The sequence below is a fragment of the Saimiri boliviensis genome, chromosome 7, assembly GCF_048565385.1.
Source record: "Saimiri boliviensis isolate mSaiBol1 chromosome 7, mSaiBol1.pri, whole genome shotgun sequence".
Lineage (NCBI taxonomy): Eukaryota > Metazoa > Chordata > Mammalia > Primates > Cebidae > Saimiri > Saimiri boliviensis.
Genome location: NC_133455.1, coordinates 109,209,814 through 109,494,328, shown reverse-complemented (window position 1 = coordinate 109,494,328; position 284,515 = coordinate 109,209,814). Strand labels below are relative to the sequence as shown.

The 284,515-nt window shown below is 45.7% G+C and overlaps 7 protein-coding genes, 1 long non-coding RNA gene and 1 other non-coding gene across 18 annotated transcripts in view; 4 read left to right on the top strand and 5 right to left on the bottom strand.

Annotated features, from left to right (window-relative positions):
- The window catches only part of LOC101030820 (uncharacterized), an 18,644-nt gene extending 10,327 nt beyond the window's left edge, over positions 1-8,317 (bottom strand). Inside the window, exons 1-5 of the mRNA XM_074403482.1 lie at positions 8,197-8,317; positions 7,985-8,072; positions 7,345-7,465; positions 6,392-6,512; positions 4,234-4,475 (exon numbers count right to left, since the gene is read on the bottom strand). Of these exons, the coding sequence (XP_074259583.1) occupies positions 4,234-4,475; positions 6,392-6,512; positions 7,345-7,465; positions 7,985-8,072; positions 8,197-8,317 (693 nt within the window). The remainder of the gene's footprint in view (positions 1-4,233; positions 4,476-6,391; positions 6,513-7,344; positions 7,466-7,984; positions 8,073-8,196) is intronic.
- Positions 8,318-32,390: 24,073 nt separating this feature from the next.
- Positions 32,391-34,711, bottom strand: CCDC184 (coiled-coil domain containing 184). Its single transcript, XM_003941438.4, has one exon. The coding sequence runs from the start codon at positions 34,190-34,192 to the stop codon at positions 33,608-33,610; it is 585 nt and encodes a 194-aa protein (XP_003941487.2). The 5' UTR covers positions 34,193-34,711; the 3' UTR covers positions 32,391-33,607.
- Positions 34,712-57,746: 23,035 nt separating this feature from the next.
- ASB8 (ankyrin repeat and SOCS box containing 8) lies at positions 57,747-67,815 on the top strand. 2 transcript variants are annotated; one of them, XM_010352249.3, is made up of 4 exons: positions 57,747-57,920; positions 62,079-62,236; positions 64,272-64,376; positions 65,557-67,815. In XM_010352249.3, exons 2-4 carry the CDS (start codon positions 62,108-62,110, stop codon positions 66,187-66,189), a joined length of 867 nt encoding a protein of 288 aa, XP_010350551.1. In that variant the 5' UTR covers positions 57,747-57,920; positions 62,079-62,107; the 3' UTR covers positions 66,190-67,815. The 2 variants fall into 2 exon arrangements, with proteins under 2 accessions (XP_010350551.1, XP_003941492.1); XM_003941443.4 differs by having other exon boundaries at positions 57,748-57,920; positions 62,075-62,236.
- Positions 67,816-69,105: 1,290 nt separating this feature from the next.
- PFKM (phosphofructokinase, muscle) lies at positions 69,106-115,817 on the bottom strand. Of its 5 annotated transcripts, XM_074403191.1 has the most exons (25): positions 114,856-115,052; positions 113,239-113,329; positions 112,493-112,615; positions 92,018-92,110; positions 84,092-84,165; positions 83,138-83,215; positions 81,485-81,674; positions 81,060-81,225; positions 80,295-80,339; positions 79,741-79,849; positions 79,532-79,627; positions 79,187-79,279; positions 77,572-77,697; positions 76,072-76,136; positions 75,518-75,581; positions 74,568-74,717; positions 74,040-74,110; positions 73,600-73,687; positions 73,364-73,516; positions 72,492-72,656; positions 71,380-71,441; positions 71,036-71,147; positions 70,085-70,184; positions 69,896-70,001; positions 69,106-69,647 (listed from the first exon to the last, which is right to left on the bottom strand). In XM_074403191.1, exons 2-25 carry the CDS (start codon positions 113,318-113,320, stop codon positions 69,503-69,505), a joined length of 2,556 nt encoding a protein of 851 aa, XP_074259292.1. In that variant the 5' UTR covers positions 113,321-113,329; positions 114,856-115,052; the 3' UTR covers positions 69,106-69,502. The 5 variants fall into 5 exon arrangements, with proteins under 5 accessions (XP_074259292.1, XP_074259294.1, XP_074259293.1 ...); XM_074403193.1 differs by lacking the exons at positions 112,493-112,615; positions 113,239-113,329; positions 114,856-115,052 and adding an exon at positions 115,750-115,817; XM_074403192.1 differs by lacking the exons at positions 112,493-112,615; positions 113,239-113,329; positions 114,856-115,052 and adding an exon at positions 95,506-95,739.
- On the top strand, positions 115,053-179,972 carry SENP1 (SUMO specific peptidase 1). Of its 2 annotated transcripts, none has more exons than XM_010352252.3 (18): positions 115,053-115,140; positions 119,575-119,622; positions 122,916-123,046; positions 124,613-124,697; positions 133,315-133,474; positions 138,090-138,261; positions 151,420-151,523; positions 151,605-151,891; positions 154,577-154,631; positions 157,664-157,702; positions 159,337-159,421; positions 159,767-159,922; positions 161,088-161,219; positions 173,986-174,189; positions 175,039-175,118; positions 176,065-176,149; positions 176,667-176,762; positions 177,747-179,972. In XM_010352252.3, the coding sequence occupies exons 2-18, from the start codon at positions 119,619-119,621 to the stop codon at positions 177,807-177,809; spliced, it is 1,938 nt and encodes a 645-aa protein (XP_010350554.2). In that variant the 5' UTR covers positions 115,053-115,140; positions 119,575-119,618; the 3' UTR covers positions 177,810-179,972. The 2 variants fall into 2 exon arrangements, with proteins under 2 accessions (XP_010350554.2, XP_010350553.2); XM_010352251.3 differs by lacking the exon at positions 115,053-115,140 and adding an exon at positions 115,153-115,767.
- On the bottom strand, positions 140,709-140,815 carry LOC120360808 (U6 spliceosomal RNA). The gene has a single exon (XR_005577225.1). It is a non-coding gene; the product is annotated as a U6 spliceosomal RNA (small nuclear RNA).
- Positions 179,973-216,159: 36,187 nt separating the features above from the next.
- Positions 216,160-247,094, top strand: COL2A1 (collagen type II alpha 1 chain). 2 transcript variants are annotated; one of them, XM_003941444.4, is made up of 54 exons: positions 216,160-216,399; positions 220,506-220,712; positions 222,206-222,222; positions 222,441-222,473; positions 222,576-222,608; positions 222,716-222,769; positions 222,934-223,035; positions 224,006-224,083; positions 224,713-224,757; positions 224,869-224,922; positions 225,322-225,375; positions 226,167-226,220; positions 226,616-226,669; positions 226,801-226,854; positions 227,173-227,217; positions 227,740-227,793; positions 230,882-230,926; positions 231,409-231,462; positions 232,937-233,035; positions 233,329-233,373; positions 233,466-233,564; positions 233,753-233,806; positions 234,188-234,295; positions 234,666-234,719; positions 234,804-234,902; positions 235,054-235,107; positions 235,543-235,641; positions 236,034-236,087; positions 236,490-236,543; positions 236,899-236,952; positions 237,200-237,253; positions 237,487-237,531; positions 237,669-237,767; positions 238,015-238,122; positions 238,469-238,522; positions 238,793-238,846; positions 239,246-239,299; positions 239,658-239,711; positions 239,969-240,076; positions 240,565-240,618; positions 241,064-241,117; positions 241,779-241,940; positions 242,130-242,237; positions 242,408-242,515; positions 242,849-242,902; positions 243,070-243,177; positions 243,350-243,403; positions 243,557-243,664; positions 243,909-243,962; positions 244,406-244,513; positions 244,872-245,160; positions 245,619-245,806; positions 246,149-246,391; positions 246,932-247,094. In XM_003941444.4, exons 1-54 carry the CDS (start codon positions 216,315-216,317, stop codon positions 247,076-247,078), a joined length of 4,464 nt encoding a protein of 1,487 aa, XP_003941493.1. In that variant the 5' UTR covers positions 216,160-216,314; the 3' UTR covers positions 247,079-247,094. The 2 variants fall into 2 exon arrangements, with proteins under 2 accessions (XP_003941493.1, XP_003941494.1); XM_003941445.4 differs by lacking the exon at positions 220,506-220,712.
- Positions 247,095-251,195: 4,101 nt separating this feature from the next.
- TMEM106C (transmembrane protein 106C) lies at positions 251,196-256,980 on the bottom strand. Of its 2 annotated transcripts, none has more exons than XM_003941446.4 (8): positions 256,913-256,980; positions 256,125-256,339; positions 255,199-255,262; positions 254,573-254,732; positions 254,342-254,482; positions 253,336-253,385; positions 252,829-252,882; positions 251,196-251,971 (listed from the first exon to the last, which is right to left on the bottom strand). In XM_003941446.4, exons 2-8 carry the CDS (start codon positions 256,309-256,311, stop codon positions 251,875-251,877), a joined length of 753 nt encoding a protein of 250 aa, XP_003941495.1. In that variant the 5' UTR covers positions 256,312-256,339; positions 256,913-256,980; the 3' UTR covers positions 251,196-251,874. The 2 variants fall into 2 exon arrangements, with proteins under 2 accessions (XP_003941495.1, XP_003941496.1); XM_003941447.4 differs by having other exon boundaries at positions 256,842-256,951.
- A 122-nt stretch (positions 256,981-257,102) lies between these two features.
- LOC141585183 (uncharacterized) lies at positions 257,103-274,183 on the top strand. 2 transcript variants are annotated; one of them, XR_012518571.1, is made up of 6 exons: positions 257,103-257,327; positions 258,333-258,454; positions 265,124-265,240; positions 265,841-266,025; positions 269,939-270,204; positions 272,161-274,183. It is a non-coding gene; the product is annotated as an uncharacterized LOC141585183 (long non-coding RNA). The 2 variants fall into 2 exon arrangements; XR_012518570.1 differs by having other exon boundaries at positions 265,124-266,025.
- The last annotated feature ends 10,332 nt before the right edge of the window (positions 274,184-284,515 follow it).

Genomic DNA, 284,515 nt, shown 5'->3' with positions numbered 1-284,515 from the left:
TTACTTGAGGTCAGGAATTCAAGACCAGCTTGACCAACATGATGAAACCCTGTCTCTACTAAAAATTTAAAAATTAGCCAGGCATGGTGGCAGGCGACTGCAGTCCTATCTACTCAGTAGGCAGAGGTTGCAGTGACCAAAGATTGCAACACTGTACTCCAGCCTGGGCAAAAGAGCCAGACTAGGTCTCAAAAACAAACAAACAAACAAAGGCAGTGTGATATAACACACCAAATGTTCACAATGCTTTGCATGGCAGAATGGTATCATGAATAACATTGACTTACAAATTCCAGCCAGATGAATGACAGGGCAGATTTTTTCACTTTCTCATGCTGAGCTAATTTTTACTTTCTGAACCTAATTTTATCTATATGATATATCATAGGTTTAGGATTATCTATGTGATATGTCATGGGTTTAGGAAAGTAAAGTAGCTCCTAATACTATTTTTATTTCTTAAGAAGTCTTTTTGAAAAGTGAAAAACAATTTATTACAGTCTAATTTTCATAGAATAGTATATACCCATTTGAAGTGTACAATAAATTTTTGTCAAATGTGTGTAATTGCGACACTAGCACAACAGTCAAGATACAGAATCCCGCACCCAAAAGCACTTCCCTTTATATTCTTGGGTTTGTTTCCAGCCTGGGTGACAGAGCAAGACTCCATCTCAAAAAAAAAAAAAAAAAAAAAGTTTTTAATGCTTTCTGGAGATCTTATGAAATTCATAAAAGTCTGGTGTTCTGGCCAGGTAAGGTGGCTCATGCCTGTAATCCCAGCACTTTGGGAAGTCGAGGCGGGCAGATCACGAGGTCAGGAATTCGAAACCAGCCTGGCCAACATGGTGAAACCTTGTCTCTACTAAAAATACAAAAATTAGCCGGGCAAGGTGGCTCATGCCTGTACTCTCAGCTACTTAGGAGGCTGAATCAGGAGAATTGTTTGAACCCAGGAAGAGGAGGTTCTGGTGAGCCAACATCACTCCACTGCACTCCAGCCTGGGCAATAAAGCGAGACTCCATCTCACAAACAAACAAAAAATGGTCTGGTGGTCTTGATGTGATGCTGTCGGTCATGATTCCAGTTACTGTCTTAAAATGCTGCATATAAAATAAGAAATTAAATTTTCTTGTGAATTGGGAACTGTCATCAATTCTTGTCATAACTACTGTTTCCATCATCCACAGTTACCACTTTGAATTCTACTCTAAAAACATTTATAATCAGCAATAGTCCAAATTTTCTTTTTTTTTTTTTTTTGAGACAGAGTCTTGCTCTGTCACCTAGGCTGGACACCTACTCTACTGCAACCTCTGCCTCCTGAGTTCAAGTGATTCTTCTGCCTCAGCCTCCAAAGTAGCTGGGACTACAGGTGACTGCCACCACGCCCAGCTAACTGGTGGCAGTATAGACAGGGTTTCACCATGTTGGCCAGGCTGGTCTTGAGCTCCTGACCTCATGATCCATCAGCCTCCCAAAGTGCTGGGATTACAGCCATGAGCTACTGAGCCCTGCCTACAAATTTGCCTTTTATGGAAAAACTCTAAGGAGCCCTCTGGAACACAGGTTTCTGAATAACTCACATCAATGAATTAGTCAGGCTTCACCACTATGTGACACACGCATGTGAGAAACTTGCACTTATACCCCTCAATTCAATATTTTTTAAAAATCAATGGGCTAGGTGCAGTGTCTCACACCTGTAATCTCAGCATTTTGGGAGGCCAAGGCAGGTGAATCACTTATGGCCAAGAGTTTGAGACCAGCCCGTGTCTACTAAAAATGCAAAAATTAGCCAGGTGTGATGGTTTATGTCTGTAATCCCAGCTACTCAGGAGGCTGAGGCATGACAAGAACTTGAATCTGGGAGGTGGAGATTGCAGTGAGCCAAAATTGTGCCACTGCTCTGCAGCCTGGGAGACAGAGTGAGACGCAGTCTCAAAAATTAAAAATCAATGAACTGAAAACCAATTTCTAGAACTCTAAAAAGGAAATCTAACCGTTAAAAAAACTGATAAGCAAGATCAAGCAAAACAAAAAAAAATCTATTAAGATAATATTTTTATAACTTGTATTTAAAACATTTTTGATTTATTACTTTTTTGGGGGGAGACAGTCTCACTCTGTCACCCAGGCTGGAGTGCAGTGGTGCAATCTCAGCTCCCTGCGACCTCCGTCTCCTGAGTTCAAGCGATTCTCCTGCTTCAGCCTCCAAGTAGCTGGGACTGCAGGCACGCACCACTACGCCCAGCTAATTTTCATATTTTTAGTAAAGATGGGGTTTCACTATGTTGGTAAGGCTGGTCGCAAACTTCTGATTTCAGGTGATCCCAGCCCCTTCCGCCCCTCCCCATTTCCCCTCCCTCCCCCTGCCTGGGACTCCCAAAGCACTGGGATTACAGGTGTGAGCCCTCTGCCTGGCCCTTCACTTGTTTTGTTTTCTAGATTTAAGAAACATCTCTTAGAAGTCATCTATAATTTACACTGATTTGGTAAACCACAATTTTGTGAACAAAGGTGAGTGAAAGCATTTGTTTTTCCTCTCCCTTCTTGATCCCTCCAAAGTTTGGAAACTATTCATAAATATCCTTTTTTTTTTTTTTTTTTTTTTTTTTTTTTTTTTTTTTTTTTGAGACAGAATCTTGCTCTGTCACCAGGCTGGAGTGCAGCCGTGGTGTGATCTCAGCTCACTGCAACCGCTGCCTCCTGTGTTCAAACGATTCTTCCGCTTCAGCCTCCCAAGTAGCTGGGAATATAGGTATGAGGCACCACACCAGGTTAATTTTTTGTATTTTTGTAGAGATGGGGTATCTCCACATTGGTCAGGCTGGTCTCAAACTCCCGACTTCAAGTGATCCACCTGCCTCGACCTCCCGAACTGCTGGGATTACAGGCATGAGCCACTGTGCTGGACCAAGATAGGCTGATATTACTCCCAACATTGTAGGGTGTGTACACCCCCATTGTGATATTGTTCTTAATTTCCAGAAGGGAAGAAGATAACATTACTGCCAGAATCACAGCAAGTGTACACTTTTCTGTAATATTGTTCCCAGTAACCAGAGGGGAAGAAGATAATGTTACACCCAGCATCACAGGTGGTGTACACCTTCCTGTGATACTGTTTCTAATATCCAGGAGAGAACGATATTAATTCCAGTATCTCAGAGGGTGTACACCCATTCTGTGATATGGTTCATAATATCCACATGGGAAGAGGATAATATTATTCCTAATATCACAGGGGTGTTAACCCCACCCCTGTGATTGTTCCTAATATCCAGGGTGGGGGTGGCGGAGAGGATGACATTACTCCCAATATCACAGCTGATGTATACCCCCACTATGACAGTGTTTCTAATATCCAGAGGAGGAGAAGATGATATGACTCCCAATATCACAGAAGGCGTATGCCCCCCTGTGATTTTCTTTCTAATATCCAGGAAGGGAGAGGATTATATTGCTCCCAATATCACAGCAGGTGTACACGCCCCCTGTGGTGGTGTTTCTAATATGGTGGGGCAGGGAAGATGATATTACTCCCAATATCGTAAGAATTGTACACTCATGCTGGGCTATTTTCCCTGGTATCTGGGGGACAGGAGATAATATGCCTCCCAGTATTGCTGGTGGTGTACACACCATCTTTAACATTGTTCCTAATAGCTAAAGGGGCAGAGAGGGATATTACTCTTCATATCGCAGGGGGTGTACACGACCTCTATAATACTGTTCCTAATATCTGGGGTGGGGGACAGAATAATATTACTCCTAATAAAGCAGCAGTGTCCATCCCCCTGTGATATTGTTCTTAATATCCAGGGGGAAAGAGGATGATATTATTCCCAATATCCTAGATATCCTTCCCCTCCCATGATATCGGCCTAATATCCAGGGATGTACATCACAAGGGATGTATCACCCCTTGTGATATTGTTTCTAATAGGGGGGAGAGGATAATATTACTCACAATATTGCATTAAGTTTACATGCCCCTGTGATATTGTTCCAATATCACACACACAGTCCCCAACCCATACACAGACGCAAATGCACACAGAAAGGGGGAGCCCCCCAGAGGCTTCTCAGCCACATCCTCCAGGGAGGGGAGGAAAGGGAGGTGGGAGCAGAGGGGGCTTGCACATTTTACTTTATTAAAGATGTTTATACTGGTTGAGTCTTTTACCAAATCGCAGTTTATTATTCATGAGCATTATAATGAAACCCACCTGTGCGCCTTTGAGGGTCTCCTCTTCTAGCTGGGGAGACATCAGCACTGGGAGAAAACAGCCCATGGACAAGGGCAGACACCAAGGGGAGGAAGCAGGACTTCCCACACCAGCCACCGCTCTGGGAGTCAGGAGAGGTGGGAACAGGCCAGTCTCCTCCAGGAAGGCGGCCACTGGGGCAGAGGGGCCAGCCTCCCAGGAGATCGGGACGTGAGCATGCCCCAGGGCACAGCCAGAGACACCTGAAACACAGGAGGCAGTGCTGACCCAAGGGAGGGCGGGACCAAGGGATGTGCCAACCAGGACAGCCGGGGACGTGCAGATGGGCAGTATTTATTTGGGGAAAACTAAATCATCCCATTTCATTCCATGAGTAGTTTGTATGGCAGGGGTGTGTGGTGTGTATGTGAGAATACAGTGTGTGTGGTGTGGTGGATAGGGAGTGTGTAGTGTGGGGTGTGTGTGTGTGTGTGTTTGATGATGGGGTGTTGTGGAGGGTGTGGTGAGTGTGTGGAGTATACTGTGTATGGTGTGTGGTATCTGGTGTTTGGAATGTGAATGTGATGTGTGTGTGGTACGTGTGGAGTGTGATGCAGTGTGGAAGGGTTCAGTGTGTATTTTTTGTGTTCGTGGTGTAGTGTTTGTGGTGTGTGGTATGTATGAGGTGTGTATAATGTGTGTGGTTGTATGAGGTGGGTGTAGTGTGTGTGGTGCATATGGGGTGTGTGTGGTGTGCATTACATGTGTACGGTGTATGTATATATGATATTGTGTGGTGTGTGTCGTATCTGTGTAGTGTGAGTAAGTTGTCTATGTGGAAGGCGCTGTGTTGTATGGGTTATGTAATATGTATGTGGAGTGTGGTGTGCAGTGTGTATGGTATTTATGAAGTGAGGTGTGTGGCACGTATGGGGTGTGTGGGTGTATACAAAATGCGTATGATGTGCATGTATGGTACATGTGGTGTGTGTGGTATGTGTGGCATGTGTGTATGGTGTGTGTGGTGTGTATGGGGTACGTGTGTGGTGTGTGTGAGATGGGCATGGCATGTGTGTAGTGTTTATGAGGTGGCTATGATATGTGTGTTGTGTGTGGTGTGTATGGGGTATGTGTGGGGCATATGTGAGGTGGGCATGGCATGTGTGAGGTGGGTATGATGTGTGTTGTGTGTATGGTGTATGTGTGTGGTGTATGTGAGGTCAGTATGGCATGTGTCGGGTGTGTGAGAGGTGGGTATGATATGTGTGTTGTGTGTGGCGTGTATGGGGTATGTGTGTGGTGTGTGTGAGGTGGGCATGGCAAGTGTGAGGTGGGTATGATATGTGTGTTGTGTGTATGGTGTATGTGTGTGGTATATGTGAGGTGGGTATGGCATGTGTGGGGTGTGTGAGAGGTGGATACGATATGTATGTTTTGTGTGGTGTTTATGGGGTATGTGTGTGGTATGTGAGGTGGGCCTGGTATGTGTGTGGTGTGTGTGAGGTGGGTATGGTATGTGTGTGGTGTGTGTGGTGTATATGGATTAAGTATGCGTGGTGTGTGAGGTGGGCATAATCTGTGTGTCATGTGTGGTATGTATGAGGTGGGTATGATATGTGTGTTGTGTGTGGTGTGTATGAGGTATGTGTGTGGTGTGTGAGGTGGATATGATATGTGTGGTGTGTATGGAGTATGTGTGTGGGGTGTGTGAGGTGGGAATGGTATGCATGCAGTGTGAGGTGGATATGGTATGTGTGGTATGTGTGGTGTGTATGGGTTATGTGTGTCTGGTGTATGTGACATGGGCATGGCATGTGTGTACTGTGTGAGAGGTGGGTATGACCGTGTGTTGTGTGTGGTGTATATGAGGTATACATGTGGTGTGTGAGGTGGGTATGATATGTGTGGTGTGTGTGGCATGTATGGGGTATGTGTGTGGGGTGTGTGAGGGGGGCATGGTATGTGTGCACTGTGAGGTGGAAATCGTATGTGTGGTGTGTGTGGTGTGTATGGGGTATGTGTGTGTGGTGTATGTGAGATGGGCATGGCATGTGTGTAGTATGTGAGAGGTGGGTATGATATTTGTATTGTGTATGGTGTGTATGGGGTATGTGTGTGGTGTGTGTGAGGTGAGCATGGTATGTGTGTGGGGCGTGTACATATGCACACACATGCTTACCTGTGCACTGCTGATAACCGGCATGCCAGCAGCCCGGGAGACGCAGCAGTAACCAGCTCAGCCAAGGCAGGGCTCTGGGTGGGAGTGGCCAGGCCCCTGGCTGCTCCGGATCCTGGATGCACTAAGAGCCAAGGAGGAGAGAAGCTGTGTCACCACCTCCATTCAAGTTCATCACTAGCATGAACCTACAAGCTGCACTGAAACTGTTACACTTGTGATTAGAACCAGAAACACTCCAGATGGGCTCAGCACAGCCAAGTCGGGGGAACTGTCCTCAATGATCTCCTTCACCATCTGCAGCCAGATCTACCACCAGCAGCCTTGACAGGCAATGGCTGCCTTGGAGAAAGGGCCCGGCCCAGGGGCAGGTCCCCGCCGTGCCCCCAACCCGGTGACTGCAGCCCAGGGGCAATGAGGTGTGGGGTCTTTAATTGAGAAGTTTTTCTCTCTTGGCCTTATTATAAAGAGAAAGGGAAAGGGGCGAAGATTCAGACTCGGGTTCTCCGGGGATAGCGAACCCAGAGGCTACCCCAACCCAGTTGCCGCCCGGCACCGAGACTTGATGCCAGCGCCAAGCAAGGATGGGGAAACGCACCAGCGGCCCGCCTAGCCCGGCCGCTGGACCCGAGTACCCCCCCCCACCCCCAGACAACGCCTCTAGCCAGCACCGGGTGGCCATTCGCCGCGAGGCCCCCGCTACCCAACCCGGGGATGCGAGAGCGCCTCCTAGTACCCGCTGCACCCACCCACCGATCATGGGAGAGGAAAGTGGGCAGGTAGGAGAGGAGTGGGGCTGCTGGGCTGCACCCCCCAGATCCCAGCAACAGCGGCCCCACAGCCCCGCCGAGTCCACACGGCAGCGCTCGGGAACACTGGCACTCATCTGGGTCCCTGCAGCGCCGCGGGAGGCCCCAGGCTGCCACCGCTGCTGCGGCCCGGGACCCCCAGCTTACCTGGCCAGGGCGCAGGGCTGCTTCAACGCGCTGCAGCTCCCACCTGGCCGCCGCCCGCTCGGTCCGCGAAGCCGACCTCCTCAGCGAGCCCGCGCCCAGCCGCGCACAGCCAACCCGGCGCCTGCAGCGCAGGGGCAACGAGGTGTGGCTTTTTAATTGAGAAGGTTTTCCCTCTGAGCCTTAAAAGGAAAGGGAAGTGGGACAACGTCCGGGCTCGGGTTCTCCAGCCACTGAACGCAGCAGCGGCCCAGCCAGCCCGGTGGGACCCGAGCGGGCGCCCTCCCTCCCTCACCACTACTCCCCACCCCCGCCCCCACCAGACAGCGCCTGTAGCTGGCACCAAGTGGCCTGTCGCTGCGGTGACCCCGCGCGGGATGCAAGCGCCGCCGCCCGGTCCCGGCTGCACCCGCCCGCGGGTCTTGGGAGAAGGAAGTGGCCGCAGGAGAGGAGTGGGGCCGCCGGGCTGCACCCCTAGATCCCAGCAACAGCCGCCCCGCAACCCCGAGGCGTCCAGACAGCAGCGCTCGGAGCACTCGGGCCGCAACCTCCGCACCGCCCCCTACTCGTCCGGGTCCCTGCGGCGCCGCGCGACGCTGCAGGCTGCCAGCGGCGAGTTAGGCAGCCCGGGTCCACAGCTTACCTGGCCAGGGCAGGGCGAGGGGAGGCGGGCTGCTTCAGCGCGCTGGGATCCCGGCGAGTCCGCCTGCTCCGTCTGCGAAGCCGAGCTCCTCAGCGAGCCTGCGCGGAGCCGCACACACCTCTGCCGCGGGGTAGCCCCGGGCGCGTCCCGGAAGCGGTGTCCGGCAAGCGCGCAGGGCCACCTCTACCGGGCGCACCGGCACTCCCCTGAACCTGTGGGACACGCGCCGCCGAACCTTCCCCTTCGCCTCACCCTGTCTTGGGTCACTGGGGCATGAAACGCTTCTCGTCGACACGGTGCAGCAGAAAGAGATGGAATACAAAGATGATGCATCGGGGCCGGGCGCGCACGAGACCCTGTGCCCCCTGGCCCTGGCGCTGGCGGGCGGGCGGGTGCACTCAGACCCGGGTGCGCAGGGCTGGTCTCCCGGACAGGGGCTGGAGCTCAGACGCTGGCAGGCGCGGCGCCCCCAAATGCCCCGGGACCTGAGGAGCACCCAGATTCCCGAGGCACGTCCTGGCCCTCCTAGCTGGGGAGCTGCAGGGGTCTGGTCCCGCGGGTAGAGCCGGTGAACACGAGGCTCCCACAGTGCCAGGGCTGCCGCACTGCGCCCTGCTCACTCTTCCTCCACACCACCGCAGTTTTAAGAGGCGACCCTAGAGCAAGGAACCCTCGGAGATTGCCGCCTCCGAAAGCCCCATCCAGCAGGGGAGGCCCTAGGCGCATGCAAGACTCCAAGTCTTTCCTACGGTCCCTTCTAAGCACCCCAGGACCCCGTTTCTGATACCCTGTGCTGCTTTAGCACCCTAGGGCCTCACTCCAGGCCATTTTCTCCTTGCTGTCCTGAATGGAGAGGAGCCTGACCTCCGTGGGGCCCTGGGGAGCGCACACACTCACACACACAACCCCAGGGGAGCCAGTCTTTGCCCCCACAGCGTGAGAAATTCCCTGGAGGCCCTGGAAGGTCGTGCTGGAAACTCCGGTGTCACCTTCCGCCCTCTGGCCCTTTCCTAGAGTCCCAAGCAGATGTGGTAACCGTGGGAGACGCACAGGGTGCTTTGTCTGGGCAGATCCGGGGCTCAGGTGCCTCCCTCCCTGAGTGATTTGCCCTCTTCTATCTTTGTGGCTGGATTAGGTGAAGCTATGTCCGAAGTGGGGGGTAAAGGAGGATAGGGGACCTAGCAGGCGTCCCCAAACTACGGCCCGTGGGCCGCATGCGGCCCCCTGAGGCCATTTATCCGGCCCCCCCACCGCACTTCAGGAAGGGGCACCTCTTTCATTGGTGGTCAGTGAGAGGAGCACAGTATGTGGCGGCCCTCCAACGGTCTGAGGGACAGTGAACTGGCCCCCTGTGTAAAAAGTTTGGGGAAGCCTGAGTCCTAGGGCGTGAGGAGAGCCCATTTTCCTGCTGCCTTGAGGGCCCGAGCTGAAACCCTGAGAAGAAGGGGTTGGGGGAAGCCGAATCCTGAGCTGCACTAGGGTACGGTGTGGACTTGGCCTCTCCACACTCTGCCCCCGCCAAACACTCACAAATCCCCAGGGCCAGAGCTGCCAGTGGGGGCTGCTCCTGGTAGGGCAGCTTTGTAGCCACAGGGCCAAAGACAGAGCTGGAGCAAGCCAGCGAGGTTCATGACCCCCTCCCCACTACCTTCACTGCTTACTTTCCAGCCGGATAGACATTCTGCTTACCTGGCCAATACAAAGTTCATCTGGCCTCCTGTGGCCCAGCCTTTCTCCAATGCCAATGGTGGGAAGCAACAATTATGAAGCAATGATTCCAAGAAGATAAATTCAGTCATCTTCTTGCCTGACCGTTATGTGGTCACATCCTGTAGGAAACCAGACAGCTGTGCCTGAAGCTGATCCACACAATCCCCCGACCTCCTCAAACCCCACCCCCATCTGTGTGAATGTGTGTGGGTGGCCAAGTTGCATGCTGTTCCTTCAACAGCCTCCCTTGAGATCTTCCCATGGGCAGGGTCTGGGCTAGTCACTGGAAATTAAACCTCATGCCAGCACCTGGGAGTGAGCAGCTGATGTCCGCAGTCCACAGGATGAAAAGTACAGGCCTAGGGTCAGGTGGCTCCCACCTGTAATCCCAATGCTTTGGAAGCTGAAGTGGGAGGCTCACTTGAGCCCAGCAGTTCAAGTCTGCAGTGAGCTATGATCATGCCACTTGCACTCCAGGCTTGGTGACAGAACAAGACCTTATCACTTTAAAAAATGGAATAAATTAAATAAACTTAAAAATAAAGGTACAGGCCTGCCCCCAACCTCACTCAGGACCTAAATCTGGTAGGCTTGAGCCGACTGCCAGTATTCAGAGAACTTTTAAAGAATCATTAGGACAAATAGCTAATGCGTGTGGGACTTAAAACCTAGATGACAGGTTGATAGGAGCAGCAAACCATCATGGCACACATATCCCCCATGTAACAAACCTACATGGTCTATACTTGCATCCAGGAACTTAAAGTAAAATTTTAAATAAGAAAAAAAGAAGGCCGGGCGCGGTGGCTCAAGTCTGTAATCCCAGCACTTTGGGAGGCCGAGGCGGGTGGATCACAAGGTCGAGAGATCGAGACCAACCTGGTCAACATGGTGAAACCCCGTCTCTACTAAAAATACAAAAAATTAGCTGGGCATGGTGGCGCGTGCCTATAATCCCAGCTACTCAGGAGGCTGAGGCAGGAGAATTGCCTGAACCCAGGAGGTGGAGGTTGCGGTGAGCCGAGATCGCGCCATTGCACTCCAGCCTGGGTAACAAGAGCGAAACTCCGTCTCAAAAAAAAAAAAAAAAGAAAGAAAAAGGAAAAAAGAATCCGGCTGGGCAAAGTGGCTCATGCCTGTAGTCCCAGCACTTTGGGAGGCTGAGGCAGGCAGATCATGAGATCAGGAATTCGAGACCAACCTGGCCAACATGATGAAACCCTGTCTCTACTAAAATACAAAAATTAGCCAGGCGTGGTGGCAGATGACTGTAATCCCAGTTACTCAGGAGGCTGAGGAAGGAGAACTGCTTGAACCCGGGAGGCGGAGGTTGCAGTGAGCCGGGTTCGCACCATTGCACTCCAGCCTGGGCAGCAGAGTGAGACTCAACCTTGGGGAAAAAAGGGGGGTGGGGAGGACGGAATACAAGAGAGCTGCTTCCTGTCTTTCTTGCTCTCTGCACTGTGAGGACACAAGAAGATGGCCCTCTGTGAAGCGGGAGGTGGGCCTGCCCCAAGAACCAACCATGCTGACACCCTGATCTTGGCCATCTAGCCTCCAGAACTGGGAGAAATTGGTGTTTGTTGTTTAAGCCACCCAGTCTGTGGCATTTTGTTAGAGCAACCCAAACTAAGACATTGCCCCAATCATAATGATATCACCCTATATTTCCTTCTAAATGCTTTCAATTTTTCTTTTTTTTTTTTTCAAGACAGAGTCGCACTCTGCCACCCAGGCTGCAGTGCAGTGGCACGATCTTGGCTCAGTGCAGACTCTGCTCCCAGCTTCAAGAGATTCTCTTGCCTCACTCTCCCGAGTAGCTGGGACTACAAGTGCACGCCACCACGCCCAGTGAATTTTTGTATTTTTAGTAGAGGTGAACGCAACATTAAACTTATCTACTATAAAGTTTATTCAACCAGCAAAATGATGGATTTAATTTAATCCAAAAAGTAAGAGATTTAAGTATGCATTAGATAAACCAGGTTTTAAGTGGTATAAGGTTTGAAATTGAGAGGCACATTTTATTTAAAGCAGACCTACAAGAAGATAGTCAAGCCTCATATAGGCTGAAACTTTCTAAAAGAAGACCCTACATAATTTAAACAAGGTTGGTGAGTTCGTTTACAATGTAAGTGCACTAACCCCATTCCTAAAATGGATTCCATAGAATTAATAAACCATAAAATATGTATTAGATATTTTATTTCCTGTGTTTATAGCATGCTAAGAGAACAACAGAAACATTGTTGCTGTTGAATGTTTCCAATACTGTTCTGCTCCTCTTAGGTAAATATGACAAGAATCAGAGCCTTACATTTTCCCACCAGTCTAGTTCACAATAGCACACTTTGTTCATTGTGCTCCTGTGGTCATGGAATGTAGACTTGTGTCCTTTAATTCACCCGCACTGTACTCTGAGAATGCAAAATATGTGTATCACCAGCATTCTTTCCTTCCAGAACCTGCCAGACATTATTATAACTGACCAAAGCTCTATTAACCAAAGCTCTATTGTATTCTTTGCAACTTTATTTCCATACATATAATAATCACAATATACATATAATTGTTTGGGACTTTGAAGGGGATCCAGTAAACAGTATTACTCTTCCCATCTGGTTCTGAATCAACTGAGAAATAAGACAATGAGTCAGCAGATGGAGGTCAAAATGTCACCTTTACTAATAACAAAGCATGGACTTCCTAATACAGAAGCACAGAGTCAGACAGACAGATAGACGTATTCCCCGTAAGTGGCAGCACTGGCCAACAACAGAGGCTTCCCAACAAGGGGCAGAGCCTGCCCTGGAAAAGTCCAGTCACTCCCAAGAGGAAGGGGAGAGGAAAGGGATTGAACTCAGGTCCTCAGGTCCTCAGTTTCTCCTTCCAAAATCACCAATCAGGTAAGCCACTCCACCTTCTGTGGAGAAGAGAAAGGTCAGGAGTATTATGTTAACTACAATTCCCTTCAAAAAGAAGGAAACATCAGGAATATGGAGGAGTTATTTCTCACCCTACCACACCCCTAACAGTATCCAGCATTTTATTCTCTTAACTCATGAAGTCTATGCCTAAGCAGGAATATCCTAATTAAAACAGTTCTACTTCCAGTCTCATGTTGGGGCTCCCCCAGTACCCATCACTGCTCTTTTGGAACTGTTGGGCCATTTTGATTTTGCCTGCAGATGGTTCTAAAATGGTTAGATCCAAAGCTGAAAATTCATTCCCTATTCTTTTCTCCTTGCCACACTGTGTTCAGCTACATAGTCCAACATAACTTATCAAAGGTTTTTCAATGAGATTAAATCACATCATTAAGATACAATAACAGGCCGGGCGCGGTGGCTCAAGCCTGTAATCCCAGCACTTTGGGAGGCCGAGGCGGGTGGATCACGAGGTCGAGAGATCGAGACCATCCTGGTCAACATGGTGAAACCCCGTCTCTACTAAAAATACAAAAAATTAGCTGGGCGTGGTGGCACGTGCCTGTAATACCAGCTACTCAGGAGGCTGAGGCAGGAGAATTGCCTGAACCCAGGAGGCGGAGGTTGCGGTGAGCCGAGATCGTGCCATTGCACTCCAGCCTGGGTAACAAGAGCGAAACTCCGACTCAAAAAAAAAAAAAAGATACAATAACAAAATGGAGAGTCAATATGTATATGAGCTACTTTGTAAACTACTGTTAAGAAAGATTAGAGACCCTCAACTCTTTTTTAAATTATTATACTTTAAATTCTGTGGTACATGTGCAGAATGTGCAGGTTGGTTACATAAACGCGTGCCATGGTGGTTTGCTGCATCCATCAACCCGTCATCTACATTAGGTATTTCTCCTAATGCTATTCCTCCCCTAGCCCACCACCCCCCAGAAGGCCCCCGTATGTCACGTTCCCCTCCCTGTGTCCATGTATTCTCATTGTTCAACTCTCACGTATGAGTCAGAACATTTGGTGTTTGGTTTTCTGTTCTTGTATTAGTTTGCTGAGAATTATCGTTTCCAGCTTCATCCATGTCCCTGCAAAGGACATGAACTAATGCTTTTTTATGACTGCATAGTATTCCATGTGCCACATTTTCTTATCCAGTCTATCGTTGATGGGTATATTTGGGTTGGTTCCAAGTATTTGCTATTGTGAACAGTGCCACAATAAACATGTGTGTGTGTGTCTTTATAGTAGAATAATTTATAATCCTTTGGGTATATACCCAGTAAAGGGATTGCTGGGCCAAATGCTATTTCTGGTTCTAGATCCTTGAGGAATCACCACCCTGTCTTCCACAGTGGTTGAACTAATTTACACTCCCACCAACAGTGTAAAAGTGTTCCTGTTTCTCCACATCCTCTCCAGCATCTGTTGCTTCCTGACTTTTTCATGTTTGCCACTCTAACTGGCGTGAGATAGTATCTCATTGCGGCTTTGATGTGCATTTCTCTAATGACCAGTGATGATGAGATTTTTTTCATATGTTTGTTGGCTGCACAAATGTCTTCTTTTGAAAAGTGTCTGTTCATATCCTTTGCCCACTTTCTGATGGAGTTGTTTTATTCCTGTAAATTTGTTTAAGTTCTTTGTAGATTCTAGATAGCCCTTTGTCAGATGGATAGATTGCAAAAATTTTCTCGCATTCGCTCAGGGGTCGCATAGCTAGTTAGCATGCCAGAGTCTCATTTGTTATCAGAATTAACCAGACAAATCACTCCACCAACCAAGAAGGGCCATGTACCACTGCCACCCATGGAATCGAGAAAAAACTATCAATCTGTCAATCCTGTCTGAGTCCAGGCCAAGATCCTCAACTCTTTAAATAGGAAACCCAAGGAGTCATGGTTGGCTTTTTATTTTCTCTCTCTGCATTTGTGATAAAAATAAAAAATAAAAACAAACAAAACATGATTCTCTTCCAGTTTAACAAAGAAAATTCATAAGTACATACTATCTTTCAGAAAACAGAGATCAATTTAAATATTGCCATGGCCATGAATTAAGACAACCAATAAAAATTACATTTTAGAGTTCAAGATTAGTTTTAGAAGACCTAGCAACAATTTCTGAAGTCCATTCTTCAACAATTCTTTGTTAGAAATACTATGTGCAAGGACAAATTTTATGTTACAGAATAACGTGTTTATCTGCAGTTACAGGGGTAAAGGCATTAGTGTTTTTATTTTCTTGCTGGTATTTCTTCAGCTAAGGGGGCGGGGGCATGTCACTTTCAAGTCAAGGTGCTAAAATTCAATTCATTAGCACTGAGACAGAATTTTTAAAGCCTGAGAAACTCCAAATATACCATCTGAAAAAGATGGGGCAGAATAAGATTTTTAGCACATGGTATATGGAGTGTCAGGGAGCCAGAGATCACCTTTAACCCTCCTTTTAGCTCTTAGTGAGCTCTTTAGCTGGATTTAGAAACCAGATTGACACTAAACAGATTAATAAAGGTATACAAATTGTATTAGTTTTACATATACATGAGGATCTTTACAAAGGAGTGTTCAAAGCAATGAGTTTTGTATTATTTTAGACAAAGAGCAATGATTTTGAGAAGAAATGACAGGACAAAGAAAACCTGGCCAGGGGCAGTAAAATGTACCAGATACATGCAGGGGCGGGGGGGCGGGGGGGTGAAGCAGGTGGAAAGTGGGTTACTTTGTTCAGTATGTTTATTTAGGTTTATTGTAGTCTTTAACTCTCTGGTGATAAGGGCTATTTTTTCACCCTGGAATGAAAGAAGTAGCCTTCCAAGTGGAATCTTTATGGCTCAATGTAAGAGATAGGTCAGCTCTGAGACTACAACTTTTTCAATGTTTTTAACTCAAAATAAATATTTGGGAGGCTGAGGCGGACAGATCATGAGGTCAGGAGTTCAAGACCAGCCTGTCCAACATGGTGAAACCCGTCTTTCCTAAAGATACAAAAAATTAGCCAGGCATGGTGGCGTGTACCTGTAATCCCAGCTACTCAGGAGGCTGAGTCAGGAGAATTGCTTGAACCTGAGAGGCGGAGGTTACTGTGAGCCGAGATCGCACCATTGGACTCCAGCCTGGGCGACAGGGCAAGACTCCATCTCAAAGTGATAATAATAATCAATATACCAGTCTGGCATATTTGGGGATGGCGTATCTTTCACTCCTTTGAGGGGCATGTAAGTTTTCACACCTATACTATAAAGTGTATACATATGAAACCTATCAATGTCATCTAAGTAGACATTCATCTCTAATAGTACAGATGTCAAATAACTAACAAAGTCATCAAACACACCTTCTCTTCCAGAGTGGCCTGCCAGATCAGATGATCCTACCTGGACCAGCTCCTCTTCAAACACTATGAGATGTTTTCTGTTACCTGTTACTTGATTCAGTGACAAACATCATTATCAGCCAAGTAACAGAATGAGGTAGGATGTAATTTCCATGATATTGTCCCACTGATTTAGCCAAATGCTTCATTAACCTTTAATGGTGGCTAACAAGGTGCAATGAGCCACAGGTAAGCATTTATCCTCCAGTAGGCCTAATAATTCCTCAGGTCAAACCTCAGTTTCTTCTTAGACAAACCCCAGGCTACTCAGGAGTGTAGCTCACTGACTTTTATTATTAACTTTTCATTTTACTCTGTTTTTCTTTTTCAAATTCCATTCTCATTTCCTGGGTCTATCCTCATCTATCCAATTCCTAGGAAAAGTAGATAAAGAGGTAAGAAAAGAAAAGGAAAAAAACAAAACAAAACAAAAAAGCCTGGGCACTGTCGCCCATGACTGTAATTTCAGCACTTTGGGAGGCTGAGGAGGGAGTCTGAGACCTGACTGGGTAACATAAGGAGACCCATCTCTACGAAAATTTTTAAAAATTAACTGGGTGTGGTGGCACATGCCTATAGTCCCAGCTACTGAGGAGGCTGAGGTGGGAGGATTGCTTGAACCTGGGAGGTCAAGACTGCATGAGCCATGATAGCACTGCTGCACTCCAGCCTGAGCAACACAGCAAGACCCTGTCTCACAAAAATAAGGCGGGGGGGTGGAGAAAGGAAGGGAGGGAAGGGAGGGAGGGAGCGAAAGAGGGAAGGGAGGAAGGGAAGGAGAGAACAAGCGAACTAGGGATCAGCACTGACATAAGAAAACTCAGTTAAAGAAAGAAAAAAAAAAGATCAATAGCCTGAATTTCATCTTCTTAGCTTCTACCAGTCATGAGGGGAGAATCTGTGGTGATACTAAATGTCAACAGTGCACTCAATTTGTCTGTGTTGTGTGTTATTGGGGAGGGTTGGGTGACAGAGGCCAGTGTGCCAAACCCCTTTTCCTAAATCCTCTGGCTTCCTTTAGCAACAAGATCATCTGCCTGATATTTCCCTTCCCATGCAAGTGGCAAGTGCCTCTACCAAGCTTCTCAGGCTACCAATTTCCTTCTGTTATCCATACCCCAAATTAACTCCCCTCTCCCTCTACTGCCTTCTTTTTTCTCTTCCATCTTTCATTTTATTCTATCTCAATCCTACTCTACCTTACCGCCTCATCTTAAACGGATCCCTGTATTTTAAGAAACCTTCTCCATACTACCTCCACCACTGAAGAAGTATTTCAATTTGAAACCCTGTTCTCTGTGGCTTCCTCTAACTTCTCACTTTAACCAAACCTAGCTTTCTTTGAGAAGGTACTACATTCTCAGCAGTTCTCTTTCTTTGAAAATTGCATTTTTCTCATACCTCTTCATAATAAAAAAACAAGGGGATAGGCCTGTTCTTTATTTCCCCATAATATGAATGGACCTCATTTGAGATGCTCTCAAACAGATGTACTGCCCTTTCCACTCCTGCACATCACATACTACCCTTTGCAATGATGACTTTAAGACAGTAGCTTCTGGAGGGGCACAGTGGCTCACACCTGTAATTCCAGGGCTGCGGGAGGCCAAGGCGGGTGGATTACTTGAAGCCAGGAGTTTAAGACCAGCCTGGTCAACACAGTGAAATCCCATCTCTACTAAAAACACAAAAATTAGCTGGGCGTGGTGGCCCATACTTGTAATCCCAGCTATTTGAGAGGCTGAGGCAGGAGGATCACTTGAACCTGGGAGGTGAGGGCTGGAGGGAGCTGAGATCGCGACACTGCACTCCAGCCTGGGTGAGAGTGAGACTCCAACTCAAAACAAAACAAAACAAAAACATTAGCTTCACTCCATAAAACTCCAATCTTTGGAGTCCAAATTGATTGATTTCTCCAGAAACCAGAGAATGTGAGATGCTCTTCTTAACAAGGAGAAAGGAGAAATCACTATAATTGAGAAGAAACAAAAAATGCAGAACCTAAAATTTCCATTGTAAAAATTTGCATCAAAGTTAAACAGGCAAGGAAGATTTTAAGACAATTACAATACGAGATTAAACTCAACTCTACTGAAACAAGTGTTTCCTCTTGGGGAGTTTTTAAGAGCTGCTGTCGGGGAAATCACATGACATTTGTGTTTGCTAATTACAAAGGAAAAAGAAACTTTCTTTTATCTTCAAAACAAGCTGTAGTTTTACAATTCTGAACAAGGCACCCACAGGAGGTTAGGCTCCTACCCTCCCACAGATGCTGAGAGATAGGGGTGCTATCTTCCTTGATGATTACATTTCAAAGGGATGGCTCCCAGGTCCTTGAAAAAGACATTCTTCGGTCGTAAAACTGGCAATAAGCTTCTCAGAAGATTTACATACGTTTCAAAGGAGCAGAGAATTTGCAATCACAAGTTTTCTAAAGTAAACACTGGAAGAAAGGGGAGGTGAAGGTCCTAACGTCCAGAAGAAACCTGTCTAAAGCTGTCAGGCTGAGGTGAATGTTAAGGCTCTTTTGGTCACCATGGAGAACAACAATAACAAAATGAGTACCTATCTTTCCCCCCTAGGGTCTCAGCTGCTTCTCTAGGTTTGAAAATTCCTACCTCAAAGAGGAAAAGGTGAAGGAAAGGAAGAAAGGGAAAGGAGAAGAAAGAGCGCTTTTTAAAAAGTTTTCTAGGAAATCACTTCTTAGCTTTACATTTGCCCAGCACTGCTAGACGCTGAGATTACAAACAAGACAGTTCCAGCTTTTGAGAATCTCAGTCTGGTAGGGCAAACAAGAACAAATAACGGTAATAGAAAGGGCAAGCGTTATAAAAGGCCTACACGAAGTACTTTGGAAAAAAGCACATGTAACAGCAGCTCATACTTACTAACCACTTACATTGTAAGAGCTTTCCATTTAATCCTCACATAACCTTATGAAGTACTAGTATTATCTCAATGCTAAGATGCAAAAACGGAGACTCATAGAGGTCAAATACTCAAAATCCACAGCATTTACAATTTTATAGAGGCCTGCGCCTATAATCCCATATACTCAGCAGGCTGAGGCGAGAGGATTGCTTGACTCCGACTCCAGCCTGCAGTAAGCTGTGATCCCACCACTGCACTCTAGCCTGGGCGACAGAACCAGACGTCACCCACCACCCCCCACCCCGAAAAAAAAAATTAAAGAAATAAGAAAGAAAAATAATAAAATGGCATAGCACCTGTTCCAGAGCCTGCACTCCTAAGGAGCTCCAGAACGGGGCAGGTAATATTGGCTGAGCCGTTAAAAATGCGCAAGAGTTGTAAGGTAGAAAATTGGGGTGGAGGTTCGATACCGGGGACGAGTGAAATTCCAGGCAAGAGCAATCTCCTGCTTCGTAGTAGAACTGGTGCTGTCAACATGGATGGCGAGAGGTGAGCCGGGGCCCGGCATGCTGGAAAAGCAGGCTGAATGACCTAGAACTGCTTTTTCAAGGGCGAGCACCGTCTCATTCAAGGCCCTGGGCTCCCAGGGCGCCTGGCGCCAGGCGGGAAGCGACGCGAACGGGGCTCGCACAAGAAGCCACAGCCCTGGCCGCGTCTCCCCTGCCGTAGCTTCGGCCCTGGTCCCTGGTCTCTGGAGGACACAAATCGCCCCCACACTCTGCGAAAACTCGTGAATATGTAATAATAACCAGAAATCACCCTGAAACTGCACGGCACTTTCCAGTCCCCTTTCATGTCCCAATGCAAAGCCACTTGTCGCCGGTGGGCATGCAACCAAGCTCTGGGGTTACCAAGGCTCAGCCCAAAGGCCGAAAACGTAGGAAAGGTACCCAGGAATGGCCGTCCGCAGAGTTTGGCTGGGCTCTCGGCGCCCTCAGACCGGAAGCCGAAGCTGACGCCATATTCGCAGGGCCGGCTACGCGACGCACGCCCCAACTACCCAAGAGGCTGTGCGGCCCCTGACCTAATTAGAATGAGGAGAGGAGATAGGCGTGGCCCGCGCGGACAGCCTATGGCCAATCAGCCTTCCTCGGCCTCTCGGACCCGGGCGGTGGCAGCCAATGAGCGCCTTCTCCTTGGCCGCCACGCCCGCGCCGAATTGCGGTGACCTAACAGCCTCTGCGGAACGCGATCTGTTCTGGGACACCCATGCGGCTGCTGAGTCCCTCCAGCGGGCGGTGAGGACTTTGAGGCTTAGGCTCCCCTCCCAGCCGAGTGGCACGGTTGAGATGCTGCGCCCCATTGGCGCAGGTTGGGATGGGAGCGAAGCCAGGCTTGACGCAGACCTGAGCAGAGGACTCTGCCAATCACATCCAGCCTCCGCAGCTCCCAGCCGTGACCACCGATCCGAAGCCTAGTTCTTTCGCAGTGACAGCCCCCACTTTTAGCGCATTGTCTAAGTGTTGAATCCTCTTCCCTCCCTTGAACAACCGTGTCCTTTGAGCTGCCTTACCTCCCCTTTCCAGGTACTCCCATAAGCCCTACCCCTTTCTGGATTTACTAGACTTTCTTTGAGTTCCCTTAATAATCCGCGTTTTTCTATCACTGTACTCCCGTATTGTTTTACAGTGTATTTACTTTTCTATCTTCTCCACTTGTCTGTGATTTGTAATTCTTCGCACAGTATCTGGCCAGAGGAGATGCTGTAGTGCTATTTCCTCAATGAACTCTTAGGCAGAATCCTGATGTATTAACCAAATAAAAACAAAGCTGTTCTGATAGTAGTGGAGGGGGAATGTCCAGAGCCCTGAACCCTTAGGGAAGGCCCAGAGGCACCTATCATTAGTTAGTGACCTCCTCAGAAATATTGTTTAACATATAGAAATATGGTTTATCTAGGAGATGAAAAATATATTTAGAACCTCTGGGAGCACTTGGTTTGGGTCAGCCTTGAAGACCCAGCTGCATTCTTGCTCTTGGGTTCTGTGAAATAACCTTACACCCATATAACAAATGCCTTTTGTTGTTGTTTGGCTTAAAGCTGTCAGAAATGGACTGGTTTCTTGCAACCGAAGATTCTTAGCTGAAGAGTCTTAACTAGGACAACTCTGCTTCAGTATGGATACGAGGATTAAATAAAGTATTTCAAGCACTTCAGTTAGCACCTCCAGAAATGTTTCTTCCCTCTTCTGTTAACAGTATCCATGTGGCCAGAGCATCAGACTTACCTGTTTTTTGTACATGTTCAAAATAACAAGCCCATTTTGTGGTCAGTTTTCTTTTTTGCAAGTTTCTTCTCATTCCAGTTTCATCTTTCAGGTGTTACGATTTATGGGTTTTTTTGTTTTGTTTTGCTATGTTTTGAAGTTTTGTTTGTTCCTAAAAGTATTGAATTCGTCATACTCCTCAGTTCGTGGCACACTATCATCGGACCCTGACAGAAAGGCCCTCTCGTTTCTTATTTGTTTACAACCTTCAAATCCCATTTTCTCCCTACAATAGGCAATTTTCTAATTTGTTTAATGTGCATATTTCCATTTATGTGTTTTCTAAACATAGTTTATTATTTTGTGGGCATGGATTTTTAAGGGTACTCCAAAGCTACTGAGGTATTTGTCTCATTACATACATATTTTTTAACCTAAGCACTGTTTTTTTAGCTCCATCCACATTGCCAGATGTTAATATTTAATCTGTTATTCACATTGATGCCTAATAGTCTGCGGTATGCATCTGTCCACTCTTCCACTGATGAGCTCCCATGCTGCTTCCAACTCTATACTACTGCAAATAACCCTGACTTGAATATCCTTGTATTGGTCCCCTTGTGAACTTGTAAGAATTTGTTTTATGTTACTTAGGGGAGGAATTGCTGCTGGGCTGCTGGATATGAATCCGTTTAATGTGTCCAAGTAATGCCGTATCGCTTTCCAAAAGTGGTCAAACCAATCTTGCAACAGTGCAAGATTCTGTATTTCCACATCTGACAACACTTGCCTTTTTTTTTTTTTTTTTTTTTTTTTGAGACAGAGTCTCACTCTGTCGTGCAGGCTGGGGTGCAGTGGCATAGTTATGGCTCACTGCAGCCTCCTGGACTCAAGCGATCCTCCTGCTTCAGCCTCCTGAGTAGATGGGACCATAGGTGCATGCCACCATGCCCAGCTAATTTTTTAATTTTTTGTAGAGGTGGGATCTCACTATGTTGCCTAGGCTGGTCTCAAACTCCTGGGGTCAAGCAGTTCTCCCACTTTGGCCTCCCAAAGTACTGGGATTACAGGCATGAGCCACTGCACCCAGCCAACACTTGCAATTTTCTAGATTTCTATTCACTGGTTTGATAGGAATAAAGTAATATCTCATTATTGGTTTAATTTGCATTTGATTACTAATGTTTTGATCAAATTTCCATATACTTATTAGCTTTCTCCTCTACAATTAATTGGCTATTTGTATTTTTTGCCTTTTTTTTTTTTTTTTTTTTGAGACAGAATCTTGCTCTTGTTGCCCAGGCTGGAGTGCAATGGCACCATCTTGGTTCACTGTAACTTCCACCTCCCGGGTTCAAGCAATTATCCTGCCTCAGCCTTCCAGGTAGCTGAGATAATAGGCACCCACCACCATGCCTGGCCAATTTTGTATTTTTAGTAGAGATGGTGTTTCTCCATGTTGGTCAGGTTGGTCTTGAACTCCCAACCTCAGGTGATCCACCTGCCTCGGCCTCCCAAAGTGCTGGGATTACAGGAGTGACCCACCGTGCCTGGCCTCCTTTTTTTTTTTTTTTTGAATACTGAGTTGCTTTTCCCTATTCATTTGCAGGAGTTCCTCATACATTTAGGGTGATATTACACCCTTGTCAGTTTTAGACAAAGCAAGTATTTTCTCCATTCTGCCGTCTGCCTGTTAACTTTGTTAATAATCCCCTTTATGGAACAGAAATCCTTATTTTTTTAGTAATGAAACTCCCCCGTTTTTGTTTTATGGCTTGCGCTTTTAAAATGTTGAAATATGGGTACCACTTTCTTAGTTGCGTTTATTCTCTGCCAGCTATCTCTAAATCTGAATTCACTGGCAAGATCATTCCATTCACTCCTCTTCAGTGAACTCCAAAGTAACTGTTCTGATTGAATTTAATCTTCTTTGAACTTTTTCCCCTCATACAGTCTCAAGCTATGAAAATCATAGCCTTGATCTGAAGTCAAGTTTTTCATAACCCTAGACACATATTTCACCTTATGTTCTCGGCTACCAGGAACTCAGTGATATAGTTACCTTCTCTCAAAGATTTTTCTTCACTTCCATTTCACTAATCAGTTCCATCTTTGTGGGTCAGAATTAGAGATCCAGAATAGCAATCTGTACTGTGTCACCTCTTCCTTCTGAGGAAAGAAATGTACATTAAACAACATATCCTCGGATTCTGGAACTTGGTTTTGTGCCAGTTTCATTATTTACTCCTGGGATCTATAATCCAGTGTATGTATCTGTTTTGTTAGCCTTTGGCACATTTTTTAAATGACATGATTTCTTTCCTCTCCTTTATCTTTACCTAAACGATTCCTTTCTTGTTTCCATGCTCAGGAATGTAAAAGACCCACACAAGGGCTACTCTTGACTTTCCTTCTATCATTTTCTTTGGTTTTATTTCATTCCTTACACTTATTTTCTTTTGTCTCTTTCCTTCCTTCATCCCTTATCAGCCCCTTTTCTTCCCTGTTTCCTTCCTGAATTTTACAAATGCCAGGGGCAAGGGCTAACTTTCTGTAGATTACAGCAAAGAAGCTGCTTCTAACCCAGAAGCAGGTTTCCCATAAATACATGGTGTGTGACCCATAACCAGCAACCCTTTTCCAGCTGCACATCAGAACTTAGTTCGGTTTCTATGGAACAATGTACTGTACTTTTTTCACTGCCAGGTTCTAGGTGTGAATCCCATCCTACCATGTTTATGAGATTTTATTTTTCTCATTGTATAAAATCTAAAATTCTGGCCGGGCGCGGTGGCTCAAGCCTGTAATCCCAGCACTTTGGGAGGCCGAGGCGGGTGGATCACGAGGTCAAGAGATCGAGACCATCCTGGTCAACATGGTGAAACCCCGTCTCTACTAAAAATACAAAAATTAGCTGGGCATGGTGGCGCGTGCCTGTAATCCCAGCTACTCAGGAGGCTGAGGCAGGAGAATTGCCTGAACCCAGGAGGCGGAGGTTGCGGTGAGCCGAGATCGCGCCATTGCACTCCAGCCTGGGCAACAAGAGCGAAACTCCGTCTCAAAAAAAAAAAAAAAAAAAAAACTATTTTTACAAGCCCACAACTCAACATCACACATTTTTTTAACTTTCTCCTCCATTTACCTTGTCCCACCGGCATACACACCCGCCCCTCCCCGACACACGCCATTCCCCTGAAAATTGAAGTGCTTTCAATTTAGTGGACAATGCTCATAGAGAACAGATTTTCCCTTTGATCTTCCGAGAAACACTCTGTCCTGATTCAAGAACACTCCATCCCAATTCAATTATTCCCTCATAATTAGACTGTGAGCTCCTTAAAGGTAGGGACCGTGACTTCCTGGAGTCTGCTGCAATGCCTGTGGCCTTCGATGACACATAGCAGGCAGTTGGTAAACATTTGCTGACAGAGTCACTCAGTCTTGGTTCTCTTTTTCAATGTATTTTTCCATCATGCTGCTAAGAATTATTCACCTGCTATAAAAAATATTTTGACTTTTTATTCTCAAAGCTGGATTCAAATTACAATAAGCTTTCCTTAGCATGTTGTAACCATTTATAGCAGATTAAGGTGAAGTACCATTTAATGAGAAACAAATTGTTCTATAGCGCAGGTGAACAGCCTTCTGTTCCTAACAGTCATTAACTGTGTAACCTTGGGCACATCACCCATTTATTTAGTTATGTACAATGACATAATTAATATTTGCTCACCAACAATTCTCTTAGAAGGAGGCTGTACTTTTTAATGAAGTACTTGGGGTAAAAATAAGATAAATTTCCCCTACCCAAGGGGGCTACATGTGAAATAAACTATTTTTCTCAAAATATGATAATGTGCTTGTAATGCTGAGCAAGAAGGCAGGAGCAGAAAGAAAGGAAGGAAGGATTGGGTGGAAGAGCCTGTGAAAGGCATAAACTTCTTCATGGGACTTTCCCCATGATCCCTTCGCCACCCACCCCCATTTTTCTATTTAATCTGCAGTAATATATTTTAAATGACAGCAGAATTATATAATAGTTCTTCTTGAAACCAATGAAATGACTGATTTATCAGTCCTAGAGTTGATAAGGAATCAAACTGAGACAGCATGCATGGACTCAGGGGTATGGATGCAAGGGATTGGGGATGGGCTGATTCCCTCTTTTTAGAATCCAGGATCTAGTATAAAAATGGGACCCTTAATTTCTGGAAACCTGTTTTGCCTTCCAGCTGTCTGCTATTTAAGCCATAAAAACTGCTTGCTTTAAAGAGCTAAAGTTTCTTTCACCAATAACATTTTCTAAGATTTTTTTTTTTTTTTAAAGACAGAGTCTTGTTCTGTCACCCAAGCTGGAATGCAGTGGTGCGATCTTGGCTCACTGCAGCCTCCACCTCCCAGGTTCAAGCGATTCTCCTGCCTCAGCCTCCCAAGAAGCTGGGACTACAGGCATGCGCCACCACGCCCAGCTAATTTTTGCATTTTTAGTGGAGACGAGTTTCACCATCTTGGCCAGGATGGTCTCGATCTCTTGACCTTGTGATCCACCTGCCTCAGCCTCCCAAAGTGCTGGGATTACAGGCCTGAGCCGCTGTGCCCAGCCTACATTTTCTAACATTCTAAGAGATGATAACATGTGCTTTCTTAATTCCTGGCTCTAAAATCTTGTCATTGTTTAGATGACAAGATTCAATTCCACACATTTTCTGCCAATTATTAGAAAAGTCCCTTACTACTAATTCCAGACAGACTTCCTCCACCCCACATTGTAACATCTCTGAAATGGAATGTGTCTTATAATTGATGGCAGCTTTCAATTGCTGTTGGCCAAACAGCAGTCACGACATAGTTGTCTTTGCCTACACATGCCTGATCCTAGTTGTTATTCAAAGTGGCATGACTGCAAATCTGTAATCCTTTGATGTTTCAGTTAATCAGCCATTTAATGACCATTTGAAGGAATATTTGTCCTAGCTGTTGTCTGAACACTTTCCCTGAACATGTTCTAGCAAGATTGAAAAACGTGCCATTATTAAAACTTGCATACTAGGTATTGTAGTCTGGAATAAATTCCCATAGACAATAGTAGGGTTTTTTTTTCTTTATAAGAAATGCCGCTTCACTAATATTCAAAATGGCCCAGAGAATAGAAATTCATGGGAAAATCAGACATCAACAATTCTGAGTCAAAAAGTGATTCGGCAGTGTCAGACTCAATGTGAAAAAATTAAATAATACTGTGATAACTCAGTTATTTCAGTGATTTTTTAAGTTCTATTTCTAAATAACTCTAAAAATTATTTAAATCAGAATGAAACTTTAAAATATAAGTGATAAGAAAGCATAGTGTTAATTTGACAATATTTTTTCGTTTCTTAAATGTATGTAAAATAGGATGCCATACAATCAATGGTGCCTTAAAGTCAATAAAATAGATACTTCAGAGACTATAAAAATGAGAAAGCAGTGCTGGTTCTCAAGATAACCGATAATTTGGAAGGGAGAACGTAAAAGCACATGAAGAATAATAGAAGTAAGGCAAAATATAGTTACCATTCACCAAATAGGTACAAAGAAAAAGATTTGGACATTTTAGGGAGGAAGAGATCACATCAGGAAAGGCTCCATGAGAGAGGCAGCGTTAGAGAAGGGCTTTGGAGAACCAGTAGGACTCTTAACTAGCAGAGACATGATGGAGCAGAAAAATAAAGAGAATGACCAGAGAGCGAGATGTAGGAAAATGAGGGGTATTTCTGGGAAATGGTGAGTAGCACATTTTGCCTAGAGTTAGTTACCCTTTCTGACTTTACAGACTTCCTTAAGAATTTGATGAAAATTATGAACCCTATTCCTTGAAATAAAAGCACAAATTCATAGTCCAAAAGTTTCACATGCTATTTCTGGAGATTTCCCATTCACAGGCAGAATGAGGGAAGAGAAAATGGGCAAACAGAGGTTGGGGACGCCTCTGAGAGGCTGGCACAGCACAGGTGACCCAGGCTGCAGAAGTCCTTTTTCTGGAAGAGATTTGTATCTGACTGCACTTGGGAAGAATGACTGAGAGACAGGGAATTAAGGCCAGAGGGTACTCATTTCGATGGCTCACTCAGGGATTAGGGAACCAGGGATACCCTTGGGAATCATTTCCAGCTTTGACTTGGATGATTTGGGCTTCTCACCTGGTGGAATGGTGTCCAGAAGATGTAGCTAGGAAATGGAATACATAGGTTAAAAAAATATTCCGGGGTCTAATTAGGGAGGATCTGGGCTCCCCACGCCCACTGGGCTTTAAACCTTACTTAGGAAGTACTGGAGACACACAGATTTCTGAGAAGAATGAATGTTCAGAACTCTGGTTTAGGAAGATTAACCTTCAGCTGAAAGGTATATGAGCAAGGCCAGGGGAGATGAGTTAGGAGTTTATTGCAATTGTTTTTTACATTCTTCAAATACATTCTATTTACTTACTTTCCCTCCTCTCCTGGCCACACACCATTTGGCAGAGAACCAGGCCTTTAGCCGGCATTTATTTGATGGTGCTGGCTGAAGTGAAAGACGTCAATTCCCTTTGAAGTTTCCCTTGTAATGTCCCTATTCTCCCGACAGGTGGCACCATTACAGCGTCATTTACAGAGCAGGGTTCCTTCTGTAAGTACAGTGCTTCCAAGCAGAAAGAGAATTCACTTTCTGGAGACAGCCTAAATGTGAGGGGAAAATGGTAGCTGGAACATGCCCTTTTTTCTGGTCTTTTATTCAAAAACATTTCTTTTTTTTTTTTTTTTTTTTTTTTTTTGAGACGGAGTTTCGCTCTTGTTACCCAGGCTGGAGTGCAATGGCGCGATCTCGGCTCACCGCAACCTCCGCCTCCCGGGTTCAGGCAATTCTCCTGCCTCAGCCTCCCGAGTAGCTGGGATTACAGGCACGCGCCACCACGCCCAGCTAATTTTTTGTATTTTTAGTAGAGACGGGATTTCACCATATTGACCAGGATGGTCTCGATCTTTTGACCTCGTGATCCACCCGCCTCGGCCTCCCAAAGTGCTGGGATTACAGGCTTGAGCCACCGCGCCAGCCCGTCACATTTCTTACTGTAGCAAGGTATCCCAGCTGAAGTTCTTCTTCAAAGCATGTAAATGAGGAAGATACTTCTGAAAACCTGCCTTTTCAAAAATGCAAGCAATTTTTTTTTTTTTTTTTTTTTTTTTTTTTTTTTTTTTTTTGAGACGGAGTTTCGCTCTTGTTACCCAGGCTGGAGTGCAATGGCGCGATCTCGGCTCACCGCAACCTCCGCCTCCTGGGTTCAAGCAATTCTCCTGCCTCAGCCTCCTGAGTAGCTGGGATTACAGGCATGCACCACTATGCCCAGCTAATTTTTTGTATTTTTAGTGGAGACGGGGTTTCACCACGTTGACCAGGATGGTCTCGATCTCTCGACCTCGTGATCCACCCGCCTCGGCCTCCCAAAGTGCTGGGATTACAGGCTTGAGCCACCGCGCCCGGCCTGCAAGCAATTTTATGTCTTGCAAGAAGTATACACCTAAATATATTTGGGAAAGAACTATTCCTTAGTTCTGGGAAACTTCTGGTGAGCCATTTGATCATACATATCAAGCAGAGACTATCATTCATGGTGATCCTGAGGTCACGTAAAACTGTGTGTTCACGTTGGAGGCCAGTGGACATCTCTTAGGGAAATAACATTTTCTCCAAGAGCAAATTTTAGCCATACCAGGATAAAACTACCTTATTTCTATGAAGCTATACATGTTTTCATCTTGAGAATAGGGGCTAACCCCTGAGAAAGGCCCCTTAAACCAGTGTGAGATGGGAGTGCCAGAAACTGAAAGAGTTGTGAGGAGTTACCACAGTGCAGCATGTGTTGGCCCCAGACATAAAACAGTATGAAGTCACCGCAGGGGCCATCTCCTCACCTCCACAACATTGGCAGTGCTCCAGCAAACTTCAAGTACTAGCAGACTTGGAAGTATTGGGAGACAGGATTTTTTGCACATCATGGGTGTCAACAGAATTTGAATGTGTTGAATTGATGGTGACTCATCAGATTTATGTGAAAATTTCAATTCAGTATGGAAAACTCTGGAGGAAAGGGTGCCAAGAATACCAGGTTCAGGAAAAGTCATTTCCCCTTGGGTATTTCTCAAGTTAAAAAGTCTCATTACTCTTTATCTCAGTGATTCTTACCTTTTTTTTTTTTTTTTTACTTAATCCTTACTTTTTTAGTTTTTAGATGGAGTCTTGCTCTGTCGCCCGCGCTGGAGTGAAGTGGCACAATCTCGGCTCATTGCAACATCTGCCTCCTGGGTTGAAGCGATTCTCCTGTCTCAGCCTCTGGAGTAGCTGGAATTACAGGCGCCTGCCACTTTGCCTGGCTAATTTTTGTGTGTGTGTTTTTTTTTTTTTTTTTTTTTTTTAGTAGAGATGGGGTTTCACCACGTTGGACAAGCTGGTCTCAAACTCCAAACCTCAGGTGATCTGCCCACCTCAGCTTCCCAGAGTGCTGGGATTACAGGTGTGAGCCCACCACGCCCAGCCAAATTCTTACTTTTTAAGAATAAAGTTGAAACAATGGACCTTTCTCTAGAGAATGTACATACTTGTTACTTTGCATTCAATTTCAAGGGGTTGTGGCCCTCTGAAGTTCAATTGTGACCCTTACCCATGAGTCCCTGCTGAGGAATCCCAGCTGAAACTCACTCACTAGAGAAGAGGCCAGGAGGCAGTACAAAGGAGAAATGCGAGAGGAGAGTGGGGAATACGGAGGGACAAGGACCTCCTACCTGTGCTGGATCCTTGTGAGACGCTGGGTCTGAGTAAGGTGAAGAATTGCTTTTTCTGGAGAGATTTTTATCTATCTGGGACTTGAGGGGCAATGGTTAAAGAACTTCAAAGAGCCCCTAAGGGACTGAGGACAGTGGGCATAACCAGGGGAACTGGAGGAGAGCCAAAGGTTAGAAGACTCTGCCGGAACTTTCTAAAGAGGCTAAAGCACTAAACTGCCCTTGGCTTTTTTTGAGACATGGTCTCCCTCTGTTGCCCAGGCTGGAGTGCAGTGACACAAGCATGGCTCACTACAACCTCAATCTCCTAGGCTCAAGTGATCCTCCTACCTCAGCCTCCCAAGTAGCTGGGATGATAGGTGTGAGCCATCGCATCCACTCTAAGCTGCCCCTGGGATTGATGTCAAACTCTGGAGAATCTGAGATACAGGGAACCGGAAAGAGGCACAAGAATGGGGCTGTGTGAGGGAACACGTTGAGGCATCGGCTTCTTCCTCTTAAGGAACAGGTCCAGGAGGCCATCTTCTTGGTGCCATTAGTATATTACCACCCACTGGACTCTGGGAAGGGTCACTAACAAAAATCTGAACTGCAATTTCTAGTTTCAACTAAGAAGATGAAAAGTAACCAAAACTAAGGTTATTTCCTTTTCAGGATTCTTTTACGTTCTTGATTGGAGATATAAGGGGTCACCCTCTCTGAAGATCCAAACAAGAAAGCAGTTAGCAAAGTGGTTTCCGTCTAGGGCTCTTTAAGTCAGACAGACCTGGGTTTAAGTCTTGGCTCTGCCAAGTTCTAGCCTGTGACCCTGAGCATCTTAGAGTCTGTTTCTGAACTGTTACAGGAAAATAATAATAGTGCCTATTTCATAGGGTTGTTGGGAGATAAAATTGGGTACAGTGTCTGGCACATAGTTGAGGCTCAATAAATGATAGTTGTCATTGCTTTTCTTAGGAACTACTGCTGGAACTATAATAGGAATCTGTCTTCCAGTCCTCAGGGACACTTTCTCACTTAGATACTTTAGCAGCTCTCTCTAGGGTCTCCAGCACACATTCCCTAGTCACTGCATAGCTCAAGATTCCTCTGGCCAGCCTATGTGTACAGGGCTGACTGTCGCCCAAGACCTTTTTGGCCCATAGTTACATGACATTCATGATGACCATTTCATTTATGATGAAAAGGTACATGCCAGCTTAGGAATCTCACCATTCTGCTTTCCTTAGTTCCATCTAATTCTAAAGAATTAGAATTCTGTAGATAGAATCAGATAAGTAAAATCAGATAGAATACCTAATATCTAATTCTAAAGAAGGATAAGGCTTCTTTAGATGGGAAAAGATTATATAAAAAGAAAGTTTCTAGAACCTTCCCTGGATAGCTTTGTTTTCCCAGAGGAGCCGGTCACCACCACCCTCCTAGTCCAATAAAACTAAAAGGAAACTAACATTTGCGCAAGACTTCTTAGGAGTCTTGTATATTTTTCACCCCAACAACTTCTTGAGATATAAGGGGTCGCCCTCTCTGAAGATCCAAACAAGAAAGCAATTAGCAAAGTGGTTTCCGTCTAGGGCTCTTTAAGTCACACAGACCTGGGTTTAAGTCTTGGCTCTGCCAAGTTCTAGCCTGTGACCCTGAGCATCTTAGAGTCTGTTTCTGAACTGTTACAGGAAAATAATAATAGTGCCTATTTCATAGGGTATGTATGTAAAATGGGGATTTTACATATTCAGAAACTAAGCCTCAATCAATTCAGTGTTGGAGCTGAGATTCAAGTCCAGATCTGTGTCTTTAGTGCTCTCTCTTTCCACCACTCCGCGGCTACCAGCAGCAAGAACACACACACACACACACAAGCGCGCACACACACACATGCACACACACACAGCACCCCAGCTCATTCTCAAATTTTGTTCAGGGGCAGCCTCAGGAAATCTCCATTGCCCAAGGGAGTAGACTAGAGCTGTCAGTCAAGCTCTCTGGGGAACACCTTACCGGGGTTCTCCACTAGAGGCCTGAGGCAGTTATCGTGGTTTCCCTTTGTGATGTGTCACTGTTTCCAGAGATCCCAGGCAATCCCTCCAGAACAATACCCCCACCCCACTCCTTCCACGGAGCAGGTGCAAGACCTGCCATTCCAGGACCCAGATTCAGAAATCATTCTCCCAGAGGCCAGATGCTTCACTGGAAAGAAATCTCCTGCCTATTTGGAGTTCTAGCTGCTAAAAACCCATGTTAGCCTGGGAATCTCAACACTTACCACCTCCTTCCCCAAGGCAGCTTGAGGTCAAGGTCCAGGATAGAAAGGCAAGCAGGCAGAGTTGGCAATGCCCGTCCCAACCAGGGCAGAGACAGTCAACTCCTTGAACTGGAGGCAAAGAGAGAGGAGGGAAGGTGTGGTCCCTGCGGTTCCCACTAAGCCCCACCCTGATATCCCCTGGTACCAGTCAGCAAGGAGGGGAGATGACGCCTTTTTTATTAAGATTAATACCAAGGAAAGCATAGAGAAGGAATACACAAAGGAGGGGGAGGGCACACAGTCACCACTTGAGGAGATGGGAGGGTTGCACAGCAGTAAAGGAACCTCAGGACAGCCACATGCTCCATGCCCTGGTTGGGGGAAGAGGGAGGGAAAAGCGCCATGATAGCTCGGAGCTCACAGAAGGGTCTGAAGCCCCCTAAACCTAACACCAGAGCCACAAGCCCTGCCCCTCAGGGCTCACACACTACTACACAAGTGGACGCACATAACACACACAAGACATTATGGAGGCAACACCGAGAGGCGGCGGGCAGGGACAGATTGGCAGAAAGAGGAACTGAAGTTAAGCAGGTGTAGCCAGGAGAGACAGTTTTGGCTGCGGCCCCAAGAGTCCCTCAAATGTCCCCTAAACCTGGGCTGCTGCTGAGCACCCCTGAGTCTCTGCCTGCGAACCGGGCTCTTTGTTCTCTAAGCCCCAGTGAGTGGAAAAGCAATCCCAGATGAAGTCAGTGACAAGGCAGGATCCGCTCTGCATGCAAAATCCTAGAGGTCGAGCTATTATGTCTTCATGCACATTCATAGCCAGCTCCTCCCAGCCCAGGGGCCCTTGGAACCCCATTCACCCAGATTCCTAGGGCTGCAGTTCCCTCCTCAAGCTTCCTTTACCAATCAGCAGCCGCAGAGATCTGTGAAGGGGAGAGGCTTCTGCAGAGCCCTGAATGTCTTGGATTTCAGCAGAAGGGTAAATTTCCTGTTGCCAGAACAGAATACCCCCAATTCCTTAATTTCTAGGTAAATTGTTAGAGATTATTTGCCACGGTCCTAGGTAAGTCCTTTTTCAGAATAGAAAAAGCAGAAATTTATTTACACAATTCAGGGGTTCTCCTGTTGTCTGGGGATGGGGAAAGGACAGGATAGGGCATGGATGGGAGTCCAGTGGTGGGCGCTTCCTGTCCCGGAACCTCACCTTTCCGCAGTTTGCTATAATTTGCTTGGTTGGGCAGAAAGAAATATTGATGCTCCCGAAGTCCTTCACCCTACAAATCCTTCCTCGAGGGAGTCTCTCTCTGCCTGACCCACAAGAGCAGCTGTCCAAGTGAAGCATGCCGCACCGCGCCGTTCAGTCCCCTCGCGTCTAGCACTCGGAAACCCAAAGCCAGCCCGGGAAGGTAGTGCCCCACGGAGTCCCCTCACAGGGAGGCCTCGCCGTCCAGTTGCAGCAGGGTAATGTCGGGCAGGTCGAGGGGCTCCACAAGTGGCCCGTCCCCCTCAAGGAGACCAGCACAGGGGCTCTCGGGGCGCTCACAGTGACTGGTGGGTGTGGCGGGGCTGGGCATCTCCTTCTCTTCTTCCTCGTCCTCCTCGTCCTCGGGATCGCGACCCAGCAAGCCGCCGTCCCCGATCCCAGGCGACGGAGTCTCCGGCTCTTGGGGGTCGCTCCGGAAGCTCCTCTTGCCGCCGACCACGCCCAGGCCGCCCTGGCGGGGCGCCGTGGTCATAATCTGGCACATGGAGACGATGGCTCGCTGGTTGGCGCACACGTCGTCCGAGAGCACCTGGATGTGCGAGGCCTGCTCGTCCAGGGCCCCCCTCATGGCCCTCACGTCCTCAAACAGGGCTTGCAGCTGGGCTTTCAGGTGCTCCATCAGCTCCTTCATGCCGCCGTTGTACTCCCCGGAGATCACGTCCCCCACGGCCGGCACGGTGGACACCTCCAGGGGCGCCGGCATGTCGCCGCCGTCCTTGGTCATGATCTCCAGCAGCCCGTCCTCCATGGAGTGGCAGAAGCGGGTGGCGGCGGCTCTGGGTCGCGTCCAGCCCGGCCTCCGGGGTGGGGGAGGGGGCGCAGGGGGCGACGTCCCGGGGGCGCGGGGAGGAGCCGAGGGAAGCGGGGGCTCCCGAGACGGGCGCGGAGCCGACGTGAGAGACGAGTCCTGGGCAGAGGGCGCGGGCAGGAGCGCGGGAGGCCGAGAAGAGGCGGCGGGACGAGGACCCGGAGAGGGTCCCAGAGCCGGCGTCTCTTGGGCTCGCCCCGGGACGAAAGCGCCCTGCCCCGCCTCGCCTCCGGGATCGCCCCGGTGTCAGCGCCGCCCTCTGGACGCCACGAGCAGAGAGCGCCCGCCGGCTCCGTGGGTCACAGACGCGCGCGCGGAGGGGCCCGGGTCGAGGCTGAGGCCAGCGGCGCGTCGGGCTCGGGACTCCCCCAGGCCACGAAGCGGCAGTGCCCGCGAGTGTGGCAGCAGCAGCCGGGGCGGGTCAGCCGGAGGCGCCGCGGATGCGCCTCTGTTTCCAAGGCGACGCACGGCACGTAAATGACGTGCGTCTCCATGGCAACCAGGAAGTGGAGCAGGCGAAGGGCGGGCGGCGGGAGGCTGCAGTGGGGCTTTGGAGCCTGGACCGGCGGGCGGGGGGGAGGTGAAGGGGCTGCTGCAGTGGCTTCGGCCGAGGCTGGAAGGAGCGTGTGGTTGCGGTGTTTAGCAGGGAAGCATGACAGAGCCGTTTGCTGCAGAAACCTCCAAGTCCGGGAGAGAGCGTCCCTCCCCTCGCCGGAGTAGGAGACCCAGCACGACGGCCCTGAAGGATCATTCCAACCCGCATTCCTTTCTCAGAGGATGGCGCTAAAGTAGGGCCCTGCCTCCCTGTCCTCCAGCGGTGCGCAGGAAAGCGGAGGGGGTAGCGAGGCTGCTGCTCATCATCCCAGAGTTGAGCCGGGGTGTGGTGGCGCCCTGGAGCCGGCCCCACCAGGCCTGGCGGTGCAGAGGCAGGAGGGGGCCACTACGGAGGTTTCTGCAGTCAATCAGCCCTCTCTCTATAGAAAGCCCGGGAGCTGGGGAAGGATGGGACTCCCTCCTTGATGGGACCCTGCTGCTCCTACCCAAGTCCCCGGGAGTTTACCACGTTTGGGAAGGCCCAGGTACTTCAGTTTGGAGAATGAAAGCTCCATAAGGGCGAGATTTTTGTCTCCCCTGTTCCCTCCATCGCGGAATCCCCAACTCCTAAAATAGTGCCTGGCACCTAGTATATAGATGCTTAATATAGTTATTGAATGAGTACTTTAACAAAAACCACCAAGTCCCCTGCTGTCATCCAGAACTCTCCAAGCCAAACATAGTGGGTATTAGGATACCCGAATTCAGTTTCGTTTCTGCCACTTACTCATTCAGAGTCCTTGGCCACATCCTTTTCCGCATCTGTTAGGGAATTGGACTGGATAATCTGCAATATCATTTCTAATTCTGAATAACACTCTGCATCATCTCGCAGGTGAAAAGGTAAACAGACCGTTGACCGTTGTGTGGAGGGGATGAATGGAGGGACTGCGTGTTAGAGTAATTCCTGCTCTCTCTTGCAGTGCCTAAGTTCAGACCTACATTGAGTGTCCCCAACCTTTGTGACAACCCCTTTCCTTATTTAAGGGTGGAGCAGGAAGGACAGAGGAAGAAGAAAAATTGTCTTTAATATATGTAGATGATACCGGATTGAGAAGGAATCGGCACCTGAGTGGAGCACATCAATTAATAATGATCCTAGGAAATTAGGGAAGACAAGTGATCGGAAACCAGAAATGATGTTCGCAAGAATAAACCTGGGAAAGAGAAACAAACTGTATCACTTCAAGATAGAGAAGAACTAGGTAAAGGTGAGTGTTTTGTAAACTGGTGGTTCAGCAACAGCAAATGTGTTACCTTGGGGTTTCCCCAGTTATGTGCTTGGTGATGAAGAGTGAAGCTGGCCCAGGGAAACTTTTATAACACTAGAGGACTGTTTGGCCTATACCAATCTTCTTGCTATTAAAATAGAAACAAGTTGGGAATATCCTAAATGACCAGCAGCAGAATGTTTAAATAATCTAAGGCAAAATTGCTGTTGTAATGAAGTATTTATGCAGCCACTAGAAATTTTATTTCCCAAAATGAATATATGAACAAATTTTAAAAACATAGTATTGTAAGGCCGGGCGCGGTGGCTCAAGCCTGTAATCCCAGCACTTTGGGAGGCTGAGGCAGGTGGATCACGAGGTCAAGAGATCAAGACCATCCTGGTCAACATGGTGAAACCCCGTCTCTACTTAAAAAAAAAAAAAAATACAAAAAAATTAGCTGGGCATGGTGGCGCGTGCCTGTAATCCCAGCTACTCAGTAGGCTGAGGCAGAAGAATTGCCTGAACCCAGGAGGCCGAGGTTGCAGTGAGCCAAGATTGCGCCATTGCACTCTAGCCTGGGCAACAAGAGTGAAACTTCGTCTCAAAAACAAAAAACAAAAAACCATAGTATTGTATTTTCTAAAACTAATAAATTCAATCCTATTTGCTTGCTCATTTCTTCCTTTGTTCAGCAGACTTCTGGCACTCTCACCTTGGCTAGGACTCTTATCTCTGCTACATACCCCACGCGTGGGAATAGCACCTTGGGTTACTCCTGAGCCTGAGTCTCAGGAGAGGACAGAAAGGCTCTTCCTTGTTTTCCATAAGCCCAGTTGAAGTGGGCTTATGGAAACCAGGGAAAAAAGGAGACTTTATTAAAAACTATAGGAAAACTAGAAACAGAGACAGGACACATGAAATAGCTGGGCTTAAACAGCATAAGTTTCTGATTATACGACAGCAAGCATGTTCTCAGGGCTTATGGGTTCGACCCTGCTTTCATCCTTCCCAGGAGAGCTCTGCTATAGCCAGAAAAGACTGGCATGGCTTTCAGGCTTTTTGCTTGGTTCTGTTACTTTACATCTCTTGACAAGCACTTCACATGGAAGATTTCATCTTGCCGTTCACCCTTCACATATATCCCTGCCTTCTACCTACAAAGAGTGGCTCTGTCATAGTGAAGGACCTCTCATCTTTGACATCCCACAAGCTTACATTAAGTATAGTCCCCATACAGGAGGAGCTGTGGTATGCCATCATACAAAGCCTTTTGTCATTATTATCGAGAATACCATGTATGTCAAGGCTTTCAGCATAAGATTACATCCTGCTGGCCAGAGGTGCTGGCCATGAAGTCCACTGAGAGTACAAGGGGTCTGAGCCCAGAGGGAGGGGAAATTATTGGAGAAAGACCATGGGATAGGCAGAGATCAAGTAGTGTGGCTGGTTCAGTCAAATTCCAGGTCAAACATTTGAGAGCCGAGGGTAGGTGGGAACTGGGAGAGTAGACCAGTAGCAGGATTTGAAAATATAGGAAGGTGGCTGGGTGCAGTGGCTCATGCCTATAATCCCAGCACCATGGGAGGCTGAGGTGGGTGATTGCTTGAGGTCAGAAGTTTGAGACCGGCCTGGTCAACATGGTGAAATCCTGTCTCTACTAAAAACAAAATTAGCTGGTCCCAGTGGTGGGCTCCTGTCATCCCAGCTACTCCAGAGGCTGAGGCAGGAGAATCGCTCAAACCCAGGAGGCAGAGGTTGCAGTGAGCTGAGATCATGCCACTGCAGTCCAGGCTGGGTGACAGAGCGAGACTCTGTCTCAAAAAAAAAAAAAAAAAAAAAAAAGGAAGAAGACATTGGTGCATCTGACAGAAAACCAGATCATTTCAGGAACTCTGTGTGAAAATGAGACAAGGTAGAAATGTCTAGTCTCAGGAAAATAAGGAGAACAAATGCAGAGCTTCAGTCTGCTGGCTGGGTTACAGGGCTGGGCCCTCTGGATGCCAGTGCCCGACAGTTAGCTGCATGCATCCATTTCCAGGCAAAAGGGGGCCAGATGTGTACCCCAGCCATCCTATCAGAATACTTAGAGGAACTGCCACATAGTAAGAGAATATAACACCTACATACCTTCTGCTTCCTGCTTCTCTGTTATCCTCTTGGAATCACCTTAGCTGTTTTTTCCTTCATACCTCTCTCATCAGCTTGTGGGGAGAGACTTCCATGCTGCCTACATATAGGTTTCCATCAGGCACACCTAGGTTCAAACATCATATTCTCACTAAAACTGGGATTCGGAAGAGGCCCTGACATTTTCCTATGTCTGGTGTTGAGTGTATCTCTAGTTTCTATTTTATATAGCTGGTATATATTTTGCACTATAAATCCAATGAAGCTGGCTAGATTCAGGTCTAGAGCAACGATCTAAAACAAGATACAGCTGACTGGTGTACTTAGGCCCCAAATCCCAGCCAATATCCCCCAAATATAACTTTTATGAAGCTGAGCTGCTTTGTGGCCCATCACAGCATGGTATCACATTCAAAAGAAATACATCCAATAGCCAAAAGAATTAAAAAGCAATTTTGATTTTTATGACAGTCTCTGGGCAAAGTCTAAAGGGGTTTACATTCTTAGTGCACAGCAAAACATCTGAAACTTCTCTTCCTTCTCTATTTGTTCCACACATTAGGGCATAGCTGTTGCTGCTGGTCTCTGTCCTTTCTCCCCAAACACCCTCAAACTTTCTTTCAAGCCTAGCCCTTGCTTTCTCACTCCTCCAGTCTTCATTTCTCGGATGTGTTCTTTTTCTCTCCTGCAAGAAGCTTCTTGTCCTTCTCATGTAAATCAGGCCAAGCTTATTTTAGCTCCTTTGATTCTGTCCCTCACTCCCCCAGTCTGCTTGAGTACTGGGAACCCCAGCTATCAATTACAGGGGTCTTCTCAGAGGATAAAAAAGATGGAGAGGCTGAGAATATTCGCATTGTTGTGGGTTTTGTCTGTCTGTCACATAGACTAGATTTTCTCAGCCCCAGAGAGTGGTTTACCTGGCATTACAGCCAACCTGCTTTGTTCATCTCGCCCACGTTTGCACAGAGAAATGGACATGGTGGTTTGCAAAGATCCTGGGCCCTTATGAGCCTCTGACTGGAGAGGGGATCCAACTGTCCACACCCTCAAGATTATTTAGCATCATAGACATGGCCATGTGGTGAGCCACCTACCCACCGCTCACGTAAGGCCTGAACTACACTTCCAGATGCTTGCTCTGTGACCTCAAACCATTTTTAGGAGTCTTTAAGGCCACCCCTAACCCCTTATTTCTCTTCCATATTAAACTTTACTCAGAGCAAGAATTCTAGGGGAACTTCTAACTTCTCACGCAATTTGAGTCTCCACTGACAAGCCCTCATTCCAATTAAACCTGTTTTGCCAGTGTCATCCCGTCTCCCCTTTCTGCACTGCACGCTGCAGCAGCTTCCCTTAGATCAACACTTGCAGAGGCTTTTTCCCCCATGAATGCATATTCAAACATGTATTCAGTGTCACAGTGATGTCACCAGCTCCAATCCAAAGTCTCTGGGTAACTGGCCCTAGACACAGAAGCATTCGGAACTTTGGAGCCACCGTGATCCCTGGTACATGGTCTCAAGCACCCTCCATCATCCCCATAAATTATTTTGCCCCCAGAAAGTTGTCATTTTTGTAAAAGCTGGTTTGGCCTCAAGTTAGGCATTGATGGTACTGCAACACCTGAAAAAAAAAAACAATTTCTATTTCAATGGGGGCAAATTTGTTTGACCAATTGGCTCTCCCAGAGTATCAGTCCAACTTGAAGGAAATCATGACCAAATATCTACAGTAGGATAGGGACTATGGTATGGTATGTGTGCCATAAACCTCTCTTCCATTAAAGGTACTTTTAGGAATTTAATGTCCTTCATAGTTGACTTAGGCAAACTTCCAGGCCCTTCCTTGTCTGTCATATCTTGAGGAAATCTGTGCTATTCTATCCTACATAATTCTACAAAACTCTGTAGGTCTCACTATTACTAATACATCTAGTTATACCATGTCCATCCCTCTCAGAGGCCTCCCAAATAGTGTCAAAAGTTATTTCTACCACGTTCTCAAGGACCAACAAAGCACTAACAGTTACAGTTTAGCAGCCACTGTGAAGGCGCATTCTGTTTCTATTGCACAGACACAAATGGAGACTATACTAGTCTTTGTGATGATACCATGAACAGGGTTCCCAAAATGTAATCCATGTCTTCAAAATACCGTGGAAGTGCTAGCTCTTAGGCAAAAGTGAGGAGAAGGGTCCCTTCCCCCAACTTTTCCACTTAGACCCAGAGGCCCCCATTTTAAGAAGTCTTGCATAAAAATGGCTCCATCGGCCGGGCGCAGTGGCTCAAGCCTGTAATCCCAGCACTTTGGGAGGCCGAGGTGGGTAGATCACGAGGTCAAGAGATCGAGACCATCCCGGTCAACATGGTGAAACCCCGTCTCTACTAAAGATACAAAACTTTAGCTGGGCATGGTGGCGCGTGCCTGTAATCCCAGCTACTCAGGAGGTTGAGGCAGGAGAATTGCCTGGACCCAGGAGGCGGAGGTTGCGGTGAGCCGAGATCGCGCCATTGCACTCCAGCCTGGGTAACGAGCGAAACTCCTTCTCAAAAAAAAAAAAAAAAAAAAAAAAAATGGCTCCATCTTCTGTGGTCAACTACACGTTCACAGTTCATAGGCACAAAGCCTGCTCTTTTGTTTGTTTTAAGGCACCAGGATCACCTTCACCCTGGAACTCTAATCCTTTTGGTTTGCTTTATTCTTCTCCATACCAGTTATCAATATCTGTTATTCTGTATTTTTGCTTATTTATTTTATGTATTATTAGTTATCTTTGACTCCCAACTAGGTTATAAGATCCATTAGGGTGGGGCGGGGGGAGGTTGTTTTGTTCACTGCCATATCTCTAGCACTAAAATAGTGCCTGGCACATGGTAGATGCCCAATAAATATGTGTTGAATAGATGAATGAATGAAGTCTGAATCCATACTAGAAAAATAAACAACTCCCTTAAGGACATGTAGTCTGCAAAGCTCCAACTCTACCTTTCTTCAGTAACATTTTAGCTTTTTCAGTTTCAGCCATCTACTTTGGTAATCTATGACTTGTGGTCACACTATTAAGTGGCTCTTCTAGTGGCCTTTCTGGAACAAAGGAATACTTACTTCACAGATACATGGATGTCTCCATTTCTTACAAAATAGAAAAGTGCTTGCAGCTTTGAAGCAAGAGCTGTCACCTACCAACCCGTCTAACCTCCCTGGGCATATTCCACCACTATCCCCATCAAAATCTCAAAGACAACAGGGCCAAGTTTTATGAGAACTCAGGGTCTCTGCTCCCCTCAGCATTATCTGGGAATGGGATAATGTCAAGCCTGTATCTTCATACTGCATGTTAAGGAGAACTCCTGAGTTATATTCTTCTTCTGCTGGAGACAGCCTCCAAAAAAGTACTCGCTTCTGGTTATAAGACTAGTAGCTAATTGAGAAAGGGACATGATGAACATAAAGATTCCTATGCTTTAAAGCTAGTGTACCTCTTCTCTTCATGTTCCTAAACTGGTAGACTATGGTGATTTAGGGTCGTGTTAGCACAGAGTTACATGTTTTACTGTAATAACATTGAGTCCTTTTTGTCCCTTGCTGCCTCCTTTCCTTGCTTCTGTTCTAAAACCAAATCAAACAAAAACTGCCCACATTGATCAAATATCTAACAAAAGATATATAAAGATCAGCCCTCCCAGGATAGTAAAACAAAATTAAAACTAAACAGCAAACATGGATCAGAAAAACAATATTCCAGAAATTGAGGTTAGTCTCTCAATAACCTAAGTGAGACATTTTCAGTGAGGTCTTGTTATTCTCCACAATGTTGTTTGGGTCTCTAAGATCCAGAAGGAAGCAGTATGTGAGGTTTACTGGTAATTGCCTAGATTAAATGAATTAAACTGGGACTAGATTCTCCTCAGAGGATAATCCTGAGTCACATATCCAACCTCCCATTCATCGCAGTTCATCCATCTCCATGTCACACAATGGCTTCCAGCTGCTTCTTATACTATTAAAAACCAATTCCCTCTTACCAAAGGCATTCGTAGCTTTTGCTGCTCATTAGAACAATGAGTATCATCCAAGACACCTCCAGGTGTATTAAATGATAAGCTGCTCACAGTTTTACAATATTCACATTGAAATCACTAATGTTTAAATTGCAGGAAGGGCTATGAGACATAAGCTTCTCTGCTTCATACTTTTAAACTTAAATTATTGTGTTAGGGGATATTCTCTTTCTAGAAAGGAGTGATTGTGGAGAAAAATTCTAAGAGTTGGAGATAATGTCATTTGAAACTTATTGCTGTAATTTGAGATCTAAGACCTAATATAAGAAAGCAAATACTCAACAGATAGGGGAGAAGGAAAAGCTAGAAAGAACTTCTCGAAGGATTTTTAACTCTGAGACAAATTAGCATTATTCCTACTTCCACTGTGAGGTCAAGATGCAGGATGAGGCATTTAGGTTAGATTTCTTAAAGAACTTGAGAATGATGGATGTGTGAGAGAGGAAGGAGCCTGCATATCTCCTCTCCAGGAAGCCTTGAAAACCAGAAGAAAGTCTTACTTGGCTGAGTTTAGCTTGGGAAGAAACAAATTTATGTATCCCTGAGACCAGCTCTGCGCTGTTTCAGCAATCCTACCACCCACATTTTAACTCCAAACCAAAAGTCGAATGAGTCCTAAAATAATTGCATGTTTTTCAAAGTAGGAAGTTTACACAGTCTCTTAATACTCACAGATGCTTCTCTAATCCATTTCCTTCTCCCTGTTTCTTCAGGCAATGCCTTACTCAGGCCCTGGCAGTCTCCTGCCTGGGAGACTATTCCTCTGCTACATGTGGACAGAGGCTACCAGGTTAGACAATGCAGCTCTAGGATTTACAGTATGCACCTTTAACATATCATACTCTACTTTCAAATAGTGTAAAAATCTTATAACAATTTACTTTCAGTTTCTCCCTTAAGTTTTTGTTGTTTTTATCATATATATCGCTTCTACATATGCTAAAACCCAACACCATTTTTATTATTTCTACTTTTTTTTTTTTAAACGGAATCTCACTGTCGCCCAGGCTGGAGTGGAGTGGTGCAATATCGGCTCACTTCAGCCTCCACCTCCTGGGTTCAAGCAATTCTCTGCCTCAGCCTCCGAGTAGCTGGGATAACAGGCGCCTGCCACCATGCCCAGCTAATTGTTGTATTTTTAGTAGAGACGAGATTTCACCATGTTGGCCAGGCTGGTCTTGAACTCCTTACCTCAGTTGATCTACCCACCTCAGCCTCCCAAAGTGCTGAAATTATAGGCGTGAGCAACAGCCCCCAGCCTATTATTTCTACTTTAAATAGTCTTTTATTTTTTCAAGAGACTAAAGTGAGAGGTTAGGTGCAGTGGGTCACATCTATAATCCCAGCACTTTGGGAGGCCAAGGTGGGAGAATCATTTGAGCCCAGGAGTTCGAGACCAGCCTGAATACATAGTGAAACCCCATTCCTACAAAATTTTCAAAAATTAGCCAGGCACACTGGCAGGCACCTATAGTGCCAGCTATGCAGGAGGCTGAGAGAGGAGGATTGCTTGAGCCTGGAAGGTTGAGGCTGTGATTGCACTATTGTTGTACACCAGCCTGGGTGACAGAGCAAGACTCTGTTTTTAAAAATAAATAGGCTGGGTGCGGTGACTCACGCCTGTAACCCCAGCACTTTGGGAGGCCGAGGCAAGTGGATCAGCTGAGGTTGGGAGTTCGAGACCAGCCTGACCAACATGGAGAAACTCCATCTCTACTAAAAATACAAAATTAGCTGGGTGTGGTGGCACATGCCTGCAATTCCAGCTACTTGGGAGTCTGAGGCAGGAGAATCGCTTGAACCCAGGAGGCAGAGATTGCTGTGAGCCGAGATCGCACCATTGCACTCCAGCCTGGGCAACAAGAGTGAAACTCCATCTCAAAAAATAATAATAATAAAATAAATAGTGAGAAAATGCTTTTAACTATTTTACCTATATTTATCACTTCTCACACTCTTTATCTTTTTATATTGATCCAAATTTTTGTCATTTTTCTTTTGCCTGAAGAGCTTCCTTTAACATTCCACCTTTGTTGGTCTAAAAAAAGGCTTTATTTCACCGTTATTTTTGAAAGATATTTTTGCAAAGTAGAATAAGTTCTGGCTCAATCTTGTCTTCCACTTACATAGCTTTTATGAGAAAGCTGCTGGCATTTTTTTTTTTTAATTCCTCTACATCAGCCAACAGCATGTAGGGTGTGTGATGTTCCCTTCGCTGTGTCCATGTGTTCTCATTGTTCAGCATCCACTTATGAGTAAAAACATGTGGTGTCTGTTTTTCTGTTCTTGTGTCAGTTTGCTGAGAATGATGGTTTCCATCTTTATCCATGTAACTGCAAAGGACATGAACTCATCCTTTTTTATGGCTGCATAGTATTCCATGGTGTGTATGTGCCACATTTTCTTTATCCAGTCTGTCACTGATGGGCATTTGGGTTGGTTCCAAGTCTTTGCTATTGTAAACAGTGCCGCAATGAACATACATGTACATGTGTCTCTATAATAGAATGATTTATAATCTTTTGGGTATATACCCAGTAATGGGGTTGCTGGGTCAAGTGGTCTTAACACTGCCTTCCTTCTGCCCTTACACCAGAAATCACTGTGAAATTTCATGATTGGCTTGAAGTGAAGTAAATAAATGTTGACTAGTCTTTATTGATTCTAAGTTTTGAGACATAGGAATGCTTTGCCCACTATTCCCAGGGGTGCATGCATAGATTGCACAGAAAATGCATGTTTTCTTCTAGAACTTGCAGGGTTTCCTTGTAGTTAAGTTTAGCTAACCAAGCCATATGGAGTTTTTCTTGGTGAGCAGAATCAGCTATGAATCCAATGTTACCTTTTCCACATGGTATCCAGTTCTCAGCAATATGTATTTCTAAAGTCCATTTTTTATGTTGTTTTATAATGTCTAACATATATTAAATTTTTATATGTACTTGGACTGATGCCTAGACTTTCTACTATGTTCCAATAGTGTGTCTGTCTGTATACACCAATTCTATACTAGTTTGACTATGAAGGCTTTGTAATATCTTAAATGTCTGATAAGATGGGCCCCTCCTCATTACTCTTCCTTTCAGGACTTTCTTGGATATTCTTGTTTATTTCTTCCATATGAACTTAAGAATCAGTTTGTGTAACTAAAACAGTGAAACACAATAACCTTGACCTTTTTATTGGAATCATGTTAAGTTTACAAATTCACTAAGAGTGTCTTTTATTTGTTCAGATCTATTTTGCGTCTTTGAGGATATTATGTTAATAGTTTTCCTCATAGGCTTTACATATTTCTTTTTACCTTTATAGATAGGAGTTTTGTAATTATGGTTGCTATTACCAATTGGCTCTTGATTCCATATTATTTTCTAACTGGTCCTTCCTTATATCTTATGTATGAAGCCTGTTGACTTCTGAATATTGCTTTTATATTCTGCTATCATATAGATTCATCTTTTTGCGTAGTTTTTTTCATTGATTAACTTTTGTTATCTAGATATACCTATATTATCAACAGTTTTCTCACATCCAATAGATTTCTTTTGTAAAAATGCACTGACAAATACCTCCAACATCATATTAAATGTTGTATTAATGGTGGGTATCCTTGTCTTGTTTCAGGCATTAACATGAATGCCTGCAGTGTTTTCCTGTGAAAAATAGTAAGATGATGATAAACAAGATGCCTTATGATTTTAAGAAAATTTTCTTCCATTCCTCTTTTGTAACTTACTTTTATAGGAAATAATGCAACTTTAATTTTTCAAATGCATTATCAGCATCTATGAAGATAATTACAGGACTTTCCTTATTAGCTATAATAATATTAGTTATATTAATGAATTTCCTAACATTGGACCATCTTTATATTCTCAAAACTGTTTCTACTTAGTCATGACATACTGTGCTGTCTGATTCAATTTGCTAGTATTTCCTTTAGCATTTCTGCCTATAATATTCATAAATGATATTGGTTTGTAATTGTCTCTTTCACATAATCTTTACCAGATTTTGGTTTCAATGTTATATTTATGTCATTAAGTTTTTGAATTAGGGTAAGAGGTCTTCAAAGAGTATCTTTTTTTTTTTTTTTTTTTTTTGAGACGGAGTTTTGCTCTTGTTACCCAGGCTGGAGTGCAATGGCGCGATCTCGGCTCACCGCAACCTCCGCCTCCTGGGTTCAGGCAATTCTCCTGCCTCAGCCTCCTGAGTAGCTGGGATTACAGGCATGCACCACCATGCCCAGCTAATTTTTAGTATTTTTAGTAGAGACGGGGTTTCACCATGTTGACCAGGATGGTCTCGATCTCTTGACCTCGTGATCCACCCGCCTCGGCCTCCCAAAGTGCTGGGATTACAGGCTTGAGCCACCGCGCCCGGCAAAGAGTATCATTTTTAACCATCTTGGATACTGTTGGCCAGGCTGGTCTTGAACTCCTGACTTCAAATGATCCATGCACCTCGGCCTCCCAAAGTGGTGGGATTACAGAATTGAGCCATGGTGCCCAGCCTAGGAGTCATTCTTGACCACAGTACCCCTCATCTCCAGCTTGTAACCAATCAACAAGTTCTATCAATTCTTTTTTTTTTTTTTTTTTTTTTTTTTTTGAGACGGAGTTTCGCTCTTGTTACCCAGGCTGGAGTGCAATGGTGCGATCTCGGCTCACCGCAACCTCCGCCTCCTGGGTTCAAGCAATTCTCCTGCCTCAGCTTCCTGAGTAGCTGGGATTACAGGCAAGCGCCACCATGCCCAGCTACTTTTTTGTGTTTTTAGTAGAGACGGGGTTTCACCATGTTGACCAGGATGGTCTCGATCTCTCGACCTTGTGATCCACCCGCCTCGGCCTCCCAAAGTGCTGGGAATTCTAAAATAAGATTTCAAATTCACCCACTACTCTCTCCCTTTCTATTGCCACCATTCAAATCCAAGCCTGCTTTGCTTTTTGTCCAGATCCCTTAGGCTGCTGTTTTCTGTTTTTGTTTTTGTTTTTTTTTTTAGACAGAGTCTTGCTCTGTTGCCCAGTCTGGAATGCAGTGATGTGATTTCGGCTCACTGAAACCTTTGCCTCCTGGGTTCAAGTCATTCTCCTGCCTCAGCCTTGCCAGTAGTTGGGATTAGAGGAACCCACCACCATGCCTGGCTAATTTTTTTGTATTTTTTAGTAGAGATGGGGTTTCACCATATTGGTCAGGCTGGTCTTGAACTCCTGACCTCAGGTGATCCGCTTGCCTCAGCCTCCCAAAATGCTGGGATTACAGGTGTAAGCCACCATGCCCAACTGTTTTTATCTGTTTTAATCCTTGCCATGGCTCCACTATAATCCATTCTTCTTCAAAAACTCAAAGTGGTCCTTTAAAAACACACATGGGATCATGTCACTTGAATAAAACCTGTTGATAGCTTCTTGTTCTTTTAGGATACAGTTCAGAATCCTTAACATGTCACCCGAGACTCCATCTGATCTGAAGCCTCCCTACCTTTCCAGCTTCTTCTCTTTTTCTCATTCTTGCCTCTTCCTTGTCTTCTAGCTTCCTAAGCTCTTTCCTCCACAGGGTCTTTGAATACCCCGGCCCTGCTCCATTGGCTGGGAGGCCTCCTCCCCATACCTCCTACACACCTTTGACCTGGTTATTTCCACCCATCTTCCAGGTCTATGCTTAAGGAAGCTTTTCTTGACCTCCCAGCCTGAATTAGGTCCTCTATTGAATAGTCCTATTATCCTTTCTACTATAGATCCTCTCTACTATATATCTTAGTTTATTTGGGTGCTATAGCAAAAATACCATAAACTGGGTGGCTTGTAAACAACAGAGATTTATTTCTCGTAGCTCTGAAGGCTGGGAAGTCCAAGAAATCCCAGATGTGGGTGTCTGGTGAGGTCCCATTTGCTCATAGATAGCACCTTCTTACTGTGTCCTCATGTGGTGGAAGGGGCAAAGTTCCCTCTTTTAGAAGGACACTAGTCTCCTCACAAGGGCTGTGTCCCTATGACTTAATAACGTCCTGAAGACCCTGTCTCCTAATACTATCACCTTGTGAGGGTTAGGATTTCAACATGTGAATTTTAAGATGACATAAATATTCAGCCCATTGCACTTTTGCTTTATAGAAGTCATCACTACTGTGACTATTTAGGCATTCAAGTGCCTATCTAATATTTGTTTCTCATATCGAACTATAATTTTCCTGGTGATCAGGACCATGTTTCTCTTGATCTCAGCTGGCTGGATCTTCAGTGTCTATCATAACAAACAGCACAGTGATGGAATTTAATAAATCTTTGTTGAATTAATGAATAAATGAATCAATCAACCAATTAATCATATAATCAAAGACTCAATGAATGAACTAAGAACGAATCATGCAACTTTGGGCAAGCATGAAAGAGCAAATGCTTTACTTCCCCTCCAGGGGGAGACACACTCCTATTAGAAGTAGCATAGGCCCAGGTGAGCAAAAATTCTGACATTGACTATGATTTGCTTCTCAAATCGATTCAAAGAACCAGACTTTGTTGTTTGTTTGTTTTTTTCTTTTTTTTCCTTTCTTTTTCTTTTTCTTGCTCGTAGGACTCTACAGATTAGTCTGGTCCACCCAATTGTACCAAGCAAGTAGTCATTTCCCTCCCCTGGACGATGTTAACTCTCTTGCCAGGGTTTGTCCACTTCAGTCTTGGTTTGCTAGGTAATTTAGCTATAAATGCCTACATTCCTGGAAAAATAGTATCATGTATATATAATTTCAGAATTGTCATAAACATTGTTATTTGTATTTTTATTGTAAATTTTTTTTTCAAAATCCTTCGGGCAATTTTTCTCTATGAAGACTGAAAATACTTTGTAATTACTCTGATAGTCCAAAATATTGGTAGACTATATGGCCAAAAATAAAATATCGATTAAAAGCTAATTTTTTAAAATAGATAATTCACAAAATTTCCCAAGCCTTGGGGAAAGTTAAAACGAAAAAAAAAGAAAAGAAAAGAGTAGAATTTGGCTGTTGAGCACATGTCTGCCTCTGAGCAGTTTCTGAAAGAAGTCCTTGTTTAATCCTGATGGCATGTCTTGGGAGAGTATCCTTGCTGCACATTAATACTGTTCTTTTCTTTGCTGAATTGCATTCTCAAGTACAAGGTTTAAGCATATAAAAGGTTTCATGAGACTTACATTGTGTTTCCTCTGAACTTTCTTTTTCTTTGCTCTAGTTCCAAAGCTTCCTTTTCAATTTTTCTATGTCAGGGACTAGGACATAGAGGCACTCCACTCTTCCTATTTTGGGGAGATCTGTTCACTTTAGTTCAATTCCATTTGTATTTATTAAATACCTACTGTGTGTTTAGAACTGTACTATGACAGAAGAGATGAGTATAAGAAATCTAAATCTCGGCCGGGCGCGGTGGCTCAAGCCTGTAATCCCAGCACTTTGGGAGGCCGAGGCGGGTGGATCACGAGGTCAAGAGATCGAGACCATCCTGGTCATCATGGTGAAACCCCGTCTCTACTAAAAATACAAAAGCTGAGGCAGGAGAATTGCTTGAACCCAGGAGGCGGAGGTTGCGGTGAGCTGAGATCACGCCATTGCACTCCAGCCTGGGTAACAAGAGCAAAACTCCGTCTCAAAAAAAAAAAAAAAAGAAATCTAAATCTCTGCTCTTTTAAAGGTGCTTACAGTGTAATTGGGAAGATGAGATATTTGGTAATCTCCTTGAACAGACAGAAAATAATACAAAGATGATATGTCAGCATTTATGTAGTTTACAAAGCCACTTTTCACAAATGTTGTCTAGTTTTACGAAATTAACTTTTGGAGTAGGTGTTAATACTCCCATCCCATTGTACAGATCAGTAAACTGAGACTCAAGTAAAGTATTACTTTAGTAAATAATTTTACTTTTACTTATAAAAGTACTTACTTTTGGCTGGGCCCAGTGGCTCACACCTGTAATCCCAGCACTTTGGGAGGCTGAGGCGCGGGGGATCATCTGAGGTTGGGAGTTCAAGACCAGCCTGACCAATATGGAGAAACCCTGTCTCTACTAAAAATACAAAAAATTAGCCGGGCGTGGTGGCTCATGCCTTTAATTCCAACTACTTGGGAGCCTGAGGCAGGAGAATTGCTTGAAGCCGGGAGGTGGAGGTTGCGGTGAGCCAAGATCGTGCCACTGCGACAAGAGTGAGACTCCATCTCAAAAAAGTACTTACTTTTACAAGCAAAGTAACTACAGCTACTATCAGAACTGGAACCTTGGTCTTTATGAAGTTTACATAATATTACGTTATTTCTAAATATGAGGAATGTGCTATAAGTGATAGTCCTAAAAACTCAACAAATTCAAAGTAAGGTAAAATATTCCATTTATGAAAGAAAGCTATTTTTCCCAACTAGCCAACGACCAACGACTCTGACACTGGGATCTTTTTTTTTTTTACCCTATTTTGTAAATATTGACTGATTCCGTCTTTCCTTCACTCTTGGGGTATTTCAAACTCCCTTTTGGTTTGTTTCTTTTTCCTTGGTGATGGGAGAACTTATCTGAAAGGAGTTCCTTCTTTTTACTTAACTTGCTTTTTTCTAGGAAGGGTGTCAGGGAAACCTTGCCATCAACGTTAGTCAGGCAGCCCCTGATGGAGAAGGATGAGGTCTTTGAGACAGCGGAGTATTTGATAATTTCTGGCCAGAGAATTAAAAAACTGTTGTGAAAGGCTTCATGTTACCACTTAGAAGCTTGCAATGCAGAATTCCTCTCCCCCAGCACACTGTCACTCTGAAAGATCCACTCAAAATCAGGAAAGGGTATGGAGCCAGCTAAGTGAAGAAAGGAGCTTTTTACTCCAAAAAGGAGTTGCTCAAACGCCTGTGGACATTCAGTTCTGGCAACACTCAAAGGGCAAGACACCCAGTTCTGTAACCTAGGATACCCCATATCCACAGAGTCTGGATACTAATACTGTTGAACAGTGATAGCAGCAATCATTACGGGCAAAACATGATTATCAAATTTCCAGTTCAAGTTTATGCCAAGGTCTGAAAATAGGTACATTAGTCATACTGTTGATCAACACCATCTAATGAGCACTTCTTGAGTGCAGAACTGGAATTACGAGGGAAGGAAAGAAAAAATAATGACCTGAAAGTCTTACCGGAGACACAGCACACTAAAACACAGAATTCATGGAATCACTTGTAATCAAAATATCAAGAACAGAAATGACCAACTACAATATGCAGAGATGGAATCTGAAGAGCGAATGCAAGATTCATGGGATGTGATCAAAATACAAGTTTATTTTTTGTCTTTTTCCACTTTAAAAACATTTTTTCTGGCCAGGCATGGTGGCTCATGCCTGTAACCTTAGCACTTTGGGAGGCCAAGGCAGACGGATCTCTTGAGATCAGGAGCTCAAGACCAGCCTGGCCAACATGGCTCTACTAAAAATACAAAAACTAGCTGGATGTGGTGGCGGGCACCTGTAATCCCAGCTACCTGGGAGGCAGAGGCTCAAGAATTGCTTGAACCTGAGAGGCAGAGGTTGCAGTAAGCCAAGATCGCACCACTGCACTCCAGCCTGGGCAACAGAGTGAGACTCCTTCTCAAACAAACAAAGAAACAAAAACATTTTTTATGGGAAGGTAATAATCCTCTCTTGCTTCTGAATAGAAAACTTGAGGGATTTCCTGACTTTTTGGTTCACTCTTTGATAACTAGCAATCCTTTAAGTTAACAGTCACTTTAAACCAAATAGTCTCAATTTAGTAATTGGAATATTTCCAGTTCAAAACAGTAATCAGATACTTCAGTCTTCATTCCCAGGTACTAATTGAAGACTGCTCTTCCTCCTTCTCCATGTAAGGCATATGTCTGGTGGCTGCCTATAGCTTTCTCCTCAACTTTCTTCCTCCCCCACTAGCTAACTGCTATTAAGATCTGCTTGTGTAACAGTGGGAGGAGGTAGGAAAGCTGAGAAGATAGGGCAGTTCTTTCTTTCTTGGTAGGGTAGGTCTGCACTACCTGGGTCTTGCGGATGGCTAAAGCTGACTCTTTTTCTTAAAGTGTGCTTTTAAAGATTCTTTGCAGATTCCCATCATCGGAGATCTCTCACTTGAGTTCTTTTGGCACTGTCGATTGTAGGGTTCCTGTGTTCATTTCTGGCTTCTGGCCACTGTATTCCCCCATACCTCTAGACAGCCCCTTTGGATAGACCAAAGGCAGCCCCACATTGGCTGTTTTCCATGTGGCCCACATCTGGTCCAGGGAAACATTTATGCATTCATTATCCCTGCTGAATCTGGGTCTCCAGACAGATCCCAGTGCAGCCACCTCTACTTTGTGGCTATAGCCCTCTTTACTTTATAAGTAAGCATTGGTGCAGTTCTTTGTCTTACAACTATGGGGAACAATCTTCAAGCTCTCTGGTCCCACAGAAGCCCCTCTTTAGGCAACATCAGCGCTTCTTCTCCATCTGGGTAGGAGGAGGGGGGCACTCAGCACATACAAATTTCTCCCCAGGAAGCCTCTTCACAGACCCTTCCTTCCTTCACCCTCTTGATCCCACCATGAGGTGAAACTGTTTGTCACCGCTGACTTTAGACATAACAATGTTGTTGCAGTAATCATCTTTAATTGCAACTGAGGATGCTCATATCTGTTTCCCAACCCTGGATAATAAGAGACTGCCTCTCTCCATTTTTGTCTTCCCTGGAGAGTTGAGCACAAAGCCTGGAAGTAACTAGGTGCTCAGTAAATGTGTAATGAAAGGATGATTGAATGTAACTGAAACCGACTTTTGTTGTGTACAGAATTCTCAGAGACACTTCAAAGTAAATAGTATGGGCCAACTTTGGTGTCTCTTGCCTGGCCGACATGAGCTTTGGGGCCCAGCCGAGTAGACTCTTGCCAGGGCAATTTTGTGATAGTCTTGCCAAGACAATTCTGCATGCAAGAGGAAGTGTGGCAGGACTAGGGGCTCACTGGTGGGTGCCTGGCAATCTGGCCTCTCAGGCAGTGAGGCCACTAAGCACCCTTGAGGTGGTCAGGGCCTGAGCAGAAGGGCTGCAGAGACTGCACATGCCCCTTGAATCCCAGGCCTATTTCCCGGAAATCTTTATCATTCACATTTGCTATTGGAGGAGGTTTACTGGCTGGAGTGAAGTACTTCAAGATAGAAAAGACAGAGAGCTAGAGAAGGAACGATAATGAAGCATCAACAAGCCTTCATTGGGGGACCATTTCTCCTCACAACATGTTTGGAGAGCCTGAAACCGACAAGGACTCCCTGGGTCGGTGGCTGCTGATTTATTCTGGTTTCAGTCATTACCCTGATATCTGTCCAGAAGAACTAGAAAAATGATTCAAGTCGTGGATGTGATAGTATTTCAAATCTGCCAAATTTAACTCTGCTTTTCATCACCAGTGACCCAGAAAGGGACACAAAAAAAGGCCATTGTAAATTATGTGAAAGAATTTTCTCCCAAATTGGTTAGCACAAAAGAGGAGATCAATCATGTGGCCAGAGCATACACAGTATATCACAGCTCTAGCCCCAAGGATGAAGATGAAGACTAAGTTAGTGAATCATACAATAATAATGTCTTTGATTGTGCCACATGGTGAGTTTCCAGATTATTTTGACCAGACCAGGAAGAATGCAGAAATTGTAGCTGGCTCAATTGCTGCACACATCAGGGCACACAGGAAAAAAGAGCTAGCCAAAACAGTGATGCTGGGCACAATATTCCCTCGTTAAAGAGGAAGGAAGCAGCCAGGCGCGGTGGCTCTCACCTGTAATGCCAGCACTTTGGGAGGCCGAGGTGGGTGGATCACCTGAAGTCAGGAATTTGAGACCAGTCTGGCCAATACGGTGAAACCCTGTCTCTACTAAAAGTACAAGTTAGCCAAGCATGGTGGTACCTATCTGTAATTCCAGCTAATCGGGAGGCCAAGGCATGAGAATCACTTGGGAGGTGGAGGTTGCAGTGAGCTGAGATTGTGCCACTACACTCCAGCCTGGGTGACTCCATCTCAAAAAAAGGAGAAAAAAAAAGAGGAAGGAAGCTTTGTCTTCCTTAGAAATATATATATTTATTTATTTATTTATTTATTTATTTATATATATATTTACACACACACACACACACACACACACACACACACACACACAGAATGGCCTTTGTACTGTTTACCATGAGAACATTTCTATTTTGAATGAGCATGTTACTCTTGGGTTCAGTCAAAATAGATTCTTGGAACTGTAAGATTACAATTCAAAGTCTCTCAAGCTGTGGTGAGACCAGAGGACCAAATCAAAATGAAGTCAGTGAAGCCTGGAGGAAGCCCATGGAAGGACACAGCACAGGGAGGCACAGCCAGCGCATCTCCCATGATGAATAGGCTCTCCCAGTAGCTTTGTCAGCTCGCCGGTGTTTTGCACCCTTGCTCATGCAGGCCGTAGGACTGAATTTCACAGAAAAGAATAATTTTCATAGTGCTTTGGCTTCTTTCTTCTTGAGTTCTTTGCTCTTCTGAGTTCTTAGTGGCTGATAACAGTCAGATTAAGCTCTCTGCCATTCAGAGTTGATCTTTATTCTTGAAAATTTTGTCTTCCTTGTTAATGAATATCACTGTCAAGTTTGCTCTACTGCCCTATCAGCAGGTGCTGATTTGACGAATGAAGATGAAATCTATTGTTTGGGGAAGATAAGTTAGTTTTATTTCTCTAGGGGGCTTTTATGCGATTTTTTTGCTAAATGATGTGCTAGGTTTTCAATGCCATGCCAAATGGAAATGAAAGGATATTGATCATGAGTGTGACATAGAGTACTTTTCTGCATATACTGAGTTGCACGCCTTGTAAAATAAAAGTGTATTGGGTTTTTCAATAAATAAATAAAATAACCTGTATTGAGAGCCTATTTTATCACTCCCTGGGTGACTTCACTCATTTTTTTTTTTTTTTTTTTTTTTTTTTTTTTGAGACGGAGTTTCGCTCTTGTTACCCAGGCTGGAGTGCAATGGCGCGATCTCGGCTCACCGCAACCTCCGCCTCCTGGGTTCAGGCAATTCTCCTGCCTCAGCCTCCTGAGTAGCTGGGATTACAGGCAAGCGCCACCATGCCCAGCTAATTTTTTGTATTTTTAGTAGAGACGGGGTTTCACCATGTTGACCGGGATGGTCTCGATCTCTTGACCTCGTGATCCACCCGCCTCGGCCTCCCAAGGTGCTGGGATTACAGGCTTGAGCCACCGCGCCCGGCCTAGACTTCACTCATTCTTACATTTAAGATGCTGATGGTTTCCCAGAATTTATATATTTCAGCATTTTCCAACCAGGACATTTGAAAGATGTGGCCCAGCATGGTGACTTATGCCTGTAAGCCCAGCACTTTGGAAGTCTGAGGAGACAGGATCACCTGAGGTCAGTTTGAGACCAGCCTGGCCAACATGGTGAAAGCCCTTCTCTACTAAAAATAAAAAAATAATAAAATACTCAGGTGTGGTGGCAGATGCCTGTAGTCCCAGCTACTCAGGAGGCTGAGGCAAGAGAAGTGCTTGAAACCAGAAGGCCAAAGTTGCAACGAGCTGAGCTCATGCAATTGCACTCCAGCCTTGGTGACAAGAGCAAAACTACATCTCAAAAATAAAAAATAATTGCCAACATTTGCAACTTGGAAGAATTCACTGTTTTAAAAAATCTGGATTTCAGCTTCTTTTGAAAAAATGTACAATTTCACCATGGTGCAGTGGCAGGAAGTGGAGGGCATATTCCTGCATGGCAAAATTCCTTTGAGTTTGGAGCTCCAAGGAGGTTCACTCTTCAGACCAGGTCATGAGCTTTCAGTTCACATTCTTTTTTTTTTTTTTTTTTTTTTTTTTGAGACTGAGTTTCACTCTTGTTACCCAGGCTGGAGTGCAATGGCACGATCTCGGCTCACCGCAACCTCCGCCTCCTGGGTTCAAGCAATTCTCCTGCCTCAGCTTCCTGAGTAGCTGGGATTACAGGCAAGCGCCACCATGCCCAGCTAATCTTTTGTATTTTTTAGTAGAGGCGGGGTTTCACCATGTTGACCAGGATGGTCTCGATCTCTCGACCTCGTGATCCACCCGCCTCGGCCTCCCAAAGTGCTGGGATTACAGGCTTGAGCCACCGCGCCCGGCCCTCAGTTCACATTCTTTCCGTGATGGACACAAACTGTCTGGGCCTGCTTACATTTCTCTTTTTTTTTTTCTTTTTTGAGATGGAGTTTCGCTCTTGTTGCCCAGGCTGTAACGCGGCTCACTGTAACCTCTGCCTCCTGGGTTTAAGCGATTCTGCTGCCTCAGCCTCCCGAGGAGCTGGGATTACAGGGCATGCGTCACCACGCCCGGCTAATTTTTTTTTTTTCTTCCCCCGAGTAGAGACGGGGTTTCTCCACATTGATTAGGCTGGTCTCGAACTCGCAGTCTCAGCGGTGTCCACCCGCCTCAGCCTCACCAAAGTGCTGGGATTACTGGCGTGAGCCACCGCGCCTGGCTGAATCTCTAATTGTTAGATTTGGTTGCTTAGTACAAGCTTTGGAGAGTGGGTGTGAGGCACTCCGGTTAAACAGGCTGCCGGGAAGACCGCAACTCTTGTAGGCCGCCTGAATGGGCGGCTTCACTCCTTCCATGCACCACCACCATGTGCTGCTGACTTCAAAATGTTTATGCTTTGCATAGAAAAAGGTCACTCAGAGATGTCATCATTTCTTTGCTTGGGAAGGTTCATTAACTCTAGTAATAGTTATAAATAAAGGTACTTTATTCCGCCACATTTAGAATACGACACTTTGGGTGGTTGAATTTGTCTTTGATATGGTTTACTTGAAGGAGGATTGCCAATGTACAGAAGGGTTCTAGGAAGCATAGATTTATTCCACCATATGAATAATGCCAGAAGTTATTTTTCTTTTTCTTTCTTTTTTTTTTTTTTTTTTTTTTTTTTTTGAGACGGAGTTTCGCTCTTGTTACCCAGGCTGGAGTGCAATGGCGCGATCTCGGCTCACCGCAACCTCCGCCTCCTGGGTTCAAGCAATTCTCCTGCCTCAGCCTCCCGAGTAGCTGGGATTACAGGCACGCACAACCATGCCCAGCTAACTTTTTGTATTTTTAGTAGAGACGGGGTTTCACCATGTTGACCAGGATGGTCTTGATCTCTTGACCTCGTGATCCACCCGCCTCGGCCTCCCAAAGTGCTGGGATTACAGGCTTGAGCCACCGCGCCCAGCCGACACTTCTTAGTAAGAGTTTAGTCTCCTAAGCAACTAAACTATTGTAGACGGACCCACTGCTGGCCTGGTCCACACAGGTGCATCCATATGGAATCGGCTCAACAGCCATAGTTCCTGAGCTTTTTTCCCCCACTGCAGGACCAAGACCCAAGCCCCGCCGCTGTGACCGAGAACGTTGCATTGCGCCTGCGCGCAAAACCTCTGCGCAAAAAGAGAAAGTAACCCCTTAATTAGGCCTCGGGAGGACGGAAGCCACTGCACAAGTCTGCGCAGGCGCGCCCCGCTAACGAACAGTCGTCAATGCGCAGGCGCCCACCTTAGTTGGTCTTCTCGTCCTGTAAACAGAGGGGCTTGCCGCCGAGGTGTTCTGCTTCCGGGTCACGCTTTGACTGCGGCTTTCCACACCCCGCTCAGCCTAGCAATTCGGTGAGTGCGGTTCTTGGTGCGGGAAGGTCTACAGCCAGGTTTCCCAACCCAGGGTACCACGCCCAATAACGCTTCCTCCATTCCCCGGTCGAAGTGCTTTCTAGCTCTCGAGGCTGAGACTTCGCTCCCGGCCTTAGAAGGCAGATCCAGGAGGGAATTGTTCCCCTTTTGAGGCCCACCACCCAACACAAATTGCGTGATTCTCTTTCCGTAGCAGACTTGCAGGGAGTGCTGCGATCTGTTGGGAGCCTGTGCGTTGAAACCGCACGTCCTTGCATTCCATGCCCTTGCCCCCCACCTCCTAGCCTCAGCAAGACAGCTGCCGCGAGCTCTCCCGCAGCAGGTGTGGTGGGATTAGGGGCGCTGCAGGATCAGCCAGCGTTCTCCCGGGGCGGGAGGGGGCGGGGAAGCCGAGGCCTCCCTCGCGTTAGAGTTGCTGTGTCTTCTTTTTTCTGCCTTTTTTTTTTTTTTTTTTTTTAAGCTTCTCAATAAATGCCCTTTGGTGTTTTCTCTGGATCCCGTAGCAAAAGAAAACGAGGGAGACAGGGCTTTCAGCTCTAGCAGAGCTGAAAAAGGGGGCCAAACCGTACACGGGCTGCCGTCTGGTGAGATCGAATTTAGATTTCTGACTGTTCCTGACAGTGAATGCAGTTAATTTGCCCTGAAATTTCATTCCTTTACCGGAAGCTTTCAGGCAGCAGCAGACCACTGACTATACTCTTAGGAGTTTTAGCCCGGAGTCAAGAGCGCCCCAAAAATGACTGCAGTGTTTTGTTGCATCGGATTACGTTGGCCCAGAAACGGTTAATGAAACCACTTTATTTATTTTAATTTTTTGAATTTTTTTTGTACAGACGGTTAGGTGTGGGGGTCACCTCACCATGTTGCCCAGGCTGGTTCTGAACTTACAGGTTCAAGAGCTCCTCCTGCCTTGGCCTCCCAAAGTGCTGGGATTACAGGCAACACAACCACTTTGGTCCAAGCCTACTGCTTTAGATGCTGTGTCTTCCACTCCCATTCTTGGAATTGCAACTCAAATGCACCTCTGTCTTTTTTTTTCCTTTTTCCTTGAAACGAAAAAAAAATATAAGATACAGACCCTTGTCTCACATACGGCAACTCTAAACTGTCTAGAAAATGCCATGGTCATATAAACAAGTGTGTGAGCCTATTCATGCCTGATAACAGGGGAGATAAATACACAATTTGAATTATCGATACGTATAAATATTTTTAACTTGTATTCTATTGGTTAATAGAATTTACATCTAATAAACCGGGCGCGGTGGCTCAAGCCTGTAATCCCAGCACTTTGGGAGGCCGAGGCGGGCGGATCACAAGGTCAAGAGATTGAGACCATCCTGGTCAACATGGTGAAACCCCGTCTCTACTGAAAACACAAAAAATTAGCTGGGCATGGTGGGGCGTGCATGTAATCCCAGCTACTCGGGAGGCTGAGGCAGGAGAATTGCCTGAACCCAGGAGGCGGAGGTTGCGGTGAGCCGAGATCGCGCCATTGCACTCCAGCCTGGGTAACAAGAGCGAAACTCTGTCTCAAAAAAAAAAAAAAAAAAAAAAAAAAAAGAATTTACATCTAATATAAATGGCTACTGATTCACAGAAAAGAAACTATCAGAATTTATAGTATATAATACATAAAGGGACACTCCATCACAAAAAGCAAAATTAATTGGCCAGGCTCACATCTGTAATCCCAGCACTTTGGGAAGCCGAGGTGGGTGGATCACCTGAAGTCAGGAGTTGGAGACCAGTCTGGCCAACATGGTGAAACCTTGTCTCTACTAAAAATACGAAAATTAGCCAGGCGTGGTGGTGCACACCTGTAAATCCCAGCTACTCAGGAGGCTGAATCAAGAGAATCACTTGAGCCTGGGAGGCGGAGACTGCAGTGAGCCAAGATTGCGCCACTGCACCCCAGCCTGGGTGACAGAGTGAGACTCAAAAAAAAAAAAAATGTAAAAAATGGTATGTTATTATTTTGAGGTGGAGTCTTTCTCTTTCGCCTCAACGGAGTGTAGTGATGCCATCTCTGCTCACTGCAACCGCTGCCTCCCAGGTTCAAGCAATTCTCCTGCCTCAGCCTCCCAAGTGACTGGGACTACAGGTGCATGCCATCACACCTGGCTAATTTTTTTGTATTTTTAGTAGAGATGGGGTTTTACCATGTTGGTCAGGCTAGTCTCAAACTGCTGACCTCAAGTGATCCGCCCACCTTGGCCTCCCAAAGTGCCGGGATTACAGGCATGAGCCACCATACCCTGCCAAAAAATTATGTATTGTTAAATGACCAAAACAATTTCATATGCATAATGTGCTTATTTACTTCAAGTCTTAAATTAGGATCTCAAGTAATAAACTTTACATTGGCTCAACAGATATTTAGAACCTACCATGTGTCAGGTACTGTTGAAAAAATCAGTATTATTATTCCCAACGAGCTTATAATAAGGACAGAGATTTCTAAGCACTTGCACCTAGAGAGCTGATACTGTGTATTATGTTTTCTCTATAGTTTTTGATACATGTTGTTTCATAGACATGCTCTACCTTACTGGCTGTAATTTTAAATGGTCCCTAACTCTTGTCTCTTATACAGCCAAACCTTTTAAGTTGAAGTATATTGCATTATTTTCTTCTTCCATCCTAGAACTCTGTCCTATTGTGGTTTCAACATGTATTTCACCACGTCTGTTTCTCAGTTGTCACGAATAGCTAATTATTAAAAATTTTGGCTGGGCGTCGTGGCTCACAGTTTTAGAAAAATATGCAGATTTTAAAACGAGTTAAAGACGGGACGTGGTGGCTCACACCTGTACTCCCAGCACTTTGGGAGGCCGAGGCAGGTGGATCACAAGGTCAGGAGTTCAAGACCAGCCTGGCCAACATGGTGAAACCCTTTCTATACTAAAAATACAAAAAATTAACTGAGTGTGGTGGTGGGCACCTGTAATCCCAGTTACTAAGGAGGCTGAGGCAGGAGAATTGCTAGAACCCGGGAGGTGGTGGTTGCGGTGAGCCGATCGTGCCACTACGCTCCAGCCTGGGTGATGGAGCAAGACTCCACCTTAGGAAAAAAAAATTTAACTCATTTATTTTTTTGAGATGGAGTCTCACTCTGTTGCCAAGGCTGGAGTGCAGTGGTGCAATCTCAGCTCACTGCAACCTCTGCCTCCCGGTTCAAGCAATTCTGCCTCAGCCTCCGAGTAGCTGAAATTACAGGTGGACGACACCAGGCCCAGCTAATTTTTTTGTATTTTTAGTACAGATGAGCTTTCACCATGTTGGTCAGGCTGGTCTCGAACTCCTGATCTCAGGCGATCCACTGACCTCCCCCTCACAAAGTGCTAAGATATTTTTCTAAAACTGAAAGCATATTTTACTGTGAACTTTTTCTCCTAGTTTTATATAGATGACTCTAGAGTAGTTATACATTTGCTTTCCTTTCTTATTTTAGAATATTACCTCAAATATTTCCTTTTTTTCCCTCTGCTGAAGACATTTGAAAATATTTCAGATGCCTTTTCATTATTAAGATAGATCTATTTGCTCCATAGCCTTCTTCCTCTCTTTTCACAGGTAACAATCACTTCTATGCTGTTTAGTCAATCAACCAATATTTGTTAAATACCTGCCTTCTGTGAGATTCTGTGGCTGGCCTTACATGGGTGAAAAAGTAGAAGACAAAGTCCTTGCCTTCTAGTTCATTACAGTTTAGGTGGAAAAACAGTATGTACATAACTATATTTCAAGGCTCAGTGTTATAAATAACTTAATGGTGGTGCTGATCATAAAAACCATAAAAATTCAAAGAAGAAAAATAATGTTTTGTAACCTCTTCAGCCTTTCAAAAATCCTATTCCTTGCCTAGTCTTGTTTGTAAACCACACAGAGCTCCATAGGGGTCTTAGTACCTTTTAGGGAAATCTTGTGCTAGACTAGTGTAAAACATTTGTGTCCAGGTTTTTCCAACTCCCTAGGCAACTATTATAATTCACTTCCTTATGGTTATGAAAATAGTGTTAATCACTCCTTGAAATCTGCTCGTAGTATTGGGAAGGCCTCAGAGAAACACCTAACCCTAAAGACAGGCGTGCTTAGTGATATTGTGTATGCCTAAAACTTCTTTGTTTCAGGCAGTTTGGAGCATGTGAACACCTTGAACCTTGATGAGTTCCAGTATGTGGTATATTATGCAGAGCATTCAGAGCAAATACTCTCTTTCGGAACGCTTAATCCGAACAATTGCTGCCATCCGTTCCTTCCCACATGATAATGTAGAGGACCTCATCAGAGGGGTGAGTGTGCCAGTATTGACAGGAGAGTCTTTTGCGATGTGAAGTGGGAAAGCTCTATAAATCCTCATGTAAATCCTCATTGACTCAGCCCAAGATCACAAGGAGTTTTTACGTTTTGTTAAATGCATTAACATGATCATTAAATGCATTCCCCCATGTTTGCTTTGCTTCCCTTCTTCCTTTTACTTTGTGTATCTGACATTTTTCTTCATGGAGTATGTTCTCAATAACCCTAGTCTTAACGTTCTTTGTAAAATATCTGAGTATGATGCATATGTAATCCACTGAACTCAAAGTCTTCTATACATGTTTTACTAACAGAGGAGGTGAGCAAAGCAGAGGTGGTTTTTATTTTTATTTTTTGAGCCAGGGCTTCACTTTTGTCCAGGCTGGAGTGCGGTGGCGTGAAGTTGGCTCATTGCAGCCTTGACCTCCCAGGCTCAAGCGATCCTTTCACCTCAGCCCCCTCAAGTAGCTGGGACTACAGGCACATGCCACCATGTCCAGCTTTTTTTTTTTTTTTTTAAATTTTTTGTCAAGACAGGGTTTCACCATATTGCCCAGGCTGGTCTTGAATTCCTAAGCTCAAGTGATTCACCATGCCTGGACACAGAGGTGGTTTTTAAATCCTGTGACCCTTTCTTTATACCTGAGTTATAATAATTACAATGGAGAGATTTTTTACTTACATTCTATGTTAAAAGCAGCTACCACTTCTAGTTCTGTAGAGGATATCAACCCCTAAAATGCATGGTAGTTATAGTTTAAGAAAACACCTTAATTAGCTGATACTTAATCACCACTCTTCAATAATTGTTATATGACTAGTATCCTAGGTCTTTACGATCCTCTTCTATGTATTTGTCTTGATGAAGAGAAGTTAACAGAGTAATTTTTTGATCACCAGAAAATGCATCCAGATGATTACTTCTATATATTCTTTTTTAAGACTTTTAAGCTCCTCCTTTACAGCCTGGATCTCTAGAGCTGCCTCAGAGTTATTGGGCACGACTGGAGAAGGAAAAGTCATGCAGTGTTAGCTTATTCTCAGCAAAAGTGATGTCGGAAGACTCCACGGTAGAGACTTTGTCATATTCTAATTCTAGCTCTGCTGCTGAGTCATTCGATCTGACTGGTATCTCCATCTCCTTTGATTTTTTTTTTTTTTTTTTTTTTTTGAGATAGAGTTTCACTCTTGTTGCCCAGGCTGGAGTACAATGGCACGATCTCAGCTCACCGCAACCTCCGTCTCCCAGGTTCAAGCGATCCTCCTGCCTCAGCCTCCTGAATAGCTGGGATTACAGGCGCCAGCCACCATGCCCGGCTAATTTTTGTATTTTTAGTAGAGGCAGGGGTTTCACCATGTTGGCCAGGCTGGTCTCAAACTCCTGACGTCAGGTGACCTGCCCGCCTCAGCCTCTCAGAGTGCTGGGATTATAGATGTGAGCCACCGCGTCCACCCTCTCCTTTGATTTTGAATAGAAGCACTAGCAAAAGCTAGGTGGTAAAGAATGCTGATACTAAGAGGCCACTTTGAAGATGTTTATAAGCAAGGAAAAATAGTGTTAAGATGATGCTACTGTTAGTGATGGTCATTTGTTGAATGGCCAAAAGAGCATGCCAGTTCTAGCCTCAGTCTGACAGACTCAGTTTCCTACTTTTTCAGAACATGGTGGCCATAGAAAATGGATTGTTGGTCCAGCTTTCCTGTCTGATGATAAGGTTTCCAGTGCTTTGACACATAAGATTATGTCTTCAGTGACGTCCAGATGACCATCTGGCAGGCTACCTTGTGGAGAAACTTAGTAACTTGATCTAAGGAATTAAGAGTTGCTTTCCTTCATCTTCAGTGTACTCCTTTGGTTTGGACATTGGCATTATATTGTTTAATTAATAGAAAAGGAAACAAGGAACTAGCAGTGTATCTATAAAATAGTCAGAGTTACAACTCTATCCCCTGGACTCAGTTCTGAATCCTGTCCTGCTGAGCGACCTAGAGCTGAGCACACTGACCGAAGTTCGCTTCTGCCCACAGGGAGCAGATGTGAACTGCACCCATGGCACTCTGAAGCCCTTGCACTGTGCCTGTATGGTGTCAGATGCTGACTGTGTGGAGTTACTTCTGGAAAAAGGAGCCGAGGTAATGCTTTTTAACACAGTCACATTAATGATTCACTAAAATTTGAGCTTCATGCTTTCTTAGAATTTCTCCCCATCACTCCTCCATCTCTTCCCTCCTCCAGTCTGAACTTCTAACTCAAGATAATGGTGGCATAGTCAATATTAAGGAAAATGTAACAGTAAATATATAAAATGATCTAGGGATTTCATTCCTTTGCCTTTCTGTCCCTGCCCTCCCGCTTGCTCCCATCTTTTGGTGCTGGTCCTCGGCCTTTCTTTTCTTCTCTTTAACTTAAGCTGTTGCTGGCCATCACTTCAGGACGCTTACCTTGTAGGGGTTGTTTTTATTTCCATTTAATCTTCTCATTGCCTATTGTGTGTCCAGGAGAGGTAAATACAGAGATCCCTCAACTCTGATTAAAGTACCCCTAAAAGTACTTAAAGTACTTAAGAAGTAGTACTTTAAAAGGTTGAGCTTACTTAAGTGTTTCAGGGGTTTTTTATTATTATTATTTATTGGCATTAGTAAGGGAATATGCTATTCAGAAATTTGAAGAAAAAAATTACAGGTGATGCTGTCAGCAAGCCAGCCACTTTTCCAGCACTGGAAGATTTGTGCTTTTCCCATCACATGCTTTCATTTGGGTTCTCTTGTGAACCCACAGCATATTTTTGCAAAGGTCTGACTCATATTCTAATATTTTGAACTTCTCTGTACGGTTAAAGAACATAGCAAAAGCTATGATTTTCAGTCTGGTTGCTACATTAGCCACAGGGTACAGAAAGGGGTAAGATAAGTAAAACAATCCAAAACTCTGTGTAGTCAAGCAGCTTTCCAGTAAATGTCTTTCAGAGCAGTTACAAGGACTTAAGACTTCCTCTATTCTTGCCTTACCCCTTACTTTATGGTAGAGATTCTAATGAATAGATAAATGAACATTGCAGCAAAAACCTAAGTAATACAGACCCAAGTAATACTGGTCAATGCACATAATAGTGTTGACCGTTTAAGGACAGTTCTTTTCCTTTTTGCTCCTCCATTTTCATCTTTATCCCTGTGATTCCCTGGGAGTTGCTTGTTGACCCTCTTGTGCAGAGCACTGCATAGCAAAGGTAGTGGGTGACCATGCAAGCTTCCTGGCTGCCGTCCTGTCTTCCTCAGTAGTCTGTCTGCTGTAATAGGTCCTCGCTTTTTACAGGTGAATGCCCTGGATGGGTATAACCGAACAGCCCTCCACTATGCAGCAGAGAAAGATGAGGCTTGTGTGGAGGTCCTGCTGGAGTATGGTGCAAACCCCAATGCTTTGGATGGCAACAGAGATACCCCACTTCATTGGGCAGCCTTTAAGAACAATGCTGAGTGTGTGCGGGCTCTCCTAGAGAGTGGGGCTTCTGTCAATGCCCTGGATTACAACAATGATACACCACTCAGCTGGGCTGCCATGAAGGGAAATCTTGAGAGTGTCAGCATCCTTCTGGATTATGGCGCAGAGGTCAGAGTCATCAACCTGATAGGCCAGACACCCATCTCCCGCCTGGTGGCTCTGCTAGTCAGGGGACTTGGAACAGAGAAAGAGGACTCTTGCTTTGAGCTTCTCCACAGAGCTGTTGGACATTTTGAGTTGAGGAAAAATGGTACCATGCCACGGGAGGTGGCCAGAGACCAGCAGCTGTGTGAAAAACTGACTGTTCTGTGCTCAGCTCCAGGAACTCTAAAAACACTCGCTCGCTATGCTGTGCGCCATAGCCTGGGACTCCAGTATCTGCCGGATGCAGTGAAGGGCCTTCCACTGCCAGCTTCCTTGAAGGAATACCTGTTACTTTTAGAATAGCCCAGAGAAGATGTTTGCACCATCATGCAGGCAACTCTGGGTGAGGTTATACCTGCAGTACACTTTGTCAGAGAAAACAGAAAAACAGTTGTTCCTGTTGTGTGGTTTATAGATTTTGAAGCAACATGTCACAGTAGTAACCTCCATACCACCTCCCCTCCCCAAACTGAACAGCCAAACAAAAAATTCCCTTCCTTTTATTTTCTGTTTATTGCTTACTTGGCTTTTTATATTGCCCTTTGCAAAAGAAGAGGTCTCCCTCAATCCTCCCCTTAGGAGCGAAGTCAGCAGTGCAACTAAATTTCTCTAGGAAGATGGAAAGTACTTAAAGCATATGTGTGTGGTTTTCCTTTGGGGACATGGTTAATGGTCCAGAAGAATCCCCTCTAGAAAGCATTTTAGGTCAAGTGCAGTGGCTCATGCCTATAATCAATCCCAGCACTTTGGGAGGCTGAGGTGGGCAGATCACCTGAGGTCAGCAGTTTGAGACCAGCCTGATCAATACGATGAAACCCTGTCTCTACTAAAAATACAAAAACTAGCTGGGTGTGGTGACAGGCACCTGTAATCCCAGCTACCCGGGAGGCCGAGAGAGTAGAATCACTTGAACCCAGGAGGCAGAGGCTGCAGTGAGCTGAGATTGCGCCATTGCAGTCTAGCCTGGACAACAAGAGCGAAACTCCATCTCAAAAAAAAAAGAAAAATCTGTGAAGAAGTTTAAGAAAAATCACCATTTCAGCTAACACAATTGCATCCCAAAGATGAAGATAGTGTAACCACAAATGGTGCAGATTCAGAAATGGGTTGGATGACATCCCTAGTGTGCCATGTCCTTGGGCATTCGGAAGGGACTGGACCTCTTTCCCCTCATCGGAGGAAACAGCAGTCTTTGCCTCTTTCTCATGGTTGTGCCCAAGGGCCACAGTAGCTCTGAAATAACATAGCTCTAATAACAGTAATACATAGCTGTATTACTGCTATTTCAGAGATTATCTTGCTGCTTTCCTTATAGAAGAGAAAGCAGGTTCTAAGCAGTCCTCAGAACTCCTGAAGTCCTCCTGAGAACTTAGCTTCTAATGCAGCTCTTTCTCTTCTTGAGAGCCAGTCTGTTCTAATGGGCTTTGCAGGCAGTTCCTACGCCTACGGTGTTTGTTCCAGCAGGGAGGAGTTACGGGCTGGGCTGCCTTTTCCCATGGGTCTTCATTCCCAATGGAAAGTTCACTCTGCTTGCAATTTGGAATTACTTTTCTTTCAGTTGTTCTGGAAACTTTGCTTTTTACTGATTTACACAATACATTGGTGGGAGGGTAGAGTTGGGATGGGGGTGGAAAACGCATAGAAGAGCTTCTTTTGTGATGGGCCATCTACCCAAAAGAGATCTGCTTTAGTGAACAATACTCTTTCATTTCATGTTGCTATACTAGATCAAGTTGTTATAGATTTTAGATGACTTGTATGCAAATTTGAAAAACTTTTTTTTAAAAGTTGATTGGGAACTACAAACAATGAATGGAATCTACTGACACAGCTAATTGGAAAACAGATGTCTGCTTTTGTCCTATTACTGCTGGTGTTTAAAAAACACCATTTAAAAATTGAAGAATAAATAAATCGTTCTAAAAGCAAGTTTGGCAATTTCTACTTTTCCTACTTTTCTACAGCCTCCCTTAGAAAAAGTTCATTTACTGTCTGGCTCTTCAATATAACTTTGCATTCCAACTTTTCTCCCGTTAGCAACAGTGATTCACTTATCTTTTTGGCTCTGGGGAAATAGCATGCAGCATCACAAGTTTTTGTTTTGAGACGGCATCACTCTTGCCCAGGCTGGAGTGCAGTTCCGCCTCCTGGGTTCAAGCAATTCTCCTGCCTCAGCCTCCCAAATAGCTGGGACTAGAGGCACATGCCACCATGCCCAGCTAATTTTTTTTTTTTTTTTTTTTTTAGTAGAGACAGGGTTTCACTGTGTTAGCGAGGATGGTCTCAATCTCCTGACCTCATGATCTGCCTGCCTCGGCCTCCCAAAGCCTTGGGATTACAGGCATGAGCCACCACACCCAGCTGGTTTTTTTTTTTTTTTTTTTTTTAAAGTGGTCTTGACTTTGCCTTTTTTTCCAGATAGTATCATCATTCTCATTTTTTTACTTTTTACAGAGTGACATATTCCCTCTGATTAGCTTTACCCCCAGCCATCCTTCCCTCTTCATTTTCTCAAGGAAACAGCTCTAAGATTAAAGATAGTAAAGAGATCCTATAAATCAATGGCAATTAGCATTTAAACTGTTCTGAATGAATGCCTGAAGTTCCCCTTTCACTTCATTTTCATAGGCCTTATGGCTTTGGGGATTTGATATGGCATGGTAAGGAAGCAGAGGCATGGGGTATGAGGATAAGGTTTGAAGTCAGAACCGAGTTTGAGTTCTACTTGAATAATATCGAAGGAGACATTATGTAATCAATCACCTTGAGCTCCAGTGTCCTCCTTTCTGAAGTCAGGCAGTCACCATTCCCTTCCAAAAGCTATTTTGAGGATTCAATGATGAAATGCCTACCACAGTGCTTGTAATCCAAGCACTCTGGAAGCCAAGGTGGGTGGATCACCTAAGGTCGGGAGTTCAAGACCAGCCTGACCAACATGATAAAACCCCATCTTAAAAAAAAAAAAGAACTGTGCAAAGAGTATATGGCTGCCTTAATCCCTCACTCCAGCAACAAACCTTCTCAGTCACTATTTAGAACTGTTTTTAGAGTTTGGCAGTGACAATTTTTTGCACTGCCAGCAAGTAGTATACTAGAGATAATCCCTTCCTCCACCCCCTGTGATATCCTGAATGCCTTTACTGCTTCATCAGGCAAGTGTCTGACACATGGGGCTGACAGTATTACATTCCACTTGGGAAGATAACGGAGAAGCAAAAGCACAGTGACCAGCTGGCATTTATTAGTGTAGTTACAATTTGTCACCGTAGTAAAAGTAGTAGAGGAACTAGGGCTCTTTGTTATCACAAAGAAATAAATAAAGCTTATTTTTCGGAAAATTCTAGCTGAGTAAGTGATATCTAGCAGTAGCACTAGAGGTGCCCAGCCTTGTGTGACAGATGAAGCTGGGGTAGAAGTCATATTAAATTCTACCTAAAAGGAGCTTCCATCCAGTGCCCCCTCTTCCAGCTCCTGGCCAGAACTGATCATGGCCGCAAGGTACAGAATAAAAGGAAACCTAATGGAAAAAAATAGCTAAAACACTGACAAGATGTGGACTTATCAGGGGGTGAGCTGACCATGATCAGGTAGTCTGTTCCCCTCACTCCAGAGAGGTTTAGACACCAGCTTCCCCAGACCGCTTCCGACTGATGTGCTCCAGGTGGGCATGGTCTGAGGTGTCCAAATCAATCTCGTACTTGGCCAGGATTTTAAGGATGGGCCTCAGTTTCAGCCACCACTGTTCCTTGGGGATCCGATGCCTACAGAGGAATGAGGTAGATGATGATAGAGTCTTTTAGCTCCCCAGTCAACTTCTACCAAAGGTTTATAGGAAGAAGTTAGACAGAAGAGTTTGGGTTTAGGACATATGTATCAGATCTGAAATGGGTAAGAATACAGGTATTACTTCTTAAAAAAAAAAAAAGGATTAAAGACAGTGAACAGGTTGCGGATAGTAGAGCTTGAAACCACCAGGGAGAGAACCACTCCAGAAAGCAAATGTACTCACTCAAAATCTGTCTGGTCCTTCAGTTCAGTCACTGGTTGGAAGACCAGAGCCCTCTTACGCATCCCCAGAACACAGCCAGAGTCTGGAGTATTGGCAAAAATCCGCCCTGCAATAAGGAATGGTCAGTCAGCTTCTATACTGGGAAACCAGCCTCTATAGAAGGCGCTCGCTCTCTCTCAGTCCACCTACCATTACGGTAACTCTCTTTGATTTTCCCAGACATCCAGTTCATAGCCTTGGCGCCCATCTTAGTGGCAAAATTCCTATCAAATGGAGTTGGGCTCCCACCCTGGAGAAAGAAACATAAAAATTACAGAGGGAAGGACTCTAATGAAGTGACAGAGATATCTAGATACACAGAGAAAAAGGAAAGATGGGCCTCAGGTTTACATCCCAAAACAGGAATCCAGAAGTCAAACTATGAAAGGGTGTCCCGAGGCAGCGCCAGGATCCAAAGCAAGCTGGCCCAGCACATTTGGCCATTTATCAGATAGAAGAGTAACTAATTAAAGAAAGTGATTGGCCTCACAATCCCCTCTTTTATCTCCGTAGCTGCCAAATCACATTTTAGTCTTATTGGCCAACGGGTCAGTTGCTTGCCCTTCTTCAGCCTAGCAGCTTTTGCTGGTCACTGTCATTGATGATATAAAAGTGTTTTTTTTTTTGTGGCCCAATCTGCCTGCCCTTGGTAGCACTTCAGAATATAAAACATCACACAGATTTCCTTTGAACTAAGAGGAAGCAGGTAGGAAAGTGGGAATGTTTGGTGACATTTTTGTTTCAACTGGGAGTGAGAGGGAGGTGCTGCTGGCATCTAGTGGATAGAGACCAGGGATGCTGCACAACTGTCCTACAGTGCATAAACAGCTACCCCTGACAGATTATCATCCAGCCCCACAAGGCAAAGCTGCCAAGGTTGAAAAACCCTGCCCTAAATGAAAAGGATGGCCCATATAATCTCTAAGGTTATTTCCAGGATGAAGATGTTTTGATTCTATGACTGTAAGAGACTGCAGGCCCATGCTCTATGATGGCACTGACAGCCTCCTCCAGAAGACTGGAAAAGGCCAGTGGAAGCCTCAGCAGCTGCTGGCAGATATGGCTGTCTGATGAAGGGCATGACTAGGGTGTCTTTCCTACCTGCTGCATGTGACCAAGCACATTCTTCCTGCTGTCGAAGATTCCCTTTCCCTCCTCGGAGTACAGGTTGAAAATGAAGTCAGTGGTATAGTTCTCATTGCACTTTTCATTCCTGCCAGGTGGAGACCAAAAGCCTATGACTCTGTAGTTGTCTCCCCAACCTCCCCTTTCTGCCTTTGTTCTTTCCTTTCAATTTTTATCTCCTCCCAGGGTTCAAGGGATAGGCTGGCCCCCTCCCTTTACATCTACAGATTCCTCAGGGTGTCCCAACCATTGCCATTCTATAGGTTTGAGCCAAAGCTTATTTTCCTTCTTCACTTAGGAACAAACCATGGATGAGGTACCTTAACACCAAGCCCCTTTTCACAGTTGTTTTCATCTTTTGCACCAGATGTTCAACATTTGCCTGAAAAAGAAAGAATAAATCCTAAGCCTAGTTGGGAGTGAGTAATGTTGGGTATAATTCTCTCTTCTTCCACGCCAGAAAGGAAAGAGAGACGTGGAAGAGAGTTGTTTATAATCCTGGACCTGAACTGTGCCTAATTCCTTTAAGAAGCTCACTGTGGACTGAAATTGAAACAAGGACTCCAAATGAGACAGAACAGGAAGAGGGAGCATTAGAGACAGCTGCAGTAACTGTCAATGTTCAGCCCCTCACTTTCTCCAGTCTCCCTTTCCAAGCCTTCTGGTTCCCCTTCCCTCAGAGGGCTGACTTGTGGTCACGGTGTCAGTCTTCAAGTGGGTTGCTTGTCTGCAAAGCAGTGATTCATCTGGAAGGGACATGTTCTTTCATTTGAGCTTTGAGTTGAGCCAGAGGAGACAGACTCCCACCCTCCACTCGTGGTATGGGTTGGCTGGGATCTTGGATTAGGGAGTTCCCTCATTCTGCCGCTAAACCTGCACTTTGTGATTCTTTTCTCCTCCAGCAAACTGGGATCTAGGAAATAAGAATCATATAGTCCCTCTGTGAAACGGGTTAGAGCCCTACCCTAGAGATCAAAGGGTATCTCTCTCAAAAGTAGAATGACAGCAAGGGAAATCTGAAGGGGAGACATGATGAAGTAAAAAGATCACTGACTTTCTCAATCAGTTAAACCATCTGCTCACTTAGGAGTTTAGAAAAGTTTTTTAACCTCTCTAAACCTTCCTGTGTTATATGGAGATAGTATCCTCTTTGCATGTCTATTACGATGATAAAATGCAAAAATGCCCGTAAAGGGCTTAGCCCTTTTTGAGCAGGCCACCTGACTCAAAATGAACATTCCAACAACAGTAGCTGAGGTTATATATATGAGGTGACACCAGAGAATGCCTGCATGGTACTCCTTCTGGTCTTCACAGGATTCTACAGACCAGACAGCTCTGTCCTTAACTTGAGAGCTCATAGTTCAGATTACTGTGGAGACAGTCTGGGGACAGGGAAGAGATGACTAGCAGGCTCTGGGTGGCCAGCTACCTGCAGGTCTCGAATGGTGAAGGGCTCCTCAAAAATGTAGGCAGCATCAGCCCCGGCTGCCAGTCCAGCCATGGTGGCCAGGTAGCCACAGTAGCCACCCATAGTCTCGATGATAAACACCCGACGCTTGGTGCCAGCTGCTGACTGCTTGATGCGGTCACAGGTCTGCAAGGACAATGGGTTATAGTCAGAAAGACATGATGAGGGGCCTCATTCTTGTTATTGTTTAGTCTCTGCCATTAATTAAACTCTGGAGCTATATCCTCTCCAGGCTGGCAGGGCCCCTAGAGCTCATCAAGTTCTTGGGTTTAGGGTAACAGGCATATTTGCCAACCACGCTGCAGAACTTCTCTCCTGGGAAGAAGGCTGCATCCTTTCTACTGCTGAGAAAATTAGACTGTCTAATCTCAGAAGGAAAAAACAAAACAAAACATTTGGTATGCAGGGTATTGGTGCATTTCTAAGCGAGGAAAATGAACACTTTGTCACCCAAGCTAGAGTGCAGTGGCACAATCTCAACTTACTGCAACCCCCGCCTCCCGGGTTAAAGCAATTCTCCTGCCTCAGCCTCCCAAGTGACTGGGATTACAGGCACCCACCACCACACACACCCGGCTAACTTTTGTATTTTTAGTAGAGATGGGTTTCACCATGTTGGCCAGGCTGGTCTTGAATTCCTGACCTCAAGTCATGCCTGTCTCGGCCTCCCAAAGTGCTGGGATTACAAGGGTGAACCACCACACCCAGCCAAAGAAGCATTTTCAAACATTCCCATTTGTTTAATATAAAAAGTAGCTAACTTTTCAGGACCACACTTAGTTTAATGATTATAATCCTGGCCAAAAGGGATGGAAGTGGTGGTGGGCTCTCACCGTGCAGATAGTATTGAGTGCTGTGTCAGCCCCAATGCTAAAGTCTGAGCCAGGGACATTGTTGGAGACTGTAGCAGGAATGACCACAAATGGGATGCAGAGCTCATCAAATTGCTTCCTGCCCTCCATCAGTTCCAGACCCCCTGTGTACGCCTAAGAAGAAAAGAGCACAAGGGCAGGATTGGGAGAGGGAGAGGAAGTGGGAGGGAGAGGAAGAAATGGTGGCAGGCACTCACCTCAAAGCCCCCAATGATGACAAGGCCCTGAATGTTAAACTTAGTTATATTGGCACTGATCTGCTCAAAGCTCTTCTTGGGTAGAGTCCTAGTTGACCAGTGATGGAGGAGAGGAGAAGGGGAATTGGAATTTGGGGAAGAGACAGGAAAATTGAGGGAGAGAAAGGCTAGAGTTAGAGGCACTTTGTTTATAATTTCTTGGCTTGTTCCCCCCTCCCTAACCCACCCTGTCTGTCCAATCCAAGGATACATACTGGAGCTCTAAATTGCCAGAGCTGCTAGAAGATGTTGAGATGGGCATGTTTGCCCTCATGGCAGTAACTGTGAGCTTGGGGGTAGAGGACCCAGACAACAGGGTGGTTGAAGCAGACCCTGGCATAATGAACTGATGCCCACATCCAAGGGCAACTTTAGAGGTGACTGGGAGGAGATGCCCTTACCTTTTAGTCCCAAGTTTAGAACCACCTTGGCCAGTCCAGCCCCCAACATAGCTCCAGCCAGCTTCCTCTATCTGTGGGGAAAGGCCACAGAGCTCTGCACAAGGCTAAACACTAGGAGCCCTGTGTGGAACTGATGCTACTGCTTGAGTTCTAACCCTACCCCTGGGTCCCCCTTGGTTGGAAGAGGTACACCAGGTATTAGCTTTTCCCCATGCACTGAACTTCTTCTACCCGTACTGCTCATTCACTAATATTAACTATCTACCTATGCCAGGCACTGTGCTGAGCTTGGGACAGAGAATTAAATAAGACATGTTGTTTGCAATGGTTCATTCCAGTAATTCCTGCCTGTTCCTACTGCCCTAACATTAAATATCTACTTCCGCCTGGACCCTGAGAGAGGAGAGAGAGGTAGTAAGGAACAGGGGACGCCAAGAGAATGGACAGGTCATTCTTGCTACACTGATTTTCCCCATGACCATGCCTGGGTCCCAGAATATGTGCCCTCCTTCCTTTTAGTCCCCATACCTGCCCCTTGGCCAGGCCCTCGAAACCATCATGGACAACGAGCACTCGGTTGCCCTGGATGAGGCCAATCCTCACAGTGGAGCGAACAGCAGCATTCATGCCTGCAGCCGGAGCCCCCACGTTCATCACAGCCACTGTGTGTGAACCACTCTATACAGGAGGAAGCAGGGGAAAGAGGAGGACAGAAAGCCGGCAGGGAAGCAGGGAGGTGGTCAGTAAAGGAGGCAGAACTCTGAGTCTTTGTTGTCCCGGGATCAGTACATCTCCCTGAGACAACACACACCCCACTCCCAAGGAATGCCAGCACAGCTTGCTACCACAAACTATGGAAGCAAAATTCTTGATCACAGATCAACAAATAAAGCTGCTGTCCCTCATCTCAGATATCATTATTATACAATGAATGAGAGACCTCCAGAGCAGCACTTCCCAAGGTACGATCCTTGGATCGCCTGCATCGGAATCCACTGAGGGAACCCATTAAACCTCCATATTCCTGGCCTCTACCCAGATCTGAATCTCTTCTGAGAGGGGCCCAGGAGTTTGCATGTTTAATAAGCAATCCAAACAATTCTGATATATACTCAATATTGAGAACCACTACTCCAATGGAAGAAGTGGCTCAGATATACTTAGATGTGATTATTCCCAGATTTTCCCAGAGAAAAAGTACATAAGCCCTCTTTCCCATTTGTTGCATGCTATCTTGCCAGTCCTGAAGTGGGCATGGGTCTTGTGTTAGAAATATCCAGGTATACTAAGAAGGGGGCTAGTATCTGGGGTAGTTAAGAGGAAATCTTTCTAATAGGGCCAAGGGCTCAGCACTGAAGATCAAAGTGAGGCAGAAAGGCTGGCAAGGCTTACATTGTATGGACTGTGGTAGCACTTTACGAAGAGAGACTGGGGGAGAGAAAAGGAAAAGAAGAGAGGACAAGTCAAGTTGCCACTACCTTAGATACCGGGGGTCTGACATGAGCTAGAAGCTTGTACACCTCCCAGTTGTTCATGAAGCTCCTGCAGGAAGTAGAAATAGAGAGAGGTGTCTTCAGGCCATTCCCCAAAGCTAGCAGCCACAGGGATCCTGGTCTGAAATTTTGCTCCCAGAGGAAAACTCCATAGGGCAAAACTCTGAGGACAGAACTGGGGCAGGGCAGGGACAGGGTAGTGGCTGCAAAGGGGCCACTAGTTTATCAAACACCCTCTCAGTACTCTTCTCCTCAGCACAAGAGATTGTCCGTTGCCTAGAGAAACTTATCATCTAGCTGGGGCCCATATATAGAAATAACAGATTATAACAGGTTGATTGCCAGGGAGAGCATCCCTGAGATGAACTGAGCCTCCCAGTCACCTCGCAACTAATTTTCTTAGGTAATAAACTGCTGCAGAGAGAACAAGAAAAGGAAGCAGCAGAAGCTCATGTTTTGGGCCTGGAGCCATGGAGGATCTCTGGCTTCGTTCTGGCATCTGATTTCTGTAGCTAGTAAGCTTCTTGTCATTTCCTCACCGGCCTCTCAGCTTCATGGCTTCATCAAATTTCTTGTCATCCATGGCCTTGGTCACATCTTTAGTCTGAGGGGAGAGCACAGTGACAGTTTCACCTCCAGGGCAGGATTCTGCACAGCTGGATTTCTATCCCGCAGTTGAACTCTGTCCATCTCTGGGATCTTGACTAGATCCTGCCCACCCTATGCCCCTTTCCCATGCCCCCAAACTTTCATAGAAGTATTTTTGTTTTTCCTGAGTTTTCTAAGTAATGAGCAGCAAAAGAATCACTGACTCTATGCTCTGTTTATTTTTCTTTGAGATGGAGTCTTGCTCTGTCACCCAGGCCAAAGTGCAGTGGTATGATCTTGGCTCATTACACCCTCCTCCCAGTTTCAAGCAATTCTCCTGCCTCAGCCTCCCGAACAGCTGGGACTACAGGCATGTGCTACTACGCCCAACTAATTTTTTTGGTATTTTTAGCAGAGATGGGGTTTCATCATGTTAGCCAGATGGTCTTGATCTCCTGACCTCATGATCCGCCTGCCTCGGCCTCCCAAAATGCTGGGATTACAGGCGTGAGCCACTGCGCCCGGCTCTGTGCTCTGTTATTTAGAAGTATGAGCAGACTGGAGGAGTGCTCACTGACATATAGAATCTTCCATTCCACACCCAGGTCCCCAGCCTTAAAGCAGCCTCTGAAGTTATGAGTAAATAAAGTTCCTACAGGTAACCCAGTTAGGAAGAAAGACTGATTCCTGCCATGTGCTTCTTAACCACTGATTTCAGCTCTTTGGGGCAGTGCCTTTGCTTTGGAGCTTTTACAGATACATTTCCAAGCAAGGCTGCAGGTCACTGGGACTCCTGAGTCTCAGAGAGAAGGAAGCTGGGAGATGGGGAGCAATTAAACAAGCCCTCAGAACCAGGTCAGACACTCTAGCTCCCACTCTCAGCCACCATGTTCGCCCTATGGTATCAAAGGAGTGATTCCTTCATAATAAAGGCCACTATTTCCTGAGCAGTCAACATTTGCTAGGTCCTGCATCAGATGCTAATATAGCTTATCTCCAATCCTTAACAATAACCCTCAATGTGAGCATAGTAACCTCATGTTGGTTCAGAGAAACGTGTTCAAGATAGAACTCACAGAGACAAAAGCTACACAGCTAGAATTTAATAATATTCTCCTGTTGTTAATAAAGTTAGGAGGAATACTTCATTATTCTTCCAATAAAGACATGATAAAAAGGTTGAGATTGTTTATTATGAGATACTGGGTTTTATTACTAAGGAAGATGTAGGGTCTCCTATCTTCCTTAGGAACATTTTACAGATGGGAACACGGAAGCTTAGAGAGGTTCCAGCTCCCACGGAAAGCCCACTGTATTCTTTCCCCATGTCTCTTGATGTACCATCCTGCCTCTCCACTTACTCTTATGCCAGTGGGGCTCGTCTCATGCCCCATGAGCTCCAACGCAGGGGCTTGAGACTGTTAAGAAGGGGGTTTAGAATCAGTACTTACCACCTGGACACATTCCATGAGGGGCAGGCGCACAGCCTGGTTCCCAGAGAGGCTCACTACACAGGCTGGGGTATCTGGAGTCCCCTCCAAAAGTGCCATCACTGCTTCAACACCCATCCTGCTGCCCTGCAGGAACCCAGAGAACAAAGACGGTCTGGCTCAGGCTGCCCCATTTTGGCTCAGCCTCGAAAGTCAGGATACTTGAGACCTTTTCCAAAGCACAAGATTGACTCTCACATTTAAGAACTGCAGCAAATAACTTACTAGGCTTTACCTCCCCAAACAGATTTCATCTAAAGCTTGACGACTCTGTATTCTTGCTATCAGAACCCCAAAGATGCCACTTAGTTCTAGAGAAATATGCCCACTAGAGTAATCAACAGGATTACTGGGGCTTACTAATATTCCCTTTTTATTGACAAAACAAGGTAGGAGATTGCTTTGCTCTTCCAATGAAAATAGGATAAAAGGGTTTAAACTGAGTGTCTAAGGTTGGACCTCAAAAATTTCACTGATGCTTAGAGCGCTAAGATATTGCTCCTCAATATAAATAGACGTTTCACTGAGGAGGATATACAGCCATTTATTTTCATTAAAAAAATAAAGAAAACAGTGATGACCTCAAATCCTGGTAAGGATGAAAACAAACCAGGTCCTTTATAAATTGCTAATGGAAAATTAAATGGTACAGCTATTCTGAAAACAGTTGGGCACTATCTTTAAAAACATTTTTTTTTTTTAAGAAACAAAAAACCACCATACAACCCAACTGAACTGCTGGGCAATTACTCTGCAGAAATGAAAATTTAAATTCACACAAAAAGCTGTACACAAATGTTCATAGTCGCTGTATCCCTAATAGCCAAAAACTGAACACAATTCAAGTGTTTGAATGATTAAACCAACTGTAATATGTCCACACCATGGAGTACTGCTCTGTAAAAAACAGCAAACTATAGAAACAAACACCACCTTGGATAAATATCTAGAGAATTATACTGAGTGGAAAAAAAAGCCAATCCTAAAGGGCTGCATATTATACAGTTCAATTTATATAATATGCCTGAGATTAAAAATCATAGATAAAGAGACAGATTAGTAGTTGCCAGAAGTTAAGAATGAGAAAAGGATGGGTTGGGGTAAAGTACATGTGGCTATAAAGGGACAACATAAGATTTCCTGTGGTAATAGAAATGTTCTGTAGCTTGACTGTATCAATGTCAATATCCTGGGTATGATATTGTACTGTAGTTTTTCAAGATGCTACCATTGAGGGAAACTGGGCAAAGGGTATGTAGACTATCTTTGCACAATTCTGTACAACTAAATGTGAATCCACAATTATCTCAAAATTCTTATTAAAAATATGTGAAGCAAAACAAAAAGATATTCCTCCTCACCATTAGGAAAGCATAGTCCCTCATCATTTCTGTAACAGAAGAGAGCCCTCAAGTACCTGGGAATAGGTCAATGGTCACTGTAGCCCACAGGCTGGTGGAGAGGCAACATGACCAGTGATGTAAGCCCCTGTCTGGGGAAGTGTGCAGCTCTGAGGGAGCAGGACTACAAGGTTGAGGGTTTTAAGGCATAAGGGCCACAGAGCCCAGTGACTTACCAGAATTCTGTCAAAGGCCGATGGCGTCCCACCCCTCTGCACATGCCCCAAGACAGTGACCCGGGTGTCGTATCCCAAACGCTTTACCACCAGCTGAAGGGACCAAGAGAGGGACACAGAAAGGGTTAGGCAGAGTCAAAGGAAGAAAACAAGCAGGGACTTAGTTAAACCATGGACAGTTCAGCCTTTTGTCTTGTAATGGTTCTTTGTGGGTGGAAACCAGGGGCAGGGACCCAGGGAGAGATGTGGAGAAGGACCAAGGGGTGAAGCAGTGTCAGGAGACTCAGAAGCCAGAAGGGAATGGGCTATGGAGTCTAAGGCCTCTCTGGTTTCATTCATACGAACATTCTTGATGTCTTCTGAGGTGATTGGTTTTCCATTCTTGTCAATTGCACCCTCGGCCACAATGATGATGTTGAGACGAGAACCACGGGTCCTTGTCTGGTTGAGAACAAAGGGTAAAATGGTCCATGGAATGAAGCTGATGGGTGGGAAACAGACCATCAGTGGGATAGGACGAGGGAATTCTTAAGGGCAAAATAAAGTGCCAATACCTCGCTGAGTCGGCGACAAAGGTGTTCCTCCCAGTCATCATCTGGTGGACATTCAGGAATAAAAACCCAGTCGGCCCCACAGGACAGAGAGGTAACAAGGGCCAGATATCTGAGATGAGAGCCAGAAGCATCAGGCTAGAAGTTGTGCTCTACAAATAACCTCATCCATACCCAAGAAGTTCTCCTAGTACTCATTGTTGATAAAAGGTCTGGAGAGCCTCCATTTTATTCTCGGGGTGAGGGTAAGAGCACCAGGGCCCCTCAATGAGACTCTGTCTCTAAAGGACACCTTCCATTTATGTTCACCTGCCGCAGTGGCCTCCAATCTCAGAGCACTGCCTACTCTTTACACCAAGCATGTGCCTGAGTACACACACATGTGCATGTGTGGGGATGTAATGAAGAGGGATGGAGGTAGAAAAGGGAACCACACCACAAGGAGCATGTGTAGCCCCAGATTTGCTGCTACTGAGAGACCTTGCTGGACTCTCTGGGGAAAAGGAAAGGGCTACTGCTAGGTCCATGAAATAAACGAGTCAGGATGAGGATCTTACCCACAGTGGCGGCCCATCACTTCTAACACAAATGTCCTCTGGTGGCTGCAAAAGACAGACACAGGGTACAGTCCAAGTGACCCTATGGCCAAGATCAAGCCTCCACCCACATCTAGGCCAATTACCCTCTCTGAGAGATACATGTATGCTGCCAGGCCTTCTAGCAGGGTTCCTGAGACCAGGAAGAACTAGGGGAAATAATTTAGCCACAGGTATCCTTCCTAGGCCCGAGGAAACACAGCAGTAGAAGGTGTCTATACAGAGGCTCTATTCCAGCGAGGAACTGGGTCAGGGAAGGGAGGAGAGACAAGGATAAAAAGTCAAGGAAGGACTGGACTAAACTGGAATCCTCCAGGATTACCCTCTATGCGCCCATTCTGCATTGCCTCCCACTCCGTCCCCTTATCTCTGAGCAGTGGTGGTCATAGCACCTATACTTTCTATGATATGGTTGGAAAGGGTAACTCATGTATGGGCTCCCTAGATTTGCCCAGTATGAAGAATAACCATTCAGGAGACACCAAAGATACGAAAGACCTCAGAGCTGCATATTTGGACAGTGGGCTGGACAGTGGCAAATCATGTATCATTTAGGGAGCAGTGGAATTTCAGTGCTCTAGATAATTTTTAGTTAAAAATTGTGTTCTAGCCCCAGAAAACTGGTCATTATAGTTGTTCAAACACTTTAATCTTCAGCAGCCTCTAGGCCTTTAACCTGTCCTAGCTACCATCTTCTTATACTGCCTACCTCCCAAGTCCCCTTACCTCTGAGCAGTGGTAGTGATGGCATCTACAATTTCTATGATCCGGTGCAGGGCAGAGTCAGTGCCAATGGTCATATCAGTGCCACAGAAGTCATTGTCAATTGACCCAACCAGGCCCACAATGTTCAGGTAGCTGGACTTCGTAGCCTCCTCATCTGTGATCTTACCTGACAATGGGAAGCAAACCAGAAGCCACTGCGTGAGGTACCTGGCATGCCTAAAGAGGAGACTTCTAGAGAGAGAAGAAACTCTAGCCAAAAGGAATTACAGACAATACCAGGAAAAAAAGGGCGAAGACTGTCTATTTGTGTCTGGGTAACATTTTTCTCCAATGGGAGATAAAAGGGGGTGGGGGAGCGGTGTGTGTGTGTACACCCTTGGATGTACTTACACAAATAAGCAATACTGATGTGAACAATATCTTACCTGCTTTCTGGAGGTCACTCAACAAGTCACTCCACTCAGAACGGAAGGTGTCAGCCCCAGTGAGGCTGCCATCACCCCCGATGACACAGAGATTGGTGATCCCACGTTTCACCAGGTTGTAGGCCGCTCGGAGTCGCCCTTCTCGTTCCCGAAAGTCCTTGCACCGGGCGCTTCCAATCACCGTGCCTCCCTTTGGAAGAGGCAGAAGTCAGCTCCCAAGGGACAGGGCTCGACATGCTGAGATGCCCCCTATTCCAACACTGTGATGGCCCGACATAACGTGTGACTTCCTAGAAAGTTCCTTGACATCTTTAAGAGTGATCTGTCCCTTCCAAAGGAAAGGGAATTGATGAGGGCTGAGGCATCATAGGGTCATTCCCATATTTTGCTATACATCTTAGAAGACAGCTAAGAACCCCTTTCACTGAAGACTTGTTATCCGTGACTATCCCAAGGAGAACAAGTGCATACATACATGCCTGTTGGCTTCTCAAATAATCTCCAACTTTCATACCTTAGAAGCAGCGACATCAGTCTTCAGAAATTCTCCCTAATGGCCTGACATTACTGGATTGTGTCAAAATTATTATTAGGAGTTCATTCCAACGTGTTTTGTAGTATTTTCCCTCTCTATACACTGAGATTTCCAATTGTACCCAGGTACTACCAATCCTTTCCCCTTAGCTCCTTGCAATCCATGGTGCCAGTGGCAGAGGCCATAACATCTAGGTATTCACAGGAAAAATAGCTCTAGGTAAAGAAAGTCTTATAAATACCCCAAGAGAGGTATCTCTAAGTCCCTGGAAAATTAAGGCTTTCTATACCTGAGAGAAAGTATACTTACCTAAGAGGTAAGTATACTTAGGAGTTTTTATATCATATGCACTCCTGGGCAGCCATGACTTTGGGATATTTGTGGAGAATTCTGGCTCACTCTCAGACCACTTTATCGCAGGCACCATTACCCAATACCTAGGTAGAGCCTTCCCTAGACACTGCATATTAAATTTTTGCCCACGATTTTTAGGGGACTGAGCTGAAAAAAGGGGGATACAAATGTAATTTACAACTTTTCAGTAAAACAGCAAATGGTTGTATTTCTACTGGGCGAGCCCACAGTGGGTACACATGAGAAGCCTAACACAACATGGAGTAAGTAGCATAAAGGGCTGTGGAAATCCTCAGGATACTCTTAGCACTTTTTTGAGACTCTGAAAGGCTATCTCAGTTCCTTGGTCCTTTAAGTGGTCTGGTTTTCAGGTCACCTCATCTCCATCACATGAGGACTGGCAGATTTCAGCTCCACTTCTGGCTCTGGCTCCAGTCCTCTGGTAAGGTTATTTTCAGGGCCAGACCTTCCCCGTGACCCTAGAGTAAGACGTGCTTACGTGCCAGTCCCCGAAGTCTTGTTTATGAACTTTCCATAAAGAGCAAACTATCCTGTGATCACTCCTCCACCCTCTCCCTGCCCCAGGAAACCAGGGTGATATTTTCAAATGCTAAGAGTAAAGGGCAAATAGGGTCCCTCTCTTGTCACTGAATTCCTTCACATGAAACCACATGACAGGGAATTTGGGAGACCATGAGCCCAAAACAGAGTGGGATGAAACAAGAACAGAGCAAATATGAGACAGGGAATTCTCTGGAACATACCAGCTGAAGCATCATTGAAACGCTCTCCCAGGTGGCTTCCCTGATGTGATCACCACCATCCACCAGGCCTTGATAACCCTGTGGGACACATTACACCTGTTCAGCCCCTGCTAGGCTTCTCCCTAAATTCCCAGGATGAAGACAGGATCCATGGGAAGAGGTTCTCTGAGAATCAAGCCACCTCCTCCCATTAGTGAGTCCTGGATGCTCATGAGACCTTCATATTTAACACAGTACAAAGAAGGGGAGGTCAACTTTTGCAATACTCTTTTTTAGTTCCTCCCCATTTTGAAACATCAGGATATGGGATATCCTTCCTAACAGTTAATCTTAATTCTTATTTTTGGCTCACCCTATCTCCTCCAACCTGCTTCCCATGGGACCAATGGTAACAGACAGTCTTGATAATCATGGAGAAAAGGAGAAGGGGAAGTTGGTGGGAGGGAAGGAAAGAAATGAGACTTGCTAAGAGACTATAAAATCTGATAGAAGAAAGCAGGCAGACCTTATAAAAAGAATAGTGGGTGAAGCATGAAAAGGTACTGAGAGAAGGGTACAAAAGAAGAGTGAGAAGCTCAGAACGTTATGCAAACTACAGAAATACAGCAAGGCTCTTCTCTCCTGGGGCTCTACCCCAGGATATGCTAAATTTGCTGTAAATACTACCCATTTCCATTTTTTTCCCTGTTGTGAGAAAGTTGAAAGGAAGACTGAGAGTTACTGTTTCCTTTACATTGAACAGGCAACATGTAAACCCAGTTTGCAGATGACTGGGTCCAATCATCACTATAGGAGTCAAGAGTAGGAAGGAGTGACTTATGGAGATAGGGAGCCAAGGAAAATCAAACATAAAATGTAACTGGGAGGTAAGGACACAGAACGTGGGAAGAGGGTAGGAGGCAGAATTAGAAGAGGACAGAGAAAGAATGATGAAGAACAAAGTACAGAACCAACCTCATGGACAAAGAAGACACGGGCACCGGTGAAAATACCAACTCGAACCACCGCCCTGACAGCAGCATTCATACCTGTGAAAGGAGGGACAAAAGAAGTCACGGAGAGGTTGCTCCTAAGAAAAGGCACCCTGGAATCCACAGATACTACATTTGGCTAAAGATAATGAATCAGTACTTTATTTAGTCTTTTCTCTGAATCTGGAATAATTCTCTCATCAAAGTCTTCTGGCCTCCCCACTCCCAATTACTGCATTCAGTGTTACTAGAGCTTCAGATAATCTGCATTCACTACTCCCCAAGCTCCCCCCAAAATCCTGCCTTTCCCAAAACCTTTCCTTGATAGGACCACATGGGAAATAATAACAAGAACAATAGAGCTTTTTTTCTTGAATGTATATTGTGGGCTAGACACTGCCAAGAGCTTGTCAAACATCATCTCACTTAATCCTGCCCGTAATCCTGGAGTTGTCTCCATTTTAAGGTTTTGAAACTGAAACTCAAAAAGGTCAAGCGGCACAAAACTAGTACTTTTAGAAAGTTCAGACTGGAATTCAAGTTTTCAAATGCCTAAGTCAACACTATTGGCCTCTGTGACTTGTCCCACTAATCTCAATGGCTGTACCTGGTTTTTTCCTTGCTTTCTGCACTGAATCTAGACATCAGCTTTTAGTAGGCATTTCAGGACAAAGACATGGCTCTCCATGGTTCAGTAACCTGACAAGTCATAGCTTATTCACAAGTTCACAAGTGTATCTGTACTGGACGGCTGATTCTCCCAGTCTACTACACACACACAGACACACACACACACACACACCCCTTTTTTGTGTCACTTGAGTTGGTCTATGTTCCAATGTGTGCTACACAGTTGTGATTCACTAGTTCTCACACTGCCAGAAGAGGTTGTGACCAACAGTGCAGGAAGAATTAGTGGGGACTCTATTCTCCCACTGTCTTCTCCTGGCATTTCCTCACTTAGTCAACAAATATTTGCCAGTCTCTTCCTGTGGCCCTGTATATAAGATGTTTATGGGGAACTTGAAAAGTATGCTGTAAATCATGCTCTCTCTGCTTCTACTGGAGAAAAACTTAGGACTAGGGCTGGGCACAGTGGCTCATGCCTGTGATCCCAGTACTTTAGGAGGTCAAGCTGGGAAGATTGCTTGAGCCTAGGAGTTTGAGACCAGCCTGGGCAACATAGCAAGACTCCATCTATAAAAAATAAATAAATAAAACTAAAACAAAACAAAAACTTGGGACTAAAATAGAGAGGAGGTCCTTTTCCCTTTTTCACAGATGAATATTATCCCTCTCCTAGTAGCTGCTCAGTGAAAACAACTTTCTTCCAGGAGCACTGAGGAAAAGCCAACCCATCCCAACATACAACACATGGCAGGTGTCCCATGTGTGTGTTTCATATCAGGAATAATGTGCTGACCCTGTGCTAAGCATGGCTTTATTGGTGAGAGACGGGAGACATTCCTTTCCTACTATGTAATGTGAGGAGGGGCACATGGTGATGCTCAGGGAATCTTAGAGCCATGACAGGTCAACTTCTTGTGAACCATTTTAGCTACCCTCTCTTAGACATTCCAGTACATATTTTTGTTTCAATCTAAAATCTGTTCACATTGTCCTTAACCCTGCCTGGAGTAATGTCATATATCAGCAAGCCCTAAGGGAGCTAGTAATCAGAAAAATCTGCAGCACCAAACTAAAAACGATCCCAAACTTTTTAATAATCCAAAGCTATCAGGAATAGAATGGAATAAAAAAAGATCAAAATGGTTCTTTTTTGCAGGATGGTATTACATGGCTGTTAGCTCCTAATCAAACTGAAGGTCCGTTTGTTCACTGAACAAATATTAACTGAACACCTATCATGTTCCAAGCACTGTGCTAGGTACTAAGGATACAGCAATGACCAACACAGAGTCTGGAAATATCAAGATAAAGAACTCGGTAATGGTCCCCAAGACATGTGAAGAATTACAGCATGGTCTATTGGTCCCTATAAAAGACATGAGCCAGGCACAATGGTGCATGCCTATAGTCCTAGCCTAGCTACTTGGGAGGCTGAGGCAAGAGGATCTCTTGAGCCCAGGAGTTAAATCCAGTCTGTGTAACACGGTGAGATCCCATCTCTTAAAAAAAAGAGAGAGAGAGAAAGAGAAAAACACACAGAGACACATACAAAGTACAGTGGAAATAGGGACAAAGAATATCTGAGCCTGGCAGAAGGAAGTTAGAGAAGCTTACACAGAAAAGACAGCATTTGTCCTTAGACCTTAAAGGATAATTTCCTTAAAAAACTTTTTTAGTCAGGTGAATAATTTGAGGGAGAGGGAATAGCACAAATAAAGGTGAGGGTCAAAAAATTACTTTAGGTAATTTGGTATTATAAAGAATAAAATATGGCCAGGCATGGTGGCTCACACCTGTAATTCCAGCACTTTGGGAAGCCGAGGGGGCGGATCACGAGGTCAGGAATTTGAGACCAGCCTGGCCAACACAGTGAAACCCCATCTTTACTAAAAGTACAAAACATTAGCCGGGCATGGTGGTGCATGCCTGTAACCCTAGCTACTCAGGAGGCTGAGGCAGGAGAACCGCTTGAACCTGAGAGGCAGAGGTTGCAGTGAGCCAAGATCATGCCACTGCATTCCAGCCTGGGAAACAGAGCAAGACTCCATCTCAAAAAAAAAAAAAAAAGAATAAAATATAAATGAGAAAGTGGTGAGAGATGAAGCTCTACAGGTGGGCAGGCACCTATATGCCATGAGATGTTTGACTTGTATTCTTCAGGCCAGGGTTTAATTGGGGATCCATGGATGATGGGTTTCAGGGAATCCATGAAACCCACAAAATGTTATGAAAAGTTTTGTGGGCATGGACATTTCTTTTGGGAGAAGACCCACAGCTTTCATTTGATTCTTAAAGGGGTCTGTGACCTTTAAAAGATAAAACAACTTTTCTTTTACAAAAAGAAAAGTTGCAGACAACAAAGAATCCCTGAAGAATTTAGACAGCAGAGGGATATGACGAGATGTGTATCTCAGAAAGATAACTCTAGCAGCAGTGTGAAAGACAGCTTGAGAGAGGGGTTTCTAGCATTAGGAGGTTACATGGCATCCTAGATAAGAAATGCGAAAGGCCTGGACTGGAAGAGTAGCATTTAAGACAAAACAAATACTGGATAGAAGACATCTAGGAAACAGAAGCAACAGGACTTATAGCCAGTTGGCAATGTGATTACGTTTCAAGGGTCAGAGAAGGAGAAAATGTCCCGTGATTGACTTACACAAAGGGTAAAGTGTGGTACCATTAATTCAGCAGAGGCAGGTTTTGGTTTCGGGAGATAGGGGTGGGGGTGATACATTCATATTTGGATATATAGAGTTTGAAGTTCTCGTAGGGCATACATGTGAACATGGAAGAGACGATGTCAAGAGAATATGTGGAATTATAAGGGAAAAGGGCAAGGAATGGAACCTGAGGAAAACCAACATTGAAGGAATAGTAAGGGGAAGGGAGGTTCCATGATGAAAACTAATAAGGGGCAGCAAAAAATATAAAAGAACCAGGACTTAACGATGTCTTAGAAGCCAAAAGAGGACAGTTTCAAGAAGTGGGAACAGTACCAAATGCTGTTGATAACTGTTCTAAGGTAAGGCCTGAACGGTTGGGCTTGTCCACAGGAAGTCACTGGTGAGCACTGATGTCAAAGCTCACTTATGACATCACTAAGGCAAAGCCCCATGAAATCTAGAAGCCTAAGTTCACACCCTTAAGTTGAAGATATCAAAACCAAAAAACCTATGAAGAGAGGGGCTTCTCAGTAGCCTGAGGAATAGCCTATGTGCGTGAAACGAACAAGGTCAAAGTCAACACAAAGCCATCAATGCTTTAGGAAAAATGAATGAAGTCAGCTCAATAAGATCAGAACAGATATGAAACTAAGTTTGTTTTCCAGCCTGTCACAAGGTTTACAGGATTCTCTTCTGGATACCTGGAGTTCTAGAGTGTGAATTTGTAATTTTAGGAAAAAAGGGAAAAAATAATTCTGAAATGTATAGGTTGGAACATTGTTTCCTACTTCCAAGCTGAGTAAATGGTCCTGAAGAAACTCTAACTTAATGCAATCCTGTTGGAATACCCAGAATTAAGAGAGACAAATGACTCAAAAGGTTTTCAATACAAAAGCAAACAATAGATGATAGACAGTGACTATCCAAATCTGTCGGGCATAAAAAAAAATCTCACAAGGCCGGGCACGGTGGCTCACACCTATAATCCCAGCACTTTGGGAGGCCGAGGTGGGTGGATCATGAGGTCAAGAGATCGAGACCATCCTCGTCAACATGGTGAAACCCTGTCTCTACTAAAAAAATACAAAAATTAGCTGGGCATGGTGGCACAGCCTGTAGTCCCAGCTACTCGGGAGGCTGAGGTAGGAGAATTGCTTGAACCCAGGAGGTGGAGGATGCGGTGAGCCAAGATCGCGCCATTGCACTCCAGCCTGGGTAATAAGAGAGAAACTCCGTCTCAAAAAAAAAAAAAAAAAAAAAAAAAAAAAAAAAAACTGACAATAGGGAAATTCTCTTATCCTTCTGCCTTCCTCTTACCTCAAGCTCACCAACTTCCAGAAGTCATTCATCCTGTCTCTAAGTTGAATAAATCTGAGTGTTTTCCTAGAAACCAAATTTTAGGATGTTCTTTGTACACCAGGTACCTATGCCTCAAACCCCTAGTTCCCTAAAAATCACAAACTGGGATATACACAAATAGTTCATACCAAGGAGTCCCTGTAATTCTTTGAGCTCTCTAGCCAACCTGACTAGCCCAGTCTGGCCCCAAGCCAGTCCTGGCCAGAGTCTCCTTGGCTGTTCCATGTTGCTCTAAATAACCCTCTATGGCAGCTGTCTGACTTATTAGAAACAAGATGAAGGATAAGATTACAGGCACCATCCAGTAGGTATTCTGGGTATACTCATGAGGGGCTCTGGAGAACATCATAAGGACATAGTTTGGAGTCTCCAATTACAGCATACTGGAAAGAGGTTTTAGGAAGAACTGTGGTTGATGGGTCTCTACGAGACCAGACAGAAAACAATCTAACACATGACTTGATTATGACTTTTTTGAAAGCTGATACTAAATAATTTCTTTCTGCCTTGACTTTCATAAAATTTTAAAAAATATATGAGGAATAAACATTTGTTAGAGATGGATTGCACTTTCTAATATATATATAAGTAAAAATTATAAACCCTAGAATAGCAATCCAGAGAGGTAAAAGAATCTGCTTGTGTAAACCTTTAAAAATAGAATAAGCCAGGTGCAGTGGCACATGGCCTGTGGTCTCAGCTACTTGAGAGGCTGAAGCAAGAGGAATGCTTGAGCCAGGAGTTCAAGTCCAGCCTGGGCAACATAGAAAGATCCTGTCCCATCTCTTAAAAAAAAAAATAGGATAAACATACATTTGTAATGGCTGCCTATCTGAAGACAGAAGGCCAGAGCAGATGACTGACTGAGGTCCTTTCCAGGGGTAGAATATGCCAATGCCACAAGGCTAAAGATAGCATACTTTTGGGGGCTGAAGCCATTCCTAGGCTGGAAAGGGAATTAGGATTTGGTATGACATCAGCCCAGCATCCCAGAGTTCTTTGTATTTGAGCTCAGGATGTCTGATTCCTAGCCATTTTTCTACCTCAAGATATTATTAGCTTTGCTGAGCTCAGGGAATGACAAAGCTGTGACCTCTATGGATTTTACACAGCTCAATCTCACTTTCCCATGTGACCCATAAAGCCTCCGGGGGAAAAAAAACAAAAAACATTTCTAAATTTCCTCCCTGGGAGAACAAGAGTCCATCAAACTCAGCTCTGGGCAGGCCACTTCTGAATTTGAGTTTCTCCTGCAGGTGGGTGGGACCTCTCAGCTCTATTTTTGAGTTTCTGTTTTGCCTCCTTGCCTCCCTAGAATTTCCGTTTCTATCACTCTCAGTCCCTAGTGACATGTGGCTGTGATGTTATGGGGATCTGCAGGTGGGATACTTCCCTGGATACACTGTGCCTATCACAGACTCCCATAAGTCTCGGCTCAGCTGGGCCCTTCCGAAATTAGCTTATCTACAGCTGCCTCCATGAAAGAGGGTCTTTCTCTTATAGTAGTGAGTTACGGTCATCACTGGAATAAGAGGGTCTCACTGCTCAGGATCAGAAGCTGGAAGGGCTCTGCTGCTCTTATACCCAAGTTAAATCCTAGGCTGATTTCCCCCCGCCCATCTCACTAAAGAGCTCTTCTTCATTTTATAACTGTGTATCTTACTTGGATTGTTTAGCAGGCTCTCTTTTCTCTTCCCCTAATCTAACACAGACCATTCTACCAAGGTTGCAGGATCAATGCTCAAGTACGTGGTAAAGAATTCAGTATTGGCATGGTACCCTGCCGGCAAAGAAGAGAGAAGCAATAAAAGCCAGGTCTGTGGTTTCTGCAAACTCATATAAGGCTCTGCATTCCTAATCTGGTCACCATTCCTAAACTCAGAACTCCATACCCTCCTTCCTCAGTTTCTTCATTCTAGCACTTTCTGATTCATAACCTATAAAACAATTATAATAAATACTATAAAATAAAGTTAAAAAATAAAGTCTAGCTTTACTGATATACTAATAAGAAATATCATAAGAACAAAGGTTTTGTCAGACTTTTTCACTGATATACCCCCCAGTGACCATCATCCTGACTGAAACATAGTACTAATTCATTTTTAATTAATTAATGGTACATGTATTGAGCATTTATAATGTGCCTGCTACTAATCTAAGCACCTTACTTAAATAAAAAGTTCAGTGTCTTGAAATTTACCTTCTCCATGGAGTTTTCTCTGATTAATCCAACCAGGACCTATCATTTCATTATATAAGTAGATTCCACTTGGTTAATGCACACTTGCTTATTTTTATTTCTGTGCCTTACGTAAAAATTCTAGTTCCCTCATTAAGCTATATATTCCTAAAGGAATTCAACTTCTTCACAACATAGAAGACAGGACTCTATACAAAGTGGGTCCTTAACACAATGTCCAGGAAAGCTTAGGGACGGTGGTGCAGAGGAGTCGAGTCTAGCTGACATCGCTTTCCTTCTCTCTTTTTTCCATAATTGGCTCCATGTCCTGTACCCTTTTTAAAGAAATTCTGCCTCTTTTCAATGAATCAGAATCTATCAGAAGATCAAAGGAGAAATAGGTTTTTTTTAAAAAAAATCATATACCCTCCCTCTCCCACTCCGTGTTACCTATATACCGAATTTTCATGACTCCCAGGTTTCTTAAATTCAACCTAGAAAAGGGTTTTTGCTGGCTCTGTTTTCTGACCCTCCACCTCACAGTGGATCTGTATTCATTAACTGCTGCTGTTCCTATTTGTTCAAGGACTAATGAAATGAAAGAGGAGGAAAGGCCACAGAAAATGAAGTATCTGACTGACCCTAGTCAGTGCAGGAACTCTGCAGACATCAGAGTTAATACCTGAAGACCTAGCTGGGACCCACCAAATACCAATTCTGGGTCTCCTCCCATCCCCGCCATTACCAAAGTACATGAAGTTAATCCACTGACCGCCTTCTCAATAACTTTATCTCTAGTTTCTTCCCAATGCTGCTTGAGAAAAAACTTTTAGGTTCCGAGGACCTAAGAGCCCCAGTCTTCAAAGAAACTTGGAAAGAAGTTTTATGAAGATATGGGTAAATAAAAGCACAGCAAATAAAATTCAAATGCACTTGGGGACTTAGGCCTCACAGAAATTTTTAGGAAAGCCCAAAATTCCAGTGAACCTAAGAAGAATAATTCTATCATACAGCCGAAGGGAGTCAGTAAATTCCAAAAGGCCCACCAGCCATGTTTTTTGTCCCTCCTCCTTACCTTGGGCATCTCCACCAGAAGTTAAGACAGCGATGGCTTTGCCAATCCCCAAGGTTTTGGCTGCATGGTGCTCTTCATGGGTCATGATCCACTCTAGAATTTAAGACAATGGTCAGTTAAGACACAGTAGGAATCAAGGTGCCACTAGCTCAACAAATGGCTAGTAGACTGGCTAGAGCCACCTCAGCCAGGCTCTCCCACGACACCAAGTCTGGGCTTTGCAGCCTGAGAGCTTTGGACTTCTTTCAGAGGAGAGCCACACCCTTGTCGACTGACAAACTGAAATGTCATGTAATCAAACCCAAGACTACTAAGGTCCTAAATAATCCCTTCCTGATCCCTCCCACCCCAATTTGAACCTATTTGGGGAATAAAGTAAGGTCAGGGAAAAGAGAAGTTGACTGAATAGAAACGAGAAAGGGAGGAAGAAAGTTGAGTTTGCCTCAAGGATTCCTCCCTTTTCAATGAAGGGATAGGTCATTGCAGAGGGCAAGAATCAGATGAGGTTTGGGGCACTGATGACAATCAGCAAAGGAGAAGTGGAAGAACAAGGGTAGGTTGGATTATAATAAAGATTAGGGTTGGCTGTTATGTAATTGTGCTATTGGAATGGGGTTAGGTGACATGAAGTCGAAACTGGAGTCTGAAGCTATAAAGGCACATCAGAGTTAGGCAAATTAATGGTGTCAGTCTCAGGAGTGGTCAGGGGCTTTCTATGGCTCTTCCCTCTCAGGCTGTCAGCCTCCTGAGCATTTCTTGATCCTTGGCCTTTGGGTCTTGCCCCTCACATTACTACATGCTATCAAATGAGAAGATTAACACAAAATCATTGCCATATATAGACAGATGTGTACATATGACATGGGAACACCTTCATATTTTGTTCTTTAGGGATTACTTCTCTCAAAGCAACACACAAAAGGACATACTTTTGTATCCATAAAATGCCAGTGGAATTATCACTCTCCCAGTTTTCCAGGCTAAAACCTGTTATTTTAAATTTATCTCCCTTCCTCTCAGATTCAAAACAGTAACTAAATCCTATTATTCTCCCTTCTTATTGTCTTCCTTTATCCATCCCCTTTCTATCCTCATTGCCATTTTCCACCTGAATTGCTTACTACAATAGCTGGTCTCACTGTGCTTGTGTTCCTTTCTTCACTCTATTAGAGACACAAAATAAACCTTCATAGAAAGGTCATAGGTCCCTAGGCTTCAGTGGAGATGTGTATTCATTCACAGGAACCCAAGTTTTAAGGGCAGCTTGTGCTTGCTTCTACCCTGCAACTGGAGAACTCAGGGTAGCTGCTTATAGAGACATAGGTCACATAAACACACAAATCCACGCAAATAAAAAAATAATGCAATGAGACATATATGAAGACATACCTTCACAAACATGAATTGTGTTAAGAGACACAGATTAATGAACATACTACATATAATCAGTGCTGACAGATAAGGTGCCAACTTCTTGGGTTGGCATTCGAAGCTTCCACAATCTAGCCCTTGCATATAGCTTCAAATTTTGGTCCTATATATTCTCTGCTCCATTGTCACCTGAACATTACTTTGCTGCTCCCACTTTTGTGCCTGGCACACTGCATCCCTTGTCCAGATGGCTACCCTAGCCTTTTTCCACAGATTCATACACCATTCCATCATTTAAGGCCAGTGATAGTTATACCCTTATTAAACCTTCACTGATTATCACTGGTGAAGGAAGTCTTCTTTGGACTTCCTCTAATCACATATTGTCTGAACTGGATCATTCATTTAGCACTTAAATACTGCTTTATGTGGCTTTTTATTTTTTGAGAGAGTCTTGTACTGGAGTACAGTGGTACAATTTCGGCTCACTGCAACCTCCACCTCCCAGGTTCAAGCGATTCTCCTGCCTCAGCCTCCCGAGTAGCTGGGATTACAAGCATGCACCACTGTACCAGGCTAATTTTTGCATTTTCAGTTAAGACAGGTTTTCACCATGTTGGCCAGGCTGGTCTTGAACACCTGATCTCTGGTTATCCACCCGCCTAGGCCTCCCAAAGTGCTGGGATAACAGGCGTGAACCACCATACTTGGCCTGCTTTATGTGGCATTTTAATTGCTTCTTACGCACTGAAAAGATGGTTGGACTAGATCATGGGTCAGCGTATCACAGCCTGTAGGCCAAATCCAGCCTTTCTCGTGTTTTTGTATGGCAGTAAGCTGTGAAAGGTTTTTATATTTTTTAGTGGTTGCAAAAAGTACTTCATGACATGTGAAAAATGTAAGTTCAAATTTCAGTGTGCAAACTACCTTCATTCATTCATGTATTATCATGGCTGTTTTCGTGCTATAACAGCAGAATGGATATTGTGACAGAGACTCATGAGCCTGCAGTCTAAAATATTTACTATCTGGCCTTTTACAAAGTTTGCCAATCACTGGACTGGATGGCTGTAAAGTCATTTTCCTTAACTAGACTGAGAACTCCTCCTGAGCAGGGATCATGATCATTTTTAAAAATTCTCCCACAGCCCACTAAAGACTTGCAAAGTCCATGTACATTACAGGACCCCAATAAATACTTGTTGAAAGCATTAATGAACTAATGAACTACAAGAAATACAAATATATGAAAAATGAAAAATAGGCTTGGATACATACCTCCATATTCTTTTTACTTCTAAAACACACTCCTATGCAACTTGGACTTAAGAAATCATATAGTGACAAACAGTGAAAGGAATATAGGAACACGTGTGAATAGAGACACTCTTATTTAACTGAAATGTCCATGTTCAAATTTCTCCTGTCTTCAGAAAAGAAAGATTAAGTGACTAGGGCAAATAGGAAGGCAAAAAAAGTGGAAAGTAAAGAACAAGACATCTGGGTGTGCTGATCCCCTTCCCCCTGCTTTTTCTTCTCATTCACTCTTGGAGCTCAAGACAGGGTAGAAACCCACACAGCGCTCTTCCACCCCGGGAAGCGTCAGTGAGGGAGAAAATTCGCCATAACAAGGGGAGTTTAAGAGTGCTGACCTGTAAAAAACAGCTCATGTTCTTCTCCTGAAATCTCTAAGACAGTTATAGAGGCACAGGACACAGAAATTCATGCAGATTCCTGTATAAGCATCCCTTACAGAACCACAATGACACGCACGTAGAGAGGAACAGATATTAAAACATATCTCTAAAATCACGTGTGTATATAAGCACGCGGCAGGGAGAAACAGAAGTAACATCAGAAGCGCACTGATTTGAATTGGGTGAGTGCCAGGGTAGGGTTAGGCAGTCAAGGGCAACCCGTCCGAGCCCCACCCACCCATCCCTGATTCCCGAGGAATGCAGCTGAGCCTGCAACCAGAGGGGGATGCCCAAGGGGCTAGGATTCTTCACGACTGCCCTGCCCATCCCCCTCTTGGCTCCGGCTTCCGATGCCGTACATGCTCTCCTTTTCCTTTCTGCTCCATTCAGTTCTCCCTACCGCCTGCTCCCAGCCCATACCTTCCTGCCTCACTCCCCGTTCTCCCCCTTGTTCTTCACTCAACCGCCCCTCTTGCCTTTTAGTCTTAGCTCTCCTCCGCCGCTGCTTTCTTGCAGATTGTCCTTGGGAAACGGGGGAGGGGTGCTCGGGGAACAAGGGGAGGAGCCAGGTGGAGGCAACGAGGGAGGGTGAAGGAGGAAAGGCTTCCCAACCTCCACTAACAGATGCTGACAAGAAGGCTCCGCCTCCTCCTGCTTGCCTTTCTCCTCCTCTTCCTCCTCCCCCTTAGAACTCGGCTCAGATATGGCAGCGGCTTAGTTTCTTCACTCCTCAGAGTCCTGGGGTCCTCATACCTATGTAGAGACCCATCAGCATCTTTATTTAATGGAAATAAGAAATTACCTCGTTGCGTCACTTGTTTTCAACAGAGACAACTTTTTTCTAGTCCAGATTGCCTAAGACATCTTGCATTCCAACATCTTCAGCAACTGGTAATAAAACCTGTCCCTCTGGCCCTATCTGACCTCGATCCGTCTTTAAGCAAACATTTATTGGGAGTCTGTGTGCTAGATTTTGTATTAGGTGCTGAGAGATCTAAAAAAAATAATAATAATTATATATATATATATATATATATATATATATATATATAGTGCCTGCCTTTGAGGAACATTAAATTATGACATCTTCTATAGAACAGCCTCAAAAACTTCGTTTACATTTACATTACCTTTCTCAGAGAAAGTACAGTACAGCTAGCTACTTGGAATGGAAGTGTCTAGAGGCAAGGACGTGGCTGTGACAGCTACTTCTCAAGCCCGCAGTAGGGAGGTATGGGGGTGGGATTCTGGCAATGAAGCAAGCATATAAATTGGGTTCCACAGCAAACAGGATTTATAATGGAAACCAGTCAGATGCTCCCAGAGCAAGAGGTGCATCCATTACTGAAGTCTCGCCTTCCCTTGCACCACCTATCCCCTTGCTTCAGTGTCTCCACAGTCAGGTCTCTTCTTGCTTTTACCACTGCCCTTCCTCTTGCTTACTTTTATCTCTACCCCTGCACATTCTGGCATAAACAAAACAAATGCAAGTGACTGGGAGATAAAACCATTTGAGTGCCGGGCGCGGTGGCTCAAGCCTGTAATCCCAGCACTTTGGGAGGCCGAGGCGGGTGGATCACGAGGTCAAGAGATCGAGACCATCCTGGTCAACATGGTGAAACCCCGTCTCTACAAAAAGTGCAAAAAATCAGCTGGGCATGGTGGCACGTGCCTGTAATCCCAGCTACTCAGGAGGCTGAGGCAGGAGAATTGCCTGAGCCCAGGAGGCGGAGGTTGCGGTGAGCCGAGATCGCGCCATTGCACTCCAGCCTGGGTAACAAGGGCGAAACTCCGTCTCAAAAAAAAAAAAAAAAAAAAAACCATTTGAGTACACAAAATGAAAGCATTTGTGCTCCAAGTTGTACCATTAAGAAAGTGGAAAGACAACCCAAAGAACGGGAGAAAATATTTGCAAATCATATATCTGATGAGGGCCTGGCATCCAGAATAAAGAAAGAATTCATTTGCAACTCATTAAGAATGTAAACCAAAAATAAAATTCTAAGCCCCTCAACCATCTGAATGGACCCCTACCCTCAGCCAAGCTGAGGGTATTCCAAAGTTAATATGAAAAACTAATTCAGACCTTGATGGAAATGGGAGCCAGACATGACTCATTATTCCCTCCTTCCTTTTGGAATTACTGTTAGAACAGACTCTTTAAGTCTGATTAAGAAACGTTCACATCTATTCTCTGAAACCTGCTACCTGGAGGCCTCATTTACCTGATAAAGCTTTGGTCTTCACAACTCCTTATCTTAACCCAGACATTCCTTTCTATTGATTCTAGGTCTTTGGGTAATCACTTAACTCTTTTGACCAATTTCCAACCAGAAAATCTTTGACTCTACCTACGACTTGGAAGCCCCACTCCCTCATCCCCGCTACCAGTTGTCCCAAGACTGAATGAATTGTACATCTTACATGTATTCACTGATATCTTACAGCTCCCTAAAACATGTAAAACCAACTTGTGGCCTGACCATCTTGAACACATGCTCTCAGGATCTCCTGAGGGCTGTGTCATAGGAGGGCTAATGGTCATTCATATTTGGCTCAGAATAATATCTTCAAATATTTTACAGTTTGACTTTTTTCATTGACAATAAAAAGAAAATAACTCATTTTAAAAATGGGCAAAAGAGTTGACCAGAGAAGATATACAGGTGGCAAATAAACATGAAAAGATGTCAATATCATAAGTCATTACCGAACTGCAAATTAAAACAATAGGATACCACTACACATCTATTAGAATGATTTAAAAAAAAAAACAAAACCTGACAATACCAAATGCTAATGAGAATGTGGAACCACAGAAACTTTCATTAATTGTTGTTGGGAATACACAATGGTATAGTCACTGTAGAAGACAGTTTGACAGTTTCTTACAAAGTTAAATGTTGTCTTACCACATGATCCAGTAATAGCACTCCTAAGAATTTACCTGAATGAGTTGAAAATTATGTCCACGGAGAGATCCAAGATGGCTGATCACTAGCAGCTCGGGATTGTAGCTCCCAGCGAAAGCGCAGAGAATGAGAGGACACCACACTTTCAGATGAATTCTTGTTGCTCACGCACCAGGAGATTCCCAGCAGAGGAGCCCCACAGGTCGCCAGTGCGACTCTTGTGACCCGTGAGGCGGTTTTGCTGGCGCCTCGGAGCGTCGGTTCTTGGTGCAGAGTCAGAAAAGCACCATCAATCTTAACGCCGCTGATTTAGTCGGCGCAGTGGGTTGCTCAGATTTCGGAGCTGAGAATCAATAAGTTGGACGTCCACTCAGAAACCCAATTACAAAGACAGTAATTATAAAGACCACAGATGGATAAATCTACAACGAAGGGAAGAAAACAGCCAAAAAAGGCTGAGAATACCCAAGATCAGAACGCCTGTCCCTCAGCAGGGGATCCCAGTTCCTCATCAGCAACAGAACAAGGCTTGATGGAGAACGAGTGTGTTCCAATTACAGAAGCAGGCTTCAAAAGGTGGATAATAAGAAACTTCTGTGAATTAAAAGAACTTGTTCTAACCCAATCCAAAGAAACTAAGAACTTTGAAAAAGGTTTGACGAAATGTTAAAAAGAATACACAATTTAGAGAGGAATATAAGTGAATTGATGGAGCTGAAAAACACAAAACGAGAACTTCGTGAAGTATGCACAAGTTTTAACAGCCGAATTGATCAAGCAGAAGAAAGGATATCAGAGGTCGAAGACCAACTCAATGAAATAAAACTAGAAGACAAGATTAGAGAAAAAAGGATAAAAAGGAACGAGCAAAGTCTCCAAGAAATATGGGACTATGTGAAAAGACCTAATCTACGTTTGATAGGTGTACCTGAATGTAACGAAGAGAATGAATCCAAGCTGGAAAATACACTTCAGGATATTATTCAGGAAAATTTTCCCAACCTAGCAAGGCAGGACAATATTCAACTCCAGGTAATACAGAGAACACCACAAAGATATTCCTCAAGAAGAGCAACCCCAAGGCACATAATCGTCAGATTCACCAGGGTTGAAATGAAGGACAAAATACTAAGGGCAGCCAGAGAGAAAGGTCGGGTTACCCACAAAGGGAAGCCCATTAGACTCACAGCAGATCTCTCAGCAGAAACCCTACAAGCCAGAAGAGATTGGGGGCCAATATTCAACATCCTTAAAGAAAAGAATTTTCAACCAAGAATTTCACATCCAGCCAAACTAAGCTTCATAAGCGAAGGAAAAATAAATTTATTTGTGAGCAAGTAAGCACTCAGAGATTTCATCACCACCAGGCCTGCTTTACAAGAGCTTCTGAAAGAACCACTACACACAGAAAGGAACAAACAGTATTAGCCTTTCTAAAAAATACCAAAAAGTTAAGAGCATCAATATAATGAAGAATTTACATCAACTAATGGGCCTAAAACCCATCGGTATGCTGCATCCAGACCCATCTCACATGCAAGGATACACAAAGACCCAAAACAAAGGGATGGAGAAAGATTTACCAACCAAACGGAGAGCAAAAATAAACAAACAAAAAGTAGAAGTTACAAATTTTGCCTCTGATAAAATAGTCTTTAAAGCAACAAAGATCAAAAGAAGCAAAGAAGGACATTATATAATGATAAAAGGATCAATGCAACAACAAGAAGAGCTAAAGATCCTAAATATATACGCACCCAATACAGGAATTACCCAGACATACAAGACTTATAAAGAGACTTAGACTCCCACATAATAATAGTAGGAGACTTCAATATCAATATTTGACAGATCAATGAGATAGAAAATTAACGATATCCAGGACTTGAACTCAGATCTGGAATAAGCAAACTTAATTAACATTTATAGAACTCTCCACTTTAAATACACAAAATATACACTTTTATCAGTACCACATCATATCAACTTACAAGTTTAAATTAAATATTGTTTGGATCCTTGTTTGTTATTTTCTTCCCTCATTTTTTTTCATGTCTCCATTATTAAGCACAATTATAGGCATACCCATATTTAGACTGCATTCCAGCCCGGGCAATAAAGCAATACCCCCATTCTCTCTCCTCCCTTCTCTTTCTCTTTCTTTCTCTTCTTTATTCTTTTTTTTTCTTTCTTTCTTTCTATAAAAAAAATTTAAAAAAAAATTATGTCCACACAAAAACCTGCACATGAATGTTTATAGAAGCTTTATTCATAATTGCCAAAAACTGAAAGCAACCAATATGTCCCTCAAAAGTGGAATAAACAAACTGTGATTCAGATACACAATGGAATATTTTTCAACAATAAAAAGAAATGATCAAGCCATGAAATGACATAGTGAAACGAGCCAGTGTGAAACGGCTGCATACTGTATGATTCCAACTGTATGACAATCTGGAAAAGATAAAACTATGGAGACAATAAAAATATCAGTTGTTACCTGGGGCTTGGGATACAGAAGAGGAGATGAATAGGTGGAGCACAGGGGATTTTAGGGGCACTAAAATGATTCGGTATGATGCTATAACAGACACATGACCTTCATTTGTTATGACATTATGCTTTGTGAAATTCATAGAACAAAGAGTAAATATTGGGTTATCAATTATGACATTTGTACCACTTGCATTAGTCTGGTACCCTTGTCATAATTGATAACCCAATATTTATTGGTTAAATAACCCAATATTTAACCCCAATGTAAACTATGGAACTTAGCTGATAATAATGTATAAATATTGGGTTATCAATTATGACAAGTGTACCACACTAATGGAAGATATTAATAAATAGGTAAAACTAGCCAGGCACAGTGGCTCACACCTGTAATCCTAGCACTTTGGGAGGCCCACGCAGGTGAATTGTCAGAGCTCAGGAATTCAAGACCAGACCGGGCTACATGGTGAAACCTCATCTCTACAAAAATATAAAAAATTAGCCGAGTGTGGTGGTACATGCCTGTAGTCCCAGCTAGTCAGGAGGCTAAGGTAGAAGAATGACTTGAGCCCGAGAGGCAGAGCTTGCAATGAGCTGAGATTGTGCCATTGCACTCCAGCCTGGGCAACAGAGTGAGACCCTGTCTCAAAAATAAAAAATAAAAATATGAGCAAAGGCCTGAATAGACATTTCTCTAAAGACAATATATAATGGCTAGCAAGTACAAGAAAAGAGGCTCAGCATCAATAGCCATTAGGGCAATGCAAATCAAAACTCCTTCATTTAAGTTAAAATACTACTTCATATCCATTAGAATGGCTATTAACAAAAAAGAAAGAAAGAAAGAAGGAAGGAAGGAAGGAGGGAGGGAAGGAGCGCCACTGAACTCCAAGAACAAGACTCCATCTCAAAAAAAATAAAATCACTATAAGGAAGACTTTATTCAGAACCATTATGATAGGTATAGGGAGCACAGCAATGGGATTTTGTAGTGGAGAAGAGAGATTGAGTGCAACTCCAGCAGCATGGGCAAGTGGAAATTTATGGCAGGGTCGGGGTCAGTGGATGGAAATTACTAAGAGGAAATATCAGGGGTAAGGAAGATTCTGGCTAAACCAAACTAACAGGATTCTTGCTAAAGACAAACCAGGGTCATAAGACATCCTCTGGGGGCTAGGGGAGGAAGAGAAACCTGATCAGATATCAAGGATGACCATATACTGAGGATAGCGGGTGGGTTCTTGATAAACTGACTTAGCAGGATTCTTTGCTAAAACTGGATTTTACAAGAAAGTACATGGATAGGTCTAGGAGAAGGTTTAGAAACCTGACTAAAGTCTGGCAGAGCAGAAAGGGCTCAATCATCCCCAAGAGTTCCTGAAAAACTAAATGAGCACAAATCAAGAATATCATTTCAAAGGACACCTAGGCAATATTCAGGTAAGTTAGGGGTTGGGGTCCTAGACAAAGAGAATTTTCTTTTTCTTTTTTTTTTGAGATGGAATCTCACTCTGTTACCCAGGCTGGAGTGCAGTGGCACAATCTCGGCTCACTACAATCTCTGCCCCCTGGGTTCAAGTGATTCTCCTGCCTCCTGAGTAGCTGGGACTACAGGCACATGCCACCACGCCCGGCTAATTTTTGTATTTTTAGTAGAGATGGGATTTCACTATGTTGACCAGGATAGTCTCGAAATCCTGACCTTGTGAACCACCTGCCTTGGCCTCCCAAAGTGCTGGGATTGCAGGCGTGAGCCACCACGCCCGGCCAAGAAGGAGAATTTTCTTAGAAGCACTTAGGTCTTGCCTACGGTCATCTTGGTGCAATCCACAAACTGAAGATGTTGAGTTAAAGTAGCAAAAAAAAAAAAAAAAAAAAAAAAAAATAGAGTAGCTTATGGAAGATATACTTCATATTAAGAAATGGCTTGCTGGGCGCGGTGGCTCAAGCCTGTAATCCCAGCACTTTGGGAGGCCAAGGCGGGTGGATCACGAGGTCAAGAGATCGAGACCATCCTGGTCAACATGGTGAAACCCCGTCTCTACTAAAAATACAAAAAATTAGCTGGGCATGGTGGCGCGTGCCTGTAATCCCAGCTACTCAGGAGGCTGAGGCAGAAGAATTGCCTGAACCCAGGAGGCAGAGGTTGCGGTGAGCCGAGATCGAGCCATTGCACTCCAGCCTGGGTAACAAGAGCGAAACTCCGTCTCAAAAAAAAAAAAAAAAAAAAAAAAAAAAAGAAAGAAAAGAAATGGCTGTAAATTTCTTTCTGACAAGAATCTTGAGAAACTCCTACTTGTTATTAATTTATTCATATATTTAACAAATATTTATTGAGGACTCATGTGCTGGCCACTGTGCCAGCTACTAAGCTATATAATAAGGTCTCAAGGGATTTGTAATCTAGAGGGATTTTCAAATGTTCGTAGGAAGTTTAGGTGTCATTGGACCTGGAATATCATTGAAAAAAATCAATAACCCCATTAACACTAGTAATGTATCATATTTTAATGACATGAACATATTAAGGCAGATGGAATAAAAAGAAGTGAGACCTGGATGGTGGGAATTTGTCAGTGTTTAGTCAGTAATATTTATAGGAATGATACCAGTAGATATGTTTTCCAGCATTAGAAAGATGAATGATATGAAACAGGGATACAGGTAGTTCCTTAATAATGGATTTTCTGCCAGGCACGGTGGCTCATGCCTATAATCCCAGCACTTTGGGAGGCTTTGGAGGGTGGATCACGAGGTCAGGAGTTTGAGATCAGCCTGGCCGAGATGGTGAAACCCTGTCTCCATTAAAAACACAAAAATTAGCCCGGGTGCAGTGGCTCATGCCTGTAATCCCAGCACTTTAGGAGGCTGAGGCAGGCGGATCACAAGGTGAGATCAAGACCATCCTTGCTAACATAGTGAAACCCCGTCTCTACTAAAAATACAAAAAAAAATTAGCTGGGCATGGTGGCACATGCCTGTAGTCCCAGCTACTTGGGAGGCTGAGGCAGGAGAATTGCTTGAAACCGGGAGGTGGAGGTTGTAGTGTGCTGAGATTGTGCCACCGCACTCCAGCCTGGGCAACAGAGTGAGACTCTGTCTCAAAAACAGAAAAAAAAAAAAAAAATACAAAAATAGCTGGGCTAGGTGGCAGATGCTGGTAATCCCAGCTACTTGGGAGGCTGAGGCAGGAGAATTGCTTGAACCCGGGAGGCAGAGATTGCAGTGAGCTGAGATCACACCACAGCACTCTAGTCTGGGCAACAGAGCAAGACTCTGTCTTACTTAAAAAAAAAAAAAAAGGCGCTGGGCGCGGTGGCTCACGCCTGTAATCCCAGCACTTTGGGAGGCTGAGGCGGGTGGATCACGAGGTCAAGAGATCGAGACCATCCTGGTCAACATGGTGAAACCCTGTCTCTACTAAAAATACAAAAAAAATTAGCTGGGCATGGTGGCACGTGCCTGTAATACCAGCTACTTAGGAGGCTGAGGCAGGAGAATTGCCTGAACCCAGGAGGCGGAGGTTGCGGTGAGCCGAGATCGCGCCATTGCACTCCAGCCTGGGTAACAAGAGCGAAACTCTGTCTCAGAAAAAAAAAAAAAAAAAAAAAAAAAAAAAAAAAGAAAGAAAAGAAAAAAAAATGATTTTCTTTCCTTTTAATTCTAAACTCCAAGACCATGCATTTCCCTTTTTCCTAATATTCTATCCATCAAACAACTTTTAAACTTCAAATATAGTTTCCCAGGAACCTTAATAAATTGGACTCAACACTTTAGCTAGTTACTATTGACTTATTAATCAAAATTGGATTCATAATTTTATGGTGGACTGATGTTGGAAGAGAATGTCTGAGATCTCAGTAGTTCTAGAAAATATGTATGGTATCTGTCTGATCACCATTCCAAGGGGTGAGGGTGATGTTGAGAAGCATACTTTAGGACAGGGTGTTGACGCATGAAGCCTACAGATGAACACAGTGCGGTGGCTAAGGAAGAGTGGGTTGAGGAAGAGCTCTAAGCATTGTCATACAAGCTAGGGTGCCTAAGCAAAGTGTTGGGAATAAAGTGCACAGTTCAGCAGTGTTCGAGGACCACAGACAACAACAGCAAAGAAGCAAGTTACAGAGTCAAATAACAGATGGCACCAACAAATTCCTGAGGCAATCAAACTAAGCCAGTAGCTAGATTTTTACTCAATCCAAGATAATTTTCATTGCTATTATGCTATCATAGGGCTGCAAGAGAACAACCTTGGACCCTTTCTCCAGATTAGAAAGTTGAAATGTCCTGGGTTTGTGCTGGAGAAGAACCTGAGGACCTCTGATAGGTCTCTCAAGAGGGCTTATGTCTACTCCAATGATTAAACTATGAGTATTGGCCATGATACTGCAGGAAACTTAGAACTTTGTCCAGATTACACCTAGCTTTCTTCAGTTGTTGAGGCTGGTAGCTACAATTAAGAGTTCAGGGTAGCTGGACCTGGGGGGAAATGAAAGGGAAAAAAAAGGATTGAATGCATAAGAAGAAGGTCAGTTGGAGCCAGAAGACCACGAGCTTAAAGCCCATCATTCTCTGTACCCTCAAGTATTTGGTGGTGGTGTTCCTATTTTCAGCATTTGAGACAAAGCTAATGTGCACGGAGGAGAGCCAAATGATAATCTCGTATGAGGATCAGCATAAAGAATACGCCTTTCAGCAGTTACTTTATGCTGACCCTCAGTGCAAAGGAAGACATTTAGAAGGTTCTCTTAAGCTTCTTAGAGCTCTCCAAAGATCAGCCAGCCACTGGAGTGTTGGTAAAGTTCAGGTACATTGCAGGATCAAAAATTAAAATTATTATGAAAGAAGGAATTACGGGGTAGATAAGCATGAGATGTTTAAAGAAAATTCTCCAGCAGCTAATTAGGTAGGGCCCTTGAGCAGAGCAGCTGTGGTATTCTAAAATAGCTAATACATATGCTCTGTCTGACCATTAACCCTGTATATCATGGACAGGTAAATGAAGATATGGAGAGCTTTGGGCAATGCCCTCCAAACCAGGATAAAACTAAACAGTACTGCCAGGCAGTTGAGTAGTACATGTAGATAAAAGATCTCATTGACAATGATTACCAGAGGCTGACACGGGGTGGGGGGCAATAAGAGGATATTGTATGCCATACACATGAGTACATTCACTACCACTAGGACGGTATCATGATTATTACATGGGTACAGATCTATTTTAAGACCACTGTGATGAGAAGATGAAGAAGACAATGCTAGTGATGGTGTACCAGGACATTTGGGAATGAGAAGTAGGTATGGCAGTCACCCAGGTGTGACTCTAGCCTAAGAGAAAAGCAAATAGCATATAACAGGTTTCATATATCCATTCAAAAATACTGCAAACGTAGTACATGTTAGGCATTGTTCTAGACTCAAGAGGATCCCGTATTGGAAAAACAAAATGAAATAAAACAAATATCTCTGTCCTTATGCAGCTTACATGCTAGTGAGCAAATAATATAATAAACAAATTAGTCAAGTGGTGATAAATGCTAAGAGGAAAAATAAAACAGGGCAGAGAAAGAGAGTGACATGCATGTTATTTAAGTAGGGTGAACCAGAAAGACCTCACTGAAGAGATAATATTTAAAAAGAGGTTTAAATGAACAAGGAAGAAAACCATGCAAAGTATGATCCAGGGGAACAACTTTCAAATAGAGACAATAGCAAAGGCAAAGGTCTGAGATGGAAAAGTTAGGAGTGTCATATCAGAGGAACACTAAGAGTCCTTTGGACTGGAATCAGAATTATACATGGACGATAATGATTTGGTGGGTCAATGTTGTGAAACACTTGCAGCAATTAGATATGGGCCTCTCTCTGGGTTGAAACAATTATATATCTGGCCCTCTCACCTCTGCACAAGCCATGGATCTTATATAGTCATTACTTGACTAATATACTGCTTGTTATCTGCTTTTCCCCACTAGAATGTGACTCCATGATAAACAAACCCTGAGCACAGGCATGAAACCATTGTCTGAAGAGTCATCTTTAGCTCTAGCTGGGATAGAATGACTCCTGGAGACAAAGCACCCTCCACCAGTCACTGATATTGAGGTTCCTGACACAGGTCACCTGTCTGGCTATTCTACCTCACCTAGCAGAGACAGGCTGAGTTTCTTTCTTTTTTTTTTTTTTTTTTTGAGACAGAGTTTCGCTCTTGTTACCCAGGCTGGAGTGCAATGGCGCGATCTCGGCTCACCGCAACCTCTGCCTCCTGGGTTCAGGCAATTCTCCTGCCTCAACCTCCTGAGTACCTGGAATTACAGGCACGCCCCACCATGCCCAGCTAATTTTTAGTATTTTTAGTAGAGACAGGGTTTCACCATGTTGACCAGGATGGTCTCAATCTCTTGACTGCATGATCCACCCGCCTCGGTCTCCCAAAGTGCTGGGATTACAGGCTTTAGCCACCGCACCTGGCCTTTTTTTTTTTTTTTTTTTTTTGAGACGGAGTTTCGCTCTTTTTACCCAGGCTGGAGTGCAATGGCATGATCTCGGCTCACTGCAACCTCTGCCTCCTGGGTTCAGGCAATTCTTCTGCCTCAGCCTCCTGAGTAGCTGGGATTAAGGGCATGCGCCACGATGCCCAGCTAATTTTTAGTATTTTTAGTAGAGACGGGGGTTTCACCATGTTGACCAGGATGGTCTCGATCTCTTGACCTCGCGATCCACCTGCCTCGGCCTCCCAAAGTGCTGGGATTACAGGCTTGAGCCATCGCGCCCGGCCGTGGCTGAGTTTCTTCTTGTACTCTAGTTGGTTTAAGACAATGGTTCTCTGTTGATACTAGCGGAATCAGTATCATCTGGAAACTGGTTAGAAATGCACATTCTTGGGCCCTATTTGTGATCTACTGAATCAGAAACTCTGGTGGTGGTGCACAGCAATGCGTTTTAACAAACTATGCAGGTGAATCTGACACAAGCCAAAGTTTGACAACAATTATTCTAAGCTGTGGAGGTCCAAGAACACCATCACTTGAAAAATGAATCTGTCAGCCTCAAAGGTCTGGATGCCTCCTGTGGGGTCACTTACACCAACTACAATCAACTTATTGAGAAAGATAGTTCAGGGAAGAGGTCACAGGTGACAAGATGATTCCCATTACAGACTGAAGCCATCACTTTCAAGATCTGATTATGGCAGAAGTAAACAAACTCTTCAGCAGAGGTATGTTACCTCAACCTTGAGCCAGATAAACTTCTTCTTTCCTTAAAAAAGTAAGCTTTGGGGGTTATCAGAACAGAGAAGACAAATATTTATTGTATAAGACAATCCTGGGAGCCTTCCTCTTCAGATATGCTAAGCCCTCATCAAACACAATGTGGAAGCCTTAGCTCTTTAGCAAACATATAGTCCATGGAATATACCTATAGGCTCTTAAATACATGTCTCTGGGTACCTGAGAGGTAATTTATATGTACAAATTGATGGAAGATGAAAGAAGTATTCCACAGATCTACTGATACCCTTGCATATTTGACTGAAATAATAGCATTTGTAAGGTTATTTTTCCCACTCAATGACCTTCCCAATTCAGTTGACATTATAAAAGCCCTAAGAATTTAAGCTCCATAAGAAGACTCAAGTTCTGTGGAACTGATTCTGGAAGTCTGGGGTCAGGAGGTCAATGATGAATAATGACTACGTTGAGATTAAGACAATCTTAATAGAGGCAGAATTCCCATTGATTTTCCCTCAGCAAGGGTCCAGCTTCTTTGATTACTACAACATAGCATATATACAGAGAATTACAGAGAATCTTGTCTCTTGATGCACAAAGCAAATAAACATGCTTGAAGGGAACTTGGGCCATGGACAGCAATCGTAATCTCTACACTTCAGTTGCACTCACAATGTTGAGGCAACTGCATCCTTGTCTGCGTAACTCACGTAGGTGCAAGTGTAAAGAATACCCAGGTACAGAGGATCAGAAGGGCAGCAGGAGGCATGAGCAATGCTGGTGATCAATGGCCTAGATGAACCGAAGAATATGAGAGTACTGTCTCATCTTCCAGGGAAAAGCTGTGACACAGAAGCAAATGGGTGAAGCACCACTCCTTTGGAATGCTTTCCCATTTTCAGGTCACTAGAAGTAGTGTTGAGAGTCACTAGTTACCTAGGCAGGTTGCCCATCATCAAAGTCCTTATACACAGGAGAGGCTTTATGTCTAGTGGGCAGTTGGATCTGCTGGATCAGAGCCCGGACCACAAAGGTGCCTGCTACCCCTGAGCATTTGTCCTGGAGATAACTGTTCCACACTCTCACCTATCTTGAAACACTAACCACCTTTCTTTGCAAAGCCTAGGGGTCAGGAGATAGGGGTAAAGGGTAAAGTCTAGGTGACTCGCACCCTTGCTATGCCCCAGTGCAGGATCAGGTGGCTTTCTTACGCTGGGAGCTGATCCTCTATGAGCCAGACACACACATAGCCCACCTCATATAGTAAGGCAGAGCTGCTTATACTGATAGGCAAAGAGTTGGAAAAAACAGCAGCTGCTTCCCTGACACAAGAAAGAAAGATATTCCATTTTTCTTAAGGATTAGAGCACAGAATCTCCATATATAACTGCACTTAGGACCAGGCGTGGTGACTCATGCCTGTAATCCCAGCACTTTGGGAGGCCAAGGTGGGTGGATAACAGGGTCAAGAGATCAAGACCATCCTGGCCAACATAGTGAAACCTCATCTCTATTAAAAAGACAAAAATTAGCTGGGCAGAGTGGCACGTGCCTGTAGTCCCAGCTACTTGGGAGGCTGAAGCAGGAGGATAGCTTGAACCCAGGAGGCAGAGGTTGCAGTGGGCTGAGACTGTGCCATTGCACTCCAGCCTGGCGACAGAGTAAGGTTCCATCTGGGAAAAAAAAAAAAAAAAAAGGCAAAACAAAAAACCCCCTGCACTTAGAACAAGCAGAAGAACAACCTGGAGGGAGTCCCTGTTAATTTTTCAGGCTGGCAGAACAGAAGGACATCAGGCCAGGTGTTTTGTACGTCTGGGCACCAGTAGCTCTGTGCTCATCTCTGCTATTTGATGACATAAGTTCCTCACCACTTCACTGGTGCCCTATAGTGATGCATTAACTAGGGGTGAGAAATGGAGCAAGGCAGTGGCAGCCTTCTTATTAGAGCAGAAAACCACTCCGGTTCCTCTCCAATCCATCCTCCACCCAGGAGCCAAAAAGATGTTTTAAAACACAATGTGATCCTATCATTCTTCAGTGGTTTCCCAGAGCACAAGTGTCCATAAGACTTAGAAGGCACTGCACAATCTGGCTGTTACACCACCTGTATTGTTCACTCTCCATTATCAAGTCATATTGGCCCATTCTAGCCCTTTGCATTTCACAGCCTATTGTCCCCTTTTCTGGAAAGCTCTTCTCTCTTTGCCTGGCTAATGCATACTCATCCTTCAGGCCTTCCTGAGAAAGGTTTTTCTGACTTCTCAGGCCATATTACATCCCCTGTCTTATCCTCTGAAACATGGTGTTATTTTCCTTCATTGTGCTAGCACCATTCTACTTATATAACCATGTGTGATTGTGTGATTACTGCCTTAGTCCCACAAGACTATACACTTCATGAGAGCAGACAATGTACCTGTTTTGTTTACTACTTTATTCCCAGTGCCAAGCATAGTACCTGACATAGTATGTGCTCAACAAATTTTCTTGGAAGGAAGTCCAAGAAGGAAGAAGAGTAGGAGGGAAAAAGGAAAGGAAGAAGGAAAGGACAGGGAAGGAAGGAAGCAAGGAGGCAGGCCGAAGAGGAGGAATGGAGGGCTTATTGGGGCTGGGAAAATGTTGGATTTCTTTTCTTTAGTAGGAAAGCTGAAACACTTAAGAGTGGCCATTTACCTGAGTCACACAGATCCCAGGATTTAAAGGCAGAAGCTGAACATCAGAATTTTGTTCATGAGACAATACTGAGTTCAAACCCACAGAAGCAGGTCCAAATGGGTCATCAGATCAAAGGGAGTCTGAGGTGAGTATCAGCTCCATCAGAGCAAAAGGAGAATGAGAAAAGCAGAAAAGATGAGGGCAAATAAGAAATAATCTGTACAAATTCAAGAAACAATAGGAAAAAGCCACCCGCTGGGTTTATTTCTTGCTACTTTCCATGTAGGAGCAAAGGAAGTCTGATTAAAGGGATGTAGACAACACACAGTTGTGAAAGGAAGAAAAGAAAGAAAAAAGGAAAAAAAAGAAAAGAAAAAGGAGAAAAGGAAGGAGGAAGGGAGGGAGGGAGGAAGAAAAGGAGGGGCTAGCTCTGAGCCAGTCAGCTCGCTCTTCCCTTCTCCACATCTCTATGGCATCTTGTTTTGAACCAATTCAACATTTTGAACCAAAGTTATTAAGTTCTTAAGTTACCCATTATTCCATATTATCTCCCCTCCTTAACCATAAGTTCCTGGAGAACAGGGAAAGTGTCTAGTTCATTTTCTCATTTCCTATGGAGTCCAGTCCCAATGATTTCAAATACAAGTGATCAAAAATATGGCTAAATACATATATATATTTATATATATATAAAATAAGTGCTGGGAGTTGTTACTTTAATGAAATCATTAACTTTTGAGGAAAACCTTTTAGTCCTGAGTTCCTTCTGAAAATATAAGGAAGTTGAGCTAAATAATCTCTAAGACATTTCCAAACTGTAAACTATTGTGGCAATGGCAAGGATATGTCTTCTTTTTTTTTTTTGAGACGGAGTTTCGCTCTTGTTACCCAGGCTGGAGTGCAATGGCGCGATCTCGGCTCACCGCAACCTCCGCCTCCTGGGTTCAGGCAATTCTCCTGCCTCAGCCTCCTGAGTAGCTGGGATTACAGGCACGTGCCACCATGCCCAGCTAATTTTTTGTATTTTTAGTAGACACGGGGTTTCACCATGTTGACCGGGATGGTCTCGATCTCTCAACCTCGTAATCCACCCGCCTCGGCCTCCCAAAGTGCTGGGATTACAGGCTTGAGCAACCGCGCCTGGCGGATATGTCTTATACATATGTTTTATAACCTATCATTTCTTTTCTTTTTTTTTTTTTTTTTTTTTGAGACGGAGTTTCGTTCTTGTTACCCAGGCTGGAGTGCAATGGCATGATCTCGGCTCACCACAACCTCCGCCTCCTGGGTTCAGGCAATTCTCCTGCCTCAGCCTCCTGAGTAGCTGGGATTACAGGCACGTGCCACCATGCCCAGCTAATTTTTGTATTTTTAGTAGAGACGGGGTTTCACCATGTTGCCCAGGATGGTCTCGATCTCTCGACCTCGTGATCCACCCGCCTCGGCCTCCCAAAGTGCTGGGATTACAGGCTTGAGCCACTGCGCCCGGCCTATAACCTATCATTTCTAATATATTATTGGGCAAATAGTGGGAACTCAATAAAGGTTTGCAGTAAATGTACTCCAATATAGATGTATTTAAGTTGAAAAGAAACACACAGATGTGTTTCTGAAGCTTCATATAAATTGCTTGTGAATTGAACATTACTTAAAACATACATGAGAAACCTATTAAATGTTTCCTAAGATGAAAATTTTTTTACAATATTTGGAATCATTCTGTAAAATTACAACTCATTTAGTCAATTTTTTTAAGTTTCACATTTTTATATACCAAGGATGCTGACAATAGGATAAACCAGATCAGTAGTTTACCGTTACGAGCCAATTGATTTAATATTGACAAAATTAGGTTAATCTTCATAAAGAGAAGTGTCCATTTCCCTACTGTTTCCCAAAGGACCCCTAATTCTCTCACTTCTTCCTTTCACTCCACATCCCTCTTTCTCTTTCTCTCTCTCTGTTTCACATACACACAGACTTTCCCTCTTGGGTCTTAACTTATATTTCAGCTTTGGTAGGTCTACGTTGATTTATACTATGTATACAACTTTCACTTTCCCATACTCCTTTCCACATTTCTCTCCCTTGTTTACCCACATGCCTTACCAGTTTTAAAAATAGGTATGCTTCCCACGGTGTCTGGGTCATCCGTAGTATCTAGACTCTTCAAGGTATCTGTCTTTGGTGGTGGCTTTGGTATGAGCATGCTGGAAGTAGAAGCTTCCTCAGCTGAGAAGCAATAGCTTTAGGTCACACTCACGGTGACTTTCAGGGTAGGGAGTGTTTCTTACTCTCTTTCATTTTCCCTATGACTCTCAGCTCTCCAGGACTTTCTTTCCAAAAATCCGGTGAAAAATCAGAGAAGTGATGATTGTTCTCAACAACTCTCTTACCTCAAAAATATTCTATTCCCTTGACATAAATGCTTTGAGGTGGGGTGGATATGAAGGCCATTTTTCCTTTGGGCTTGATTTATCTTATAGTTTCGGAGTGTCAGTTGTAATGACAATAAAGATTCCCACAGATGAGCCCAGACTGGTTAAAGTAGTTCACAAAACAACACAGAAATCAATGACCAGCTAACGGGATAAATTTTGTTCCCCCCTCAACTCTCAAGTCCTCCTTATCTGCCTGGCATCCAACACAACAAACCAGGCCAAAATTTTATCTATACTTGTACATGGAAAAGACACGACTTAGTGATCAATATTTTATCAAAGTGAGAATGTGATAAACAAGGTCAGCTGACTCCTAAAATCCATATATACATTAGAAAGCCTCACATCCTGTATTGAGACTTCTTGTGAGAGAACCCATTCTCTCACTAGAGTATGATCAGGAGACAATGGTACCTGTTCTCTGACGAGTCCTGACTAATTGGCGAGATTGAATCACACACATGAAAAATTTCAGATGAAACTCGTCTTTATGCATGGCTGTCTCCTAGAAAGAGAGACAGAGTTTAATCCAAATGAACAGAGATGTGGAATAAGATGTCCGTGACTGATATGGACCAGCTATGCTCAATACTACTAGGCCTAGGGACTTGACAATACAAAATCATCAGCCTATGAGGCAACACAAATAATATACTTCGATATATTTGATAAGGCAGGAACTCAGCAAGCTGCTGAGAGTATCAGAAAGGCATGGGGTCTCCAGAAACTGCCCTTCTTCAAGCCTGAGCTCAGACTGTGCCTGTGGCTGTGATATGAGTGTAAAGGACCTACTACTGAGGGGGGATTTCTCTGAGCCTTCTACAGGGCCTGGGTCCAGAGGCCTGCCAAGCTGGGTGTTTGACAAACAGTCTGAATGAGCAAACATATTTCTTCTCATTCTTTTTCTTTTTTTCTTTTTTATTTTTGAGACGTTGTCTCCCTCTCTTGCCCAGGCTGGAGTGCAATGGGCGTTCTCGGCTCACTGCAACCTCCGTCTCCCAGGTTCAAGCAAGTCTCCTGCCTCAGCTTCCCAAGTAGCTAGGAATACAGGTGCGTGCCACCAAGCCCGGCTATGTTTTGTATATAAACATACAAAATATACATATTTTTGGAGACAGAATCTTGCTCTGTCGCCAGTTTGGAGTGCAGTGGTGCAATCTCGGCTCACTGTAATCTCCACCTCCTGGGTTCAAGCAATTCTTCTGCCTCAGCCTCCCAAGTAGCTGGGACTACAGGCGCGTGCCACCACGCCCAGCTAATTTTTGTATTTTTTAGTAGAGACCGGGTTTCACCATGTTTGTCAGGCTGGTCTTGAACCGCTGACCTCATGATTTGCCCGCCTCAGCCTCCCAAAGTGCTGGGATTACAGATGTGAACCACCGCGCCTGACTTCTTCCCATTATTTTCTCTTAGAAAGTATGGCAGATTTCAGGTTAATCAATGTGATCCAGGAACAAAGCCCTTCAGAGGTCAGAGGTGATTCCTGGTTCCTTCCCTATCTCTACCCAGAAAAGCAGATCTCTGGTGGACTCCCAATAGCTTTCCTCACAGCTCTGCCTATGTTTCAAATTCCTCCAGACTTCTGGAAAGTTCTGCATCTTGCCAGAGTCTAACCTAATCCGTCCCCAAGAAGCTTTCTCTTTTTTGTTTGCTGGTCAATCAAGCATGAGGTGGTGCAGAGTATAGGACTGCAAGTTAAGAAACTTGTTTCCTAGTCTTAGATGGACCATGCACTTAAACCCTTGGGAAATCACTTCTCTGAACCTGGTTAAGACTATAAAATACCTCCAATAACCTCTACAAGCACTAACGTTCTGTGATTCTCAATAGCACACGAGATAGCCTGACATCGACTCAGACCTCAGGTCCCCATCTGTCGGGGGAAGCCACAGGTTTCCGCAGATCTGGGGCCACAGCGAAAAGCTGCCATAGAAACTGGAACGCAAGCAAAACTCGCCTTGCGGAACCAGAAGGAGGCGGGTAAGGGAGCTGAGGGAACAGAGAAAAGCATAGGACGAAGGGCTCACTAACAGTATTCCGAGTACGAGAAAGCGAAAAAGCCCAGACTGAAAAGGGAACTGAGAAATTATGACTAGTCTCAAATGCTCCCTTGACTTCTCGAGACTTGCCACACCGCGCAGGCGTCCCACTGGTCCTTAGCTCTGCTCTTTGACCTCCCGACCCAACCCCCCTCCTCCGCAGCCACCGAACGGCTCTTCCGGTGCTGTGAAGGCGGTTCCGGTTCGCGGCGGTTCCCGGGTTTTGCGTTCCGCGCCCGGCCGGAAACCCCTTCGCATGGCAGCCGGTTCCGGTTCGGTGAGTGGCGGCGGGAAGCTGGGGGAGGGGTGAGGATGGAGGGAGCCTGGGCCAGGAGGCTGTGTCGGACCCGGTCCGCCGGCCCGGGCTGGACTGGGCGGAAGCGAGGAGCACTGTGGGGCCGGCGCCTTTTCCTCTGCCCCGCCCCCTGGGACCACCTCCCCTCCCCCCTGCTGTCCGGTGGCCGTGCTGTGGCGGCCGGTGGCCCTTAGGCTAGCTGAGGCCCTTCCCTCTGGTCTTCTCTCCTGGGCCGCGGAGAGGCCGCCTCCCAGCCGTTACAGCAGGCCCCATCCCAGCGCCTAGCCGTACTTGTGGGAAAAGGCCGGTTGGGATTCCGGGGCTTTCCCGCCAGAGCAGGGTCTTCTCTAGGGAGAGCTGTTTTCCCCGGGAAGCTCGGCTTTCTATGGTAGCGGCTTCATCTCCCGCCTTCCTTGAGACCCGAGCGATGTTTCTCGGCTACTTCTGCGTGTCACGTACACATTTCTCCAACTCTCTTACTCGGTGGTGTCTCCCTGAGATGCGGTATCGCTAGTGCCACCACCGGAAAGAAACGCCTGGACCCTCCTGCTCAGGTTATGAAAATCCCCGTAACTGCCGCAGCTGGCTTACCTGGCTCATCGCCTCCCGGTAATGCCCGTGAACCGTCTCTTTCTTGCTGTGCCCTACCGTGATCTCTGGATCTATGCCTCGTTTCTCTTTCCTTGAGCTTGGTGATTTCTGTTTATCGGTGCCGGTGCAGTATTTCCACTATCTGGTTGGCAATAACTTGCTCCTTTATCACTTTCAAGTCAGCCTTGTTAAAGTCATTTTACTTCATATTTGGTACACTTAATTCTATTTGCAGTGGTGGTGATTCTTGTAATATTCATATGAAGCCTTTTATCTACTACCAACTATTTGACTGAGGGTCTTTGTAATTGGTTATTCTGGATGGATTAGATCACATCATCTCCTAAATCTTTATCGTTCATAGAAATAATTTGTGTTAAGGACTCGCTTTGAAATACAGATTACCCTGACTTTCAAATTACAGTTACAATGAAACTTTAAGCATCTCTTGAAGGATGATCCCTTACCTACTTCCACTTTACACTCCCTCCCCCGCCCCCTTTATTTTTCTTCTTTAGTACCTTTTAGGAAGGCTTATTCATTTTTAACTGACTAAAATTAATTATCCCAATTGCAAAGATGGTGTTCATATCACTAATCTAACGAGCTGTCTGGAGGGAGTGGATGGATACAAAAACAGGTTCTGCTACTTCTGGCTAAGGGAATGCAGTTGTTGACTATTGCTTTGGAAATCTGTCCTTTTCTTCCCAACTTCTGCTTCTATCAGTTGTGCTAGCTCTACTGTCTTGCTGTATCTGTTTACGGATCTGGCTTTCCCTACTAGACAGTGAGCTTCTCAGTGGCAGGGAGGCTTTCTTAATCATTTTTGTATTCCCAGCACCCTACATGTAGTTGGTGCACAGTAAATGAGTGTGTATGAAAAAATTTGGATACTTAGGGTTTACTGCATTAGAGTATTAAGGTGTTTAAGGTGTTAGAGTCTGATTGGGAGAGATTACATGTAAAAATAGAGGGGAAGAAATAACCTCAAACACATGATGATGCAGTACAACTGTTGTACACCTAATTGTTTTTCAGAACTTGGAAAAGGGTGATTTCACATGATTGCTTTCATACCCTTCTCATGTCATAAATTGTACTAACCACATCTTGGTCCTGGATAAAGCTAGCATTACCTCAGTATATATTTTCTAGTAACTTCACTTCAGCCCTGAACTTTGTCTTTTATAATCCCTTCTTTGCATATGTGGAAGGCTATAAATGTTTCACCGCAGTTGTCAAGACTGATCTTTTTTGTTCTTTCAGATTTCCCTTCACCTTGTGTTCAGCTACTAACCTGACTTCATCTGAATATCTGTAACTGCTTATGGTCTTTCAGTAAATTAAATGACCAGTGTGTACTAGGAAATGAATTATTAGAATACTTTGTTGTTGTTGTTGTTGTTGTTGTTGTTGTTGTTGTTGTTTTGAGACGGAGTTTCGCTCTTGTTACCCAGGCTGGAGTGCAATGGCGCGATCTCGGCTCACCGCAACCTCCGCCTCCTGGGTTCAGGCAATTCTCCTGCCTCAGCTTCCTGAGTAGCTGGGATTACAGGCACGCACCACCGTGCCCAGCTGATTTTTGGTATTTTTAGTAGAGACGGGGTTTCATCATGTTGACCAGAATGGTCTCGATCTCTTGACCTCGTGATCCACCCGCCTCAGCCTCCCAAAGTGCTGGGATTACAGGCTTGAGCCACCGCGCCCGGCTTAGAATACTTTTTTTTTAAAGAAAATATTTTTTCAGTTGCAGGAATTTAGTGGCATCAGAGATGCCAGATTTAACATTTTCATGGAGAATCTTGGGGTAAAATATTCCTTCTCCCAGTGGAACTGCAAGTGGCTAAAAGAATGTATCGTAAGCGCACTGAAAAAGCTGGATGTATTTGTATTAAAATATAAATGTGGGGCTTTATTTAAAAATCATAAATCAGTGTGGATTCCTCAGGGTTAGTGAGGGATTACTTTTAAATTGCCAATGTGTATGAGTCTTTGAGGTTGTGTTAAAGGATTTGAAGTTGTATGATGTTTGAAATGTGTGTTTGCCCTGGAGTCAGGATACATGGATTCTAATCTTCTTTTTGCGCATCTTTGTGATTTCAGGCAAGTCACTTAACCTCTCTGGATATAATCTGTAGAATTCTTTGAATTTCTAGCTTCCTTTTCTTTTCACATCTGTCTCAAGAAAATGCAAGGAGATTAACATGGGATTATTCTGTTGGGCACCAGGCTTTTAAATTGGTATTCTTCTTAATAGTTTATTAAAAAAAAAAAAAAAAAGGCTAGTGATGACAATTAAAGCAACCTTAAAGAGTAAAATGTCAAAAAAAAGTGTTGCTAATATATTGGTTGATATGATTTTTTCCCCCCTTAATACCCTTAATCTGGAACCCCGGGGATTCTACTCTGTTAAAGAAGAAAGAAGGAGAAAGAATATCTGAAGAATTTTTAGATAAAGAAGCCTTTTAAGTTGAGCATTTGGAAATATATTTGAAACCTAAATCTAAGCCTTAAATTCTTTAGGGATCCTTCCTGGTAAGACGAGGTAATCAGATGATTACTCTGCTTAGTCTATAGCTATGCCAAGAGAACTTTAAGCAGCCTTTCTTTGTGTGAGTTTCATTATTGTGACCACAAAGAATGCCCGTTATCATCATCCAGTCTTACGAATACATTGAATCCCTAGGATTGCTATGTAGTTGATGAAGTGCTTGATATTTTAAAAAATATGGTTATAAGATTATAAATATATATAGGTGTGACTATTATCATCCCTAGTGTCTTCCTCCTCTTGGAAATCTCCCAAGACCATATGTGCTAAAGATATGTTTATTAACCTAGTTCCAAATAGTTTGGGGTTTTTGTTGTTGTTGTTGTTGTTGTTGTTGCCCAGGCTGGAGTGCAGTGGTGGTATCTCAGCTCACTGCAACCTCTGCTTCCTGGGTTCAAGCAATTCTCCTGTCTCAGCCTTCCGAGTAGCTGGTACTACAGGTGCGCACCACCACACCTGGCTAATTTTTGTATTTTTAGTAAAGATGGATTTCACCATGTTGGCCAGGCTGGCCTTGAACTCCTGACTTCAAGTGATCTACCCTCCTTGACCTCCCAAAGTGTTGGGATTACAAGTGTGAGCCACCATGCCCGGCCAGCTCTTTGGTTTTTTAACATCTTTATTTTGTGGAAAAAGTGGATACATCAGAGGAAACACTAATTTTTATATAGGCAAAGGAGCTTTGGTTTGTATCAGTTTGATTGATGATTGAGGGGAAGTACTTCGTACTACTGCAAAGCAGTCCTTGATTGTCATTAGAGTATCAAGTCACTGAGTAAGACATGGAAGAAAAGTCTTAAGAGGACCATCACAAAGTCTGTCACTTGTTTATGAAGTGATTTAGCGTGAGGTAATAGAACAATGGATTGGGAAGAATTTCTAGGTTGTAATTTTGGTGTAGTTGCTAACATTGTGACTTTATGGAAACCCCCCAGTCTCTTAAGGGTTGGCTCTCCCAACTTGCTTCTTGCTTTAATATTCTGTGATTCCATGGGCAGTCTTTAATTGCTGTTTAATTTAGCACAGGTTGCAGAAATGTTTGGAAGTACCTCAAGCTAGTTTTAGTTTTTACTCTTTTTCCATTAAGTCAACTCTTTGCACCTTACAGTTTTCTCTACTAAGAACACAAACATTGGAAACTGGAAAAAAAGAAAAAAAAAAAAAAACACACACACACACACAAACAAATGTTACTTCTACTAGCTGCACCCTCTAAAATTAAGTGAAGTAGGTGTTTCAGTATGTAATTTTTCTGTTTTTGTCTTCTTTTATAGGACTTTGTATCTTTGCTAAAGTCAGTGATGTGAAAAGACTTGAAATGGGTAAGACTAGTTGTTGAATCCTGTTAGCTACTCTTATTGGTTAAGCTGGAGTGAAAGAATGGGTTTTCTTAACATTTCCAGTATTTATATCTTTGTACTTAATAATAATTTTGTGAGAGATCTTAATCCTAATTATGTAATACTGTATACCAAATATAATTATCTTTTGGTTAGAACATTGTTTATGTACTCATTTAGGAGTATTATCTCAATGATTGTATTGAAAAAGCCAACTATACCCAAGCAAACATTTCTATGTACTAGACCCTGTTCTAAGTATTTAGAATGTATTAGTCCATTTAATCCTTACAACCATCTTACAAGGATACTTATATCCCTATTATATCAATAAGGAAACTGAGACAGAGGTTAAGAAGCTTGCCTAGAGTCATGTACTGTAACTGGCAGAGCCAGGATTTAAACCTAGGTACTCTGGTTTCAGAGGTCCCGTCCTTTTTTTTTTTTCTTGAGATGGAGTCTCACTCTGTCACCCAGGCTGGAGCGTAGTGGTACAATTGCAGTTCACTGCAACCTCTGCCTCTTGGGTTCAAGCAGTCCCCCTGCCTCAGCTGCCCAAGTAGCTAGGATTACAAACATGTGCCACTGTATCAGGTTAATTTTTGTATTTTCAGTAGAGATGGGGTTTCACCATGTTGGCCAGGCTGGTCTCAAACTCCTGACCTCACGTGATCTGCCTGCCTTGGCCTCCCACAGTGCTGGGATTACAGGGGTGAGCCATCACGCCCAACTAAGAGTTCTTGTTCTTTAGTACTATGTTATACTGACTTCTAAATGATAGATAATTTGATTAATGTAAGTATTCTATTTCATTTAGCTAGTGTTACTGAGAATTGATTGTGAGTAGAACATTTTTCACTATTTCATTTATAGTGTTTTATGTCTGTAAAGGGGACCAATATAAGGTGAGGACTAGTAGCCAATTTAGGAATAAGTTGAAAAATCTATACACTTAGATCTTATAGCATCCCATATGTTCTTTTTACATTCACATTAGCTTTCTCTATTCTGTGTTTTCCTTTTCCTTAGTCTGCCTTCTCCTTCCCTGTTCATTTGTTTCTATTTTCTCTCATTGCTGATATCAGTGTAAATCATTGAGTTCTGTTACCCTTATTATTTCTATTCTAGCTAGCAAAGTTATCAAAAATGATTCTAAAGTAAGATTCTGCCATAATATGATAGTTATTGAGCTGATAGCTGTTAAGAGCAATATGAATAAAATTATGCTTTAAAAAAATTTTTCACGTAGATTATTATTATTATTATTATTATTATTTTTTTTTTTTTTTTTTGAGACGGAGTTTCGCTCTTGTTACCCAGGCTGGAGTGCAATGGCGCGATCTCGGCTCACCGCAACCTCCGCCTCCTGGGTTCAGGCAATTCTCCTGCCTCAGCCTCCCGAGTAGCTGGGATTACAGGCACGCGCCACCATACCCAGCTAATTTTTTGTATTTTTAGTAGAGAGGGGGTTTCACCATGTTGACCAGGATGGTCTCGATCTCTCGACCTCGTGATCCACCCACCTCGGCCTCCCAAAGTGCTGGGATTACAGGCTTGAGCCACCGCGCCCAGCCGATTATTATTATTTTTAAGACAGAATCTCACTCTCTTGCCTAGGCTGGAGTGCAGTGGGGTGATCTTGGCTCACTCCAACCTCCGCCTCCTGGGCTCAAACGATTCTCATGCTTCAGCCTCCCAAGTAGCTAGGACTACAGGCATGTAGCACTATGGCTCCTTTCTTTCTTTCTTTCTTTTTTTTTTTTTTTTTTGAGATGGAGTCTTGCTCTGTAGCCCAGGCTGGAGTGCAGTGGCGTGATCTCAGCTCACTGTAACCTCCGACTCATGGGTTCCTGTTTAAGCAATTCTCTTCCCTCAGCCTCCGAAGTAGCTGGGATTACAGGAACAAGCCACCATGTCCAGCTAATTGTTGTATTTTTTAGTAGAGATAGGGTTTCACCATGTTGGCCAGTCTGGTCTTGAACTCCTGACCTCACGATCCACCACCTCAGCCTCCCAAAATGCTGGCATTACAGGTGTGAGCCATGGTACCCGGCCTCTTTTGTTTTTTTTTAAGAGACAGGGTCTCACACTGTCACCCAGGCTGGAGTGTAGTAGTGACCCCGTCATGGCTCACGGCAGTCTTGACCTCCCCAGCCCCAGATGATCCTCCCAGCTCAGCCTCTCAGCCTTCTGAGTGTCTGGGATTACAGGCATGCACATTACAGACATTAACCACGTCTGGCTAATGATTTTTTTTAAAAATAGAGACGAGATTTCGCCATATCGCCCAGGCTCGTCTCTAACTCCTGGGCTCAAGGCATCCGCCCATCTCGGCCTTCTAAAGTGCTAGGATTACAGGTGGTGAGCCATCTTTGCCTGGCCCTGTTATTTTTAAAGCTTTAAATTAGGGTGTTTTTATATGTGTACAAGTTTTGAACTGTTTGGTAGATGGCCTCAAATGATTTCAAATGACCCAGTTTCTGCACATGGACCTCTTGACAATGACATTATGAGATTTTTGCCATTGGTTAGCTATGAAAGAGGGATTTTATTTGACTGTAGAGTTGTTCTTTGAGGTTCTTTTTGTCTTTTTGCTTGTTTTTTTATACACAGGGACTCCCTCTGTCTCTTAGGCTGGAGTAGAGTGCAGTGATGTGACGATAGCTTACTGTAAATTTGAACTCCTGGGCTCAAGGGAATCCTCCTGCCTCAGCTTCCCGAGTAGCTGAGACTGCAGACACAAGCCTCATTGGGTGGCTAATTTTTTTTTTTTTTTGAGATGGAATTTTGCTCTTGTTTCCCAGGCTGGAGTGCAGTGGTGCGATACTGGCTCACTGCAACCTCCACCTCCCAGGTTCAAGTGATTCTCCTGCCTCAGACTCCAGAGTAGCTGGGATTACAGGTGCCCACCACCATGCCCAGATAATTTTTGTATTTTTAGTAGAGATGGGGGTTTCACCATGTTGATCAGGCTGGTCTTGAACTCCTGACCTTGTGATCCGCCTTCCTCAACTTCTCAAAGTGCTGGGACGGCACTCAGCCTGCTGGCTAATTTTTAAATTTCTTGTAGAGATAGGGTCTTGCTATGTTCCTTAGATAGGTCTTGAACTTATGGCCTCAAACAATCCTCCTGCCTCAGCCTCTCAAAGTGCTGGGATGGGCATGAGGCACCTTGCCCAAGTAGGAATTGTTTTTATTAGGTGAAAAGATTGGTTCATAGGAAAAACATTACTGAAGAATTATGTGACTTGAACTAATCCAGACTCTCTCCCCAGATGATATTGCTGACAGGGTGAGGATGGATGCTGGAGAAGTGACTTTAGTGAACCACAACTCCATATTCAAAACCCACCTCCTGCCACAAACAGGTTTTCCAGAGGACCAGCTTTCGCTTTCTGACCAGCAGGTTAGGACCTATTTTCATTGTTTAATTAATTAATCATTTTGGCTGATCATAAGTTTTCATCTTACGTAATTTAAGTGCCACACTCAAAAATACAAGCATAGATATAAACTTTTTAGAATAATTTTAGTGTTTGGAATTTTGCTCATGTATTCAAATTAGGACAAGAAAGTTAAGACAAGATAGGCTGTGTATGAGTTCCTTGAGAACAGTACCTTTTAGAAAACTTACTGTCTCTGAATTTTAAAATTACTTATACACAGATAAGTGTTCTTTTAAACTATTGCTTAAAATTGCTGAGCCTTAAATGGGGGAGAAATGTGAAAATATACAGCAGCTCTGAGATGTCTCTGCCATAATGCTTGGTTTCTCAAGGTCTGGTTCAGGACCAGCAGCATCCACATTACTTGGGAGGTTGGTAGAAATGCAGACTCTCAGGCTTTACCCCATATGACTGAATCAGAATCTGTATTTGAAAAAATCCTCATTTGATATATATGCACATGAAATTGTAGGGAGCACTGTTAATAAAACAGTCTATCGCAGTAGGACAGCCATTAGTAATTTGGATGAGATCATTTTTTGATGTGTGATTCTTTCCTAAGTATAATAGGTTGTTTAGCATCTGTGACCCCTAGGCACTAAATATCTGTAGCATCAACCCCCCCATAATCATTTTAATATTTAATATATATCCACACATTTTCAGATATGTGCTCAGGGTACAGCACCACCTCTGATTAAGAACTGTATCTGTAAAGTTACCAAGAGAGTAAAAGGCTGGATTTTCCCAGCCTTTTTAATATGTGTTATAACTAGCTTTCAGAGAGAATATACTAAATACATGCTTTTTACTGAACATTCTTTGAATTAAGTTGTATAACAGATATTTTGCCTGTTTTTTTCTTGAAGCCTGAATCATTTCATTAGATTGTCTATGTGTTTTCCTTTCTTATTAGTATGTAATACTAGTAATTATAATATGTAAATATAATTAAGTATATTGAGTTCTGAAATAGTCTTAACTTCTGCTATAGTCTTCATTTATTTAGAGACACAGGGTCTTTCCATGTCCATTGCTAGTCTTGAACTCTCTGACTCAAGTGATCCTTCTGCCTCGGCTTTCCAAAGTGCTGGGATTATAGGCATGAGCCACTGCACCTAGCCTATAGTCTTTTTTAATATACATTTTTCCTAGTATATTTTTTTATTTCATTTTATTGTAAAAAATGTGACTTGGCTGGGCGCGGTAGCTCATGTCTGTAATTCCAGCACTTTGGGAGGCGGAGATGGGTGGGTCACCTGAGGTCTAGAGTTCAAGACCACCCTGGCTAACATGGTAAAACCCCATCTCTACTAAAAATACAAAATTTAGCCAGTTGTGGTGGCACATGCCTGTAATCCCAGCTACCCAGGAGGCTGAGGCAGGAGAATCACTTGAACTCAGGAGATGGAGGTTGCAGTGAGCAAAGATCGTGCCATTGCGCTCCAGCCTGGGCGACGAGAGTGAGACTTCATCTAAAAAAAAAACAAAAAAGTGACTTAAGAAAAATCTTCTGCTTTGTTTAGATTTTATCTTCCAGGCAAGGACATTTGGACCGATCTTTTACATGTTCCACAAGAAGTGCAGCTTATAATCCAAGCTATTACTCAGGTATGACACGTTACTTGGAGTAAAGGAACTTTATACCTTTTGGATTTCTTCATAGCATATCATTTATGTTTATCATCTCTAAAAGTAAAAACATTGTCAAAAACAAGATGGTATTGTCTCCACTAAAATATCATCACTTAAATGGCTTTTTGTTTGTATATGATTGCTATGGTACTTTAATGATTTAGTCTCAACCAAATACTAGCTTTTTAGTGGGAAAGTGTTTTGAGAATCTAATCTAACTGTCCATAATGCCATTGTAAAAAGCAATACAGCTTTGTTTTTAACTTTTTTGGGGGATATGTGGATGTGATACGGGTAAAGCGTGTGTGTTTTGCATTAATTTAAATCACAGAGCTAGTTTTATTTCTGTTCTGCTTGAAACCATGAAACCTGAAAATTTATTTCTTTCTCAGCTTGTCCTTCTTTCAGGGCAGGAAATGTTAACTATGGGTTTCCCTCTAGCACCTGCCACAGCCATATGCTTGCATATTCAAGGGCTTGCCTATTTAACTTGTGATCCATGACAGAAGTCAGCATTCTCTAGGCTGTTCTTATCCTGTGGCCTGCCTGACTTATCATCTGCCCTCTTACTAAGATTTGGACTTACAGTCTTCTGCCTCTGCCTTGGGAAACTAAGAGTTTGATTGGTTAGCCCTTTGGCAGTAGGACTCAGGAAGATGACAGTAGTCTTCCCAGGTCTTTTTACTCCTCATGCTTCAATCTCCTTGCTTTGCCACTATATGGGAATGCTAGTTATACTTCTGAAACTGCTTTAATAGGATTTTTTTTCTTCTTTTTTTGAGATGGAGTCTCCCTCTGTTGCCCAGGCTGAAGTGCAGTGGTGTGATCTCGGCTCACTGCAACCTCCATCTCTCGGGTTCAAGCAATTCTCCTGCCTCAACCTCCCTGGTAGCTGGGATTACAGGTGCCCCACCACAGCTAACTTTTGTAATTTTAGTAGAGATGGGGTTTCACCATGTTGACCAGCCTGGTCTGAAACTCTTGACCTCAAGTGATCTGCCTGCCTCTGCCTCCCAAAGTGCTGGGATTACAGGTGTGAGCCACTGTACCCAGCCGGATTTTTATAAGGATAAACTGGAATTATAAATACGGAATGCAAATAATAATTATTCTTGTTATTTGGCTTCTTTAGGATTCTTTGTCAGGAAGATGAAATCTCCTCCCCTAAAAAGTCATTAGTATGATGCTCTTTTAAATTTATACTGTATTTAAATGTGATTTAAGTGGGTGATACTTTATCTACCCTGGGCACTAGCCTTCCATAGTATGTGCATAATTTGTATCCAAAAATCAATTTTCTCAGAAAGTAACTCTACTACAATTATTATTGAGAAGGCTTTTTTGATGAACAGAGTCTGAAATCTGATTTGATAGCTCATTATTAATGACAGAGGAAGAACAGTTGAATGGTTAATGAAATTAGATGATCATTGTTTCCATTTGAACTCAGGCTGTGTTTGCTTATAATTTCATATGCCAGTTTACCATTGGATAGAATCTCTGCCTTAAGTTAAAACAATTGCTTAATAATAAACAGCTATATAGAAAATTATACTCAGAGTTCCCTTCTTATAACCCAACTCTAATGATTAATTTTTTTTTTTTTTTAAACAGAGTCTCTCTGTCACCCAGGCTGGAGTGCTGTGATGCGATCTTGGCTCACTGCAACCCCTGCCTCCTGGGTTCAAGCAGTTCTCCTATTTCAGCCTCCCTAGTGGCTATGATTACAGGCACCCTCCACCATGCCTGGCTAATTTTTATATTTTTAGTAGGGACATGGTTTTGCCATGTTGGCTAGGTTGTTCTTGAACTCCTGACCTCAGGCGATCCATCCACCTTGGCCTCTCAAAGTACTGGGATTATAGGCATGAGCCACCACGCGTGGCCTATTTTTTAATTTTTTTTTTTTTTTTTTTGAGACAGAGTCTCACTCTGTCTCCCAGTTTGGAGTATGGTGACGTGATCACGGCTCACTGCAGTCTTGACCTCCTGGGCTTAGGCAATTCTTCTGTTTCAGTCTCCCTAGTAGCTAGGACTACAGGTGCATGCCACCATGCCTGGCTAATGTTTGAAAAAATTATTTATAGAGATGAGGGTTTTGCTTCATTGCACAGGCTGGTTTGAAACTCCTGGGCTCAAGTGATTCTTCTGTCTAGGCCTCCCAAAGTGCTGAGATTACAGGTGTGAGCCACTGCACTCCATCTAATTCAACTCTTATTTAACTCAAATCTCTGTCGTCTCTTCTGATTATCTGTGTGTGCATACATATTATACATTGTATTACTTGACACATGTAATCTTTTTTAACTCACTTTTTTTTCTTTTTTTTTGAGACGGAGTTTCGCTCTTGTTACCCAGGCTGGAGTGCAATGGCGCGATCTTGGCTCACTGCAACCTCCACCTCCTGGGTTCAGGCAATTCTCCTGCCTCAGCCTCCTGAGTAGCTGGGATTACAGGCACGCGCCACCATGCCCAGCTAATTTTTTGCACCTTTAGTAGAGACGGGGTTTCACCATGTTGACCAGGATGGTCTCGATCTCTTGACCTCATGATCCACCCGCCTCGGCCTCCCAAAGTGCTGGGATTACAGGCTTGAGCCACCGTGCCCGGCCTTAACTCACTTTTTAATTTTAATTCTTTTTTGGGACAGGGTCTCACTCTGTTGCCCTGGCTAGAGTGCAGTGGTGTGATGACAGCTCACTGCAATCTCAACCTCCTGGGCTGTGATCCTTCCACCTCAGCCCCCTGAGTAGCTGGAACTACAGGTGCATGCCACCATGCCTAGCTAATTTTTGTATTTTTTGGTAGAGATGGAGTTTCGCCATATTGTCCAGGCTGATAGTTTTAGTTTTTCATCTGACAGCATCTTTTCTTTCTTTTTTTTTTTTTTAAATCATTTTCTGCTGATTCATGGAATTGATGTGCACATCCACAGTCCTTTATATGTAATTCCAAAACAAAAACCTCTGAAAACCAAAGAACTTTTCACAACTCATCTGGTTTCAAAACCTGACCTGAGGCTGGGTGTGAAGGCCCATGCCTGTTATCCCACACCTGGGGAGGCTAAAGCAGGTGGATCAACAGAGGTCAGGCGTTCGAGACTAGCCTGGACAACGTGGTGAAACCCCGTCTCTACTAAAAACACAAAGATTAGCTGGGTGTGTTGGAGGACACCTGTAATCCCAGCTACTTGGGAGGCTGAGGCAGGAGAATCACCTGAACTCAGGAGGTGGAGGTTACAGTGAGCCAAGATCATGCCATTGCATTCCAGCCTCGGCGACTGAGTGAGACTCCATCTCCAAAAAAAAAAAAAATACCTGACCTGAATTCATTTCTTAGTAAAACCTACTTGAACTGACATGAAGCTGTTGATATTTTGTTTTTTAAATTTCTGTAAAAGGCCAGGCGCGGTGGTTCAAGCCTGTAATCCCAGCACTTTGGGAGGCCAAGGCGGGTGGATCACGAGGTCGAGAGATCGAGACCATCCTGGTCAACATGGTGAAACCCCGTCTCTACTAAAAATACAAAAAATTAGCTGGGCATGGTGGCACGTGCCTGTAATCCCAGCTACTCAGGAGGCTGAGGCAGGAGAATTACCTGAACCCAGGAGGTGGAGGTTGCGGTGAGCCGAGATCGCGCCATTGCACTCCAGCCTGGGTAAGAAGAGTGAAACTCCGTCTCAAAAAAAAAAAAAGAAAAGAAAATTTCTGTAAAAATGAGTATTTTCACATTTTGCTGCAGATAACATGTTTGATTACAGATAACATGTTTGATTCAAATATAGTCTCTATTAGAGATTATACTTGAAGGTGTTACCTAATATACTAGGTTATCTTTCTAAAATTCCTAAAATTTAAAATTTGTATATAGAACTAGACTCAAGCATTTGATTTGGGATAATGGGCGTGTGCCTTAATTGGCTTCGTTATTTTCCCTGTGGTTTGGGTGCACATTTACCCTTACAATTTTTAGCTATTGTTAATAAAATGGCTTAAAAGCATTGGTATATAGAGCTTTTTTCTTCTAAATTTCAGTAAACCCTTGGTATTCATAAAAAATATATCTAAGATTATCTTCAATCCTAACGTTTGGCCAGATTCCTTGGTTTTCTACTCAGTTACATGATTGTTGAGAGTTGTATTTTTCTTTCTTTTTTTTTTTTTTTGAGACGGAGTTTCGCTCTTGTTACCCAGGCTGGAGTGCAATGGCGCGATCTCAGCTCACCGCAACCTCCGCCTCCTGGGTTCAGGCAATTCTCCTGCCTCAGCCTCCTGAGTAGCTGGGATTACAGGCACGCACCACCATGCCCAGCTATTTTTTTTTGTATTTTTAGTAGAGACGGGGTTTCACCATGTTGACCAAGATGGTCTCGATCTCTTGACCTTGTGATCCACCCGCCTCGGCCTCCCAAAGTGCTGGGATTACAGGCTTGAGCCACCGCGCCCGGCCGTATTTTTCTTTTGTTTATCCTCAAACCACAGATTGATTCTCATATCAACAGTCTTAAACTAAAGCTTTATCTCACTTGAGTACCTTGTTTTGGAAAAGAATTATTTCGTAAAAGTTATGTGATGATGATTAAAGAATAACAGTGAATAATAAAGTCATACTGAAATGGGGTACTGGATTACGTATTAAACTCATTCTCTAAATTACTCACAGCTTGAAGCAGAGGACTCACATTTGTACCTCTAACAAATTTCTTCTAGTCCCTGATCAAACAAGCTTATGGCATGTCACAGACCTCAAAGGTCACTTTCTAAAAATCGAATTTTATATCTGTGAATGTCAATGGTCTATATACTTTTTTCTTATGATGAAGTCTAAAAAAAGCCTACTTTTGTCCAGGCATGGTGGCTCACACCTGTAATCCCAGCACTTTGGGAGGCCAAGGTGGGCGGATCACGACGTCAAGAAATCGAGACCATCCTGGCCAACATGGTGAAACCCTGTCTGTACTAAAAATACAAAAATTGCTGGGCATGGTGGCACACACCTGTAGTTCCAGCTACTTGGGAGGCTGAGGCGGGAGAATTGCTTAAACCTGGGAGGTGGAGATTGCAGTGAACTGAGATCGTGCCACTGCACTCCAGCCTGATCAACAGAGCAAGAATCCATCTCAAAAAAAAAAAAAAAAAAAAAGTACTTTCTATTATGGACTTTAAAAAAACTTCTTTCTCTTTCCACATCCATTCCAATTCTGCTCTTTCTTTTGGATGTATTCTTTTCTAATAATCACCACATCGGTTGCTGTGATCATCACCTTGTGCCTTACCTCTTGATTGGGCTCAACATGGACTCTCAGTTTACCTGCCTTAATCTGGTGATACTGACTTTATTGGTATTTGTCTTCTCTCTCACCCTCTGCCCCTTCCTCCACCAGGATGAAAATGAACAGTAAGACCCCAACTTTAGGATCTAGGATCTGGAACTTCTTTATTGCTTTATTGGATTGACCTCTGTCGATCAAGTTTTTAAAAAATTTGCTTCTCAAACCACTGAAGATTAGGGTATTAAAAACATTGATTTTGTTTTTAAATAAAGTTTTAAATACTTTGTTGCAGTTTACTTTGTTTCAGTAAAAACTTTACATGCCTGTAATCCCAGTACTCTGGGAAGCCAAGGTGGGAGGATCACTTGAGCCCAGGAGTTGGAGACCAGCCCAGGCAATGTATTGAGACCCTGTCTTAACAAACAATAAAAATAAATTACCTGGGCATGGTGACATGCACCTGCAGTCCCTGCTACTGAGGAAGCTGAGGTGGGAGGATCTCTTGAGCCTGTAAGGTCAAGGCTATAATGAGCCATGATGGTGCCACTGCACTTCAGCATGGGAGACAGAGTGAGACCCTGTCTCAAGAAAAAAAAAAAAAAAAGTTTAACCCTAAACAAAGAAAAGTAGATTAGGATGCAAAGAAATTATTTTGCTCATGCTCAGAATCATTATCTTTGTCTTTGGAAAATATGTTAAGTTAGGTCTTCAAAATATTTGGTAGGTAAGATGATTGTAACATCTTGCTATTATCTTAACTAAAGTTAACAGGAACAACTGGTGGTTACTTTGATAGTAAGTAGTTACCTGACACATTCTTTTTTTTTTTTTTTTTTTTTGGAGACAGAATCTTGCTCTGTCACCCAGGCTGGAGTGCAGTGGCATGATCTTGGCTCACTGTAACCTCCGCCTCCTGGGTTCAAGTGATTCTCATGCCTCAGCTTCCCTAGTAACTGGGACTACAGGCGTGTGCCACCATGCCTGGATAATTTTTTGTATTTTTAATAGAGATGGGATTTCACCATGTTGGCCAGGCTGGTGCTGAACTCCTGACCTCAGGTAATCCACCTGCTTTGGCTTCCCAAAGTGCTGGGATTACAGGTGTGAGCTACCGTACCGGCCTTGACACATTCTTTTTTAATATGAAGTTTATTATATTCATAAAAGTATTACTTGTTCCTGCAGAAACTTTGTATAGAAAAGTAGAAAACTACCCATAACCCTATCATTAGAACATAACTACAATTAAATTTTTGGTGTATTTTCTTCTCGTTTTGTGTGTATGTATGTATACATAATAGGTAATCTTATTTGTGGTATTTTTAACTCTTACAGAAATCAGTGGTGACAGACTGTCATGCTAAACCCTTACTATATGTGGCCAGGCACAGTGACTCACCTGTATTATTCCAGTACTTTGCCTTTAGGAGGCCCAAATGGGAGTATCACCTGAGGCTAGGAGTTCGAGTACAGCCTGAGCAACATAGTAAAATCCCGCCTCTCCAAAAAAATACAAAAATTAGGCGGACACGGTGCTATGCAACTGTAGTCTCAACTGCTTGGGAGACTGAGTCAGGAAGATTGCTTGAGCTCAGGAGTTCAAGGCTGCAGTGAGCTGTGATTGTGCCACTGCACTTCAGCCAGGGCAACAGGGGGAGACTCTGGCTCAAAAAAAAAAAGTATCTGTAGTTTACTCTTGGTCTGTCTCTAACTTTGCTTGATCCTATCAGCAGTAGAACATTATTCATCAATTTCATTGAGTGGGGTTGGAACCACCTTTTTCTGTTTAAACAGACTTACTGATCCTCTGCTTTTTCCCTTGCATTTTAAAGCTGCAATCTCTGTTACATGCCATTGAGAATGCTACTCTGTCTTATCCTTGGTCTCAAATTTCACACCTGTTAGGGTAATTTGCATTTTTAACAGACCAGTTCCTCAAATAGATATCTCTATTTAGATCACTTTCTAATCAAGTTTTAGCCAAAATATGTGAGAGACAAAGATTTCTACTGTTAAGACTTTAAACTTAACTATAATAATTTTCTAATTCTTTACTAAGACTCATTTCCATTAGGCTCATGTTTCTATCCTCAGAGTAATAATACTAGATGCTAAGCATAGCTAACTGATTACAGAGGAACAAAGTTACAATTCATTTTGAACGTAAATTAACTTATCTTAATTATTAGACTAAGGTCACCAACTGGTGAATTAACTAGTACTAACACCACCCCTGACTGCTTCTTTTTTCCTATCTTATTTACCCTAAATCCTGACATCTTGATTAGCTTACAGAAACACAAAAGTGTATTTTTGAAGGCTACGTTTTGGGATACAGCATCAAAAGATACATTAAATATTTTTAATAGCATAAATTTACAATATTGTGAAAAGTTCTATAGTAATATGCTTTAAAAGAATATCTTCAAAATGATGTCAGCATTAAAAAAAAGTTTAGAAATAGAGAATTCTTATTCTCGTGTTTTCACTGGAGCTCCTTAGAGTTCCATAATTTAATGTCTGAAGTTCTTTTGAGGGCGCTGTTTTAAATTGTCCAATTCTGCAGATAGGGAGAGGAGGATATAGAAGTTATTCCACTACTTCTAGCTGAAACTTCAGGAGGTTTTTGACATCCCAGATTGTAATCCACAAGTTAGAAAATTCAAATAATGAGTAATTCTCAAATAATCTGATTGTAGTAGCAAGCATTGGAGTAATAATATGTTTGATTATGGCATTAGATGACTGAAGATTATTAAACCAGAACCAGATGTATATGATGGGTCATTCCTTGCCATAAGCCAACCAGAATAAGCAGCAATTAGGTTGTCTCTGCTCCTTGACAGAGTACCTGAATCTTGAACTTGGTAACTAAAAAGAAGAAAGTGACACCAGCTGCTTAATAAGCAATAACTGTTGTTCATTTGAATTACAATTCTCATTGGCCCTCCACCTGCTTTCTTACTGGTCTGGCCTACCTTCTTTCAGGCCCAGGCCTGGGAGTGCTTGCAAGATATAGTTGGGGTAAAATGTTGACTTTTGGTGGACACCACGGAGTCACATTGATGCAGATAAGGCACATGGCTGTGGCAGGATTCAGCTCCTTCATCAATTTTCAGGTTAGTATGGCTGAATCAATTATAGTTTGTAGAAGTTCCCCTACTGCAGACTTTATTGGCAGTTGAGACTGGGATCTTTCTTCCATAAGAGACATGGTGATATGCCACATTACTTTGGAATACAATGGTTGGTCATGGTTGCGGTCGTAAGGAGAACCACCTGTAGAATTTGTTTAATTTATTCAAACTTTTATATTTTTAGATAATCCTTCCTCAGACAGTTTTCTTGGCTCAGGAGACTTAAGAACCTTTGGCCAGAGTGCAAATGGCCAATGGAGAAATTCTACTCCATCATCAAGCTCAACTTTACAAAAATCAAGAAATAGCCGAAGTCTTTACCTCGATACCCGAAAGACCTCAAGGTTGGTATTTTGTCTTGGGTCTCAAGCCCTTCCTCAGATATAAGAGAAAGTGACTAAAAGTTATATAGTTATTACATTGGCATTTTAAAAGAGTAACACCATTTTTAGACTTGAAACCATAGGGATATGAACAAATCCATTTTACATTTTCAACTTCTCATTTACTTAGTGCTGAATTTTGGTGATAGCTAAATCTTAATCATTAGAAGAGAGAATTTTAAGTAAATCTTGGTGGATATGAGAATATGGGGACCCTTCAAGATCATTATGGCTCTTGCAGATCTTAAAGTGAAAATCAATCTCTGCAATTTGAGTAGGAAAGAAACCAGCACATACAGCTGTCATATGAGCAGAGACCTGACTTAAACTAAAGCAGTTCTCTACCTCATGGCATTAGTCAAGTAGACGAAGCTACTTCTATATGTTAGTAAATAGAGAGTCACAGGCCAGGCACGGTGGCTCATGCCTTAATCTTAGTACTTTGGGAGGCTGAGGCAGGTGGATCACCTGAGGTCAGGAGTTCAAGACCAGCCTGGCCAACATGGTAAAACCCCATCTCCACTAAAAATGCAAAAAAATTAGCCATACATGGTGGTGTGTGCCTGTAGTCCCAGCTACTTGGGAGGCTTGAGGCAGGAGAATCACTTGAACCTGGGAGGCAGAGGTTTCAGTGAGCCAAGATCACACCACTGTACTGCAGCCTGGGTGACAGTGACCCTGCCTGAAAAATAAAAAATTTTAAAAAGTCACAGAGAACGTTACCCTAACTTCATAATCTCTACCTAACTAACTTACGTGGATTATTAAGTGGGTTATTAAAGCCAGATGAAGTCTGGCTTTGAAACTTTTCCCTCAGGTACTTTATTATATTAGTAAATATTTAGTTTTTAAAATAGTATTTATGACTACTTAAATTCTGTTCTGGTGTGTTTTAGGAATGTGGGATCATTTAATGTACTGGTTAGTCAAGGTTGAGCTTTGTGGTGTTGATAAAAGCCAACAAGATGGCTTTATTTTATTTTATCTTATTATTTTATACACATGGACTCCAGGAACATGTGTCAGTACTCCCTGGGATTATCTTCCTCACTTAAGTATACAGTAATTCATTCATATACTCGCATTGTGGAAATCAGCACATTACCAACAAATTTGAAGATCCCTTGATCACTACCCACAATCTCAATCCCTTCTCCTTAGTGTTTTTCCTTTCAAACTTTTTCCTATACCTGTTTCTCTCTTAACTCTTACTCATGTATAGCATGATACACACACATACACACACTATTAAGTGTGTGATTATTTTGTCTTCATTAAAGATTTTCTATATGCATCATTTAGCAGGTGGCTTTTAAAATTCAGTAAAACCACACTGTTTTTTTTTTTTTTAATGTCACAGAAATAGTACATGTACTTTGGAAAAATACAGAAAATACAGTGAAGCAAAAATAAAAAATAAAGACATCATATTGCCACCAGCCTGAGATCAACTCTATAGTATCTTAGTATATATCCTTCTACATATTTTTCTCTGCCTTTACACATACATATTTTTTTCCAGAATGAGTTAATAGTGTACATATTCTTTTGTAAATTTTATCTTATACACTAAGTCATATCTACATTTTCTCAGTTGACCCAAAAGTATCTTTTATAGTTAGTTTGGTTAAACCAGTATCTAATTTAGAATTGCATCTAGAAGTTACTGGCTTTGTATTTTATAACTAGAACAACCTCCTTTTCTTTAAATGACATGACTTTTCTGCATAATATTCCACTTTTTGGATTTGACAGGTTGCTTCCTCATGATGTCATTATCTTGTCAAAAAATCACCTGTATTTTTTGTAAGCTAGGTTTTTGATGTGACTAGAGGGTGTTACTGTGCTTATCACATTTGAAAAAAAAACAATATCTTACTTTGTTTCTCCAATTATTTGTGATGCTAGATGGACCTCTTGATTGAGGAGCTGACAATCTGGTAGTTAATTGTACAGTTAGGTTTTTCTCCTGTGACTTGAATGTAATCTAAATGATGTTACTTTGGCATTATATGGATGATGAGTTTCACATCAGCCAGCACCTAACAATTCATATCATTTGATAATACTTACCTGCTAATAGTTTTATTAGAGTTAATGAAATAATATTTTTCTAATTTTATCACTTCTTCAACGCTTCTTGATTGGCATTCTGATTGCATTTTTCATTAGCTGGGGCTGTTAGGTTACCCTCAAATGTCTCCTATGGGAAAGGCAGGATAAATGATTAGATTTTTCATTACCAGTTTTCAAAGTAACGTTTTTCTAAAATAGCTACTTCATATGGTTCAATTGAATTTGTCTGTTCCTTTTTTAGTGTCATTATGGATTCAGTGTTTTGCAATCCACAATAATGGTTATTCTTTTAATGTTCACATTCTCAGAAATTTGGCTAGTGGAAGCCCTTAAGCTTGCTTTTCTGTCTGTTTGACCTTAGCTCATTAATTTTGGGTAACACCCTTGCTTTCTGGCATTGCAGGATGCCCTTGTACTGTTTCTTTAGAAGAGTAATCTTTTATGTTAAGAAACATGCATAGGTGCTGGAATACTCTTAGAAACACAAATACAAAAGACATTGTAGAGAATCCATCATATCTCTATCTAACAATTACACTGCCCTTGCCATCTTTTCCTAGTTGTGTTCACTCATCCCAAGAAAGTAAGCCTGTTCCTAAAATTCTAAGTCCTTGGTCATTTCCCCACTCTTTTTTTTTTTTTCTCGAGACGGAGTTTCGCTCTTGTTACCCAGGCTGGAGTGCAATGGCGTGATCTTGGCTCACCGCAACCTCTGCCTCCTGGGTTCAGGCAATTCTCCTGCCTCAGCCTCCTGAGTAGATGGGACTACAGGCACACGCCACCATACCCAGCTAATTTTTTGTATTTTTAGTAGAGACGGGGTTTCACCATGTTGACCAAGTTGGTCTCGGTCTCTTGACCTCGTGATCCACCCGCCTCGGCCTCCCAAAGTGCTGGGATTACAGGCATGAGCCACCGTGCCTGGCGACTCCCCACTCTTAACACACATAGAAACCCTTAGAATTTGAAGATTTAAAGAGAATTATGCACTTTTTGATTTTCTTTAGATCTTGTCTGATTTGAATCCAGACTACATGTAATGATTTAAAGAGTTTATTTCATTGAATTTAGCATATTCAGCTGTGTTTCTCTATTCTGAGTCTCAAATTAAAAATAAAATTTATGCTAAGAATAAGTACCTCAAACTTTTCGGGTAATGATAGATGAGAAAGAGCACATAGAAAAAACTCAAAATCGACCAGGCACAGTAGCTCGTGCCTGTAATCCCAGCACTTTGGGAGGCCAAGGCAGGTGGTTCACAATGTCAGGAGTTGAGACCAGCCTGACCAACATGGTGAAACTCCGTCTCTACTAAAAATTAATTAACTGGGTGGGTAGAACGCCCCTGTAATCCCAGCTACTCAGGAGACTGAGGCAGGAGAATCACTTGAACCTGGGAGGCAGAGGTTGCAGTGAGCTGAGATAGTGCCACTGCACTCCAGCCTGGGCAACAGAGCAAGACTCTGTCTCAAAAAAAAAAAAAAAAAAGAGAAAACTCAAAATTGTCTGGTTGCAGTGGCTCACACCTGTAATCCCAATACTTTGGGAGGCCGAGGGAGGCAAATCACCAGAGTTCAAGACCAGCCTGGCCAACATGGTGAAACGCTGTCTCTACAAAAATACAAAAATTATCCAGGCATGGCAGTAGGTGCCTGTCATCCCGGCTACTCAGGAGGCTGAGGTGGGAGAATCACTTGAACTCAGAAAGTGGAGGTTGCCGTGAGCTGAGATTGTGCCACTGCCCTGCATTCTGGGTGACAGAGCAAGACTTCGTCTCAGAAAAAAAGAAAACCCTCAAAATTAGTAAGCCTTAGATATAAGACAGGGTTTTTGAGTTCACACTATTCTTCATGCCAATTTGCCAATTTTTCCCATTAGATAGTATAAAGAAACAAAAAATTCTTCAGAGGAAGTAAATAGGCCAGAAGGAGAATTTAATGACGCAGCCTAATAGAAAGCCTTCTGGTTATTTTTAATGAAGGATGGGAGCCCTCTGTTGGCCTTTAAGGAAATTTTAAAATTCAGTTTAAAAGCTTAGTTGAGAGGCTTCAGACTTTATGCATTTTTACATATGTAATCTTAATTTCCTTCAACAGGCGGGGTATAAGGGGCATAGGGAATAATAGAAAATGTATGTGTCATTAGCATACCCAGAACCCAGGTTTTTTGAAGATATGTATTCTGTTATGCTTTGTCTTACCATAAAGCGATATGGTTCCTGATGAAAAGAAATTCTAGATTGTAGATCCAAAAATACAGTTTTAAGTGTTCGATAATTTTGTAGTTTGATAGTTTGACCATGTAAGATCTTTTAAGTGGCAGAACCTGATGCAGCATCCTTATATATCATTTATTTGTATCTTTCCCTCAAATGGTACCACCTATTATTGTACCGGTTAGTTTTGTTTGTTTGGTTTTATATTTTCAAAGTAAAAATAGTCACTAGATTAATTTTACTTATTATCTATTCTTATCTTTCTTACAAACTCTTTTTTTCTAGTGGATTCTCAAACATTTTTGCGGGAAAGTCAAACCATCACTGCCATGTATCTGCATATGAAAAATCTTTTCCTATTAAACCTGTTCCAAGTCCGTCTTGGAGTGGTTCATGTCGTCGAAGCCTTTTGAGCCCCAAGAAAACTCAGAGGCGACATGTTAGTACAGCAGAAGAGGTAAGGAAAACCTGTGATAAAAGCTACTAAAAGTTAGGATCGTTCCCTACATTGATACATTTGCTCTTTATTAAAAATTAGATGTTTAGGAGCCATTCTGTTTTTTTCCTTCCTGTGCTTTTTCTGTCTGAATTACTATTTTCAAGTATTATTGTCTATTCTAAAGGGATTAAAGAGATGTTTTAGCAGGACTTCATTATTGTCTTACTGTTATATCCTCTATTCCTGCTGGACAGCTGACTTTACTTAATCTTTAGTGTTGCCTGAATGGTTTCCCATACATCAAACTATCTGTCTTCGATCTTTATTAGACACTTCCTAAACCCTTGTCTCCTGTGGAAAAACTATTAGACTTCCTCAGCAGTTTTTGATAAAATTTGATTTTAATCCAGGTGAGGTGGCTCACTCCTGTAATCCCAGCACTGTGGGAGGCCAAGGCAGGTGGATCACTTGAGCCCAGACATTTGAGACCAGCCTGGGCAACATGGCAAAAACCTATCTCTACAAAAATTATAAAAATTAGCCGGGCTTGGTGGCGTATGCCTGTACTCCTAGCTTCTGGTGAGGCTGAGGTAGGAGGATTGCTTGAGCCCAGGAAGTCGAGGCTGCAGTTATCTGTGATTGTGTCACTGTACTCCAGCCTGGCTGTCAAAGTGAGGCTGATCTAAAAAAAAAAAAATTTATTTTTAAATTTGATACAATACCTGCTCTTCTCACTAGGAACAATTTTTCTTCAACATAAGAGCAAAATCAAGAAGCTAGTTAAACAATTTACATCCTTTCATTATGAGTGAGATCTTTTTGAAGTTATAGACTCCTGAAAAGAAAGATGTTCTGTTGACACTTGGGTTGTTATATTCATTCAGCAAACCTAAAGGAAAAAGTTAATTTCATGAATATAATAATAGCATATAATTTGCATGATCGGATGTGTGCACGTATCTGTTAGATGACATTTAATATACATCTAATTGTTGTGGTTGCTATGGAGATATAAATGAATAGTAATTACCTTACATTTAAATAGCATTAGAGCCTCCAGTGTACTTTCCATGTGTATTTTTGTTTTTAATCCTTTAACCCAGTGAAATAGGTAGAGATGAGGTAATAGTCATATTTTACAGATTTGGAAAATAAGGGTCATAGATCACAAGACTAGTAAAAGACAGGCCTAGCACCCAGATCTGAGGAAGTTTGGTCAAGTATACTTTCTGTTATACAATACAGCGATATGGTTCCTGCCCTATGAAGCTTTCTGAGCATGGAGTCAAGAATTATAGCATTACATGCTAAATAATTATATAATTTGGTAATCAATGATCTCTTAGGTGGTAAAACTTGATTATTTGTGATATGGTTAGTAAAAATGCTGGGCATATTATTGGTGTAAAGTTTGTATTGAATCTAAAAATGCTAGGTGTGGTGCCTACAAATACAGGCACTTTGGGAAGCCGAGGCAGGAAGATTGCTTGAGGCCCGGAGATTGAGATCAGCCTAGGCATAATAGTGAGATCCTGTCTCTCAGAAAAAAATTAGCTGGGCCTGGTGGCAGATGCCTGTAGTTCTACGTACTCAGGAGGCTGAGGCAGGAGGATTGCTTGAGCCCAGGATTTCGAGGCTACAGTGAGCTGTGATTATACCACTGCACTCTAGCCTGGGAGACAGAGCAAGACACTGTCTCAAAAAAACCCAAAACCAAAACATTCAAGTGGAGGGTGGCAGAACTAGTAAGTCATTTAGCAGGGCAAGGGATAGACAAGAAACTGGCAACATTTGCCTTTGGTGATAAGAGCTGAGCAACAATGATGAAAAGGAGATTTTTTTTTTTTTTAATATTCCACAAATTTTCTTTCTTTCTTTCTTTTTTTTTTTTTTTTTTGAGACGGAGTTTCGCTCCTGTTACCCAGGCTGGAGTGCAATGGCGCGATCTCGGCTCACCGCAACCTCCGCCTCCTGGGCTCAGGCAATTCTCCTGCCTCAGCCTCCTGAGTAGCTGGGATTACGGCACGCGCCACCATGCCCAGCTAGTTTTTTTGTATTTTTAGTAGAGACGGGGTTTCACCATGTTGACCAGAATGGTCTCGATCTCTCGACCTCGTGATCCACCCGCCTCAGCCTCCCAAAGTGCTGGGATTACAGGCTTGAGCCACCGCGCCTGGCCTCTTTTTTTTTTTTTTAATGAAATGGAGTTTTGCTCTTGTTGCCGGGCGTGAGTGCAATGGCGCAATCTCTGGCTCACTGCAACCTCTACCTCCTGGGTTCAAGCGATTCTACTGCCTCAGCCTCCCAAGTAGCTGGGATTATAGGCATGCACCACCACACCAGGTTAATTTTGTATTTTTAATAGAGATGGGGTTTCTCCATGTTGGTCAGGCTGGTCTCGAACTCCCGACCTCAGGTGATTCACCCACCTTGGTCTCCCAAAGTGCCGATAGGCGTGAGCCACTGCCCTTGGCCTACATTCCACAAATTTTTGTGTCATCCTTGCACAGGGGCCATGCTAATCTTCTTTATATGGTTCCAGTCTTAGTATATGTATTCCTAAAGTGAGTCCAAGATTTATTTTCCATTGTATCTTTTATGCTATTGAATTTTATATATAAATTATTTTATGGATAAATAATTACTAGAGTTGTGGGGTTTGTGATTATGCTGCAATCTAGACAGTCTGCAGGTGTCCCCAGACTTTTTACACAGGGGGCCAGTTCACTGTCCCTCAGACCGTTGGAGGGCTGCCACATACTGTGCTACTCTCACTGACCACCAATGAAAGAGGTGCCCCTTCCTGAAATGCGGTGGGGGGCCGGATAAATGACCTCAGGGGGCCGCATGCAGCCCGCGGGCCGTAGTTTGGGGACGCCTGGTCTAAGGGGTACAGAGAGACTTTGCAGAGGAGACAGCAGTAGCATGACAGCTGGGTACAGGGCTCCTAACCCTCCCTTGCCCCATGTTTCTGTTGCTAAGGCTCACCAGGATCCTTTCATTCTGTGTTCATTGTAAGTTTGCCGTTCACCCACCAGCTCTGTGGACCACTGAGCCTTCCTTCTTTATCCTCCTCTGCCAGCCTGAGAACAGGGTTGCATGGGCAATTTTACCCTTCCAGACAACCTTCCAAGCTACAGGTTGAATCAGTGGAAAACATGAAGCTGGAGTTCTCCTTCCTCCTGTAGTGTAAAGAAGATGCTCAGGATTGAATCTACTATATGAAATGAGCAATGCAGGAAATTTTGCCTCTGATTTTAGTTCTGTAGTCTCCTAGTATGAAAGTCGAGCTACCTGTACTATAGAATAAGCCGTATAACATGAGTAAGACAAAATACTGAGCTGAGCCGGACGCGGTGGCTCAAGCCTGTAATCCCAGCACTTTGGGAGGCCGAGGCGGGTGGATCACGAGGTCAAGAGATCGAGACCGTCCTGGTCAACATGGTGAAACCTGTCTCTACTAAAAATACAAAAAATTAGCTGGGCATGGTGGTGCGTGCCTGTAATCCCAGCTACTCAGGAGGCTGAGGCAGGAGAATTGCCTGAACCCAGGAGGCAGAGGTTGCGGTGAGCCGAGATCGTGCCATTGCACTCCAGCCTGGGTAACAAGAGCGAAACTCCATCTCAAAAAAAAAAAAAATATTGAGCTGAACTTTATTATCACACTTTCAACAAATTTATTTAGATACTTATTTTGGGTATTACAAATAATCAAGATATAATACTTTTTAACCCTGGGACTAAATTTATTGATGGGAACTTACAAACTGGATGAAAAATCACTTTCCATGAAATGTTGGGATCCTCAACAGAGGTACATTTACTTATGTTAAAGGAAGATGTATTAACCTTGATGCCGGATTTGTCCATCAACTTTAGGAATATGAAGTCATCTACAAAATTAACCATTAAGATGATATTACCACTGCACTGCTCAGTCTTACAACAGAGGTTTGAAGAGAACACATGAAGAAGAATTTAGAAATATCCAAGTAGTGGTTGGGTAGAATGGGTGACTCAAGGGGCAACATCAAAAAGCTGTGCTATCTGGTAGGGTAACCGTTAGCCACAAGCAATGTTTAAATTAGTTCAAATTTAAAATTTAGTTTTTCAGTCACACTGGCAACATTTTAAGTATTCATTAGCCACATGTGGCTAGTGGCTACCATATTGGATAGGGCAGATATAGAACATTTCTATTATTACAGAAACCTGTCATATAGTGCTGTTATAGAGGATATAAACCTCTGTTTGGAAAAGAGAAGATCCTTTGACAATAAAAATGTAAAATGGCAAAAACACAGATGGTTTCTTTTCAGTTATATGTTGCTTCTAGACATGCTTCGCTAATTTTTGAGCAACATTTTAAGATACTAGACTTTTGTAACAGGTGACAGTGATGGTTTTATACTTAAAAATGCTTTACAGTTTTATCATATGTCAAGCATTTTGGACTCAAAATTATTTAATTTTGCACTTTACATATTTTATATGGTATAAAGCTATTACTTTAAACAAAATGAAAATGAGGAGTGTTATTTATAAGGTTATTGGGGTAATTTATAACAAAACAGTTTACTAGTATCCTTAAGTTTATTTTGTGTTCTCTATTAAGGTTTTATAATTTTACAGTTTTTTTTATGATGGAGCTTTCTATAGAAATATCACCTAACTGAAGGACTTCGTCCCTTTTAAAAAATAGAATTCAGTACCTTAATTATTTTTATACTTCAAAAAACTCATCTTAGTGTTTTTTCAAAAGGTTTTAAAATGTAACATTAGCTAGCTTCTTTAACTTTATCACGCTATGCAATGGTTGCTTCTTTTCCTCTTAATATCCTAATTTTCTTACTCAGTAAAAAACAGTTGGGGCTTTTTTAAATTTTAATTTTCTTTTTTCTGAAACAGATTCTCAGTGTGTCACCCATGCTGGAATGCAGTAGCACAGTCACAGCTCACTGCCGCCTTAACCTCCTGGGCTCAAGCGATCCTTCTTTCTTTGCCTCCTGAGTAGCTGCAACTACAGGCATACACCAATATGCAGCTAATTTTTAAATTTTTTTGTAGAGATGTGGTCTCACTTTGTTGCCCAGGCTAGTCTCAAACTTCTGGGCTCAAGTGATCCTTCTCCTTGGCTTCCCAAAGTGTAAGGATTATAAGCATGAGCCACTGTGCTTAACAACAACAACAACAAAAAGTTTAATAAGTAATTTACAGAGAAAGATGTTTTCTTTTACTTTGTAGTACCAGATGCTCCAAGAAATAATTTTGTTTGAAGTTTTAGGTAACTGTCATTTTGGCAAGGCCAAAAAAGTTACATGTGTTCTTTTGGGAAAGGAAGAGGTGAGACTGTCACTGCCGACAACATGATCTTATGTGTAGAAAACCCTATAGACTCCACCAAAAACCTGTTAGAACTATTAAACGAATACAGTATAGCTGTAGGATACAAAATCAACAGACAGAAATTAGTAATGTTTCTATGCACTAACAGTGAACTATGCAAAAAAGAAATAAAGAGAACAATATCATTTACAAAAGCTACAAAAAAAATTAAATTTTACCAAGGAAGTAAAAGACCTGTATACTGAAAAACATAAAATGTTTAAAGAAATTGAAGATACAATTAAATGGAAAGCAATCCTGTATTCATGGATTGGAAGAATTTATATTGTTAAAATGGCCATACTACTCAAAGCGATCTACATATTCAGTGCAATCCCTATCAAAATTCCAGAGTTATTCTTCATAGAAAAAAATCCTAAAATTCATGTGAAACCACATAAATCCCTCAATAGCCAAGGCAATTATGAGCAAAAATAACAAAAAACAACCCACCACACTACCTTATTTTAAACTATATTACAAAGCTGTAGTAGTTAAAACAGCATGATATTGGGGGAAAAAGACATCAGCCAATGGAACAGAATAGAGAGCTTAGAAATGAAACCGTTATATAGGTAGTTGACTGATTTTTGACAAAGGTGCCAAAACTACACAAAGGAAAGGATAGTCTCTTAATAAATGTGATGTTGGGAAAATTGTATTTCCGTATGTAGCAGGATGAAATTAGATCATTATCTTATACCATATATAAAATCAACAAAAAATGGAATAAAGACTTAAATGTAAGGCTAGAAACTCTAAAACTGCTAGAAGAAAACATGGGGGGAAAAAAACTACACAACAGTGGTCTGGGCACTGATTTTTTTTGGATTTGAACCTAAAGTCACAGGCAAGAAAAGCAAAAGTAGACAAATAGGAATACATCCAACTAAAAAGCAAAGGAAACAACTGTGCAGAGACAACCTACAGATTGGGAGAACATATTTACATTCATTCTATAAGGGGTTGATAATTCAAAATATATAAGGAGCTCAACTCAATACCAAGAAAACAAAATTGTTAAAACATAGGCAAGACATTATCCTAGGCAAACTGACACAAACAAAACCAAATACTGCGTGTTTTTTCTTAAAAGCGGGAGCTAAACATAGGGTACAAATGGACATAAAGATGGGAATAGTAGACACTGGGTACTACAAGGGTGGGAGAAGAGCAAGGGTTAAAAAACTACATACTGGTGGCTGGGTGCCGTGGCTCCCACCTGTAATCCCCGCACTTTGGGAGGCCATTGAGGGTGGATCATGAGATCAGATCAAGATCATCCTGGCCAACATGGTGAAACCCCTTCTCTACTAAAAATAAAAAACAAAATTAGCTGGACATGGTGATGTGCACATGTAGTCCCAGCTACTTGAGAGGCTGAGGGAGGAGAATTGCTTGAACCTGGGGGGTGTAGGTTGCAGTGAACCGAGATCCAAGATTGCACTGCTGCACTCCATCCTGGCGACAGAGCAAGACTCAAAAAAAAAAAACCCAAAAAACTTCATATTGAGCACAGTGGCTCATGCCTGTAATCCCAGCACTTTGGGAGGCCAAGGTGGGTGGCTCGCTTGAGGTTAGGAGTTTGAGACCAGCGTGGCTACTGTGGTGAAACCATGTCTCTACTAAAAATTAAAAAAAAAAAAAAAAGTAGCTGAGTGTGGTGGTGGGCACCTGTAGTCCCAGCTACTGGAGAGGCTGAGAGGCAGGAGTATTACTTGAACCCAGGAGGTAGAGGTTGCAATAAGCTGAGATGGCACCACTGCACTCCAGCCTGGATAACAGAGTGAGACTGTCTCTCAAAACAAAACAAAACAAAACCCTACCTGTTGGATATTTTGCTCACTATATGGGTAACAGGTTCAGTTGTACTCCTGAACTCAATATCACACAATATACCTTTGTAACAAACCTGGACATATCCCCTAAATCTAAAAGTTGAAAAAAAAAAAAAAAAACTGAGCAGGAGACCTGAATAGACATTTCTTAAAAGAAGAAATAGCCAATAGATGTATTTTAAATCCTCAAAAACTCTAATCATTAGGGAAGTGCAAATTAAAATCACAAATGAGATATCCTTTCACACTTGTTAGAATGGCTTATCAAAAAGATGAAAGATGACAAGTGTTGGTGGGGAAGTGGGAAAAAGGGACCTGTTGCACACTTTGTGTGGTCGGATGTGTAAATCAGTACAGCCATTATAGAAATCAGTATGGAGAGGCCAGGCATGGTGGCTCTCACATTGCTTGAGCCCAAAAGTTTGAGACTAACCTGGGCAACATGGCAAAACCCTATCTCTACCAAAAAAAAAAAAAAAAAAAAAAAAAGCTTGGTGTAGAGGTGTGTGCCTGTAGTCCCAGCTACTTGAGAAGCTAAAGTGGGAGGATGGTTTGAGCTGAGGAGGCAGAGGTTGCAGCAGTGAGCTGAGATCATGCCACTGCACTGCAGCCTGGATGGCAGAGCCAGACCCTGTGTCCAAAAAGAAAACAATAAACAGTATGGCAATTCCTCGGAAAACTAAAAATAGAATCATCATATGGTTTAGCAAACCCACTTCTGGCTATTTACCCATATGATTTGAAATCCATTTGTCAAATAGATGTCTGCATCCCCATGTTTATAGCAGTACTATTCACAATAGCCAGGTTATAGAATCAACTTAGGTGTCCATCAACAGATGAATGGATGTAGGAATTATGTTATAGCTGCACAATGGAATACTATTCAGCCTTAATGAAGAAGGACATTCTGTCATTTGCAGCAACATAGATGGAATTGGAGAGCATTATGTAAGTGGAGTTAAGACAGACAAATGCTGTAGATTCTCACTTTTATGTAAAATCTAAAACAATTGAACTAGTAGAAGCAGAGGGTACAATGGTAGTTACAGAATCTGGTGGAAGGGTGTAGAAGAGGGACATGATGGTCAAAATATACAAAATCTCAGGAGGAATATAGGTTGGTTTGCTTTTTTCAGTTCTCTTGCACAGTGTGGTGAATATAGTTAATCATAGAGTATTGTACATTTTTAAATTGCTAAGAGTACATCTCAAATGTTCTCACTATAAAAAAAGGTAAGTATTTGAGGTGATGAATGTGTTAACTAGCTTTTAATCACTGTACATTGTATTCATGATTTATATCACTCTATACTCTGTAAGTTTATACAGTTATAAATTTATCAACTTGTAATTTTTTAATGTACCTAAACTATCTTTATTTGAAATGATTTTAAATGGAATATAATATATTCAATGTTTTTTATTTTTATTTATTTATTTTTTTGAGATAGAGTTTTGCTCTTGTTACCCACGCTGGAAAACAATGACGCGATCTTGGCTTACCTCCACCTCCACCTCCCAGGTTTAAGTGATTCTCCTGCCTCAACGTCCCAAGTAGCTGGGATTATAGGCATTTGCTACCATACCTGGCTAATTTTGTATTTTTAGTAGAGATGGGGTTTCTCCATGTTAGTCAGGCTGGTCTCAAACTCCCGACCTCAAGTGATCCGCCCGCCTTGGCCTCCTAAAGCTCTGGGATTACAGGCGTGAACCCATGCCTGGCTTGTGTTTTTTATTTGTAATAAAACTCAAAAAAAAAAAAAATTCTTGCAACTTCCAAATTAATAGGCAGGTCAGTGAAAAGTTCACAATCTTTTTTTTTGAGACGGAGTTTCGCCCTTGTTACCCAGGCTGGAGTGCAATGGCGCAATCTCGGCTCACCACAACCTCCGCCTCCTGGGCTCAGGCAATTCTCCTGCCTCAGCCTCCTGAGTAGCTGGGATTACAGGCACGTGCCACCATGCCCAGCTAATTTTTTGCGCTTTTAGTAGAGACAGGGTTTCACCATGTTGACCAGGATGGTCTCGATCTCTCGACCTCGTAATCCACCCGCCTCGGCCTCCCAAAGTGCTGGGATTACAGGCTTGAGCCACCGCGCCCGGCCAAAAAGTTCACAATCTTAACCTTTAAAACCATAAATTAGTGTAAACTGAAAAAGTAAAGAGACCTCGGATTGCTATTTGGAATATAGGTAATTTATTTGTGTTTATATTATATTTTCTAATGAGTCTGAGATTATTTGGTATCAGACAGAAGCTTTTCTTTTTTTGTTTGTTTGTTTTGAGACAGAGTCTCACTCTGTCACCCAGGCTGGAGTACAGTGGCATGATCTCGGCTCACTGCAACGTCCACCTCCTGGGTTCAAGCGATTCTTCTGCCTCAGCCCCCTGGGTAGCTGGGATTACAGGCACATGCCACCACACCAGGTTAATTTTTGTATTTTTAGTAAAGACAGGGTTTCACCATGTTGGCCAGGCTGTTCTTGAACTCCTGACTGCAAGTGATCCACCCACCTCGTCCTCCCAAAGTTCTGGGGTTACAGGCGTGAGCCACGGTCACCCAGGCTGGAGGGCAGTGCCACGATCTTGGCTCACTGCAGTCTCCACCTCCCTTGTTCAAGTGATTCTCCTACCACAGCCTCTGGGGAAGCTGGGATTGCAGGAACATGCCACCACACCCGGCTAATTTTTGTGTTTTAGTAGAGACGGGGATTCACCATGATGGCCAGGCTGTTCTTGAACTCCTGACCTCAATTGATTTGCTGATCTCAGCCCTCAAGTGAGTCCCCTGCCTCAGCCTCCTAAGCAGTTGGGATGACAGGTATGAGCCACTGCACTTAGCCTGATTTTTTAAAAAAATGTTTTGTGGTACAAAGATGGATTATGCAAAGTAACCTCTCACACCAGTTATCTGCGTTACTTTCTGTGATAAAAATATTTCCATAACTTTTAAAAATCCAGTTTGGTGGGACAGTGAAAAAGAGCTAAAATGTTTGATTAATTAAGAATTAATTTACATGACCCAGGTAGTCTGATTTCCCTTTCCTTCTGTCGTCTTTCCACCCCTAAAAACAACCTATTGTTTACCCTCTTGTATTGTGATTAGGTTATTTGATATAATGGAAAAGTGGAATCAAGGTTTACATTGAAGAGTATTAAAAAATTCTAGTCAGTAGTGCCAGATAACATAAGCTTTCTTTTGTATACAGATCACAATGGGCAAATCTCTCTTAAATCCAATAATTTGTAATGATGCTTCATTCTGCTGTCTAATCTTCATAATGGTAATTTTAGATGTTAATGAAGAGATTTATTTAATTATGATTTTAAAATTTGTTTCTCAAGTACTCATATTCTATATTTTTTCTAGTAGAATAGCCAATAAATACAGATTTGATGTTCATTTATTACTGATAATTGTCTTTTTCTTTTGTTTTGTTTTGTTTTTTTTTTTTTTTTGAGACGGAGTTTCACTCTTGTTACCCAGGCTGGAGTGCAATGGCACGATCTCGGCTCACCGCAACCTCCGCCTCCTGGGTTCAGGCAATTCTCCTGCCTCAGCCTCCCGAGTAGCTGGGATTACAGGCACGTGCCACCATGCCCAGCTAATTTTTTGTATTTTTAGTAGAGACGGGGTTTCACCATGTTGACCAGGATGGTCTCGATCTCTCGACCTCGTGATCCACCTGCCTCGGCCTCCCAAAGTGCTGGGATTACAGGCTTGAGCCACCGCACCCGGCGATAATTGTCTTTTTCTAACCATTATTTTTGTGCTATCACTGAAGTACCTGCTCAGTACTATAGATAGTCTCTTTCACAAACACTAGAAAAAGAGACCATCGTCTTGGGTACAATATTAATATAATGGATAAAATAATTGGGGTTTTTTTTTCCACACAGAATATTGCAAGTTTGTTTTTCTCAAGTTCATTCTTTAACCAAATGCTCAGTTGTTTCCTTTTCTTATCACTCAGCTATTCAAGCTTAAGGGTAGTTTTTTGTCATGTGTAATTGTCTCACATCACAGTTAAAGTGTATTATAGTAGATCAGTAACATTATCCTGACAGGGCAATTATAATTTGCTAAGGAGCAAAAACAAAAAGATTCAAGAAGAAAAAATGTAGTACCTATTTATCCTTTTATAGTTAATTTTGTAATTCATTTCACTTTTAACATACCTTAGTAATTGAAAAAAATATATACAAATACTTATGCACATATTGAAATATCATAGTACATGATGCTGCTAACCCAGACCATAATGTTTACAATTATTTTGTGAGGATTGGTGGTTGTATTAAACCTGTATGTAAGATTAAAAATAAATTGCTAGGGCATATTACTAATGCTAGTGAACGCAGCCCATTGAGTCAGGAGATCTGTAGAACTGATGCTTTACCAGGGTTATAAGTCCTTATGTAATCTGGTTCTCTGTCAGGTGATCTAATTTCTTCCTACTCTTCTCATTCACGTGGACCTTACTATTTTTGGAATACATAAAGCACCTTCTTCTCTCAGGGCTTTGCATTTGTTGTTTCTCTGTTTGGAATATTCTTTTATATGACTGACTTCTTCCTTTGGCTTTACGTTTCTGCTGAACCTTTTTAGAGAAATCTTACCTGTTCCTGCTGCTCTCCTTCTGTCGTCACTTTCCATTCTCTTATCTTCTAATTTTCTGCATACTACCTGACTAGTTCTTTGTTTAATTCCTTTCACTGCAATATAATCTCCACAAAGGCAGGAACTTTATTTTATTCAATGCATTATTATCTTTAGTGACTGGAGTATAGTAAATGTTCATGTCAGTGAATGAATGTTATGGAATATGTGTTTTTCCCTAAATGTAGTATTGGGGCTTACAGGAAAAATACATAAATAAATGCCGGAGATGAAAATTGTCTCTGGAAACTACCTGGGCTTGGATAACATAGAAAATTGTTGGCAAGATATTCCACTCTAACTGGTCTTGATTATTTTGGTTAATTCCTTTTGATTTTTCTAACAGGTATCAAGGGATTTGTTGGAATCCTAATTTAGAAGGTCCTTTATTTCTGGGACTCTTTTTTGACTCAGAAGTGATGGCCTGCTGGCTTTCTGGTTTTATAGCCTATGGCTTCTCTGCACTATTATTTACATATATGTATATATGTGCCATAGTTTTTCAAAATATATTATCTGTTATTTACTCAACTTCTATTTTACAGACTTGATAATTTTCTTTTTTTTTGAGATGAAGTTTTGCTCTTGTTGCCCAGGCTGGAGTGCAATGGTGCAATCTCGGCTCACTGCAACCTCTGCCTCCCAGGTTTAAGTGATTCTCCTGACTCAGCCTCCCGAGTAGTTGGGACTACAGGCGTGCACCACCATGCGCAGCTAATTTTGTATTTTTAGTAGAGATGGGGTTTCTCCATGTTTGTCAGGCTGGTCTTGAGCTCCCGACCTCAGGTGATCCGCTTGCCTCAGCCTCCCAAAGTGCTGAGATTACAGGCATGAGCCACTGCACCTGGCCCAATTTTCTTTTTCTTTTTTTGAGACAGCGTTTTACCCTGCTCCCAGGCTGGAGTGTAGTGGTATGATCTTGGCTCACTGCGTGCAACCTTTGCCTCCTGGTTTAAGTGATTCCCCTGCCTCAGCCTCCCCAGTAGCTGGGACCACAGACATGTGCCACCACAGCCAGCTAATTTTTTAGTTTTTCTTTTGTAGAGATGAGGGTCTTACTATGTTGACTGGGCTAGTTTTGAACTTCTAGCCTCAAGTGATCTTCCTGCCTTGGCCTCCCAAAATGCTGGAATTACAGGCATGAACCCCTGTGTCAGGCCTATAATTCTTAATTATCTTCAGGATTCTACCTGAACTTTGGTAGAGCTAGGATTCCATTTACATGCTAGTTTGAGAGATATTTGCCTTATTGAATGTGTTTAAACTGTTTTTTTTTTTTTTTTCCTTATAGACAGTTCAAGAAGAAGAAAGAGAGATTTACAGACAGCTGCTGCAGATGGTCACAGGGAAACAGTTTTCTATAGCCAAACCAACCACACATTTTCCTTTACACCTGTGAGTCACAGAAACATATTTCAGATGAATTTAATTCTACAGTTATTATTTGATGTTGAAACAATATTCTTCTCTTGCTAGGTCTCGATGTCTTAGTTCCAGTAAAAATACTTTGAAATACTCACTGTTTAAAAATGGAAATTCTTGTGCATCTCAGATCATTGGCTCTGATACTTCATCATCTGGATCTGCCAGCATTTTAACTACACAGGAACAGCTGTCCCACAGTGTATATTCCCTATCATCTTATACCCCAGATGTTACTGCTTTTGGATCCAAAGATTCTGATACTCTTCATCAACCCCGTCATCACCACTCTGCTCCACATCAGCCAGATAACTTAGCAGCTTCAAATACACAATCTGAAGGTAAACATGGTATAATATAACTATATTTTTAGTCTTAATAGCCCATTAACTGTTTATTAGCTCTATTATAGGCAACATTATAATATACATATAAATCAACATATACAATTTGAGCATCCTGAATCTGAAAATATGAAATCCAAAGTGTTTCAAAATCTGAAACTTTTTGAATACCAATATGATACTGTAAGGAAATGCTTAGTGGAACATTTGGGATTTTGGATATTTGGATTTGGGATGCTCAAATTGTATAATGCAAATATTCAAAAATCAAAAAAAATCCAAAATTTGAAACTTCTGGTCCCAAGCATTTTGGATAAGGGATATTGAACTTGTAAGACATGTACTTATATACTTTAAATACATAGGATTCAGTTAACCATGGTATGAGTAAGCTAAACCCACAAATAAGATACTCTCTTTTTTTTTTTTTACCTCAAGATGCAAATGATTTATTTTGTTTAGACAATTAACTTCCTAAGTAGAGTCTACAGTCAGAGTATATTCAGCCCAATTGCTTTAGCACTTTCTCTGTTTCTGTGACTTTACAGTGGTAAGTAAGAATTTTGAAGTTCTAGGAGTTTTGAAACATCAGATAAATATTGAAGCTTAAGTACTTAATGTATACTTACTAAACCTGTACGATAGGTTTATGCATTTTAGAAGGATTGTCAGCTTTGGAAACAAAGTTTTCTACTTAACTTTCAGCTAACTGAAATATTCACCCTCTTAGCATTCCAGTTAAGTAAGATTTTGCTGTAAAGGTTTCTTTTTTTTTTTTTTTTTTTTTTGAGACGGAGTTTCGCTTTTGTTACCCAGGTACCCAGGCTGGAGTGCAATGGCGCGATCTTGGCTCACCGCAACCTCCGCCTCCTGGGTTCAAGCAATTCTCCTGCCTCAGCCTCCTGAGTAGCTGGGATTACAGGCACGTGCCACCATGCCCAGCTAATGTTTTGTATTTTTTAGTAGAGACGGGGTTTCGCCATGTTGACCAGGATGGTCTCGATCTCTCGACCTTGTGATCCACCCGCCTCGGCCTCCCAAAGTGCTGGGATTACAGGCTTGAGGCACCGCACCCGGCCAACTGTAAAGGTTTCTTTGCTTCCTTTATTTTCCCCTTCTTTAAGTATGTATTATGTACCTATTTATGGTATGTACTTAGGTACGTAATTTAAAACAAGTTTTAGGTTAAGTGGTTAAACATCAGGAATTTTTTGATAGATAGAATATCAGTCTCCTTTCTCAGGTTGTTTGATTTTTGGTTTTTTTAATCTACTTGTCATTTTCTGAAAATTCTCATTCAGGATTAAACTTTTTGGTAGCATCATTATATAGCTACACATATCCGTGAAGACTCTTATTATATTTTGTGATATACTGAGAACTTTAAAGGAAAAAAAAAAAGCCAAAAAAAAACCACCCCCACGAAAAAACTCCTTTAACCTCAGAAACATACATTGTATGGCAGATACTTAGATGCAATGAAACTGAAACAAATATACTACATTGCATTGTTTAATTACTTTCATTGTACCATTTAATAAATACTCTTGAGGTTCTATTTGTAGCACTTTAGAAGAACATGATTCCTGCCTTTGAGTAGTATTCAACAGAAAATAAATAATAGAATGATAAAATTTGTACTTTTTAGACACCTCCTAGAGTGCTGTTTCTCTTCCCTGTCCTCCTTCCCTCCTTCCAGTTTCCTTAGCTCTTCCATTGCCTAACCCCTTTCCTTCTTTCACCTAATTCAGTCTCATTATAGATCATGAATCTCAGTAGTCCCCTCTTATCTATGGGGGGGATATGTTTCAAGACCCCCCCTTCCAGTGGATGCTTGAAACTATGGATAGTATACTATATGTACTATACCCTATATACATTATGTTTTTTCCTATATGTACATACCTATGATTATAAATTAGGTGCAGTAAGAGATCAACAACAATAATAACAGAAAAATTATAATAATATACTGTAACAGAAGTGTTTCTTTTTTCTAAGTCAGGAACTTCCACCTTTTCACCTAATGGAAGCACCCTTTATTTCTTTTTTTTTTTTTTTCAGACAGAGTGTTACTCTGTGTAGTTCAGGCTGGATTGCAGTGGTGCCATCTCGGCTCACTACAACCTCCATCTCATCTCCTGGGTTCAAGTAATTCTCCTGCCTCAGCCTCTTGAGCAGCTGGGATTACAGGTGTGAGCCATCAACGCCTGGCTAAGTTTTGTATTTTTAGTAAGATGGGGTTTCACCATGTTGGCCAGGCTGGGGAAGCACTTTTTACAGCTTCTCTTTGGCATACCTGAATTGCCAGCATCATTACTTTTGCCTTTTGGGGGCATTATTAAGACTTTCTTCAACACAAGCATTGCTATACTGAGACAGTCGATGTGATGACTGAGGTGACTACTAAGTGAGAGGTGGTGCATATATTGTGGATATGCTGAACAAAGGGATGATTTCATGCCTGAAATAGAGCTGGATAGAGAATCAGCTATTCAGAATGGTGTGCAATTTAAAATTTACGAATTATTTCTGCAATTTTCCATTTAACATTTTTGGACCATAGTTAATCATGAGTAACTGAAGCCATACAAAGTATGGGAACTTAAACAAAGATATCTAGGAAGTACAACTTTGTAGAGTTTTATTACTAATGAAATGCTCTTATGTTTCTTTATTTAGGATCAGACTCTGTGATTTTACTGAAAGTGAAAGATTCCCAGACTCCAGCTCCCAGGTAAACTTTGGAAAAACCTTGTTTGTTGTTTGTTTCTTTATTTTTTTGAGATGGAGTCTCACTCTGTCACCCAGGCTGGAATGAAGTGGCACAGTCTCAGCTCACTGCAACCTCTGTCCCCTGGGTTCAAGTGATTCTCCTGCCTCAGCCTCCCTAGTAGCTGGGATTACAGGCACCCACCACTATGCCCAGCTAATTTTTGTATTTTTAGTAGAGATGGGGTTTTGCCATGTTGGCCAGGCTGGTCTCAAACTCCTGACCTCAGGTGATCCATCTGCCTTGGCCTCCCAAGTGCTGGGATTACAGGCATGAGCTGTGCCCGGCCTAAAAGTTTGTTCTTAAACATAGTGTTTTCTCTTTCTTTAATCACAGTTTTTTCACTAAAAGTTATGTACTGTAAAACTGTCTCAATTCAGACTTCTCTCACGTATTATTTGAATTATTTCAGTGGCTTTGTAATAGTTATTCACTCAGCCTCTGTTTTGTTCTTATCTTCCACCATACCATGTTCTTGAAACAATTCTTCTACCTTGCTCTGTTTTTGTTTTGAGACAGGGTCTTGCTCAGTCACCCAGGCAGGAATGCGGGGCACAATTGTGGCTCACTTCAGCCTTGAACTCCTAGGCTCAAGTGATCCTTCTGCCTCAGCCTCCTGGTTCTTTAGTCCATCTTCCATGCTGCAGTCAGAATGATCTTTCAAAATTCATGTCTGATCATTCATTAAAGGGGTTTAATGATTATTTGTTAAACTCTTTCTTTTTTTTTTTTTTTTTTTTTGAGACAGAGTTTCGCTCTTGTTACCCAGGCTGGAGTGCAATGGCGCGATCTCGGCTCACCGCAACCTCCGCCTCCTGGGTTCAGGCAATTCTCCTGTCTCAGCCTCCTGAGTAGCTCGGATTACAGGCACGTGCCACCATGCCCAGCTACTTTTTTGTATTTTTTAATAGAGACGGGGTTTCACCATGTTGACCAGGATGGTCTCGATCTCTTGACCTCGTGATTCACCCGCCTCGGCCTCCCAAAGGGCTGGGATTACAGGCTTGAGCCACCGCGCCCGGCCCAAACTCTTTCAAGAGTGGTTTATCAGACATCAAATTAAGCTCAGGTTCTTTATTGTGGTATACAAAGCACTTCTTTCACAACCCTCACTTTCTCACTTTAACAAGTATTTACCAGTATTTACTGAGAGCCTAATGTGTGCCAGGTACTAGTATAGATATGATAATAGTGAACAGTGTGAAGTCCTTGTTCTCCAGGAGCTTGCATTCTAATTGAGGGGAAGGATGAAGGACAGATAGTGAACAAATAAACGGATATGCCTAGTGATGATAAATGCTATGAAGAAAATTGAAGCAGGGTAATATATAGTGTAGGATTGGGAGGATACTATTTATCTAGGGTGGTCATCGAAAGTCTCTGATAAAAAAGTGACATTTGAGCAGAGCCATAATGGAGGTAAGAGGGAGCCATATGGAAATAGGGGACTCTTTCATGTGTTTTTATAAGCTGGACTGTTTTTAGTTTGTAAATATGATAAGCATTTCTTGCCTTCATATTCAGTGTTCTTTTTACCTGGAATTGTCCTCCCTTCTTCAACTTTTTCTGCCAGTAGTCTTTTATCTTTTAGGTCTCAATTCAAATGTGAACTTCTACATGAAACTTTACTTATCTGGAGGTGTCAAATACTTCTTCCTCTGTATGATTGCTATGGCTTTGCCATATATGGCTTTGGGAATTCAGTTGCTAGGATGAGAATAATATCAGTTTTCTGTTGAGAAGATTAAGGATAATGAAATATTCTTTCGTATCTCAGTTTCCCCACTTCTTTGCAGCTCCCATATGTTCTGAGATTTAGATATTTCTTAAAATTCTCTATTTGTTAAGTCTTTTAGGTGGCAAGTTCGAGAGCAGCCTGGCCAACATGGTGAAACCCCATCTCTACTTAAAAAAAATACGCACACACACACACACACACACACACACACACGCACGTGTGCGCCAGGTGTGGTGGCGGATGCCTGTAATTCCAGCTACTCAGGAGGCTGAGACAGGAAAATCTCTTGAACCCAGCAGGTGGAGGTTGCGGTGAGCCAAGATTTTGCCAGTGCACTCCAGCCTGGGCAACAGAGAGACTCCATCTCAAAAAAAAAAAAAAACTAAATACCTACTATGTGCCAAGCACTATTCTAGTTGCAAAGGACTTTTTTTAAAAAGAGATAGTGTCTCACTATGTTGCCCAGGCTCATCTTGAACTCTTGACTCAAGCAATCCTCCCACCTCAGCCTCCCAAAGCACTGAGATTACAGGAATGAGCTGCCATGCCTGGCCTCTGATCCAGGTCTCTTAACTCCCAATTTAATGCTCTGTTTACTTGTTTTCCATATTTTAAAGTTTTCTTTGGATAAATGCTCACTCTTCTTCCTTTTGTTTCTGTGATAGATCCTACTTAGTTAGGAGTTTGGAGATGAGGAAGCTTGAGAAATACAGGAGGCCCTAGGATAATTAATCATGCCTGTGACTCTGTTAAGCATGTCACTTAGATTGTCAGCAAGAGCCACATGGACCTAGAATTGGTCTGTCATCTTTGAAATGGAGTTGTGTTGCTGATTCTCTGCTTTGCCTCATTGGCTTGTTAGCCATTTGATGTAAATTATTTTGTGCATGGGGATTTTAATAAATCTTTCAATCTGAATCATTTGTGAAGAGTAATGTTCCAGCTTAATGTATTTTCAGAAATGATACGCTCTTTCACATAATGTTAGTCTCTCATGCTAGTAGGGAGCTATGGAAAATTTAATTTCTCTGCTGAATTTTGGGTCACCTTTTTAACTAATATGTATGCATATGATTCATTTGTGTCTTTTAATTCCCAGTTACGATTACCTTATGTCATTTAGATTCCATTTACTTATTCCATACTTGTAAAGCATTCATATAAACTATTTAAATGATTGTTTTTATTGATGAAAATATTTGAATTTTCTAATAAGCCTCCTGCTCATTTGTGAATTTTTTTCTTTTCCCACCCATAGTCCTACTTTCTTCCAGGCAGAGCTGTGGATCAAAGAATTGTAAGTTAACTTTGGTATCATTTTTCCTTCTCAATCCCTTTATTTTTAGTTAGAAGAAATCAAACAATTAGCTAATCATACTGCTTATTTTTTACCAATAAGAAGTACCTGTGTTTAGGCTGGGTGTGGCAGCTCACAAGTATGATCCTAGCACTTTGGGAGGCCAAGGTGAGCAGATGACCTGAGGTCAGGAGTTTGAGACCAGCCTGGCCAACATGGTGAAACCCTGTCTCTACTAAAAATACAAAAATTAGCTGGACATGGTGGCAGGTGTCTGTAATCTCAGCTACTCAGGAGGCTGAGGTGGGATAATCGCTTGAAGCTGGAAGGCGGAGGTTGCAGTGAACCGAGATAACGCCATTGCACTTCAGCCTGGGCGACAAGAGCAAAACTCCATCTCCAAAAAAATAAAAAATAAAAAATAATAATAATAAGAAGTGAAGTATCTGTTTATACTTTTAAGTTGTTGGGTTTTCAAAATTTTGTTGGAGTTGAAACATTTCTATAGTTACGTTTATTAAATCTATAACAATTGTCAAACCTAAATTAAATTGGAAAAACATTTTAAAGTTAGCTATTATATAGTAGGGAAAATAAATGCTCCTATTCTGGCACTGGTAAAACTAGCTTATTGAATAATTTATATTTCTAGAGTTGCAAAATCACTGAAAGCATATAGCCTTGTTTAAGGAACCCACTTTAGTAAGTTATCTAAACCCCTTGGTCTCGGTAATTTTTAAAAATAATCTATCAAAAATATAGTATTTGAATTAATCTTTCCTGTTACCTTGTGTTAGTTTCTCCTTTGGGATTTAATCCCATTTTTGGATTTCCAGATTGAAGTTTTGCTTTCACTTTAATCTTAAAACATGTTAAGAAAAGAACTACGCATGGCTGGGTGTGGTGGCTCACACCTGTAATACACTTTGGGAGGCCAAGGCAGGTGGATGACGAGTTGCAGAAGATTGAGACCATCCTGGCTAACGCGGTGAAACCTCGTCTCTACTAAAAATGCAAAAACTTAGCCATGCTTGGTGGCATGCACCTGTAATCCCAGCTATTCAGGAAGCTTAGGCAGGAGAATCACTTGAATCCAGGAGGTGGAGATTGCAGGGAGCGGAGATTGCACCACTGCACTCCAGCCTGGGTGACAGTGCAAGACTCTGTCCTAAAAAAAAAAAAAAAAAAAGAAAGAAACAAAAGTAAAGAACTACACGTTTACAAATGTCCCCAAGTCATCTATTCACATTTAGCAGCACACTAATATTTTTAGTAGTTTTAGTAAAATTAGTTTGAGTGTGATAACTCACACCTATAATCCCAGTACTTTGAGAGGCCAAGGTGGAGGGGTTGCTTGAGCCCAGGGGTTTGAGACCAGCCTGGGCAACATTTTGAGACCCTATGTCTATAAAAAACAATAATAATAATTTCAGTAAAAATAGTAGGGTAATTTCAGTAACATTATGTGGTTTCACTCTTTTAAAATAAGGATGATAAGTTGGTAAGTTAGTGTAAAGATTTTAGACTTTCTTTGTGAGAGTCCTGTATTTACTGATGTACTCAGTGTACATCAACAATATGTTTGATACTATGAGAGTGGTCTACATTTGGTCACATTCTTTTCCATTTTCTAGAACTAGTGTTTATGATTCTCGAGCACGAGAAAGATTGCGCCAGATCAAAGAACAGAAAGCATTGGCCTTACAGCTTCAAAACCAGGTAAAAAAGAAAATCGGGATAATATTAGAAATAAATAGTACATCCAAGTAGAAACTATTTTGGAAAGTTACCCAGATTTGGGTAATTGCTGTTGTAATTCCAAGATTTTATGGTAGCATAGCATGTTATGATCTGTACAGTCAGTACTACTCATTATACATAAGATAGTCTCCTACTTGTGATGGTTTGACTAATGATTTTTTGACTTTACAAAAAAGTGAAAGCAGCACATGTTTCAGCAGGCTCCTTGACTTATGACAGGTTTATTGGGACATAACTTTATCATAAGTCAAGGAACATCTGCAGATTTCTTTATCCCACTTATTCTCAAGTTTTATCTTTCAGAGACTGCAGGAGCAGGAACATTCAGTACATGATTCAGTAGAACTGCATCTTCGTGTACCTCTTGAAAAGGAGATTCCTGTCACTGTTGCCCAAGAAACACAAAAAAAAGGTCATAAATTAACTGATAGTGATGATGAATTTCCTGAAATTACAGAGGTAAATTACATACACTTAATTTCTACACTACCAAGTATTATATTTAGAAAGAATTCTTTGGATGAATTTCAAACATAAAAGCAATAGTGGCTGGGCGCTCTGGCTCACACCTTGGGAGCACTTTGGGAGGTTGTAATCCCAGCACTTTGGGAGGTTGGAGCAGGTAGATCACTTGAGGTCAGGAGTTGGAGACCAGCCTGGCTAACATGGTGAAACCCCATCTGTACCAAAAATACAAAAATTCGCTGGGCATGGTGGCATGTGCCTATAATCTCAGCTACTTGGAAGGCTGAGGCAGGAGAATTGCTTGAACCCAAGACTCTGTCTCAAAAAAAAAAAAAAGGCAATAGAACACATGGTATTTAAATGTTCTTGTAAATTTCTGCTTTCACTTATTTTACATACCAATCTGGGCTTTATTTTTTAAATATTAAAAATAGATAAATGAACTGTGGGTGGCTTTTAACTTCAGTGAACAAGCATTTAATACATTTGTTTTTCATTCATGTGCATTTTTACTTAATGCACCCATACAATAGTTTGACCTCAAATTGTAAACTGAGACTTGCTATTATTTTTTAAGTAATAAAACCCATTATGGAAAATTTGGAAAATATAGAAGTCTATGTACATTTTTAAATAATCTGTTTCTTTATCCATGCTTCTCTTTGAAAAACTACCATGTAGCTGGTGAGCATAACACATTTATTATAGTTGTGCTAAATTCCATATTTTATATTTAAAATAAAAAGATCTCTAAGAAAGTTTCTAAAAGGCACTGCCTTTACTCTCTTACTACCTTTTATCAAAAATTCTATTTCTTAGGAAGTCATTTGGACCAGAGATAGAAAATACAGTTAATTTTTCTCATGGGCCCAATTTGATAGCAGAAGGTTATTTCAGACTTTAGGAGTTAATATGGAAACAAGGGTCTGAATGTTATGCTGTAAAAGAGAAGGGAGGACTAGATGAAGTGGAAAGAAGTAATTGGGGATTACTGGGAAGAAGTAGAAACTAAAACTTCAGGAGCAAATTGATGAACAGTAAATTTATAAACAATTGAATAGTGATAAATATAGTCTGAGGATTATATGGGGCTTGGTGAGAAATCTGGTTTGTCTGAAGCCACATGTGTTTGATATCTTGACACCTTTTGTTTTCCTAGGAAATGGAGAAAGAAATAAAGAATGTATTTCGTAATGGGAATCAGGATGAAGTTCTCAGTGAAGCATTTCGCTTGACAATTACACGCAAAGATATTCAAACTCTAAACCATCTGAATTGGCTCAATGATGAGGTAAACTTGCACCTGTTTTCACATACAAATAGTAAACATTAAGTGGCAGTTAAATTAAGGCATTATTTCACCATTTCTCAGAATGTGGTTCATGGATGAACTGCACTGGAATCCTCTCTCATAGGCCTCTTCATTGTCTTAAGTGTGAGGGAGTGTGGTGGAGACAGGCATTATTAACAGACATCTCAGGTGTATTTTAAAATAAAGTCTGAGAACCACTGAATTTACCTTTTCTTGTATTGAAGATTTGAACACTGAAGAAGACATTCACTCAGTGGTATTCTCAGTCTCTTTAAAGCTTCTATTCTGCAGTTCATCTTTTCTGAGCAAATAAGTATTAACTGACCATGTTACAGCATGAAGGAATACATTGGGATTTCTTTGTAAGAATCCAGTTCTACTTCCCTTTATACCTAAGTTCTACTTATTTGAGATCACTTACATTATGAATGATAAGCTTTCCAAAATACCCTGCATTTATATGTGGTATTTTTAAAATGAACATTGAAAAAGTTATTATCAATTATGTGAGGAACTGGGGGAGAAGTTACGGTCTTCACCTTGCAACTCCAGTTTATTTTAAGTATATTAATTACATGACAATTTTTAAACTGATCTATCCTATTCCTAAACCTGTAGGTACCTGTTTTATTTTAGAAGGATATTTTTACGTCAAAAGAAAACTGGGTTGGGTATCTTTCCCTAAGTACTTTCCTTCTGTGAGCATCCCTGCCTAATTTGAATATACCCAAGCTTCACAGCTGTGGAGGATTTTTAATTTCTCAGCGTAGTAATCATTAAATATTCTAGATACCCATATCCTGTTTTTGTATGATCAGGATCTTCCAAATAATATTTGCTAATAACTATTGAGCATTTACCTCATTCGGTACGATTCATGTTTTATGTATTTTATTCATGTAATAGTCATCATATCTTTGGAGGTAATTATGATAGTTTTATCATCTCCATTCTACAGAAACAAGGGATAGAAAGATTTTAAAACTTGCAAGGTTATACAACTACTAAACAGCGGAGCCAAGGTTAAGACCCAAGCCTTGGGTCTTATCTATTGTAATCTTACTACCTCAGAATCCCAAATTGGATCCTGGTCTTAGGAACAGATATATAGAACTTAGGAGCGTGTATCATGCACAGGATGCTGGCCTTCTCTGGAGCCAGCCCCATTCTTTTTACCACTAGTTAGTTTATAAGATAAAATTTTCGGAAGCTCATCACTCCCTGAATAATATCTGTAACCAAGAATAATAAGGAAGGCATGATTTGTTACCGTCTTTCTTTAGAAGAAACCTTTTTGCTTCTTTTGGCTCAAATATTAAAACACTCGATCAAATAATAGAAGAAAAGAGCTCACCAAATCAAAGGAAGAAATGAAAATCAAGGATAGTTAGAAGTATCCACAGATAAGTTATTTTTGATCTGTGGTCCTTTGCCATTTATTTTCTGCCGCTGCTGGTGGGGAGAGGTCAGTTACTCTAAAGGGATAGTAGCCTTTAGTGTGTTGTAAATCATGGAAAACCTCCTAGAGGGCAGCAATGAGTAGGATATGAGCTGAGTTCTTGCTATTTACTGTGGCATTTACCTCAGTGAGATTCCTTGCAGAGACAGCATTCATCAGGACATACTTTCCATTCCCTGGGCCCACCAGAGGCTGGATTTTTAGCAAGCTAAGTTAATGGAAATTACATTATTTTAGAGGAGACGAGAGGAAGGAAAGATTCCTTGTCTGCTTTATCCCTACCACACCTAGCCATAACTTTTGTAGAACGAGTGCATTTCTTCTCAGTTCAGAATAATGTTATCCTTGAAAGTGGGTGCCAATTCACATGTCCGTAATAATCATGGGAGCTATATTAAAAAGCATCATTTTTAAAGTACCATACTTTTTAGGCTTTCAAAGTTACTGTGTCTGGCCAAAATTAAGTATTAAGTTCATTCCTTGAGAAACGAACATCCTGATGGAGTGTTAATAGATATGCTTAAGTATTGATACTCATTGAAGAATACTTAATTTTGGCCAGACACAGTGACTCATGCCTAAATCCCAGCACTTTGGATGGCTAAGGTGGGAGGATCACTTGAGGCCAGGAGTTCAGGAGCAGCCTGGGCAACATAGCAAGACCCCATCTCTACAAAAAATTTAAAAATTAGCCAGCCGTGGTGCCTGTAGTCCCAGCTATTCAGGAGGTTTAAGCAGGAGGATTGCTTGAATTCAGGAGTTTGAGTTTATAGTGAGCTATGATTGAGCCACTGCACTCTAGACTGGGTGACACAAGAAGACCCTGTGTCTTAAAAAGAACACAAAACTGTCCGGGCACGGTGGCTCATGCCTGTAATCCCGGCACTTTGGGAGGCCAAGGCAGGCAGATCATGAGGTCAGGAGATTGAGACCATCCTGGCCAACATGGTAAAACCCCATCTCTACTAAAAATACAGAAATTAGCTGAGTGTGGTGGCATGCACCTGTAATCCCAGCTACTTGGGAGGCTGAGGCAGGAGAATCGCTTGAACCTGGGAGGTGGAGATTGCAATGAGCTGAGATCGCACCACTGCACTCCAGCCTTGTGACAGAGTGAGAATCTGTCTCAAAAAAAAAAAAACCCACAAAACTTAATTCTGCTTCTCAGTTATGAACTATCAATCTTGTTTTGCAAATAATTTGTCCTCTGTTCAATTCTCTTCTTCCCTCAAATAGATATTTTCATTAATAACCAATTCTCTTTTTCTGTTTCCTGTTTTATAAGATGTATTAAAACTTTCTCCAAAATAGGTGACTGATACATTATTCTTACCATTTTATAAACAAAGTACCATACTTTGTAGGCTTTCAGAGTTACAAAGGAATATAAGAACCAGGAAGTAAAAGGAATCAGATTCAGTATATGAGGAAGATAAAATCCAGAAATCTCATGTTTGGGATATGTATGGAAAGCCATTAAGCTACCCTGTCCCTGAAAGAAAAGTAGACCACAGTACCTATTCATACAGTAGGGTTTAAGTCTTTTTTTAATAAATGGATTTCTCTATAGGTGAGTTTGGTTAAATTCTGTACAGCTTCAAAGGACTAATGATTGACAGGATTAATATAATACAATGAAACGTCTCAAAAATGGAATGTGGAAACTGGCTGCCATACAAAGAATACAAAAGGGCTTTTCACAAGATGGCGCCAAAAGTGAAGAAGGAAGCTCTGGCCCCTCCTAAAGCCAACGCTAAAACGAAGGCTTTAAAGGCCAAGAAGGCAGTGTTGAAAGGTGTCCACAGCCACAAAACGAAAGAAGATCCGCACATCACCCACCTTCTGTGGCCCAAGACACTGTGACTCTGGAGGCAGCCCAAATATCCCTAGAAGAACACCCCCAGGAGAAACGATGATACCAAGTTTTCACTGACCAGTGAGTCTGCCATGAAGAAGATAGAAGACTACAACACACTTGTATTCATTGTGGATGTTAAAGCCAACAAGCACCAGATCAGACTGTGAAGAAGCTCTGTGACGTTGATGTGGCTGGCCAAAGTCAACACCCTGATTCAGCCTGATGGAGAGAAGAAGGCATAGGTTCGACTGGCTCCTGATTACAGTGCTTTGGATGTTGCCAATGAAATGGGGATCATCTAAACTGAGTCCAGCTGGCGAATTCTAAATATATATATATATATATATATTCACCATTGGAAAAAAAAAATACAAAAGGAGGCAGGAAGACTGTTAAAATCAGGACACTAGGCTGGGCATGATGGCTCACACCTGTAATCCTAGCACTTTGGGAGGCCGAGGCAGGCAGATCACAAGGTCAGGAGATCGAGACCATCCTGGTTAACACAGTGAAACCCTGTCTCTACTAAAAATACAGAAAAATAGCCAGGCGTGTCACTCAACTGTCCCAGCTACTTGGAAAGCTGAGGCAGGAGAATCACTTAAACCCCAGAGGTGGAGGTTGCAGTGAGCTGAGAGCACCACTGCCCTCTAGCCTGGGTGACAGAGCGAGACTCCATGTCAAAAAAAAAAAAAAATCAGGACTCAGTAGATAGGAATTTCTTTTTTTTTTTTTTTTTTTTTTTTTTTTTGAGACGGAGTTTTGCTCTTGTTACCCAGGCTGGAGTGCAATGGCGCGATCTCGGCTCACCGCAACCTCCGCCTCCTGAGTTCGGGCAATTCTCCTGCCTCAGCCTCCTGAGTAGCTGGGATTACAGGCATGCGCCACCATGCCCAGCTAATTTTTTGTGTTTTTAGTAGAGACGGGGTTTCACCATGTTGACCAGGATGGTCTCGATCTCTTGACCTTGTGATCCACCCGCCTCGGCCTCCCAAAGTGCTGGGATTACAGGCTTGAGCCACCACGCCCGGCACCAGGAATTTCTATATTGGATCAGGAGATTAGTTATCAATAGAAACATCTAATTAAGAGAAGGGAGGATAGAGTTAGAGAGATGAGAAATTACACCAGGAGCAGTGGCTCATGCCTGTAATCCCAACACTGCGAGGCTGAGGTGGGAGGATTGCTTGAACCCAGGTCACCGAGGCTGCAGTGAGCTATGATTGTGCCACTGCACTCCACTCCAGGGTGGGTGACAGAACAAGACTCTGAGACCCTGTCTCTTAAAAACAAAAGAAAAAAAAGAGGAAAAATTAGTTACAAAGGTAGAAATAGATTGAAACAGTCAAGAAACAGAAGGAAATATTTTCAAGTGGGTGTCAATATTAGAAATTATGTATTAATTCCTGGAGATTGAATTGGATAACTTCTGGAATCCCTTCCAACTTTAAAATTCTAAGTTTATTATCCTGAGACAAGTACGGCTTTAGGCTTTATGTTTCTCTTTATGGCCAAATAGTCATTTGAGGGACTAACGATTATTTTAAAAGGCATCAGATAAATTTGGAAATACATGGATATAATTTAGGTATACAAGTAAATAAAACTGACTTTTGCTTCTGGTCATGATAAAGGAGACACGAGTTACCCTTTCAACTTAACTAGAAAATTAGACAAAACATGAAACAACAATTTTCAGACATTTGATAACAGGTAGTACCAGGCAGTGATCCCTGAGGGAAGGGAAATAAAATGAATTCATGCTATAATGTCCCCAGCTTCCTGGGGTGTGTGTGTTTCAAAGGAGGAACTGGTAGATAGAACCTGTGCAGAGGGGTTCCCTTCCAGTCTTTGGCTGAGTACCAATTTGTGCTTATATGAGAAGAAGCTACCAGAGGCTGGGGAAAGAACCATCAGAAAGAAGGAATCGGCAGAGTCTTAGAACCAGCACAGGTGTCAATAGTTTTATGTTCCAGCCAATTAGAGTAGAGAAACCTAACTCAGAGGACATTGAATAAAATCTTCAAAGGGGTATTGCTTCAGAAATGGGGCCAAACTGACCCTAGAATAAAGGCTGCTCTGGACCCACCATCACAAAGCCTAAAAATAAGCCTCAAGCTTGAAACTGATCCAGATAACCTATATCCCAGAGAAAAGCCAAACTATTTAAAAGAGCACAACAAGTCCCAGCAACAAGGCCCAACATAAAATTTGCAATATCCAGCATCCAGTTAGAAGTGACCAGACATGAGGCTGGACATTATGGGTGTGGTGGCTCACACCTGTAATCCCAGCACTTTGGGAAGCGAGGCAGGTGGATCATGAGGTCAGGAGTTCAAGACCAGCCTGGCCAACATAGCAAAACCCCATCTCTACTAAAAATACAAAAAATTAGCTGGGCATGGTGGCACATACCTGTAATCCCAGCTACTTGGGAGGTTGAGGCAAGAGAATTGCTTAAACCTAGGAGGCGGAGGTTGCAGTGAGCAGAGATAATGCCACTGCACTCCAGCCTGGGCAACAGAACAAAACTCCATTTACAAAAAAAAAAAAAAAATCAGACATAAACAAGGAAGGAAAGTACAATTTATGATGAGGGAGAAAAGAAACACCCAGAAATAACCAAAATAATAGAATTAGCAGACAAGGATATTAAAAAGGTTACCATAAATATCTTCCACATATTCAAGAAGATGGAAGAAAATGAGCACCATGAAGAGAAATGGAAGATATTTTTAAACAAGACTGAAATTGAACTTCTAGAGATGAAAAATATATCTGAAATAAAAATACGTAAGGTAGTATTAATAGTAGATTAGACACTTCATAAGAAGAAATTTGTAAACTTGAAGATATAGCAATAGAAAAACTTGTCAAAATGAGATGCACACAAAAAGCCAAAGAAAGATGTCAAGACCATCAGTGAGCTATGGGATAATATCAAATAGCTTAAACATGTAATTGGAGTCCCAGAAGGAAAGGTAGGGACATAGGTGGTGTTAGAAGTATTTGAAGAAACAATGGTGGAAGATTTTCCAAATTTGAAGACTTTGAACTGACAAGTTTGAGATGTTCTCCATACCCTAAGTAGACCAAACACCATGCTAAAATGTAGTCAAGTTGCTGAAAACTGGTGATAAAAATACTGCGTACAACCAGAGGGAAAAAGGCACATTAAGTACAGAAGAACAAAGATAGGAATAACTGTCAAAAACCATGTAGGCCAGAAGGGCCGGGCGCAGTGGCTCACGCCTATAATCCCAGCACTTTGGGAGGCCGAGACGGGTGGATCATGAGGTCAAGAGATCGAGACCATCCTGGTCAACATGGTGAAACCCCGTCTGTACTAAAAATACAAAAATTAGCTGGGCATGGTGGCGCATGCCTGTAGTCCCAGCTACTCGGGAGGCTGAGGCAGGAGAATTGCTTGAACCCAGGAGACGGAGGTTGTGGTGAGCTGAGATCGTACCATTGCACTCCAGTCTGGGTAACAAGAGCGAAACTCTGTCTTAAAAAAAATAAAAATAAAAAAATAAACCATGTAGGACAGAAAACAATGTGGCTACATCTTTAAAGTACTGCAGAAGAAACAAATTTGTCAGTAGAAATTCTATACCCAGCAAATACATCTTTCAAAAAGTCAGGCTGTACTTTTTCAGACAAACAAATGCTGATAGAATTAATCACCAGCAAACCTACACCAAAAGAAATGTTACATGTTCTTTAGGCAGAAGAAAAATATCAAATGGAAATGTCAGTCTACACAAAGGAATGAAGAGGAGTGGAATTGCTCTCATTTTTTCATTCTCTAAAAGACAGGTGATTAAGGCAGAACTAAAACTACATACTGTGGGATTTGTAACATAGAAGTAAAATATTTGATAATTACAGCACAAGGAAGGAGACAAAATGGACAGATAACACTGTTGGACGATCCTTACACTTCACATAAAGTGGCATAATGTTATATGAAGGTAGACTATAATAAGAAAGGCATAGTAAATCCTAGAGTAACCATTAAAAAATAAAAATTAAAAGCAAGATGTATTTACTAAGCCAATAATGGAGATAAAATGGAGTTTTAAAATTCCAAAAAAATTGGAAAAGAAGAAAAAAGATAAAAAGAACAGAATAGGAAAAAAGAACAAGATGGTAGATTTAAACCCAACCATATTGATGTTAAATGTAAATTATCTAAATCAGCATTGTCCAATAGAAATATAATGTGAACCACGTATTTTAAATTGTCTAACAGTCACATTTAAAAAAAGTAAAACGAGCCAGGCACAGTGGCTCCTGCCTGTAATCCCAAGCACTTTGGGAGACCAAGGCAGGTGGATCACCTGAGGTCAGGAGTTTGAAATCAGCCTGGCCAACATGGTGAAACCCTGTCTCTACAAAAAAATGCAAAAATTAGGCATGGTGGCAAGTGCCTGTCATCCCAGCTACTTGGGAGGCTGAGGCAGGAGAATCGCTTGAAGCAGAGGCTGCAGTGAACTGAGATCTTGCCACTGCACTTCAGCCTGGGCAATAGAGTGAGACTTTGTCTCAAAAAAAAAGTAAATTGAAACAGGTGAAATTAATGTTAATATGTCTTATTTAAGGCCAGGGGCTCACTCCTAAAATCCCAGCACTTTGAGAGGCCAGGGTAGGTTTATCACTTGAGGAGCAAACTCATAGAAAACATGGGGGACAGGAAGCCACAGCTAACCAGGCAAACTAATTACCTACTTGGTAAGCTTTGTCTCTGAAAAAAAAGAGATGTCTTTCAGCTATTCAGCATCACAATAGCCGGGTTTATAGAGAGCATATTCTTACTTGATCGGTAGTATAAAATGCGAAGTGAAACTTTATAGGGAAGTACCAAAGTCACCTGATTTTTATTGCAGAATCAGAATCTGGAACTAGAGCACATGCATTTTGATGAACTTTTTTTTTCCTTCCTGAGATAGGGTCTCCCTCTGTAACCCAGGCTAGAGTACAGTGGTATGATCATAGCTCACAATAGCCTCAAACTCCTGGGCCAAAGTGATCCTCCTGCCTCAGCCTCCCAAGGAGCTGGGACTACAGGAATGTGCCACCATGTCTGGCATTTTTGTTTATTTTTATTTTTTAGAGACAAAGTCTCACTATGTTGCCCAGGCTGGTCTCAAATTCCTGGCCTCAAGTGATCCTCCTACCTCAGCCTCCCAAAGTGCTAGGATTACAGGCAAGAGCCCACACCCAGCTTTGTCTAGCATTCTAACTGTCCAAATATATTTCTTTGATGGGAATGGGGGGAATTGGTTGGTAGTGGTCATAGTCTGATAATTGTTTCCAAGGAGTAGTTAAATCTGAGTGATGCTCAGTAAAGAGAGGAAACAGCTTGCAAAACATTAAGTTCAACTAGACAAACCTAGCCTTAGGAATAGGTTTTCCTTAGAGTTTAAAAGCTGATTGCATAAGAAGGGAAAACACGAGGCAAAATTAAATAAATTAGTTAAGTGAATATGATGAATCCACCATGTGCTGTACACTTACGTGTGGAATAAAATGATCAGAACTAAAGTTTTCTAACATGACTCATTGGCTTCCATATCATTGTTTATCTCTTTGAAGTGTTACTTAATAGAACTAACCCTGATAAACCAGGGATTTATGCCAGGTCACATGGAGAACAGTAGTTTTTCTCCATAAATGACTTCATAAACATGTTGCTTGCCCATCTTTCTCTAAAAGTTTAGCTATAATTCTAATAATTTGTTCATTGAGTTGGCATGTGAGAAAAATTCTGTATGCATGTTCTCAGTGAGGGAAGCCTGCCTTCTTGGTTTCTTTAGTACTGCTAGGTTCGATCCTATGAGTGAATGACCTGAACCATACTATTCAAATGCTACTGTTCAGTTAGTCTGGTTGACAGAGTAAATTTATGGTTGACAAGAGTAAATTTAATTTGAAAATCAGAGTGGGGAGGTCAAGGTGAAAATCTAGAGGGGTAAAATTGGAAAAATGACTTTTGACCCCCCAAAAGTTGACTTGATCTCTGCTCAGAAGTATTGTTACGCCTAGGCCTTGTAGAACATTTTTTCTCAAGCTAATTAGAACGGTTCAAAGTATAAACATAAGAATGACTAAAAATCAAGACTTCACTGTTAATGGAAGTGTTTTATTTCTAAAAGTATGAGAAAACAATAGTTCAGCTGGTTTACTGGGGAAGAAGGAAGATACAAATAGCATTGGTCATTTATGTCATTGTGGTAACATACAGGAAAAGGATTGAATCTTTAGTTTGAAAACATTGCGGGCTTTTCTCTTAAAGTAAAGCTTTTTTTGCCTGGTGCAGTGGCTCATACCTGTAATCTCAGCACTTTGGGAGGCCGAGGCAGGCAGATCATAAGGTCAGAAGATCGAGATCATCCTGGCCAACATGGTGAAACGCTGTCTTTAAAAAAAAAAAAAAAAGAAAGAAAAGCTTTTTTCAGCTTCAGCCTGGCAGCTCTTCAAATAGAATCTCAAAGGAACAAGACACCATAAACAACCCACCCATCCCTAAACAGGACTGCATAGACAAGTAGACGCTTATGGCCAAGGCTGTGAAGGCAGCAGGAAGGGCAGCTCCTTAAGCACCAAGAACCAGCAAACAGAGGCAAGTGTGGGCTCCAGAAAGGGTGACAGGTGGACTGACATTGACAGTAGTCCTCAGATTGTGGTATATTGGCAAGGCAAACAGCAAGCACAGGGCTGATCTACTTTTAGCTCCTTATTTCAAAGGGAATTTAGGATCTGCTGGAGCTAAGAGAGTCTTGTTTGAGGAAAGGGCTGTTGCCAACTTGGAGTGGGGGACTGTTGTCTTCACAAAATGCAAGCAAAATGTCTTGCACAAAATGCTCCTCTTTCATCTTGAACACTGTGATCTCTTCTCTCATTTCTTTTTCCTTCATCTTCAGCCCTCCTCTGTGAGATGACATGTCGGACTTTTTTGTTCTCTAACTCTTAGCTTATTTTTTTGGTATGATTGTGTCTTGGCTGAACTGTGGCAATTTTCATCATTTGGCTGGAGTAATAACTAAAAAATTGAGGAGAAAGACTTGAATCTAAATTCTGCCTCAAATGTCAGATTCACATTCTCAGCTAATATAGGGAGCATTGGTTACCAAACTGCCTCCTACTGGGATATAGGAGAAGTGAAAGAGAACCTAGATCACTGCTTAGAGCTAATTAACTAGTTGACTTTGGAGGAGGCCATTTTCCTCTCAGTGGAGAAACTGTGGTTTGGTGCAGCAATGGCAGAGGAATTCTCAAAGGGAACAGATACCATGGTGTCTGATCACTGGGGTTCTCTGTTCTTGTTCAGCTGTGTTGGTCTTTAGCTTTCTAGTGAACCCTCTCAAAGTGAACAAATAAGCAAAATGCAGGCTGTGTAAGTCCAGCTAAGCTTCCTTGGTTTCTGGAACTCTTTCCTCTTGAAAAATAGAATAGTGATATATAGCATGACACTTGTTTTGTCATTCTTTTTTTTTTTTAAACTTCAGGCTTACGATTCTAGAGGTAATACATCTCTGATAGGCACCTGGGGGAGATGAATCTCCATGGCTGTCATGTACTTCACTGTCCGTATCTCTCTACCTGATTCCTTTCACTTCCCCCTTTAGTCCTTATGTCTTACTATATAATATGAGCTGTCTGTCCCTGTGGAAGGTTTGGCTTACAGTGACTGGCAGGTGGTCTGCTTATGCCTTGGAGTGAAGGGTTTACCCTATAACATGGCCAACATTATAAGATGGGTAGAAGGCCAGAAGAATCAGTGAATTCTTTCTTGCTGATTTTTCCTCATTAGAAATCTGTACCTGCTGGGAAGATCCTACTGCATTCATGGTTGCCTTCAGAAACCTAGAGGCATCTTTTAGCATCATTATCCTGAGGGGCAGAGCTAAACTGAAAACTTATAGTTGAGAATACCTGATTCTAATTGTGTCTTGATTATCATTATCTATAACAACTGAGCTCCAGTTATCTATTAGGCGTCACACTAGGCAGCAAATAAGCCACAACCGAGTTGTTTGGGCCAGCTGGGCCTGTTGCCCAGTCATCAGAGCTGCAGAGAAAACAGTGTCTTTCTTCAGTCCTAGCCTTCCCCTACCTCAGAGCTCTGCCTCATGGCGAGTGTGGTTTCCCTGCAGCTGCCTAGGCATCCTCATCTATAGGCCCTTTCTCTGGTCTAGACCATGCTCCAGTGTGTTCCTGGCAGTGTTCCCTGCTGCCTACCCAGTATGTAGTTGCTTACCGTTGGGCAGTAGCTCACTGTTCTGGCATCCTTGTGTGTAAATATTTGTCAAAGAACAGGGGCATTTTCCCATTCCCCAAAAAGCATTTTGAAAAATGTGCCTGTTTTCTTAGTCATATTTCCAAGCCGTGGATCAGTTAGCCCATTCATTCATTGCAGTTGACAGATGCTGGCCTGACCTCAGCTGGCCACATAAAGTAAGTATGCAGTAACTTCCGGCACAATAACTTTCAAGTTTTAGCACCAAGGAGTCCCGGACCTAATGGAACCATACACAACATAGTCACTATTAGAGAAGATGTTTCATTAACGGAATCACACATTTCCCCACTCAGGCATTGTAATTTCTTTCATTCACACTTGATGTTGAAGGCATAAGTGGAATTAACAAAAATGAGAAAGCTAACCACAGAGATTCTGAGGTAGAACTTTACTCCTCATGTTTGTAACCTGACTTTTAGGTCTCATATAAGGTAGGTTTTTATACTTCCATGTGTGCCTCTATATAAAGGTGACATTGCTGAGCTACTATCAGTTTACAGGTATTTTTCCAGTACAGTTGATGGCTTCTCCTGTCACTTAGTTCTACTTGAGACCAAAAGAGTTTGCCTCTGCAGGATGGCTTATTAAGTTGAGAAGGCAGTCTTTAACCATGGAGCAGAGTTTTCAATCTTTGTGCAAAACTATGTGGCCCTTTTGTAAGGTTTGAACTCTTGATCTTAACTTGACTAACACTAGGCTCTAACTGAGCTCAGTATCTACTTAAATTGCTCACACAGTTCCGGTAGATTAAGATAACTGCTAATGTGCCTTATTAAACTGCTCGTATTCCTTCCTTTCCTTTTCTGTAAGCCCTCACCGAACACCCCTATCTTTCTGCAGTCTTTTGACCTAACCTTCAGTGTTCTACAAGCTGTGCCAGCATCTGCCCCTTTGTACCCCCAACCCTATAATATATATGTCAGCTTTTTCTCTTTTCACCATTTATAGCATTTCAGCCTTCCTCCTTCTAGTCAGAATTTGAGTTCGAGAAATGAGTCTGTTGGATACTGAAGACTTAATTTAGTTGATTAGGAAACAATTACATATGCTATTCAATACAGCAACTGCAACTATTTTGAAAGGCTTGAGTGTATATTCTAATAGGTATATTTTCTTCCCATAGATCATCAATTTCTACATGAATATGCTGATGGAGCGAAGTAAAGAGAAAGGCTTGCCAAGTGTACATGCATTTAATACCTTTTTCTTCACTAAATTAAAAACGGCTGGTTATCAGGCAGTGAAACGTTGGACAAAGAAAGTAGATGTATTTTCTGTGGACATTCTTTTGGTGCCCATTCACCTGGGAGTGCACTGGTGTCTAGCTGTGAGTACCCTTTCATTTTTGATAAAATGTGAAAGCTATATAATTATAGAACACACAGAGGGTAGTGAGTAGTAGTTCTACTTGTTCCCTTGATTATTGACAGAAAGATTGTTTAGTAGTAGGTTGAATAAAATCAGATAGATCAATGAACTTCCTATCAAGATTAGAATACAGATTTTGAAGAAAGCTGTGGAATTTCCTTTTCAGGAAATATTTAAAAGAGAGTTATAGGTTGTCTAAGCATCCTTAAAGGAAGGCATGGGGGAAAATGACTTATTAATGATGCTGCCACTCAGATTCTGTGACTGTTATTGTCAGCCTAATCGTGACTTGCCTTGCATACTTGGCAATTTAATATTTTTATGACTCTGCGAGCATTATCTTAATATGTTAATGAAACTATAAAAGTTATTTCACAGTCTTTCGATTATATTTGGAAAGCATAAAGCCAAAAGGAAATTCTCAATAAAGAAATAAAACCCAGAATCTTTTCACCATCTTTCTGAAACTGCGTGGAAATGATCTTGATACACTCAGCTTACATTCCCTGAAAGGGCGTGTTGTTTCTTCACTGTTGCCCACCTTGCAGAGGGAGAGAATGAACATTAGAAAAAGGCTTCACAGCAATAACGAGGCCACCCGTTGATCAGTGCCATCATAGTTTTATATAAATAACCCCTCATTTTTTTTTCTCTGCAGATAAAGCATAATATAATGCAAAGTATCAGTCAAACTTGTCATGATTTTGTAGGAAATTTGGCAAAAGGTTCCAAAGGCTAGGGAAAGGAAGAGCTGAGAAACCAATTTTCTTCACTTCATAAACACACAATTTTTTTTTCTTATTCTCAGGTTGTGGACTTTAGAAAGAAGAATATTACCTATTATGACTCTATGGGTGGGATAAACAATGAAGCCTGCAGAATCCTCTTGTAAGTAGGGAGTTGAGGACAGAAGAGTTTGGTATCGGTGTATATGTGGTGTTTTTCCTGGTAATTGAATTCAGTTGTTTGATACCTTCAATGGAGTGATTAATAAAATATATTAAGTAAAAACGCGTATTTTATATATAAGTTAGTATAGTTTAAAAATGATATAATAATACCAGTATTATTAAGATAGTATTACTCCTAATGGGAGCAATTACTGTCCTAGTGCACTAAAATATAGACAAGATATAAAGATACAGACGCTACTTAGAAATCATTTAATCCAGCCTCTTAATTTTTCAGATGAAGAGACCAAGGCCCACAGAGGTGCCTTTGATTTGCCTAGGTCCTATTAGTTAGTGGCTCAGGTGGAAACCAGAATGCAAGTCTCTTTATGCCCCACCTGTTTCATTTTCCAAAAAACCTATTCCTCACCATACCGCTCTGATGGCCAGGAGGAAGTAGGTTCCACGATGGTGAACAGTTAGCACTTAAAAAGAGTACTCTATCGAAGGTGTGCGCTCAGTACATTGTTGATTTGGATTTAATTTTTACATAGGAGAATCAAGCCAAGCAATAGTAAATAAACACTCAATAGTACCAGAAACACATTTTTCATCCATTAGATTGAGCTCTAAAGGACAATATAAACCAAGGAAAAGAATAAAAAATTTTTTTCCTCAGAAGGAATGGTAGGTAGAAGGAGCTTGACTATTAGAGGCAGAGGTCATGTTCCTTTTGAGTTGACAGAGTGGACATTACAGGAGGCAAGCTCAGCTCTGGAGAAAACTTAGCAGTCCCGGGATTCCCTTCCCAGCATTATATACTCTTTTCCTCAGAAGAGCAGATGAAACAAATTTGTTCCTAGGGATTGTCAGCCCCATTCTTAGGGTGGCAGCTGTCATCAGTGTTCTCCACTGCTTATCTCATTCTCTCCTGATACCTTTAGGCAGTACCTAAAGCAAGAAAGCATTGACAAGAAAAGGAAAGAGTTTGACACCAATGGCTGGCAGCTATTCAGCAAGAAAAGCCAGGTACCTTTCGTCTTTATGAAATAAAAATCCTAAGAGGTAGGGTATTTGGGGAGGATAGGATTTTACTGCTTAATTCCCAGGGACCACCTGTCTTAGTGTCTAGCTTGACCTCAGCTTGGTTGGTTGGTTTCTGGGGGAGGATAGATCTGTAGGAAAACTGGTGGTGTGTTTCTTATGTAGAACTAAGTTTTCTAAATGCCCAATATTTTACTAAGCTTTTCACTCCTATGGGGAATGTTTGCTGATTATTTGGCCTCTGGGGGAGGGAGTAGTTTTTATACCCTTAGATGCCTTGGAAGACTGAGATATTCTCCTGTGTGATTAATATGAAGTACACAGACCTGACTAGAATGTTACATTTTGTTTCTTTGAGCCTCTATTGTCCTGACTGGAGGGCCAGGGTCATCTGTTTATAACTTAGAGAAACCTGTGCAAGTTATATCCTTTGGTTCTTATTTTTAATCTAAGAAGGAAAGAAACTTGGAAAGATATCATTTTGTTGTTGTTGGTCTTCCAGGAAATTCCACAGCAGATGAATGGAAGTGACTGTGGGATGTTTGCCTGCAAATATGCTGACTGTATTACCAAAGACAGACCAATCAACTTCACACAGGTGATCTGAGCCTTCAGTAGGGAGCTCTAGGATTACCTTGTCTCCAAGAAGCCCTGTAGATGTTTGTCTCTCCAGTTGTTCTCTTTAGCGGCCTCTGCCCTTACCTTTACCATGCTTCACCTATAATTCATAACACTGATGGTTACTGCCTGAGCCACACCATGAAAGAAAGTTAGTGATAGGCCATATCCTGGGTTTCCTCACCTCACTTATTGTCGTAAGAGATTACTGGTCAAGAGCAGAACCTTCTCTGCCTGTCTTACTTCTAGAGAAAACTGGGACCGGAGCAAGTTCCTTTAGTTTCCTTGCATTTACTTAGTAGTCAGGTTTGGAAATAGGCCGCAACTCAATCTCCTAATGTAATTTGTTATGCTGCCCCCTTCCCTGACCTCTCACTTGATGAAGTTTGTCAGTCTTCTCTTAGTAAGTGATTGGTCATTTCTGTCCACATGGTCCCTCAGTGACCAAAGTGGATTGAGACTTGAGATGATGGTTTATTCTGCTATGTTCTCCACTTACGTCTTCTGTTTCTGTTCGATTCAATGGTTTTATCAGGTTTTTCTACCGTAGCCCTTTGTCTGGACCAGCCTGAGCTGACTCTTGAAGTTCCCTAATTTCTTCTCCTCAAAAGTGAATTTTTAATTTTTATGCCTAGGCTCATATCCTCTTAAAAGTTCAACGTCGAGGACTTATTAGACACCATTCTCAAAATTTTTAGAGACATTCAGTCATACCCTGGGGACTCCTGGAAATGGCCAGTGTAACTTCCAAGGCTATAGCAATGGAAAATAGCAATAGAAATTGCAGTAGAAAAAGCAATGGAGAGAAAAAAACCGTATATAACCAAGAATGAATAATTTGAAAGACCACAAACACAACTGAGACTGCTTGTTGAAAACTTTGAGAAAGAAAGAAGTATGGGGAAAGGAGTATTAGGTCTAGACAAAAGCAGTGATAATTAAGGGTGTCTCTGTGTCCCTACAGCAACACATGCCATACTTCCGGAAGCGGATGGTCTGGGAGATCCTCCACCGAAAACTCTTGTGAAGACTGCCTCAGTTAGCAGACCTTGACCATGTGGGGGACCAGCTCTTTGTTGTCTACAGCCAGAGACCTTGGAAACAGCTGCTCCCAGCCCTCTGTTCTTGTAACACCCTTGATCCTGGACCAGGCCCTGGCGAGATGCATTCACAAGCACATCTGCCTTTCCTTTTGTATCTCAGATACTATTTTTGCAAAGAAACTTCGGTGCTGTGAAAGGGGTGAGGGACATCCCTAAGCTGAAGAGAGAGACTGCTTTTCACTTCTTCAGTTCTGCCATCTTGTTTTCAAAGGGCTCCAGCCTCACTCAGTCCCTAATTATGGGACTGAGAAAAGCTTGGAAAGAATCTTGGTTTCATATAAACTCTTGTTGTTAGGCCTTACAAAGAAGTAGGAAAGGACATGGGCAAAAGATAGGGATAAAAACCACCAGCATATACATGGACACACACACACACACAGTTTTCCAGATGCATAGTCAGGAATGTGACTGTAAACTGGACTTTGGGGCACAGGCGTAAGTCTGCTCCTCCAGGACCTTTCCTATTTATATGTCCCTACACAAAATCCATCTGCTTTTATACATAGCTGTTTTATCGTCTGTAGCTTCATCCTATCCAGAGGCACAGCACATAAGCTCTGGACGGGTCCCAAAGTTCCAAGCAGTCCTTCCCTTAAAAGCAGGGGTTTGCATGTGCTACCAACACATGATATGGGGAAGACCCACCCAGGGAGCGGTTTCAGTGGCACAACAAAGCACCACTTTTACTGTTGCCTACTTCTGACCAAGAAGGAGAAGGACTTTAGTCTTTAGCATAAAATTCCAGCGTTGGATGAATGCAGGTCGTTTGGTCTGTGGCTAGTTAGTTTAAATATGTTTCTAACCACAGAGAATTTCATATGTATACATATATATATATACACACACACATATATATATGTATAAAATTTCACAGGGATACGCTTTTTTTTTAAAAAAAAAAAAAAAAAAAAAAAAAAAAAGACTGAATGTGTTCACCATTTAGCCTGTAGATTTATTTCCATTTTCCAATTTGCAGCACACAGAGATCCCAACCCCTATGTGTAGGGTGTTTGTGGACTACCTAATGGAATATTTTGAGGCCTGGATGAACTTTGCCATATGGGCAGAGGTTACAGAGGGAGGTCATATTTTCAGCTAAAAAAAGTGGGTGGAGTTTGGACTGATCAACTTGAGATTTAAAGACTTCGATTCCTTTTGTTCTTTCTAGCATCTCTCCCCACCCTCTGAGAGCTCCTCAGGCTTAGATAGTGAAGAGATCCAATGCCAGTGTCATTTTGTACTTAAGTTCCAAAGTAGGAACATTTTATACTTTTTTCTGTATTGTAATAGGTAGTTTTGTATGAAATCTTTTCTTCCCTCCCCTTGTACCCCATTCTTTCCAGCATTGTGCTTTTTCCTGGGCTTATTTGAAAATTTTGCTGTTTTATACAAGCTCGTTTAGTACATTTTCTATGTTTTACCACAAGTTACAATTTGAAAAGAAAACTATTTTTTTTGAAATAGTCCATTGTTAACTGAATGTTACTGTTTCCACTCCAGCAACTAGATGTCCTACCTTCAACTGCCTGCATTTTGGGGAAAGACCACCTTTTGTGTGTTTGTTTTCTCTCTATCTCTCTCTCTCTCTCTCTGTCTCTCTCTCCTCTCTTCTCTCTCTCTTCTCTCTCTCTCTATCTTTCCCTTTCTCTTTCTCTTTTTCTTTCTTTCTTTTTCTTTGCATTTCTGTAGGAAATAAATAGCTTTCTCTATATGAGTTGCTGGGTACCTTCACATGCTCTTTTAGAAAGCTGTGGCATGCAGGCTCATTGCAGGACTCCTGGAATACTGTCTGGTTCTTGGTATTTACTGTATGTAAGCAACAACTTGAAAGGTGGCAATATGGTGTAGATTTGGACTATGAGTCAAAAGACCTTTTTCAGATTCTTTCACTGTTGTCTGGGGGACTCAGAACAAGATTGTTCTCTGTATTTATTGTTTTGTCTATTAGGTAACATCTGTCTTACCTTCCTCACAGACTTTTTGTACAGACCAAAGCAACAAATATTTATTGCCATGTATAGCAGAAAATGAAACATGCAACAAAAGCACTTTGAAAAATATATAAGGAATTGTTGAGCCTGTCTGAATTTGGGCCCCCTTTCTGACTAATACAGTTTTGCACAAAGTAGAAGTTAGTGACTCTGAGACTGTCCTACCACCCCAGACCTGGTATGAGTGGGCTAAGCTGAGACAGGCTGTGGCCCAGGTGGCTCAAAGGGAACCATATGCAGACTTATAGTGGACCATTCTTTACTGAGCTAGCCACAAGAGCAGGAGTGGTATCTGGATACTTTCCCCTTTGTTTAGGGGTAGGCTTTGATGACCAAGGGAAAAAGTTATTTCTGCATCTTGTGGCCCAAAGGCATGTTACTAAATCTTAGGTAATTTGCTTTAAACTAAATAAGCCTGTTTTCTTTTTTCCTTCCCCTTTCATCTGTGTTCCGTGCTTATATTCACCTGCTTTCCCTAAAAAACAAATATTTGAAGGATGATAAGCACTAGATGCTAGCTATAGAGACCTCAACAGAAACCGCAGTCCCAAGAATCACTCTGGGACCCTGAACAGAGAATATCAGATAGACCTTTCATACCCATTTGAGAAACACACGGTCTGAGGCACAGGGGCTAGTTATATCCCATTTGTCAACCTGGGTCCCACCATTGTTCCCAGGAGGCCTATTTAGGGTTGAATGTAAGAGTACTTTCCCCTCTTCCAGCCTGGAGAATTTATGTCAATTGACTCCTTTATATGAGATGCTTCATACTTCTATGTGGAATCAATTTCTCGATGCTTTAGCCACCATAATCATGCCAGCATCTACCCACTGCCCCCAGCAATGTTAGCCCCAAGCTTTAGTGATCCTGAGGTAGAAACAGAGATAACCTGGTCACCAACCCCCTCCCCTAGCCTGTGCATTACCCACCTGGTTTTACATGGCCTTTAAGAGGCTCTAGTGGGTAAAAGGGGAAGAGTTCATTTAAGAGTCCCAATGTTTTTAATGTTTTAACTTCTGGTCCTGTGCCATCCCTCCAGCTCTTAAATATGTCTTGCGGAGTAAGAGAGAGGACTGACATTTGGGGTTTGTCTTTTTGTTTGGTCCATTTGGATGGACCAACATGAGGTGGAATATGATGCTTTCACCCTGGGAGTTTACATACCCAGAGAGTCAGAAAAAGAAGGGTTAGGCTATTGGGCCCTATCATTGACTCAAACAAGCCATGTGCTGAACTCCTCAGAAGGTTACCTATTTCCCTGTCCAGGAGCAATGCATCCACAGCTTGGAATTCCAAAAATATGTGAAGGGACAAGGCTCGTACCAGCATCCTTTATTACAGTCCAGGGCCTTGTTTTACTGACTCCTAACGTCTGCCTTCTAAGAACACATCTTGCCATTCCCAGCTTCAGAGGTGGAGAGGGAAACATGGGACAGAGGGTCATACTGGTCACCCATTTAAAAAGATCTTAAATGTATATCCTTTGTGAGAGAGAAAGGAGTGGCTAGGAGGCTTTGAGCTGGGGGAGGACCTTAAATTGTTATTGTGGGCTGTCTCTTCGGCCTGTCAGGGAGATGGTAGGGATAATTCCAATTACGCGAATGGTTGGGCCAGGTGTCCAGGGTTCTCACCAAACTCTAAGATTCTGGAATAGTATTAAGGGCCATAATGCTGCTGGGAAGAGAATCAAGGCAGAGATTCAAAGTTAAATGTTTGAGGCCACTGGCTTGGTTTTAACACTGGCTTGGTTTTAGAGTTAAGACAACTTAGCTGCAGACTTTTCTCTTTCTAATCTAAGAAGTAGTCATCAATTCCTTCTGGACATTGCCTTACTCTTTGCAGAACACAAGTGCTAGGAAAGGAAAGAGTGGGAGAGTGGTACTCAAGAAGCCCAGAGTCCAGTCCACAGGAGACCCCTCATTGAATTTACTTTTATTCCTTCTACAAACACCTACTGAGTAATTGTGTGCAAATCCTATCTCTTTGATGCTTTCCCTGATCACATGATCTTAAAATCTCTCATCTGGACATCTGCAGCCCTTATAATCAGAAAATATATATAAGTCCACATGATGTTTGTATTGTAATTCACCTTTTGCATCAGGAATGGACTGAGATGTGTAGCCACCAAGGGCAGGTGAATGATACGGTGCTTTTTTTCAAACCAGGAATAAAAGCTGTTTGTTTGTGGCATGCCAGTGTTGAGGTAGAGGTAACTATTCAACATTTATTTAGAAAGACAACGTTGTGGTCCAGGCACAGTGACTCGACACCTGTAATCCCAGTACACTGGGAGGCTGAGGCAGGAGGCACTTGAGCCCAAGAGTTTGAGACCAGCCTGGACAACACACAAAAAAAATTTAAAAAGAAAAAAATACTGTGGAAGAAGGAGGACTGCCCATGGCAGCCTGAAACCTCCTTTGTGCTCCCAAATCATTCGTCTCTGGCCTCAAACTTAATACCCCACTCGGCCCTTGACAAAAATACCTTCCTCAGCATTTAGCATGCTCTTTGGGGTGGGTGGTGGTTCTCAGTCTCTGTCCCAGGGGCCTTGTGGAAGTATTTTTCTCTAACTGCACAGCTTTCTGTTAAATATAGTTTTCTCTATCGTTTTTATTTCCGGTGATATTGTGCATCCCTCATAGATTGAGACTCTGGGTGTCTTACTTCTAGGAAGCCCCTTAGGCTAGGTGTTTTACAGGCATGTGTTTAAGCACTGGGTTTGGGGACCCTGAGGGGTAGAGTGAAAAGATGGTTTGACTGTGGAAATAAAAGCCACCTTGTCCTCAGGGTTTTATAGCCTGCTGACCTTGTCCTCAGGATCTTAGAGTCACTATTAGAGTCTGTAGACTTTATAGTTAACTAATTTGGGAGGCTAAGCAAACACCAAGCAATACACCTTACCAAGAAGGTAGACTCATAGGCATGTGGTTCCATACAGAGCTAGAAGTAGAGGATGGAGGGGCAAAGGTGGAGATAAGTCAGGGATGATGTTGCCTTTTTCTGCCTATCAATATGTGATTCTTCCTAATTTTTAAAAAGTTGGCTTATTTAAAATAAACTATGGATCTTGCTTTCTTGCTTTGACTGGAAACTCCCTGGTAAAAAGGATTTGATGGTGTTTGTCTCTCTGACACTGTCTTCCTGTCTCTGTGACTGTTTGCTCTGTCTCTGTCTGTGTCTGTGTCTCCTGATCAAGCTGGACCAGTGATTGGATCCTCGGTGTGGTCTGGATTTCTGAGTCCACCCCTTACCCAGGAGTCTGAATACAGTTCATTCATTTATTTCTTCCCATATACCTGGAAGTGAAGCCTGGAACGCAAATAACATGCAAATTCGTGGCTCTTTGGCACTTTTAAAAACCAAATCTGTCTGTGGAGGCTGCCAGAGAACCTTCCTCTGAGGCCAAACAGACCAGTCAGGACTTCCAACCCACCCTGCTAACTGTGGCCTTGTGTTCTTGCTCCTCTCCTGCACCCCTTTCTTCTCACAGCATAACTTCAAAGAAGTGCCTGCCGTTTTCCTACCTGTAAAACTTACACTCATGACAGTAAAATATAAGAAAGCACCGACTTCTCAAAACTCTTTATTCTGGGGGGCCAGTTTTCTCTATGCTGGGTTAGGAGACCCTCTTCTGGTCCCCAGGTTGTTCTCAAATTCTAAGGTTTTCTTTTAGTCCTGGTTAAGATTTTTAAGCCAAGTGAATATGGAGTGAGTAGGGAAATCGTCAAGCCACGTTCGTTCTTCTGATTCCGGAATGTGGTTGAAGATCGCTGACAAATGCCTGGGTCTGCATAATGTATCACCAGGCAGGGAATAGACTGTCCCTCAGAATGGGGACCTGGACTAACCATGAGTCAGAGTCAGCCTCTATCCCCAACCACTCCTTGGGTACCCGGTCTGGGCTTGGGCTCTGTAGAAAGTTAAAAAGGGAAGCGGGTGGGGTGCCTGTTCCTTGAACCCCAGGCAAAATATTTTACTCCCTTACCTTCCTGTGCCTCATTTTTCCATCATACCCTCACCAGCCAATCATCTCTGCCTGTAAGAGTCAACCTACCACTTCTCCAGTAGCATCCCCTGCCACTCTCCCCTGCCCACTCTGCCTCAGCCACACTGGCCTCTTCAGTGTCTGTCTAAGAAGCCACGCTTGCTTTTACCTCAGGGCCATTCTACTCATTGCTTCCTCAGGGCTCTGGTGAAATGTCAGCCTTTACCCCATTTCTCACACCCCGTAGCTTTCTTATCCTCAGTTTTTCCCTGCAGTACTTACCAGCATCTGACTACATTAAGATTGACTATCCCTTATCTGAAATGCTTGGGACCAGAAGTGTCTCAGATTTTGGAATATTTGCATTATACTTACCAGTTGAGCATTCCAAATCTGAAACCTCAAATGCTCCAGTGAGCATTTCCTTTGAGTGTCATATCAGTGCATTTTCAAGCATTTCAGATTTGGGATGCCCAACTTGTATCCAGTGTTTTGTTATATCCATCTCTCACTGAAATACCTGTTCTGTTCATTTTGTATTCCAGGTGCCTAGAATAGTTGAAGGAGAGAATAGTCGAAGGGATGAATAAATTTCTGTTATTTAGCATCTTTGAGCTGTGCTTCACTTCCATCTTGGTAGCCTCTGCCCTATTCCAAGTTCTCATCTCTTTGTGTCTAGTTTATCATGCTTCCTACCTCAGAGTCTCTGGCTTCAAGTTCATTATCCATTTGGCAGTTAGAGTTGTCTTCAAATAGTATTAATGATAATATAAACATTTATCGAGACCTTGGCCTGAGACTCACATGCCAAATACTTTATATGGATTACTTCATTTAATCTTGACAAACCTATGATGTAGGTACATTATTATCCCCATTTCTCAGATGAGAAAATGAGGAGCATAGGGAGTGAATAATTTGTCCAGAGTCTCACAGATTGTCAGTGACAGAAACAGGGAGCATATGATTCCAAAGCCCTTATAAGTGCGAGAATCTGCTGCTTCCACATGGCCGTACAACTTCGTCTCAACAGGAAAAAATGCTTGACAACTCCAGCGGGACTCGACCAAAGTGAAACCAAAGAAGAGAACCTTTGACAGAGTTCTCAAAGTCATCTCCTGCTTTTCTCTCGTGAGCAGGATTGAGGTCCTTACTTGTCTTTTCACCATAGTTTGGAGGTCAAGGGGAATGAGAGGGCCCCTCTGCCACTGGGTTCCTTTTCTCTTGGCTTCTCCAGCCAGGGATAACAAGAAATTCTCACCTCTCCCATGACAACCCTTTTCCGTCTGTCCTTTTGCTTTTTTGCCTCCTAACTTTCATCCTCTGCTCTTGGCTGCACACATTAGCAAGACTCTTCTTCACCCTCAAGGTCCATCGTCTGCATCCAGTCTCATCTGCATCCAGAAAGGGGAAGCCTAGGGACTGAAGGTGGTGAGGTAGGGAGACGCCAAGTGGGTTCAGCCTCTCCCCATGGAGGGCCTCAGGAATCCAGTGTGCCAGGCGGTGGCCTTCTGTGGGGATGGCCTGGGGACCTATACCTGTAGGAATTTGGAAACCTTTCTCGTACTCCATTTTATCTTTTTGCCTCAGTCTGTGTCTCCCGCCCTGTCTCTCCAGCCTGGAGTTTCCTCTGCCATTCCTACTGGTTTGAGAATGTCAGGAATGCAGAGCCTTGTGCCCCCCTCCCTCCTCCACTTCCCACCCGAATACACTGAGCCCCTGTGCCCTGTAGAGGCGGAAGTTAGTTCAGCTAGAGACTGAGGGGGAGGGGTGCTGCCCTGTTACTGGAGAAGGAAGACAGCATACACTCTGGCTCAACCCTTCCTCCCGCCCTCTCTCCTATTTCATCCCCAAAATCACTCTGCCACTTCCATCCTACTCTTCAACAGATGGCCTTTCCCACCCTCACCCCTCACTGGAGGCCTCTCTTGATGGTAATTACTCCTAATTGTTTTCCCTTGGCTCATGAAGCCTTTCCTTGCCTGCTCTGAGCCAACAGCTCTCCTGTGTCTGCTCAGAAAATGGACTCAACTCTCACGGAAAGAGAGGCTAGCCTCTTTGGGCCTTAAAACCCTGGCTTTCTAGATCTAAGTTAGAGGGAAGGCACCCACTTGGGCTCTCTCGAGGAAAATTGCAACAGAGAATAGTGACAAACCCCAGCAGCAAGGTGTCCTGAGGAGCTCTGAGCATTTCCCTGAAGATCTCAGCACCAGAGAAGGTCCTTTAGGTCTGGCTGGGAAAGGGAACTATAGGACTCCTGAATGGAGTCTCCAAGTCCCACAACTCTGGCCTTGGTGGTGTGGAGATGCCTATCTCTTATCAGCCATTCCCATCCTCACCAGAAGACCATCCTCCACCCCCCACACCCTCAGTTCCATGTCCCATTCTTCACCCCAGCCGATGAATGGTGAGGAGGCCTCTCTGCAGAGCTTGAGACCATCTCACATCCCTTCACTCGCTTAGTCATGCACACACAGGGTGGCTTTATGTTGCTTCCTCCTGGTAGCCCCTGCTTCCGTATTTACACCACGGTAACTGGTGGTAGAGATGAGGAATGACAGCAAGGGTGGGGGTGAGGACCATGGGTAGCGGGGTGGTGAGGAGGTGTACACACTGTCTCTTTCTCTTTCAGCGGGGCTACTGATCCTAATTCATTCTACCCTCAGAAGAAGGCCCTTAGTTGTCTACGGCTTTTGAAAATCCTGCCCCAAGAAGAGGAGTTTGTGGTATCAGTGAGAGAGAAGAGAACATAGAGCTATTTCATTCATTCATTCATTCATTCAGTAAATAAATACCTAGTGAATGCCTACTGTGGAGCTGAAAACTTTCAGCATCTCTTGGCCCAGCCTAAAATATCCTGTCCCAGGGCTCAGTTCCATGGTACCTGGCAGCCTGAGCCACATTGCCTCCCACCCACCTCCACCCAAACTCACTGCTGCTCTGAGCAGCTCTAAAGCCTCTTCTAGTGAGCAAAACAGCCTCTGCAAGACGAAGCCTGAGAAGCAGACATGAGAATGGAGGAAAAGCCAGTTTTACCAAATCCTGCACCTCCAAGGAGTCTCAAACACACCATAAGGGGCCTGAACTGAGAGATTTCCCTTAGACCCAAAGATAGCATGGTTGTACCTTCTGAAACTAGGCGTCTTCTTCCTTCTTTCCTGTATTGGGGCTAGGGAATCAAATGAGATTTTTAACAAAATGTTTACATGAATCTAAGAGTCTTCATTTATTTATTTACCCATCCTATCCATTCATCCTTCTATTCATTCAACTGCTTACTCACTATTCTAGGGGCTCTTCTGTGCCAGGCGCTGGGGATAGAGGGAGGAATGTAGTATGGTTGCTGGTCTATGGGCCTAGCCTTTGGTCCCCAAGTCCTCTCAGCCTTGGCTACTTCAGACCTCCCTTCTGTCCTTGTGTAGGGGACCAGACTCCAACCCAGGAAGTCTCTCAAAAGGTAACTGGAATTCCTGCACCAGAGGCCACTGGTAGTCAGGGCCAGCCAGGGGAATAGAGGCCAGGCTAGTGATAGGAGGAATGAGGAAGGTGCTGCCAGGCCACTGAGCCCATCACTGTGGTTTGGCTCCTCTGGTGAAAAAATAGCAAGCCTGGACAACCATCTCCCTGTGTCCTGAGCTGTGGGTTGCTCCCAGATGGGAGTCACTCCATTAAACAAACCACAGCCAAAGGCAATAGGGGCCCAGTCCCAGAGAGCACTGGAAGGGGGAGTGGGAACATGGGGCCCAGGACAGAACGTGAGCCAAGCCTGTCCATCACAGGCACAGTGGTGCAAGTGAGGCCTGTTGGCTGGATAGAGAGATGAGCCCATGTATCTGGAACTGCAGGTGAGTCAGGGAATGAGCCGCCACTCCCAGACTCAGGCACAGGACAAATCTGAGACAGCCACAAAGCAAATAAAGTCAGCTTTCTAGAGTCTGATTTAGGAATTAGCTGAAGATTCTTCCCCCCAAAAGTGCCCAGCTGGGTAGCAGGTTGGCAATAGGGTTGAGAAGAGAAGGAAGGGTATGACCAGACACCAGTGGGGTGGGGAGTATGTGTGTGCATGTGCTATTTTGAGTTTGGGTCTGTGTAATTTCTTTCTTCTGTGTCTTCTACTTCAGCCTAAAACCAGAAGAACTCTGAGTGGTTTCGGCTTCCCCAGGCCTCTCCTCCCCTTTCCACATGTGGCTGAGGGTGAGTTAATGGGACCTGCACACACAGAGGCTCACACAGCTTTGCAGACAGAGGCCCATTCATACCAGGAGTGCGCGGCACCTCTCTCCCGGGCTGGCCTGCAGTGCCGGTCCTGTACCACCAGCATGTGTGAGTGAGGGACGTGCGCCCTTGCACATGCAGCCTTGCTCTTCAGCACACACACGGCTACACTTAGCTCTTTTAACCCTTTGCCACCATGTACAGGGTGGCTCTTGACTTGGGCTCTTTTTTTAGTCTCTGTTACCCAACCCAGGACCCACCTAAATTAACCCTTGAACAACCTCCTCAGAACTCCAGGCAGTCCACCTTGGTGGCACTTGCTAAGCTTCCAGTGCCTGGGCAGGGGAGTGAACACGATCTCAGCCAAAGAACAGCATGGATGCCACCTTCCAGTGGAGGGAGAGAGAGGACTGTTAAAACCTGGATGTAAGCCACAGCCATAGCACTAGCAAGCTGTGGGATCTCAGGCAAATTATTTAACCCCTCTGGACTTCAATCCCTGAACTGTGAGATGAGAGCAGAGCTTGAGGGGGGTAAACCTGAGGGTCACAGATAAGCCACTGAAATGATACACAAAACATGTAGAATTTACATTTTGCTGGAAAGAGGTTTCATGAGTTTAGCCAGCTTCTCATGGGTCCCTTGAACCCCCTCAAAACCTGAGAACCAGTGAACTTGAACATTCCAAGACTCTGTATGAGTCAGTTTCTTTGTAAGGCATGTGGACATGCCCATTACAGTCCACTCAGTTATCTAAGGTCAGTGTCAATGTCACCCTGAGCCTAGTGCCTGAAGTTAGTTCCCCCACATGACCCCCAATCCTATACCCTTAGGTTATGGAACCACAGGCCCCTATCACATCCAGGAAGAGCTCAGCTCGGGGTCAGACTGATGCTTTCTCATCTGATGGACCCATTTGTTGGATGGCGTCCAGTCTAGCAGGAGCCAGGGGCAAGATGGAATGGAGGATGGGTGGATATCAGGAATAATAACCATGATACTGGTGTCTACTGAGTGCTTACTATATGCCAGGCATTGTGTAACAAACCAATAAAGTACGTAATACCATTATTCCCATTTCACATATGAGGAAACTGAGGCTCAGGGAGATTGTCAGTTGCTCGGGATCGCTCAACCAGCAAATAGAAGACGCTAGCACTGAGAGATCTGAGTTCAAAGTCCCTTAAAAGAAGGAATGAGAGGACACTGGGGAAATGACCCTATCTCTGGTGGCATTTCAGATGCATTGGGCACTGTGATGCAGCATTTGGGTCACAAAGCTGCATGAGGGATCTCTTTGGGGAGGAGAAGCCAGAGCCAGCAGTCTACCTGAGCCAGTTCTTGAGAGTATGAGGGCAGCTGGGAGGCTGGCTGAAGACACTGGCTCTCCAGAGCTTTCGCTGAGGCCTAGCTCAAAAGCCTCTTTGTTCACTGTTCCAGCTTCCACCAGGAGCTCTCCACCCCTGGATCCTCAGGGACCTTGCGCTGCTCCACAAGCATACAGGGGTCTCCACTCACTCCCACTGTCAGCTAGAAAACAGCCAGCCCTCATCACTCCACAGAATTTCTAAAAGGATGGGTGGCTCTGGGACAAGCGACGGGACTGCTAGGGAGAAGGGGTAGGCAGGAGGGACCGTGTTAGGAAGAATCAGGAAGGCCTTACTGTAAGCCGGCTGCTCCCCAAACATTTTACTTCTTCCAGAGGCCAGGAATGAAAGACTTATTAGCTGTTTATATTCCTTAAAAGAGTTTTGTAAATGTTTATTAATTTGAAGTTATACATGTTAATTAATTATTATTGATTAAAGGACTCAGAATTTCCCCAACCACCTGCTAACACTTGTTTCTCTGTCCTCTTCCTGTAATCCCTCCTACTGCCCCCTTCCAGCCTCTGTGCTATCAGAAAGAGTGAGGAAGACGGGAAAATATGCCAGTGGGATACTTGATGGATACCCTTGCACTTAATTCCAGTCTTCTTCATCCCCAGACTGGCATCTAGAAGGAAACAGAGTATGCAGGAAGGAGTCTTAGCCCAAAAGTTCTGGAGGGTAGCGTCAACTCCACTGGAGCAGGGGTGGAGGGATGGCAGAGTGCTGTGAAGAAGAGCACAGAATCTGGAGCCGAGAGGCTAGGTCCAAGCCTCGGAGCCATCATTGGCTAACTGAGGGCCCTTAGAATTACCCTCTCTGGTCCTCCATTTTTCTCCTAAGATGGGCATAATCTTATCTACCAATCTGTCTACTACCTACATAATATTAGCCAGTTACTTAGCATATTGTAGTGAAGGCCAAATAAGATTGCAGGTGTCTACACACATTAAAATAGTCACTGCATCAACATTAATTGTCACTAGTACAAAGAGTGGAAGGAACATCCCATAACGACCAGTAGAAACCTTACAACAGCATCTTGTTCACCTCCCAGTCTCCAGTCCAACCCAAAGATATCCAGAGAGTAGACCCCAGGCCTCCTCACTCTAATTCTGGGCTCAAAACTTAAGGAGGTCTTTCTGTTGCTGAAATAAACACTTCTTGGTCACATGAACAACGACAGTTTAATTCAAGGCAAATTTTAAAAGGATTCTCTTTGCTTTACAAACACCACCTGACCAAGCCTGCAAGGGAAGGAGAACAGTTTTAAGGAGCCCCCACCATGTAGAGCTGTTGATCACCGTGCTGTCGATGAGGACATCATCTGCAAGATCACTGTTTCCCCTCTGGCCATGGTAGGATGAGGCCCAGTGTACTGTTCTCATTGCTTGGGGGCAGCATCACAGGCTGAGGTGAAATCGGCTCTCCTTGGACAGTCCTCAAGCGCTGCATTTTTTTCAGTAACTCTCACCAGACCCACAGATGAATTTATCTGCTCTGCGTGTGCCTTTCGGCTGGTCCTGTTTCAGGGAACCACGAGCTCAATAAGCTCCACTGTTCTACCAGGCTGGCCAAACAGCTGCATCTCTTTTCTCTCAGCCAGACCTGGAGGCTGAGAGTCCTGCCTCTGGGAATTCCAGAATTCTAGAAAGTTAGAGCTGGACAAGAGCTCAGCCTTCACCTAGTCTTGCTCCAACCACTGTACAGATGGGGAAACCGATGCATGGGCTGGGGAAGACTTAAGGAGTATAAAATGTTGGGCTTTCTTTTGCTAAGCCCAGCATGTGCCTCCCACAGGCACCAGTGGTCTCTGCAAGCCCTGGCCTGTGGTCTCGCCACCACAGAGGGCTCAGACTCTCCCAGGCAGCTCACTTCATCGCTGGAATAATAGCCGTGTTCTTCCTAATATTGGATGGAAATTGGCCTCCCGCCTCCCTTAAATGCTCACCTGCTTGTGCAGTCTCTAAGGAGAGATAGGTCTGGCCTGCATAGAACAATTGGAAATTAATTCATCCTTAAAGGAAGTGGAGCAGACAATCCCGGGTCATTCTTGGGCAGCCTCTGCCATCAGATTGGAGAGAAGGCCCAGCACCCTGGGTCTACACAGACATTGAATATAGAGACCTGGATTCATGTTCTATTGCCTAAGAGCTATGAATACATGATGGTGAGCATGTTGCTAACCTGTGTAAGCCTCCATTTTCTCACCGGTAAAAACAGAGATAATGGGAGATTCCTATGTTAGTTTATCCTCAGTATGGCTCACCTATGATCCTAAGATGGCTACCTAGAGAAACATGGCTAAAGGAATGGGTCATTCCCTCTTGTCTTGCTGGCACCATACAACTGGAAAGCCTGTTCAGATATGCTTCCATAGATCTGTCAACAGCCCTAGCAGGTTGACAGGGAGGTTTATTTTTTTATTTTATTTTATTTTTGATTTTATTTATTTATTTATTTATTTATTTATTTTTTGAGACGGAGTTTCGCTCTTGTTACCCAGGCTGGAGTGCAATGGCACGATCTCGGCTCACCGCAACCTCCCCCTCCTGGGTTCAGGCAATTCTCCTGCCTCAGCCTCCTGAGTAGCTGGGATTACAGGTATGCACCACCATGCCCAGCTAATTTTTTTTTGTATTTTTAGTAGAGACGGGGTTTCACCATGTTGACCAGGATGGTCTCGATCTCTTGACCCCATGATCCACCCACCTCGGCCTCCCAAAGTGCTGGGATTACAGGCTTGAGCCACCGCACCCAGCTGACACGGAGGTTTATTATTTATGGTTTCTAGATAAGAGAACCAGGCTGAGAAACTCTAAGTGGTTTGTGCAAGATCACCCAGCTAAGAGTGAGAGAACTGGGACTTGAATCCAGGTCTCTTGAATCCAGTGTCATTGTTGCTCTTTGCTGTCGGTCCTGGCTCCTTGGAAGGAACACTTTGAGAAGCCTTAGTGGGACCTATGTCTTGAGCTTCATCCAGGGCCCAGCCATGGTGGGTGCTCGGGGACCTTTGTCTTTTCTGCCACAGCCTGAGCCAGCATGGAGGCTGGGCTGTGCAGCGGAGCAGGAACCCAGCAGGTGGCAGGGCCAGCCTGGCTGTGCCCATCTTCTCCCTCAGTGGTGGGGACCACGTGCTTAGCTACATCTGTAAACATGGCCAGTCTCTTTCTGATCCCTTGAGCTTCGTGTCTCTGCATACACGTCTCTTGGTTTTCTTTCTCCTTTGACTGCACTCTTCTCCCCACTCTCCCCATGTCCCTCCTCTTTCCTGGACTTGATCTTCTGTCTACTGGCCTCCTCGTCTCTCTCAATATCCAGTGTATCTTGTTTTTTTCTCTCTTGTTGACTTCCTCTCTCTCTCTCTCTCTCTCTCTCAGTTCCTTCTTTGGATCTTCCTGGGTCGAGCAGACAAGTGCAAGGCTTCTGCTGTGCTCAGGCGAGGGGCTGCTGAGCTGCCCTTCCATCCCCTCCTCCCTCCCCACGCAGCCCTCTCACTTCCCCTGGCCCCTCTTCACCTCAGCTGGCTCCTCCTTGGTGCATGGGCCGAGGTGAAGGTACAGGGAGGCAGTTAGAGCAGCTTCCCTGGATACAAAAGCTTCTTTCTCCCGCTCAGAGATGAGGTTTACAGGCAGGTTATTTTTATAGCAGGGCTCAGGCAAGATTCTTCAGAGAAAATAAACAGAGTCGTACACACCAGTCCTTCACAGCCTTCAGCCCCTTCCCTGGAGAGGGGCCCAGCCCAGTTGTGGCAACACAGGGACGCCCACCACCCCGGAGGGGCTGTGGGGGCTGCTGCCAAGGTTCCGGGATGGGGGAAGGGGCACCCAGGAGGGAGACCAACAGAGCTCCTCTGCAGCCCCAATCAGGCCAGGAGGAGATGGTTGGAACCCTGGGGCCCCAACCTCACAACTGGGCCAGAGTCTTGGGTCTCGCATCTGTAGGAGAGAGTCAGATTCAAACGCAGGCTTCACCCAAACTTTCTCAATGCCTACCAAGTACCAAGTACCGTGCTTGCAGCTTACAAACACATTTTACTTATTCCTCATCACTGAATTCACTGAAGGCAGTAGAAGTCTGTTCTACAAATTACCATCTAGTGTTGGCCTCTATGTGCCAGGCGCTCTGTAAGGTGTTGGGGAGACAAGATTAAATGACATGTGGAGGGCTATTCTCAGAGAGCTTTCCAACTGGTGAGGCATTGATTAAATCCCTTGCTGTGAAGATTTCAAGGTGGATATTTTTATGCTCATTTTGCAGAGGAGCAAACAGACTCGATGTGTTCAAGTGACTTGTCCAGGGAAGCTTGAACCTTTGATGTCAAGGGCATAAGGGATCAGGGACTCAGAGATTTCTTGGGGCAGGTTTCTTGGCGGTAGAAATGTCAGCTAAAAGAGTGTAAGGGCAAGAAGCCTGAGACGGGATGAGGGAATGAGGTCCAAATCCACGTGCAGTTTTCCTGAATGTCTCTGGCCATTCCAGACCTAGGGTGGGGCACATACGGTCCGTCATTCTTGAGGGCAGGCAGTCAGCAGTACCTTGTCTAACAGATCCCAGAAAGGAAGGCCTTTCATAACCAGGTTTGCTGCAGTCTTCTCAAAGCTCCTTTATGAGGAAGCCTCAGGTTTTAAAAAAAACTTCATAAATCATGTGCATTCCCCGTCGGGCATGACAAAAATACATGGTCCCTGCAGGTCCCTGCCCAGCGAAGGCAAACAGAGCTCACTAAAGCAATGCTGTGAGTGCACACAGGCCGGCCACTGTCCTCCACCTCAGTCAGTGGACATATTCCCCAGCTCAGGGCAGTCCCCATCATCCTTGACAGGACAGGGAATTCCAGATACCAGATGATCATTCTAATGACCCTTCAGGAGTGAGTTTCAGGGTGCTGCCTCAGCCTCAACAGGTATTCAGCCTTTTTAGGACTAATTGTGGAATGAAGGAATGTGTCTGTTTCACAAGTTCCAAGTATCAATAGGTAGAGTTCTAGTGAATTCCCAGAGTCTGGGGAGCCCCAAAATAACACATTCTGGTGTCTACATTTTCTTATCTTTAAAAGGGAGCTAATAATAATCACATCTTGGGATAGTAAGAGCTTTCAGACAGGCAGTGCCGAGCCCAGCGCCTAATGCACCGCAAGCACTCCAGCCTTCTCCTGAGCGCCAGGCTCAATCTCCACTCATTCATCAGGCGCGTGCCAAGTGCCTGCGGTGTGCTGAGCGTGTGCTGGGCTCGGGGTTCAGAGTCTCCTGGGGCCCAGTCCCTGCCCTCCAGGAGTTTACATAGAACAGCTTCTGGGACTCCCCGCATTGGACAAGACAAGCTGATGGCCCTTCCAAGACCCAGGGTCTTCCCTCCCTAGCCTGAGTTGGGGGTACCCCCCTCAACTCCCCAGTTACCTTCCCACCCCTCTCCAAGGTCTCAGTTTACTGTTTTTTCATTCTACCGGGTGACCTTAGTTTTGGTTTAATGGCCTCTTCCTCCTGCGGCCACTCTTAACTGACACCTGGAATGCCTCTCTGAACTGTCTCTCGCCTTTCTGTCTCTGCTAATGAGGTTTCTAACAAAGCCATGTGTCACTGGACGTCTGCTCACAGAGGGACTGCTGGACTGTAGCCTGGGGGGCCCGGGCTCTGTAGGAGGAAGGGGATGTGGCGGGGGGAAGGGCCGAGAAAACACATTTCTTTTAGAAAGGGCTGAGGCCTGGGGTGAGGGAAGGTGGGAGGCTGGAGCTCACTCCCTCTGGGCATGCTCTAGGGTGTCCACAGGCTGACAGTTGGAGAACTCACCCCACCCCCAGGCTCTGGAGGATGCACTTGAATCCTCAGGCTCTGGAGAACCCGCCCCCCAACCCCGCCCCCAGGCTCTGGAGAAGGACTCCCCTAACCCCTAGGCTGTGGAGAACTCGCCCAACCCCCAGGCTCTGGAGAACTCGCCCCAACCCCCTGGCTCCAGAGATGTCTTTGTAGCCAACTGAGCAAGGGCTGAAGGGCCAAGGGGCAGGGCTGGACCTTGTAGGGTACACCTAACTTAGTGTCTGGCACAAGGAGATGCTGGGTGTGTGCTAATGGCTTCTCTCTAGTCTGTCCATGTGGTGGGCTTCAGATAATATGGCCTTCAGTGTCCCCAGGCACTGTCCTCTCTGTCCTAGGGAAGGTTTGTGTGCATCCCCAGCCAGGCCCGCTCCTGGAGGATTCCAGCTCCTAGGCCAAACTTGATGGAGGAAGACAAGCTCCCCAAGGAGCCCTGGAGACCAAACCTTCCAGAGAAGAGACATCTGTAAGATGGCCCAGGAATAAGAGCTCTCCGAGTCTCCACAGGGCTGTTAGATCCAGGAAAGAAACTCAGCTCTCAGGCTCAGGGATCAAGAGAACGTATGTAGAAAACACCCCATGGTACATCCATAATCAGTCAACAGATACCTGTCAAGCACCTACACCCTGGAAAATGAGTGCCGAAAGGCTGCTTTTAGAACTAAACTCCCGTGAAGGCACAGTCATGCCTTGTACTTGCTGTTACTTTTCCCAACAAACCTGGGAGGTGGAAGATGCTGCTGCTATTGCCCCCATAACAGATGAGGCAGCTGAGTAACAGAGAGGGTAAGCAGTTGACTCAAGGACAAGCAGTAGTTTTAAGATCAGAACTCCAAGCCTGACCTCAATCATAATGCTGTATAACTGTCCCATGGGAGGTTTGGGAGCCTGCAGGAAGGTGAGGGAGTAGGAGCAGGTCAGAGGCCGGTGGGCAATTCGTGTCAGAGAGCAATCTAAGCAGAAGGGAGGAGCTGTGCCGGCCCGGCCCGGAGTACGCTAAGCCTGGTAGAGAGGCCAACCAGGGACAGAGACAGGAAAGATGGATAAGAAGGGCCTTGGGTGCTGGTCTGAGGAGCTGCCCTGTGCCTGCAGGCAGTGTTTCAGGAGAACAAGTGTGGCCAAGTGCAGACCAGCAGGGGACAGGCAGAACCCTGACCGAGGGAGCCCGGACAAGTTATGGGAGCTCTCTGGATAAGGAGCAGGCTTTCTCTCTGACTAGCCTGGGGCAGGACCTCCCTGTGTAGATCAAAATCGTGTCCATCAGACTGCTGTGTCCAGACAACTCTAGGTGAGGGCTGAGATCACGCGCAGTGTTCCCAGATGGATTTGCCAGGTCATTGATTTTATGGTTTCCTTAAGTCAACTTTCTCATTCTCTTTTACTTTACTCGTTTACTTGAAGTAAAAACTGTATCATGGGATTGATATTCTACCTTTTCCTCCAAAACTTATTAAAATAAATATGTTTTACAGGTTTGTTCCCTGCCAAAATATATACATCCGTCCATTAAAATAGATTACTATCTACAACACTATTAGAATGCAAAACTTTCATCCACGTTCTACCTAACATCACCCAGGGACCTTTGTACTTAGGAAACATTGCCTCGTGACCTTTCCCTTGCTCTACAGTTGATGTGACCTCATTCACAGATTTCACATTTGGAAAAGGCAAATCAGAAAATCACTCAGAGACAGGGAAGGGAAGGAGGCAGGGCTTGGGGGCACCCTGGTGGGCTTGAGACCCAGGGACTGGGGGCAGGCAAGTGAGCTGCCTGGGGCTGTGAATGAGGCCTTGTTTATAGCCGTGGCAGCTCGGCAGTGTGCAGAGACCGTGCTGCAAATGTAAAGTTTCCAATAACTTTTATGGGTGGTTTCTTAATAAACATCTGAGCAGCCTGTCTGGACTGAGAGATGTGTTGTCCCAGGCCCCCAGAGATGGAGCTCGGTGAGGGGCTGCTGTCTGCAGTGCTGGCCTCTGCACCGCCCCCTCCACTACCCTCCCACAGCACCTCCTCCCCTTCTCCCCTTTTCCTCCTCTGTCTCCTTTTTACTGTAATGAGAACAGCTTCTGTTTGCTACTTGCTGACTGAGTCCAGCACTGCCCTAAGCTCTTTCTGCATTTTGTCTTAGTGCTTGCAGGCACTTTATAAGGTAGATGCGAGTACTGTGCCACTGTCACATGTCAGGGAGTGTATGAACACACCATTGCTCAGCAATGAAGTGGAGGAGCCTTGATAGCCCTTTGGGCCCAGATCTGTGTGCCTCCAAAGCCCATGCTGGGAGCACTGGCAACATCTCCTCCTCCTCCTCCCCCGCTGTCAGCATCAGCAGTCCACCTTCCCTTTCCTCGTCTGCATTGCTCCTCAGAGCCAACTCCTTTCTGAAGGGAGTGCCTCTCCCTTCAGAAACACCTCCGGGAAATACTTCCTCCCAGATCACCCCTGCCAGGTCCAGCACCGCCCATGAGTATAGCACGTGGGTTGACTCGTCTGTGACGGGACTGACTAATCCAATGCTGAAAAACCTTTGTAGCCATTTGAAAACCATTTGGGTTATTGGCCCTGGCTTCAGATAAACAAGATAAGTAAACCTCAGCAAGAAGAAAATGGCTTCTGGGGTCTTTCTCAGAACTTGGTACATCAAAGTGAAGTCCTAGAGGGAAGCACAAGCTTCTCACAAGCACCTTCCAGTGGGGTTCCTTGCTTTGTTTCGTTGACTTATTATTAAACATATGGGCTGTAGGGATTGATACTATGTTTTGTAAAAACGGTAGATGCTAAATGGCCTTGTTGGGCCTATCCAAAGACAGAATGTTATGGAAAAGGGAAACACCTTATAAAGAAAGTTTCTTGGGCTGAGTGCAGCAGCTCACACCTGTAATCCCAACACTTTGGGAGGCCAAGACAGGCAGATCACTTGAGACCAGGAGTTCAAGACCAGCCTGGCCAACATGGCAAAACCCCATCTCTACTAAAATTACAAAATTAGCTGGCTGTGGTGGCGGGTGCCTATAATCCCAGCTACTCAGGAGGCTGAGGCAAGAGAATTGCTTGAATCCAGGAAGTAGAGATTACAGTGAGCTGAGATCATGCCACTGCACTCCAGCCTGGATGACACAGCAAGATTCTGTCTCAAAAAATAAACAAATAAATAAATAATAAAAGAAGAAGAAAAAAGAAAGTTCTCAGATGTAAGGAGACAGATACGGTGACCTAGAAGTGTAAACACTCAACACGTGGCTCATAACAAATCAGTCAGCATGTATTAGCTGCATTAGAACTGTCCACACTGACTTCAATCCTATATTTCTTGGGTCTGGAGCCTTTTGTAGGGCTTCATGGGTGTGTAAATATACTGCAAACCTCTAACCTGGAAGCCGTCACTTGGTGACTACAAGCTGTGAGCAAGAGATGCTCCAATTATCTGTTCGTTAAGATTATTCAGAACTCTCGATCACTGATGCACGTATGTGTGATGCTGAAGCACTGTCTTCCGGCCTCTCTTTAGTTGTGTTTGTCTGAAGATGACAAGCTCTGTGCAGACAGAGGCCACAGATCAGGGATGTCCTTCTTCTGAGATAGAGACAGGGCAGAGCAGGTGGCGGACTGTGGCCTCGGGTTCCGGGGGTGTGTCCACACTTCACACTCTGAGCATCTGGCCTGCAGAGTGGCTGCGCCTCTCAGGTTAGAGCACTCCTAACACAGTCAAGAAAGATAAAAAAGAACACGGTAGCCAGGGAATCTCAGCTGCTGTGCCAGTCAGCAGCCATTCAATGTGTGGGGCTGAAGACCTAGCTGCGAGTCAGGACCAAGTACTGCTTCAGCTCCTCCCTTTGCCTGGTCTGTGAAGGCTGCTCAGAGAAAAGGAACGTGCACTCAGGTTCTCAAAGGCTTGGCTGAAGGACAGAGAGTGCTTGTTACAGGCAGTTCCTTCAGGGTTGAAATTCCATTTCAGGTCTCAGCACCTAAAGTCATTTTTCTTTCTTATTTATGTTTCCTGTGGAAAGTCTGAAGAAAAACTTGTGGAGCATCTTTTGAGTTTGCATTTGGAAGGGAGAAAATATGCTCCTTCTCTGCTGGGCAAACATTACAAACATTGATGCTTTCACAACCCAAACACAAGCTGGTTTTCAAAGGCTCCGGCTTGGCGACCCAGGGAACTGGGTGGAGGGGGAGGAGAGGGATGCAGCCACCTGGACTGGGGAGGTTTGCTTTGGGAGCAGAGCTTGGAATTTGTGAATTTTCTACTCCAAGAACGTCCAAATAATGCAGCCCCAGCCCCCTTCTGTGCAAGCTTGCTCAGTCAATAGGGGCTCTACCTGCCCGAGGTCTGGATGGAGAGCCAGGGTCTTGGACGACCACCTCCCTGCCCCCATGCAGCCTGGAGTGAAGTGGGGAGGGGAGGGGTGAAGAGGTGTGAGAGAGAACGTGCAGGTAACTAAGATGGCCTCGGGGATTCTGGTTCCTCTCTCGGGGTGATGCTGAGGATAGAAAGCAGGAGTGAGAGTGAGGAGAACATGGCTTTGCACTCACACATTTTCCAGGCTTTCAAACACTAATCAGGGAAGCCACTGGGCTGTTGTTCCTACAAAGCTAGAACTATGAGAATAGCAGATGTATACTCCGGGCTGTCTGGTTCTTTCAGTATAGTCCGTAGCAAATTTTCCCTCCCCTCCTTCCCTTCCTTTCTTTTTCCTTCCACTTCTTTCATGAGAGAATAATATAATAAATACCCAAGCACTTATCTCTAGCTTTAATAATATCAACTAATGGCCAATCTTATTTAATCCATAACTGCACCTGCTTCACCTACTCTTGGTCCTCAACTGAATGTTTTGAAACAAAATCTAGACAGCAGATTCTTTTATCCATAGATACCTAGATTAAAAAAATTTTTTTTTTGTATTGAACTCTGATGAATACAGGGAATCTCCTTCCCCTTATCTTAGAGAAAAAATGCCCTTCATAAGTCTATGTATAAATTTTGCAAATCATTGTAGGGGTTCAGGGCTCATCCAAAGACCTTAAATGTAAAACTTTGGTATATAGGGTGATCACTGGCTCCATGGAAAACATTCCTTTTGGTAGCCAGGAGTTATTAGCTGTTCCTTTGAAGGAGATTTACTTTCTTGTTTTATTTGCAATAGGTGTGCATTGAGTGCATGGTGACCATGCTGGCCTATCGTGGGTAAAGGTGAGAGAAGGCAGGGCACACAGGGTAGATTCTTAGATTCCTGCTGGGAGGGCTGGAGAGCCCTTGGAAAGCAGCCTGCAGACTGAGGAAGCAAGGACTCCAGGATCTGCCCTCAGGGGCTGCAAGAAGGAGAAACATTTTCTGAATATGCTTTCCTGGGGTTTTGTTTATTGGCCAGCCTTAGTTAGGTCTCTGAATGGCTGTTAATGTGTTTGTTTAGGGTCCATTGTAACGTCTTTAAGATAAAGACCTGCTCAGTTTACAGACAACTGTCAAGTACTGGGCTTGGAGCCCAGGGATCCAGTGAGGGAAGCATTTCCAATATGGCGATCAAAGCCAAGCTTTGGGCCTTCCTAGGCTCCTGAAATAATCTTGGAAGGCGCTCCTGGAGAGGATCAGCAGCGTGCACAGGGTTAGACCAGAGGGGCTCTTTCAGGCTGGACAGTCAGATGTTTAATAAGGAAATGAACTTCTTCTCTTTTTGTTTTTATTTTGAGAGGAGGTGTAGGAGCAAAGCCATTTTAGATGCTAGGGGTTTTTTGGAGCGAGCACAGCAGCTTTTTTTGATCTCAATATCTAACCCTTCTGCTATTTCCCCTACCTTCTCAGCCCACCTCAGAGTCAGCAAATCTTCACAACTGCAGACCCAGGGACCTGTAGTCAAGCTGCTTGGAGACTTAAAAAACAGAGTGTGGTGCTGGTGCTTGGATACACACAGCCGGGAACACAGAAGTACTGAGATGGCCACAAACAAACTCTGGAATTTATAGTAGAGTGAAGACGGCATTTCAACCTGTTAGGAAAGATAGACTCTGTCACCAGGCTGGAGTGGAGTGGCATGATCTGGGCACACTGCAACCTCTGCCTGCTGGGTTCAAATGATTCTCGTGTCTCAGCCTCCCAAGTAAGTGGGATTACAGGCACGTGCCATCATGCCGGGCTACTTTTTGTATTTTTAGTAGAGACGGGGTTTCACTGTGTTGGCCAGGATGGTCTTGATCTCCTGACCTCGTGATCCACCCGCCTCGGCCTCCCAAAGTGCTGGGATTACAGGCCTGAGCCACTGCGCCCGGCCTTTGATGTACATTGTTGATGGGAATGACACATCAGTGTTGAGGGAATTGAGCAATATCTGTCAAATTTTTTAATGCACTTCAATTTTTACCCAGCAACTCTGCTTCTAGGAAATTACCTGACAGATAAATGTGCATGTGCAAAATGACATATACACAAATATTTACTGCAGCATTATCTCAGCAAAAGGCTAGAGATAACCCAAATGTCCATCAGAAGGGAACTTGTTGAATAAATTATGGTATATCTGTACAATGGAATATGAAGCAACCTTAAAATAACAAGGACTTCAAAAATGTGTGGGTGTGGAATCTTTCCAGGACACAGAAAATGAAAAAGTCCAGTGTAGACCAGTGTGTGGAGTATATTACCATTTGTGTCAAGAGAGGAGAGGGGTGATTTTTACCATTTGAGATGGGAGTGAGGGATGATTTTTACCATTTGAGGTGGGAGTGAGGGATGATTTTTACCATTTGAGGTGGGAGTGAGGGATGATTTTTACCATTTGAGGTGGGAGTGAGGGATGATTTTTGCCATTTGAGGTGGGAGTGAGGGATGATTTTTGCCATTTGAGGTGGGAGTGAGGGATGATTTTTGCCATTTGAGGTGGGAGTGAGGGATGATTGTTGCCATTTGAGGTGGGAGTGAGGGATGATTGTTACCATTTGAGGTGGGAGTGAGGGATGATTGTTACCATTTGAGGTGGGAGTGAGGGATGATTGTTACCATTTGAGGTGGGAGTGAGGGATGATTGTTACCATTTGAGGTGGGAGTGAGGGATGATTGTTACCATTTGAGGTGGGAGTGAGGGATGATTGTTACCATTTGAGGTGGGAGTGAGGGACGATTTTTACCATTTGAGGTGGGAGTGAGGGATGATTTTTAAACCCAGGTGCTGGCATCTGCTTGGACTCTCTCTGGAAGGAGACCCAAGAACTACTAGTATTGGTCCCCTGTGGGGAGCAGAATGAGTGGAAGCAGAGGAGACTTCACCTTTTGTACCTTTGGAATTTATTTATTTATTTATTTATTTATTTATTTTTGAGACAGAGTCTCACTCTGTTGCCCAGGCTGGAGTGCAGTAGTGTGATCACAGCTCACTGCAGCCTCAACTTCCTGGGCTCAAGTGATCCTCCCACCTCAGCCTTCCAAGTAACTGGGACTACAGGTGTGCCTCACCAAGCTCAGCTAATTTAATTTTTTTTTCCTTTTCGAGGAGGACTTTCACTCTTGTTGTCAGGCTGGAGTACAGTGGCATGATCTCGGCTCCCTGCAACCTCCCTCTCCTGGGTTCAAGCAATTCTCCTGCCTCAGCCTCCCCATCCTGGGTTCACAGGTGCCAGGAAGGGGAGGCTGGGATCACAGGTGCCTGCCATCACGCCCAGCTAATTTTTGTAGTTTTAATAGAGGCGGAGTTTCACTATGTTGGCTAGGCTGGTCTTGAACTCTTGATGACCTCAGGTGAACCTCCCGCCTTGGCCTCCCAAAGTGTTGGGATTACAGGCATAAGCCACTGTGTCTGGCCAATTACTGGAATTTTGAATTGTGTGAATGTATTGTCTATTTAAAAAATAATATTACAATTATGATTTTCTTGTTTTAAAAAAGAGAAGAGTAAAAGAAAGAACATGACACAGTAAAGGAAGAGGAGACAGGCCAATTGTCCATTCCTTCCTTTGCAGCAGATACAAAGTGGATCCCGCTTAGTTTGTGTACCTGGGGCTGTGTTCTATGCCCTGAGCACCAGGTGAGTGGTAGAAACACAAGCGCAGCAAAACTTGAGCAGAAGGCCGGGCGCAGTGGCTCACACCTGTAATCCCAGCACTTTGGGAGGCCGAGGCGGGTGGATCACGAGGTCAAGAGATCGAGACCGTTCTGGTCAACATGGTGAAACCCCGTCTCTACTAAAAAATATAAAAATTAGCTGGGCGTGGTGGTGCGTGCCTGTAATCCCAGCTACTCAGGAGGCTGAGGCAGGAGAATTGCTTGAACCCAGGAAGCGGAGGTTGCGGTGAGCCGAGATCGCGCCATTGCACTCCAGCCTGGGTAACAAGAGCGAAACTCCGTCTCAAAAAAAAAAAAAAAAAAAACCCAAAAAACTTGAGCAGAGACGCAAAACTCTTTGGAAGGATGTCAGCTGGGTTTGGAAGGAAAAGAAGGGGCTTAGACATCAGTGCAGGATTGAGAGAGGGTTGGGCTGGGCCACCAGCTGACATTTTGGCATGTGTTCCTAAGATCTCTTAACTTATTGCAGTATCAATATTTTGATACTATCTCAACAACAGTGCCTTAAATCTGCAGTTTCTTAGGCTGGGCGTGGTGGCCCACACCTGTGATCCCAGCACTTTAGGAGGCCAAGGTGGGGGAATCACGAGGTCAGGAGATCGAGACCATCCTGGCCAACATAGTGAAACCCTGTCTCTACTAAAATACAAAAATTAGCTGGGTGTGGTGGCAGGTGCCTGTAATCCCAGCTACTCAGGAGGCTGAGGCAGGAGAATAGCTTGAACCAGGGAGTTGGAGGTTCCAGTAAGCTGAGATCACACCACTGCACCCCAGCCCGGGTGACAGTGCAAGACTCCTCAAAAAACAAAACAAAACACACACACACACACACACACACACACACACACACACACGCAAATCTGCAGTTTCTTGAATTTTCAAATACAGTTGCTTCTTTGGCTGGGCAATAACCATGTGAAAGTGTTATTATTCCACAAGTTCACCACCCTGCCTGCTGGAGCTCTTTGCTTATCTGGAAAAACAGGACTTCACACTTGAAGCTGACAGAGAAGAAGGGAGTGGACAAGTCGGAAGACCCAAGCTCTCTTTCAACCTCTTGATCAAAACTAGCAGTCACCTTGGGCAACTCCCTATTCTCCCTGTCAGGGCCAGGCCCAGGGTGCATACTTTAAGAGGCACGGAAAAACTCAGTCATCAACATACAGACTATTTTAATGCAACATTTTAAAAATAAAAATTAATGCAAAAAATATATAATGAATGAAATACCAGAAATTTAAGTCATATAGGATCAATATTACTGATTTTTCCTTTTGCTATGGGCTCCATTATGGCTGGACACAGCATTGCCCCCAAGGCCTCATTTTCCACGTCTCTAAGTCAAGAGGGTTGGACCATTTGACCGCCCAGGAACCTGCTGGGCCCTGTTGTTTCATGGCTCAGTAATGAGGTGCCACTGAAGAATGAGAGAACATTTAACAAAGTGCTAATTGTACAGCCCAGACAATAGTGCGGATGGGGTGACAGGGAGTCTTCATGGCGACAAGGGGCAGCAATAGAGTCGAGGCAGCTGGGGGAGATGATAACATTTGGCCAGCTTTCTCTTTGTTTTCACTGGACACAAACTCACCTACCAGCAGCAGGAGGGGGACAATGCTCCCCACCTCCTCCCTGTTTCTCCCCTGGAACTGTGCTCAGACCTAGTCAGAGGACAGGGAGAACGTCATTCACATGTGGCTTGTGGGCCACATGGGCCTTCTGGCTAACAGAGCCTGCTAAAGATATCTGAGAGAAGCTTGGTACCCCATAGGAGGAGGGGACAGCCACAAAGGTGCCCTGCCTGGTATCCTGGGACCCAGACAGTGCTGCCCTCTCGTCTCCTCCCAAGATGGGCAAAGCAGCATGACTTGCTCTCTTGCAACCTTCCCGAGGGCACCATTGTCTTGACCAAGCCCTCTAAGGTCGGCATGGAATGAATGCATGAAAATAGCTGTGAAGACAAAGCTTAGGACATTCTGTGGACGTGTTAAGACAAATTAGTTAATAATCACATAGTTAGGGGATCCTACTTCCAAAGTGAATGACTTGCACCACCCCATCACCCAAATCAAGGATCATATTTCTCAGTGAGACTTCAAATCCATGTTCCACATTGCGGCTGCAGCCCCATCCCTTGGGACAACCTTGCTGCTCATGGGACCCACTTCCTCAGAGGCTGGTATCACACTGCTTTTCCCAAATCCTCCCCAGCTCAGAGATGAAGACTCATCTCTGCAAATGTCATTCATCACTAGAAAGTGGCTGGGGCCTCTGAGGTCCTGTTCAGATCAACAAAATAAGAGAATCTAGCTCTTCAGGAAAACCCACCTCTTCTCTTTGGCCCCAGTGCCTCTCGCATTCTTGCTGAGCTGCATGAGGGCAGCTGAAGACAAGTGACATTGGAAAAACCAGTGGCCTCCACCCTGGAGAGGAAGAATGGCTCCCTTCATCGGGACTCTTCTGGGATGCCAGGGTTATCCAGGTCCCAGAGTGAGGAAGTGAATCAACTCTTCCCAGCCTTCAGTACCCTTCAGCGCTGTGGTATTTAGACGTGTTTTGTCAAAAACTAATGAACATCTCACTTAGATGTTGGAAACAAACATAAGCCCCAGCCAATTCTTACACTTGCTGAGGATGAATAAGTCCCTTTGGCTTCTCAGCTAGCTGAGTCCAACAAGTGAATTTAGAGGCCGAGAAGTGAGTCGTTGGCCCTCACATGGACTGACCATCTGAGTGTGCCCTTGGCTGGCTTCGTAGCCTGAGGGCAGCGGTTCTCAAATTTAGGCACCCATTGGAATCATGTGGGGGGCTTAAAAAACACTGATACCAGAGTCCCTCCCTCCAAAGAAATTCTGATTTCATTGTTCTGGGGTACAGTCACAACGCTGGGATTTTTAAAAGCTCCCCAAGTGATCCCAATATGCAGTCAAAACTGGGAACTACTGCCCCACCCAGACCAGTGCCGAAACCTTAATATGTAAACAAATGATCTCAGAATCTTGTTAAAATGGAGATTCTGATTCAGCATGTCTGGGATGGGACCTGAACTTCTGTACTTTTAACAAGCTCCCAGGTGATGAGATGCTGCTGGTCTGCAGACCACACTTCAAGTAGCAAGAGCACACTGCATGGTCCAACGTGGTAGCTAACAGCCACACACGCTGCTGCTTCATTTAAATTTAAAACAACTTAAACTTTAGAAATTCAGTTCCTTCACTATGTTAGCCACACTTTATGTGCTCAGTCACCACATATGGCTAACGGCTACCATATTAAATGGCACAGAGAGACTCTCCGTTATCACAGAAAATTCCTTGGGGCAGTGCTGTCTTAGAGCATCTCCTTGTCTCTCAACTTCTATTCAATTGCCATCTCTTGAAATGTGGATTGAAGCTTCCTTGGTGGCGGGGACTAAGAAACAGCCCCTTTATACTCCACACATTGTGTCTGTGAACTAGAAATGTACTAGGTGCTCAGTTAATGCTTGCTTTGGTTAGGTTACTTGTGCCTTTGTTCAGAGACTGTCGCCATGTAAACACTGACTCACTAATGTCTACTTGGGCATCAATTAGCAGTCTTATGGAGTTGTATCCAGTGGTTCAGTGGGCATGTCAGCTTGGCAGAGGTCAATGATAAGGTTGCAATAGAAATGCTTCCCCTACCCCTGGCTGGCTCATGTCAGAGCATCTGTTCATCATTAGTCATTGACCCTGGAAGATAGGCTGAGATGCCCAAGTTTGCCTAATGGGACCCTTCATCCTTCAAGCCCAATTCAGAGGAGACAAATCTGGATAGGTTCTCTCTTTCTCTGGGCATTTAACCTGGCCCTTGGGGAAAGGGAATTTCCTGGAAATGGCCTGCTTCCTATTCCTGCATAGCTGCTCTGTCTCTTCTTGGGCAGCTGTCACAGACACAGGAGGCAGAGCTGGGATTGGGGTGCTGGGTCCCAGAAGCAGAGAGAGGTTCTATCTGCCTTAGCCACACTGAGTGGGAAAGTTAAACCTTCAGCTAGGTGATCTCTTGTTTTATCTTCACAGCAATTGGTTTTCAGAGTTAATTGATAAGTATTTGATAGTAAAACAGTTCTGCTAGGGTTAAAGTGGCAGTGGAAAAGAAACTGGAACCGGAACCATCCCAGAGCCATGTGCGGTCACCTCCTTTCACCACTGAAGCATCTGAAGCCTATGAATAAAGCAATTTGACTGAAATCACACAGAATGTTAGGCACATGGTTAGGTGTAAAATTTAGGTTCTCTCACTCCCGGGCCAGTGCTCTTTTCACTGCTTCAAGTCCACGAGGTTTGCAAGAATGTATAAGCCACTCAAATAGAATAGAAACAGAATATTACATAAATATGTATCTCTAGTACAATACAAGGTAGGTGTTCTTTAGTTCTTTTCTGAAAAGGAGGATAATAAAATTGCTTTTTTCCTATTTTCTCACTTACACCCACCACATCCTATTGCTGGATTCACATTGCATACTCCTTTGGGGAAGACTAAACCTCCCCTCCACTCCCTGCACATATCTCAGCAATAAAGCAACGTCTGTAATGAGTAACTCACTGTGAGTAAAGCAAAGTGAAGCGGCTGGGCGCGGTGGCTCACACCTGTAATCCCAGCATTTTGGGGAGCCAAGGCACGTGGATTGCTGGAGCCCGGCAGTTTGAAGCCAGTCTGGGCATCATGGTGAGACCACATCTATTTAAAAAAAAAGAAGAAGAAGAAGAAAGAAAGAAACGGAAAGCTACGGTAAAGAAGAGAATGGTAGCTTCTTTTGCAAGTCTACAGACACATCACACTGGAAATTTACAAGCCAGGAGGCCCAAGACACCAACTGGTCATCAGTTGGCTCTTAACAAATGCATGAACTTACATCAGCCAACGTTTCTTTTTTTTTTTTTTTTTTTTTGAGACAGAGTTTTGCTCTTGTTGCCCAGGCTGGAGTGCAATGGCGCGATCTCGGCTCACCGCAACCTCCGCCTCCTGGGTTCAGGCAATTCTCCTGCCTCAGCCTCCGGAGTAGCTGGAATTACAGGCACGCGCCACCATGCCCAGCTAATTTTTGTATTTTTAGTAGAGACGGGGTTTCACCATGTTGACCAGGATGGTCTCGATCTCTTGACTTCGTGATCCACCCGTCTCGGCCTCCCAAAGTGCTGGGATTACAGGCTTGAGCCACCGCGCCCGGCCTAGCCAACGTTTCTTAAAATCTTCTTACTGCTTCTCTATCCCGGCATTGATCATGATACTTTCTAGTTCTCAGTCTAGAAAACCATGCCGGTGTCACCACTGTTATCTCCATTAATAATCTGTGCTACACAAAGGTACTGCCTGCTCTTTAATGCCAAAGACAAACACACAGAAGTGGACAGATGGAAGGCATTAATATTAGGGAAATCTAACATTCCCTAAATGTCCACATTTAATAAATATCAGTAGATATTATCTCACCAAGAGCAAAAAAATATTCAGTATGTTCACAAGTACATGTAAGGTAGTTACAATACTTGTGGAAAAGGACGATGATGTGACATCTGCAGTTAGGTTGCATTTGCCAGGCCAGCACTCCTGGGCACTTTGCCTGCAGTTGTGACCCTCTGTCACAGGTGAACTCTGTTTTATCTGAGGACTGAGTCTGAATAATCTGGCACATGTATTTTTCTTTTTTTTCAATTAAGATTTCTTTCTTTCTTTCTTTTTTTTTTTTTTTTTCTAAGACAGGGTCTTTGCTCTGTCACCTAGGCTGGATGGAATACAGTGGTACAATCACAGCTCAGTGCAGGCTCAACCTCCTGTGCTAAAGTGATCCTCCTGCCTCAGCCTTCCCAGTATCTAAGACAACAGGCATGCACCACCACACGCAGCTAAATTTCTTAATGTTTTTGTAGAGATGGGTCGTGTTGTGTTACCCAGTCTGGTCTCGAACTCCTGGGCTCAAGTGATCCTCCCATCTCAGCCTCCCAAGGTGCTGGGATTACAAGTGTGAACACACCACACCCAGCCTCTGTTTTCTACTTAAATACATCTTCCCTATAAACTAGAAACCTTTATTAATACAACTAAGCATAAAGATCATGGAGAATCAGGATAGGTAATTTAGAAATAAAATCACAAAATTCCAAGCAAGATTTAAAGAAACAGAACCACCTACATACAATTAGGTATCTTTTCCACTCACTTTAAACTGTTTCTAACTACAAAGTATAGTATCGGCACTATCCAGATGTGAGAACCAGCTCCTCCCTTTCATTTCTTTGAGTTGGATCCTTTAGAGCTTCTTATCAAACCAAATTTAAAAGGCCTTGCAGATAGTTTCCCCCCAAATATTAATCTTTCCACATTTATATCACACTTGACTTCTCATTAGCTGGTAACTAATGAGAAGGTCAATTCTTATCCAAGTCTTCTTAGCCTTTAGGATAAATTTAGGGGTTCCTGTTCTCCTTAGGGAAAACTTGTGCTAAAGAATTGCAGCCACTTATCCCCAGTGCCAAGTTTTTTTTCCCAAGTAATATTAAAATTTTGTTAATCTAATTTTTGTTCCTAACTGATTTTAAAACAATTAAAATGTTTTCAACGCTACACCTTAAATTCAAGGATATTTGACAATCAACCTAGATCCTATTAGCTGTAATTCAAACTCATGCAAACCTAACTATAAAGACAAACTTTTTTTTTTTTTTTTTTTTTTTTGAGACAGAGTTTCGCTCTTGTTACCCAGGCTGGAGTGCAATGGAGCGATCTCGGCTCACCGCAACCTCCGCCTCCTGGGTTCAGGCAATTCTCCTGCCTCAGCCTCCTGTGTAGCTGGGATTACAGGCACGCGCCACCATGCCCAGCTAATTTTTTGTATTTTTAGTAGAGACGGGGTTTCACCATGTTGACCAGGATGGTCTCGATCTCTCGACCTCGTGATCCACCCACCTCAGCCTCCCAAAGTGCTGGGATTACAGGCTTGAGCCACCGCGCCCGGCCAAGACAAACATTTTTATGAGACCCAAGTAAATTAAAAACAGAGAAACGAGATTGTCTCTTTATGGTATGGCAGGTGTGAGCAGGAAGGGTAAATAAATAGGATGATGACCAAGGAGAGTAGTGCTAGCAATAATAAACATTTGCTCTGAGCCTCCGTGTAAAGCACACAGCCAAGGCTTCATGTATGTTACTTCATTTACTGCTCACAACAAGCCTATGGGTAAATTGCTATTATCCCTGTTTCACCGATTGCTTCTCTGATGCTCAGAGAAGCGAATTCACTTGTCCAAGAGGACAGAGCCAGGAAGTGCAGTTGCAGCATCTAATCTGGGGAAATTGAAAGGCAACCAACCCTTGATTCTTTTTATTTTTACCCACGAAAGCATTAGGAACGTGGTGAGTTTCTAGGCACTTTTAAGATGAAATGGGCCTCTTGACAGGCTGGCATGGGAGGAAACTGGGGCGCCTGTGGGATTCTTTCCTCCTATCCCCCATGAAAAGGAAGCTCATATACTACTGGCTGAGGATTCCAGAGTGGGGACTCTGTGAAGCAAGGAGCAAAAGCCATTGTGGGGACCGCGCTGGTAGCCCAGTTAAGCTACCAGAATAAGGCTGGGCGTGGTGGCTCACGTCTGTAATCCCAGCACTTTGGGAGGCTGAGGCGGGTGGATCATGAGGTCAAGAGATCGAGACCATCCTGGTCAACATGGTGAAACCCTGTCTCTACTGAAAAAAAAAATACAAAAATTAGCTAGGCGTGGTGGCGGGTGCCTGTAGTCCTAGCTACTTGGGAGGCTGAGTCAGAAGAATCACTTGAACCCGGGAGGTGGAAGTTGCAGTGAGCCGAGATCACGCCACTACCATGTTTTCTGGTGCATCTGCCCTTCTTTGCTTCCACTTGGGAGCCATCCTGCCCTCTCACTGTACCCTCTGCATTTCAAATCCCCAGCCATGCTTGGAGTCGCATTTCTCCTAGGAAACCTCCCCCCCAGCTTACTCCGTGGCTTCTGGAATGCCATTTTTTCTTGCTTTTCTTTCTGTTTCTTTCTCTTTTTTTCCAACGGGGTTGGGGAGAGTAGGATACCTTTGTTGCAGAATTTTGTGCAATCATTTTTTTCCTCTTTCCCCTACAGATTCAGAGGTGGTATCTAAATCCTCTCTGTATCCCCATCTCATACAGGAGTAGGTGTTCAGTACAAGTCCTAAGCTGAATTTGTATGGCACTGGGACAGGATCGAGGAGACTGGGTGGGATTCTTAGTGCTGTTTGCATTTGAGAATACATAGTAACACATTTATGCTCCTATGGAATGGAATGTACACCATAAATCTGGAAAACCGTGTCCTGGACAGTCTCGATCCTGTTACTCTGCCCCAAAAATGCCAAAGGAAAACATAAACACATCTTGAAAGGCTGTCTGAATGGAGCCCAACCAACAGAAGCTGAGTGTCACCGAGTAAGCTGGGCTCACTCTCCCTCCACCACGGCTGCTGGGTGAAGTCTGTGCATTCACCACCTGCCATATTTGGGGTGGCCTTACCTCTTTGGAATGTGAATCCTTCTTCACTTTATCACTATTTTTAAATGGGATTTGTGTAGAGGAAGAGAAAGAGGCTTTTCTCTATAGCCTCTCTACAGCTATCTTTCCCAATAAGGCTGTGTCTACCTGAGTCTAAATTTAATGTCTCCATGAAAGAAAGAAAAATAGTGAAATGGTTATTTTGTCTATACAACACAATATTACTGATTTAATCCATCTGTTTTACTGAGTTGGGCTGACTTGGAGTAGATACAGTGATTACACTGCTGTTTAATTTCTTTCTCTTTCTTTCTTTCTTTCTTTCTTTCTTTCTTTCTTTCTTTCTTTCTTTCTTTCTTTCTTTTTTCTTTTGGACAGTCTTGCTCTGTTGCTGGAGAGCAGTGGTGTGACCTTGGCTCACTGCAGCCTCCACCTCCTGGGTTCTAGCGATTCTTCTGCCTCAGCCTCTCGAGTAGCTGAGATATAGGTGCACTCCACCATGCCCAGCTAATTTTTGTATTTTCAGAAGAGATGGGCTTTCACCATGTTGGCCAGGCTTATCTCAAATTCCTGGCCTCAGGTGATATGCCCACCTCAACCTCCCAAAGTGCTGGGATTACAGGTGTGAGCCACCGTGTCTGAACTTTTTTTTTTTTTTTTTTTGAGATGGAGTCTCACTCTGTCACCTAGGCTGGAGTGCAGTGACACGATCTCAACTCACTGCAACCTCTGCCTCTGGGGTCCAAGAGATTTTCCTGTCTCAGCCTCCTGAGTAGCTGGGACTACAGGTACACACCATCATGCCCAGCTAATTTTTGTATTTTTGTAGAGATGGGTTTTCACCACGTTGGCCAGGCTGGTCTCAAATTCCTGACCTCAAGTGATCCTCCGGCCTCAGCCTCCCAAAGTGCTGGGGTTACAGGTGTGAGCCACCGCACCTGACTGTACCTGTTTAGTTTCTAACTCTCCTACCTACTGTTACACATGCTGTACTTAAAGGTGTGCGTGAGTAATGCTGGCCATGTGGGACACTCATCTCAGCCATTGATGCCCTTCTTTTATCAAGTGGGGAAAACAGAAGCTCTTTGTTTTCAGTTCAGTAGCTCTAGACATTGCAGCATTTCCTTATGAACCTTTTCAGTTCAGTAGCTCTAGCAATTGCAGCATAAACCTTCTATCACAGCAGTCTGACACTGCTATGATAGGTTTTTCACATTAAGTGAATGAACATTTATTTACAATCTTTCTAAAATATAGAATACATATTTACCTGTCTCCTCAAAGAGACCACATTACACCTAAATTAACATTTGATTGGACATTGAAGTTCATTATTATGAACCACAGGGACCACAGCAGATGCTGAGATCGGGATATTTCCTGGCATCATTGATGACTGTAGGGGCGTTGGCCCTCCCCTGTTGACCTTCGGCTACCATGTTGTGTATTTGTTGTGTCAACTGCATTTTGCTTTTCTGTCTCGCCTCTTACTCTCTCTTTTTGCTCTTCTTATTGTGCTTCATCCAACAACTGCTGCTCTCCTGTCTTACCTCTAGTTTTCGGTATCTAACTGTTGAGATCAGATGCCAGTATGTGTTCATACAATATCTAAACTAGGAATTAACAGACATGGAGTCAGAAGGACTCTACTGTGCACAAAATGCACAACTTTGTATAACATAAATTCTGGCTATTTGGCGGTTTAGTTCTCCTTCTTTTCAGTTTCTTGGCTATGGTCTGGATAGTGAAGTTGTTGGACAAGCAATTTCCTAATCAGTGATTTGTGTGTTTACGTGCCGCATATAGGTCTGATTCCAGTTTGAATCACAAATTAGAGGTTTTTAATTAGTTGTTGGAGTCACAGATGGGTAAAATATTAATGTTGGTGTTTAGTTGGCTTTATAATTTAAATAATTTCCATAGTTTATTTTGGCTTCGTCAATTTAAATTTTAAATTTTATTTTTCTTTTGTCAATTCCCACAGCTAGTGAAAAGAAATTTTTCTACAGGGAGTGGAGAACTAAACTTGTATTCATAGATGGACCATGATTATTGGAAGGAATCCCAAGCTCTTATATGTAGATACAGTCTATTGGCAAAGATGAATCACAGAGCTAGAGGATGAAATTCAGAACAAATTTGCAACGGAAGTCTGCACCACTTTGCTGCTCACTAAACTAGATCATTTTCAACTAGGCTTTGATTTCTTTCCCACATACTTTAGTGTTTTCTCCCAAATTATTTTTTTTTCTGTTGAATTTTTATGACAACTTGTATTTGAAGTCAGTTGTAGAAATGCCAAGCTTTATAGCTGTATCTAAACGATCAGTCCACAGGGGCGTTCCTAAATCCTCCTGTGTGTTAGAATTGTGCTAGGCACAGTTCTTGTTCCCAGGGATCTTCCAGGCTCATTGTTGAGATAAAGACTCATGGACACAAGAGGAAAAAATTAAAACTACACAAAAACACATGCAGCTGAGGCTATAAATGCCAGAGGGATTCAGAAAGGCAGGGAGACATTGCGTTCTAGAGATATCAGAGAACGCTTCTCAGAGGGATTGTAACCTAGGAGGTCCTGAGAAATGCGTGGAATTTGGTCATTCTGTCTTCAAGGTAGAAAATTTAAGACCCTCTGAGCTCCAGAGAAGACATGGGGCACTGCTGGCAAGAGAACAGCTTTCTTCTAGCAGAGGCTGGGCCTGAGGAGGAGCCCAGAGCTTAGCGTTAAGTCCCTGAATGGCAGCATGGACATTCAGACAAGTAAGGCCTATGAAAGGAAGGGGAGATGCTGGAAACAGTGGTTGAATTCTTTCCCATCTCCATCCAAACAAAGCATGGAGGCATTTCTTTCAACAACGAGTTCTTTCCCTTTCCAGCCAGCGCTCTTGCAACTCCAGCCTCTCCCAGGCCAAGTGTCATAGGCGAGGGATGGGGTCCCAGGGCCCCTGGTGGACGCCTAAGGCCCGGAAGTAGCTTCTTCCAAGTGCTCTCAGTTTCTAGGAGAAAAGCCCCAGAGAAACCAAACTGCCCATGAGGGCAGAAGTTCTGGTTAAGTCATACCCCAAATTCTGAGTTTCATTTTGCTTAAAGTTCTTTGGGGGACCATATCGCTCAAGAGGAAGGTCTGTTTGGGGACGTTTCCTCCCTGGTATCAAAGGAGACACCGGAGACCAAGAAGAGACTAGTTAAGCCCTGGGGAGAAGGCAGTTTGGCTGAGGTGAGGAAGGGCGCTCATCGGGGAAGGTGAGGTGAGGTGGGAAGCGGAGGGCCAGGGGGCCGACTGGGAAATGCTGGCGCTTCTCCTCGGCTCACAGAACTCGCCAGCTGGATCCGCCTCCCCGATCCCTGGCCAGGGCCGCAGCAGTGACCAACCGTCCCTGGCCAAAGCTGCTCCATCCCGGCCGGCAGTGCCCACTCCCCGGGGGACTCCCGGACCCCAGCCAGGAAGAGCAGACACCACGTCTGAGCCCGGAGCTAGACAGTCCCCCCACAGCAAGCAGCGTGCACCGTTTAGTCTCGGCTCCCTCCGTCCTCTGTAGCGCCTTCAGTCCCCTTCCCAGGACCTGCCCCTGCCCCCCACACCTTCACACAGGTCTCCTTCTGTGCAGTAACACACCGGCTCCTTTCCTGGCGGTCGGCTCAGGCCAACTTGGGCCTGGGCTCCAGAGGAGGCTTTCATCGCAGAGCTGGATGGGGGAGGGGCGGAGGGCAGGCGCTGAGAACGTCCAGGTGGGAGTCTGGGGACCAGGTACTGTGGGAAAGGGCTAAAAGACAGGTCGGGGCAACCCTTCAGACCTGGCTCAGCGAGCCTGTCTCCAAGATTTAGGACTCTGGACAACTCTGGGGGCTCCTCCCTGTTCCCCCCTCCCAAACGCCCGACGCGGTGCCCCCTCTCCCTCCGCTGCTCCTTTCTACCGCTTTCCCTCCTCCCTCCCAGGTCTTTTCCGTCCTTGGTCAGGCTCAGGGCCTGCGCCTCTGCAAACACCCCCCTCCCCTCCAACTCCGGCAGCACTCCGAGGGGAGGGGCCGGAGGCCCCCCTTCCCGCTTGTGGTCAGAGGGGTGCAGCGCCGCAGTCCCGGGTTGGGGGGGGGCAGGGATCATCTCTGCGCCCCGCCCGATCAGGCCACTCGGTGCACTAGGGGTGGGGGGCGAGAAGCGTGACTCTCGGAGAGGGGGGTCCGGCTTGGGCAGGTGCGGGCACTGGCAGCGCCCAGGCGGACTCCGGGGGCGGGGGTCTCAGGTTACAGCCCAGCGGGGGGCCGGGGGAGGCCCGCGGTTTGGGCGAGTTCGCCAGCCTCGAAAGGGGCCGGGCGCATATAACGGGCGCCGCAGCGGGGAGAAGACGCAGAGCGCTGCTGGGCTGCCGGGTCTCCCGCCTTCTCCTCCTGCTCCAAGGGCCTCCTGCATGAGGGCGCGGTAGAGACCCAGACCCGTGCCGTGCTCTTGCCGCCTCGCTGCGCTCCGCCCGGGCCCGGCTCCGCCAGGCCCCGCGGTGAGCCATGATCCGCCTCGGGGCTCCCCAGACGCTGGTGCTGCTGACGCTGCTCGTCGCCGCTGTCCTTCGGTGTCAGGGCCAGGATGTCCGTAAGTCGTCCCCCGCCCCTGCCTGCCTGCCTGCCTTCCGTACGTCCCTCAGCATCCTTCTCCCCGGCCCGCTGCAGCTCTGGAGCCCGCGGGTCCGGGTTAAAACGGCTCCCGGGGTAGTAGCGCGCAGACTTAGGCACAAGACACGCAGGAGTTCACTGAGCGGAGTTCTGCGAGTCAAGGACTCTGTCCCAGAGTCCTCGGTGCCCATCGCGGATGGAAGTATTTGCAGGCATTTGCAGGTTCCTACGTTGCGCTAGAATACCGAACTTGCAAAGTGTTGTTGGCTCGAAGAAGTTTGCGCACAGATAGAAACACGCTGTTTTCCACCAGCTTTGATAATTAGACGCACATGCAGACAGCTCGCCTCTTCGAAGCACTTCGAGTTCAGCAAAAACAGATCTCAACTCAGCGAACTTAGAAGTAGGAACGAGAGCGCGAGCGAGGGAGCAAGCAAACGCCAAAGGGTTGACTTCGCAGCCTGCCCAGGGCTTGGTGACTGGTGGGCTCAAAGGAGAGTTAGACAAAGGGCACTAGCACTCTGACACTGGTGGGGCTGAAATCCCAGGCCACAAACAACGGCTTTGGAGAGGCCCTCTGAGACCTCAGCTACTCTCTTGGGTACCCGCCCCCCGCGCCCAGCTGGCCCCGGAGCAAGGTGCAGCCCTCGCGCTCATCTCGACTTCCCGACTTCCCTCGTCCGCGCGCGCCTCTCTTCTGATAAAGGGCACAGAAATTTCCAGTAGGAGAGGCCATCTGAAAGACGATAACATTCCAACCAGACAGTGCTTCTCAAATGCCCCCGAAAATAGCGCCCTCTCCCCGCGATCTTACCCCATTCTCCCTGCCCCGAGGTACTACAATGAGTTACTTTTCTAAGTTTCTGGAACTTACCAAGCCAGGTTCTGTGTGTGTGTGTGTGTGTGTGTGTGTGTGTGTGTGTGAAGGGGAGCAGGCTGGTCGATTGCAACCATTGCTACAACTATTTCAACCGGTATAGTTAGAGACGACTGCTGTAGTCGGGTCCAAAGGCTGTTGGGACTGCACCTTTCCACTGCCTCCTTTGGTAAGGTCCACTGTCTGGGATTATATTCAGGACAAACGAAGCCTGGAAAGTGTATTAGGTAGAGAGGATTTTTTTTTTTTTTCCACGTGTTTGGGCACGTTTCCGACGGCTGGGATTCCAGCCCTGTCTTTGTATGTTACAGATTGTAAATCAATCGCGGAGGGAAACTCTTCGGTGGGGGGAATTAAAGTTCTCTGCCTTCGAGGCTCTGTGGGCCCTCTCCTGCTACCAGTCTCTCTCCAGAGATGGCCTAGAAGGCGGCGGGCCCAGGCGGGCTTTCAGTTCATTAGCGCGGCGGGGGCAGGGCTGGAGGCTGCGGCGCAGCTGCGAGGAGCCGGGAACAGGAGACTCTGGCCGGGTCACCCGGTAGTTCGCTACGCTGAAGGCGCGCTCCTGGCCATTTGAGGAATACAGCCTGCTCATACGTGGCCTGGACTCAGACTGACCGTATTTTTGTGCTAAATTTGCAAAGCACACGCCCACAAAGCTGTCTTCTTGACTGATCCCTGCTTCAGTGTGCAATGGGATTAGCTGGGTGACTTTAAAATAATTATCAAATTCTCCATCCTGTGTTAGGGTCGCTTGCTTAAGCGGTAGAGCGCTCTCACCGCCGCCTCTTTGCCGGGAGGGAGTAGATTACACAGCTCCTCGGGCCCAAACCTTCCAGTCTCTCTTCCTCCTCCCAGAGGAAGTGTGAATCTGCATCCTCGAGGCTGATTTTGCGCCCTGGAGCATCCCACCTTTGTAATTCCCCCGCCTGGGGTCAGCGGTCCCAAAGATGTGACGTGGGGAAATGCGCAGTCTGCATGGACGTCAGGAATGTCAGAAACCTAGAGCTCGGCCACACCCGTCCTCCCCATCTTTCCACGAGTTTGAGAAACTTATTGGCTGCGGCGTCTTTGACCCTCATCTGCATTTCAGAGCCCTCGCCTCCGAAAGTGCCCCTGGCTCGGGGGAGAGATCTCAATCCTCCTTTGTGAGGCTTGTTTGCGTTGGGAGATTGGCAGCGATGGCTTCCAGATGGGGCTGAAACGCTGCCCGTATTTATTTAAACTGGTTCCTCGCGGAGACCCGTGAATTGGGCTCTGTGTGCGCTCGAGAAAAGCCTCATTCATGAGAGGCGAGGTCCGGTGGGTTTTCTCCGACTCCCCGACCCCCTCTCCCACAATGCCCTCCTGTGCCCACCCGCCGCCACCTCCTGGCTCCAGCCCTGCGCAGAGCGGCGGTGAAGCAAAAACAGTTCCCCGAAAGAGGTAGCTTTTTAATTGGCTTGCCACAAAGAATCACTTATACGGCCCTGCGGTAATGAGGGGAACCGGATCAGGCGCGCCGGGATGCTATCGGCAGCCGTTTTGGAGCAGCAATTATGGTGGTGCTGGGCTCCTCCGTCCACACCTAGGAGATCCGGTTACGGCGCTGGCTCCTTTCTGGGGCAGTCATTTAATCCCACTTTTCACTCTCTCAGTGTCTGTTAGCGAGCGGCGTCCAGAGCCGCAGGCACAGAGTCACCCAGCGGCTCTTACACCCAGCGCAGCCTGGCCCCGCCCCTGCGCCCGCGCATCTCGGGCCGCCCTTCCCGGGAAATCTGATCCGCACGGGGAGTGGCCCCTCTCCCAGCATTTCCTCCCCTCCTCCCTGGGTCCTCACGGGTGAGGGTGGGCTCTTCCTTAGTCCCGGCTGGAGCGCATTAACCGACGCCCCTGCACCCACACCTTCCTCACCGCCTGCATTCTGCTGCTCCAGCTATTTTAACGGTGGGTGGGTCCCAGCAACTGCATTTTCCCTGGGATCCCTCCTCACCCTCCCGTGATTATCTTGCCCAAAGGCGAGGCGGATTTCTTCTAGTGGAAAAGAAAGAAGGAAAGTTTATCTTTAGATTTTCATTCTCCCTAAAGAGCAGTGGGCAGCCTCGTTTCTTTCTCCGCCCTCTAGGTTTGTGGCTTTTTCCTATTATTCATCCCCTGCTGCTGCCATTGCCTTGGGGATTTTGATGAGAAAAACAGCGCTGGGCGCTCCCTAGCACGTGGTGCGGGCTCTACAGCCCTTGGCTGCTAAGGAGTGCTCTTGTCAGCACAGGTTTCAGTAGCAGGAATTCCATAGGCAGGGCGCTGGTGGAGGGGACTAGTCCCTGCTATTCTTCCTTTGCATTCGTGGAGGAGGCCGGGCCTGGACTGGCCAATCTTAGCCCTAGCCAGGTATTCAAGGACCCCTGCTCCCCACATTGTGGTGCTGTCAGATGGAGGCCGGGCCTCTCCAGGCAGGGCTACTGGAGGTCAGAACTGGGTACGCTTTGGCCCCCCTTGCCTCCCAAGCAGTTTATTAGCCTGCCCAAGCCCCAAATGTATTGTTCGAGTGGGTCTACCTACCCCTGCCCTCAAATTGGTCCTAATTCTAACATGGTTTAAAGAATGAGACAAGATCCTAATTCTAATAGCACCTATTTTCACCCCTTCCCTTACATATACATTTTTGGAGCCTGGCTGCTCATAGATTTCAATTTTTGTAGGTAGGATTTTCTACTTTCCCTCTGAATTTTAGCTGTCAGTTGTATTTAGCAAATTCTATAATTCCTAGAGGAAGGCAGAAGAAAGAAGGCTTCTCTGCTCCTGAGCTTGGGGAGGGGAGGTCTCACCATTTTCCTGTCTCCTTTCTTTTTATAGTCCCAAAGTTCCCATTCAGAATATCTCATCCCCCACTTCTGCTCACCCTCCAACCCCCCCATCACCTGGTCTCCCCCTTATTAGGTGGGTGAAGAGAATATAGTATAGTAACACCCCGCCTTCATTGCTGGGTCAAAATTTTCACTGGCGAATAGACAGCATGGTGCAAGGTGCATAATAGATATTTGTTGAATGCACAGAAGAATCAATGATGATTTAGAAAAACAATTTTTAAGTTCTTTATGTCCGGGTGGCTCCAGCCTACATTCTTCAGCATTTGAATTCTGTCAAGTTGACTGCAACCTCTCTCTTTTTCTCTCTGGCCCCCCACCCCCTCCTTCCCTTGGCTCTCTGCTTCTCCCTCCCCACCCTTGGTGCAGAGGAGGCTGGCAGCTGTGTGCAGGATGGGCAGAGGTATAATGATAAGGATGTGTGGAAGCCGGAGCCCTGCCGGATCTGTGTCTGTGACACTGGGACTGTCCTCTGCGACGACATAATCTGTGAAGATGTGAAAGACTGCCTCAGCCCTGAGATCCCCTTCGGAGAGTGCTGCCCCATCTGCCCAACTGACCTCGCCACTGCCAGTGGTTGTAATTTATTTATTTCTTGTTCAACATAAATAAATTACTTGCAAGCACAGCAAACACACTCCCATAGATGCTGGTCATCTCTGTAAAGCAGAGGGGCTGGTTATCCATGGGACCTGGCAGCTGGGGTAGAAAGCAAAGGCTACTTCTCACTTGCAGGTTGAAAGTGAGGGAGGTTGAGACACTAGAGGAGTCCTTCTTTACCCAGCATCTCCCCAAAAAAAATGCTTCCAAGACACATGAAGGACAGATGTGATTCCACAAAAAAATGTCCTCTCTGAAATCATCTCTGTAAATTACTAGAGCCACTATGGACATCAAATGATCTGTCTCACCAATCCATGAATTAATTCCTCCTCTGCCACCGACACCTTGTCTTCTCCTTAGAAGACTTCCACATATGTGGTCTTCAGTGTGGAGAAAGTTCTGCCAGCTAGTGGGGAGACAGCAGGGCCAGGCTTCTCTTTGAGTTATGGAACATTGGTGATAGTTTCCTTTTTGCTATTACCTCTCTTGGAGTTGACCGCCAATTAAGAAGCAAATTAATTGGAGTTTGGGAGTTCTAGTGGGGAGGGTGGAAACAGAGCCCCATATGTCTGCACTGTGATGGGTGGTTATAAATTCCCAGTTAGATTCAGTGCTGGTGGATGATATATGTACACGGGACCCCTTCCCAGCATTTATACAGATGTTCTAGCTCCCTGCAGAGTGAGTGAGGACACTTGTCTAGTTTTTTTTTTTTTTTTTTTGGTAGTCCTTGCTGTCCCCTTCCTGCTCAAGTAGAGAAGGCAGTGGCAAGGGAAGTGAGAAGTTGCCTTTCCTTAACACTTCACCAACACTGGCTCCTTAATGGTACAAATTCCCAGATCCTTTCTGAAGGACCCATGTGAGTGAAGTGTTGATTGCCTTTACTCTTTTGCTGCTACTGTAAGGGAGGGGTTATTGACCGGGGATGGCACAGGCTGTGATGCTCTGATGCTCTTCATAACTCATATGCCTTGCTGTTTTTGTGTTTTTATTTGTGCTTGCTTCAAGGAGACCCAGCTCTAATGTAAGACCTTTCTAAGTACCTAACTTTTCCTCTGGGAGGGTCTGGGGTTCGGGAAGGGCTTCCTACCCTGTGGGGGGGAAAGAGACTGAATCTGTGCTCTTCTTCTCGTGGCTGAGTAGATCTTGAGCTCTTCGTTGCCTTTTTGTGCTGTCCTTGCTCCTTTCTTTTGCACGCTGCCTGCTTTTTGAATAACAAACTCTGGGTCACTTCCATTCCTCATGGGTCCTCAGCAGCCCCAGGGCCACAGTGAACCTAACACCCCAACAGAGGGGTTCAGTAGAGTTACAGGAAGCTGCTGCCTTCCTTGGTTGTGTCGTTTTACTTGTTTGGTCTAATGAGTGTTTGAGTGACAGGAATTGATAGTTTTCCATCTCAAGGTTCTTACCATCTTCTCCTCTCTCTCTCTCTCTCTCTCTCTCTCTCTCTCTCTTTTCCTTCACAGGGCAACCAGGACCAAAGGTAAGGACTTTCTTCTTTTTCTATTTTCATATATATATTTTTTGCCTTTATATTTCCTGCTTCAAAAGCAATGCTGTGCAAATCCAGTCTGTGATTTTTTTAGACTTCAGGAGGTATCTGTTTCAGAGGGCACCTCAACACAGGGGCTGCTGGCAGGGTTTCAGACTAGGGGCTTATGGGCTTACTCAGCTTAATCCGGTGAATGTTTCATGTTTCAGGGGCAGAAAGGAGAACCTGGAGACATCAAGGATGTAAGTACAAATTATTCACCTGGTGTTGCATCTGCTGCTCTGAATGGCTCATTTCCTTGTGCTCTCCTCTAACTTACCATCCTGTGGGGCTCTCTCTCACAGATTGTAGGACCCAAAGGACCTCCTGGGCCTCAGGTAAGAGAGGGAACATTCAGTTTCTCCGTCCCTTCCCTGCTGCACACGGCTTACTGATCTGCAGGCTCCCGGCCTTGCTGTCATCTTACCACGTTCTTCACCTTCAGGGACCTGCAGGGGAACAAGGACCCAGAGGGGATCGTGGTGACAAAGGTGAAAAAGTGAGTAAAAAGCGAGGCTGCTGGACCCTGGTGGACCTCCCAGATCCCCCAAGGACCCACCATGTCTTTAAGAGACGGGCTGCCTCTTAAAACAGCAGCCCAGGGACAGATAGCTCTTGGAGAAACACTGCTTCCCATTGATGCCTTTTTCTCTTTCTGCCAAGGGTGCACCTGGACCTCGTGGCAGAGATGGAGAACCTGGGACCCCTGGAAATCCTGGCCCCCCTGGCCCTCCTGGCCCCCCTGGCCCCCCTGGTCTTGGTGGAGTAAGTATCCTTACTTCCCCTTCCTTCAGGCTGTCCCTCCAGTAATGTGGCTTTTAAATTGCTACTTGCACTTACCTGGCTGGCTCCCAGGGCTGCCAGCAGTACGTACATAGCCTGCCCATGGGCTGTGCCCTCAGGCCTATAATTTAGTAGAGTCGCATATTAGGGATGAGACTGTGGCGCTAAGGGCTGGCGTTTTTCACTAACCGGGACTCTATGAAGAAAGTCTTCAGTTACCTGGCTTCCTGGCATCTGCACCATGTGGTTGATTCTGGGGGGTGGGTGTAAGCGTTAGGAGGAAGAATGACTGGGCATTTGTGTTTCTCTGGAAGAAGAGTGACCACTGTCCTTGGAAGACATTTATTCTTGGTCCTTGCCAGGTACATTCCAAGCAACTATTCACTCGCATGAAAGAGCTCCACTGAGTGAAGGTGTGTGGCTAAAGTCAATTTTGGAATCAAACCAAGCAACAAATTATATGATTGCCTAGTTTTTGCAGGTTTGCTATTTTGACATTTGCTGTGTTTGAAATTCTTAAACGTAAATGGGCTCATAGATGCCTACTCCATCACTTGCTGAAATATTCTAACGCTGTTGATTTTAGTCCTTTGCTAGGCATTAAAGTCTTAAAGATGAAGAACACCCTTAGAAGGTTTAGTTATGTTTCTCAGTATATGTTAAATAATATCTGTCATATTTCAGAACATAAAAAGAATTTTATAAGATGAAATGCAAGGAACTGATACTTCTCCAGATAACACTTTCCCTTCCAGAGAAATGATTTTGCCACTATCATCTAATAACTCATTCCCAAAATTATTTTCCAGGCTAGTTCTGATCAATGATAGGTTAGTCTCCAGCTATCAGAGTTTATCTCAGTAGAGTTCCTTCTCTCAGATGGGGCTTACCTTGCCAAATAGGGAAGACCTAAGGCATTTTAACCTTCCAATGTTGTTGGGTTTCTTTGCAGAACTTTGCTGCCCAGATGGCTGGAGGATTTGATGACAAGGCTGGTGGTGCTCAGATGGGAGTAATGCAAGGACCAATGGTAAGAAAAGAAACCAGTTCTTTGCAGCCAAAAAGGCAGGAGGTGGCCCTTAGCAGAGCCAGAGAGTCTGACAACCTCTGCTTTGCAGATAATTGCTTAGAGCAGCTCTTCTCCATAGTTATATAACCTCCCATTCAGCTAGCCCAAAGCATTTGGTTTTTAATGGCAATGGATGCCACTTTTAATGATGCGCTGGAGTGACTAAGAAGAATGAAGATGGGGAGATGCATATAGGCTGATCTGTTAGGAGGCCAGTTGCTATTGCTCTTGGAATGAGAACTGAAGAATGCAGACAGCAGCTACTGTTCTCCAGCATCCACAGACTTCCAGCAGGAAATCTCAGCACTGCAGCTCTGACTTGGCACATGCTAAATGAAACTCAGACTTTAGTAAACATGGCTGCTGTCCAGGAGAAAGCAAGGCCAGCTTTTCTGTCCAAATGGTGCCTATAAATAAAAATAGACTGTTGCGTGGGGAGTGGGAAATGACAGGGAGCAGCCACTCTAGGCCCCCTGCCCACAGACTAACTTCTTGTCCTTTGTCTGGGCGCTTGGCTGGGAGAAGATGGTACCCTGGAGGCCGCTGGGGAAGCATGTCCAGTAAACCCCTCATTTTCTGTTCCAATGCAGGGCCCCATGGGACCTCGAGGACCTCCAGGCCCTGCAGGTGCTCCCGTAAGTATCTGCAAGTCTTTTCCCCTCCCTGGTGTTGCAAATGATTCCCGAGCACTCTCATGTTTTAGCACTTTATAGGGTGTGACCTGGTGTCCTCATTTTACTTTTTAGGGGCCTCAAGGATTTCAAGGCAATCCTGGTGAACCTGGTGAACCTGGCGTCTCTGTGAGTACTGGCACGGCCTGTCCCCTCTCCTGGGGAGCCTCTAATAATAGGCCACTGGGACCACAGCTGCTGTCCCTCCCAGGCTCTGCCCAGCTCTTTCCCACACTCGGTGGCCCCAAGGAAATCCAGATGTCAACTTCCTAGCTGTGGAGGAACTCTGACAGAGAGCCCAGTGTGGCAAGGACCACCAGGGACTGTCCTAACGGCACCCTTTCTGGGTCACCCCAGCCTGTGCTGTCTGCTGCCTTCCACAGTGATCTCTGCACCTTTGCTTTGACCTTTCCATCTTTCTTCTTCGTAGGAGAACTGGCTTCCAAAACTGCAATCTCAAAGTTTTGTCCACTGCTTAGGTGTCTTCCCGCTCTAATCATCTCTTAAACTCTCTTCCTTTGTTTGTAGGGTCCCATGGGTCCCCGTGGTCCTCCTGGTCCCCCTGGAAAGCCTGGTGATGATGTGAGTATACATGAGTAGACAAATGAGGAGCTGCCTCCTTTGAAAGGGTCTGGAGAGGGTGTGTGCTTAGGGAAGTGACGGGGAGGCACCCAGGGTGGAGGTGTCCTGAGGAGCAAGACTGAGCATTCCCAAACCCTGACGCCATCTCCTATCTATATGGCCACTGTGTCTGTGCTGGAAAGTTCCCTGGGGACTGCTTTGGATCCAAGGGGAAGAGAAATAATTAAAACATCATTAGCCCCAGGAAGGGAAATTGAGAAATGAGAGAAGGGAGAAAAAAAAAAAAAAAAAAAAAAAAAGCACAAGGCAGAGATGTAGAGAAGGAAAAACAAAGAAAAAAATGTTCAACAACTCAGCATTATCTTAATTGTAAATGAGTTAGAAAAAGCTCAGCCTGAGTCAGCATGTCTACAAAGGATGCAAACAAAATGAAGAGACGAGAATTGGCACTCTTGGGCTATTTTTATGAATAACATTAGACAGTAAAAGTCTCTCGAGGTTAGGGAGAGCGTGTCCAGTCGGCAGAGCCCAGGAGAGGAGAGAAAAAGCCTCTCAGGGGAAGTTGAAGGCTGATGAGGACAGAGGAGCTTGCCCATGGGCCATGCATGTGTCCGAAAGAAGAAATCATGACCCATGAAAGGCACCCAGGGACGTGGAGTCTGAAAGAAGTGAGGAGATGAGTGAGCCAGTGGGCAAAGGCATGGATGGCCAGAAGGAGGGAAGCCCTCTGGGGTGCCCCCACTTTGCTACTGGGCCTCTGAGGAAGCTGGGATATCTCTCTCTCCCATCAGGGCGAAGCTGGAAAACCTGGAAAAGCTGGTGAAAGAGGTCCTCCAGGTCCTCAGGTAAATGCCACCTATCCCAGTCTCAGGTATCTTTCCCAGTGTCATCTTTCCTGTGGCCTTAAACCCAGCACATCCAGTTCAGTGAGGTCACTTCTGAGATGAAACGCCAGTAGCCCCTATATTTACCATGACCACGTTTGTGATCCCCATTCAGGCTCCCATGAGGGAGGCTGGGCAGTTGTTATTTATACCACTTTGCATAAATGGGGGGCACGGGGAGCAGTGATCTGGGTTTTACCGAAATTGCTGTCCAAGTGCCCAAGTGTGGGGATTCCAGATGACGCCCTGGTCAACACCCTGGTAGCCCAAGGGAGGTGGAGGCCCTCCTGCAGCCCAGGGCAGCTCACCCCTGTTGTTTTACTCTGTACCCTGAACATCTCCACTTTGGATTGCAGGGTGCTCGCGGCTTCCCAGGAACCCCAGGCCTTCCTGGTGTCAAAGGTCACAGAGTAAGTATCACGGGTGAGGAGGCAGGAAGGAAGAGATGCCTGGGGGGACAGAAGAGCACTTTGGAGCGTGTGCATTTCTTCCAACTTGGGTTTCCCGGAAGTATGATTGAACATTTTCTCTTGTTCCCTAGGGTTATCCAGGCCTGGACGGTGCTAAGGGAGAGGCGGGCGCCCCTGGTGTGAAGGTGAGACGCCAGAAAGTGCAATGGGATGGGGAGGAGGGAGACAATAAAAAGCCCATCTTCCTAGCCAGGAAGATGCTGAGGAGCTCGGTAGAGCTAGCTTGTCAGAACAGCCTTGGCTTGGAACACCAGCCCTACATCCTGATGGGCCAACAGCAGGCCTGAGAGCTCAGGGCACTGTCCCTCACAGGAGGGACAGTGCTTGCACCATAGTTTGTGTCAGTCTGAGCTGAGATGATCAGGGCTTTTGGTGTCTTCCCTAGGAGTTTTCTTGGGGCTGAGAATGGGGTCCCAGACGCTGATCATTTGTCATTTTTCCAGGGTGAGAGTGGTTCCCCCGGCGAGAACGGTTCTCCGGGCCCAATGGTAAGTATGGACACCCTCCAGGAAGGCTTACCGGAGACACTTCAGCCTATCACATGGCTGCAAAGAGCTCCCTTTGTGCAAAGTTCATATTCAATGTTGTAGATTTCATGTGATTGTGAGTAAGAAGCAAAATGCATTAGATAGAATGATTTAAGATTTCGCCATTTCCTTAAAATAGCCATGTTAACACACTAAAGATGCTTCCGTTTAAAAAAATTCTGTTGATTGTCAACATTTTGTCAAGCTCGGCTACTGCAAGAAGCAAGGTGTGGCTGAAACAAGATTCCCAATAGGTAGCAACAGGAACATTCATGTGTTCTGCCTGGGCAGAAAACTGCTGGGTGTGATCTGAGAGTCCTGGCTGGTCAGGGAGGCAGCACCAGCAGAAGGGCCTTGGTTTCCTGGGGGTGTGCATCCTCCCTCTCTCTCCTCTGGTATCTGCGAAGAGCCCGCTGGTAGAAATGATCACTCTGAGCACTGTGAAGCCAACTCATGCTTAGGCTGTTCTGGTGTGTATTCCAGGGTCCTCGTGGTCTGCCAGGTGAAAGAGGACGGACTGGCCCTGCTGGTGCTGCGGTGAGTAATTGACAAAGCCAAACACCACCATTTTGTTGAGCGCTTTACAGTTTACAGGTTTGTTTCTCTTGACCCTTGAAACCACCCTGTGGAGGTGTAGGGAGAATTATTCTTTAAGAATTCACCCCGAGTGTGCCCGTTGAAAATTCCCAGGCTGAGTCTGCACAGGTGAAGGAGGAGGGATGGGAATGGGAGCATGGATGGGTGAGAGCAGGAGTCTCTTAACCAATCCGGATTATCAGGTAATTCCTTCAACAGCCACCACCCACTCCCTGGGCAATCCAGTTGGAGTTTACAGACAGACTTAGTTGGCTATAGTACCACCATGCTACGCTTTGTTCTTTATGGTTGTTCGAATGCCCTAGAAAAGTGGAACAGGTGAGCATCAACTCACAGGGCTTTATGCTGGCCGCTGCTGCTGTGAGTGATGTTATGCTGTAGTACCAGGGCCACCATCCCATAGGCATGTCCTGGATCTAATACCTCATCTCATCTCCCACATCCTGAGAGGTGGTTCTATTCTTCTCTGCATTTTAGAGATGAAAAAAACCAAGACATAGAAAGGTGAAATAGCTTAAGATAAATGATGCTTTGCAGCCTCAGGCTCCGGTGGCCTCTAGTTAATGTGGGAAATTAAGGGCGAGGGGATTGGCAGCTGATGGAGGGTGCAGGGTGCCAGACGGAGGCGTTTAGCTCTGATCCCTTAGCAATAGAGAGTCCTTGTAGGCGCTTGGTCAGGCGAGTGATGCGATGAAAGCCGTGTTTAAGAAAGATTATGCTTTCTGCTGATTTCATACCCCCACCACCCAAGCTCTGAGGCCCCTCCTCACGGGTCCTTGCAGGGCTGGCCAAAATAAATCCGCTTCACTCCGTTGTGCTGCTTTCCAGCTAATGTGTCTGTTTGGCAGAAGTTTCCCTCAATGGCAGATCACTGAAATAAGCGGCAGCTCGGACCCCCTTTGTCAGCCAGAGCTGCTGAAGTGCCTTGCCCCAGGGTCACTCTGTGTGAGGGGATTAGAGAGCACTGGGGCTGCCAAGAAACACTGCCGTTTCTACAGATTAGCAGGACGCTGGCTTGTGGCTTTTAGCAAGGCTCAGAGCTGCAGTGGCCTCAGTCTGCATGGGCTAAAGACAAGCTCCATCCCTGTCCCTGTTCCCTCCTTCCTGGGCACAGCAGCCCTGCTTCTCGGTTCTCTTTGCTGGTTCCTGTCCCCATGGTAGTTAGGCTGGCAGCGTGTGTAGGATTTGGTTTAGAAGGCTAACAATGTTGCTTTTGAGCCCTTCTTCGCTCCCCTTCCCTCGTCCCTCCCATCAGACTCCTCTCTGGAGTCTGCTCTGCTAGGCCTCTGCTCTGTAGCCTCCCTGCAGTCTTCCCAGCCTTGACTTCCAGAAAGCGGCTGTGCCGTGTCTGGGGTGTGCAGGCCCCAGACACAGGGTAGGCTCACGGAGATCCAATTGTTGGTCTAGTGTCAAGGCTGGACTGCAGACCGGGCTGGGTTGGCGTCTGGCTGCTGTGGTCATGTGCCCTCCCTTGGGCCTGACTGCGTCCTCTCTCCAGACTTGCTGCAGGGAGAGGTGGCAGATGCCAGCCTAGTTCTGGCCTCTCAGAGCAGCATGGCAGCTCTCTTTTGCTTAGGCCCAGCCTGGGCCTCCCTGCTGGCCAACCTCTGGAGGGAGGGTGCTCCAGAGCGTCCCAAGGAACAGTTTCCCGCAGTGCCAGGCCAGCCCAGAGGGGCTGTGGCCAATCCTGAAGCTTTATGTTCCTGCTGACGTTTTCTCTAAGTTTTCTCCTTAAATGCCAATCTGGAGAGACTCACTTAGGAGAAATGGACTCCAGCCAGGAAGAAGGGTTGAGTTGTATTTAAAACACGAGCTCCCCCTAAAGCATCCTTCTCCTTTAGCTTCTAAGGAGAGGCAGAGACTGGCAGGCAGGACTCAGCAGGGAAAGGTCCCTTCCTGACCTACTCAGTCAGGTCTTAGGCCCAGCTCCACCCAGCCCGTGGCCTCCAGAGTTTTTGGATAGAGTTCCCTGGGCCCTAAGAAAACTTGAGACAGAATTTGAGGGGTGTCACCACAAACTTGGGGAAAAAATCCTCCAAGTCCAGTCCTAGAGAAGGAGCTGGCAACCTTGCCTTGCTTTGTAAACCAAAACCTCTCAGGGCATGAGCTCAGATGTAGTCTTTGAGCTGTGGCTGGTGTCCTGCCCCATCAGGAAGCCAGTGGGAGACATCTGTGAGCATCTTCATTTTCCATAAGAGTAGGTTGTCCGGGGATAGGACAGAGGAAGAGGCAGCCTGGAGTCAACCAAGAGGAGGCCTTAACCAAGCCTTAACCAGAGAGGCTAACCAAGTCTTGAAAACACCTCCCACTGAGCATGCAGCAAGCACTGAGTCCATGTGGTTGCCTCGCTCTTTCATTTCTTTGCACTCAATTCTCTGACTCTTTAAATGATCACTTGGCCTTGAAGTTAGGGAAATTTGGGGTCTGAACTGAAGTTGAAGAAAAGAGGGAATGATTTAAGCTTTGTTTAAGATTAGAGGCTGTGCACGGTGGCTAATGCCTGTAATCTCAGCACCTTGGGAGGCCAAGGTGGGATCACCCGAGGTCAGGAGTTCGAGACCAGCCTGGCCAACATAGCAAAACCCCACCTCCACTAAAAATACAAAAAAATTAGCCAGGTGTGGTGGCAGGTGCCTGTAATCCCAGCTACTCAGGAGGCTGAGGCAGGAGAATTGCTTGAACTCGAGAGGTGGAGGTTGTAGTGAGCCAAGACCGCACCACTGCACTCCAGCCTGTGACAGACCCAGACTCTGTCTCAAAAAAAAAAAAAAAAAATAAAATAAATATATATATATATATATATATATATATATATATATATATATTAGAAAAAGAAGCCCATTACTACCGTCTGGCCACCTACTCACACAGACACCAAAGCTGCAGCCCACACCTCGCCATCCTCGTGCTCAGCCCTGGGGCGCCCCAGGCACAGTGTCTCCCTGGTTTTCTGTGAGGGTGGGCCAGGAGCAGGGATGGGCAGGGCTGTGGGCACCTCTCATGGTTGCTTCCTTCTCCTTGCTTGCAGGGTGCCCGGGGCAACGATGGTCAGCCAGGCCCTGCAGGGCCTCCGGTAAGTTCCTGTCATCCTCAGCAGGTCACTGCGGTTGCTGTGCTCTAAGGCCTATTAAGCAGTCCAGTGAAGTCTGCAGGGATGAGCAGGTGGGACTGCAGCAGCACTCCCGATGCCTCCTGTAAAGGGGGAAGAAAGAGGAGAAATCGTTTTTAAATATGACTTGAGCATGTTGATAGCAAGCTTTGGAGCATGGGCTCACTTCTCGCAGCCACCCTTTCAGCAGTCTTTTTTAAGGAGGGAGGTCAAAGGAGTGTCTGCTTCTCACCACAGATGTAGTCAGAAACTTGCTTTGCCTTCTGAAGCCAGGCCAAGTTTCCCGGGGATGCTGGCAATGGGGATGCCTTTCATCCAAGGCCTTTTAGCCACAGTGGATAGAGAGTGAAATCAGTGCAGAGGTGGGAAGGAGTGTGAGGTGTGGGGTGCGCTTTGGAGGCCACAACTGGCATTCATCTCTCTTCCCATCCGCCACTTCTCTCCAGGGTCCCGTCGGTCCTGCTGGTGGTCCTGGCTTCCCTGGTGCTCCTGGAGCCAAGGTACATGCCCTGTTGTCCAGTCAGGAATTTCTGGGTGCTGAGAAGCTCTCCTTTCCCCGTAACCTTTGCTCACTGCTCCCTCAACAACCACCTGCTCCCTTCTGAGAAGTAGCTCCCCACCACCCCACCCACTGCCCCTTCCATCCAGGCGGGGCGAAAAGCCAGGCACTCCCAGCCTCACCTGGAGGGAAAGGAAGACAGAAAATAAAACGTGGGAGATCTAGTGACAACTGTGGAGTGGGGAAAGGCAAACAGAGAAGAAGACAGGGGTACACCAGAGGCCTGGCAAGGGCAGAAGGCCAGGAGTGGCAGCGAAGGGAAGCAAGCCTGGGGGAGACCCAACAGCTGAGCAAGCTCGAGGCCCTGAAGGGCGCTGGAGGGAACTGTGCAGGGAGGAGGGCACAGGCAGGGAGCCCCCACTCCCCTCCAGGTTTCTGCTTCATTTGGGGTCTTCCAAGCCATGTTAATGGAGTTCTCTGGAGAATTACTAGAGGCCAGTGGGAGGCCAGCCAGTTCAGGGACAGGCCCGGCAGCCCAGGAGGGATTCCAGTGTGAACGGTCCCTGGGAATGAATAAGGAGCCTCCATGTGTCACTGGCATCAGGTTGCTTTTCCCCTCCTGGGGGTTTCCATGGCAACCAGACAGTGTCTGAGGTCCCGGAGCCGGGTGAAGGAGACCCATTGTGAAGAGGGACAGCGGAAGGTGAGGAGGGCTGACCTTTGGAAAATAATAATTACCAAAGTGAAGCAGGAATGTTCTGAGAAGAAACCTGAGGAGGCTTTGCCCTCTCTCCAGGTCAGCAGCCTCCCCCGGGACTCTGCCATCCAGAGTGGGTTGTAATTTTCAGGAAAAAATGAAAGCAAAAGCACAAGCCATTCTGGGGGGAGGGAACTTGCTGAGGCCTCCCAGGGGGAATTGGGCTGCACTGAGAGCAGGGAGGGGCAGGGTCCCCTTGCTCTTTTGCCTTGGCTTTCTGGCTTACTGAGAACAGACTGGGGCCAGAGCTGTAGTGTCACTGTTCACCCGTCAGCCCAGGCCGGAGTAAGGTGGTGCTCTGAGCTGAGCTGTTCGGAGACTTAGAAGGGAAATCAGTTCCTCAATACAATAGAAAAACAGGAGGTGGGGGAGAGCGCAGAGTCCATCCATCATCCCACAGTGCCAGGATGGCAGGATCGCCGGTCCACGCGTTTCTGATGTTGATGGAGCCGCAGGTTGCCCGTCGCTGTAGCACGTAGCTGTGCTGTGGCGTGTGGAGGCTTACGGTGTAGAGAGGAGGTGAACATAGAGGGGCAGGCATGGGAAGTCATCAGGTCATCAGCTCAGTCAGACAGGGACAGAGACGGCAGCGTGACCTGTGTGTGAATGTGCGCGTGTAATTTCGTGTCGTGCTTGCAGCTGGCCCTGCACTGTTGCCCACCCGCTAGAGGTCTGTGTCCCCGCTCTTCTTCGTTTCATCCTCCCTGTCTCTTCCCAGGGTGAAGCTGGCCCCACTGGTGCCCGTGGTCCTGAAGGTGCTCAAGGTCCTCGTGGTGAACCCGGTACTCCTGGGTCCCCTGGGCCTGCTGGTGCCTCTGTGAGTACAGCTTGTCTTTGGCCTGGGGGGTCTGGGGTCTGTGGCCTTGGAACTCTTGACTCTATACTTTGCTCTGACAGCTGTGGGCTCCAATCGCCAAACCTTCATTCTGGCCCGACGCCTGTCCCCATCTCTAGATGTATCTCCCTCTATCCCATCTTCCCCTTGAAACACTTACGGGAATGCCCCTGAAATGGACAGCACCTCTCCCAGGTCCCTGGATCTGTCCCCTGGAGGGGGTTGGGGTTCATTCTTTGCTGCTAATTTGACAATGACACTGTCTCCTTTTTCAGGGTAACCCTGGAACAGATGGAATTCCTGGAGCCAAAGGATCTGCTGTGAGTGTTGCCCCTGGACTTTGCTTCTCCAAGTGAGCCCCGTCCTGCCCTGCCCCTCTCCTGACAGCCCTCCCTTCTGCTCATGCCAACAGGGTGCTCCTGGCATTGCTGGTGCTCCTGGCTTCCCTGGGCCACGGGGTCCTCCTGGCCCTCAAGGTGCAACTGGTCCTCTGGGCCCGAAAGGTCAGACGGTAAGAGCCCAAGGTGACCCCCAAGTCCCGCTGACATCTCTGGAGTCAGACCCCATCACCCCTCTTTCCCATGCCCTCCTGCCCTGGCCTCACAGTGGCTTCCATCCGAGGCATCTTGAACAGGGGTTCTGGGGCAGGGCAGGCTCTTTGGAGAGAACCCCGTGTGAGGACCTGTCTCTCTTTTCAAGGGTGAACCTGGTATTGCTGGCTTCAAAGGTGAACAAGGCCCCAAGGGAGAACCTGTGAGTATCTGCCCCCAAGCTATTGTCTTCTCTGCTGCTGTTCCACAGGGCACAGGCCTCAGCCCCACCGCCGACCTCCTCCAGGGCTCTGTCCCCCAATCTGGGTCCTCTCGGGTTGTACCTGGAGGAGACTTAACAGGGCTGGGAAGGCCCTGATGTAGCTTCAGCTCCCATCTTTGGCTTGGCCAGTTTGAAAAGTTTGACCTTTACACCCTCTCGCTTCCCTCTGCTCTTCCATGGCTGGTCTGTTACGGCCTCTCTTCCCCAACCCCACACCCGCCTGGAACAGTTGCCAAGGCTACGTCCTTCATATGCTGAGTCGAGCCTTGCTCTGCGGCCAGGTGAAGGCTCACTCTGTTTCTCTTTTTTGCTGGTCCTCAGGGCCCTGCTGGCCCCCAGGGAGCCCCTGGACCCGCTGGTGAAGAAGGCAAGAGAGGTGCCCGTGGAGAGCCTGGTGGCGTTGGGCCCATTGGTCCTCCCGGAGAAAGAGTAAGTGAATGAGGAGGCTCCATCCCACGGGGGGCTGTGACCTCGAGAGGGAAGTGGAGTCCTTGTAGTCCGTGTTCTTGCCGAGTCCCATGACTTTTCCGCACATCATCCTCCTCTTTCTCCATCCACACCACAGGGAGAGGGAGCCTGATCCTCAGTTGTGCCCACCACTGCCAGGCTGACATGAAATAGTATGAGCTCTTCCCAGGAAGGGAAACAGGTTCCAGAAGTTAACCTCTGAGAATCCTGCAGGCCGCAGCCACTGGTCCCCAGAAATTGGGGTTGGTGGGTTAGTGAGATGGACCTGTTGGAGCCTGGCTGGGTTAGGGGCCATCCCCACTCACTGCCTCTCCTTCCTGTGGCTCCCTAGGGTGCTCCTGGCAACCGCGGTTTCCCAGGTCAAGATGGTCTGGCAGGTCCCAAGGTGAGTGGGAGAAAAGGGCTGGGGTCCCTCCCTGCATCCCTGGTCACCTGGTGTCCCACTGACTCCACGTGTGCCCTTGTGTAGGGAGCCCCTGGAGAGCGAGGGCCCAGTGGCCTTGCTGGCCCCAAGGGAGCCAATGGTGACCCTGGCCGTCCCGGAGAACCTGGCCTTCCTGGAGCCCGGGTAAGTGGCAGAGCTGCTGTTGCCCTTGGCTTCAGCCTCTGGGTGGACCCTCAGGCCCTTCCTGGCTGGCTCCCTGCAGCCCTGCACTACCAGGACTGGGGGGTCCTGGGGCCGGTCCCTGACACCGCCTTCTTCTCTCTCCTGAACAAAGGGTCTCACTGGCCGCCCTGGTGATGCTGGTCCTCAAGGCAAAGTTGGCCCTTCTGTAAGTCTCTGAGGGCTGCTGGGAGGGTGTGGGGATCTCCCTGGGGAGGCAAGGGAAAAGAGAGATGGAGTTTGGGTGGGGGAGGCCTGGAGTACTGTGAATTTTGAGAATTGCGGTAGGGGATAGACAGTAGGCAATGTGGCCAGATGTAGCCTGTGCAGTAGCCGTGAACGCTGAAAATCTCACCTCCTTATGCATTCGGGGCTTATCCTTGGGGGCATGGCGTCATCGTGCGTGCACTTTCTGGGGCAGCTTTCTAAACTCAGCGGTGCCTTGCTGCAGATGGGCCTATGGGTGCGGTGTGGTCAGTCCTAGATGCTGAGCATGTGTGGCTGGTGCCCAGTCCTGGGCCTGCCACGTAGGCCCTTAGCAGATGTTGGATGGCTGGAAGTGGTCAGAGTGTCTGTGTTCTGAGGATGGTGTTCTCTCTTTCAGGGGGCCCCTGGTGAAGATGGTCGTCCTGGACCTCCAGGTCCTCAGGGTGCTCGTGGGCAGCCTGGTGTCATGGGTTTCCCTGGCCCCAAAGGTGCCAATGTAAGTAATAATTTACTCTTCCATTTCCTTCCATGTGGTGCTGCCTGCCTCCCTGCCCTCTTGGGAAAAAGGCTGGGTCCTGAGTAGGGTTTAGCCAGGGACAGTAATGAGTGGGGCTCCTGTGCCATGGGTGGCAATGGAGGTCTGCATGTGATTTGGGGGAAATCCAGGACTCCAGAGAGCCTTGGGGCCTTTCGGCCATGACATTGTTCCATGGGGCAGTGCCCAGCAGGCTGGCTGCCATTAAGGCCTCTGAACAGAAGAGCTGGTGCTTTGCTTTATCCTTGACTCTCCGTCAGGATGTGTCCCCGAGCCTCAGTCCGTGCAGCCCACTGTGCCCCCACTCCCTCCCAAACCATCTGCCTCATGGTCCTGCACTCTCTTTCCTCCAGGGTGAGCCTGGCAAAGCTGGTGAGAAGGGACTGCCTGGTGCTCCTGGTCTGAGAGTAAGTATCCTTCCCCACCGCCCGTGGCTTGGTGCTGGCGGGGCATCTGCAGGGAGGACAGGGGAATGGCCTTCCCATGGCGTGGTCCTGGGATCCCTCGGTATTGAGTATTGATCCCCGTGGCTGCGCCCCACACTGGCTGGGCCCTTTGGGCGTCTAGACAGGGAGGCTTCTGGTTGCCGTTGGTCACCAGGCCAGGAAGCTGGGAAGGCTTCCATGCTGAAAACAGCTAAGAAAAGGCAGGACCTGGGAAGGAAGGCTGGGGAAGGTGTGGAAATGCAGTTCAGCTGGGGAATCGTGGAGGTCTGGAAACTCTGTGCCAAAAGTGCCTCTGCCCAGTCCTAGGGGACTGTAAGAGGGAAGAGAAGCATGTCATTGCATTGCATTTTATCTTCCCTTTAGGGTCTTCCTGGCAAAGATGGTGAGACAGGTGCCGCTGGACCCCCTGGCCCTGCAGTAAGTATCTGCCCAGCCTCCCCAGGTGGCCATGGGGGCAGGGGCTGGGAGGGGTGGGGGTGGTGGACCACAGGTCCATCCAGTAATGGAGCTGACAGGTGTGGATGTGAGCTGAGCTGGTACGCCAGACCCACTCTGAGCTGAGGCAGGCGTCCCAGGAGGCTGTGTGGACCCACTTTGGTGGAGAGAAGTGTGGGTGGCTGATGGGCATGCAGGGAGGCATGCACACATTGTGTGAGCCGTGAAGGAAAATGCTGTCCTGCCCACTCTGCTGGCCTCCCCCTGGGCCCCGCTAGCTGCGGCTCTCAGGCTCTCTGAACCACTGGCTCATGCCACCTTTTCTCTTCCTCTGCAGGGACCTGCTGGTGAACGAGGCGAGCAAGGTGCTCCTGGGCCATCTGGGTTCCAGGTTGGTGTCTGAACCGGGCTCTCTGTCCAGTCCTTTGCTATGCCCAGGGCTCTCTGGGGCAGCAGCAGGCACCATGGGTAGGGAGCCCACACCTCTTGCAGGACGCCAGGCACTGCGCCTTCCCTGCACCCCTGGCTCTCACTGCTGCTGCCTCCTTCCTTTGGGTCTGCCCTATACCATCCCCCATCCCAGGGGGATGGGGCAGCAAACTCACTGCATGGCTAACACTTGGCACTTTGGCTTCTAGGGACTTCCTGGCCCTCCTGGTCCCCCAGGTGAAGGTGGAAAACCAGGTGACCAGGTGAGTATGGAGCTCTTTGAACCTGCAACCTGCGTAGATGGGAAGGTCTTTTCTGATGCCTAGGAGGCAAGGACAAGAGGGCACGGGGAGCCCTGTGAGGCCTGGGGATGTCCTGGGCCCACAGTCTGAGCTCTGTCCCTCATGGGAGGAGGGACATTCAGCCCTGCCGTGGAGGATTGTCCAGGGTCTGGACATGAACCCTTCACTCCCACACATCTTTCTTTGTTCTCCAGGGTGTTCCCGGTGAAGCTGGAGCCCCTGGCCTCGTGGGTCCCAGGGTGAGTGTCCTGTTGGCCACTGCGGGCGGCCTTCTTGGGCCTGTTCTGGGCCCTACCCTTCCCTACCTCCCTGCTTTCTCCCTAGGCCTTCTCCCCCACTGCTCTTGGTTGATGGCTTTTTGGTGTCTCTGCCACAGGGTGAACGAGGTTTCCCAGGTGAACGTGGCAATCCTGGTGCCCAGGGCCTCCAGGGTCCCCGTGGCCTCCCCGGCACTCCTGGCACTGATGGTCCGAAAGTACGTGAGGCTGTGTCCTGTGGGGGCCTTCTGGGAAGCCTGGGAGGCCCACTGAGTGGGGAGAAGGGAAACAGGCTCAGGACGAATGAAGAATAGAACTGGGGGGTGGAAGACGGAGCCGGAAAGGAGGTCTGCACAGGAGGAAGGGAAGGAAGAGGGGTTTGGGGCTCTGGTTACTCAGGTTCCATGAACAGGGGCTCGGGGGAGGTGCTGCCTGCTACAGACTCCCTCTTACCTCCCTCCCCAGGGTGCATCTGGCCCAGCAGGCCCCCCTGGGGCTCAGGGCCCTCCAGGTCTTCAGGGAATGCCCGGCGAGAGGGGAGCAGCTGGTATTGCTGGGCCCAAGGGTGACAGGGTAAGTGCCGGGGTTTCAGCCTCTCACCAAAGCTGTGACTTTGCCACACTCCTGTGCCCCTTGTGTTCCCTTCCATTCCCTCGTGGCACCTGGTGATGAGGGTCCCAGTTAGCCCTGCTTGAGGAGCTTGAAGACTCCTTTCCAAAGCTCCCTGCCTCTTTAGTGACATCCTCTCCCTGTGACCCTTCATCTCGCCCCTGCCCTTCCTTACCCACCCTGAGACCACAGCAAATCCCTCTTGGGCAGGGCCTGGGCTCTACCTAGAGCCCCAGCCTGGGTGGGACTGAGCCAGCCGTGGAGGCCCGGGGGTGTCCTGCTGAGGCGGATGGTTTTTCTCTTCCCCCAGGGTGATGTTGGTGAGAAAGGTCCCGAGGGAGCCCCTGGAAAGGATGGTGGGCGAGTAAGTGAATGCGGCTGCCAGGCTGCTGGGGATTGGGATCCTAGCCCTGCACCCAGGAGATGGGGAGGGGCTGGGAAGTCTGCTAGTGGGGTCCCTGGTTGGGTCTCTGTGGGGCTGGGCAACTGCAGGGACTTCTCTGTCGAGCTGGGACCAGAGGGGGAGTGGGAGCTCTGGTGGCTGTGGGAGGGCGCACCAAGGTCTGCTGGGCGTGGGGCCCCACTGCTCGGCCAGCTCAGCCTGCCTCCCTCACTTCCACCTGCTCTCCCACAGGGTCTGACAGGTCCCATTGGCCCCCCTGGCCCGGCTGGTGCTAACGGTGAGAAGGTGAGTCCCAGCTCCCTTCCTGCCCCTGCCTTGCCTCCCTGTCATGCTCCCTTCTTGTCTCCTGCCACAGGCTGTTCTGTCTTGCCTTACTCACCACTGTCACCCTCCTGCCCGCCAGGGCTGTGAGGAGTGAGGCAGGGATCCTCTCAGAAGTGAAGCCACTGGCTGTGTGCCCTGCCTCTGGGGCAGCAGCTGGCCTGGGGGTAAAAGCGCATTTAGCAGAGGCCCTCAAGAGGGTGCGGGTGTGGGTTGCATAGTAACCCACAGGCTGTGCCAGCGTGTGTGGGGGGACCCGGAGCCCCCTTCCCACCAGCAGGACTCCCCGAATGCACTGTGCCCTCTTCCTGTCTGACTCCTCATCTTCTCACCCCTGGCTCCTCCTCCCCTCCTGGCCCTTAGGGAGAAGTTGGACCTCCTGGTCCTGCAGGAAGTGCTGGTGCTCGTGGCGCTCCGGTGAGTGTGTGCCCCTCTCAGCCTCGCTCTGCCCGAGGTTCCTGGGAGCCAGCGCAGGCCCTCATGCTGCCCTGTGGCCTTGCGTGCTGCTGGGCACTGGGTCCCTCCCTGCCTGCTGGGTCTAGGGTGGGAGGAGACATGGAAACCGAAGGGGGAAGGCACGTCACCCCTGTGGTGTGCTCAGGGTGAGGAGTTTTGGGTTAACAGAGCCTCTGCCTGCATTCAGGACTAAGGCTGCCTTCAGTTGCCCATCTCTGGGGAACAGGAGGCTGAGCGGGGCCCAAGTGGCCCTCAGAAAGGAGCAGAAGCAGGTCAAGCAGCGGGGCCTGACCTCTCACCATGCCCCCTTCTCTCACAGGGTGAACGTGGAGAGACTGGACCCCCTGGACCAGCAGGATTTGCTGGGCCTCCTGTGAGTATCTCTGTCTATTCTCCTGGCTCCCTCCACTCAGGCCTGCTCCACATCCAGCACCCTCAGGCATCAGAGCTAGTCGGGGAGGGATATGGATGCTCCTCTCCTCTCCTTTCCCACCTCCATACTAATGGAACCATCGTGTCCAGGCTAGGGTGGACACACATGCACATACTCACAGAGTCTCCTGCTCCTCTGGAAGAGCTCCGGGTCTCTGGCCTGCCCCTCACTCGCCCGCCTCTTCCCTCCCATTACAGGGTGCTGATGGCCAGCCTGGGGCCAAGGGTGAGCAAGGAGAGGCTGGCCAGAAAGGTGACGCTGGTGCCCCTGGTCCTCAGGGCCCCTCTGGAGCGCCTGGGCCTCAGGTAACATAGTGCTCCCCCAAGAACTGTTTCCTCAAGGAAGGGCTCCTGGGCCCCAGCGGGCTGCGCAGGCAGAGGATGGGTCTCAGGCCTGGGGACACTTCCGTGTCTGTGGAAGGAGCTTCCATGGTCCCCATGTGGCATGTGGGCTGCATGGTGGGGTGCAGGGACGGACAGAGGACAGGCTGACCACAGACATCCAGAACCAAGCTGCTGGTCTCCTGGGGAGGAGCGGGTGGTGGCAGGAAAAGCTTCCTGGGAGGCCAGACCCCAGACCGATGCCTGACAGCTCTGCAGATGCCTGATCGGCTTCTCCTAGAATACAAGTCTCCTGCAGCGGAGGGGCCAGGCCTGCCTGGGGCAGCTCTTCAGTCTGGGTTTTTACTGCCAAGAAAGCTGCATCTTTGAAAACCTGGGGGGTCCATTGTCAGAAGAAGCCCAATGACTTCCCTGGGCCACTGGGCCTCACTGTCTCCCTCTTTCCCTCCCAGGGTCCTACTGGAGTGACTGGTCCTAAAGGAGCCCGAGGTGCCCAAGGTCCCCCGGTGAGTGAGGCCTCTCACACCCCACCCCGCACCTCACATAGAGGCCCCAGCCCCAGAGGCTCCCATGGAGGAGGGTGCTCTGGGATGCCCCCCCACTTCTTTTCCCAGTCCTGCTTTGGCCCCCAGCCTAAGCCCTCCCACAGCCAGGTGGGAGAGAGGGCGCCTGGGGGCTGGATGCACAGGGGTCCCTGATTCCCCAGCCCAAGGCTCAGTCCCTTGCCCAGCTCCCTGAAGTGCTGACTGCGGGAGCCGGAGGCAGGGGAACGGCTCGTTCCTGCTTCTATGGCCAGACCTGGGGGCTCTTTCTCCCTCCCTGGCTCCCCCTTGCTGCTTTGCAGCCCTCGCCCTTTCCACACCAAGCTCCGAGATGCCCCTACTCGGCCCATTTGAATCTCAAACCTCCTGAGGGCTTGAGGTTCTCAGGGGCTCTCCTCTCCCCACACAGGGAGCCACAGGATTCCCTGGAGCTGCTGGCCGCGTTGGACCCCCAGGCTCCAATGTAAGTGATGCTCCTGGCATGAGAGGCACAGGCAGGCACGGATAACCTGGCCCGGCACACCCGACAGGGTCTGGAGAGCTCCAGGCCAGCCTCCACTCCTCTGAGTCCAGGAGGAGCAGCTAACTGATTATAGGAACTTACCCACTGCGGGTGGCTGGGGGCAGGGTTGTGGCCCTGCTGTTGGTCATGGGTGGCTGCTCTGCTGGCTTGGTGGGCAGGACAGGGCTGCCACGATTACGTTCATCCTGGGCAGATGTTTCTTGAGCATGTTCTGTGCGCCTGGCTTCAAGTCACTGGGTTCACCAGCACCTTGGGCAGAGGGAGCGAGTGCTGGGGGCAAGCAGAAGGCTCAGGGCTCAGAGGGGCAGGGCTGGCGCAGCTCCTGAGGGAGGGAGATTGAGGACAAAGGGAGGAGGGAGGAGGGATTCCAAACAGATGGGAGAGAGACAAGCGGCAGGGGCTGGCGCAGCTGGGGCTGGCTGCCCAGAGCTGTTAGAAGGCTGAGGAGGCAGGTTGGGGTGGGAGGTTAAGCTGCCCTTAGTGTGGGGATGTAGAGAAGCCCCCACATGCGAAACTGCTGTCGTGGAGGCCGCAGTAGCTTTGACAGCCTGAATGAGGAAGGGTGAGATTAGTCCTCACTTGCCGCATTTTCTCCTTCTAGGGCAACCCTGGACCCCCTGGTCCCCCTGGTCCTTCTGGAAAAGATGGTCCCAAAGGTGCTCGAGGAGACAGCGGTCCCCCTGGCCGAGCTGGTGACCCCGGCCTCCAAGGTCCTGCTGGACCCCCTGGCGAGAAGGGAGAGCCTGGAGATGACGGCCCCTCTGTAAGTCCTTCGCCAGGCCCATGCCGAGGCCCCTGGGAGCAGGGTTGTGAGTGGCTTCAGAGCACGGGGCAGGACAGAGCGGGGCCTTGGGGATACCAGGAATTCGGGCTGCACAGAGTGAGCTGTGCTGAGAGGGTGGGAAGAGGCCGGGCCACTGTCAGTTCTCACCTCCCGGCTCTCCTCTCTCAGGGTGCCGATGGTCCACCAGGTCCCCAGGGTCTGGCTGGTCAGAGAGGCATCGTCGGTCTGCCTGGGCAGCGTGGTGAGAGAGGGTTCCCCGGCTTGCCCGGCCCATCGGTGAGTGTGGGGTGTCCCTCCCTCCAGCTGAGCTGGGCCCTGCCTGCCAAGGCTCCTACTGCCCCCAGCACCCTGAGGACTGTCCCGTCTGCTCTCTCCCTAAGGGTCAGTGGGCCCTGGGCAGGGGCGCTTGCCATGCGCACTTATTGTCCTTGTCTCTGTCTCTGCAGGGCGAGCCCGGCAAGCAGGGCGCTCCTGGAGCATCTGGAGACAGGGGTCCTCCTGGCCCCGTGGGTCCTCCTGGCCTGACCGGTCCTGCAGGTGAACCTGGACGAGAGGTGAGCAGTGGGACCCCCTGGGGTGGCTCTGACCAGGGAGAGGGGCCCTGTTGAGTCTCTGTGCTGGGCCAGCCAGGGCAAGTCCCAGGTGGGGCCCTGGAGAAGGGGGTGCCGACAGGCCTGAGGGCCTAGGCACGTGGGAAGTTTATGGGGGAGAGACCAAGAGCTGGGAAGGAGGAGGGAAACTCGGTGAGGAAGCTTTGGCTCCAAAGTGTGAGTGAGTTGGGCAGAAGAGAAGAGACCTGAGCTTCTGACGGGGTCGGGCGCTGGGGGAGCAGAGGGGTACACGGGCAGGAAGCAGCTGTAAACGCATTCTTGTTTTCCTTTGTCCAGGGAAGCCCCGGTGCCGATGGTCCTCCTGGCAGAGATGGCGCGGCTGGAGTCAAGGTGAGTGTCTGGGGTCTGTGTGTGTGGTGGGATGGAGAGGACATGGCCTTGGGCCCGACAGCTCAGCCAGGGCTGGCAGGTTGGAACCAGCCTCAGTCTGGAAGGACCTTTTGTTTCTGACTCTTCTGGAATATTCTTCTCTGAGCCTGAGACCTCTCTCTTGACAGGGTGATCGTGGCGAGACTGGTGCCGCGGGAGCTCCTGGAGCCCCTGGGCCCCCTGGCTCTCCTGGACCCGCTGGTCCAACTGGCAAGCAGGGAGACAGAGGAGAAGCTGTGAGTATCCTGAATTGAGTAAAAGCCGCCTTTCCTTGTGCGGTGAGGCCGAGGCAGTCTGGGTTCTTGGTCTCTGGCCATGGAGTGGTGGCCTCAGTGCCCAGCTGGGGGCAGATACAGAGGAGGCTCCCACCCGTCCTGGCTTTTCTCTGACGCTGCTCTCTCTCCTCAGGGTGCACAAGGCCCCATGGGACCCTCAGGACCAGCTGGAGCCCGGGGAATCCCGGTGAGTATCCAAGTGTCCTGCACTGAGTCCCCACTAGGGGCAGGCCTGGAGGGCAGCCGGGACCCTGTGGTTCCGGGGACCCCTCGGCTTGGGTGGGACAGGATGGGGCTGCTGGCCCTGACCTGACTCAATCTGTGTCTGCCTTGTTCCCAGGGCCCTCAAGGCCCCCGCGGTGACAAAGGAGAGGCTGGAGAGCCTGGCGAGAGAGGCCTGAAGGGACACCGTGGCTTCACTGGTCTGCAGGGTCTGCCTGGCCCCCCTGTGAGTGTCACCGCCTGTGTGGGGCTTCCCGAGGCCTCCTGCCACTCAGAGCCCACTTGAGCTCCCCATGCTGCCCAGACAGCTTGAGTTCACTCTAAGCAGTTGCCAGGACTTCCTCAGGGCTGTGGGGAGGAGGAAGCGGAAAGGGAAGGGGGCTGGGACAGAAAGCCGCTCCCCCAGCTCCCAGGATATAGATCGACATGTCTGTGCTGACCGCGGCCCTTCGTCTCTTCCTTCTACGCAGGGTCCTTCTGGAGACCAAGGTGCTTCTGGTCCTGCTGGTCCTTCTGGCCCTAGAGTAAGTGACATGGAGTTGGGAGGTGGAGGGAGCCTTCAGAGGGTGCAGGCCTGGTGTTCCCATGGTGAGGGAAATGCTGCTGCTTCTGGGGAAGCCCTGGGCTCAGGGGTCCTCACTCAGCAGTGGGGGCAGGACTGGCTCATGTGACTATGGCCAGAAAAGGACCTGAGGCCACAGTAGCTGTAAGACAAACATGGCAGCTGTGGCTGTCAGACACACCGCTGGTAATAGCAGTTTACAAAGAGCCTAGGAGGGTAGGGAGCCATGGAGCTATCCTGCTGGTTCTTGGTCAGATAGAGCCAGCTCAGGGTTCCCAAACGGAGCACGTGAGGAATTGGGGGTGGAGTGGCTTGTGCTATCAGGACAGTCACCTACCCAGCCCCAGTGACTTCCAGCCTTCCCTGTGGTGACTACTCTTTCCTCATGACCTCTCTGTCTTGCAGGGTCCTCCTGGCCCCGTTGGTCCCTCTGGCAAAGATGGTGCTAATGGAATCCCTGGTCCCATTGGGCCTCCTGGTCCCCGTGGACGATCAGGCGAAACCGGCCCCGCTGTAAGTGTCCTGACTCCTTTCCTACTGTCTAGGTGTCCCCAGCATCTGGGAGGCTTGAGCTCTTTGTTGCTCAGGGCCTCTATTAGGGCATCAGCCTGCAGCCAACAGTGATGCCATCCTTTATCCTGAGGTCTCCTCAGAGGTTCACAGGGCTCATGATCAGTGCTGGGAAACTGAAGGGAGGGGCTAAAGAAGAAATAGGCATGGTGCTGTGGTTTCCTTCGTCTTGGGCAGCTGCACCTCTACCTCACCCATGGGGCTGGGAAGAGGGACACTCTAGTACATTCTAGCAAATGGGGATGGACACGGAGGGGCACTTTCCCACAATCCTGGCTGATCTCTCTGTTTTCTGCTGCAGGGTCCTCCTGGAAATCCTGGACCCCCTGGTCCTCCAGGTCCCCCTGGCCCTGGCATCGACATGTCTGCCTTTGCTGGCCTTGGCCAGAGAGAGAAGGGCCCCGACCCCCTGCAGTACATGCGGGCCGACCAGGCAGCCGGTGGCCTGAGACAGCATGACGCTGAGGTGGATGCCACCCTCAAGTCCCTCAACAACCAGATCGAGAGCATCCGCAGCCCCGAGGGCTCCCGCAAGAATCCTGCCCGCACCTGCCGAGACCTGAAACTCTGCCACCCTGAGTGGAAGAGCGGTAAGCTTGGAGGACAGGATCCCTTGCCCCAGGGAGGAGGGAGGCAGCTCATTAGGCACAGCAGCAAGGGAGGAGACGCCCCCTAGTACAGGGCAGAGCTGGGCCTAGAAGGTTCTGCCAGAGGGTTGCTCTCTCATTTCACAGCAGAGAAGCTGCAGCCTTGGCACCTGTCTTGCCATGGCTGCCTGGCTGAGGCGCCCTCACAGTGAACTCCCACCCATCAGCTGGGTGCTGCTCCTGCCCTCCTGGCTTGTGTTCTTCCTTAGGGCTGGACTTCACTCATGCAGATCTCCCTGTCCCTGCATCCTCCCAGGTCTCCCTCCTCCTTTCAGGCCACGTGTGAACCTCATCCCTTGTCCCTGTAGGCCTTTCTGTCTCTTTCAATCAGGGCTAGCCCTCTCCAGCCTTTGTGTCTGTGCCTGTCTGAGCCCCATGGGTGCTGCCTCTTCCCCCTGCAGGAGACTACTGGATTGACCCCAACCAGGGCTGCACCTTGGATGCCATGAAGGTTTTCTGCAACATGGAGACTGGCGAGACCTGCGTCTACCCCAACCCAGCCAACGTTCCCAAAAAGAACTGGTGGAGCAGCAAGAGCAAGGAGAAGAAACACATCTGGTTTGGAGAAACCATCAACGGTGGCTTCCACGTGAGTACCTGGGTGCCCTAGGTGATGAGCAGAGATGGCTTCTCAAACTCTTTCTTCTCTTCTCCCTGGGAGCTTTTAGCACCTTCCCCACATTTTCCTCCAGTTTTCTGTTAGGCTTGAGAGGAGGGAAAGAGGAGGAAGAGTATTTTTTTTCCTGTGTGGAGGTGGGAAAGAGGTCCTCCGAGCTTGCTCCACTCCTAGAAGCAAAAATGTCCAACTGGCTCCCTGCTGTCCCAGTACCCTTGAGCTCCTTGAACCCTGAACTCTTGGCAGCCCCCACAGCCCCTGGTCTCACTGAATGCCGGCTCCCAGGCCTCACACTGCCACTCTCTGTCCCAACAGTTCAGCTATGGAGATGACAACCTGGCTCCCAACACTGCCAACGTCCAGATGACCTTCCTACGCCTGCTGTCCACGGAAGGCTCCCAGAACATCACCTACCACTGCAAGAACAGCATTGCCTACCTGGATGAAGCAGCTGGCAACCTCAAGAAGGCCCTGCTCATCCAGGGCTCCAACGACGTGGAGATCCGGGCAGAGGGCAATAGCAGGTTCACGTACACTGCCCTGAAGGATGGCTGCACGGTGAGTGGGGCTGGCTGGGGCTGCAGGGAGAAGAGCTGCCTGTGCCTGGGCTGCCTGGAGCAGGGCTGAGGGTTGGCCACAGCAGCTGTCAGGTCTGAAAGTGACAGGATCATCAGAGGCATGAGTTTGAGGGGTCATGTACAGAAGATAAGCTGAGTGACAGGTGAGGGAGAGGCACATATCATTCCATCTTCTCCATTCCCCTGGCTCAGGGGACTAAAACCATACAGGGTACCCAGTGACTGTTGTAGAAGTGTTCTGGCAATGTGTACAGAGTGAATAAGCAGTCACAGGTTGGGAGCGCAATCTGGGGAGTGGGAAGGAGGTGCAGGGCAGGGTGGAGGAGGGCTCTGCTGCTAAGGATAGATTTTGAAGTGGAGATGCCTTTGGCAAGCCAAGAAGAGGTCTCCGGAGTCCCCTCAGTGTGGTTCAACCTTATGGGCCCTGATACTCACCAGCTGTGCAGTTTTGGGCTCCTGGGCAGCTGGAACTGGGTAGCAAGGTGTCTACTAAACAGGGCCTCCTCCTTGCCTCCCCTAGAAACACACCGGTAAGTGGGGCAAGACTGTCATCGAGTACCGGTCACAGAAGACCTCACGCCTCCCCATCATTGACATTGCACCCATGGACATAGGAGGGCCCGAGCAGGAATTCGGTGTGGACATAGGGCCAGTCTGCTTCTTGTAAAAATCCAAACCCAGAAACAACACGATCCGTTGCAAACCCAAAGGACCCAAGTACTTTCCAATCCCAGTCACTCTAGGACTCTGCACTGAATGGCTGACCTGACCTGACGTCCATTCATCCCACCCTCTCACAGTTCGGACTTTTCTCCCCTCTCTAAGAGACCTGAACTGGGCAGACTGCAAAATCAAATCTCGGTGTTCTATTTATTTATTGTCTTCCTGTAAGACCTTCGGGTCAAGGCAGAGGCAGGAAACTAACTGGTGTGAATCAAACGCTCCCTGAGTAACTGCTCCCAGCCCAGGCCAGAAGGCCCCCCTTCAGGTGCCGGGCGCAGGAACTGTGTGTGTCCTACACAATGGTGCTATTCTGTGTCAAACACCTCTGTATTTTTTAAAACATCAATTGATATTAAAATGAAAAGATTATTGGAAAGTACCTATTGACTTGTGGTTTCTTCTTCAGTTTGTTTTTCGTTAGTCCTCCATTCTGTAGGCATGCCCAAACAGCAGTCTTGAGGACTTCTTCTCTTGATTTTTCAACCTGGAGTAAGGACGCTGAAGCCACACTGCCAGGGTTAGCAACCTCACACAAACACAAGTTTGCCTCTCTGGTAAACCTTGGCACTATATGAAACCCACTGGTAAACAGGACCAGAGACCAACATTTGGGAAGGGAGGTATGCCAGAGGGGTGGCATTGCTCTTGAAGGTAAACACGGAACACAGCTCTATGGCCCATTAGTGGAAGAGGCGATTCCCTGCCAGCTTAGGGTCTAAGACCACACGTGGGCTGCATCCTGCTGGATGGGAGAGGTGGGAGATACAACCTTGAGAAAAAGGAGGAGATAGGGGAGTGAATCCTGTAGGGGCCCGTGGTTAAATGCACACAATCAGTCTGAGGGATCTACTTGTGTCCCTCTACAAGACTTTTAGTTTCAGGTCAAGGAGAGGTGGAAGTGTGACTTGCCCCACCCATACTCCTCTTTCCTGCCCCCACCCCTTGGGCCCCCATTCTTCACTCCCTGGGCCTGCACTTACAAGTCTCCACTGACTCTGAACATCAGGCTTAAGAATGGGCTGCTTCCCATTTCTTCCCACTCTCGGGTGTCCTCTCCCTTTCAATGACTTAGACAGGTGGCCACAATGAGCATGCTGTCTCCTTCTCTAGTAGTGGGCCATGGTGATGGGAACATGCAAAGTGAGTGGGAGACTCTAAACCAATCAGAGTTGAGGGCAGTAGTATTTTAAAGTAAATTTCCAGATATTTGGCACAGCTGATAAACCAGAGAGCTACCCCTTTCTCTGCCCGCTTCTCCCATCCCTGCTCCTGCTTCCTCCAGGTTAAGGTTGACAGCTTTTCTATTAAATAATAAAAATAAATAAAACATTTTTGTTGGATTTGTATGTATTAATACTCAATTTCTGATATAAATTATCACCAAATAATTATAATAATATATACTGATATATTATTATATAATACATAAAATATGTACCCAGGTTTATATATGTATATGTGTATGTGTATATATATATATATATATATATATATACACATATACACCTATAATAATAGGTACTACCCCACCAGAGTTTGTCTATGACAAAGGAGTAAAATGAAAACATGATCACTGAAAACACATAATTAGAATAGCCATCTCATAATTTCAAATAAATAACACTTCCACCTACCAAGAGTGCTAATTGGGGTCAGAAGAGAGCAGGTGGTATATATGGGTTCCCAGCTGGAGCTATAGAGAGTCGAGCTCTGTTCCAACATGTCGGTCAAACTCCAGGGCCTACTTACTCTTAATGAAGTCATTCAGTAGATTGTGACCATCAGCCTAGACTTCTGCAAGAGCAGTCCCAGGATCAAGGTGATTCTTCACAGTTCACCTGCTTCTTGAGTGCCTAGTAAAACCTAGAAATAATAGCAGCTGCTCCCTAGGTCACTGCAACATGAAGCAACAGGAAGAGCCCAGGGCAGTGCAAAGAAAGTTCTGCCTCTGCCTGCACTAGGGTCAGATGGAACTCGCCACCCTGGCTGGCAGGGCTGTGCTCCCTTGTCTTTCCCTGGCCCAGAGGGGAAGGTGAGAATAACCAGGATTGTTACTAACTTCTGTGATCCCTGATGCCTCCAGAAAGGCAGATAGTCTCTCTGGTCAGAGTAACCTGTTGGATAAATTCCCGACCCCAGCAGTACTGAGTGGACAGACCCGGCTTGCTGATTGCAAGGGGCTGGGTCAGGCTTTCCCTCTCTCGAGCCTCCTCATCTCTGTGGAAGTGTCTGGCATCAAAGGCTTTGGATTAGGAGTCAGCAGTCCCAGCTCCAGCTAAGATTTACTGCCAAGTCCCCTGTGCACATCACAGAACTTCTGAAATGGGTCCCCTTTTAAACAATTGAAAGAACACAGAATCTTAAAGGACTGCTAACCAGGTAATAAAGAATTTTACTTATCAAGGCAAAGAATAAGGATTATTTTGCCCAGAGAAAATACCTGGGACCCTATTGATTCATGTAGTGCTTTAACCAAATAGGCTGATTCTTTTAATAACTTCTTTCACACTTTGGGCTAGAATCCCTGCGAGTTGACCCTGAGATCGTGAAGGTCCTACATTGAGGTAACTGGGGTTGCAGAATAGTTGGTGGAGGTAAACTGTAGCCTTTTTAAGGTCTGGTGAGCAGAAAAGGCTTGTGATGGTGTTTTAAACTCTAGCTATGACTCTGGACGAAATGCATTTGAAATTGCAATCCTGTGCTCAATAAATACTTTCTGGAATGAGTAAATACATGAATGGAGACTTCTGTATGCAGCAGCTCTTCAGCCAGGTGATCTGGTCTAAGTAGTTTGAGGTAAGAAAGAGATCATAGTATAGGCCAAGCCAGAAGCTACGAAGAGATAGTTAGCAAGGCCTCTCTCTAAGAGACACACTCTGCAAACTTCAATCCATTGGGAACACAATGGTGATGACAATGACATTAAAGCCAGCCACTTCCTTTCTAGTCAGGGTTGCTGAGAGAACATTCCAGGCATTTGTTCAGGAATTGACAGACACTACAATAAAGCTATGCAGAACACCCCAAAGTGCAGTATGGGATGTTAATAATGTAAACGGGTACGGGAACTGATAGTATTGTAACATCACATTTATTGCTATATGTTTTAAAAATGTGAGTGTTCTCATTCTAATATCATAGCTGGGTTTTGAGATAATATCGAAAGCAAGAAATGTTACTAAGGCATATGGTCATAAAAAATGTTTCAAAACTGAAGTACCAGAGTATCTTTTTCAAAATTCCATGAAAAATATGCTACACAGGCTATTTGGAAAATAAGAAAACTAAAAAGAAAATGTAGCAATGTCAACATCTTCATATGTTTAGGGCATGTTCTGATTAGGGCAACATTCTCAAAAATGGTGCACATTTGCTTCCGTGCAAGTGATGATGGCCCATCATCAATCCACGTCAGTCATCACTGTCATGTACAAGTATCCCCACGTGCTCCAGAGCAACAACAAAACTGGTATCAGCCCTCAGCTTCTGGTTTCCTCCATCATGGTTGAAGTCAGCCAAACATGAAATTTAGCCTTAGTTTGAAGATTCAGACTATAAAGATCATTAAGCAAATATTGAAAACCAAGCTATGGGAATGGAGACAAAAACTAATATACAACCCAGCCACCACCTGTTGTAGGATTTCCTGAGGTCCCAGTGCTATGGGAAGAGCTGACTTCTGACACCTGACTACTCAAAGTTCCTTAACTAGATTCTCTGCCATCCTGGGGCTGTAGCCTAACGTTTGGTGGCAGAGCAGGTGAAGAGAACCCAAGAAATCTTACCACCTCAAACCAGGATGTCTTATTCAAGACTGAATTCCAACCCCAAGGGGCACTGAGTGCTCTGTCCTGGAAGGGAACAGGGCAGCCCCGTGCCCTGAGAGTCAATTCAATGGGGGGAAATGAGACTGCTTGCTGTGACAGAAACTCATGGGAACGGGAGGACAATTGGGGTGCAGTCTCTTTCCTCCCATCCCATCCTGACCCACTTGGCAGGAAACTATTCTACGGTTCCCCCAGAGGTGCCTACGAAGACACCCAGGCAATCAGAGACACAGATCAATCAAAAGCAGGGTTTATTTTTCTATCAAATCCCCAATCCATGTTCCAGCCAATGGATGAAGGGTGAATCAAGCCCACATAGACTCTTGATAAAAACAATTCTAACTTTCTACCCAAAAAAAAAAAAAAAAAAAAGCCAACACACTATTTTCTTTCTTTTTGAAAAGCTCCCAGGCCTCTGGGAATAGATGGAACAAATTCACACCTTGAATGGGTCTGTTTTCTCTTAGGTATTCAGATGGTCCCTTTCTGCTGCCACTTCTGCACAGATGAGGCACTGATAATGGCCTGCAGCTCGCTCAGTCCTAGTTCCACATCACTCCATGGTTTGATAACCAGGCCCCAATCAATGGAGAACCAAGTTATGATTTCCATTTATAATGCCCTAAGAAGAGCTGAAAAGATCTGTATTAAACTCTGCAAACCTTTATTGAGTGCCAACTATTTGCTGGGCACAGGCTAGGCACTGGGCAGTGATTCTGCTGGTTCTGAGAAACATGAATGGTACCATAGAGAGGCGTTTCCTCCTAAGTGGCAGGAGGATGTTTGCTGGGAGTTAAGTGAACCAATTCTTCCTCTGCTTACACCACCTGGGCGTAGGTACAGAACTCCGGCCTTGGGAACAGATGCTGTGCTCTCTTCTACAGGTGCTGTGTGGAAGAACCAACAGCAGTTGTTAAATAGCTGTGGAATTTCCTCCACAATCCACATAGTGATGTGTCTCCAAGGAGCTCTGGGTCATGAGGCCAATGTATGAAATCTTCACTGAAGTTCTAGGGAAAATAAAAAGAAGAATAATTAATTATGTTTGGGGGATGAAATAAGCAAGAAAAATGTCTCAGGAAGTTTTTTGCAAGTTCAGGCAACAATATCCATGGGCCCCAGGCATACAGTCTCACAGTTATGTAACCAGGAGGCCAGATCTTTCCACGTTCACAGAGATACTGTGCCAGGAGGTGATCCTTTAAATAAGGGTTCTCAATTGGGAATGATTCTACCCCACAGGAGACTTCTGGCAATGTATGAAGACATTCTGGGCTGTTACAACTGAGGGCTGGGGGGTTTACTATTGGGATCTAGTGGGTAGAGGCCAGAAACACTGTTAAATATCCTACAATGCACAGAACAGCCCCCTACAACAAAGGTCTGGGCCAAAATGTTAATAGCGCCAAGGCTGAGAAACCCTGCTCTAACCCCTCTTCACGTCTGCAGCAGAGTCTTGTCATTTGCAAATACAACAGTCACGGTTCCAGAAATAACCCTAAAGGTCCATGACATGTGGTAATTTGTGTGGCTAGAGAGGAACTCTGGTCAAATCCCCAGTACTCACATCTTGAGAAGGTTTTCTGTTCATGACTGGTCTCATTAGGATTCTGAGGGGATCATGTGTTTACTTAAACTAGGCCCCATTTTATGGAGAAAATGGCTCAGGGTGACTCTAGTGATTTGTGAAGGACATGTGGACACTGTGTTTAGAGAACACCAAGAGTCTACTGTATCTGTGCCTGTGAGGCATCAGGTGTCCCTTCGGGCTAGGTGCCTCTGCCCTGCGGTCACACAGGGACCTCCTGAGCAAAGGTGGTAAGCTCACATGGTCCGACAGGCCGCAGGATTGGGAACAGAGACGTACCGCATGAAGATCACTATGTTGTGCACCAGGATATCAGGAACCGTGCAGAAGAAGCTACCAAACAGCAAATATGGAAGGAGTCAGTTTTTTGTAAAAAAAAAAAAAAAAAAAAAGCATCAGCAGAAGAGTACGGAGTTATACTGTCCTATTTGGGGTGCCTCCCTTCCCCCCACCTAAGTGCTGCCAAGGCTCGTCAGCTCTGAGTCTCTCTACCGTCCTTTTCATCCTCCCACATCGCCGTACTTTTTTGGTTTTTTTCAAACTGATCAGGAAAGTGCTGGAGCTTGGTAACGTTTTTAGTGGTTTAATGTTCTCTTTTAGAAATTCCAGCACTTCGTTCACATATCAAATAATACATTCTTCAAATAAATCTCGAGACAGTCAAAGCCAGGGAATCTATAGGCCAAAAGCTGAGACTTAGGGCAGGACCAGGCCCAGTCAATGGAGTATGACTTTGAATCCCCTTCCTTCAGCAGAGAGCACACACACAGAGAACAGTGTCCTTACTACACATAGGAAAATGGTCCTCCCATCTCAGCCTTCCCGGTAAAATTCACCTGAAAATAAGACACCAGAGTCGGTCTGTGGCCAAGCAGACTTGACACAAAACAGTATTATTACGAGCAATCCAAAGACCTGGTCATTTTTTCATCGTATACAAAATACTTCCCTGAAATTGTCCCTAATATAATCTATGAGCCTCTAATAGCTACTGCCAATCTCTTCCCTTTTAGAAAAAAAAAAAAAAATATATATATATATATATATATATATATATATATTTAAAGACGGGATTTCACCATGTTGGTCAGGTTGGTCTTGAACTCCCGACCTCAGGTGATCCGCCCACCTTGGCCTCCAAAGTGCTTGGATTACAGGTGTGAGCCACCCTGCTCGGCCCAACCTCTTCCCTTTTGAGAGGCCAGTGAGGGCCAGGCACAGTGGCTTACGCCTGTAATCCCAGAACTTTGGGAGGCCATGGCGGGCAGATCATGAGGTCAGGAATTCGAGACTAGCCTGGCCAACATGGTGAAACCCCGCCTCTACTAAAAATACAAAAATTAGCTGGGCGTGTTGGTGCTTGCCTATAATCCTAGCTACTCAGGAGGCTGTGGCAGGAGAATTGGTTGAACCCAGGAGGCAGAGGTTGCAGTGAGCAGAGATCGTGCCACCATACTCCAGCCTGGATCCATCTCAAAAGAAAAAACAAGACTCCATCTCAAAAAAAAAAAAAAAAAAAAGGGGTGGGGGAGAGAGAGGCCAATGGACCTCAGGCTATAACACTGCTGCTGCTTAATTTGCAGCAAGTCTTTTTCTCTTACAAATTATTCTGCTCCCCAAAATGCTTAAATGCTAGCTGGGTTTTCTCATAATTATTCATAATTACAGGGCCCGTCAGGTCTTCCTCATCACCAGTTCCTACAAGTAGGAATGAGGAGACAGCTACGGCATTCCCGCAGCCCCTCCTCCTCTCTTAGGCCTGTGGCACAAGGTTCCTAAAAGAAAAGCCTACCAGTTGCTCACTCCGAGGTGGAATGCGGGAGACGTTAGTAGTCACGTATGTACCGACCACTGTGTTCATGTACTGAATCTGGCTGGACAGGCTGGTCACTGCCACTGGGTAGAAGTTGGAGTTCCTGATTTTCAGGGTGGCCTACATCAGGGCAAGTGAGGAAACAAAGTAAGTGTCCTGGATCCAAGCCTCGCAGGCATACAACCCAGGGAATAAGACTGTAAAGCTTACCATGATGGTGAGAATTACAAGTGAGTCTTGCGTATTAAATGTGACTTTCACCACTTTGATGCCATCATCATCCACAAGGACTGAATGTGGAAACAGGAAGAAAACCACCAAACCAGATGCCAAGAGACAAAGCAGGACAGACAGGAGGACGTACTGCTTCCTGCAAATGACACAGCACATGACCGACCCGGTTATCAAGGTTCAAAGTGTCAAGATTAAACACAAAACCAGGAAGGAGAAGGGAGTGCAAGGGAAGTTCCAAGAGCCAGAAAACAAACCAGTCAAGAAGCAGCGAAGCAGGAGAAATCTTTTAAAACTCCTCTGAACACTGCACTCTGGGCCGAAAAGCTGAAGAAAGGAGCCACGTAGACAGAGACATTCCCACTCCTCCCAGAACACCCCATTTTCCGAGTTTCTTCTAATTCCAGACCTTGGCCTTCAAAAAATTTCCAGCTTCAAGTTTCTTTTCCCAGATTGTGATGGGGGGAGAGATATCTTCCCCATTTTATAAATGGGGGATTTATTAAAAATGCATGTAGTTTGCAAAGAATTAACTGGCATTCATACATATTGAAACAGATTAGGGACAGAAGCAGGTATTAACAGGTGAGAGGCAGTTAACTCACGTTCGCTGAGGCCGCAATCTCTGATCACTGTGTGGGATCAAAGCCACCAACTCATTTACTTGCTCTAGAAAAGAGCCAAACAATTATTTTGTAAATCCCATGTGTTGGTAGAACTTGCCTTCACGTCTCACTTGAGCCTGCCACAACAAGTATTCTTCTGGAAGGAGACATTTTTTAAAATACTAGTGAAATTCACATTTTGGGTCTAATGAACAAGAAACAAGAGAATGCCACAAATTATAAAACATCTGTCAGTGCTGCCAGGGTAGTGATATGGAAGTTGAAAAACCCGGGATCCTGTTCTGGCTTTACACGGGCTTGTCAGAGTCGCTGAACCTCTCAAGACCATGGTTTCCTCCCCTTTCATACAGAGGCTTTGGAGTAAATGATTTCTAAGGTTCTTACCAGCTCTAAATTTCCATGACTTTCCAGCCAAACTGTTAAAGACTTTCTGAGGGTCAACTTAGTAATAGTAATAGATGATCCCGTACCAAGGCTGAGCATTTGTCTCTCTCTCCTGACCCGATATATTTTTCTGACCTTAGGCTGTTAAGGATTAGCTATCCATTTCCTTGAAAAGCAGCTTTCAAGATGGTTCCCCCGCAAAGCTGTCCCAATCCTTGTGAGTGACAGCAATAAAGAAATGTGCCTGTCAACAAATACCACAATACAGAGCAAACTGAATGCTCCAACCTCAGGAAAAGAACAAGAGTGGAGGTAAAGGAAAGAAGAAAGGGTTTGAAATATAAGGAGAGGAAGAGAAGTTGTGAAACTGCCCAAGTGTATTAAGTCAGCTGGGCTGGCTCCTGTTCAGGGCACTGTCTCTATTATGGTATTACTGCCTATAAGAAAAGTTGTCTGGGCAGACGAAGAACCCCTGAGGGTATCTTGGGATTCTCATCAGGGAATCATCCCTCCCTGATCACCTGTTGGAATGTATCCTGTCCCCTGGCAGGTAAGACAGGTGATGCTATCTCTCCCCGTGAATTCCACGTATGGGAACTGAGCAATGGCTTCTTCCTGCTCTCGTTCAGCCAGCAAATCCTCCCTGTCATCTTCTTGCTTTTCCCTGCAGGAGGCGGGGCGAGCAGCAGCGGAATGCTGAGACCCCATGGCCTTGATGTGCTACTGGTGTCATGTCCTAAGATGAAAAGAGTGGAGCACGTTAGTGGCCCCACTACATCACGACAGAAATCGCTTCTTTCTATAAGAAAAGTAAAAAGGCAAACACGACAAGTTGCCGCCCCTGAGTATGATCCCAACACCTGCACGATGTCTATCGGGACCCTCGTTTTGTCACACTGCTCTCCACTCCTCTCTTACCCGCCACACACAGCCGGCGGGGGTGGGGAGGGAGGACGGGGCCTGCCTTCTGCGCACCTGCCTCGGTCCTCACCGCCCTGGGACTCGGGGCACCCCCGCTCCCACCTGGTCCAGCCTCGCCCCTTCCTCTTCACTATCTGTAAGCTCTGTGCCCTCCTCGAGCAACAAACAACAGGCACCAAGTTAATAACGGGCCTTAACGATTCCCATTCTTCGCCACCCCCAGCCGGGAGGCGGGCTCAGGACACGCCCCCTGGAAAAAGCGACGACCTGAGCCCACCATAGAGGCCCAGGCAGGAGCGAACGCCAGCGTCTCAGACCTGCAGGGCACGAACTCCCGGCAGCTCCCCTCCGACCGCTGCCCCGGCCACCTGCCAGCTCGAGGACTCACCAGCCTCTCGGGTCGACAGAGAGGCACGCACGCCGCGCGCAGGCGCCGAAGACCTAGTCGGCGCCGGGGACGCAGGGGCGCGCTCGCGCGTGCGCGCTTCAGGACTCGAGGGCCTTCCCGTCCACAACGCCGCTGTCGCGCTCCCTCGGCTCCGGTAGAGGGCGGCAGAGAGCGCCGGGGAGCCGTGGGCCGCGTCTTCCGGGAAGTCCGGACGAGTCCGTGCTGTTCGCTGGATATGCCGGGAGAGGCTCCAGTTAAGTGTCCGGAGCAGAAAGAACACTTCTCTGCTGCGAGAGCAGGAAGGTGCTGCCGGCTACCAAAGCCAATCTCAGATATTTTTTAGAGCACGAGAGCTGTGTGGTCGCTGAGGGTACACAGATGCAGAGCATCCAGTGAAACTGCCTTTGCGAAAATTGTAAGTGAGGAAATTATGACAGTGAAAGAGATCTGACCTACCCAATTCCGTCTTGCTTCTAACCTCCAAGCTACCCTTGTTCATTCATGGATATAGGCCAAACTAACTTTGGGAGGAATTTAGTTTATATTTGAACTTTGAAGCAAAGATCATAACAGCCCTTTCCCAAAACAAACCCCCTTCTTGCCTGGGCACCAGATTGCCTTTGTAAGATTAACAAATTAGCCACAAATTAGAAATTATGGTTTAGGAGTTATCCAGTCAGCGGTCACAAGATTCCAAACCTTCCTAGTTGTTCCAATGGATAACATCACTGTTGTAAAATCTAAGATCGGTGCTGGGGATACTTTTCAGATCCTGCATTCTGAGGCACCAGCTGGCAGTACCCAGACCACTTACCTGGCTCACCCAGTTCTGTAATCCCACCCAGGAACAGAAAACAGCAAGAAGAACCCACTTAGACCTCCTATGATTTTATCTCCAACCTGACCAATCAGCACTCCCCACTGCCTGGTACCCTACCAGCCACATTATCCTTAAGAAAGCCTAGTCTCTGAATTATCGGGGAGACTTATTTTGGGTGATAAAACTCTGGTATCCCATTCAGCTAGCTCTGCATGAATTAAATTCTCTATTACAATTCCCCTGTCTTGATGAATCAGCTCTAGGCAGTGGGCAAGGAGAACCCATGGGGCAATTACATCAGAACCTGTCCTCAGTCCAGGAGGGGCATCAGAGGCTTCATCAGACCCCTCCTACACTGTAGATAAAAGTGCTGCTGGAAGGCTCACAAGTCAGAGGGGCCCAGCCTGGGGGAAAGCTTCCAGGGGAAGTTCTGCTGGCTTCTTGCAGGAACGGACCCCAGAGCTGAGCTTTGCAGGCCCATTAGGTGCCAAGAGGTATCAAGGAGTAGTTTCATTCTGTAGTAGGGCCCCCCTTCCCCAGACCTCCACAAAAAAGGCATGCACACAAGAGGTTGATAGCACTTTTTCTGTTTGTTTTGAGATGGAGTCTTGCACTGTCACCCAGGCTGGAGTGCAATGGTAATATCTTGGCTCACTGCAACCTCCACCTCCCAGGTTCAAGCGATTCTCCTGCCTCAGTCTCCCAAGAAGCTGAGATTACAGGTACCTGACACCACGCTCAGATAATTTTTGTGTTTTTAGTAGAGATGGGGTCTTACCATGTTGGCCAGGCTGGTCTCAAACTCCTGATCTCAGATGATCTGCCCACCTTGGCCTCCCAAAGTGCTGGGATTATAGGCATGAGCCATTGCACCTGGCCTAGAGGGCACTTTTTAATGGGTGGGTTTCTTTGTTCATACTGCCAGGATGAGCTTAGCCTGCAGCAGCAGGAGGTGGGCGCAGACATTAACCAGGTGAAGTGATTAAAGATCATGTTGGGGGAGGAAAGGAGATATTCTGAAATGAGATGAATGAGGGGCCCACTTGGCAATGGAGAATGAGGCTGGTAATCCCTCAGGTTTCTGCCACCTCTGCATTTTCCTCTTTCTCTTGTGGGGGAATGCCAATGTACGTGCTGTTGTCTGGCTACCTGCCCAGTTGCGGGCCACAGCCAGCCCACTGAGCCTTTAGTAAGAGGCAACAAGGACCCTCTACTCCCCTTCTTTCATCTCTGATCCATACCTTATTAAAATGATTTTTTCATCTGTTGGGTCACAGAAAACAATTCCCCAAAATATGGTGCTTGGGTATACTGAGTGCTTTTGGAAATTGAAAGAAAGCAAGCCTCAGAATCAAGGTCCCTCTAACCTTGTCTTGTTCCTCTCCTCAACCCCAAGCACAGGGGAAGACTCTCTCTGGGGTTTCCTTGTCTGATCAAGGAAGCTTTTTTTTTTTTTTTTTTTTTTTTTTTTTTTTTTGAGACAGGGTCTTGGTTTGTTGTTCAGGCTCAGCTTCAGTGGTGCCATCATGGCTCACTAAAGCCTCAAATTCTGGGGCTCAAGTAGTCCTCTGTAAAACAAAAATAAAACTAGGACTCCTCTATCCCAACCATCTGAATAGACTCCTCCTCTTGGACAAAGGAATTCCAAAGGTAACCTGAAAAACTAGTTCAGGCCATGATGGGAAGTGGGAGTCAGACATGCCTCATTACTATTGTGAAAGGAAAATAAATCTCGGGACCCCATAGTCACCAAGCCAAGGGAAAAGTCAAGCTAGAGACTATGTCAGACAATTCTGCCTCCCATTTTACTCCTAAGTAGGGTAGCTACAAAGATCAAAAGCTACATACTTTCCTCACATTGTGGACAAAGGAATTTCTCAGTGGTCAAAGGACAGACAGGACTCAAAGTCATCCCTCTGAGGCTCACTGGAGACAAATGCATATCCGATTGCTTCCTCAGTCCTATGGTGTATGTAAAAATGCAGATTTACTGAGCCGGACTAAATTGTGTCTTTGGTGAAAGAGTGACCTAGGACTCAAAATAATGCAACCTTTTGTCTCTTATCTACTTTTGACCTGGAATCCCCCTACCCCACCACCCTTCGAGCTGTCCTGCCTTACTGGACCCAACCAATGTGCATCTTACACATAATTATTGATGTCTCGTGTCTCCCTGAAATGTTTAAAAGCAAGCTGTACCCAACTACCTTGGGCACATGTCTTCAGGACCTCCTGAGGCTGTGTCACAGACATGTCCTTAACCTTAGCAAAATTAACTCCTAAATTAATTGAGACTTTTCTTTGATACTTTTTGGATTATACCTCTCACCTCAGCCTCCCAAGTAGTTGGGACCATAGGTATGCACCACCACTCCTGGCTAATTTTTAAATTTTTACTAGTGACGGGGTCTCCCCATGTTGTCCAGGCTGGTCTCAAACTCCCGGGCTCAAGCAATCCTCCTGCCTCAGCTTCCCAAAATGCTGGGATTACAGGCATGAACCACCGTGCCTGGCCAATAAAACTTCTTACCAGGAAAAACACAATTGCTTTTTATCCCATCCCTGAAATATCATGATCTATGGCAGAGAAAAAAACTGAAGAATGTAATCACACCTGGATGGAGTTTTTCAAAAGATAATGTCTGCCTCTCCTGCTCTTTCAAATTGCAAAGAGAATCACTTACAAGTTAATGTGTCTGCCTTGTCTGTTTATTCTCCCTAATCATTATCGCCCCTCAAAAGAATTGCCTACATTCCCCATCTTCTCTCACCCCTGTGAAGAAGGGTTGTATTAGTCCATTCTCACACTGCTAGGAAGAACTACCTGAGACTGGGTAATTATTAAGAAAACAGGTTTAATTTAATCACGGTTCCACAGGCTGTACATGAAGCATGGGTGGGAGGCCTTAGGAAACTTACAATCATGGTAGAAGTTGAATAGGAGGCAAACACTGCTCACCATGATAGAGCAGCAGAGAGAGAGGAAGGGGGAAGTGCCACACACTTTTAAACCATCAGCTCCTGTGAGAACTCACGATCACGAGAACAATCCCCTGATCCAATCACCTTTCACAAGGCCCCACTTCCAATTCAACATGAGATTTGGGCACGGATCCAAATCCAAACCATATCATTTCACCCTGGCCCCTCCCAAATCTCATGTCTTTCTCACATTGCAAAATACAATTATCCCTTCTCAGCAGTCCCCAGAGTCTTAACTCATCCCAGTATTAACTCAAAAGTCCAAGTCCAAAGTTATTAAAGGAAAGAAGTCCTGATCCAGACCCCAAGAAAGCATTCTTGGGTCTCGCTCAAGAAAGAATTTAGGGCAAGTCTAAAGTGCAAAGTGAAAGCAAGTCTATTAAGAAAGTAAAAGAATACAAGAATGGCTATTCCATAGACAGAGCAGCCACGAGGGCTCCTAGTTGCCCATTTTTATGGTTATTTTTTGATGATATGCTGAACAAGGGGTGGATTATTCATGCCTCCCCTTTTTAGACCATATAGGGTGACTTCCTGATGTTGCCATGGTATTTGTAAACTGTCATGACGCAGGCAGGAGTGTAGCAGTGAGGATGACCAGAGGTCACTCTCATGGCCATTTTGGTTGTGGTAGGATTTAGCTAGCTTCTTTCCTGCAATGTGTTATATTAGCAGAGTCTTTGTGACCTGCATGTTGTGCTGACCTCCTATTTCATCCTGTGACTTAGAAGGCCTTAACTGTCTGGGAAAGCAGCCCAGTAGTTTTCAGCCTCATTGTAATCAGCTTCTATTCAAGATGGAGTTGTTCTGGTTCATATGCCTCTTGACAAAATTTCATCTGAGACAAGGAAAGTCCCTTCTGCTTACAAGCTTGTAAAATCAAAAATAAGTTAGTTACTTCCAAGACACAATGAGGGTGCAGGCATTGAGTAAATGTTCTATTCCAAATGGGAGAGATTGGCCAAGACAAGGGCTGCAGGCGCCATGCAAGTTCAAAACACAAGAGGGAAGTCATTACATCTTTTTTTTTTTTTTTTTTTTTTTATGGGGTCTGGCTCTGCTGCTCAGGCTGGAGTACAGGGGTGTGATCTCAGCTGACTGCATCCTCTGCCTCCTGGGCTCAAACCATCCTCCCTCCTCAGCCTCTCAAGTAGCTGGGACTACAGGCAGGTACCACCATGCCTGGCTACTTTGTGCGTATGTATTTTTTTTGGTAGAGATGGGGTTTTGCCATGTTACCTAGGCTGGTCTCAAACTCCTGGCCTCAAGCCATCTTCCCATCTTGGTCTCCCAAAGTGCTAGAATTACAGGCATGAGCCACTGCACCCAGCTAAATCTTAAAGCTCCACAATAATCTCCTTTGACTCCATGTCTTACATTCAGAGCATGCTTATAAAAGAGGTGGGCTCCTAAGACTTTGGACAGCCCTGTTCTTGTGGCTCTGCAGGGTGCAGCCCCTTTGGCTGCTTTCATGGGCTGGTGTTGAGTGCCTGCTACTTTGCCAGGTGCATAGTGCAAGTTGTCAGTGGATCTACCATTCTGGGATCTGGAGGATGGTGGCCTTTCTCTCACAACTCCACTAGGCAGTGTCCCAGTGGGGACTCTGTGGGGGATTCAATGCCATATTTCTCCTCTGCAACGTCCTAGTAGAGGTTCTTCATGAGGGTTCTGCCCCTGCAGCAGACTCTGCCTGGACATCCAGGCATTTCCATACATCCTCTAAAATCTAGGTGGAGGCTTCCAAGCCTCAACTCTTGCCTTCTACACATTTGCAGAGCCAACACCATATGGTAGCTGACAAAGCTTGGGGCTTGAACCCTCTGAAGCAACAGCCCGAACTGTATCTTGACCCCTTTTAGCCACAGCTGAAGCTGGAGCAGCTGGGAGGCAAGGTGCCATGTCCTGATGCTGCACAGAGCAGTAGGGACTCTACGCCTGGTCTATGAAACCATTTCCCTCCAAAGCCTCCATGCCTATGATGGGAGGGGCTGCCACAAAGATCTCCGACTGCTCTGGAGACATTTTCCCCATCGTCTTGGCTATTAACATTTGGCTCTTCTTTACTTACGTAAATTTCTGTAGCCAGCTTGAATTTCTTTTCTCTCTCTATTTTTTTTTAATTGCATTTTAGGTTTGGGGGTACATGTGAAGAACATGCAAGATTGTTGCATAGGTACACACATGGCAGTGTGATTTGCTGCCTTCCTCCCCTTCACCTATATCTGGCATTTCTCCCCATGCTATCTCTCCCCAACTCCCCACCCCCCCACTGTCCCTCCCCTGTTTCCCCCCAACAGACCCCAGTGTGTGGTGCTCCCCTCCCTGTGTCCATGTGTTCTCATTGTTGAACACCCACCTATGAGTGAGAACATACGGTGTTTGATTTTCTGTTCTTGTGTCAGTTTGCTGAGAATGATGGTTTCCAGGTTCATCCATGTCCCTACAAAGGACATGAACTCATCATTTTTGATGGCTGCATAATGTTCCATGATGTATATGTGCCACATTTTCCCTGTCCGGTCTATCATCGATGGACATTTGGGTTGGTTCCTAGCCTTTGCTATTGTAAACAGTGCTGCAATGAACATTTGTGTGCACATGTCCTTATAGTAGAATGATTTATAATCCTTTGGATATATACCCAGTAATGGGATTGCTGGGTTAAATGGAATTTCTATTTCTAGGTCCTTGAGGAATTGCCACACTATCTTCCACAATGGTTGAACTAATTTACACTCCCACCAACAGTGTAAAAGTGTTCCTATTTCTCCACATTCACTCCAGCATCTGTTGTCTCCAGATTTTTTGATGATCACCATTCTAACTGGCGTGAGGTGGTATCTCAATGTAGTTTTGATTTGCATTTCTCTAATGACCAGTGATGATGAGTATTTTTTCATATGTTTGTTGGCCTCATGTATGTCTTCTTTTTTGTAAAGTGTCTATCCTTTGCCCACTTTTGAATGGGCTTGTTTGTTGGTTTGTTTTTGTAAATCTGTTTTAGTTCTTTGTAGATTCTGGATATCAGCCCTTTGTCAGATGGGTAGATTTTTTTCTTTTTCTTTTCTTTTTTTTTCCCCCAGAAACAGAGTCTCACTCTTGTTTCCCAGGCTGGAGTGCAGTGGTGCAATCCCTGCTCACTGCAACCTCTGCCTTCCAGGTTCAAGCAATTCTCCTGTCTTAGTCTCCTAAGTAGTTAGGATTATAGGCACCCACCACCATGCCTGGTTAATTTTTTTATTAGTAGTAGAGACAGGGTTTCGCTGTGTTGGCTAGGCTGGTCTCAAACTCCTGACCTCAGGTGATCCACCTGCCTTGGCCTCCCAAACTGCTGGGATTACAGGTGTGAGCCACTGTGCCTGACATCCGGCTTGAATTTCTTCCCAGAAAATGGTTATTTCTATCACATGGTCAGGCTGCAAATTTTCCAAACTTTTATGTTCTACTTCCCTTTTAAACATAAGTTTTGATTTCAGATTATCACTTTGTGAACACATACGATTGTACAGTTAGGAGCAGCCAGGCCAGGTCACCTCTTGAATGATTTGTCACTTAGAAATATCTTCCTCCAGATACCCTAAATCATGTCTGTCAAGCTCAAAGTGCCACAGATCTCTAGGGCTGGGGCAAAACGCTGCCAGTCTCTTTGCTAAAGCATAGCAAGAATAACCTTTACTCCAGTTCCTAATACGTTCCTCATCTCCATCGGAGATCACTTCAGCTGGACTTTATTGTCCATATCACTATCAGCATCTTTGTCAAAACCATTCAACAAGTCTCTAGGAAGTTCCAAACTTTCCCACATTTTCCTGTCTTATTCTGAGCCCTCCAAACTGTTCCAACCTCTGCCCATTACCCAGTTCCAAAATTGCTTCCTTATTTTCAGGCATCTTTATAGCAATGCCCCACTCCTCGTATCAGTTTTCTATATTAGTTCATTCTCACACTGCTATAACGAACTACCTGAGGCTGGTAATTATGAAGAATAGAGGTTTAATTGACTCACAGTTTTGTAGGCTGTACAGGAAGGATGGGTGGGAGGCCTCAGGAACTTACACTCATGGCAGGAGGTGAAGGGAAAGCAAGCACGATTTACCACGGTGGAGCAGGAGAGAGAGAGTGAGGGGGAAGTGCCACATGCTTTTAAACCATCAGATCTCGTGAGAACTCGCTCACTATCACGAGAACAGCCCCCATGATCCAATCACCTCCCACCAGGCCCTTCTACCAATTCAACATGAGATTTGGGCAGGGACCCAAATCCTAACCATATCGAGGGTGTATAAAACTTTTGTACCTCACTGCAGGGTTGGGGTAATCACTCCATGATTTCCTCTTCCCCCACTCCGCTTCCATGCATATTAATAAAATGTGTATGCCTTTTCTTTTATTAATCTGCCATTGTTCAGTTGATTTTCAGCAAACTTCCCCTACAGTTTTGGCACTGTGAGCAGCACATCAGTGCTGCTGTGTTCCTCTAGAAGCTACCATCAAAAGAACTCAGGACCTCACCAGTCAGCAGAAGGGTAAGAAATTTTTACCAGCCAGGCTCTCAGTCTCTCTCTCTCTGTGGAATCTGGTTAAGCAAATGGTAAAAAGCACTGCCTTTTTCTCTCCCGAATCTTGATTAATGGGAGAAAAGCATTTGTAAGACGAATCTTGGGTATGGCAACTCTGGTGTACTTTTGGAAGGAATATTCATGTTGTCTGATCCTTTCTCCTTTCAGAAATCCTCTTTTCCTTTGTCTTTGTCTTTCTGTGTTCTTATGCCATAAAGTGGGTACCATTGGGTAGATCACAAGCCTAAAACCCCAAAAGCCTACTGTTCAATTCAGCCCTGCAGACTGGTCAGTTTTGTGGTTCTGACCAGACCAGTGTCTATTTAGAAAAACTGCTGTGAGTCCCCAAAATAAAAACTGGATGAGGTCCCCCTGTAGCCTTGTCTTATGTCTTTGAGAGCCTGACTTGGGACTGAGTCGGAGCCCCTGCACAGGCAAGGGGGGAGTTTTCCCTTTGCTCCTACACACCTCTCTCCTGGCAAGTTCCGTAGCAGTTTTCGTTCCTCATTTAACCAAATCTGATGTTGTTGGTGGCAGCAAATCATCAACTAAAAATGCATTTCTCAGCCTCTCTTGCAGATAGAGGTGGCTGTGTGACACAGTTCTGGCCAATACGTTGTAAGAACTTGTGTGGAACTTCCAGGAAATCTCCTCAAAGGGGAGAGACTCGACTAGTCCTTCGACCTTCCTCTTCCTGCTTGGAATTTGAACTGGATGTTGGAGATGGGGCAGCCGTCTTGTGGCGATAAAAGGTACATGCTAAGGGAGGCTAGGGAGCAGGGTAAAAGGAGCCTGGACCCCTGATGACATTTGGAGCCATGGTCAGGCCCTGACTGCCTAACCTCTGAGCTCTCATTAAATGAGACAAATAGCCCCTCAAAACTGTGTAAGCCTATTTTTTTGGGGTGTCTCTCTTTCCTGGTGGGATGCAATCCTAACAAATGCAGACACAGAGCTAGTAAAGGTAAAAGATTGGATCTTATCACAAGGAGAATGACTGCTTCGACCGTGTACCATGTAGGCCACGCTGAGGTTTCTAACCTCTTCCAACTTCAGCCCTAGGGGCACATGCTCTTTGAGAGGAAGGCCCCCTTGCCCATCTGAGGCCTGTCTTCCAAGTTAGGCTTTCCTGCCTGACGACCTGCTCTAGAGGTAATCCACCTGGAGAGCACCTCTGCTGAGAGCCCATCCTTCAGGCACATGGGCGTGGCCTCACTTGATGGCCTCTCTTGGACACCCTGCCAAGGACAGGATGCAGTAAACCTACTGTCTGCCAATGGATGGACAGTGGGTGGTTCAGACTGTCCCAGAAGGAAAATGAGGAGGCAGCAGCCTGCTGCAGACAGCTTAAGAGGAAGAGGAGCCTAGAAGGAAACTGAGAACTGTGGGTGCTTTGAAAAGAAGGGAAACAAGTTAAGGGCTTGGAGCTGTGGGCAGGAAGTGGGAGGGCTGTGTGTGGATGGAGGTCTGGGGGCTTCACCAGTAGAGCTCTTGAGGCTCTCTGACAGTCTGTCTCTGAAAGTCTGTCTGGGACAGATAGGCTGTACTCTCCTGTGTGGCTTGTATTCCTTCTTGTTATGCCCGTTGCATAGTAGGCTCTCAATAAATGCTCGCAGAATGACTCGGCCTGGAGGCTGGCCAGCACCACCCTGGGGGAGTAGTCCTAGCTTGGGCAGGAGCCAGCTGGGAGGCAGCGTTAATTGGGCAGCACATTCCTGAGGAGGCAGCCATCACTTCTCACCTGGGCTTGGCTTCCCAGGCATGTCTCACTGTCCCAGTTATGGGAAGTGAGCTTACTGCAGACGTGAGCTCACTGGGGCTGTCCAGGTGGGCCTGGGCAGAGGGGGCCAGCCGGGTACTCCTGCACTCCCGGCCTCCTCAATCTTCCCCTGTGCCTGTACTGCTGGTCCCACAGGCCCAGGGCAGTGTGGGCCAGAAAAGGCTGCTGGTCCTAAAAGGCCCTGTGGGGCCAGGGCCAGGGCAGCGACTAGCTCTGCCCACTCCGCATCCCTCCCTGGACTCATGTGCAGGAATACGACGAGGCAGGACTGTCTCGACCTCCCTTTGCAATGGTAGGGAGACTGAGGAATTCGAGTTGGAGGTGGTCTTCATTCTGACCCCGCTGTCTTGATTCCACACCTGAGAAAGCTTGCTTGAGGTTAAATGACACCCAGTGAGGGAAAGAATCAGGACCAGAATCAAGGCTGTCGTTTTGCAAGAGATCGGGACTCGCTAAAGCTTGGAGAGTCGGAGGCTGAGCCAGGTCAGGACCCCGTTGCTGCAGCCACTGTAGTACTTGAGTGGATTTAAGAGGCACAGACATGTTACTTAGTGAATTCTGTGTTTATTCTTACGTGAATCAGAGATCTCAGCACCCAAAGCTCTGGCTCTTATGTGTCTAGAGTGAGGAAATGGTCTCACTTGCTGAAGTTCTGGGTTCAGTACTCTAAAAGATTAGGGGTTCTTTGCATTTAAAAACTCCTTACAACCTTAGAGCATTTTACCACTTACATGGTGGCAGTAAAATGAGTGAGGCAGCTGTTATTCCCATTGTATGGGTGGAGAAACTGAGGTGGAAGTGAATTAGGCTGAGCTATTGTGGTCAGCTCCAAACTGGATCGTTGGGATTTATGCTTCCAAGTCATCTCTTTTTTCCTTACCGTGCTCATTCGTGTGAAGAGTCGACACCAGAAGAGAGTTTACAGACGTTTTCTTGGAGGAGTAGCACAGAGGGTGTCTATATACGGAAGTTCCAGACAGGAGTCTACACCCGGGGGCTGCACCCCCATCAGTTGTAGGCAGGAACCTCTGCTCGGACGGGTTAGACATGGTGAGGGTGAAGCAGGAAAGGTTGAGAAACAAACCTCTCAAACACCGAAATGGGAAGTAAGTGGTGATTTGGTCTCTCTCGAACACTGAACTGGGAAGGAAATGGTGATTCTGCCTCCCAAAGTGCTGGGATTACAGGCGTGAGCCACCGCACCCAGCCAATTCATTTCTAATCTATGAGAATATCTGAGTTCCCCTGCTATCCAGTGGAACACGGCCATACAGGGGATCAAGGTCCTTTCTTTTGGATTAAATGAAGGCTGCCAGGTGGAGGCTGTTGGGGAAGGGTACGAAGTGAAAATGCTATAAATTGCGTGGTTTTCTCAAGTGGCTGTGGTTCTCCTGCCCAGCGTGCCACCACGGGAGCATCCCCATGTGTAAGTTTCCCACTAATAAACCCCCCCTGGTCTCATTTGCAGGCTCTGGGTCTCTTCTTTGGTCTCTTGAACCTGGTGCCCTCCCTACTGAAGTTAATAGGGGTCCAACATGACATCAAGGAACTGACAATCCACCACGAAGGGGACCCCAAAGCCAGTCACCCAAGGTGGTCTAAAAAGGCACATCTTCAGCTCCTCCTTTGAGGTACCTGATGAGGCTGCCTGTGGGACCAGGGAAGGAGGGTCTCACCTGCATTGTGCCCACGTTCACCTGGCTCACAGGTGCACCTGGAACAGCCAGTAAGTGTCCTGGCTGCAGTTGGAGGGATGAATCTGCCTCCGTAAATCCTGGAGGGCAAAAGAGGTCCTATTTAAAAAAAACTTAAACCAATCTAAATCTAACTCGAAGCCCCATCCTGACTGGCCCCAGGGGATTCAATCTCCTCCGTTACTGAGGCTATCTCCCCCTCCCCAAGGTTGCTCAGGAGTCCTGGAGAATTGCTTCTTGGAGACCAGGAGGCAGCGTATGGAAGGGCCTCTCACCATGTCATGCTGATCACCCCCTTGTCCCTTGTCCCCAGGCCTCTAAGTTGGGTCATGTTACTGCTCCCTGTGGCCTGGGAACCTTGGCCCAGGCTGGCAGACCTGGCACGCAGGGTCCCACATGCCCATGCAGCCATGCAGCTTGGAGACCCCCCCTCTTCTCCACGGTGATGCCGGGGCAGTGGTTCGGGTTCCTCTCCCCTCACCCTGCTCTCTCTGTGCTTTCCTCTCTCAACACCTGATACCATCTCTTGAGTAAGCCCAGGAATTCATACGAGACAGTTTAAGAGGCTGTCTTCAAAAGACTTTTTTTTTTTTAATTTCTACCCCAAAGAAATCAAAAGGGCTGAGTTATCACCTTAGAACAGGGAACAGATACCAGAAAAATCAAAACACAAACTAACATCTTAAAATGAACATCTGAATTAAATTATCTTGGAGGGGGACCTGCAGACCATGGAGACTAATAGCTGCCCTTGAAACTATTAACAACTGCCCCCGGCTCAGTACAGCCTGGAGACGGTGGCAGCACCATGAGAAGGCTTTGGAGGTCTTAGCCCTTAATAATTGCTGCAAGTCCTTCCACCGCTGGCAACCTCAGATGAACACACTCCGAGTAGGTTAAACAGTGGTCGAGGAACGCACACACACCAACCGCTTGCCTCTTTTTGCCGCTCTTGTAGAGGGGGCAGAGCGCCCCATGAATGGTACCTGTGGTGTCTGTGTCAAGAGCCGGCACGCTGAAGACAGGTGTGGGAGGAAGGCTGCCTGGCCGGAGAGCCGGGGGAGCTGTGCCTGAGGGGTAGGCTGGAGGTGGGCTTGCTGGATTTTCACTCTGCAATGGGTGATGAAGCTCAGACACCAGCTAAACAATCTCTGTGGTCAACTTCCTCAGCACTTCCTTTCTCAACCTTAGCTTCAGGGATGAACGTGGTGGCTGGAGAGATCCTCGTCTGATTGTCATCTGAAACCAAAACCGCCAGGAATCTGTCCACTGCTGCCTGCGACATCCCTACCTAGAGGTTCCGCCAGCAGGGCCTGTGCCTGAGCTCCAGGCGTCCTAGGCCTGAGGCTAGCCAGACAAACTGCAAACGGACAAGCCTTGAACAAGCATACGTACACCTAATACAAAGCCGGCAGTGAAAACCCGGGAGAGGGTGATGAGGAATTCGGGAGTCACAGGTTAGTGCCTGAGGACAAAAGGCTGAGATGAACTCTGGGATGTTTATAGAAAGACAAGATCCATATCCAACCCATTCCCGAAGGGCAAATACCTGTCCTCTTCTCACCTTCCACAGTGGCTGAATTTGGATTCTCTGTATCTCCTGCCTAGGCAATTGCAGTAGCCTTCTTGGTAAACTCTCTGACTTAAATATGTATAAATAGATATACATACACACACATACATGTGTATGTAATTTACTGTGTATGTATTATGTGTCAGGTAGCATAGTAGGCACTTTCTGCATATTATCTCATTTACTCCTCTCAGCAAGTCTACAGGCTGGGTACCATCACCCCTATTTGACAGATGCACCCCCATTTAACAGATGAGGCCTCTGTGGCTCAGAGAAGTGATGTGGCTTGCCTGATGTCACACAGCTGGGGTACAAGCACCGTGCCATCTCTGGCCACTTGCCTTCCTAGCTCCCTTCCTCACTGCACTGGTCTAGCAGTCCTGGCCTTTCCCCTTCCCTTTTCTTTCCTTCCTTCCTTCCCTCCCTCCCCCCTCCCTCCCTCCCTTCCTTCCTTCATTCCATCCTTTCTTCCTTCCCTCCCTCTCTCCCTCCCTTCCTTCCTTCGTTCCTTCCTTCCTCCCTCCTTCCTTTCTTCCCTCCCTCCATCCCTCCCTTCCTTCCTTCCTTCCTTCCTTCCCTCCTCCCTTTCTTTCATGCAGTCTTGCTCTGTTGCCCAGGCTGGAGTGCAGTGGTGTGATCTTGGATTACTGCAACCTCGACCTCCCGGGTTCAAGAGATTCTCCTGCCTCAGCCTCCCAAGTACCTGGGACTGCAGGCGGGTGCCACCATGCCCAGCTAATTTTTGTATGTGTAGTAGAGATGGGGTTTCACCATGTTGGCTAGGCTGGTCTTGAACTCCTGACCTCGTGATCTGCCTGCCTCAGCCTTCCAAAGTGCTAGGATTACAGGCGTGAGCCACCGCGCCCGGCCTTAATGGTCCTTTTCTGAAAGCAGAAGCATTGGTATCATTCCGTCTCTTGAAGCCTTCAGTGGCTCCTGACAGGCTCCAGGATCAGACCCAAGCCCCTTAGACAACTTGTGAGGCCTCTTCCACCCTCCTGCTGCCTCCTTGGCACTGACCACACACTCATACCACAACAGACTACTTGTAGCTTCCTAAACATGCCGGGACTTTGTGTCCTTGTTCGCTCTGTCCTCTCGGTGTGGGATGTTCTTTCGGCCCTTCCCCAGCCCACACCCCATTTCCTGCGCCCGGAGGGATCCTACACAGCTGCTCGAGCCCAGCCCTGATGTGGCTCTGCCATCTCTGCAAATCCGTCTCCTAGTGTCCCTCAGTGTGCACACACGTACACACATGCACACACACGTACATGCATGCACACCTACTTACACACGTGTGCACCCACACCCTCTTCTGCTCCTCCATTCCCCAGCTAGGCATGAGGGCAGCTGTCGGTGCATCTGGAGGATCTCCTTTTGGCTTCTTCTCTGGCATGTGGGTTATCTACTGTGTGATGATTGTTTGTTGACCGTGTGTCCCGTTAGACCATCTGTGAGGGCAGGATGGTGTCCTGGGGGCCTTGAGAGAGCCTGGCGGAGAGCAGAAGCTCTGTAAATATTTATTGAATGAATTGAATGGAGTTGAGTGAGCAGGAAGCACCTTGGGACAGGAACAGTGTTGCAGTCACTTCCACGCCCCATCTCGTGTCATGTGCCTGGCACCCACTGCATGTGCAGTTAAGGGTGAATGAATAAGGTCAGGGGAAGAGAGAGGAGGGGTGGCAGGGGAGCAGGGTGGGAAGGATGGCCACAGATCACAGTGCAGGTCTGGACACAGCTCTGTTCTTTCCACCAGGGGGCGTGGGAGGCCTGGGCCGGGCCTCCAGACTCCTTCCTTTCTCAAAACCCACAGAAGTAATTCCTTTCTTAAAACCCACAGGAGGAGCCAGGCATGCCTGTTGTCCCAGCTACTTGGCCGGCTGAAGCAGGAGGACGGCTTGAGCCCAGGAGTTGGAGGCTGCAGTACACTATGAGTGTACTCATGCATAGCCTCTGCTTTCTGGCCTGGGCAACACAGTGAAACCCCATCTCTGAAAAAAAAAGAAAAACCCACAAGAGGTTGGAGGTTGCTTCCCTCCACTGAAGGGATCAGGAGGCAGCCAGGATCAAAGGGAAGGAGCCCACCCAAGGCTGGATTACCCAAAGCAGTGGGCTGGGGGCTGGCCTGACCTGCTCTTGCCTGGCGGGACAGGAAGGGATCGGGATGCATCTTGGAACAGGTGGATGCTTGCAGCTGGAGGCTATGGCTGGAGCTGTCGGTCCAGAGCTGGGGAAGGGCTCATATTTCTTCAGCTTCCCATCCAAGAGACCTGAAGCCCAGAGATGCCAAATGACCTGGCATCTTAGCCAAGTGCAGGCCAGGCAGGGAGAGGTGGAGTCCACCCACACACCCACCACCCTATCTCCTGAGGCTTCGGGCCACATGGCTCTGTGGCCACTCTACTGGGCCCAACCATCCAAACAAGACAGCGGGGTGATTTTAGTCTAAATTAGATGCCACAAAGTATTTCTATTATAAAGAGGGTTTTCAAGTGTTGTCGTTTTTGTCTTTCACTCTCCCCGTGAACAGGTTTGCAAGGGGACCTGGACTAGCGATGAGAGTGAGAAAATGGAGCAGGTAGGAGCTGCAGGGAGATAACACAGGCTGAGGGCACTGGAGAGCTGGAGCCTGAATCTGAATTGCTGTTCCACTGTGGCTGAGCCTGGCCTGCCTGGACATCTTCCTCTGGCCAGTGTCCCCTCTGGGCACTGGGCTGCCTGAGGACAGGCTTTTGGGTGGTGCTGCACACCAGGAGCTGACTTCTTGGGTGCTGTCTTTGCTCCTGCTTTAGTGATCTCTGCTGTAGACCTTCTGTCCCTGCCCTCGAGTATAGCTCAGAGCCGCACTGTCCTTCCAGAGGCTGCTCTATGTTACTTCCTCCAGGGAGCTCTCTTTGATTCTGATCCTCTGCTGGGGACCATCTCTCCCTTCTTTGAGTTCTCGTGTTAATTTGTTTATGCTTCTTTCATGGGGTTTTGCCTCTCCCCTTGTATGACTGTACAGAGGCAGCATAACATAGCCACTGACATGGATTCAGGAGAGACTCCCTAGGCCCAGATCCTGACTCCACTGTTTACTAGATGAATTGTGGTGTGAGAGTTTCTTGGCTGGGTGCAGTGGCTCATGTCTGTAATCCCAGCACTTTGGGAGGCTGATATGGGCAGATCACTTGAACCCAGGAGTTTGAGATCAGCTCGAACAACATGGTTAAACCCTGCCTGTACAAAAATAAAAAATAAGTAAAAATTAGCCGGGCATGGTTATGTGCGCCTGTAGTCCCAGCTACTTAGGAGGCTGAGGTGGGAGGATCACCTGAGCCCAGGAGGTTGAGGCTGCAGTGAGCCATAATTGCGCCACTGCACTTCAGCCTGGGCAACAGAGTGCAACTCTGTCTTTCAAAAAAAGAGAGTTTCTTACCTTCTGTGTGCCTCAGTTTCCTCCTCTATAAGATGGAAATAATAAGAGTACCTTTCTTACAGGGCTGATGAGGGTTTTTAATGAATTAGTGCATGTAAAGTGCTTAGGTCAGGACCCTGAACATGGCAAACACCCCGTAAGAGCGTGCTATGATTGCCACTGGAGTGTTTGTGCCTGTGTCTTACCTCCTTATTAAGTCTGTAACTTCTTGAGAATGGGGTCAGCCCCTTTTACTTAAAGCAATTTGTGTCCCTCACGGTGGTGGCGCAGGGCCTGGTACGTAGCCAGTCCTCACTGACGGCTTGTGGATTGATGCTGGGGCCCTGTGCCCTCTCCCCGAGTCCGTGTCCTTGCTGCAGGCCCCTGCAGAGCGAGCCTGTCTCTGCGGCTGAGGCCCTTCCTCCCACAGCCTGAGCCCCAGCAATTTTCCCTGGCAGCTCCCACGTTCCGGACTAACTTTAGGGTTGGTTTCCAGCTGTGGTTGGATTTTTCTGTTTGAAAAATATTTTAAGCAGCTGGTGGGGAAGGGGTGGAGAGGTGGGAAAAGAATAATAAATAAACTTGTGAAAAGAAGATTGTCTAAATGGTTAGGAGCTGCCACTGCCAACAGTTTGGTCTCTGGGCCATGCCAAGGACTGGGGAGCTATCAGGTGGTTGGCAGTGGGGACGGGACACTGTGGTGGCTTCCCAGGCCAAGGAGAAAGACTCTCCGCCCCTCCCAAGCCCTTCCTGTGCTTCCTTTCACATTATGCCCTGCGTGAGCTTCCAGGATGCAAGAACTACACACGGAGAAAGCTGATTCTGTTGCAGGCAGGACTGAAGTTAGACACCGAAAAGAACTTCTTAGTATCAGAGCCCATCCCTGCAATCCACCTTCATTTCCCCCAAGACTTTTTTTTCTCCAGACCTCAACACCTTCTCAGCTCTGATTATGCAAAGACTCAGCCACCACCTGCCTCCAGTGCGCCCCATTCACCTCACGGTGCACCTCCCTTTCGCCCTTCCACAGCCCCATCCTCCAGCGCCCTGGTTTCATCAGCTTCTTCTTTCCTTTCAGCCTGGCTCTGCCATTGAGGCCCTCGGGCTTCTTTCTTCTCCTCAGCTGCCTCCCTCGGTGAGGGTGCGGAGACCTCCCAGACAGAGCGCCCTGGCGCAGGCGGACAGCCAGGCCCAGAGGCTCAGGGTCGCCCCACATGCAGATGGAGGAAAGGTTCATGCTGCCCTTGTGCAGGCTGGGGACTGTGAAGACAGAGACCTACAGAAAATTAGGGATGGGGGAGAAACTAAATCACAGAGTCAAACAGAAGCTGAGTCAGAGGGACAGGGAGCGAGTCAGATGCTGGGGGAGGGCGTTGACAGCCACTGGGCAGTGCCCTGGCCAGGCCCACATGGCCATTCCTGTGGCCTGCGATGGCAGGGTGGGTTCAGCCCTCAGGGCTGCCCAATGCCCGGGGTCCAGGACCTGGGTGGGCAGGAAGCCCCGCCTCTGTGTCCTGGCTTCTCCTTAGCACTGCCTCCCCCTTCACTGTGTGGAGATTACCAGGTGAGCAGGCTGGTGAAAGGGGGTGATGCCTGTGCTCAGGGGCAGAGTGTTCCTCAAAGTCTAGGGGAAACCATAGCAGGGGAGGAAGGGCTGGGGATGTGGGAGCTTGCGAGGGCTGGGGAAGGCAGGGATCCCTGCCTGGGGCCAGCAAGGTGGGGTGCCGAGGCCCAAGGAAAAGGCTGTGTTGAGGAGTAGAGGCGGTGGGTAGGTGTGGAAAAGGGCCTGGCTGGGGTCCAGGGAGCTTTGCAGGGGTGAGGACCACCCCAGCCAGGAACTGAGTGGGGAGATGAGCCCACTGTCCTCAGCAGTCTGTAGGGGAGAGGCCATGGGAGGAGAGCTGTTTGGAGTGAACTGACAGCTTCCCTGAAAGCCATCTGCCCTCCTGGGCACCCCCCAGCAAGGAAAATGACATTGGTCTGAATTTATAACTGGAAACTCTGCTCATCAGCTGATCCGTGCCTTCCAGTGAACTCAGCCAGAGCTCTACCACTCTCTACCCACTTTCAATTCCCTGGGAAACCAGACAAAATGTACAGTCCCAGAGGCTCCTCGGAGGGTATGAAGATGGGAATTTGCACTTCTTACTACTACTTTTACGTCCATACTGAGCAAGAAAATGAAGTGTTCACTTTTTCTTTTCTAATTGTGAAACATAACATATGTATATGAAATATGTATGTACAGATTGATAATTATAAATCAAACACTTGGGTTCTCACTGCCTAGGTCAAGATATAGAATACTGCTAGCACTCTAGAAGCCCTGTGTCCTTCCCTGATTACAACCCCTGCCCCACCCTGAGGGACTGGTATCCTGATGTTTGTGTCATCATTTCCTTGTTTGTCTTCCAAAGAATGTAGAGTTTCTTAGATATTATCATCTTTGAGTTTCACAATCACCTTATTATTCCCATTTTACCGATGAGGAAACAGAGGCTCAGGAAGGTTAAATAACTAGTCCAACACTGGAGAAGAAGTAAGTGGCAAAACCAGGATCATGGTTTGGAATGGCTGGGTGTTTCCCAGGGTGTTCCTTGGTCAGACGAGAATCCACAGGAAACCCTGGGACAGCCCCAGCATTGCAGATACCACCCCAGTGCCCTAGAGAAGAGGGAGGCCATCTTCATAGCCAGGCAGGGTGCTGTTCACCAGAAATCGTTGACTTTTCTGACTTTATTAATAGGGTCCTGCTTTCTGAGTACTGGCAAGAAATGGCGAGACTCCTGGGGAGATGAGTTGGAAGCTAGACAAGCAAGAGGAGCGGAGCTGACCTGGGATAGGATCAGTGACTCCAGAGAGCCTTGGCCCCATCCTGACACATGCCGAGGGAATCTAGGATTTTGAGTATGTGCCTGAGCCAAGTGCTGCCCAAGTTTTGCCAGATTCACCAGGTGTGACCTCCTTGGTCAGATGTGCTTGGTATGCATCTGCATGTGTGTGCATTTGTGTGTGTGCCTGTGTGTGTGAGTGTATATGTGTGGGTGTGCACGTGTGCATGTGTGTGCACGTGTACATGTACACATGCATGTGTGTTCAGTGTGTGCATGTGTAGATGTGTGTGCATGTGTGTGTGTGTGTGTGCATGTGCACCTGGCATGTTCACATCTATCCACAGACTTGGATTGTTTTGAACCATCTCCTCTGCCCTCAACTTTTTTCTTTATTTATAATAAAGAATTATACATGCTTATTTTAAAAAATTCATACACAAATGTCTAACCATTTAGTATTTATCCTTTTATGCTTCTTTCAAGTACATTCAAATATATAGTTATTTACATGATTTAGATACACATATTCAAATGTAGTAGTATTAGGTTTATTTATTTTTAACAAAATGGTATCAGAATCTATATATCATTTTCACCTTTTATTTTCCACTTGATATACCTTGGTCATTTTCTCTGCCAGTATCAAAGGGTTCATTTCACTTTTAACAGCTGAAGAGTACTCCATTAAACAGTTGTATCACCATCTGTTTACCTGGATGGACTCATCACTCTAGCTCCCCCAGAAGCTTCGAGAGTCGGCTGCCAGAGGACAGGGGTGAGAACAGGGAGATTAGCTGGTGTCCGCCATACCCTGGGAAGCAGTCCAGGCTCAGCTGCCCTTTGACATCTTTTTTTTTTTTTGAGACGGAGTTTCGCTCTTGTTACCCAGGCTGGAGTGCAATGGCGCAATCTCGGCTCACCGCAACCTCCGCCTCCTGGGTTCAGGCAATTCTCCTTCCTCAGCCTCCTGAGTAGCTGAGATTACAGGCACGCGCCACCATGCCCAGCTAATTTTTTTTTTTTTTTGTATTTTTAGTAGAGACAGGGTTTCACCATGTTGACCAGGATGGTCTCGATCTCTTGACCTCGTGATCCACCCACCTCGGCCTCCCAAAGTGCTGGGATTACAGGCTTGAGCCACCGCGCCCAGCCTGCCCTTTGACATCTTGCAGGTGGATTCCAGAGCTCTGCCCCTCACCACCCCTACAATCCCACCTGCCCCAAGTCCACACCTCCTTCTCCAGTCCTCTGTCTGCTACCCACCTGCCTTTCTTCCTCTGACCCTTGACTTCTGTATAGTGCTGCAGGTTTTGGGGTTTGCTGGATGGGCTCCCTGCTTCCCAGCTCCTGGCCTCTGAGGCTGTTTGTTCCCCCAGAACTGGGAGGAACTGGGGCTTGAGAGACCCTGAGTTCAGAAGGCTCTGTGGAGAGAGCCTGGCCTGGCTGATACAGCCACCCAGGCCGACCTAGGGGAGGCACCATGGAGAGGCTGGCACTGCCCATGCCCAGATGGCAGTTTCCTGCTTCCCAGAGGGCATGGGGAATGGGAACTGTGCCAGGTAGGCATGGTGCCCCCGCCCCTGCACCAATGTCATGGAAAATGTGAAGCCTTGATCTTTGTTCTTGATTGTTTCTCCGATTTTTACAACTGGGAACTGGCGGTGTCTTTGTTCCCATCGGCTTAGGGAAGGGGTTGAGGGATGGGGACGGGAGGCAGCTGAGTCAGCAGCTGGAGGTGCAGAGCTAGGTGCTTTCCCAGAGCAAGCATGAGCCCTTCTCTCTCACTCACATGGACTCGGTTTACCCATCGATGAATCATACTTCAACAGAGCCAGTGGGGGTGGGGATGGGCACGGCCTTCACCGTCCTCCCTGGGCAAGCCATCTCCCCTTGCTCAGGATGGACCGCAGGGCTGTCCACAGCCCTGATCCCCCTGCTCCAGACCCCTCTGGTTCCTCTAATGCCCATGTTGGCAAGCAGTTCCCAGCCGGTCTCCATTCTCAGGGCAGGCCCTGTGTGTCTGTTTACTTTGGGATCCAATTAGAAGTTGATGGTGAGGAAACCACTTTGCCAGGTGGCTCCCTCCTGCTGTGTGGGGCCCAGCCTCCCTGTGCCCCCCTGCTCCCTCATGGCCAGAGTTCATGGAAACTTCTCAGGTCACTGACTCTCACCTTCCTTTCCCCTCAGGAGAGCGGGCCCCTCCCCCTCCCTGCAGCCTGGCACCTAAAGGCCCTGCTGTCCTGGTGTGGTGGGGAGGAGGGCAGGCCTGGGGGCTGGATCGCAGCGGGGCTCTGGGTGGTCTGCTGCAGTGGGAGACATGCCTCTGCTTCCTGCGACATTGGTGGTGAGCCTGGGGACAGGGGTGAAGCCCAAGGCGAGGGAGGACTTCTGTACTAAGGCAGAAAGGAAGTGGGGACAGTGTACACCCACCGCCCAACTCATCACTCAGAGGCTCCTGGACGCTGGTAGAAAGTTCTCCCAAGAGCCTGCCATTCAGTCGTGTGTGCAGGTGTGTGTAGGTGAGCAGGTGTGTGTGTGTGCAGGTGTGTGGGGTGCACAGGTGTGTGGGCGTGAGCAGCTGTGTGTCAGTGTGCAGGTGTGTGGGGTGCACAGTTGTGTGGGGGTGAGCAGGTGTGTGTGTGTGTGCAGGTGTGTGGGGTGCACAGGTGTGTGGGGGTGAGCAGGTGTGTGTGAGTGCAGGTGTGTGGGGTGCAGAGGTGTGTGGGGGTGAGTAGATGTGTGTGAGTGTGCAGGTGTGTGGGTTGCGCAGGTGTGTGGGGGTGAGTAGGCGTATGGGAGTGCTCAGGTTGGTGGGTTGCACAGGTGTGTGGGTTGCACAGGTGTGTGGGGTGCGCAGGTGTGCATGGTGCGCAGGTGTGTGTGGATTCGCAGGTGTGTGGGGTGCGCAGGTGTGTGGGGTGCGCAGGTGTGTGGGGTGTGCAGGTGTGTGGCATGCACTTTGGGGCCGAAGGAGAGGGAGGTCTGAGAGAGGCTGGCAGTCGAGGCTGCCTCCCGCAGACGGGAGGGGTGTGTGAGGGGAGCTGGGACCGGGGCCTGGCGCGGTCAGAGAGGGGCGGACGGCGGGCGGGGGGAGGCAGGGCAGCGGCCTTGCTGGATCCCGCGCGAAGGCCTTCTCTGCAAGGCCCTCCTCTGTCTGTCTGGCCGTCCGTCCGGGTGGTGTGCCAGGCTGCAGGGAGCAGGCAGTGGCGGTGGGTAGAGGAAAGGGGACCAGCCGTCCTGGGGCTGAGCTCATGACCTTTCCTTGGCGATGCTCTGCCTCCCAGGAACCATCGCTCCTGGCCGTGGCCGAGCAGGACTGGGAAGAGCCACGTGGCCCCGCAGGTCAGGCCGCTGCACCCCCCACATCCGATCCACCTCGCCGCCCAAGCGGGACAGTTTATTTTTGTTCCTTCAGACGCTGCCAGTGCCTTTGCACCCCTCTCCGGGAGTTACTCAGTTACCAGTGTTGGTTTTCTATTTCCAGAGCAAAGGCAGGTCCTCCCCTCCACGGCTTTCTCCACCTGAGCGGGGGCCGGGCCTCTGCCTTCCATCCAAGCCTGGGTCCAGGTCCCAGGGCCAGGACTGTCTCGCTTTTCTGGGGGAAGGTGGGGGCACCTGAATGAGAGCATTCCTCAGCTGTCCTTTTTATCTTCCCCTGACCCCCAACACCACCCTGTTTTCTCCTGGACCATTCCCATCAGCATCTCTCAAAAGAGATGATCTACCTTTCATCTCTTTTTTTTTTTTTTTTTTTTGAGACGAAGTTTCATTCTTGATACCCAGGCTGGAGTGCAATGGCACGATCTCTGCTCACCGCAACCTCCGCCTTCTGGGTTCAAGCAATTCCCCTGCCTCAGCCTCCTGAGTAGCTGGGACTACAGGCGCCCGTGCCACCATGCCCAGCTAATTTTTGTTTTTTTTTTTTTTTTTTTTGAGACGGAGTTTCGCTCTTGTCACCCAGGCTGGAGTGCAATGGCGCGATCTCGGCTCACCGCAACCTCCGCCTCCTGGGTTCAGGCAATTCTCCTGCCTCAGCCTCCTGAGTAGCTGGGATTACAGGCACACGCCACCATGCCCAGCTAATTTTTTGTATTTTTAGTAGAGACGGGGTTTCACCAAGTTGACCAGGATGGTCTCGATCTCTCAACCTTGTGATCCACCCGCCTCGGCCTCCCAAAGTGCTGGGATTACAAGCTTGAGCCACCGCGCCCGGCCATTTTTGTGTTTTTATTAGAGACATGTTGACCTGGATGGTCTCAATCTCTTGACCTTGTGATCCACCCGCCTCTGCCTACCTTTCATCTCTTAAAGTATCTGTCTCCAGGATCCGTCTCTGCCAGGCTATTGAGCTGACCGTCTTCACAAGAGCAGGCCCGCTTGCTGCCTCTACTTCCTACCCAGCCATTCTTTCTTCAACCCACTCCCCCAGCCCTAGCCACTGCTCCACTGCAGCTGTTGATATGAAACTCAGGGCCTGAGGGGGCTTCTGTGCCTCCCACACCCTCTCGCAGCAGCCGGGACTGAGCTGACTCCCCTGCTGAGGCCCTCTCTTTTCCCTTCTGCTTCCCCATGCGGTGCTGTCCTTGCTGGTTCCTTCTTGCCTCTCCTGTGGCTCCTTCTCAGGCCTCTTGGCAGGTTTCTCTTCAAAGTGACTGGAAAGCCCGTGCTCCAAGGCCTTGGTGCTGAGATCCCCTCTGTCCATGTTTCTGTGGTTTAGACACCCTCTGTATGGTGGCAAGTCCTGTTCTTCCTCTGAGTTCTGACTCACCGAAGCAGATCCCCTGGACATTTCTGTTGGAGGCCTCGCAGACGTTTTGACTTAATGCATCCAGATGACAACCCTTGATTCCCGCTTGTCACCCCGGTCTAGCCTGTCTCACCTGCATCTTTCCGGTTGCTGAAGACTGCAGGATTGGTGCTGCCTTACCTTTCATATCCAATATGAGTTCGCCATATTCACAATATCAAGTTCACCAGATCCCACACAAAATGGGCTTGCAATTCCACCATTCCTCTCCATGGCCACCATGGCCCTGGTTTTTCTAAGCCACTGCCCTCTCTTATCTGGTCTCCACAGTGGCCTCAAGACTGGCCTGCCTGCTGCCAACCCTCAGTTCTTGCATTTCAATCTCCGGGAAGTATTAAGAATTGTCTTTTCAGAAGGATCCCTTGAGGCCAGGACTTTGAGATCAGCCTGGGCACCATAACGTGACCTCATCTATAAAAAATAATAATAATAAATAGCCAGGTGTAGTGGTATGCACCTGTGGTTTCTGCTACTTGGGAAGCTGAGGTGGGAGGATCATTTAAGCCTGGGAGGTCCAAGCTGCAGTGAGCTGAGATTGCACCACTGCACTCCAGCCTGGGTGACAGAGTAAGACCCTGTCTCAAAAACAAAAACAAAAACTAAAAAAAACCCTCAAAACAAAACTGTCTTTTAATAGCATTCGGTTCATGATATCTTTTCTTCTGAAGCCTTTTGGTGTGCCCATGCATGTGTGCTGCATGTGTGCACATGTGCACGTGCGTGTGTGTGTGTGTTTGGAATGTTACCATAGCCTATGATGCCCTGAGTAATTCTGCACTTTTCCCATTTTCCCAGCCTTCTCTTATGCCCCTTATCCTTGGCAAGGCACTGGAATCTTTCAGCTCCTACTAGTTGAATTTCTTTTCCTACCAGAGGGTCTAGAATCCTGCCCTCCTCCACCAGACACACAAACCACACACACAGACACACACGCACACACACGCACACCCGAGCCGGCTCCATTTTCATCCTTCATGTCCGCCTGAGTGTCAACTCCGCAGAGAGGTCTTCCTCACTGTCCTGTCCAAACCAGCCCACCTCTTGTCATTTCTATTCTAGCCCTCTATTTAGTTCCTTTTCATGATAGCATGGATTGTACTTTGTAATAATTTTATTTATTTGTTTCTTCACTTTCACCTTTGCTGTTCACTCCAGAATGTAAACTGCACAGGGCAGGGGCTGCGTCTGATGTTTTCATCATTGTAACCCCAATGCTTAGCAGGCGGCTTGGCATTTGGTATATGTGCAATAACGATGTATTGGATGAGTGAATGAATAAATGAATGAGCAGGGCCAGCTGCTAAGATCATTTCGGTTCCGGTAGGACTGGAAGACAGGTATGGAAGATGGGAAGAACATCGTTGGTGGAAAGGTACTGCCTAAGCAGGCTTTCCATCAGGCATCCTATATTTTATCTGGAGACCAGGTGAGTGAGGAGGGTGTGTGAGTGAGGGGACCCCTGGAGGGGTCCAGGCCTGATGGGGTAATGGGACCCAGGGAGTGTGCAGAGGCCTAGGGTCAGGTGGAGCAGTTGTGGAGCCTAATCAGGGAAGCGCAGGGCACATCAGACAGAGCACCTGTGTGGGACACTCCCAGTGTGATCCTTGGCCCAAGAGAGAAACGAGGTGAAGAGGAAGCGCTGGGAGACACTGAGAGCTGGGTGGGGCTTGGGGGAGGTGGGTCCTGGGGTGGGGGTGGGGACATAGGTCCTTGCCCTTCGAAGGTGACAGACAGAACCTGTCAGATGCTTCTTTCTCTATGACCTTCTGACTTGCCAAATTTAGCTCAACACATGCTTATTGGGTACCATAGAATGAGCTGGGCACTGTGCCAGGTATTGAGGGCACAGAGGTAAGTGAGACTTGTCCCTGCCCTCAAGTGCTCAGTGCTTGAGCACTGGACAACATGCTATGGCCCTGGAAGGAGGCACAACCAGTTCCAGTGTCCCCCAGACCAAAGCCAGGTACCCTCCACTTTATCCTAAAACAACCCCACAAAGTAGGCATTATTACTGCCATTCCCTCAAACAAGGAAGTATGTGCTCAGGTGATTCTGCAGCTTAGCAAAGTTTACACTGGAAGTAAGGGATGGAGCTGGGGTGCAGTCTCTGTTTCTCATTCCTTGAAGAACTCATCCCAGTTGGAGGAACATGGCTGTTCAAGCCAGGTCAGGATCTAGTGGGGCTGGAGGAGGTGAGTAGAGGGAGGGTTCTCCTGGACTTGGCAGTGCTGCCCTACAGCAAGGGCAGAGGCCGGGCTGCAGGGGCCTCTTTACGCCGGGGTCCAGCGAGGCTGCCTGGATATGATAGGGTAGGCCATTAGCACACATCCACTGGTGTCCTGGTCTCACCCGCGTCTCCCTGTGACATTTGTGACATTGAACATATTGTCTAGAGACCTCACTCCTCTGGAGGCTCTAAGCCCTGGGGTACACAAGCAACATGAGAGAAGGAGCTGGTGAAATGCCAACCGCAGCAGGTGCCGTAGATTGCACTTGTAATCCCAGCATTTTGAGAAGCTGAGGCGGGAGGATAATTTAATCCCAGGAGTTTGAGACCAGCCTGGGCAATGGAGGGAGACTCTATCTCAACAAAACATACAAAAAAATCAGCCAGCCTTGTTGGTGGATGCTGCCTGTAGTCCCAGTTATTTGTGAAGCTAAGGCAAGAGGATTTCTTGAGCCCAGCTGGTTGAAGCTACAGTGAATCGTAACTGGGCAACTCCACTCCTGCCTGGGTGACAGAGCAAGGCTCTGTCTCAAAATAAGTAAACAAAATAAAAAAATAAGAAATACTAACCCCATCCTGTTCCCCCAACCCTCAAGAAGTCATTCCTAACTCTAGATGCAGCTCAAGAAGCCGCTCCTTCTAACTCTGGGCTCATGTTCCTTTGCTTGGAAATCTCCTAAACTAGGTTTGGCTTTGAGAGCTCATCCTTGCCCTCCTTCTCCGCCCAGGATCCATTTTTACAGGTGGACTATCTTGGGCTTCAGAGCTCTCTGGGGAGGAGGAGGCTAGACAGCTTATCTTGTCCCCCACACCAAGGTCTTCCATGCCCAAGAAGTAGAAACTCCTGCATACCTTTGTCCCTCCCAGTGGGACGTGTGGCAAGTCACGGTAGCCCAGGTCTCTGAGAATCCAGATGACCTGGGAACTTGC

What these genes read in the sequence shown, in the direction of transcription:
- PFKM (XM_074403191.1), bottom strand. Translation starts at nt 113,320, where the DNA reads ATGCATAAAGACGAGTTTCATCTGAAATTTTTCATGTGTGTGATTCAA. An exon ending in CAGGACTCGTCAGAGAACAG is followed by an intron (nt 112,616 to 113,238) that starts GTACCATTGTCT and finishes ATTGCTTCTCAG; the next exon opens with CTGAGGAAGCTTCTACTTCC. An exon ending in TCACCATTCGAGACCTGCAG is followed by an intron (nt 71,442 to 72,491) that starts GTAGCTGGCCAC and finishes TTTCTTTTTCAG; the next exon opens with GCAAATGTTGAACATCTGGT.
- CCDC184 (XM_003941438.4), bottom strand. Translation starts at nt 34,192, where the DNA reads ATGGAGGACGGGCTGCTGGAGATCATGACCAAGGACGGCGGCGACATG.
- ASB8 (XM_010352249.3), top strand. Translation starts at nt 62,108, where the DNA reads ATGAGTTCCAGTATGTGGTATATTATGCAGAGCATTCAGAGCAAATAC. An exon ending in TAGAGGACCTCATCAGAGGG is followed by an intron (nt 62,237 to 64,271) that starts GTGAGTGTGCCA and finishes TTCTGCCCACAG; the next exon opens with GGAGCAGATGTGAACTGCAC. An exon ending in TTCTGGAAAAAGGAGCCGAG is followed by an intron (nt 64,377 to 65,556) that starts GTAATGCTTTTT and finishes CGCTTTTTACAG; the next exon opens with GTGAATGCCCTGGATGGGTA.
- SENP1 (XM_010352251.3), top strand. Translation starts at nt 115,716, where the DNA reads ATGAAAATCCCCGTAACTGCCGCAGCTGGCTTACCTGGCTCATCGCCT. An exon ending in ATGTTAGTACAGCAGAAGAG is followed by an intron (nt 138,262 to 151,419) that starts GTAAGGAAAACC and finishes TTTTCCTTATAG; the next exon opens with ACAGTTCAAGAAGAAGAAAG. An exon ending in GACCAATCAACTTCACACAG is followed by an intron (nt 176,763 to 177,746) that starts GTGATCTGAGCC and finishes GTGTCCCTACAG; the next exon opens with CAACACATGCCATACTTCCG.
- COL2A1 (XM_003941444.4), top strand. Translation starts at nt 216,315, where the DNA reads ATGATCCGCCTCGGGGCTCCCCAGACGCTGGTGCTGCTGACGCTGCTC. An exon ending in CAGGCCCTGCAGGTGCTCCC is followed by an intron (nt 224,758 to 224,868) that starts GTAAGTATCTGC and finishes TTTACTTTTTAG; the next exon opens with GGGCCTCAAGGATTTCAAGG. An exon ending in CTGGTCCTTCTGGCCCTAGA is followed by an intron (nt 243,963 to 244,405) that starts GTAAGTGACATG and finishes TCTGTCTTGCAG; the next exon opens with GGTCCTCCTGGCCCCGTTGG.
- TMEM106C (XM_003941446.4), bottom strand. Translation starts at nt 256,311, where the DNA reads ATGGGGTCTCAGCATTCCGCTGCTGCTCGCCCCGCCTCCTGCAGGGAA. An exon ending in CACCTCGGAGTGAGCAACTG is followed by an intron (nt 253,386 to 254,341) that starts GTAGGCTTTTCT and finishes TCTTATTTTCAG; the next exon opens with GTGAATTTTACCGGGAAGGC. An exon ending in GGACCATTTTCCTATGTGTA is followed by an intron (nt 252,883 to 253,335) that starts GTAAGGACACTG and finishes GCTGTTTGGTAG; the next exon opens with CTTCTTCTGCACGGTTCCTG.